Source organism: Ptychodera flava, chromosome 18, assembly GCF_041260155.1.
Source record: "Ptychodera flava strain L36383 chromosome 18, AS_Pfla_20210202, whole genome shotgun sequence".
Taxonomy (NCBI): domain Eukaryota; kingdom Metazoa; phylum Hemichordata; class Enteropneusta; family Ptychoderidae; genus Ptychodera; species Ptychodera flava.
The window spans coordinates 21,447,907-21,736,264 of NC_091945.1; the positions used below are offsets into that span (position 1 = coordinate 21,447,907).

The 288,358-nt window shown below is 38.0% G+C and overlaps 17 protein-coding genes, 1 long non-coding RNA gene and 3 other non-coding genes across 38 annotated transcripts; 11 read left to right on the top strand and 10 right to left on the bottom strand.

Annotated features, from left to right (window-relative positions):
• Nucleotides 1–9,005: 9,005 nt before the first annotated feature.
• On the bottom strand, nt 9,006–33,505 carry LOC139117125 (dymeclin-like). 4 transcript variants are annotated; one of them, XM_070679973.1, is made up of 16 exons: nt 33,388–33,505; nt 28,481–28,710; nt 27,912–28,005; nt 25,552–25,752; nt 24,803–24,928; nt 24,137–24,267; nt 20,759–20,941; nt 19,469–19,650; nt 18,754–18,879; nt 17,889–18,002; nt 17,376–17,470; nt 16,934–17,054; nt 15,702–15,884; nt 9,714–9,830; nt 9,129–9,424; nt 9,006–9,040 (listed from the first exon to the last, which is right to left on the bottom strand). In XM_070679973.1, exons 2-15 carry the CDS (start codon nt 28,671–28,673, stop codon nt 9,281–9,283), a joined length of 2,010 nt encoding a protein of 669 aa, XP_070536074.1. In that variant the 5' UTR covers nt 28,674–28,710; nt 33,388–33,505; the 3' UTR covers nt 9,006–9,040; nt 9,129–9,280. The 4 variants fall into 4 exon arrangements, with proteins under 4 accessions (XP_070536074.1, XP_070536072.1, XP_070536073.1 ...); XM_070679971.1 differs by having other exon boundaries at nt 25,552–25,794; XM_070679972.1 differs by having other exon boundaries at nt 33,376–33,504.
• A 36-nt stretch (nt 33,506–33,541) lies between these two features.
• On the top strand, nt 33,542–37,083 carry LOC139117126 (CBP80/20-dependent translation initiation factor-like). The gene is made up of 4 exons (XM_070679974.1): nt 33,542–33,818; nt 34,469–34,885; nt 35,681–35,743; nt 36,707–37,083. The coding sequence occupies exons 1-4, from the start codon at nt 33,684–33,686 to the stop codon at nt 36,911–36,913; spliced, it is 822 nt and encodes a 273-aa protein (XP_070536075.1). The 5' UTR covers nt 33,542–33,683; the 3' UTR covers nt 36,914–37,083.
• A 5,327-nt stretch (nt 37,084–42,410) lies between these two features.
• On the bottom strand, nt 42,411–53,517 carry LOC139117128 (tetratricopeptide repeat protein 23-like). The gene is made up of 12 exons (XM_070679975.1): nt 53,067–53,517; nt 51,586–51,739; nt 50,515–50,638; nt 50,059–50,212; nt 48,817–48,942; nt 48,222–48,348; nt 47,727–47,809; nt 47,252–47,337; nt 46,332–46,459; nt 45,226–45,375; nt 44,112–44,194; nt 42,411–43,415 (listed from the first exon to the last, which is right to left on the bottom strand). Exons 1-12 carry the CDS (start codon nt 53,210–53,212, stop codon nt 43,298–43,300), a joined length of 1,479 nt encoding a protein of 492 aa, XP_070536076.1. The 5' UTR covers nt 53,213–53,517; the 3' UTR covers nt 42,411–43,297.
• Nucleotides 53,518–56,945: 3,428 nt separating this feature from the next.
• Nucleotides 56,946–63,884, bottom strand: LOC139117129 (uncharacterized). Of its 2 annotated transcripts, XM_070679976.1 has the most exons (3): nt 63,617–63,884; nt 61,598–61,681; nt 56,946–59,739 (listed from the first exon to the last, which is right to left on the bottom strand). In XM_070679976.1, the coding sequence occupies exons 1-3, from the start codon at nt 63,654–63,656 to the stop codon at nt 58,190–58,192; spliced, it is 1,674 nt and encodes a 557-aa protein (XP_070536077.1). In that variant the 5' UTR covers nt 63,657–63,884; the 3' UTR covers nt 56,946–58,189. The 2 variants fall into 2 exon arrangements, with proteins under 2 accessions (XP_070536077.1, XP_070536078.1); XM_070679977.1 differs by lacking the exon at nt 61,598–61,681 and having other exon boundaries at nt 63,617–63,876.
• Nucleotides 63,885–72,144: 8,260 nt separating this feature from the next.
• Nucleotides 72,145–87,923, bottom strand: LOC139117138 (protein zwilch homolog). The gene is made up of 14 exons (XM_070679990.1): nt 87,750–87,923; nt 84,851–85,001; nt 83,683–83,852; nt 82,678–82,880; nt 81,797–81,876; nt 81,154–81,321; nt 80,088–80,159; nt 79,537–79,665; nt 78,354–78,551; nt 77,344–77,500; nt 74,087–74,252; nt 73,821–73,916; nt 73,172–73,284; nt 72,145–72,693 (listed from the first exon to the last, which is right to left on the bottom strand). The coding sequence occupies exons 1-14, from the start codon at nt 87,785–87,787 to the stop codon at nt 72,614–72,616; spliced, it is 1,821 nt and encodes a 606-aa protein (XP_070536091.1). The 5' UTR covers nt 87,788–87,923; the 3' UTR covers nt 72,145–72,613.
• Nucleotides 87,924–88,108: 185 nt separating this feature from the next.
• Nucleotides 88,109–93,484, top strand: LOC139117139 (large ribosomal subunit protein uL4A-like). The gene is made up of 9 exons (XM_070679991.1): nt 88,109–88,237; nt 88,964–89,141; nt 89,767–90,012; nt 90,456–90,580; nt 90,730–90,859; nt 91,324–91,480; nt 91,919–92,002; nt 92,738–92,900; nt 93,285–93,484. Exons 1-9 carry the CDS (start codon nt 88,235–88,237, stop codon nt 93,384–93,386), a joined length of 1,188 nt encoding a protein of 395 aa, XP_070536092.1. The 5' UTR covers nt 88,109–88,234; the 3' UTR covers nt 93,387–93,484.
• LOC139118021 (small nucleolar RNA SNORD18) lies at nt 88,631–88,702 on the top strand. The gene has a single exon (XR_011548623.1). It is a non-coding gene; the product is annotated as a small nucleolar RNA SNORD18 (small nucleolar RNA).
• On the top strand, nt 91,758–91,828 carry LOC139118020 (small nucleolar RNA SNORD18). The gene has a single exon (XR_011548622.1). It is a non-coding gene; the product is annotated as a small nucleolar RNA SNORD18 (small nucleolar RNA).
• LOC139118022 (small nucleolar RNA SNORD18) lies at nt 92,263–92,334 on the top strand. The gene has a single exon (XR_011548624.1). It is a non-coding gene; the product is annotated as a small nucleolar RNA SNORD18 (small nucleolar RNA).
• A 6,439-nt stretch (nt 93,485–99,923) lies between the features above and the next one.
• Nucleotides 99,924–108,224, bottom strand: LOC139117140 (uncharacterized). 3 transcript variants are annotated; one of them, XM_070679992.1, is made up of 3 exons: nt 107,936–108,224; nt 101,492–101,654; nt 99,924–100,819 (listed from the first exon to the last, which is right to left on the bottom strand). In XM_070679992.1, the coding sequence occupies exons 2-3, from the start codon at nt 101,591–101,593 to the stop codon at nt 100,496–100,498; spliced, it is 426 nt and encodes a 141-aa protein (XP_070536093.1). In that variant the 5' UTR covers nt 101,594–101,654; nt 107,936–108,224; the 3' UTR covers nt 99,924–100,495. The 3 variants fall into 3 exon arrangements, with proteins under 3 accessions (XP_070536093.1, XP_070536094.1, XP_070536096.1); XM_070679993.1 differs by lacking the exon at nt 107,936–108,224 and adding an exon at nt 104,532–104,861; XM_070679995.1 differs by lacking the exon at nt 107,936–108,224 and adding an exon at nt 104,494–104,861.
• Nucleotides 108,225–111,953: 3,729 nt separating this feature from the next.
• LOC139117661 (uncharacterized) lies at nt 111,954–116,405 on the bottom strand. The gene is made up of 3 exons (XM_070680901.1): nt 116,075–116,405; nt 113,145–113,219; nt 111,954–112,567 (listed from the first exon to the last, which is right to left on the bottom strand). Exons 1-3 carry the CDS (start codon nt 116,403–116,405, stop codon nt 111,954–111,956), a joined length of 1,020 nt encoding a protein of 339 aa, XP_070537002.1.
• Nucleotides 116,406–116,763: 358 nt separating this feature from the next.
• Nucleotides 116,764–117,771, bottom strand: LOC139117824 (uncharacterized). Its single transcript, XR_011548592.1, has 3 exons — nt 117,592–117,771; nt 117,040–117,181; nt 116,764–116,831 (listed from the first exon to the last, which is right to left on the bottom strand). It is a non-coding gene; the product is annotated as an uncharacterized lncRNA (long non-coding RNA).
• A 2,947-nt stretch (nt 117,772–120,718) lies between these two features.
• Nucleotides 120,719–127,872, top strand: LOC139117141 (DAZ-associated protein 1-like). Its single transcript, XM_070679996.1, has 5 exons — nt 120,719–120,744; nt 123,437–123,626; nt 124,801–125,006; nt 125,386–125,467; nt 125,986–127,872. The coding sequence occupies exons 2-5, from the start codon at nt 123,471–123,473 to the stop codon at nt 126,046–126,048; spliced, it is 507 nt and encodes a 168-aa protein (XP_070536097.1). The 5' UTR covers nt 120,719–120,744; nt 123,437–123,470; the 3' UTR covers nt 126,049–127,872.
• Nucleotides 127,873–132,700: 4,828 nt separating this feature from the next.
• Nucleotides 132,701–162,965, top strand: LOC139117142 (peptidyl-prolyl cis-trans isomerase G-like). 8 transcript variants are annotated; one of them, XM_070679999.1, is made up of 22 exons: nt 132,737–132,764; nt 134,999–135,075; nt 135,454–135,478; nt 135,809–135,883; nt 136,152–136,180; nt 136,433–136,540; nt 138,785–138,829; nt 139,960–140,047; nt 141,548–141,577; nt 142,566–142,711; nt 143,531–143,747; nt 145,240–145,365; nt 146,052–146,172; nt 146,778–146,947; nt 147,760–147,891; nt 148,357–148,545; nt 150,503–150,601; nt 151,032–151,163; nt 151,903–153,354; nt 154,545–154,598; nt 155,116–155,241; nt 161,893–162,965. In XM_070679999.1, exons 5-22 carry the CDS (start codon nt 136,171–136,173, stop codon nt 162,065–162,067), a joined length of 3,420 nt encoding a protein of 1,139 aa, XP_070536100.1. In that variant the 5' UTR covers nt 132,737–132,764; nt 134,999–135,075; nt 135,454–135,478; nt 135,809–135,883; nt 136,152–136,170; the 3' UTR covers nt 162,068–162,965. The 8 variants fall into 8 exon arrangements, with proteins under 8 accessions (XP_070536101.1, XP_070536098.1, XP_070536099.1 ...); XM_070680000.1 differs by lacking the exons at nt 135,454–135,478; nt 136,152–136,180 and adding an exon at nt 158,082–158,103 and having other exon boundaries at nt 132,701–132,764; nt 161,893–162,288; XM_070679998.1 differs by lacking the exon at nt 135,454–135,478 and having other exon boundaries at nt 132,726–132,764.
• A 631-nt stretch (nt 162,966–163,596) lies between these two features.
• LOC139117144 (translin-like) lies at nt 163,597–183,617 on the bottom strand. The gene is made up of 6 exons (XM_070680006.1): nt 183,462–183,617; nt 173,967–174,060; nt 170,637–170,733; nt 169,880–169,995; nt 167,867–167,946; nt 163,597–165,188 (listed from the first exon to the last, which is right to left on the bottom strand). The coding sequence occupies exons 1-6, from the start codon at nt 183,528–183,530 to the stop codon at nt 164,952–164,954; spliced, it is 693 nt and encodes a 230-aa protein (XP_070536107.1). The 5' UTR covers nt 183,531–183,617; the 3' UTR covers nt 163,597–164,951.
• A 154-nt stretch (nt 183,618–183,771) lies between these two features.
• On the top strand, nt 183,772–191,496 carry LOC139117149 (RING finger protein 32-like). The gene is made up of 8 exons (XM_070680016.1): nt 183,772–183,959; nt 184,506–184,734; nt 185,846–185,988; nt 187,101–187,133; nt 188,310–188,434; nt 189,168–189,276; nt 189,690–189,857; nt 190,727–191,496. Exons 1-8 carry the CDS (start codon nt 183,912–183,914, stop codon nt 190,952–190,954), a joined length of 1,083 nt encoding a protein of 360 aa, XP_070536117.1. The 5' UTR covers nt 183,772–183,911; the 3' UTR covers nt 190,955–191,496.
• A 4,116-nt stretch (nt 191,497–195,612) lies between these two features.
• LOC139117145 (uncharacterized) lies at nt 195,613–202,271 on the top strand. Of its 2 annotated transcripts, none has more exons than XM_070680008.1 (2): nt 195,613–195,749; nt 199,990–202,271. In XM_070680008.1, exon 2 carries the CDS (start codon nt 200,016–200,018, stop codon nt 201,525–201,527), a length of 1,512 nt encoding a protein of 503 aa, XP_070536109.1. In that variant the 5' UTR covers nt 195,613–195,749; nt 199,990–200,015; the 3' UTR covers nt 201,528–202,271. The 2 variants fall into 2 exon arrangements, with proteins under 2 accessions (XP_070536109.1, XP_070536108.1); XM_070680007.1 differs by lacking the exon at nt 195,613–195,749 and adding an exon at nt 198,266–198,327.
• An 11,673-nt stretch (nt 202,272–213,944) lies between these two features.
• On the top strand, nt 213,945–257,713 carry LOC139117147 (uncharacterized). 2 transcript variants are annotated; one of them, XM_070680014.1, is made up of 3 exons: nt 213,945–214,492; nt 219,166–219,269; nt 220,862–223,634. In XM_070680014.1, exons 2-3 carry the CDS (start codon nt 219,192–219,194, stop codon nt 221,894–221,896), a joined length of 1,113 nt encoding a protein of 370 aa, XP_070536115.1. In that variant the 5' UTR covers nt 213,945–214,492; nt 219,166–219,191; the 3' UTR covers nt 221,897–223,634. The 2 variants fall into 2 exon arrangements, with proteins under 2 accessions (XP_070536115.1, XP_070536113.1); XM_070680012.1 differs by lacking the exons at nt 219,166–219,269; nt 220,862–223,634 and adding an exon at nt 253,709–257,713 and having other exon boundaries at nt 213,996–214,492.
• On the bottom strand, nt 229,756–237,764 carry LOC139117146 (uncharacterized). Of its 3 annotated transcripts, none has more exons than XM_070680009.1 (3): nt 237,594–237,764; nt 234,484–234,586; nt 229,756–232,511 (listed from the first exon to the last, which is right to left on the bottom strand). In XM_070680009.1, the coding sequence occupies exon 3, from the start codon at nt 231,922–231,924 to the stop codon at nt 230,524–230,526; it is 1,401 nt and encodes a 466-aa protein (XP_070536110.1). In that variant the 5' UTR covers nt 231,925–232,511; nt 234,484–234,586; nt 237,594–237,764; the 3' UTR covers nt 229,756–230,523. The 3 variants fall into 3 exon arrangements, with proteins under 3 accessions (XP_070536110.1, XP_070536112.1, XP_070536111.1); XM_070680011.1 differs by lacking the exon at nt 237,594–237,764 and adding an exon at nt 237,201–237,534; XM_070680010.1 differs by lacking the exon at nt 237,594–237,764 and having other exon boundaries at nt 234,484–235,155.
• A 3,821-nt stretch (nt 257,714–261,534) lies between the features above and the next one.
• Nucleotides 261,535–278,887, top strand: LOC139117148 (kelch-like protein 18). The gene is made up of 10 exons (XM_070680015.1): nt 261,535–261,727; nt 264,223–264,353; nt 265,854–265,994; nt 267,949–268,147; nt 269,310–269,470; nt 270,164–270,300; nt 270,731–270,953; nt 271,708–271,812; nt 272,247–272,358; nt 273,184–278,887. Exons 1-10 carry the CDS (start codon nt 261,584–261,586, stop codon nt 273,568–273,570), a joined length of 1,740 nt encoding a protein of 579 aa, XP_070536116.1. The 5' UTR covers nt 261,535–261,583; the 3' UTR covers nt 273,571–278,887.
• Nucleotides 278,888–279,941: 1,054 nt separating this feature from the next.
• LOC139117662 (protein lifeguard 1-like) lies at nt 279,942–285,491 on the bottom strand. The gene is made up of 9 exons (XM_070680903.1): nt 285,479–285,491; nt 284,937–285,115; nt 284,522–284,586; nt 284,124–284,177; nt 282,959–283,049; nt 282,429–282,466; nt 282,080–282,125; nt 281,222–281,401; nt 279,942–280,819 (listed from the first exon to the last, which is right to left on the bottom strand). The coding sequence occupies exons 1-9, from the start codon at nt 285,489–285,491 to the stop codon at nt 280,673–280,675; spliced, it is 813 nt and encodes a 270-aa protein (XP_070537004.1). The 3' UTR covers nt 279,942–280,672.
• Between the last annotated feature and the right edge of the window lie 2,867 nt (nt 285,492–288,358).

Here is a 288,358-nt window from a genome sequence, read left to right on the forward strand (position 1 = left end):
TTGCTCAAACTTTCCTCAGGGAATATTCCAATCATTCTCTTTCAAAATCAAGAATAAAAATCGGGGGTTACCGTGCAGATTTTGGCACTAGAGAAACAAATTTGGTGCTAGAGAAACAGGATTTACCGATATTTAAAATTCAAAATGGCCGCCATCCCGTGTCAACTCTGTGGAGAAAAATAAAATTTTCAATTTTCAAAAAAACTAAAACAGTAAAACGTTTTCTTTCTCCAAGAGCTTTAAAATGAACCCCAACAAGTGGTAGATCAGAAAAGAATTGTAAAAGTTTTAGAGTCCGAATATCTGTCCCCGAGGCGCATTCTACCTTTAATAGGGTCTTTTTTGACGAAAATTGAATGTCAGCAGAGTATTTTTTTTTCAATTTTATTGAGAATCACTCTTCCAGCTAATAGGTCAGTGACCTTTTTGGTTCGGTCTTCAGGCGTGAGTTTTTCGTTTTTATTTGCTATCGCCGGATTGTCGATGGGTGGGATCAAGTAAGCCGAGAAAAGAATGTGAAAGACGTATTCGGTTGAGGACAAAAAGGTTCAGTAACAGACCTTACCACCTGGACGCCATGTCCAGCTTGCGTTTTGAAGCACAAGTAAAGAATCCTGGTTGAAAGATAATTTAAACTCGTATGTAAGTGGTGCGATTGGGTGCATTGACCTTCTCTCAATTTTTTTTTTATCTTGTGAAGCAATTGTCTGTCCCTCAGATATACCCAACAATAACCTATATTCTAGTGGCTGACATCTCTATACTCAGATTTGCATGTCAAAGGCACGTGGCATTGCCGATGCTGAGTATAGCAGTCAATATCACAGCATAATTACTTTATTCACACGTTTGACCGAATATGTATGTATGTATGTATGTGTGTATGTGTGTATGTGTGTGTGTATGTATGTATGTATGTATGTATGTATGTATGTATGTATGTATGTATGTATGTATGTATGTATGTATGTATGTATGTATGTATGTATAGATGCGGTCCAGACTAATTACAGCTGTCACCAATAACACAGGACATCACATAGGCTGTATTGGCTAGCTGAACAGCAGGCATTGAACATGGTTTAGGAATATATGAAGAAATTGCATTTTTGACACACAGAACAAAAAATACGAGAAAACACATCAAAAGTTACAGGCATGCTTGAAAACAAAGAAACACAAGTATTGATGTACAGAACCAAGTCGCTGTCGGGTCAAGACGGGACATCCTAGGTCAAGGGTAGAAGGGGTTGATTTAATCGACGATTTGCGAGAAACAGACGCGAGCTGGCTCCAAGAAACTCATAGCTTATCACATCTGTCTATCTTAACTTTAGAGATGATCTCTCTTTCTCTAGAAAGCATTTTCTATGCGGATATTAAAAATCCGTTCACTGATTGCCTAAAAACAGATCTTGGCTTTGAGGTAATATTAACCAGCGTGCGGCGACCCGACAGAGGAAATTTCGTCTGCAGACCGAGTGGTTCCTGGCATCGCACACAATCACGTGACAGTGCGCCCTTTTCGATTACACATGAAATCGAGTTACGGGGTTAAAGGAAAGAAAAGGCATCGAGAATGTTTCTAATCAGTATTCCCAATTTTGTCATAAGAAACAGTTCACCCAAGGCATCGTTGTATGCTTATCACAAATCGTTAACAGAAACAGTCAGAAAACGCGCATTAAAGAAAGCGCATCTCTCGCCCCAAAAAGGCAGTCTCTATCAATACATGCTCTTGGATCGTAGCCGATCGATTTACGCGACGCCACTCGTGACAGATTTTGCAAAGGCCATTGAACTGCAGATAATGGGGTAGATTCGTTCGTTAGGCTTACAGCCCTGTGATGCATACAAGTTTTTGGTATTTAGAAAAGAAGGGATAATAGACGCCGACAAGATGAATTTTAAAGACAGCGCCCCTGTCGTGCAAACACAAAGACACCCCTGTGGTTATTCTGAAGATCGTGTTCTGACGTTTCGAGCACGCATGTCTTGCAAACACAATGGATTAAAGGGGAGCAAAAAAAAATTGCTAAGTGCACCCAGCTCCATCTATGCAGCATAGCGGAAACCATGGCCTTGCCACACGGTTTCATTACCAACTGAGCCGGGGATTTGGAAGTCACTTCGTGTCTGTGCTGAGGCCGAGTTCCTTTGTTGGGAGTATTACGCCGAAATAATCCAATTATCAAATACTAAAAGTATGAAAATTGCAAATGCATCGGCTGGCTCCAAACGACTGTGTTGCACTTCCTATATGAACTTTTTGGAGACGCACGATCGAAGTTAAGGGAGTGGTGAGAAATTACCCGAGGGGAGGATCGAGATTTCGCACGTGTAGATGAAGAATTCCGCGTTTCTGTTAGGTACCCTCATGAGTGGCCCGACATTTAGGGCCGAGAATCGAAATTGAAGTATGATATCGAGTTTTAAGTCCTCGTGCACCAGGGAAAACCTCAAATTAACCGTGTGGCCAATTTACGGTCATTATTCTGATCAACTAATCGTAGTATGGACTCAAACAGTGGAGGGTGCGGTGAGATAATACTCGAGGCGCGTCAGCGGCGACGTCATAAATCTTTCAAATCTCGTCAGGTTTTGAACAATAGCAAGTGTAATGGATTTAGACAAAGGGACAAACACTGTAGTGCGATCCTGGAGAATAGGGAGACTGTCTAAATATTCAGTGCCGAAAAAACATTGCTGTTTCGGCGTCCTTGAAACGTAATGACACTTTTGCAATTGCACGAAAAAACTAGAAAGTTATTGTTACCATAGTGACAACGATTAGTAAAGGTTACATACATGAAAACACGTGCACATATGAAAGCCGTAGTCAACTTAAACACCAGGCTCTTCGACATCACCTTTGGAGAGCAAGAAAGTATATTTTGAAAACAGAACGAAAATGCGAGAAAAGGGGCAAGATTTATATCTCATGGAGCGTTAAACATTTCTACCAGAGAGGTCTGCAGTGTTTCGTTGTTGTGTTTCGACGGAGCAAGCTCACTTAAAGGTATACAGTCACCTGTAATCTAAATATGCCCATATATTGTCAAAGGGGCGTTCCTAGGTATTTAAAATGCCCACGTGAGGGCGCTGTTTTTAAAAAGCAACCACCCGCTTAAAATCTGTGATTGGTTAGATTTTCTCTTTCCATGGTAACTGTGGCAAATTGGAACAGATGGCAGTATACCTTTAACCGATTGAAAACATAACGAAGTAAAATGTACCTCGGCGACAGATATACAGCCTCTCAAAATTTCACAGCGTTTTGCTGTTCAGATACTCTGTGTTCGCTTTCTAAGCTTGTAAATAAAACCTTCGCCGTCTTTTTATTTGTGAAAGTCGAAACTTTAATTTTTCCCTATAATGTAAGTATAAGGATAAGCTCTGGTACCAAAATTTGCCTAGCGCTTGACCCACTAATTGTGGTCTTATTTTTGAAAGAGAATGCCATCGGCTTAAAAGTTCCTTTAGAAAAGTTCGAGGAATACAATGAATCTTTCAGTTTCGAGGCAAACTGCCTTCAATAATAACGATGATATTGAAGATAATTCCTGTTACCATGTGCCAAAACCGATATTTTAAGCTGTATTCTGTTTCAGTGTGAACAATGCTCAAAGCGCCACCCTGCTTCAATTCGATCGTTTGACAGCTTCATTGCAGCTGTAACGTTTGATCTGTTTTCCAGTATTTGGGTCCTGTTTTGTGAAGCACAGTTTTTGTTCTACTCCGGCTCCCAGAATAGTATCGAAATGTCTAGAGTTCATCCTGTCTACACAATTCGGTGTATACGTGTGAAATGACTATAGGTTCGGAATAGAGCTTATTTTCAAATTAACAAACAGTATACGGTGAGCTTAGCGTCTCGTCATAGCTTTAACATTTCAACATACTCATCAGACAAGAAGATGTGCTTGTTTTCCAGAACAAAACAATAATAATATTATGAAAGTTACGGCTGCAGTCCCTGGATTACGTATGTCAGTAGTCAGAATGGCTTGCGCAGCAACTCAGCAGCCGGACCCCCCCCCCCCGCCCTACCACTTAACAACTCCCTTGAAAGACGATGCGGTCTGTTCTCGAGCTCATCCAGGGAAGTGATCGGCTTCCGGCAGTCAGTTTTGCACATTACCAGACAAAATTGCGCAAATTGATTTTGAAAACTTGTCATCACTCTGATGGCAAAAAAACAGGGCACCCCGTGGAAAGAACCAAACTGTCGCCAAATTGTTTTTGATGTATCCGGAATGAGAAACACAGACAGGATGATATTGGCGAGTGAGACTCGTCCCACGATTTCGCACTGCACAGGACTCCGCCAATAAAACACTTTTTTTTGTTATTGTCTCCTATTTATTCCTTGCAAGCTAGGGACGAGGGACAATTTGAGTTAATACGTCACTAAGAATTCATTATAGTAACGGGCAGCATTGCTGTTACTTGTGATGTATGACCATGAATTATTAAGAAAAGGCTTTGAAGTTACTTGGTTAATATTCGATAGGAAGAAAGAGTTTAATTTTTGCATTGCTGGAAGCAAAGTGAATTGACAGTGCAAATTTCCTGTTTATAATACCGAAAGTGAAAACATACAGTCATAGTGGCATCGAACACTTCAAACTAAAAAAAGTCCAAACATATCATGAAACGCATACACAGAGTCACTCCATCACTAAACCATTTAACAGCAATCATATAGACGCTGATCTTTGAACTACACCTTGTATTTTCATTTTGGGATGAATTCCGGAAACGAACGGTTGGGTCATTTCTCTTTTCACTTCGCCTGGTCTTACAGAATCGGCACTGTCTCATCTAGAAAGTATGGAATGGGTCTACCCATCCTTGATTTGCAATCATTCAGCGATAAAAGATATCGACAAAAAGGCTTTTCCAAAAAAAGTAACAGCAAGCATGGTATTTTAACGAAGTATTTTCGGGGGGTGGGGGTGGAATCAGGATAATTTTCCCCCACATTTGAAAGGAGGTACCCCGGGGGTACTCCCAGTTTTTTGTCTTACTTGGTGTACCAACCAAGCTTAAAACATCTACCCTTGTATATTCCAAAAAGGCTAATTTAATTGTCAATGATCAGCTTAACAAATTTGGTGAAATTCATTCTATTGCATTTGGTGATATCGACCCGGATTAAGGCTTTTTGTTTTCGGATGGAAAGTCGACCAACATTTCGGGATTTTTTTCGTGAGAAAAGTGACCCATTCGGGCGGCACATACACGTACACCTTTTATGAGAGTACCCCGGAAGAATGCACTCAGATCTTGCATTGAAGAACACGTTTCGCCGTCAAGTATTTTATGAATACCGGGGTACTGTTCATCGAACGAACTTGGCCTGAATGTATGTTTTAACATGATAAATAACGGGGGCTCTCCATCCGAATGTCTCCTCCATGCAATTATGCAAAAAATAGGATAGGTATGGTAGGTATTTGCATTGTCAACATCACAGAAACGACATGTTGTGACTCACTATCATACATGGCAAGGGATGTCTTTAGCTTGGATGTTGTGTTGTTTGCTTCGTAATGTGATTGGTTTTTGAAAATGGCGGGAAAGATAAGTGGAGTTGAAACTTTTAGATTTGTTCGGCCATTTTGTCAGAAATGAGTAGTTGTATTGCCGTAAAAGGGTACTTCATTTAATTGGTACCTTTCAAAGAATATCCGGAAAAAAAAAGTTCATCAATGTCCATAAAGTACAAAGAGATGCAGCTTATGGGCCTTGTTAGTTAATTCAGAGGGCACATGGAGGGACCTGCTCAAAAAACCATTCAGTCTATCTCAAAGGGGAGAATGTCACACAATACAACATTATAAGTGTAGCAAGCTCAAATTTGAACACAGCAATAAACTGAAGAGTGAAAACTCACACAAGAATCTACTGATGAAGAAAAAAATCTATTTGTATTTTTCAATATGTGTTTTAATTATTTATTCATATTAAAACTTGCTTCCATGTTGACTGTTACTGCAATATGGAACAACACACCTTAAAGAGGGCATATATCTACACATACGATGGATTTCCAACACAAAAAGTATTCACACTTGATACACCTTCCGCTCTCAAAATTTTGAAATGTTTTAAATCAAATGACTAAAAATGAATTCATTAAATAAAGCAATTGAAAACCATCTTTTAATAATCCCACTTGTGGTTGTATCTCCCATGGGTTATTCCATTATTGTTGGTGGGAGATAGGACGGGTATGGTGTTGTTTGTGATTTCCTGGTAGACTGCAGTGTGTATCTGCTTTGTGTGCTGTGGCACCGGTACTCACTGGGAATGGTAGTAAAAGAGTATTGTCAGAGTGAATGTGAAAGAGTGAATTAAATGATTCAAGCCATTGAAACTTGGGTGATTTTTAGCTGTGTCAGACATAATGGGAGAGGCAAAGCACATATCAACAAATTCTGCCCACCCCTGCACTTAATTGGTATGATCCTCAAGTACATCGGAGATGTGAAATTTGACAAAGCAATTGAAAAGCAGATGTTGAGAGCAAATGCTGGCTTTCAATATATTTTTCACAAAATACCACAACTTGTAAAAGCAGTTTCAACATGACCTTGAATTAAATTACAAGGCAAAGGGAACATATTCTGGTCAGTGGTGATGAAAATGAAACAGGAATTTGTGAAATGTTCAATTACTGAAGATGCTGTAGCATAAGCAATTTGATTACCGAACAAAATGGTGACAGTCATGGGACTCAATCGGCCTCTGTACTGAAGGTCATGTTCTCTGATGATGACTGAGTCTGGATAATAGTTGCATTGTGAAGCATTTCTAATAAAATTTGCATCAGCCAGTCCACCACCCCCTGTGGAGCTGAGGTCATAGGTCAAGTTCATTGTAATACCAAAACTCACCAATCAGGAGAAATAAATTTTTTCCATAATATTAAAACATGAATATGAATTCATAGCAGAATTTGATCTTTTTTCTGGGTCATATTTTGAGCATTGATATTTTGAGCATTGAGGAGTGGCAGGATCAGAAGAATAATTGTCACTCATTACAATTGGAAGGATGAAATGGAAACAAACACCCTGTCTGTGAACTCTGGGTTTTGTGTTGAACATGGCACAGCCATGACTGTGTACAGATTACATGTGATCTTGAAGTGTACATGAAGCAATCCAGTGGGTCAATGGACAATTGAACAGAAATTATACACAAATCATACATATTACCAAATACTGCCCTGGCAAACAATCATCTCTAATATCCATTTCATTCAGTCTCCACAAATGCAGTGAAAGACATTTACGCCAAGTTTAACTGATTCACTTACCCCAGTTTAATTTAGATATTGTAAGTATTCAGTATGATTTTGGCACCATATTCAAGCACAGATAGTTTAGATTAATTCTATGAAGTCTTGCATCTTTTCATCTTTTTTAAAAAAAAAATGCAACACATGTGCATATCATTACAGCATGCATGGGTCAGTGGCACTTGCTAAAATTCTTATCACCGATACATGTATTGGCATATGTTGATCAATATATCAGCAGATACCAGAGCCAAGTTATTCTTTAAAATTTACAACTGACTTGAAGAAGCGAGAAAAAGCTCGTGTACAGGGAGCATGCAGTGATTAGGAAAGACAATGCCTTGAAAGTCAAAGCTGCATTACCATAAATATGGGGCTCAACAGAACTGTGAATATAAAATATAAACGTTGCAGCACATAGTAGATGCATAAAATTCATGTCTACCTCCCCTGCTAAAGGTCTTTCTGGAAATAAAACATCTTTCAATAAAGTCCGTGGACCATTCCATGATATAAGTGGAGGGGTGGTTGGAGCTCGGTCAATATATTGCAAAGGAAAGTCTTTCCGATGATCATGAAGAATTCTGTTCACCATTATACACATGCTATGCACCAGCCAAACTAAAATCATCTCACCAAAACACAGGGATATAAGGTACTACTTTCAATTGTGCTATCTTCTGTGCGTACAAGTGTAACTCTTGTTTAACACTACAGCTGAGGGAAGGGCGGTTTGATTTGGTAACGGTCAAGAGTTTAAAGTAGTAAGCGCCTTGAAATTGAAACTTATTCAAACAGTTTGTACAAACTTTTCATAACAAAACGTTAAAGCATTCTCTTTCACAATCCAGAATAACATCACGGGTCACCATGCTAAATTCGGTACAAGAGAACCAAACTGCCCAATCTTTACTGATATTTGAAATTCAGAATGGTCGCCTTCTCTGTGTTAACTCTAGGGGGAAAAATAAATTTTTGATTTTAACAAATATAATCTGGTGAAAACTCTTTTCACTCTGTGAGCTTCAAAATGACCCCCAACAAGTGGTAGACCTATTAAATATTGAACAAGTTTGAGAGTCCAAATATCTGTCCCCGAGGTGCATTCTACCTTAAAGGTATACTGTCACCTGTTCCAATTTTGCCACAGTTACCATGGATAGAGAAAATGTAACCAATCACAGATTTTAAGTGGGTGGCCGCTTTTTAAAAACAGCGCCCTCACATGGGAATTTTGAATACCAAGAACGCCCCTCTGACCATATATGGGCATACTTAGATTACAGGTGACTGTATACCTTTAAACTCATTAGACTTGACCAGCGTACAATCCAAGGCTTCCATGCAAACTATGTATCACTCCTTTCATTTGTTACATAGAAGAAATAAACTTATACACAAAACACAGCTTATGAGGAGATTGCACTGACATACTAGTATTCTGTGTGTGGTTCATACAGCTTCTATATACTTTTCTATGTGTGGAATGTACGCATGTTTTATTCTGAACACAATTGTGTGCATGTATGTAGCTATATACTGACCATGGGGCAACCCATAGTCAGTGTATCGCATAGAAACTATTCGTACAATTTGTGTTTCGTTGCACAGGCACTTGATAGTACATAACCATATGCATGTTAAAAGTGGCTAAACTGAAACAGAGCACAGATTGTTGCTACAGGTGAATTTTGTGCAAAAATTCCTTGTCTTGAAATGTTTCTACATACTTTAACCCTTTCACCCCAGTTCCCTGTGAACAGGTCCAACTTTACCATAGAAAACAATGGATTTGGGACAAACCATGGTGGTGAAAGGGTTAAGAGTTGCAAAATTTGACTCGACTGCATAACCAACACTACTGTATAAAGTTTGAAGACTGATTTCAGTTTGGCTGGTACATTCAGTATTTAGTTTTCTAACTTTTTCATGAAACAAGAATAAAGGTTTATGTATGACAGAAGACCAATGCTATGTATTGAGTGTAAAGAGTTCTATCTTGTCAGCATTCCAGTACAAGTTGGATGAGTGATAGACCAGTGACCATACATATGGAATGAAGAATTCTTCCGGCTGGTCTTCTTCTACATACTTGAATTTCAACTCCGGAAATTTCTGTCAAGATAATGTTGATATTTGCTCAATTTAATGACAGTGTTTTCGTTTAACAATTGAACATGTAGACGTCTGCGAGGAGTCTGAGGTAAGTATTTTCAAGAGATGTGTATTTTTGTCAACAAAAAACAGCCTAAAAACAACTGAGGTTCATATCTAAATTCAACAACAAACAAACAAACGAAATAAAACCAGTCCAAAATTCTACTGACCATAACACGTCCTGAGAGGCAGGTTACATAAGAGTTTATTCATTTCAATATTTATACTTTCTTGATTATTATTTTACCTTGAGTCTGTCCCTGGGCCACTGCAGTATTGCTTGGTTAATAATGTCCAACACTTCATGAACGGATAGATTGCCATGCTGTTGATATTCCAATTTGGATGTGAAATAGTTCAGTACCTAAGTATGAAAGAAATACACCAAAGTCTTGTAAAGTTTAGCACAAATTCAAGGCATGTTCCTGAACAAAACCTCTTTATTCTGTTCAAAGTATACTTTGCTTGGCATTTATAATACATCTTTATTGACATCAGTATCACATTGGTAACTAGACGTTGAAAATTGCCATGGACATTTAGGACATACGGGTAGTATGAAAAGTTGACTGAACTGCTGTTTCATGGTGACTGATACAATTCAATGATTACTGATTTATTTACTGATTAATGTTCTCTTGCATTCTCTCTCATTCATGTGTGTATAAGTGTGTATATATGACAAAAATATGAACATCTCAAGTATATATCTTGAGGTTTACACATTCCGGTGATCTTCAAATCACATATCTGGTGTACGTGTGTGTATGTGTATATACATGTGTGTGTGTGTGTGTGTGTGTGTGTGTGTGTGTGTATATATATATATATATATATATATATATATATATATATATATATATAATATATATATATATATATATATATATATATATATATATATATATAGAGAGAGAGAGAGAGAGAGAGAGAGAGAGAGAGAGAGAGAGAGAGAGATGGGTAAAATTTCAATCAGCAGTAACTTTGATAATAGACAGATCCCCATAGAAAGAGATGGCCTTGAGAAGCAGAGAGATGACCATGGACATGATAGGCTTGTTAAACTGGGTCAAAACCAATCTACGTGTATGCATATGCATGAAGAAATTGCATACATTACGCTGAGAACATTACACCGAGATGTGTTGCGCTGCACTACATCGAGAAAATGCCCACATAGAACTGATTTCTTTTTAAGCTTTGTATCATTTTGCAATATAGATGTGCTTAAAGTCTGCTGGCCTTTCAATTTCAGATTAAAATGTGTAAATCTCTATGATATCTTTCAATAGGTTTCAAGGCTGACCAAAAAGCCCCATACAATATGCTTTAGATGATTAATATTTCAAGGCCAGGAACACCACAAATCCCGGCGTAATTCCTTGTTTCTCTGAGTGAACTTGCCTTCAAGCTACGAGTCTTTGTCATGGTTTTCATACAGATTGTATCTTTCTCTCTTTTGTGACGATACCTGACATTTTAACGCAGTAATGACATCAATATTGTAAACAGACGTATTTGCAGACAGTGATGAAGAAATATGTGCTGATAAAAGAACCGAACACTTTTTGATGTTAAAAATTGATTTGATGATGTTAAATTTGACATACACATATTACATATTCACTTTATTCTCTTTTTCAAATTTGCCTGCATAAGTTATCTTTCATTTTAATGACTTTCTCTGCATACGAGACATGGAAACGTACAAAAGAGATCAAATTCGACACAAAAGGATCCATTTCAAAGTCATATGCATGAGTTGAATGAGCCGTTACATAATAGCAAATTAAACCCCCTAGGACAGTGGATATGAGAAACAAGTCAGCGGTGATGTCTGTCACATCCAAGTAATAACCGAACAGACAGTAGAATTTATCAATCAAAGAAACATGAATCAGCTATATACAATTCATTGATGAGGACACTCACAATGTGTGTATATTATTATTCATACGTTTTTTCTGCATACACAAGACTTGGTTCAAGTCTGTGATTTGTGAATGTTTGAGTGGGGTAAACGCGATGATTTGTCTTCTATTTTCATGTGAAATGCGTGAGTGGGGTGAATGCAATGAGTAGGGTGAACGCTATACAGGGGAGTTTCTCCCGGATCCGGCAGAAACTAACTCACTACTGCACAGACTCAAAGGTAACACGTTCAATTAATCGCAAGGAAAACCTGGCCTAGGCTGCCAAAGTCCAAATAGGTTTGTATGAAATAGGAAAGACACAAGAGAAACTATTACAAAAGATTTTTTATAGAAATTCACCGACTTGAACCTCAATGTAGCTACAGATAATGTAATAATGCAATATTTATTGTTTTATAAATCAATTCTTTTATTTCATACAATAGGCCACGATATTGTTATCAAAATCATTATTAGTATTATCATGTGACAACCACTGTATAGGCAGTATATCAACCTGTTGGAGCTTTCAAACAAATTAAATCTTTACCAGATATTGGCAAGTAAAAGACCAACTTTATGGTATAAACAAAACAACACATTTTTGGGGATCTATTTTACCCCTGATGTTGACCTGTGTGACAGCCAATGGAACGACAGAAAATCATCCACTGATTTCATTTCACTGTTGATATTGACCTCTGTGACAGCCAATGGGAAAGGAAGAAAATCAAGCACTCACACACTGACCCATTTTACTGCAGATGTTGACCTACATGACAGCACATCAGTAAATAGTCATTTAAAAACAGTAACACACAAACTTACACAATCCATGCACCAAACAGCAGCTAATAACCACTTCACAAAGACCATTTTGAACAGCCCAGTGTAATGTATATCACTACAAACATTCATTCATTCATTCATTCATTCATTCATTCTCTATTTGTCATGTAATAGTTACATGAAATTTTGTGTACATTGGCATAAGACCAAAAAAAAAAAAAATTAATATAATGCATAGAGACTAAATACATATAAATGCATAAAAGAGATAGTGGAAATAACCATCCACAAAGGGAAAACTCAGTAAAGATTCTCATACTCATCACAATGTATGTAATTTGTACAGAGTCACAAATACTTGCTTTTTCCTGCAACTACAATTCTTTCAGTCTACTCTAAAGCACAGGATTTCTCACTTCATGCATATTTTTCTCTGAGCAGATCTTGCAAAGAGGTGTGTGACACCTAATGGCCAATCTTGAAATCTTGAATCAAAAAATGAATTTTTCAATTCGATAGCATGGCATATTGATCTCTCCTGATACACACCGACACGCCATGCATTCTAGCCGTGCACAATCTCGAAACAACTCCCGATGACATCGCTAAAAACATGCCATTTCCAGCCAAAAACTCATCAAAGTTTAGTAAAAAAACTTCCACACGCCAATCACATTTCCATATATACAAGTATTACAAAACGTTAATCCTTGTTAAGTAATGGATTAAAGTTTTAAAATAATTACATAAAATAGCCTGGTATTACAGGCCCCCATTTCCACCTCTGGGGCTGACCTCCGATACCACCTTCTGCAAATAATCCCCGGCACTATGGGGAATTTCTATTATATTATTAATTTAATGGTGGCTGGAATTGAAGTCATTATAATCTGATAATTTCCTCTGAACAGAGAGATTAATGTCAGAATATGCAATCGTTTCATAATCTGTACTCTCACAGATTCTGCGCCGAGATTAGCCGACAAAACTTTCTTTCTGCCGTTAATGGCCCTGCTTTTATCAAATGTTCAATCTGGATGATGGGATAGACTTAGCTTTCCATGGAATGCCAGTGAAAACACCGACATCTCTGCCGTATCATTTCCTTTCAGTTACATTATTATTGGCTGCTGCTTCTATTTTCTTGTTTTATATTTTCAGTCTTTCTAATCATGAAGTATAATTTTAATTCGCTTAATCAGGCTTTCTAAATTGTTAACAGCCAGAAAGGATTGCAACAATATATTACTAGTTATCTTTTTGTTCAACATAATTGACGAAAACAAGATGCAACCTATACATGTCACTACCATTTTTGTCATTAAAAATGGCAGGATGAGTCATGATAATATTTTATTCTGAGCTGGATTTTCTTGATTTTCCTCATGGGTAATAATACAAAGTTGTTATGCATCAAAATCATTACATGGGCTATATTGTTTCACTAGACACTAAAAGGTTTGTACCACTTCATTACTTCGTGCCAGTAACAATCGTTTTCAGTGGATGGTATGCCAACTAAAACAGGAGGGCTTTACACTGTAGTGTGCCCACCCCTCCGAGCCGAGTTGATGCAATTATAATTTATAAGTAATTATTCCACTGAAATAGTATTTCTGCTAATCTTTTGACACATAACACAATTTACGCTACTTTTCATTAAACGCTGAATGCTAAACTTTGTGTACGTGTTTCTCAATCAAATCACCTCATCAGAATGTCTCCGTTTTAGCTCCATGTGTTGATAAGAAAGGTCTTGGAAAGGTTTACCGTGTCATGGAAGTAATGAATTAGCTAGTATCTGACTGGTGTAGACAATCTGGCACCATCAACATAGACTTGATCATGCACTACCACTACAATGTTGTGACACAAGTGCTGCACTGTGTATTCCATTTACTTGGAAACTCTGGTTATCCAGGAAATCTCACTGTGAGGCTGGTCTTGCAAAATACAATGGGTCTTCATGTTGGAAAAGTTGTTGAAAAACGCAACTGCATTTTTTTCGCTTGTGGAGTGAATGGGACTTTTTTCAAGCAACTTTCACATCATAACCAAAACTGCGTGTAAACCTTATCTTTTCTCAATAACAGTTTTAGTGCTTGTTATGAAATTCATGTTGAGATTTTACTAAACAGACATAAGTTGTATTCCTACTGCTCATGCATTCTACAGTATCTTTATAGCATTCAATGTCATCAGCGGACAGCGCACACAGTACAGTCTGAAAGACACTTGGTATCTACAAGTCTACAAACACAGTCCCATGCATCCATTGAGCGAACTTTCTTATAGTGATCATCACATGGTGCTTAAGAGGCAAAACGCTGACAAATTCATTGGCAGAAGGAATGTTGACATAAAGTTTAACGTTTAGTGGTATTGTAAAAAGAGTGTTACTGAGCTACAATATGCCTTCAAGTTTGTAACAGAGGGTTGCAAGTATGTGACAGTCAAAACTGTCTACATTGTGAGTAAAATTTCAAAAATAGTTTGCACAATCTGAATATTTAGCCGACATTCTGTTTTTTGGCTCTAGTGTGGCTCGTGCCTTTTAAGTTTCACTGCATTAAGACAGATAATTTAATGACAGCTGATATTCATGGCAGTCTGGGAGGTACTTTATTTTAATTAAATCAAAATCAGCTTATTAGGATCTTGTGGTATCTCTGAAAGGGTAGAACAATGGGCAAATGCACAAATATGAACAGATGAATTCTTCAGAAATCTGAATAAGCACAGTGTAACTAGTGGTACAAGTACAGGCTGGGGTGTGCTTTCAACGGTAGCACACCACGCCAGTTAGCATTGAGACAAATTCTTTTGTCTACGCCTACATCTCTTTCGCTAATGAAGATTCATTTTCACTGTCCAGATTTTAATTTGGTTATTAGCCGATTTATCATCCAGGCAGCCTTATCTGAATTATGCAATATCACCCTTGACGTCTTCTCTGAAAAAAATCTCCATGTGATAGGATCAGTGATTGATACAGAGACAAGATACACAGCCAGACTGGCTGGCTGGCCATCCAGTCTGCACGCTTTTCTGCCCTTCATGTATGCTGAAGACACGCATGAACTCTAGGAGTTTCGGCACAGCGTGTGCTGGGTGAGATCTCTTTTTCACAAGTTACGATTCGCAGACAGACAGCAGACACTCCTGTTGGCGACAGCTAGCCATGACAATTTACACATTTCGATCTCAAAGCATGCAACCAAATATGATCAGGAGGAAAAATAATATACCACGTACAGGGATGGAACACTGAAACTGTTAGGCACTTTCACCACGAGAGCACTGTTTTATTGGATGGGATGGTTGGAAGCTGTGGGTTTTGGCAGATGTAAGCCTGCCATTTGGCCATAGTGGCTGAAATTTTTATGACAGTTGCAACAGTGCCAATAGCAGTATGTAGCCACGGTAATGTCAAATGCTATGAAAGCTGTAAAAGAGAGGGTTCCACCGTGATCGTTCTAGAATGCACATAAACACAGACACACGCAGGCGGCAGACACACTATCAACACTAACCGTATCGATATTTTGTATGATATCCTGGAATGTGGGGTGAGTTCTGAACGGCACAAAGAGCTCCTTCTTGTACAGCAGTGTGTAGATCAGGTTGGGGTTCCGATGCAGTGTGTTGGTCAGACAGGAGTTGATGATTTCTAACACCATGCGAATCACTTCTTCCAGCACTGCCAAATCTGTGGCCTGTATATCACACAAAACAAATCATAAATATTCATAACTAACGGGCCAGGTGTTGTTGTTAAGGGCATCACCGTGGCGATATTAACTGTGGTTCCTCACCAATGCTACATGGGTTCCCACTTGGTATATCAATGAAACCATATCAGGGGCTGGGACAACAGAAATGGTGGCAAGTTTAAAAGCCATTAAATATATTCCTAAACCTGACAACACTTATTGATGTCCAACTGACATACAATACATTCTCATCACCAGCAATAACACACTCTTTAATGGCAGTTAAACTTTTAAATAATTTGAGCTTATGTGAAAAAATGGCATCAATGTTGGACTCAGGGAATATTGATGACAGATTATAAGGAGTGATCTTGCCTTCAGAAAAGGAAATCGGGTAGGAAGCTGGTGAAAAATGAAACAATTGTACTGAATATCATGCATTATGCATGATAAGTCATCTTGGAAAAATCAGTTGGTATATTGATGATATTCAAATCTCTCATTATTGTGTATAGCTGTCATCATACACTTTGAAGATTCCTTGTATTTCTCATATAAGTTTCAATGCATTTTGTCAAAATCTCTCGCTATAGCATCACTGAAATACAATGTCTTTTAAGATACTCTTTGTAGCCATATATATGTTTAAGGTCTAGGTCTTTATAGGGATTTATGAGCAGAAATTAAGGTTGTATTCTACAGATAATTGATCATGGTTGTACAGATGGCAGTGCCTGTAGTCCAATATAATGGGGCCAGTTGCCTGTCACAATGTGATCACACACTGAGACAGGCAACATGCTTTACCATACATTGTAGAGGGCGCTATCTATACAAATCTTTAAATAAGTAGCTCAAAAAAAAAGGAAAAAAAGGTAGCTCAATACTGCTACTGTCGCTAGGGGGCGCTATACTACTCCCATCCTTAAGAAACAATATGACTTTGACATGACCTTTTATGTTAAATAGCATACAGTACATCTGCTAAGTAAGTTTCATTCATGAATAAATTTTATTTGTAAAAGAGTCAAGAATATTATGTTTACACTTACATAATCTGGAGCTGGTGGGGCTTCTGACCTTTCGTCGTTTAAGCTTCTGTGTTCTGCCTTGGGAGAGTTTCTTAAATGTTCCAGTATTTTACCGTGTTTCTTTGATAATAATTCAAACAAACTAGAAAAGAAGAACACACCACAGTGAGTTTTAATGATCTGAAGTTGTTGTTGAAACAACAGCAATTTTACAGGCATATGTGAATAAAGTTGATGACATGGCAAAATGGTTGGAAGTGATGCAGTACGATTTCAAAATTTCACATCACATCAAATCACACACATGCTCTATAATTTCTGTAAGTGAAACTTTCCACAATGTATCAATGAATTTCTCGCAACATTGTACTGAGAACAACGTCTTGAAACACAGCATTGGAATGCAGCCTGAATTATCCTTGCTCCGGCCAGAAAGCATATTTGCTTATGTTGTCCTTCTCACCTTACTATCCTCTGTGTTACATACGGATGTAATGAGTGAAACTGCGACGACATGTTGGCTAATGCTGCTAGGCAATTTGTGTGAAGATATTTATCCTGTGAACAAGAAAGACAGAAATCATTGACATCAAAACTTTGTAATTTGATAGAAAATAATCAAAACAACAAAAAGATTTGACCTTAACACTGAAAATGCAAAAGTTGAATTACTCCACTAACTTTAGATAGGTAGATCAAAAAATTCAAAATATTTCAGATTCTGATAACTTCGCCAGCTTTTCCTTACAGATAATGTAGGTGCATAGCAATGGTTCTACTCCGGAATAAAAGTAGGCGATGCGTTCTATAGACTCAGTACGCCCATGAGATCACGTGATCGCGGTACAAACAAACCCACATGTGCACTGACGCGTATGGAAATACACGTCCTTCTATGCGCGTTGACACACGTGGTTTTGTTTGTACCGTGGTCCAATCGAATTCCGGATTTGACCTATTGCAGATGTAGACTTACCCTCATTCTTGTCATGTTATACTGTATTGTTCTAATGACAACTAAAACTATTAAACCTCCTAATGTTATCTCAGTAATGCTCCTTTCTGTATACCACGTGATGTTCTTGACAACCTGAAACATGTAACAATTGACTATGTTATCAAAGGTGCAGATGCTGTACTTTACATTTTTACAACCCTTCTACACTATAGTTTGGTCCAACTCCACAGTTTACAACAGTGGATATGGACCTGTTTATTGGGCAAATGAGGTGAAGGGGTCAAGTTGAGGGGGACTTCTGCTACGTGTAGCAATCTAATTTTGTAATAAATAAGATGGATAAGTAGACATTGTTGACTACAGCATTCTGTGTTTAATGTGTGACAATTTGGTTCATTAAATGAAGGGGGGGGGGGGAGGCTGAATTAACAGCACATTGTACAAATACAGAGAGTGTTGACAGATAAGTGGGACATTTTTTGATTTGAATCTCTTCCTGGAAACATTGAGCTGTACAGTATAAATGGTATACACTTAGATAAAATAATACATGAAAATATGGGTATTGGTTTTATCCCTTCGACACATCTTTCAATGTAGTCTCTGAGAAATTCACGGACTTTAACCTATTCACAGGTTAAACTACTCTCCCCGAAAATCCTGTGTACAGCTCCAAACACACTATTAAAAACAATGGGTTTGGGTCAAACCATGATGTTGAAAGGGTTAATCATACCCAAGTCAACGATGGGGTTAAAGCAAACAGCACGATATCACATTCCAGTATGACCTGAATACATTCCAACACACTTCTCCTTTCACAGCTCATTTGCCCTTCAAACTCTAAAACGCAATCCAAACTCTGCAACTGAAGACAACTCACCAGTTCATGGACTGATTTATTAAATTCATCATCTTCACTCATTATTAAAAGAATAATTAATGCCATGTAAATGTGGTGAGAGTTCCGTTCTTGAGCATCGTAGAGTATCTTCAGTATCGGAACAACCTGTAGAAAATATGGATGATTGTATTCACTTGATATACATCACAACTTTGCAAGGGTATAAAGTTTCCTCACATGAAATAAAAAAAAATATGTTAAAAAAAAAAAAGTTTCCTCACACACCGAAAATTCATAAGTTAAATTAAACTATTGAATGGTTAGTTCAAGCATGTGTGTACTATTATAAAGCCCTGGCAAGAAAAGAAAATTCATAACTTTTGAAAACAAAACAAAACTCCCTGCTTTCTATAGGTTTGATTTGAGAACATATTTTACAATGATAAATAATATACGTTTATGACTTGTGAATCAGGCTTCATACTTTTTATTGATTATTGTGCTTTGTTTGAAAGTTTTGCCACTGAACAGATTTGCATACAGATATACATGTGAGACAGGTGTGAATAAGTCATATGAAGTGAAAAGTGTCAAAATACATCTGCAGCTTTTGAAATTTTCAAAACCATTATCAGAGTCATCTTTTTAAAAATAAATACTTTGAGACTTGTTGATAATACTAAGGCATAATTTTACCATATATGGATTTATAATGACCTAATGTTTTGGATGGGGGCTAGAAAGCAATACCTACCAGTAGTTCAATGTTTGTTCTGGACAGTATATATGCTCTGATGTTGGTGTTCCTGTGCAGTAGTAAGTACAGTAGCAGGGTCATCTGGTCATCTTTCATGTGTTTACAAAAGGTTTCATACAACCCTGAAAGATTCATCCTAAACACTGGTACCGGTGACGTGGGACTCGAAGCTGCAGCATCTGTCAAAGTAGAAATGTGAAATTTCAATTAACACTGGATTTGTCATCTGGGTTTGAAAACTGGATGGGCTTAGGATGAAAGTCTTTTCATGTGCTTTTGCACAAATGTTTTCTTAGTTTCATTAAACCCAATCCTGCCAGACAGTATCCTTCCCCATGTGCTGGAGTCGTCAAAAGTGGTTTTGAGCCAAAACCATACATATTTTCATATTCTTGGCACAGTTTGCTATAGAAGGTTCGGTTAGTAAAAGTCACATTTACAGTTATCTAGGTATTAGGGGCCTTTAACCCTTTCCTGCCAGACAGTATTAAGACTATTACTTCTCCATCAGCAAAGTCAGAAAAAGCGGTATTGAGCCCAAACATGACATATTTTCACACGCTCGGCTTGGTATGTTATAGCATCTTTAGTCCAAAAAAATCAAGTTACAGTATTTATGTTTTCAACAGCCTTCAAATGTACAGTATTATGTTAAAATACACCATATGGAATATGTTGTGTTTCATTAATTTTAACCATCTTGGCCTGATGGTGAAATATGGACTTGGCAGGAAAAGGGTTTAAATGTTTAAGTCTTTGGTAAAATGCAACACATGGGAAAAGTAACCGACTTGACTTGATAGTGATATCACATGAACTGGCAGGATAATGGATATACAGTGTAGGAGAAGACAGTAATAGTACAAAGTGATAAATAATACTTGATTTGTACAATGTAGTACACAGAGTTTAGAACTCTATGGGAATATTTAATATGCTTTGAGGTGGATAACTTCTATGGCTTGTACATACCGTAATTTACATTTGATGTGGCATACACAACTAGTGAGATATTGCCATCTTTTAACAACAATAACGATACATTCAAGTGTTTACTACTACTACTATAATAATTATTTGTTAATATTTTCATTTCTGTGTTAAGTGAAATTCACAAAATAAAGTGGGATATTTTGTCGCCGAACATACATCAGAATAATCAACCAAGAGTATACACTCATAACAATGAAATTAGTGATTGCTGCGGAGAATTCAAATACATGTACGCACAAAAGAGTTAGACAATGTCAATGGCATGTTTCATGTGATGAAGTGACAGTCACTCACCTTGCAGATTTCCAAAGGTACATAAAGCTAGCCTGTACGGGTTATGCATACCCTTCTCATGAGTGTAATGATTGGCTAGTACCAAAGTCAGTAAAAGGCTCTGATTGGCCAGGAGAGCCTTGTCATCAGCTTCCGCAGACGATCCTTTGCCGTATCCTAGGGTCATCATTGTCCACAGACCAGCTGTAAGGAGATCAAGTGATTTGAAATCAAAATTTCATTCACATCTGTTGGTTTTCCTGATCAGCATTTGATCTGGTAATCACACAACTTCCTAATTGTAGTTTTCTCCTTAGTTCACAATCAACACAAGCTGCAAAAGAGCCAACATAGTCTGGTCACACCAGTGTGAAATGTGAAACTTGAGAAGATGACGGCTAATACGGTTCTTCCTTTTTCCTTGTTTCATTTTCCTACCCTACTCATAATTATCAGTTGGTTTTTAACTATACTCAGAAATAAAGATCAAGGAAAGAAAAGTTATTTAAGCTATATTTCTCTGCAAAAGAGAGATAACCTCACTTTTGGTCCTAAGTACACACAATATGATACACTTGACTAGGGAAAATTTCTGGCTAGAGGCAATAAAATTGTGTTAAATTTAATAAAGTCTCTGAAAATATCAACCGCGAAGTAGGAATTGAAATGTTGGTTTCTTGAATACCGTAAGTAAAAGCAATGAAATGATAATGAATACAATTTTAGGCATGCATGATGACAAGAAGTTGAGAACTTCTACTTCTCTGAAAATGTTTTAAAGGGGAATACTACTTGTCCAGCCTAGTTCCCTCTGACATATTCTGGCCTACTGAGAGAAACAAGTTGACCTACAGCGTTCTGCACAGATTGTGATAAAACAAGTCATCGTTGATGACACAGTCCCCACTTGTTAATGGGTACTTTGATTACAGGTCCTCAGAGAGGATAGAGTCCTCTTCATTAGGTCTGTGATAAAAATACTTTTGAATAAATTCGCTTGATACATGTCTGAGCTGTAGTTCAGGACATGAAAAAATCGTAATAAAATGGCCACATGGCGGCCTTATTGGATCGTATCACAAAACAAATCAATGTGCATATGTATGACATAGGTCAATGTCCTTGTACCAACTTCGAATAAAATCTGTTGAAACATGCCTGAGTAATGGCTCCGTACATGAAAAAATTGTAATAAAATGGCCGCCTAGCAGCCATATTGGATTGTATCACAAAACAAATTGACATGCATATGTATGACATAGGTCAATGTCCTTGTACCAGCTTTGAATAAAATCGGTTGAGATATGCCTGAGTTATGGCTCTGTACATGAAAAAATTGAAAAAAATGGCCATAAGGCAGCCATATTGGATTGCATCACAAACAAATTGGTGTGCATATTTATGTCATCGGTATATGTCCTTGTACCAACTTTGAATAAAATCGGTTGAAACATGCCTGAGTAATGGCTCTATACATGAAAAAATCGTAATAAAATGGCCACACGACAGCCATATTGGATCGTACCACAAAACAAATTGACATGCATCTGTATGACATATGAAGTAATCCTTGTGACAAGTTTGAATGAAATCGCTCCAGGCATCTCTGAGATGTCTGCGTGAACAGACGCACGCACGCACGCACGCACGGACATGACCTATAAGTCCCCCCGGATGGTGTCTGTGGGGACTAAAACCATCTGCACAAAGTTTCATCAAATTTGGTACAGTTGTACCAGAAACAGCGCTCTAATCTTGAATTATGCAAATTAGACCTAATTATGCATGCCATACCAATATAAATAGACCTGCATGTGAATGCCATAGTGTAATATCCTTGTACCAAGTTTAAAAAGAATTGGCACAGGAATATCTCAGATATCTGCATTCATGAGCCCCTATGCATAGACACAGCATTAGTATTAATTTCATCCTGGAACCCCTGTGGATCATACCTGGGACCCCTGTGGATGGATATCAAATACAGGAAAGAAAATGACCACAGCCATTTATGATCGAATCATTACAAAAATCGGCGTGCATATATATGTGATAAGGATTAATATAGGTACTAACTTTCAATGCAATCGCGCCCGGCATCTCTGAGAAATTTACGTGAACAAACGTACAGTCGTAAATATAGGAAACAAAATGGCCGCCACGCAGCCATTTTAGACCAGATCAAACTAAAAATCAATGTGCATATGTATAAGGGGCAACATCAAAAGTTTCATATAATAAATCTAACTTAATTGCTTAAGTTTTGCCTCAGACCCCCCCACCCCCCCTTCTAACTTAACTGACCTAAAATTGAAAAACATTGCGGACTCATACCCTGTACTAATTCTTTCAAATGACGTACCAATGTACCATTGAATTAAATAAAAATTGAAAACCATTATAAAGTAACAAAAATACGGGTGACTGGATTGGTTTTAGCGTACGAAAAAGCAGCCTTGAAATCGTAAAATTTGCCAAAAAGACGTTAAATCGTTTTTGACTGCACAGAAATTAACTTGGCCAAAAACCCCCCCACCCGCAAACTTAAGCAATTAAGTTTTTTTTCAAACATCGATCTTTTGACGTTGCCCCTAACATATAGAGTAATCTATGTACCAAGTTTGAATGGAATCGCTCTTAGAATCACTGAGAAATTTGCGTGAACATACGCACCGTCATCAAATACAGGAAACAAAATGGCTGCCAGACGGCCATTTTGAATCGGATCGTAAAACAAATCGACGTGCATATGTATGGCATAGATGATAATCCTTGTACCAAGTTTGAATCAAATTGCTACAGGCGTCTCTGAGATATCTGCGTGAACGGACGGACGGACGGACGCACGCACAGACGCAACGCACGCCACCACACACGCACGGACATGACCAAACCTATAAGTCCCCCGGACGGTGTCCGTGGGGACTAATAATTGATATAGGTCATTCTATGCAGATGATTTTCACAATAATGTACCCCTCCCAGTCCATAATGGATGAAAGGAAACTTTTCACAACATCATGTACGAGGTGAAGGGGAGTACATTGTGGAGTGCAAAGTTTGCTTGAGTCCATTATAGACTGGGAGGGGTGATATTAATGCTATTATTTTATAGTCTAGGCGATGCCAGTGTATTTGTAAATGTAGAAACACCTGGGGCCACAATGCTGCTGGATACCAGTAAATAATCTAGGGGGATGATGTCACAAAATTCACTGGTATTGACAAAGTTGGAATATCTGTAGGATTTTCTGTATGACTGGCTAGCTGTGATAGATTCCATACACCTTTTCAATCTCACTCCCCCTGGTATCCTGTGTAGAGATCTGTGTTTAAGACATGAAACAACAGGTTATCTCAAAATTTGAAAGCAAAAAGGGGTGAAGTGAATATACTTACATGCCACTGCAGCACCAAAGCCATAGAGCATACTTCCTGATCCAGAGCCTTGATACACTTCTGGAGGGCACGGTTCATGTTTTATGATATGGTCTAATAATGTCTTTACTAACGGACATGCATCCTTTGAACTGTAACACACAAAAGTACAAGATATATTAGCTATTAACTTCTGGATGATAGTCTGTCACACAAATGCTTTGCAATGAGTCTGCATCTGAATAACTATGGCTATAGGCTCAAGAAAGACCCTAATACCAGCGTCTGCTTTTAATATGTGACAGCCTGCAACCCATATAACCACTAACTCATAGATACTTTAGAATTACACTTTGAGATAACAGTACAATTTTCACCCTAAAAGTCATTTTCACATTGTGCAAGGCATCACTGATTTGTTATCGATGTTGATCAAGACTTCATCTTGTATAATAAATATGTATTTTTGGTGCGACATCTACTTTCATACTTTCTTTCAAAACACATTATTTAGTGCTTAACATGCCTTGGATGATAGTATGATTGTATACACCATAACTCTATAGACACAAACACATACAAATATATATATATATATAACATACTATGCCACTCAAATAAACTATGAGTTTACATGATCCAGTCAGCAGTCTCATTATTACAAGGCATTACACTTGGCATACATACCATTTTCCTTGCATGAGATACTGGAAGAAGATACTCCTGTGAGCTATCCTTGGTACAAACAGTTGTACAGATAGCAATGTCAGCAGAGTGTTGATGGCTTCTAGATGAATTACATATGTAAAATTGCTGAAAGACAGTAAAAAGGATTATGACTACTTAGTGAAGAACTTGTAAGAGAGCTATTGAACTATCACTGGGTGGCAGGCCTAATCATACATGTTAAGTACTGTTCAGAATCTTCTCTGATGTGAACTGTTGAATGAAAACCTTATTATCTCTGAGCAAACTGACTAACGGTGCACAACTTTCAAAAGAGAAAAAAAATAAAAGACTAAAATTTCATGATCAGTCAATGTCAACAACCACTTATACAAGAACCCAGGGATTGAGGGCTCCCCTCTATATAACCCTTTCTGTACTGAGTTGAATTTGTTGGCAGGTTTGTTTTTCACCATTGACATACAAATCAATATGATAAATTCAAGTTCAAACAATTGACAATGGTATGAAGTGCAATTATCTTTCACACTGATTGCTGTGAATGAATGATCTACCAAGTTGAATGAAACTTGTGTGTGTTAGTCTGGACAGCACGCTAGTTGACAATTCTGCACACTTCAACAAATTGAACTTAGCCCGGCCATTGTTGACATCAATGTTTCCCTACAAACAGATTAAGGTCAATGATAAAAGTTCTTGCCATGTGAAAGTCTACATGATGTTACATCACAGCGTAGCAATATACTCACACAACTGGTATCTCGATGAGTAGCCGCACCAGTGCATCGATAAACTTCTCCAGCAGTGGCTCTCCCGTCTGCTTGCCTTGCTTGATGTCCTTCACAGCAAACTCCCGCAGCACCCCGCCTTCTGACATGTTCTCAATGAAGTAGCTGATCAGGCAGCGGATGATGAAGAGGGCGTTGTGCGTCTGCCAGGTGAAGACATGGCTGAAGGAGAAAAAGACATTCCTTTTGTTTGCGTGTCCACTGCTGCTTGGGGATAGAAACACAGATGATTACAGTTAGTCCTAGTTTTGGTGTGAGTGGAAATGTTTCACAGGTACTGATTGCTTTGAAATTAATCATGCATTGGATAGGAAAGACCCAAAATGAGAACAAGTGAAAGATAAAGTAGTGGACAGCTTTAAGGATGTAACATAAGAAACAAGTTATTTCACATACAGGTGATAATATAATTTAGTATTGGTACGACAGGACATAACACTGTAAAAGTATGTATTACTGAAAGTGTGGACGGAAGGGCACTGAGTCTCTGTTTACTTCATCACAATTCCTTGATTTTCTACTGTATTAGTACTTCAGGAAAATCCACAACATAGGATTGATTTTGGGTGGAAGACAACACTGAAATTAATGACAGGGTATTTTTCACTTGAATTGGTGTTTCTCAGGTTGCACCCTGAAGTGATTTCATGGTTTAACTTTACACGAGTCAAAGACATGCTCCATACATATATTATGATGAAGTGTAGATGATAAGCAAGGTCACGGTCAGAATCAGATGAGATGGATATTTGTAGTTTGTGTGTGGTGTTCATAAGATGAGTAATTTGCAGGTGAAAAAGTGTACTGATATCTTAGTAAATAGAACTATGAATTTCTGTCTAAGACTGTGAACAATCTACTCACTGCTCGGACAGAGTCTAACATTGCTATTTTCTGTCATTTTGAGCTTTGACTTTGTCATACATGATTCCCTTATCACACTTTTTTGATTGAGTGCCAAAGTCAACTTTTGTCACATTTATAAAATGTACCCTAGTCAAATTTTTTTTACATTTTTGCAAAAATTTGGATGAAAACCTGTAGCCAATGGAATGTGATGTCCGTTTGGTCCAAAATAATCAAAAAAAATTACAGAAAAATTCATAAAAATTGTTAAAATGTTGCACTAAAATTTTGGCGGGAAAAATTACAGCACTCAAAGGGTTAAATAACTTATTATTCATGCGATTTTCCTCAAGATTGAAACTTCAAAGTGGTACTGACTATTGAATTGGTCAATATTTGCAGTATGGTAAAAGTTCCACACACCGTTCCATTCTTACCACTGGTTTGCAAGTATCTGATTTTACAAGTCAATTTATTGCAATAATGTGTGCAAAAAGACTTCATAAGAAAACAAGTGAAATTCAAAAAATAGGAAAAAATGGGAAACAAACAAAAAATTTTAGTACTAGCCAATTATGAGAAAACTTGTAAACACAACATCAACTTTTTACTGGCTTTTTCTCTGGACATATTTAAATGACAATTTTATAGTGGAAATGATAGACTTTGTATTTGATGTTTGTGAAATAACACCAGAAAGGCATGGATTAAGAAGAGTTTAAGGAGAGTTTGCATGTCAACAGCACGTTTGTCCTGCACAAGTTGTTGCTATGCATTTACACTGATGAAGCCACCAACATCTTCCCCTGCAGAGAACAACTATATTTGAAATTGAATCAAACCAACATTTACACAAAAATCAATAAAAATAACAAATTAATAGAACAACGTTAAATAATTTAAAAACATAAAATGTACTTTGAGTTTAAGGACTTAGGTATCAAAGAAACAAAGCAAATTCTTCACCTCTATGCCATTGAAGCAGCATTTACAGCTTTTACAATTTGCCAAATTACTATTGTGGAATATAAATTGTTAGAAATCGGTGAAATTGGATGCATGACACTACTTAGTATAAATTGCACATGCATTTGGAGTAGCTTTCACCCTTGCAGTTCCTAAGCATTAGTGGCGAAGTCCAAACTGTACAATCATAATAATAGTGATCATACCATAGTCTGGGTGGAAAACTGAATTAAAATGCATTGCCCACATGCACTACAGTGAAACTATTCACATTCTGATAGGTTGCTGTTATCATACATCGGTCATTTCAGGACAATTCTTGTCAGCTTAACATTCAACTTATTGGAACTGAGAGTGTGTTACATTGTGGACAGTGTATGGTATATACTGAGCTGACTATGGGAAATTTATAAAGACACATTTTGGAGTAACAGTGTCCGTAAATGACAGATTTTACAGCTTTCTGAATAAACCTAAAGATTGGTAATGATGGCCGAGTGGTCACCTACTTTTCACACTGAGTTGAAGTCTTCATTTCAGATGCTCTCATAAGGAACACTTCAACCAGAGAGCAAAAATTGCCCGTCTTCAGGTTGTTTTCAGCTGCAACGGAAACATGGAAGCTAACTGTTAGAAAGTTAAACTTAACAGTATCTGGTTTCCTGAGCACCAGTCAAACCCATCGACTGATAAATATTTTGTGGTACAGTACCATGGCATTTGGAAGCAGGGTTGGAGTGATCTCAATACAGCTATATTTTTCTGCAAATAATGGTTTCGTTTCACATGTCATGTCTGGCATAGTATTGAAAGAAAGATTATCATGTGTACGTGCATCTCTGCATTGACTGATACACTTTGCTATTGGTACGAAATCCGGGAAACAGATGGGAAAACATACTGCTAACACTTTCATACTTTGGCATTTCTCTGAATAGTGGTGATTGGAGCATGTTTGATTGTTTGACTTCTTTGTGAACACACCTCTGATTGGCAGAAAAGTATTATAGGATAATTGGAAATCATCCTCTGATGGATTCCAAACTACAGGGTAACAAAAATGAAAACTGGAACATACCGAATACTTTACATATTGGACTCGTCTGCTCCACGAGGAGTCTGTTGTCTGAACTGGTTTGTGGTGGACAGAATGAGAAGGAGAGTAGCTGATTCCAGAACGGATCATTCTCTGATAGCAATTCTTTGCCGGCCAGTTTCTTGAGTAAATCATTGCTGGACAACTCACTAATGCTGCTGCTGTTGGCACCCATGGTTCTGTCCTACACAGTGTGAGTCAGGGCCTGAAATCTGGACGGTAAAAACAACCAATTTTGTTACATACACATACATGTATGCATGTATGTTGTTACTGGTTTGATGATTGCAAAGCCTTCACATTTGGTGTGATCATAAACATTCTGAAGATTTTGAAAGCTTTCCAATGAGATACAAGTACTTACTGATTTCATGACAAGGTACATTTTTCCAATCAACTGATTATGAGAATCTGATGAAAGATCACATAATCGTCTGTACAAGATAAATGTTTCCCCTCAAAAGTATCACATTCACACTAAAAATGTAACTTTGCTCGTTTGTAATACTACTCATTATTATAGTAATTAGATTTTAACTGCACCACTCTTTTTTACCCTGGGAGTGTTCCAGGGGTTCTAATATAGCAGTATTTAAATAGTGAGACTGGAACTGTGTGCTCGACTTAAATTACACAGGTTTGTAAACCAACGGTAATATATTCCCATTCTTCAATACAATGTACTGGTACACACACCCTGTACAGTATCACCGTTGTGTTGTGCTCATTGCAATATTATATCAATATTAATGAGGTGCCAACCATACAATTGGATGACTATTCTTTCCATGCTAATTACGCTATGATTGGCTGTGATGACTGTCACAAGGTCAACAGAAATAGCTCTCATTTTTTTTTACCTGCATAATATACATGTACAGTAGGCAATGCTGAGATTTTCATGCAAAAATAATTTTGACTCCGAAATGCAGCTTGTTTGTACGAGCATTTGGTGATTCTTGAAGTGATGCACAAGACACTAGTTCAATTCTGGGAAACACTAGTTATCGAAGGGTGAAATTGAAGGTGAAACCAGCACCAACAAACAGTAACATATCAGCTCAAGAATCAGTGAAGTACTGTCACATCTTTTTCTCAATTTCAAGTCCAGCTTTGCCATAGAAAACAATTGGGTTGTACTATGACTTTGTGGTGAAAGGGTAATACAAGTATACCATAGATTGATATATATTCTTTTGTACTAATATGCAGTAAGGGCAATTGTTCCCCCTCCCCACAGTTACAAGGGAGCAGTTGGACTTATGAGGGGTTGAAAATTATGGCTTTCACAGAAATTCTTCTTACCATAATGATCTGCTTGATTTGTCAGTGAAAATGCACTTACCAAACTAGCCGCTACTGTGAAGTACTTAAATCTACATCTATGATAATTAGAGCTAATGTGTTCACCCAAAGGAAATGTTGCAAGCTTTTTTGAACGATTCAAGAAATTAGCTTTCAATCACTTGGAGAACAGCCTTTTAGATGGCCACTTCATAAAAAGTAACGAAATCAAGGAATGTGATAAATTGTTACTTTTAATTGCAATTTATTAACCCTTTATCTATGTCATCATCACGTCAAGTTGATTTACAAAGGGCATAACAAGGTCTCATATATTGCATTTCCACGAAGTGAATATTTAATACAATTTATAAATACCAAACCTATTATAACATACCACGCCAAGTAGGGGAAAATAAGCATAGATTTGACTCAACACTGCTTTCTACTGACTTGGCATATGGGAAAGTGATACTGTTTGGCAGAATTAGGGTTAATTATTCTTGGATGTCAATAGGCACTAGGAAATCGATATGATCTGGATGATTTGATGTCTTCCCAGTCTGGGACTAATCCCCATTCAGTGTTTGACAGCAAAGGCATGGCTTACCAAAATGCCGGAATCCTGCAATCAAGTAGCATAGACGACACACTGAATGGTAAAAAAAACATTCAAAGCAGACATTTGACTCCTTACACATGCTACAGCTGGGAGACAAAATTTGTTGAAATAACATCAGAAAGATGTGCCTTGAATATGACCAAGCCTTTACTGATAGTACTGGTAAAATTTAACCACATAAAAGAGCTGTTTCAATCATTCAACATTTTTATTTAAATTATTAACATCTGTTGGAACATGAATATGTGCTGAATTAGGATTAGATTTAGTGCAACACCGGCTACACAGCAAACAGTGAGTATTTCAAAGTCACAACACTCTATCCATTTGATGAATTTGTGTTTTCATTCATTCAAATTTTTAAAATTGAGTACAGAAGATGATGGATGAGTGGATGAATGTTTGGCTTACAATTATACTGATAGAGTTTACTATTTAAAATATGAAAGTCATGAACCTACTACCTATTATGTGACAAAGCATATGATACATCCCATCTGTTGATTATCACAGATCATTCATCGATTACAACAACACATGGTACATGTGTATCGCACATGGAGAATACGTGTTTTAGCACTAAAGATATAAGATTTTAATACCATCTGCATGATAAAATGACTTTTGAGATATTTTGATGATTTAATTCTTTTCTCCCAGGTATGGAGGACAGGATCAGGGAAACAGTTTGCAAAAAAGTAACCAGATTGAATGAATATTGACCGCACCTGAGCCGCAATATTACTGGTGGAAAATGAGGCAGGGGTATGCCACGGACAACTTCTGAGGTACCAGCACTGCCTCCTTGAATTTTCTTTAAAGATGGTATAATTTATTAGCTACCAATAGTCTGAATGTCGATTTTTTTCCCTTCTGAAATGTCATCATGATACTTCTATGAGGAAGAGACAATGTCTTTAATTTCTCATATATTTGAAGATGTCATGAACTCCACAGAATATTTAAGAAGTTTCAACAGTAATGTGTTATTACATACTCTGTTGAAACTTTACACCTGCGCTCACAAAATATTTTTGAATTCTCTTTTCTCATCTTATGACTAATTATATAAATTAAATTTACTTGATAATTTCCTTATGATGTGTGATTGTAGCTTGGAAATAAGGGTACTGATAGGTAGGGATGGTACATGAAACCAAAACTGTCACAGGGAATGTAAATTGGGAAGAAGTATGTAATTTCCTATTCTATCTATTTTGTGGCTTCAGAAAGATGACTGTACACAAAGAGCTGTATCAAGCATTGAATTTTCAGAGCCGAGGTCTGTTAATTTGTAGGATTTGTAAAAGTTTTCATCTTTCTCAGAAATAAGAGGTCTGATTGATACATATCAAATAGATTTGCAGTGTTTTTGCTGAGGTTTGGGAAGATAGGTGAATGGTGTGGGAACCCCTGGTACCATATTTTGGTATTCCGATAGGATTGAATTGATATCACAGGGAACCCTGGAAACATGATTGGGGAGCTCTGGTAAACATTTACCATGGTACTGGACTTAACAAAAACACTGGATATGTGAAAACTTTTTACCCTGTCAAATGTCTAACTGCATGAGTTATATTCAGTCTCGTACAAGTACTGTTACATACATGAAATAGATCTTGTGATGTTTTCACAACCCTGTGCTGTCTTTGTTGACAGTTCTAGGGTGTATATGTACCACAGCTCTGTGGCTGGGACTTCATTGGGTTGTTAGTGTTACAGGGTGAATTTTTGTATGTAGTAGTGTAAAACAAAAGGAAATTTAAAGAAAGCCCAAACTGACTTAGAGCTCAGAAACCCTACAAGTTAGAGGGCGATACTGAGACACACAAAAACCATTAATTTGATATGGGAGCATGGAATATTATAATTAACAAAGTTGGGATTTACAGCTTTCTCTACAGACAAAATTTTCTCTGTTTCTTGTTCTTGCATTGGTGAATTAGTGTTTACAAAACTATAAACATTGTCACAACACTGTTCTGGTACACCAATATTTACTATGAATATTATAACAATTGACTACACTATATCAACACATTATGACTAGCTGTATCAACACATCCAAGAAACATCAACTCACGGTCATTTTGGTGTATCATCAGGAAAAAAATATATAGTGTTCTCAAAATCCTTCTGACATGACATATTAATGATATTCTTGAAGAAAGTCTAGAAACAGCAAAATGACCGGCAAGATTCTTGGATGAGAAAAAAACACTTTCTGACAATCACAGTTGGAGTGACTGTGGGATAAAACCAACTGTGACTGCAAGTATACACACAATGAAGTGTTCTAAATATGAAACTGCTGAATTATCTTTATAATAAATATAATGTATTGGAAAAGGAGCCCATTTATCATGTCTAGATTAATTTATGGAGTAAAATCAACTTTAAAAGGGGCAATTTGAGTGACAACCAAGGTCTTTATTATTGATGAACTTGAACTTAACAACTGGAATCTTTAACGTTTGGTGCCTACATATGTACCCTAGTATACAATATATTAATATTATGAACCCAAGATCATGACTAATTTCTATTTTCACTCTAACCACACAAAGTTCAAATACAAACGTAACCTTTCAACTTTAGACCACAAGTTGAGGGCTGAAGGAGTCAGACACAAACGATATTTACATTATGAATATCGAAAATTAAAATTGGTAAACATTCAGCAATGGTTGATCCATCGATAAGAAAATCATCTTTAAGTATCTTCGATTCAAGAATGTATATTAACATATACATGAAGTCTACACGTTCTATGAAAGAGGACTATGGCTTAAATTTTGACTGAATCGAACCTACGTTGGACAAGCATCGACGATTTAGTCTCGGAGTTCAGTGATTGATGATTTTAAATACGCGATACTATTCTAAACAGTTTTGAACTATTTTCTACTGTAAGCATTTTGTATTCAATAAGGATCATTTACGTTTCGTAAAATAAGCAGCCACATACTGAAAATCTCACCTTTCCCGAAATTTGTCTCGGTATGACGGTGTTTTTACGCTTGTTCGGCCATATTGGGTTACCACGTAGCACGCATGCGCAGCCACTTCCTTGTTCATCGACTATTTTCGGAAACAAAATAAATTATGTTAATTTGAAAATGTGAGCATAGGCGGGATGTAACATGTTTTCTAAAAAATGTACATTGTTCCCAAGAAGTTACCAAATATCTAGAGAGGATTTTTATGCACTTGTTATCCACAATAACGAATCGGCAAAGTCCGGAAACTTCGGGGTGTTGAAAATCCATTCACAACATGGCCACTACAGCAGAGTCATCTCGCGACCTTGCGTACCGGGGCCGGGGCCGTGGTCGCGGCATCAGGACAATTCCAGAAGGCTTAACCGGGCCGCTCAGAAGACCGAACGTGAATGTTGGGAACGAAGAATCGGTAGGTTTGAGAAAAATTAGCATCGCAAGTAAAACGACCTAGCGTTCATTCGTGTACCACATGCAAACACTGTACACAGCTCTTCATTTACCCTGGGGACGAGTAACCCCCACAGTCACTCGACGTATCGATGTGCGAGGCCCGCCTGATGCAAAGCGAGAAAAGCGTAGAGGCATATCGAGTACCTGTGAGGACAATACATCCCATACATACATAGGCCGCCATAGTATAGCCCAGATTCTTAAAAAATTAAAGTTTTCCTTTGCTTTTTATCGATGACAGAGGCTTCAAAAGAAATAATTTTCCCTACGCATGATTTTACGTCCATGGCACGATGCACCCTGTAACTTTTTCAGTGTCAATAGGAAGGCAGTTTCAAAACACAAAACAAAACAAACTTAAGAAAGTAGGTCATCAAGTGAAGTAAACTGCTGCAGCTCCGTAACCCTAATTTTTTCTCGACGAAAAATCACACAAATAGTTTTGGAATGTTTTTGGGTATGGAACTGCAGCAAGTGAAATAACTACGAGACAAAGTGTCACTGGTATGGTGAAAATTATTTTGAGCTCTTAATGATGTACAAAACATTTCAAATATTGAACAATCTGTGGCTGTAAAATATTGGAAAATGAATTTTGTTATATTTCAGAGGCAGACCCTTGAAGAGGTCACTCGTAGGATGCAGCTTGCTACCATGGAAACCATTGAAGAAGATGCTACTCAAGTGATAAACATGGTGCGAAATTACTCAGTTACAGGCAAAGATCTACAAGAAGTTGCCAGTAAATTCTACAAAGTCACGTTGGACAATAGCAAATATGGCATTGTAGCTGCAGAACTGGCCAAGAGAATGGCAAATTTTGAAGTTGAGGGCGCCAAATTTCGCAACTTGATCCTGAAGCTGCTGCAGTCCGATTTCATCAAACGTGATGTCTTGAGAAGAGATTCTATGAACCAGTGGCTTGGTTTTGTCACATTTCTCATAGAGTTGCTAGCTGTTTTGAGAACCCAGAGTGGTGATATTTTGAAAGCTTTGCTGAAACCATCTTTTGTTAGTTTGACTGAGGTGAGAGAACATTTCGGCTCTGCTCTTCACTATTTGACCCTTTTCTTGCCAGACAGTATTAAGACTATTACTTCCCCATCAGCCAAGTCAGTAAAAAGCGGTATTGAGCCAAAACATGACGTATTTTCACCCGCTTGGCTTGGTATGTTATAGCATCTTTAGTCCAAAAAAATCAAGTTTAAAGTATTTATGTTTTCAACAGCCTTCAAATGTACAGTATTATGTTAAAATACACCATATGGAATATGTTGTGTTTCATTAATTTTAACCATCTTGACCTGATGATGAAATATGGACTTGGCAGGAAAAGGGTTAAAGAAAAGATTTACTTTCAAATAGGCCAGGGAAACATAAAGAAATCTTGCAAAATGTTGTATGTCTGCCAGTGATGATTGAATTTCTTTTTTTCTGAAATGACACAAGATTAACTGCAATTATTTCTCCATTTCTACATTTCCATTTTTTGTGCAATTTTATGTTACTTTTAATACAGAGAAAAGGACAAAATTTCCATCTTGGGAAAGGAAATATTTCAAAATAACATTGATGTATTGTTGACAACTATGTAAAAATCTTAGACTAGAATTCATTTGTAAACAATAATATTATAATGTTAACCTTGCCATACCTATTTCAAACTTTCTCTTTTGACACACTTTGGGTTTGTATGACAAAAATAATAGAAGTACCATCAAGATATCAAATGTTACACTTACTGTCCCGTTATTCCCCCATGGTCACCTCATGGCTCCCATGTAAAATCTCATCAATTCTCCTTCTGTTATTTCTTTACAGCTTTTGACAAGTACAGATGACACATTGCTAGCAGAGGAAGAGTTGGAGCACTGTGTTGGTGTGGTAAGGCAAATATCTTGAACTATGACCTTTCATGGAAGATACCATAAATTTTCATCACTTGAATAGATTGTCTTCATATTTAAGGTAGAATGTGCCTCGTGGACAGAAATTTGGACTTTCAAATTTTATCAATTCTCTTCTGACCTACCACTTATGGGGCTCATTTAAAAGCTGTACATGAAAGAAAAGTTTTCACTGTCTTAGTTTTTCAAAAATTGAAAATTTTATTTTTCTCCATAGAGTTAACACAGTGATGGTAGCCATTTTGAATTTCAAATATCAGGAAATCTCAGTCAATTTGATTCTTGAGTGCCGAAGTTTGCATGGTGACCCCTGATTTTTATTCTTGCTTTGGTAAGAGAGTGGTCGAAAGTTTCATTGAAAGTTTGAGCAAAAGTTTAAGTCTTTCACTTTTGAGGTGCATATCACCTTTAATCAAAAGCCTTGCAATAAGTATCTTTGAAGACCGTCGCGTTGCAAAATATCAACGTTTTGGTATTCTTTAAATCTGTTTTGACTTGAACCATACGATTTTAAGATTCAGGCAAGCAGGTTCACCGTTCATGGAACTTTATTACAAACTCTGTGTGACTGAAACTTTCACTCATAGACAATGTCTTCTGCATGTCAGTGGACTGGAAAAATTGAATTGCCATTCATCAATTTTAGCGGCCTATTTAAGTGCAAAATTTTTTCGCCATTCATGAATACCGATACACCTGTGAAATCTCCCACTTCTTTGACTTCCTATTAATGAAAATTATCACCTGTTTGAAAAATTATTATCCCTCTCCCCACCATGGTTTGACCCAAACTGATTGTTATAATGACGATAGTGGACCAGTTCACGGGGAATCGGGAGTGAACAGGTTATAGTTAACCACCTCGTATTATGTAAGGTAGAACACGCTTTTCGTGCCAGGATTTTGTGACACCCGTCTTTCTCTCCTGTCTTCCATCAAGTTGAAACGAAGAGGCCAGTTCTTACAGGAGCAAGACACAGCCAGTATGGAGTGTTTGATGAAGGCATTACGGGACAAGATTCTAGATGTCCAGACGTCAGCCTATGGAAGGTGTCTCCTCCTTGAATTGTTGGAGATGAGTTGTAGAGGATGGGGTCTGAGTGACGACATCAAGGAATACTACAAAGAAACCATCACAAGACACTAGTCTTCATCACTGTTGCCATGGTAATCGTATTTTGCTTCATCAAATCATGTGACGGGAAAAAATTGCATCAAGTCTTTTAAAGAAGGGTATTGTTAGAGTTACTATAGCAACAATTTATGCTGAAACAAGCTTTAAGTATATGTAGAACTTTTTTGAAAATTTTTAACATGGCTATGTGTTCATGTAAGTCATATAAACGAGGCAGCTATAGGTATTAAGCCACTTAACATCATTCTCGCAAGCCAGAGCATAATTCTGCTCTGCACACCTACGCATAATCAACGGGTAGCGCTAAGCTGGTGCCGTAAAGAGGCGCGTGGTTTACGACGATGCTTAAAATAACAAATGCTAGAATACAGATGAAATATATATTTTCGCTCATGCTCATAAGGCAGATTTCTCACCAAAAAATGATGCATTTAATGTGTTAACTATATTGCTTTTGTGCTCATACAGAATACGATGTGTATTTTTATGATGTTACCACGAGATCATGCAATGAAGATACACACAAACCCCATGTGTACAACGCATATATGGAAATACACGTATTTCTGTGTGCGTTTATGCACGTGGTTTCTTTTGTACAGCGGTCCATTGAAATTCACGGTTCAATCTATTACCAGTGAATTTTTAATAGTGTCATTGTTAGTCCCCACGGACACCGTCCGGGGGGACTTATAGGTTTGGTCATGTCCGTGCGTGCGTCCGTGCGTGCGTGCGTCCGTGCGTGCGTCCGTCCGTCCGTTCACGCAGATATCTCTGAGATGCCTGGAGCGATTTTATTCAAACTTGGTACAAGGATTACTTCATATGTCATACAGATGCACGTCAATTTGTTTTGTGATACGATCCAATATGGCCGCCAGGCGGCCATTTTATTACGATTTTTTCATGTACACAGCCATAACTCAGGCATGTTCCAACAGATTTTATTCAAAGTTGGTACAAGGACATTGACCTATGTCATACATATGCACGTCAATCTGTTTTGTGATACGATCCAATATGGCCGCCAGGCGGCCATTTTATTACGATGTTTTCATGTACAGAGCCATAACTCAGGCATATCTCAACCGTTTTTATTCAAAGTTGGTACAAGGACATTGACCAATGTCATAGATATGCACGTCAATTTGTTTTGTGATACAATCCAATATGGCCGCCAGGCGGCCATTTTATTACGATTTTTTCATGTACAGAGCCATTACTCAGGCACATTTCAACCGATTTTATTCAAAGTTGGAACAAGCTTATTGACAATGTCATAGCTGTGCACGGCAATCTGTTTTGTGATACAATCCAAAATGGCCACTGTTTTATTACGATTTTTTCATGTACACAGCCATAACTCCGGCATATCTCAACCGTTTTATTCAAAGTTGTTACAAGGACATTGACCTATGTCATACATATGCATGTCAATCTGTTTTGTGATACGATCCAATATGGCCGCCAGGCGGCCATTTTATTACGATGTTTTCATGTACAGAGCCATTTCTCAGGCATATCCGCATGTTTCGACCAATTTTATTCAAAGTTTATACAAGGACATCGACCAATGTCATAGCTATGCACATCAATTTGTTTTGTGATGCGATCCAATATGGCCACTGTGCGACCATTTTGTTATGATTTTTTCATGTCCTGAACCATAACTCAGACATGTATCAAGCGAATTCATTCAAAAGTATTTTTATCACAGACCTAATGAAGAGGACTCTATCCTCTCTGAGGACCTGTAATCAAAATACCCATTAACAAGTGGGGACTGTGTCATCAACGATGACTTGTTTCATAGGGATGCAGGCAAGACTTTCCAGTGAAAAGCTGAAATTTGTGTTGTTGTGTCAACTGCCATGTTACTGCATGTGTGTTCAATTTCTTTTCTCTATTTTAAAGAAATAACACAAGGCTGAGGAGCTAAATCGGGTTGTGCAAATTTCTTTTAATCTGGTGCAAAGTCTGATGATATGGTTTTACTTCTGTAACCCTTTACCTGCCAGATGGTATCACTTCCCCATCTGCCAAGTCAATAAAAAGCGGTATTGAGCCAAAACCATAGGTATTTTCACACACTTGGCTAGGTATGTTATAGCAGCTTTAGTCTGTAAAAATCATGTTTACATAATCTCTGTCTTCAGGGACCTTCAAAGATTGAATTTTTTGTTTAAATGCACCATATGGGACATGTTTTACTTCACTAGTTTTAAAAACTTGACCTGATGTTGAAATATGAACTTGGCAGGAAAAGGGTTCATTACAATATCCCCGCTTACATGGCCAAGCAGGAGACCCAACAATCTTGAAAAAACATTTTCAACATAACATTGATTGTCAACTTGGAAATGAGTCTAGCTTGAGCTGATGTGAACAAATGATCAACTAGCTATGAATGTAAGCACTTAAAATGGCTGACTTTTATGTGTTTACCCTCGTTTCTTGACACAATTTTATGTTGCTTTAACCCTTTCACCACCATGGTTTAGCCCAAACCCATTGTTATCAATGGTAATTGTGGACCGGCTTACAGGGAATTGGGGGTGAACAGGTTAAACAAAATACTGTAAAACCTCAGACTTAAAAGAATCAAATGACATAGTACATTCACATAAAATGACACTGCGATTGTGTAAAGTCTCTTTTGAACTATGCTGTCTGATTCATAATGGATGTTTGCTTTAAATTTGTGCAAGTAGACAAATGCAACAACATTCTTTACATATTTCGATGCTTTCATTCCCCAACTGAATGCATACTCTACTCATTATGTCAGCCTTTGCAACTCAGATTAATTTTCACCAATTTTACAAATTTACATTTATGCCAGTCTAAATCTAGTCATAAGTCAGTTAAATCTTGTCATATTTCTTTTCACAGTATTTTCATATCCGTCTTTCACTTTTTTACAATATTTCATTCTCACAAATTTAGTGAGGGTTTTATTTACATGCCAGCTCTGTTTAGATATGTATGCCTGATTTACATGTCACTGAAAACCAACATTTGACTGCTATATCTTGCCACACTGTCTTTTGGTTTTCATTATTCGTCAGTTTCTTGTTGCCGAGTAGTCAGCAACTTTCAGATTCAAGAGATACAGGATCAGCTGAAGATGTAGAGGGCAGTAGATTGAGCCAGTAGGGTATATGATAGACTTAGACAGAAACGTGTTTTCAAATTTCAAGTAAGAATGAGTTTTCTAGTTTAAACACATGGAGTAGTAGTCATTAGATCCTAAATGTGTCCAAGAATATTTTGTCCAAGAAAAATTCCTTTTCCTTACAAAAATTTGGTGCTAACAAGTTTTTTTAACCTGAAATAACAATTACAGCTCATTATTACTGTCAAGATTTCATTTACACTTATAATTTATTTATTATTCTGTATTTGCATATTGATCCTTTGTATCACCTGGTCAGTATTCTCTGTGATGACAACTAGCTGTTTTTGTTGTTTTTGAAGAAGATAAGGAAGATTAATACATCTAAGAGGCAGCTTTTGATGTATTTCACATCATAGGAAACAGACTTTTCACATAGAGTTTTATAAATTTTTACAAATATATTTTACTTATTGTAAGCTTGAAAACACCTGTCAGATTCATTGACTTCACCTGGAAAGTCATTGCTTTGATTTCAAAAGGTTATGGTGTTGACTCGCTATGCATGATTTTAGATAGAAGAGAGATTCTGCCCTTTATCATAGGTTCTCATTGTATCAATACACACGTATGCATCTATGAATAATCACAGAGGCAAGATTGCTGTCTTTGCCAGTGTTAATGCACGGATTGTTATAGTCTTGTACCAGAGACAAACAACTTTGCAAGCCAAGGGTGTTTGTTTGGGCAGACTATACTGCGCTAACCTAACCAATGTAAAGACAAAGTACTGATAGTGTTTTATTGATGTTATTGTTCCAGTTGGTACATTTTACCCAGTGACTTTACAGTAAAGACGTACAAAGGATTACATGTATGTAGTTTGATTTTAATCTCTGTACAACATAAAATTCTTGCTCATCTGGTATATTAAGAGTAGATTTTTCACTTGAAACCTTATCAACATTATTTGCAATATTTCCTTTAGATTACTGAAATATTTTATGCAATGATGCTGCTCAACATCATGGTGCTACTGTACATGTAAGTTGCCAAATGTAATTTGCTTTTAAAATGTGTGATTTATGCGAGTCATATTTCTTTTAAAAACTTTATGAATATTCATGAGCAATTTGCATAATGATAGCCCTGGTCAGTATTCTTTATTGCAAAGTAAATATGGATTCTTACTGAATGGTGCCTTTGTAAGCTGAGAGAAAACACACACAAGTTTTTAAAGACTTTGTAACTTTTTCTACGGGATATCTTTGTTATATTTTTAAAAGATGAAAATGTTTCAATAAAATAGTGTTGCTAAAACCTGAACTGTATTACTTAATTCATGGGGGGCTGGTCCCCCTTCACAAATTACTAAGGGGTGCTATAATCCGTCAGATGTCCCTCTTCATCCGGTCCAATGTGAATCCATTCACTCCATCGATTTCAGAGATTACATACCAGCCGCTAAAACAACACAAATTTGAAATAGCCATCTTTGTCATATGACAAAATTTGATCTATCCAAGCATGATAAAGTCACTTTTTTTAACAATGCATAACAGCGTTTTCATGATGAAACTTGCTATTCAGTTCAACTCATTTACGAGTGTCTGAAACAACAAAATTTATCCCCTAATGAACCAAAATAGCATGCAGCCTTACTGTAAACAGCTTGACTGGCATGACCAACATTCAAATGGTTCTTCAGATTCAGAAATCCTCTGAAAGTTCATGTTGGTATCAACAAATTAAAAAAAAAAGATAAAAAAACACCACTTGTACAAATTCAGTTTTTAAAAAATTTACTTTCCATAATTATGTGATTCAATTTGATTCAATATGCATGTCAATTACAATAATGAAATATTATTATACCTAAAATGGTAAACTTGCCTGTATACAGAATAAAACTAAAGTTCACAATTTTCACAACTTTAAAACATTTTTTCTCATTTAGCAAAATATACATAATATAAAAAAGTACAGGACAAAATTTTACGCTATGAAAAACATATTTACAGCATATATAATCTGTAAAAACTGATGTTAATGTCTATGGAGGGAAAACAAATGTCTCAAAATTTGGAGAAACAAATTGAAATGGAAGTAAAAACACAAGTTAATTTACGTACAGTAGGTGATCCTTCACTTGTGTACAATTAGCCTAAAACAATGGTGACCATCATAGAGCAGCTTTGAGTTTGAGTTTTTAGTTCAAAGGTCACAAAGAACCAATGACAAAACGGCTTATTACTATTGCTTAGCCAATTGCTGAGCAGATACTTTTTACCTATTCTATTTATTAAGCCAAAGGTTTTTTCCATAAAACTTCTTCTTTTCTGGTTAACTCTGCTACAATTTTCTAATATTATTATTTCAACTACTTGTTTTTTTTTTTTTGCGAAAAAATGAAAAATTGGACTGACTGCATTGATGGAAAACAACTTGCACCTTCACAAATCTGGAATCAATCCTTCTAATTTCTTGTCACCCGTTTCATGTCCAGTTAAATTCCAGTGACAATGGCATCATATACAGACACTGAACAGGTACTCTGGTAATATTCAGCATATACATGAAAACACTGATGTACTGCAGGAAAATTTGAACCAAAATCCCTCTGCATAATCTTGTCAAAGTAAAAGTTACTGACCTCACCTGATTTTGACTAATAGCGCTGCTCCTTATTTCAGGTTTGTTACTAAATATAGCTGCATGAGCGCGACATCGGACAATGCTGTCTAAAATTTGGACAAATTTTGTTGTTGTATGAATGGCTGTTGTTGCAGCCTGTAGTCTGAGCCACAAATTCATACAAAGTGGTAGCCATTGTAACACTAGCAGGTTTTACTTTCATTGTTTATGCGGAAAATGCAGACAAACATTTATTTATGCATATTAATGAAAGAAAAAATTATGTTATTTGCAATCAGCGCTATTCATAATTTTACAAAGTACTTGCCAGGAAGCCAGCATGTCTTTATGATTACTGGCATTTGCCTTAACCCTTTCACCCCCAGTTCCCTGTATACAGGTCCAACTTTACCATAGAAAACAATGAATTTGGGACAAACCATGGTGGTGAAAGGGTTAAAATGATATCAATCCTATGTACTGGGACTGAAAAGTAAGGAGTCCAATTTTTCTAGCAAGAGCCTGAAGTTGTAATCTGTGAAAGATTCTGAGTAAAATGCCAACGTTTTACATGTACTTGCATTGGCTGCAATTGGAGAAAAGGCCATAAGGTAGGTTAAGGGAGAGGGGAAGGGTGAAGGGATTTCTCATTTTACTTGAGTCACACCAAGAGGAGCACTTCTGCCGACAGTTGCATTGAAGCGTGGTCTGTGTTTGAGTTGTTCTTCTTTACTTTTGGCATTCTGTGCTGCAAGGGACGGTGATCTGATGAGGAAACACAGATGTGAAGAAATTTTTGATTAAATCATGGCACGATTCAATTTCAACTTTGCACATCTCTCTCTCTCTCTCTCTCTCTCTCTCTCTCTCTCTCTCTCTCTCTCTCTCTGTGCAAGATACAGAGTTAACTTTGGAATCCCTGTAAATCTCTCATCATGAATGATCTCACAACTGTATCATGTTACCAACAGAACCTGTAAAAACTTCCTTATATTTGTACACAAAGTCTGTAAAATCTGTTCAAGTCTTAGCAGCCTCTAGCGTCCATGTTGGCCATCAAACAGTGAAAATGACTTCTCTGACACAACTACAGACAAAATGTCTAAGATCGTGCTACGATTAGTTGAGAAAATTTGATATACCATAAGTAATTTGAAATTTACCATAAAAAAAAACAAGTACAGGTATCAGGCTGTATGGGTGATTTTTTATTTTTGTAAAGTGACGTCCTCAGAGCATCCGAGTGTTTCCACAGTTTCAATGACGAGAACAATTTCTCTTTGTAATCATCAAATTTACAATGCAACAACCTTTACAACTTTATAATAATATTTACTTGAGTACTATACGTTTGTTGTTGAATATTTTATATTGTTGCATTGTTTGGCTTATCTAGAAGCTATTTTTTAATATTTAAAAGTTGACTTTTTTCATCAAAATATCACATGGTCAAACACTCACTGTAATAGCATGTCTACTGTCTGTTGTGTCTTCTTGGTTTTCTTGTGATTGTTACCATATAGTATGACTTGTATGCTGAGGCACTGTGGAAAAAAGAAAGAGAGACGATTACATCACAAGATGGCGCCATACTCTCTGCGTACAGGATTACATCATATTATTCAATGATTGAAAGTTTCTCCCATAATCACTGGACAAATTTAAACTCTCTTTTTTGAGAAAATTACAAGTTGCCTGGCTACATAAAAATTGTTGATTTTACTTCATACCAGAACAGTGAAGATATAACTTTTTGATACTTGATTTATGTAGCAATGGCAATATGACTATGAAGCAATAAAGAAAATTTTCCTACATACAGTTTCTTGGCAACTGGCAATTACACATACTTTGATTCTCACAACGACAAATGCCGGTACACTCCATGAAAAAACACTGAGCTTATCATTTTACTTGTGAAAGAATGATATTTAATTTTTGTTGATCATAGTTTGTAATTTCATGACTCTTCCAATTTTATTTTTAAAAACAAAATTCAACATTTCAGTAGCATAAGATAAGATGATTGTGTCTCTCTTTCTAACTTTGTACAGTTTAACTCTGACAGGCTGCAGAATTGTTTTTGGAAGATGTTAATCAGATGCATTTATTGACAAAATACCGTTGGAGTTGGGGAAATTATCATCATCATCATTATCATCATCATCATCATCATCACCATCAATAGACCTTTTCCCGGTTATCCCACAATGCATTTCAGTGACTTTATCAAACACCGTATATAAGCTCAAAACAGCGAAACATGCTGATTTGTTTTGTACATCGGATTGTTATAGAAGAATGACACAAATTTGCCATACCAAATAATGCCCCGTGTATAATCTAACCATCAGCGACGAAAATATAGGTCAGGGTGTAATCTGCCATAGAGTTCTATGAGTAACGTACCCTGCTTGTACCCTACGGCTAAAAAGTTCTATGCGTAACGTACGCTTTGTACACCCTGGCGCACACTGCATCATGGAACTGGAAAAGAACTATAGAGCCACAGGAAATGCACACCGGTGTATTTGAAAATGAAGGTGTATCTGAAATGGTTCCAATCTGATCTCACCTTTTTAAAGTGTTTCAATGCTTTGTCCATGCTACCCTGTGACAGCCTAATGGAGCCAAACAACTTGTAGGCCTCTGCGACCTCCTCGCTCATATCACCATAGCAACCAGCTTTGGAATCGATCAGTGTCTTAAGTAGGGTAATAGCTTCCTGTGGTGTTAAAAAATAACAAGCATTTTGTTTATGTGAGACAAAATGCAGGAATGATACTCACTATGATAAATCCCCCTACTGTCTAAGTAAATTCACCCTAAGCTGCCTGTATACAGGTCCACACTATTAACCCTTTGAGTGCTGTAATTTTTCCCACCAAAATTTCAGTGCAACATTTTACCAATTTTTATGAATTTTTCTGTGATTGTTTTGATAATTTTGGATCAAATGGACATCACAGTTCATTTGATACAGTTTTTCACCAAAATTTTGGCAAAAATCTGAAAAAAAAATGAGTGGGGCACATTTTATAAAGGTGACAAAAATTGACTTTGGCGCTCATTAAAGAGTTAAAACAATTGGTTTGGTCCAAAACATGGTGAAAGGGTTGAATGAGGAAAGGAGGTAAAACGGGTAAGAGCAAAGAAAAGGACAAAAGACGTAATTTTTGGCTGTTGGTTATCACCGACTGAAAAGCTAATCCTGGTTATTGTACATAGTGCACACTCATAGGAAGCAAACATTACTAATAACAGACAAAAGTATACTTCTTTTTACAAAGGGTTATCTGCTAAACATAATACAAAATCAAGATTATATACACATCAGTTTATAGTGATTTTCAACAAGGATGAATATGGCATGTAGCACTATTTGCAATCGTATGCTTCTTATTGAATATACTATCGTGTATGTGACATGGGTCACTGCTTGTATTCAGCTTTCTTGACGTGTGCTTTTTATAGTCTCAATCATAACAACCGCAGAAATCAAGAACCAATTTGGCAATATCTGTAAGTTTGATTTCTAACAAATCTCGTAAAAAAAAATTTTGAAATGATTCAGTTTTGCATAATGGTGACATAACTTTAACATCATATCAGGGAGTGTGTCATGTGACCAGGATGTCTAGATCAACCTGGAAGGGAGATGCAAACGTTTGGATTGCTTACGTCAGTTCTGTCGGTTCTCAGCAGAAGCTTGCACAGATCATCTTGGACTTCGATGGTCTTGGCGTGATGCGGTCCGTGCAGAACTTGATAGATGCCTACACTGTCATCCAGGTACCTCTCTGCTGAAACTGATGATGAGAGGACAGAGAGATATGAGTAATGGTACTCTTTATGAGTAAAATTGAAAAGATGTCTTTGCAACTATCATGGACATTGTGCAAAGTTAATTACAACAATAACATAATGATAATTGTTTTTTTGAAGCATCGATATCCACAAGAACATATGGCGATAAACATAGATGAAAACAGAAAAAAGTTACAGACTAATAAAAATGGCCAAAAATGGTTTGTATAGAATGTTTTAAGATTTGTTTTGAAAACTGACCAACTTAAAGACACATGACTGCTAAGTGTAAGTGTATTCAAAAGAATTGGAGCGGCAAGGCTAGAAGTATGTTCTCCAAGATCTATGAGGATACGAGCTGGAAAATGTACCGCTTGAGCTAATACTATAGAATTCCCTGTTCAACAGAACTAGAGATGAGCAAATGAAATTGGTTAATGTTAGGAACCACCGAGTATTGGTGATTCTGTTATTCTGTTTGTCTAGTGATGAATTATAGCTGATTAAACTGTTCACAGTACCACCAAAGAAGGCTGACAGACCACCAAATGTATTTAACTAGTGGTCTTTGTACTGCCAAACCTGTAAGAGTTTGCTCAACCGTGAGAAACAGGTTGGTCTAGATTTGGGGATGGCGTATTCTACGGGCAAAAAAATATAACTGTGCATCACGCATTATCTCCCCTTCTTTTATTACAAGCAATTGGTGGAAAGAAAGGCACTGCATGGGAGATTTAGAAAATATAGATTTCATCATCAGGATAGCTTTAGAATGAACTGTGAGGGCAGCCTACTTTCTCCTTCCTCAGTATCAGCTTCTGCGTTGGCCAGGGCTAACATGTGAGCTGATTGGGCAACTTCATCACTTTGTCTGGGATAACTGTCAATGGAGAAAAAGAAATTATCGCACCGTAAATATTCCAAGTTGTAAAGTGACTGGTGAAAACAGCATTTGCAGTCTAGAGATCTAGTTTGAGTCAAGGAAATTTTGCAGAGTTTCAACTCCAATGATAGTGCATTTAATCTTGGATATTTCAATCAGCCTGTTGATATACACGTGTCTTGCCGGAGTTTTCTTGCATGGAATGGGAACGGATGTGTAGATTTTTTAAGTGTTGACTTTTTAACATTTTGCATATTTTATTTGAAGTACTATTTTTTTAAGCTTCTGTTTGTAAACATGGCACATAAAATTTCACAATGTCATACAAGAGTTTCTAACTTTGAAACTATTCAGCTCATAAAAACAAAAGAACACAACTGACTTACCACACGTTGGCAATGGAATGTGCCTGTAGATACATCTCAATGGCATGGTCATGATTGGCATGCTTGCCTTTGCTCTGCTCTAAGTGAGCTTCGTCAAGGAATTTCAGTGTCAACACAGAGACAGATAGAGTCAGAGCTTTGTGACAGTTCAATAGCAGCAATAGTTGTATCGGTTCAGAGGTCAACTCACTGAAGTTCAAAGGTCATGCACTCTATAATGAAAGTCACAAACACTTGGGCTTGCTTCTTGACAATGTCTTACACTTACAGACGTTCAAGGTTTACTCTATCCATAATAAAAAAAATACAACTATGACTGAATACTTGCTTTTGGTCTGCATATAAAATTTATAGTGTTGGTGATAAAATCATTGAATTCAGAATGAATTCATCCATTAATGGGGAGATTTACACAAAATTCAAAGTCACACAATTTCCACACGGGATATGCATTCATGTGACTTAGATATTTTCTTGTTAGAAATAAAAGGATATTCGTCCCATATCTTGATACACTGGGATCAGCTCAGCACTGTCTTTGCCGTAGTTTCTTTTGATGAGGTCAACGGCCTTGTCAAAACAGCTCGCCCCGAGAGCAGCCTTGTTTTGGCTGATGCAGAGTCTGTCAGGCAAAACAAAACAAAACAAAACAAAACAAATATGATCAAATTTAAGTTTTGCAGATACCAACAAAAGACTTGCTTTTCCCCAGTGTGTGTACTGATGTTTATAATTAGCGTTGGGTAAATCCACTACACTAAAGTCCATATCACATAATGTGTTTGGGTACTGATCAGTAAAGTATTGGTCTGTTGTCAAGTAGAACAGTGATGTCAACAATATGATAGAAGAATGAACACGACAAGTTGCTTACACAGCAAGTTGGTTCCAACCCTCCACCACTATGCTTTGACCCAATCACATTGTTTTCTATGACAAAATTAGATCTCTATACAGGGAGATGGGTGAACAACTAAAAGTTATATGAGTCCTTGGGACTACATATCAGTACACATCTGTCAAGGAGATTAGTTTTGTCACTGTACGGTGGTTTAGAGTGAAAATGATGACCAATGGGGCATTGACTTACTTTCCAAGTGCAATGGCAATCTTGATATCAATATCTGCTTGCTCGTACTCATCAATCCCTGGCAGCTTGTTTCTGTCATCTGAGATCTTTTCTGCCTTGATTAAATTGTGCTCTGCCTCTTGGTACGTGATAGCAATATTTGTCAAGAAAAAACCTTCACATCATATCATATCATATCATATCATATCATATCATATCATATCATATCATATCATATTACATCATATCGTATCATATCATATCATATCATATCGTATCGTATCGTATCATATCACATCATATTATATCATGTCATATCATGTCATGTCATATCATATCATATCATATCATATTATATCATGTCATATCATATCATATCATATCATATCATATCATATCATATCATGTCATATCATATCATATCATATCATATCATATTATATCATGTCATATCATATCATGTCATATCATATCATATCATATCATATGATATCATATCATGTCATATCATATCATATCATATCATATCATATCATATCATATCATATCATATCATATCACATCATATCATATCATATCATATCATGTCATGTCACATCCTAATGTGACTGGTCTATTGGACTGCAATAATGTGATAAACTGAGTCATTAAATCAATGGTTTAGTAACTGAAATGTCTCTCCAGCTGCTCAATGAACATGATTGACTATTTTTGACATTGAGGGCGCTCTCTTCAGCCTCCTTGGTAAATCACTGCAGCTGGCAATTGAAAAAAAACTTGGCAATCTTTCTATTTTACATAGAGTACATGGCTGACCACTTATTAGATCGACAGTTCCCTTCAACCTAAACCATACAGCAACATGGCTAACTAATCTTTCTTTTCTATTTATCGATAGCAACATTAGAATGATGTAAAATATTAAACTTTTCATCCACTATCATTTGGCATAACAGTCCCACTGATCTATTAACCCTTGACAGCCACGCATACAGAATTTCAAGTGGCATAATGAATTAATATATATCCTTTGAATGCTAGCAAATTCTGCGAGATCCTATATATGTTCACAGTATATTTTGTACAGCAAAATTACTGCATTTTGGTGGTCAAAGGGTTAAAAAGAACACAACAATTAATGGCGTCAAGGAGACTGACTCTTTTATAAGCAATTTTGGTACAGCCATATTGTCCTCTGTGGCAGAATTGGATCTCTGCACTCCAGAAAGGGGGTGTAGGGGTTGAACATGCGAGAAAGGATATTTCTTCATCATGGTCTGAGATCGTCCCAGCACAAAGTAGACACGGATGAGGGTGTAGAGCAGCTTGGCTTTCTCAGCGGCATCTGTAGTGTGCACTGTGCTCAGTAAGATGTTCTTGGCGATGCCGGCATGGTAAAGGCCCTGGGCTGACAGTCCTGAAAAAAGAATGATGGAAAAGAAAACAAGATTTCATATCAGAAATGACTGCTGTGATATAAAAATAAATGTCTGGTTTTGTAACAATCATGCCCATATAAGTTTTCAGTTATAAATCCTTCATTTTTGCAGAACACTGACAAATTGACTGTTTTTCACGAATAGTGGCCGACGTCAACCGGTATCACATTGGAAAATTTTATCTGTAATAGAGTGAATTCCTCTCCATTTTTGCCTGCCTGTGTAATTATTTAAAACAGATTGATTAAAAATTTATTATAATGAGATGCATGGTCCATACCTTTGAGAAGTAGATAGCCATTGGCTAGATTGGCATGACTTTCAGCCAATCGCCAGTGGCCATCACCATGGACTATTCTAGCCAATGGAACACATCGCATCATATGTTGAATTGCCCTGTCAGCCTGTGATTGGTAAAAAAAATTGGAATTGTCAATAAATGCAAAAACTCTGTGATTTCAAACAACTAGGTGAAAACAATCAAAAAAGTTGTATAGGGCTGATCCAAATGAAATAAATGCTCCATCATCATGAGCAAAAAATGAAAATTTGTCCAAAAGCTCATCAACCCAGTCGGTACATGTCTAGAATGCACTAATATTATTGATAAGAGGATTCTGGTCCGGACCAGAATTCAAGTGTAAACAACAGTGCATTTCACATGTTTTCATGATGTGCTTGTCTTTCAACATGCTTTATGGAATAGAACATGAACTTGCAATTGTTATTAAAAACAAAAAGTAATAAAAAAAAATCATTGAGAGTTACAGCTACTGGCCCTTTAACAGTTTGGGAATTCTTGTAACATTGTTTTGCTATTCTAATGATTGCTTTGACAGACACAGAGCATCATCGCACAACTTGGAAACCTTGTTACAACTTAACCCTTTAAGTGCTGTATTTTTTCCCACCAAAATTTCACTGCAACATTTTACCGATTTTTATGAACTTTTCTGTAATTTTTCTGATAATTTTGGACCTAATGAACACAACATTTCATTGGCCACAGATTTTTATCAAAATTTTGGCAAAAATCTGACAAAATTGACTATAAAGGGTGATAAAAATTGACTTTGGCGCTCAAAGGGTTAACAGGGTTCCCCAAGGCTTGCCTGGTATGCATCTCGTACAAAGTATACATTCACCACAAACAAAAAAGGTTTATATAGCATTTAAAAGATAATATAAACAAAATGACAGATTTTGTTTATACTGGTTATCTATATTTTCTGTCACTCAGGTAACTGGTTCACCTTTCTTCTCTACCCTTGGGTACCCATAGTCTAAACACTTTCCTTTCTAGATTCCACAGACTTAAGTGATTCTATAAAGAACCATATTCTTTGCATACCATTTTCTTTTTCGTATATTTCTTGGCTGACTTCTCAGCTTTCTCAAGGAGCTCTTCAGGCGGTGTCATGTTGGCTTTCCTCTTCTTCTTGGTCTTTCCCATCGATCTGGTTGAAGTGAGTGGTTCTTCCTCTTCCGATGTGAACTCATCGGTGCTAAAAATGTGATCAAAGTGGGGGAAATTCTTTATGATATATCTTGTAAATTCCATCATGAAGAGAAGGCACTGAAGGAGAATTGGTGAGCTTCAAATACAAGGGAGATTCTGCCTGTACAGTTCAGGAAACCTATGGTTGGTATGGTATCACAGTCGCTTGTGGTTCAATACATGGCGAAGTCTGCTGTATGCATTAGAAAGTCTATTGCTTACAAGTTTCGAACCACAAGCGACTGTGTACGGTCTTGTTTGACAAGGCGGTGCTGGCATTCAGAGTGAGTGACTGCTATTGTAAATGCATTTTTAGATTCTTTGAGTGTCAAAGAGGTGTCAAAAGTGAGATTAACCAAAAAAACTGCTCTGTGACTTCAAAAGAGGGGTGCAAATATGGCTTGTTATCAACATTTTTGACAGAATAATAGTTTTCCTACATAATTTTATACCAATTTAATCCAACCTTTGAAATGAGATATGGACATGGAATTTTTACAGCCTATTAACAAGGTTACAGATAAGATTTGTATGGCACAATTTTCCTGTATTTGAAGTACTTTTTGAAAAATCACATTTTGAAATTTGAAAGAATTTTTAATAATTTTTTGATATGTAAACCCATGTAAAATCATAAAAACAAATTTTATTTACAAATCCTGCGGTACAAATCTTACAATAAATGGTGTCAACATATTTATAACTAATTTGGTAATATTAATACTATCCAATTATTATTAAATTCAAATATGTAAAAAAATATGAAAAATTAAATTTTAATATTTACTGGTATCATATTCAAAATCGTGGCTGCAAATATACAATTTTCATATTCTTTGGAGAAATTATTAACTAAGGGAGTTATCCTGAAATTTGAACTAAATATCTTGATTCTAACACTTGAAACTTGACATTAATTAACTCTGAGAAAAGAATTGGTGCAAAAATAGCCTTTCCAGCCACCTTAAACTATACAAAGATTTTGCTGCTTTATCAGCCAAATTTGTAATTGTGTCACTAAAACTACCATTTGATTTAATTGTCAGTCCTAAGTATGTATAGCTCTTCACAGATTTGATGCATGTACTACCATAATTAAATAAGTGTTTATCTATCACAGGAGATTTACTAAAATTGATTGCTTGGGTTTTCTGTAAATTAACATCAAGTTTACGATTGGAGCAAAATGTGTGTAGTGTATTTAACTCCCTCTGCAAACCCTCTTTTGAAGTAGAGATTAAGACCAGGTCATCAGCATAAAATAATGAGTTAACTGGGGTATTATTCAACACTGGTGGTAGAGGGGTACATAGAGGGGGTTGACATCTTAATACCTGTCACGTCTCATGCTCATGCGTCCATCAGGAACGTCGTCGTCGTCATCATCATCGTACGCGACGGAGCCCGTTGGTACATCGACAGGTGGTCTTCCAACATCCACAACTTTCAGCTCCTCGTCGGAACTGTAAATGTTAGCCATAGCGTCGACTCCTATGCGTTATGCCGGATACTTGTGTACACTACAGCAGAGGGCCCTTTCCTCAGTGACAGAGTCTACATCAAGCCACGTAACACCGGGTCGGATAGTAGAACCAATGAACCGGCGAGATCGGGAGTCAAACACTTTTTTCTGGCCGATGGCTATACTTGAATCCTTGAAAATTACTGGAAGCGTCTTTGAATCGCATTCGAATTTGCTCAAGAGCCGCGAAATGTTGCACAGTCCCTTCTGTTTAGCCGTTGCTACCTGTGTTTATATATCGTGTCAGCCATTTTGTGCGCGGTATGTTAGGACGCCCTCAAGCAGCGGAAGTAGCCTTTTCGTTTTGTTTTTACTGCGACGTTTGTTTCGGTTGTGCAGTGGACAGGAGAAACTGTCAAAAAATGTCGGTACACATTTCTTAAATATGCTGCTACTTTCGATAAAATTTCCATTATTAGAAAATTATGATTTTATTCGTCCCCCCTGACGTATGAAGAAATACTTAGAGGTTATTAGCCTACATAACAGTGTGCACAATATGAAATGATGATGTATATAACAAAATTTTAATAACCAAGCGTTCAAGAGGGTTGAAGTTCACATAATCTGTGTCGACAAGTTGAACACTTTTCTACATGAGTTTGGAAGAAGTACAAGAAATCGTATTTCAAAACAATTAACATATAAAGGCGAACAATCCCTGTGGAGGCTGAAAAGCAGAGAAAGAGAGTTGATCAAGTAGTCCAGCGTATGCGCCGCCGATAAAAAGTAGAAATATCCTTTGAAGGCGCATGTCGCATGCTGAATCTGCAATATCGATTATAAGCCAATAGACCTAGAATATCTTTAGGAGTGAATAAAGTAATCTAAAACGTCAAAATATGGTCATGTGGCGTCATTATAATAAACAAAGAGATAATTGTCATATGAGATATAGGAAAGTAACAAAATGGTGAAAAATTGCCCCGTGAGTGTCGTCATTTATTTATTTATTTATTTATTTATTTATATCATGAATGGTTAAAAATGTAAAAAGACAATTCAAACTTTACAGTGTCTCCAAGTCCTGTCTCTTGTATTTTCAGAGAAATGATACAAAAAATAAAATATTAAAACAGATGATGTGCCTTACTTGTTCATCAAAGTTTTAAGGTAGGGTGACGCGTCATCGAGAAACGACAAACCTCAGTACCCCTTCATTACGATAGCACGCACCTAGAAAGGGAAAGACTTATAATCTCAAACATTCCTTAGGAAAAACTAAAATAAAACCATTCTCCTTCAACGTCAAGAAAACAGATTTAGGGGGCGTCATCCATGTGTTACTCAAAGACGGGATACGTTTTCGATTTTCAAAAAAATAAGACAGCGAAAAGATCATTTATTCCACAGACTTCAAAACGAGAAAAAAAGGAAAGAAAAGTATTATAAAATTTTGGAGTTCAGATATGTTTATTTGTGCGGAATACACTGAGCCTCTGGTTCCAATTTACTTGTGTTGCAAAGTGCAATCAACACACTACACTGTAGTACGTCTTTATTGATGTGAGATTATCAAAATACACTGATTTGCCTCTGAAAGGACTCCTACCTTGGCAGGAAACTACTCCATCCATCAACCATACACCGTGTACTCGACACCCCTACAGAGAGAGAGAGAGAGAGAGAGAGAGAGAGAGAGAGAGAGAGAGAGAGAGAGAGAGAGAGAGAGAGAGAGAGAGAGAGAGTTCTACCCGGCCTCTGTTACCTAAAGTTGTAGTTTACGATATCAGATAAAATTTTCTTCCGATACATAAGGCCAAGGGAAAGATCGCGTGGTTCCTGTTATCTGACTAAATTTTTTCAAATTTTTCCAAATTTTTCCACGCCTACTCAACTTTTTAAGCCTTTACATAAACGCAGATGTGAAAATACTAATTTAAGACTTCACTTGAAAAAACGCAAAAAATGCAGATGCCTAGATGTAAGAAGGTAAATTATCTCACACAAAGTTATAATGTACACGGCAAATATCGACACTGATATTATTAATAAAACACCATGGCCTCAATTACACGTCGGCTTGCATAGAAAACAGATAATCGGCGGCAAATCGAGACACTGATAGTGTTTAAAGAAAAACAGTCGTCGGAACTGCGCCTGTGCGAGATTCTTGTTTTTAAATAATGTATTTCGTGCACGATATCTAGATGCACCTCATCATCATAGCTGCAACAATTAAATTATACGATGTAAATCATGACAGACATGTTTTAACTTTCATCAATCACCATCGTAACTCGGGTAGAGTGTTTACATTGGTCGCATGGGTCCCATACGACCTTTGAGCGCAGTTCCGACGACTGTATCCCTTTAATGAGCTTGTCTGTGATCAGCTTAATGAACGATCATGAGCGTTTCACGTGACGGTTTTGCAACGTGTCAGTTATGAATATTTGTGGTGACATGTGAATCGGAGATCACTAGCTGTATAGATGTATATGATGAGATGATGTTATCGATGTATGGTTGAAGTTGCGCCTTTAAAAGATGACTTAAAACCCCGCGTTCCGACAATAGGAGAGATGACGGGGCAGGACAGGACAGAACGACCGACGTTTACCAAAAGACGCATGTAGACACGGTAGAGGCAATATCAGGTTGATGGTAGCTATCAAACTTGTCTACCAAGAAATAAAGTCTATGTAGTTGAAACTTTCACGTTTTCGTACAGTGAATAGTTTGAATGAAGTGAATGAACAAATTAACATCCGGGTACCTTTCAGCAAGCCACGACGATTAGTGCCTATAGTGCTATTCCTAGACTTGGTTCAAGTTTGTGATTTGTGAATGCTTTAGTAGGGGAACGCGATGGTTTGTGTTCTGTTTTCATGTGGGGTGTTTCTCCCGGCAGAAACCAACTCACTATTGCGCAGACTCGAAAGTAGCGCGTTAACTCGCCAGGAAAACCCGGCCCGGGCTGCCATATAAAATTGGAGAGACACAAGAGAAACTATTACAAATGATTTTATTTTTTTTTAAATTCACCGACTTGAACCAAGTCTGTGCTATTCCTTCCGAGTGTCATGATCTTCCTTATCTTTCACGTCGTAGCAACTAAATAATGTATCGCAAGCTTTCCTTTATTCAGAGATCATAGCCTATACTGCACTTCTGGGTGTTATGTATTGCACTTCAGGGTAGATTTTCAAATCTTATTTTTTCCTGTAGTCTGTCGCTAGTTTATGGTTAGTAAGGACTCATTTAAAAGCGTGAAGAGAAAATCAAATCATCCCTTTTGCCGGGGAAAGTTGTTCTGTTTGACGAGAAACTGAAGAGGTGTTTTTTCCGATAGAGTTAACACAGAGTGGTAGCTAGTTTGAAGGTCCACTGTCTTTACATTTGAGGAGGCTCCATTCTTTAAATCCAAAACTTTGCATAGTGGTTCCGTAATTTTACATCCTCAGTTGTGAAAGAGAGTACGTTGTACACAAATGTAACGTTTCTTTGAGCAGAACATTGTGTGATACCATTTCATAAAGCAGTTACTTAAAATTTTCACAAAAATAAGACAGAGAAAATATTATATACCCCAAGGGCTTACAAAATGAGCCCAATAAGCAGTGTTGTAAATGTTTGAGAGTCTGAATATTTGTCTCCAAGCGCATTCTATCTTCATGTTATAGACACTTGTCACAAGTGAGTCACAAAGATGGATCATAGAACACCAATAAAGCAGTATTGTCTGGGCTGAGACTGAACTTTCATTTATTCGGCATGGTAATAAGTCAATATGACAAAAATAACGAATGAAGCAATAATATTGTATGTCTAAACGATGAGTGTAAGGTTGTACTGCAGCGTATAAACATTCCAGTCGTAATCCATACTTCCATCCGATACTTTCCCCAATTTTAGAACGGAAACGGACAACGTGGAAAGACAGAGAATGCAGTGATGATCAAGAAAAAGAAAAATATTTGCGAAAACGCTACTTTTTTCGTTTTGTACACGAAACTGCTAAAAAATCAAATTATACACGCCAATGTCTTTTTAATTATTATAATTTGTTTTATCGAAACGAATAGCAATCAGCGAGGATTTACATTGTACCTGCAAACCTGCAACGTATGTCGTCCATGAGTTTCAATAGAGTTTAAAGATTTCCAGAACACAGAAAAGAAAAGCAATGTTGGACTTCACATGATAGGAAAGTTAACCTTCAGATGGCGCTTCGTGACCGATGCAAGCTTCTCGCTGGGGAAACGGACATCGCCATCGGCTGTCTGGCTTTGTAAAGACTTCGCTACCCATAAGACATCGTTCGCTCGCACGTATGATATACCATATATGCGATGTGCACGACCTATTCCCAGGTCATTTCCCTTCACAAATTCATTACGTCAACATATTGATTTAAAAATTTTCACCATACGAAGTTCTGTTATTTTCCTCAATTTATTTCTACACGTTTAGAGTATTTCATTCATAGAGGGGTGGATGATAGCCTGGGGCGGTGATCTTATGACATAGTTAATTGTACTCTTTACAACCCGCAATCTCACAAGTTCTTTGCGGCTGACTACTTTGCGGCTAAATACTACTTGGCAAGTACAAGTGAACCTACGTCCGCTTGGCAACCTTTTTTTTTCAGTTATTACTGGTATTATCTGAATACCATCAATAATGGCGGCTGCCCAGAGTGTTTTTTCAACTTATATGTCTGTCATAAAGTAAAGGACACAAAAATGTTCCTCGTCTGGTAAAATTTCAGGCCATCATTGACCCGAGGCATCTGAACACTTTGTATTCTACGGAATGTTCCTGCGATATCATTGACATGTCACGTGGAAGTTACAAATTTGTTTTGACAATGCTAGTGACAATCGGGAGGCTTCAGCGGTGATAATCGCATCATTGAATTTCGGTGAAAAGTTCTAAGCTTTTTTCGGTGGCGCAGGATGACAGTTTTTAATTAATCTGTCTCATTCCCGTTTAGAAGAAACCCACAGGAGCTGTTATATCGTAAGCTGTCGTAATGGCCGCCAATTGGAACGGATCATCGCTCAGACATTTGATGGTAATGTTGTGAGACCCTGGTGGTATGTCTGTCGCCACCACAGTTGGCCAGGTAACTCTGAACTTGCTTTTGCCATACACCGTTGCAGCCCTTGCAAAGTCGTTGTCAACGATGACCCTGACGGCGCCGCATTCGTTGCAGGTGAAAGTGGAGACTGCAATCTTGCTGGTCAGATTCCTGTACGGTTCTATTTCGATCGGGAACCTGATGACGCTGCCGTTGAGGTTTCCCACCCAGACTTGCTTGTGATCGGGTGAGTTTGTGTCAACGGTGACTTTATTCCAGCCCACGGCTGCCCGTATCGGCCACAGGTACTCACTCAGGCTGTGTTGGGGCAGCAGAGCGGACCAGCAGCGCGGTCTGGTGATGCGGGTATCCGCGAAGAGCGGTTGCGGCAGGGGCGGTGGCTCGTCGCTGTCGACATCAGCCAGCCTGTATTTATCAGGATGGACGCTCTCGTCCAGCATCTCCCAGGTCACATTGGTGATGACATTCACCATGAAATGTCGCAAAAACAACTCCATCAGCAGGTGCGCTTTTGAGCTCAGGTGGTTTTTGTTATCTCCGGCCACCAGGTCCTTAGCTTTTTTGGCCTTGACCTTCGGACAGACAGCTTCCTTGAGACTCACAGAGGGAACGTTGTAGTGAAAACTCAACTCTCGCCCGCCAACGTCTTCACTGTTGTCGCAGGACCCCTGAGATATCTGTGTCCCGTACAGAAAGTTCACGTACAAGAGTTGGGGCCTGGCTGGAACCTCGAGCAACTCTCGCGTGATTTCCTCCTGCGCGGATGGGCTGACGCCTTTCAGGTAGTCGTTGACGGCGAACTCCCACAGGATGAGGTCAAGCTGGTTCACGTTCAAGTGATTTTTCAAACAGTAAGCGAAGTACTGGCTGTCAGTCGCTCCTATCGCGGCGTTGAGCACATCAACCCTCTCGCTGAGAATTCTCTGCAGCGAAGTCTGCAACACTTTCGGATAGATGTTGACCACAGACACCGAACCACCCATTATACCGATTCGGAAACTCCGGCCCGTCTTGATCACAGTTTTCAAACCTTTCTTCAGGTTATCCACGTTACCCCAGTTAACTATCGCCCTCCTCAGACATCTCCTCTCGATGTCCATCTGGTGGTAAATGTCAGTGATATTTTCCTTCTCTCGCTCCAACCGGATGATGATGTTCTGCAGACGGCGACCCAGCTCGGACTGCAAAAAAGAACGTCGCCTGCTTCCTTCATCTTCGAACTGGGGAGCGACTCCGACTCCCAAGGAAGGAACACTAGCACTGTCGTCTGGAGATTCATCGACATGATACTGCAGGACGCTTCTCTGCGCAGGTCCAAGCGCTTCGATATGAGTTTGCGACAGGCCAATAACGTACACTGAAGTCCCTACAAAACTAAATAAAGCCACGGCCGCGAATATAAGTGGTAGCCTGTGGTGACGATAGATGTCTTTGAGACCTAGAAGAAAACAGAAAAAAATATAACGAGAAAATTATAAAGTAGACGCACTCTCACAATTGTTTTCGTATGATCTCCACCGTAGTCCCATGGTGGTGTCGGGACCGTGGGCCAGGTATTGGACCCTTTGAGTGCCTAAGTCAATTTTTGTCGTCTTTTAGAACACAAGCTTATACGCCAACAATTGTTTTCAGATCTAGACAACCTTTTTCAGATTTCCCTCAAAATTTTTGACAGAAACTGTAGCCAATGAAAAGTTATGACTCTTAGGTATATTTTTTTAATATTTATTTTCACGTTTAAAACTTGAATATTTTATACTTTATGTCGGACCCCATGGTAGATTACAACCTTATAGGAGTCTTTACCCCTGTTTGAGTATGTAAATGGGAAATCCTTTAATGTGAAATAAATAAATAAATAAAACTATCAAAAACATTACAGAAAAAATCATGAAAGCTTGTAAAATGTTGGGAAAATTCGCAGTACTCAAAGCTAGTCATTTAGTTTGTATAGGGAAACGATCTTACCGTGCTCGAAGGGCTATATTTATTTCGCCTAGTCACAACCTATTCAGATTAGTGAGGGTAGACTATAGGTCTTGGTATTTGGTTGCAAAGCATGCATACTATTTTTAGGGGTCTATTTTTTACTCTCTTGATTTTACAACAATATGGGACATGGGCGACGACTATGCGGTCACCAGTAGAGTAGATTTGTTATTTGGGGCTTGAGTTTTTTTCGAACGTCTATGCTTTGATGAATGTCTTTTCCAACATAGTGGTCGAATATACAGACTGTGAATCTACGCATGGATCCGAACAAGTGTCGTTTGATAATCAGTAAAACGACCCTGTATTGGCATAAAACAGCAGTTAAACGACCATCGACGGTCTAGACAGTTTATGGAGAGAGGAATAATTACTTTTTGTGTCTGACAGGCTGTCGCAAAACAAGAAAAGAGTGCGGTACATATTGCGAATATGAAATACTATATTTGTTTGCAAAATGACACTGGATCTAATACGGTATTTGCTTTTCTCAGTTGGAATTTGAATTTTGACAACTCTTAGCATTTTTAATACTATCTTTTGATAGATCTATTGAGAAAAGCCAAATGTTTCGGTAATGAATGTCGGACTGTCAAAACCACCTGTTGAATGCGGACACGTCATGTGCAACTCGACCAATCGGACACCGTTATGGGAGATAGCGAAGGTGTATAAAAATTTACGAATTTAAAGCCCCAGTAGCTGCGAATGTGTAATGAACCGATCTCCAAATATCTTCCGTTTCCCCAAGAGTTTTCTTTGAACTAGACCCATTAAAGCCTGAAAAAGTGTATAACACTGTCATAAGCGTCGAAAGTGGCATGTAAATTCAAACGTTTTCACATCATTTTAGATTTCCCGCCATTTTCAAACACTAATCATCAGACAGAGAAACAAACCCAACAAAATGTTTGCCATCATGTGTTGTGCGTCCAAGTAAATCATGCTCGTTTCTGGTGTATGATCACGATGTATATGAGCAGGAAATGCTGTGTATTTTCTGCTTGTCCGTTTGGCGCCATTTTATGAGTGCGGCACCCGTATATCATTCAGTCTGTTAAAACGTGTAGGCATGGTCCAAATCAGCGAGGACTGATACTTCTACACACGTCCTTCAGTTAGCACACTTACAAGAACCAACTTTGGTTTGAAATCAAATCATGAAACTAATCCATAAAATTCGCAGCTATCGGGACTTTAATTTCTTCAGGAATATGTTTGTCAACAAGAACCATGGTATTGAAGAAGAGAATGAAGTAGAACTGAAAGAAGAAAATACCACCAAATTAAATTAAAAAATTTCCTACCCGAAGTAACAGTTGCAAACCGATATTTGAAGTATGCGACTTGTTTCCTCACCGTGGGATGTGCAACCACCAACCGAACCATTTCTAGAGAAAAAAATGTCAGGATAAAAACCTTTTGTTGTACTGTTTCTCTCTAAAGTTTCTTCAATCATGGTTACAGAGGTTAGAAAGATTGTAGAGAGTTGGTTTACCAAGACCGCCTGATGATAACCCATTGCTGCAGTAAATTTTGCACGAGAAATGGCTAATCCGACGCATGCGTGAAATGTACTTCATGAGGTTTGAAGAAAGTAGATCAGCAAGTAAGAGAGTGAGTGAGTGAGTGGGTGGGTGGGTGAGTATATATAGCAAATAAATGACTAGTGCTGTAGAAAGCTACGTTGATGTGCATTATTTCACCTGTTATTTCACCTGTCATTTGTCATTGAATAATACAATCTCATATCTACTTGAAACATTTCATCTTCACATGTGCGTCAACCGGCAACTAAGCACCGAAGTAAACTTCTCAAGCGTGTGTTCTTGAAAAGTCAGACAAAAGTTATATGTTACCTTTGAGAATTGATTTTCGTGTTTTTCTGGAGATGCGATGATAATGATTAGGCCAAGCTAATTGTCTGCCGCGCGTCTTCTAAAAATTTCGAAAGGTTGGGGATTAAGAGGTTGAAAATACACATTGAAGATTTCACATTATAAATATGTCATTATTTGATAGTTTTCTCACACAGTTTGCTCATTTCTGTGACTAGGCCTGTATGCTTCTAGAGAATACTTAAATATGCGCCTTGAAAGTGAAAAATTTTAAACTTGCTCAAACTTTTCCCAAAGAATCTTTTGACAATTCTCTTTCAAAATCAAGAATAAAAATCGGGCGTCACGGTGCAAATTTTGGTACTCACAAATTACCCAAGATTTACCGATATTTGAAATTCAAAATGGCCGCCATCTCTGTGTTAACTCAATGGGAAAAATAACATTTTCGATTTTCGAAAAACCAAGACGGTAAAAAGTTTTCTTACACCAAGAGCTTTATAATGAACCCCGACAAGAGGTGTAGACCAGAAAAGAATTGTGAAAGTTTGAAAGTCCGAATATCTGTCCCCGAGGCGCGTGCTATGGTTCAATGGTGGTAATATGACTTCTGCGAAGAAGTGTTTTGTTGCAATGTTAGCTTAACAGTCGTGGTTTTGTTTTGCGAGAGAACATCACCAACAGTGAAAAATTCTGCAATAATTTTTTTTTTCTCTGAAAACTCCGAAAACCTATACATGCGGAGACACAAATTAAAGAATATACTCTAGCCTTATTGTAAACTGCTAACCAAACTATTTAATCGCGCTCAGATTTGAAATCGCACATATTTCATATCTAGGCGTATGGATTAAATAACACAAATAAAACAAATAAGGACATGGACGTAAGTGAATTGATGTGTGCATGAATTTTTGGAGGCATGATTGATTATCATTGTGTCTCGTCGGAATTTAAGTATTTGCTTTGGACACGTTGACGTTTAATTTAATCTGAAACATAAACACAGAGTGAAATTGAATAATTTCCACCATGTGACACCACCTTACACATCATCATTGCAATTTCCATAAATTGTCAGATAATCTTGAAACCCTAATCAGTTCATTAGAAAGGATACAAAAATGCTATTCTTGACCAACATGCCCAAGTCTTCCGGTTGCTTTCCAAGAATTGATAATCTTAGTAAACATCCAAAACGTATACTTTGCTTGAAACAGACTTTATGTTTAAAAAATGCTTCTGCAATTTTGCATATCATTTGCTTGCTAAAGGCATTGTTGGTAACTGGCAAAGGAATTTGTTTCGTGAGTGTATATTTTCCCCGGTGTTATTTTTTTAAAAGGCAGACCTAGAATCGGCACTAAAATTTTGACAGACTTCGTTGCAAAGAAAAGAAAGAGAAAGGACTTGAAATGTAATTTTGTGTCGTGAGTAATGGTATCTGGTGCATACAAAACTGAATGACGTAAGATTTATGTGACGTACCATCGACTTTCTCTTTTGCCGCCTCCAACGTAACCACCATCTTGTCGATTGCACTCGTGAAAGTGACACTACCGACGCCGCATCGCCAGACTCCCGTTGATTTCACCCGCCGCAAAACGAAGAGATGAAATGAAACTTTGATTTCAAAACACCCACCGTAAAGTATTCGACAAAAGTGAAATGGATCCCATGTATATTACATGTGACACAAAACATGAAAGCCGACACGGGCAGTATGTAATGGATTTAATGTCTCTTTTAACCTCATATTTGGGATTAGGGTTATTGCAACAGCTGATTCGACTGTTACTGGACAGGTACGACAATCAAAGTGGCTAATTATTCGCGTGATCCCCATTGTTTAGGCAGAAAGGGGACTTCAACAGTTTGTCCCTTTGGATTAACCTTAGCACCCCTTGAGAATGTTGTGAACAGAGAATCCTGTAACAATACCACTGCCGGGTTGTTTTATGAGAAAAAACGGGGATGTTTGGGTACTTGTCGGGATGTAATAGGTACGTTTCGGGTGGAACTGAATAGAATTTTTTGTGGAAATATTGATAGAACTTGAAAAGTTAAGAATGAAAATGAAAATAAAAGGACAATAGCTGTAACTGGTGTATATTTTTACTACCTTTTCTTACGACAACTTTTCGTTTTCTCATTCGTTTGTATTCAGCCTTGCAGACGAAACGCTTTGTATGCGATATGCTATGTTCTTGTTGACAAATGAATTCCAGTCCGGACTAAAATCCAGTGGCAACATATACACACACACACATGCGATGTTGAATACTGGACACTTCGGCACTGGTTCGGATCCGAGTAAGTCAATAGTCTGTTGTACAAAATACATCAACAGTTACATCCAATATGTATGTGTGTGTGTGTGTGTGTGTGTGTGTGTGTGTGTGAGAGAGAGAGAGAGAGAGAGAGAGAGAGAGCTCTAACCATTGAATGAAGACAAAAAGCTATTCAAAAATCTTTTCTGCACTAATGGCCTAACAAACGTTTGTCAACTTTACTACATTAGGTATATTATATTTTGTGCTATGTCCTTTTTAAATACTTCAAAACTTTTGACCTGATGGCAAGTTTCTACGAAAAGTTTTAATGTAGTTATTATAGGTGATGAATGTGATGTATGTTGGTCATTAATTTGCATATTTAAATTAGAATACTTTATCGATGGAAAAACTAATCGCGTCAGCTGTCTGCATGCTAACTAACCGTGGACGCTATTAATTCACTCTGTTAAATTTGGCCGTGGACATGCGTGAATCTGTTAGCTCTCGTTTCGAATTCCCGTGATGTGACCTCTTTCAAGGATGGCAGTTGATGACAATTTCGTTATGGAAATCAAACGGTTGAAGGTGATGATTTGGAAAGGCAATGATCTATTGCTTTCATAAATATTATATTGGACTGATGATGGGGTTGCACTAATGTAATGCTGTCTTTACAGTGATTTGGTGTCGTAAATATTTTCGTACACATGAGTTTTTGGCTCGTTGGACCAATTCTGTAAAGTACAACAAAGAGTTGCAACATTTTTCGAGCGACGCGACGTAGCGGCACTGTACAAATCGAGTGACAACTGTATGAGATGTAATTCACAGTCCCTCCATAAACAGACTGGGTGCAACTGAATCCTTCTAATACAGTGTACTAGGCACCAGTGCTGAGAGTCCGACATTTTAAAAGATCGTAAATTTATTGAAATGTCAACACATCAACCGCACTAAATATTGTGCAGTGGAGATTTTCTCGGCCGCATTTACGAGTTTTGAGTGGAATTTTCGGCGGCTGTAATAAACGGCAAAAAATATTTCAGCCATTTTCACATGTGAACCCATGTCTGGAATTTCACAAAAGGATATAAACGCCAATACTACAAAATAATCAACCCAACTATCACACCATAGCGTATCTTTTTCTTGAAAAATTAAAGTTACAAAATTAAAAGCTACCAAAGTGAATAAAAAATAGTGTACATTATAGTGAAATGCGAAATACTGGTATCCATGTGTATTATATGGTGACTTTTATTTCCAAAAACAATAGCTCACTTTCACTAGAAATTTGTCATTTTACAGATTTTGGTATACCCACCCCTACTTCCCAGTAAACACGTCCATAATCACCATTAACAATAATGCATTTAGACCAAACCATGGTGATGAAAGGGGGAAAATTAAAGGCAATCCATATAATTTAAAGAAAGAATGGCTCTTGTGATTCCTGTGATATTCAAAACCAGAGAAGACAACAAAAAGTGGAATTGCAGAGTCCTTTTGGTATTCGCTTGCTTTAAAATACAATTTGATACAGCCCGCGCTACAAATATGGTAAGATTATAAAGACATTGCATTGTGGAACAATGTTCATTGCTATTTACATAATATTGACAAAATCTGTGTTGAATTTCAAAATTCAGTTTATAAATATAACAGTTAGCTAACGTCATTGTCAGGTGGTCTGATTTTCTTATTCAGTTCCCAGCACACAGCTGTTGGTTATGTAATCATATTCCACAACGTCATTCATCCTTCGGGGGATGAATTATTACCAAATGTATGCAGTTCGAAAAGACAAAAATCACGGAGGTGATTAAAAAATTCATTTGTTCATCTTTGCAATATTAGTTGCTCACAATCAGGCAGGAAAGTAATATTGTGTTACTGTTTATTCTTCTAAATTTATTTTAGAATTTGTTTTTTTTTTTAAATTTTCAAGTAAATCTCACAGATAGCAGACCTAAAAATGTACTTTATCAAAGTATCACAGAACCACTATTCAAACGACTACAAAATGTCTCTTTTGGTAGTTACATGTGAAAACCAAACACTGGAAAAAAGAAGAATCTCTCTAATAAACTAGATGACTGTACTTTCTTGTACTTTAGTATTTATGCAATGTATTCATAAGTATGTATATATATATGTATGGTTTATGTCTGCCTGTATATGAGTGTATATGTGTGTGTGTGTGTGTGTGTGTATGTATATATATATATATATATATATATATATATATATATATATAATGTATGTATGTGCATGCATGTATGTGAGTAATCTTTACGGCCCTGATACGGCTTTTGCGGCCCGAGGTCGTACGGCGGAAGGGCCCGAGCGTGCGAGGGCCCGTACGCCGTACGACCAAGCCTTATGGAATGATAAATATGTAGTTTACATAATATTCAACATTGTTTAGGAGATAAAAATGCGTGCGATATCAAAAATTCATCGCCATTTGTGTCAGTTTTTCATAAATACGATGGCCGCTTCCCGTCGCGGATTGACATACATAATGACGTCATTTGTTTACATGCAGAATTCTAGAACGCGCAAAGCAACATCCGTACTATTACGTGACCAACAGAGATCCAGGTTGAAATCGAGGTGTAAGAAGGACAAAAGCGAGATGTCAGTTTCTTGCAATTTATACTAAACAGGCACGCACTTAGTATACACAGTATTTCACTAGAATTTTAAGAAATAAAAGCCGATGTCACCGGCATAGCTCCACTGTCTCCACGCGCAACTACGATCTGAGCGAGCAGACGTTTTCCTAATCTCGCGCTGGCTTTGTATACGAATGGAACGTTTGCGGATAGCAACGCGCGTAGTAACCAGAATCGAGGTAGTTCAGAACTGCACGCGATTGCCCATATTTGGGCACCGGGCCGGGGCGTGATACGTAAAAAAAATGCACGGATCTGAGGGCGCTTCCTCCCATAGCTTTACACAGGCACGTGAATGTAGGTATATGATAATGTATAATTTGTGTATATGCATGTAGTGTTTTGCATATTTACATTCACATAATGTAGCCTATCTTTTTAAAATGGCAGTGATTGGCATTGAAGCGGATAGTCATAATGTAAACAGTCTCCACGGACACTGGGTTGTGACATCAATCACAGTGTATGTACTATGTCATCCTGTAGATCAGTACACTGCAGTTTACAGCGAGAGCGACTGGAAACTGGACACCTAATTGGAAAGTACCCAGCTGTATTGGGAGGCATATCGCTGTTTCCCTCTGTAATTCGCCAGTGACTTTGCTAACTTGTCAGCGATATCGTTTTGTGTTTCAGTCAGCTGCAGACACTTTGTGAATGTTGCAATAAAGCTTATCTGGGTTGAGTAATTCAGTATAGGGGTGGCTGCTTGTTGCTTCATGGCCATGGGATTCAAAATGAACAAAGATAATTATGATATTTGTGTTGATATAATGGGGATATAATACGCTACACTACTAAAATAAGATATTTTTCAATCTACACTTGTGGTCTCATTTATTGCTCTCTGAATTTCAATAAAGTTCCTTTTTGTTTGTGTCGATTTCATGTGTTGTAAATGAGTGGTTTCTTCCAAATAGTGCAGCTGGTTCCCTTCTGAGTGGGGTGTAGTCATGAGGAGACTCTTGTCCGGCCTCATTCGTGGTTTCAGTTTACACCCAAAACACCCAAACAGTTTAAAAGTGAGGTCCAGCAGAAGTGATCATTTCGGCTAATACATGTAACTTTGAACTGTAGAGACACTGCAACTTTGGAGGCCACTTTACTGTTGATTAAGCCAACTTGATGCAGTCAGAAATTCTGTTTGTACAAATAAAAAACAAGTTCTTCCAAGGGTTATAGTTTATGATGGCACTATGTGGTGAAGATTGAGATAACAACATTACCACACACTGGTCCATGCACTAGTCTTATTCAGACAACTTATTTGTCCTGCCTAAGCCTATACCATATTCAAAGGAAAAAAAAATGGTGTCACTGTAATTTATCGTCTGCAGACCAAATAAATTTTCTTGTACATATTTTGACCTTATCACAGTGTCTTGTTAGTTACATACGAAGATCAGTGCAGCTGTTTTCAATTTCCCCAGACAGACTGTCTACAGTGCAGTGTTTCTAATTTCCCCAGACACACTGTCTGCGCGGGACACATTGTTTTGACTGATCATCGGCCTCTGAAGTTTTGCCACCAAAAAATCATATCCAATCATTGGCTGTTCTATTTGGAAGAAACCACTCATTCATAACACAACACTTGCAGTTCATGAACATGATGGAGATTTTGTTGAAATTCAGAGAGCAGGAAATGAGACCAAATGTAGCTTGATGAAATATCTTTATTGAGTGGTTTACTTTGGCTCCACTGTATGATATTATTCCAGATATTATTATTATCTTTATTCATTTTGAATCCCATGAAGCAACAAGCAGCCACCCCTACACTGAATTATACAAACCCAGATAAGCTTTATGGCAACATACCCCCTGCTTGCACAAAGTGTCTGCAGCTGACTGAAATGAAAAACGATATCGCTGGCAAGTTAACAAAGTCCCTCGCTAATTACCAAGTGAATTCACTATATGGCCAGCAATACAGCTGGGTAATTTGCAAATTGGGTGTCCAATTTCCAGTCGCCACTGCTGTAAACATAGTTGAACTAAGTGGACGTTAGCTGTTTGCACTTACCATAAAATAGTGAAAGAGTTACTGAGTGTAAAACTCATGAAAATCAAATAATTTCTTGGCAAGGAACAGTCACCACAAGGGGCACCATAAAATTCATAAAATCAGTGAACAACGGAAATATTATTCACTGTACAGAGTGTTTTTGTATGCTGATAGATATGATCAATTCTGCCTCCTAAATATAGCATCTTTCTGAGCACGACAAATGACACCAATACAAGTTATGAAATGTGATATACATAAATAAAGATTTCTAGCACTGCTGTCAGTCAGTGCAGCTCATTTCATGGGATGGAACAAATGCTGGGGATCAATTTTCAGTTGCATTTGACAGAAACAAATAATGGACTGTGTTACAGTTCAGTATTTGTGATGACACAAACCAAGCTGTGACTCCTCACAATCAATATCAAATGGTTTAACAAACATGGAAATGGGACCTAAATGTACACATAACAAGTCATCGTTGATGACACAGTCCCCGCTTGTCCATTTTGTTATAATCTTCGGTGTCTAGGTAGCTGTGGTCTAGGTTGCTGTGGAATGACATTGATGCAACGGGTGCATCAGGCCTGTGACTTGCATAATAAAGTAATCTGAGGAACGTTCAATAAATGACTCATCTCTGCCGGTAATGACCACTGAAGGAACTTTTGATTACATCACACATAACGATGCCCTCACTGCCTCTAGTGTCATGACGGCACATACTATACAATGGTTTGGTGGAATTTTCGAAATGCTATGGGATTGGGTATGTTGTTGCAATCAGCCATCAGCCATTTCGAATCATATAATGAGCAAATTAATGTGCACAAGAATGCAGCCATAGTATTTTATCTTCGAATTCGTATCACGTTTGAACAAAATCAGTCTATCGAGGGACAGTGACCTATGTTTATGTTTCAAAGACATATACACCAAAATTGAAATCAAATGGCTGTCTATTGACCATATGGATCATAGCACAAAATTAGTAGACATGCATATGTATGCCATAGTACTTTATCTTTGTACAAGTCTCAACAACATTGGTTAAGGATATTGCATATGATTAAGCCTCAAAGACATGAAAAAATCCAAAAATGACCATCGGGCAGATATATTGGAAAAAAATTTACAATCTGGCAGCCATATTGGAACATGTCACGAAGTAAATTGACATGTATGCCATAGTGCTTGATCTTTGTGCCAAGTTTGGACAAAATGGGTGTAATGACCTTTGAATTACGCTTCAAAGACGTGCAAAATTCCAACAAAATGGCAGTTCTGCAGCCATATTGGATCCTATCGCAAGGTTAATTGATACATGCCTATGCATGCCATAGTACGTGCTTTGCCTTTGTGCCAAGTTTGAACAAAATCGGTTCAAGGATGTAAAATGGCCACCTGTCAGCCATATTGGATCATTTCACAAAATAAATTGGTGTTCATATGAAGGGCATACTGTTTTGCTTTTGTGCCAAATTTGAACCGAATCAGTTCAAGGATGTCTGAGTTCTAGGCCAAAGACATGAAAAATCGCAACAAAATGGCCGCCTCACGCCCATACTGGATTTTATCGCAATATAATTTGACATGCATATGTAGGCCATAGTGTTATGCCTTTGTGACAAGTTTGAACAGAATCGGTTCGAGGATGTTTGAGTTATGGTTCAAAGACACGAAAAATCGCAAACAAAATGGCCGCCTCACGCCATATTGGATCGTATCGCAAACTAATTTAACATGCACATGTAGGCCATAGTGTTATGCCTTTGTGCCAAGTTTGAACAGAATCTGTTCAAGGATGTCTGAGTTATGGTCCAAAGACATGAAAAATCGCAACAAAATGGCCGCCTCGCGCCCATATTGGATCATATCGCAAAATTATTTGACAAGGATATGAAAGCCATAGTGTTATGCCTTTGTGCCAAGTTTGAACAGAATCTGCTCAAGGATGTCTGAGTTATGGTCCAAAGACATGAAAAATCGCAACAAAATGGCCGCCTCGCGGCCAAATTCGATCGTATCACAAAATAAATCGACGTGCATCTGTAGGTCATAGTGCTATGCCTTTGTGCCAAGTTTGAATGAAATTGGTTCAGCAGTGTCTGAGAAACTGTTGATGACGGACGGACGGACGGACGGACGGACGGACGCACAGACGGAACCCAATCTATAAGTCCCCGCCGGACTTCGTCCGCGGGGACTAACAAAGACAGCAATGTAAGTTACATGGCATTTAGAAGTTAATTGAATCATCATTTAAAGGCCCAGTAGCTGTAACTTTTGAATTTCTCACTATTGTTTTTTATGTTAAAGGCCCAGTAGCTGTATTTTTTTGAATTTCTCACTACTGTTGTTTTTATGTTAATTACAAGTTCTTGGTTTACTCCCTAAAGCATGTCGAAACACCTTACCTTTGAATTCTAGTCCAGACCAGAATTCACTTGTCAACAATAACAATGCAGTCTACACATGTACAGGCTGAGTTGACAAGCTGAATACTGGGTATCTCAACATGCTTTTGGGAGTAGAACAAGTAACTGTATTTGACACACTAAAACAAAAATCGTGAAAAACGTCATAAAAAGATACAGCTACTGGCCCTTTGACCAATTTATTAACAACTTATTTGCTGTACATTTCATTCACTAACTAAAATTTAACAGTATATTTCCACCTCAATACCCATCTTTAAAGGTAAACAGTCATCTGTAATCTAAATATGCCCATATATGGTCACAGGGGCATTCCTTGGTATTCAAAATGCCCATGTGAGGGCGCTGTTTTTAAAAAGCGGCCACCCGCTTAAAATCTGTGATTGGTTAGATTTTCTCTTTCCATGGTAACTGTGGCAAAATTGGAACAGGTGACAGTATACCTTTAAAGGGAAACGGTCATCAGAACTGTGCCTGAGCGAGTTTCTTGTTTACAAACAATGTATTTCGTGCATGATATCTAGATGCACCTCATCATCATAGCTGCAACATTTAAATTATACAATGTAGATTATGACAGACATGTTTTAACTTTCATTAATCAACATCGTACCTTCGATACAGTTCCGACAACTGTATCCCTTTAAAGGTTTTACAAATTCTTCACAATATCCTTCCACAACATCACTTGTCAACTTGAAATTTTGAACTTCTGTAAAAGGAATCTGGAGGGGCTAGGGTTTGCCCTTGTAAATTTTTCCTCCTACAAGCAGCCTTCATATGAAGCATTTTGGTAGAATCAATGGTGAGACGTTGTCTCAACAAAACTACCGGCATGTGAATTGTACCACCATCTAGATTTTAACTGTAACTGCCTGCCACTAGAGGGCAGAGTCTGTACCTGTCGTATCAGTTTCCTTTTTCAGAAACACTACCATGTGCACAGCAGGAAATTACATGGGGATATTTGCAAGGACTGTCACATGTTAACAAGAACAGCATCAGGGATTTCGTCAGTGCAGAGAGTGTCTTGCTGTGTGTAAATATTGAACAGAATAAGAGTTTGACATTTTAGTTTTCATCTAGGAGTACTTTGTCTGGCTCTGTGTCACTGCAGTCACAAAGTAGTACAGGCTGTCCTCCACATCATTTCTGGACATATCTAGTAAGGGAACAAAATGAAAATAATATATTAACCATATTAAGTAATTCTTAACTATACTGGTACATATGTTGCTTCTGTAATACAGAGAGTTACACACTTTACTTCATCAAGTAACGATTCCACATTATTTTTGATGTTACTATTCAGATAATTAAATTCTGTGCCAGAAACTTAAAAACAAGTTTGAAGATTCACGAAAGGTCCTTCTTATGTATCAATTTATATGTTTAATATCATGTAGACTACAGAGTTATGCCTTTCAATGGCTTTTTCATTTTACAAAACAACTGTATTATTTTGATGAAATATAAGTGAAACAGTGTACATTTCCGAGCACAATAACACTTAAAATAGGTATAAGGTTTTCCTGATGTGTCTGGCATTGTGACAGAGTTTATCACCAGGGTGGCAGATTTTTCCCATTGTGCCTTTTCTGTGTCAAAGAGAAAATGTTACCATGTATTGTAATACATACCCTGAGTGTCTGCACATTCGATGTGATCAAAGGCAGGTGTACTGCTCAGTTGACAGATTGTGGCTGCCTCTGTGGCACCTTTGAGTTCTAGTCTCCATACAGTGGGTTGTAAGCTGCCATATACCAAACAGATACAAGATATAAAAAAATATTTATCATTGACTTTTACATTGTGCAATAAATTCATGATGAAACTTCAAGTGCAAATGTTCCCAAAGAAACGCTGACATTATTTCCGATTTCAATGATGGACATCAGCCATCAGACAATAAACACTGATATGGGCCAATCATGTGTACATCAGCATTAATTTATGGTAATTTTTCAGTATTATATGTAAAGTTACGAAAGGTGCATATGGCCCTCTGAAGAATATACCCTCCCAAGGTAAGAAGACTTGTGAGAAATGTTACTTCAGTCGGAAAACATGCAACAAACATTTTCTTGAAGTTGAGATGAAGTGGTACATGGCAGGGATTTTTGATGCAAGCACTGATATCAGTAAGATATCTGTAAGTTTGTAAGTCTCATGAATGGTAGTGCCGAGTCTTGTGATTTAAAAAAAAAGAAAAATTGTTATAAAATTACTACATCTTCCAATCCTAACACAGAAAAGTTGTTTATAAAATTACATGGAAGGTGTCCTTACTTGGCATAGAGACCCTTGATCAGAGCAGCTTCCAGTGATAGTTCAAACGTGTGGACTTTGTCATGTGGGTAACTCTCATAGTGCTTCAATGCACACCTGGAAATAAATTTAAAAATGAAAATTAAATGAAAAAAAATCAGATGAAATCACAACAACACACAGAAATACTCTTACATGCCTGTTGTGACCAGTGCATCAAATGACTGAGACTCTTTGAAGGTCAAGTCCATGGTCCGTTTCTCTGAGAGACAGTGCTAGACACTGACCTGACTAAAGATCGGTGATTCTGAAGGGGAAGTTTGAGGAAGGCGATGGATCCGACTGCAAGCTCCAATACATTGTACAGTCTCTGAAGTCTTTCCATCTCTTCCTTGGTAGACAGCTCTGTTCTCGTGTAGAAGTCAAGCTCCTCAAGCATGACCAGTTTCTCAGCTGTAGGAATTAATGATGGAAGATATGACGGATATGATACTAAGTATGATACACAACTAGATTTAGATTTCTTTGAGTGCCACACAATGCTCACTACCGCTTTAAATAGCTTTGTCTTGAGCCTAAGGGGTCAAACTGCATGATATTGAAATGTATTGTGGGTAAAAGTCAACTTTTGGCTGCAACAAGAGTTTGAGATAGCGATTTGTTAAATACTTTTATCAAAACAATTTATTTTTCGGTGCAAGTGCAATCATAGATATGAAATGACTGAACCAAATTGAGAAATGTTTTTTCCTGTAACATGGTGCTGGGAAGTACAGTATGTAAAACAGGAATGTTCACATCCATGGTTTTTTTGCATGATAAAATCTTAATGGCAAAATTTAGAATAATCATATGGAAAATGGGAAAAAGAAAATTTTGGGTCTCTGAACGTGAATTAGGCTGGGTTCATTAGTGTCTCATACACATACAGTTTCTCTTGGCTTTTCTGGCAGGATGCTTTGGTATATGTAGGAATAATCACATCTAGTGTATGATAAACTGTTACAGGCTCTTCCAAATGTACATTACTTTGTGCTGATTTACGAACAATGTAAAAGAGTCTATAGAATAGACATTCAAATACTTGATGGAATAGCCCTCTCACTCTGGGTGCAAAAATGTGAAAGTAAATTAGTTTTAAATAATTTTGATAGCTGGGTGACTTTAAACACTGAGGTAGGACAGGGCTCGAAAATTTTTTAAAAAATTCACTTGCCATAGGCAAGTGAATTTTCAATTTCACTTGTCCGGAAGAAAAATCCACTTGCCCTGAATTTCAGATGATTTAAGGAGTAAATGTGTATTGTTTTATTCATGTCATTGTAAAGAAACAGTAGCTGTAACTTACTGATAAATTTGTGTCCTTATTCTGTGTATCAAAAATAATATCTTATGTAATGTATACATGCACAGTGTTTCAGCCAGCTTTTGCTAGCATGGGGACACAGTGACCCATAGTAGGTCTTAATGGGGACAAATTAAATTTTTTTTTGGGGGGGGGGGACATGTAGTGTATTTCAATAAAACAACACCGGTACATTGTCATTGTGTGTCATCATGACCTGGTACCTTGTGTTAAATAGGCAAGTCAGGTAGGTGCACTAAGGGTAAGTATATAATAGGCCACCGGTGTGTGTCAAATTGTGCCCATGTGAAACTTTCAGTATCATTTAGTTTACTGCTACCACATGGTATGTGCATAAACTGCAGGGTTCCCCTAAGTCACCAAAATGATTAGCGAACTCATTAGCCAAATCAAAAATCTTGTAGCCACTTTGAGCAACTTTTAAACAGTTTATGATCTCAAGTGTAGCAACAGCTTTGGCATTCAGGAGTTCCTAATTTTACAAATCAAGATGTTTTGTATGTTGTTCATGATAGTTTTAACATTAAAGAAATATTTGTTTAGTTTTTATTACATTATCTTTGTTTTTATGACATTGAAGGGATTGAAATACTTTTTCATTTCTAGTGGTAAACTTTTGCCACAAGAAATAATAAGGTGGCAATTCTAAAAATCAGGTAGCGATGTGAAGTGTATATTACCACAGATACAGAATACTTCTGCAGCATTGAGTCAGTGTTCACAGTATGACAACTTATCATACATATACACTACAAGCTCCTTAATGTGGTTTTGTTAGCCACACAAATACAAATTTCCATGCAGAAGAAAGCATTCTGTAGCATAGTGACAGTGTAGATACAAGTATTGTGGTGTTGTGTCATAGTTGTGATCAAGCAGGCTCAATAGCATCTTCAGCATAAGTAATTTCTTGAGACAAAAAGGGTCAGGTCAAAATCCTTTAAAACAAGACACAATGATATTGTTCAATTCATTTCCCAATGTTTCAAAGAGTAATAATAGTTTTAATGATAATGATAACATTGTAGCCTAGGAACATTTCATGTGATATTTTGATATAATTTAGAAATGACTGGTGATGTTCACTATTACATCATTAAACTGGAGGAATCTGCAGAAATATTAATGTGATTATTTGAAATGGATATGCTTACTGCAACTACTGTTGACAATTTCCCCTTGCCATAACTGTTAATAAAATTTAATTTAAAACTGACAGTCAAGCTAAATGCCATTAAATTGGAAAGCACCAAGAAATTACCTTTTATCATAAGGTTGTACCTATAAGCCTCCATAGGTGGTTTCTTTTGAACCATAATTGTGTACTTAAGGGATCTTCATTCATGACATCACATAAGATGACCCAGATTTGACCTTTCAGAAAACCTCAAGTTTTTCTCCTTTTCCCTTGTATTCTGACTCTGTTTGTGAAAGTTTCCTTTGAAATAATGGTTTTTACTATCAAACTGAGTAATTGCAGGCCAAATTTTGATTCAAGCAAAGTAGGTAAAACTTGGACTAAAAAGGACGACCGGTACGCGGGACTCACAGAGGCAAAGCCGGGCCTCAGTGTATTCATCAATTTCATGGTCGTCCATGATGCATGTGTTGTAGCATGCATGAGGGACTGAGAGGGACCGTGATTGCAGTATCGAACAGCAACAATGTTTGCTTCACGTACCAGGGAATTTGTAACTTTGTAGAAAGGAGAGTAAAGTGTTTCAATACATTGTAACTTTGTAGGAAGGAGGGTAAATTGTTTCAACACCTTACAACATTTTATTGTAAAGCTGTAGTTTTCTGTTGAGGAGGCATCGTGACATGATTTCATGAGAAGAAAAAAACATAAGATCGTGCAAAGACGTCAATATTTTGCCATTTTGTAACCAAGCAGAACAGAGCTATTTTATCAGCCGGCCATATCGAAAGCAGTACACTCAAAGAACTAGAGAGTGGCAGCGCGTACGTACAGTGGCCTCATTGAAATTCACTTGTCTGTCGGGCTGGGAGAATGTTGTTTTCACTTGCCCGGACTCAAAATTCACTTGTCACGGGCGTCGGGCGGCGAGAATTTTCGAGCCCTGTAGGATTAAGCAGCACTAAAGAAAACAAAAGCTCACGTGAAACAAATTACAGATGATCTGACATGACAAAAGAAGACAATAAAGTAACATTTACCAACAAAATATGTGGTGTAATCTCTCCTGATTTTATCCATGCCAATTTCCACCAGCAGTTCAATGGGAGAAGTGTCGTGCATACGTAGCTGGTTTATTTTCCTCTCGTATGATAACCTGACGGCTTTTGCAATCAAAGTCTGGTTATTCCTATGTACCTATGATCCAAAGCAGAATGGTGAAACGGCAAAGTCAGCCTATCATAGCTTGCATGTCAGTCCAATGACCCAACCTTAGTCAATAGGGTTCTGTTGAAGCATATTTTTGCGAGAGTTCTATCCAAAGCATTTTTCCAATACACTAACTCAGGACCAATATCAGTGATAACTGTTATAACTGTTTTGTTCCTGCATAAAACTTTGACACCTTTTTTATAAGAATTTTATTGTGTGTATCAACAAGCAATTAGCTATCAACCACTCAAGCAACCAACTTACATGCACTGTATAGCCAGCATTGTTATTGTTGGTGATTGAATATAAGTCCTTGGATAGCGTCATCAATGTTACTGATGCACGTTGCATAAATCGATAAATACATTTACTCCCTGTAAAACTGAACACAAGTTTCAGGGCCGTAAAGGCAAAGTACCAAGAAGTCTGCAGTAGAACAAATTAGATTCTGAAAGAAATTTTCAAGTGTTGCTGCCCTTATATCTTTAATTTAGTCATTACATGATTTTATCAAATTCCTTCTTTTTTTTTACAACTGTCAGCTTGGACTCAATAAATTTAGAGTGCCTACTTGAATAAAGCCGGCTTAAATGCTAGAAATAAACAAATTTATTATGATTTTGAATTTGTTCTAAAGTTTAAAAGATGCAACCATACCATATTCACACAGACAAGCCAGTGATTAAATTAATTGTAGTTTATTGATTTTTTTGTTGTTGCTATTTTCTGCAAATATGATCACAACTGTGCAACTATTTGAATTGCCTGCGCCCACTTTCTGTATGACATCAATCCATTCTTTATAAAACAGACACCACTGATCTAAGCAATAACTCACCATGGGTTGTATCTCACCATTCTGTAGTGCTCTGAGTACAATATTGAGAGAGTCGACCACTTCTTGGTAACTGGCAGCGTTCTGAAGCAGATTCCACAACTGTTCAGTGAAATCCAAACTTTTCCTCTCAGGCACCAACTGACGATGCATCGGTGAGTCAAAGTCCTTGTCTGTGGAATCCTCTTCTTTTGTACACACCTACAAATAAATATGCTTATTACATGCCTCGTATATCAAACGTTGCACGCTCCATAGGATTCAGTGGTAACTTGTTGATGATGTAGCGGGCCGCATACTCATCATTTGACTGAAATTGAACCGGAACTATTTTCAACTTGAAAACTTTTTGATGTAAAATGATAAAATTACATGTTTTACACAGGAAATACTGTTTTACAAAAATGCATAAAAATCTGACAAACCGCATAACAGTGATTTAAATATATCAATGCGCCGTTTGATGATGATGAAAATCATTCTATTTTTTCAACAGATTTTCATATAACATGGAAATAAAGCATATAATTGTCATTGGTATGTAAACCCAAAATTTTGGAGTGAAAATTATGCAAGAGAGGCATGTAATAAAAATATTATAGCCCAAACCAGGACTATGTACCCTTGAAGCAGGAGACCATTTTGTCAGGCAAATTGTCACCTACACTTAGGCACATAGTCCAAAGTTTGGGCTATAATATATAATATTGTTTTAAATATTCAAAAATTTGCTTTTTTTCGTATAGAATTTTATTTTTAATTGAATGTTTGACTTGCCATTGAAAAATATACAACCTCTCTGTAAAACAGCAGTCAATGTACCTTTCCCACAGAGATGAACAACTGAAACTGGCTAGTATACATGTCTTTTAAGCCTTTACAGAAATACTCCTGCATTTTGTTGAATTTCTTGAAATATTCTTGTCATATGTTTCTTGTAATTAGTATAAAAATATTTTATAATTATTGGTGTACAGATATTTTCATTCTTAGGGTTATTTTTTATATTTTCTTGATTTTTTAAAAGTTTTACGAGTCCATTTTTACATTGACTGTATATTTTGTGTTTTTATGCAACATGAAATGAATAATAAATGATAAATATATAAAATGAAAGTTTAATGGAGGAAAATGTCATGTCTGATGAGTTTTATTGATCATTCTACAATGATAAATGTAAATTTACCTTCCTCTGAGTGCCTTTCTTCATGTCTTCAATGAATGAGCTCACTTGATTTGGAAGTGAATCTTCATCAGTCTCTGCCTTGGACCTGGCCCACTGTATCTCACCGGTCTCAAGTCCCTTAGCAAAGCTCTGAAAGGTGAGCGAGGCTGTTAGTTCTAAGTTCTAAGTTAGTTCTCTGAGTTTTAAAGATGAAGAAATTACCACAAGATCATCCTGTTATCTGGGTCATTTGATAAAACGTGGATTTATTCACATTTATGTAAGCTGTTGGTCATCATTTGAATGCACTAATGTAGCTCAAAGATTTGGCATGTCTTTTGTAAACTCTTTTCAAATATTTCCGTAAATGCCATCCATGCAGACTTGTTTTCAAAACGAGTTGCTGGATTATGGGAACTGAAATGACTTTGATCTGTTCAAAGCCACACACAGCACAAAAAATTATGCACAATTCTGTTTGATTTGTACCGACGACATTGGTTTTCTTATAAATTTTTCAGCTCTGCATATGAAGGTTATCAGGACAGAGATTGGCAGTTATTAGTGCTTACCACCAGAGTGCAGAGTTCTTTGTACATAGCATGAATCACACTGCGGGTGTCTCCAGGTACCACTTTGATATACTGAAAAACAATTCATTATATAAACTTTGTTTTTGATTATCATTAAAAAAAGACACTAGTGTTTACAACATTTCACTATTGATCCATTAACCCTTTGAGCGCCAAAGTCAATTTCTGTTGTCTTTGTAAAATGTACCCCGGTCAAATTTTTTCAGATTTTTGCCAAAATTTTGATAAAAAACTGTAGCCAATGAAATGTGACGTCTGTTTGATCTAAAATTATCAACAAAATTACAGAAAACTTCATAAAAATTGGTAAAATGTTACAATAAAATTTTTGTGGGAAAAATACAGCACTCAAAATGTTAAAATGGTATAATAATAAATCAGTGTGCCCTCAAACAAACAACTTCTGGAAACTTTTCATTAACTTGAGGGAATTTTTTTGTGGAAATTTCTTTGCGTTATTTCAATATCTGTACATGTACATGAAAAAATATGTGCTTACATCACAGGCAACTTGTTTGTGTTGTAATAGCGTTGATCGCGATTTCAGATTTGTTACTAAATATAGCTGCACGCGCGCGACTTTCGGACAAACATGCTGAAATTCGGACAAATTTTGTTGTTGCATGCGCGGCTGCTGTTGCAGCTTGTAGTCTCAGTCATCAATTCATACGAATAAGTGTGGCGCTAAATATCCATTCTAACACTCGCAGGTTTCATTTTCGTCGTTTATACGGAAAATGCGGAGAAATGTTTACTTATGCATATTAATGAGATAGAACAGTGACGTCATTTGCGATCAGCGCTATTTTGGCTTCAGAGGGTGCACTGAATGAAACACTGCAGGTAATTACAGCAAGATGACAAAATATTTGCTGAATTCATTAACAATTTATAAATCGGCTGATATCAAAAGTGGTTGTGTATTGTACGGGGAACTTTGCTAACTAACTCCAATGGATGGAACACATTATATAATATCTTCAAAGGAAAGACCAGTGAGATTTGAGAAATGTGCTGGATTGATGGTACAGATGACGATACATACCACAGTGGACTTTGCACTTTGTGGTGGTTTCTGTAGGATCTGAGTGACATTGTCCCATGTACAGTCTATGGTCAGACTGCTGTGTTGTCCAAGTTGACCAGATGATAGAGACACATCGTGTGACATCGATCCAAACACATCATACTGTGCATAGCCTTTAGAAAACACCTGTTGGGAAAAATGCACATATATAAAGTTTGGTTTTTAAAAACTGACTCGTTATGGAAACTGATCATGAAATAACATAATTTCCAGAAACATGGAAATAGCATTGTCCAATCAAGCAAGAGTATATGACTGAGCAATGAGTAAATATAGGCAAAGGCATACATGTTTAGAAGAAACTTTAGTACAGAATAGAACCAAAGGCAAAAACAACAAAATCAATGTACAAGCTTGTCATCCCCATGATTGACAGAGGCTGTATGGAGCACTTTGTAACAAAATGTCAGTACTACGATATTCTATGCAATGGTAAAAACCAGTTAATCGCTATATTGGTATGTGAATAATCACTGATAGATTAGGAATTTATGAAATGGTGAAGAATATCGAGCTTTTTCGGTGAATTCTTTTGATTAACAAATTACCATCCTGACATACTGTAGATGGACATGTAGCACGAAGACTTATATCAACTCACATGGTGACAATCTGTATGGTATCTGTGCTCTCTCAGCACCTGTTCTAATGTTGGCAACTCTGACTTTACCACTACAGGACCTGACAACACAAAACCAAAAAACGTAAGTTAGTTACACTTTCATGGAATTATTTGTTATAAAAGTTGTAGATTAGAGCTGATCATAATAAAGTGCATATGAATTAAAATCTAACACATCTGTGATGCAGTGTTAGTCAATCTCATTGACAAAATAAAAGGATTAGAATGAAAGTATGTTGATCTACAATCATTCTCTGCTATATAATTTTCAATGTAAATTCGACATTTTTCAACTGTTTGTTCTCTGAAATTTGTGGCTATTAAAGTATTTGAACATGTATGCTTGAGATACGATTGGCCTATATTATCACCAAGAACAGACAGTTACAGGTATCACTGAACAAACTTGACAACTGCCAGTGGAGGGAAAACAATGTTTTTCATCATGTGACAATATCAGAGGAGCATTAATGAAGTTCAATGACCATGCATGATGAGAAATATAGTTTTACTAAAGTGACTTTGACAGTGTACAAATATATATAACCTTGGAAATTTGAAAACTGTCTTAGAGCCAGACACAGAGTGACTGTTGGATTGTCATGAGAAGCTATGGATATGACACTGTACCATTCCATAGCAGTGGAAGAAATTTGATTATTTGTTACCAAAGTTTTTAACATAAAATTTCTATTGTAGTTGAATATTTTCATCTGCATTCTAATATTAAAATACATTACATTTCCGCTAAAGGTTACGGACCCCTGAAAGGAATTGAAATGTGAGCATTTTTGCCACAGTACATGTATTCCACATATAAAACATATTTGGTGCTTGTGGAAGTAAAAATGCATGCATACCAGTGCAGGAGACTTTATAAGTGGTAAATCCAGCAGCTTGACCAGATGACGTCGTATCAATGTGAGTGCCCATGAAACCAATACACTCAGGTTCTACAGCTGAACATGGTATCCATACAGGTAGTCTTTTCACGCTGATTGCATCAGATTGATTTTTAAATATGTGTGGATTGCTGCTAGTTGCATACATAGAGAGAACTCTCCTTCAGGAAGAGATAAACAAACAAACAAATAAATAAATAAATAAACAAATAGATAAACAAATAATTAAATAAGTAATTAAATATATACATAAAAAATATACACATAAATGTTTGAGTCCATATATCAAAGTATTCACACTATATTTGGAGACATTAAAGTAGACAGTACATGTGAAAAATGCACAGACAGAGTAGATGACGGAATTGGGGGGAGAGGAGCAGAAGGGAGGGGCATGATGCGTGTCTCTGTACCAACAAACTACATCAATCTGCCCATGCACACTAGTATTTGGTATACTTTCAGATACTGGGAAAAAACCCCTTTTTACCTTAAAAACTGCCAGTTGAGTGTCAATGAGAGAAACTGGATAGACTCTATAACCAAAACTGTTTGGTTCAGTAGCGGTATTATAGAAACTGCTTAGATTGTAACACACTGACATTTTGGTGAGGGGATATGAGGTGAACATTCAAAAAATTCTCATTTTCATGCTTAGGCTTAAAGGGAAACAGTCGTCAGAACTGCACTCAAAGGTCGTATGGGACCGACGGACCATACAGCCAATGTAAACACTATATCTGAGGTACGATGGTGATTGATGAAAGTTATAACAGGTCTGTCACAATCTACATCGTATAATTTAAATGCTGCAGCTATGATGATGAGGTGCATCTAGATATCGTGCACGAAATACATTGTTTGTGAACAAGAAACTTGCACTGGCCAAGTTTCGACAACTATTTCCCTTTGAGGACCTTCTAAAGATGGTAAACTGAAATGAGATTAGCTGACACTATTTACCTGACTTCTTGAACTGAAAGGGGTCTGGTTGTGGATAGTTTCCTGGTAACACCTGGCATTGATATATCAATATGGACAGAGTCACCCAGTTCATTCAACACAGATGTTGATGTCTCCTCGTCTGAGTACACGTCGCTGCCATCACCATCCTTTGATTCTGATCTCCTCGACTTTGAGTATCAAAGAGACAGAAAATATCATATAACTTTGTAAAAACATCTATTTAGAGGAAATTCCTGAAATGACTCCAAGAGGTAAGATATCCCAGAAAGAACACACTGGAGCTAACCCCAGCATCAATTTTTTGTCGCCCTGAATCATCCACAGCCAGAAAAAATATAATGAATAAATGTACGGGAATTATATTTCAGTCAAATATAATATAGAAGTAAAATTATCACCTGTAAATCCAAAATTATGTTACTTAACTCTCATAAAGAATTTCATTTCAGGGTACTGTTGCTGTAGTATTATTGGATGGTCGAGCTGGGATTTTTTAATCAAATTTCAAAGTTAAAAATGTTTATGGAACATTGGCATGGTTTACATATTATGCAATAGTATTGGATGAGAATCTTCATTGAGTAAGAATGTTAAAGGGACATAAGCTGTAACTTGTGGCAAGTTTTTCAGTATTCTGCTTCTGTATATCAACTACCGTGTCTGACCCTAATCCGTTTGTCGTGCTGAAATTTCGAGTATTCTTTTTGTCAACACAGCTTGTATGTGTGCAGCGATCATTGTTTATTGTTTACAAATGAATTCTAGTCCGGACTTGAATACAATTTGCAACGATAATTGTGTAGATTATACTCATATTGTTGTGTTGATATGCTAAATACTTGGCATATATAGGATTCAATGCAGAAAGTGTAAGGAAACAACAAAACAAAGTTCAGGGAATAGATAGATTTTTCACCATCTTAAGTTTTTTTGAAGATCAGAAATTTAATTTTTTCAAAAAGAGTTAAGACAGCGATGGCGCCCATATAAATTTTAAGCGTCAATTTATATTGGGCAATTTGTTTCTCTAGAACCAAACTTTGCACGGTGAGCGTGGACTTTCATTCTCAATTTTGAGAGGGATAGTTTAAGTTTCCTTAAAAAGTTTGAGCATAGTTTAAATCTTTCAATTCACACAGCATGTACCATCTTAACACATATTCACCTCTCGGCATCTTTGGACAAGTATGAAATCTGACTCCTTGGCAGATTTTCCTAACAGTTTCTTGAGTGGGAAATCTTCAGCAGGCATTCGCTGCAAATGATAGAGTCCTTCAAATCTTATACTTTCAGTATCACACTCTTTACTTGATAACCTAGAACATGGAAAATACAAGAAAAAACTCAATCATTATGCATAGGAACTCACAGTATTGTTTCATTCTAGCACTCTTATCACAGGGGACTCAGGTTCCTTGTTTGTTTGTTTATGCATGTTTATTTGTTATGATTGTTTCCATGTACAATATAGAACAACATATGAATTTCATCTGATTTAACCCTTTGAGTGCTGTATTTTTTCCCACCAAAATTTTAGTGCAACATTTTACCAATTTTTATGAACTTTTCTGTGAATTTACTGATAATTTTGGACCAAATGAACTCAATATTTCATCAGCCAGTTTTTTCATCAAAATTTTGCCAAAAATCTAACAAAAATTGACTGAGGCATATTTTATAAGGGCGACAAAAATTGACTTTGGCGCTCAAAGGATTAAAGAAAATTCATTATATGCAGTTTTACATTGCAAAGATCAAGGGAAAAGTTGACTTTCATTATAAAAAGTGGTCACCATTTTTTTTTCTAAAATGAATAGTGACTCCAGAAGGTTTACAGACCAGTTTCTGTGTTGTACGTCTTTTTTGTGTTTGATTCTTTTTTTTTTTGTGAAATAAAAAAGTATTTAAAAAAAAGAAAAGAGAACCACATATGAAATAAACCATATCTGGCTTTTGCCATGAGGAGTACGCACTCATGTGTGTCCACCACTCTCTCTGAATACTCACCCTTTATGGGATTGCATTAGAAACTTTTTCAAGTATTATTTATTGACTATATTTGTAAACAAACAAACACCATTCTTTATTGACAAATATGAACACTTATACAACTCTTTATTGGTTCTTTATTGATTTGCATATGGAAATAATATGTAACAAATCAACAAACAAGCATAAACAAAGAAACAAACAAGAAGCCTGAGTCCCCTATGCTCTTCTGTCATAACATACAACACACAACATAAACATTGTACTTGTCAGTTTCTATGGTAATGGTGAACTGATCATGGAGTACAAGTTAGAAAAATACAAGTTCTCCTTTTGATTGTAAACCTTTATTATAATGTGTCTAGGCAGGATATCACCAGTATGTTTCTGTTGACTTGAATAAAGTTCTTGAAACAAAGTAGACAAGTTGGGAAGTCACTGGGGGTGAAGGAAGCATTGTTTACTGAGTTCTATGACCGTAACCAAATGACATCAAACGCTCATGGTCTGATCAAAATATGAATATCATTGACAAAATCAGTATAACATTTTATCAGGGTTGAGCTTCCTTTCTGCTCTGCAATACTTGAAAAATCAAATTGGGTTCAACAGGGTTTAGGTTCTTTTCTTTCTGCAGTTCTTTAGAAAGTCCCTGAATGCGTACAGATCATACCATAGACTCTGGAGCGAGACACTTGACACGGCTGTTGACAGAGTGTCCAATATAGTATACAAAGGGATATGTACTATATTGGACTCACCGTAAAGAGATGTGACAAGTATGATCCATACTAGTTCAGTGACTTTAAAAGTACTGTATAGTGTATTCAACCCTGTCAAACCCATTTCAAGATTTTTCAAGTATTGCAGGGCATACAGGTAGCTCAACCCTGATAAGATACCAAATTGATTTTATTAACAATATTCATATCATAATAGCGCTGATCGCAAATGACATCACTGTTATCTCTCATTAATATGCATAAATAAACATTTGTCTGCATTTTCTGCATAAACGACCAAAATAAAACCTGCGAGTGTTAGAATGGCTATTTAGCGTCACACTTATTCGTATGAATTGATGACTGAGACTACAAGCTGCAACTACAAGCTGCGCGCGTGCAGCTATATTTAGTAACAAACCCGAAATGGCGATCAACGCTATTATTACATTTTACAAACACTACACATGCCTTATTTGCCAGTGCTTGATTGCACCTAGTCTTTCAGCCATACATAATAACTCAATCTGGGTATACCTGTCAATAATAGCTCCTAGCTACAATTTGGTATATAGTTGCCACTGTGCTGTTGCTGTTATATTTTTATGTCGTTAATGTGGTGAGGTCACTGTTCCTTTAGCAAGATTGTGGTGAAAGTACTGCAACTCGACCTATGTGACTATATATATATATATATATATATATATATATATATATATATATATATATATATATATATATATATATGCTAGACGTGGAACTTGTCGTGATTACTCTACAGACTGTTTCATGCGCTTGGCAATCGTCTCCTGACGATTGCCAAGCGCATGAAACAGTCTGTAGAGTAATCACGACAAGTTCCACGTCTAGCAATACCTATGCCCTGCGGAAACGCATCGAGCACTATACATTGCCTGAATTGACACCAAGCCACTGATATATATATATATATATATATATATATATATATATATATATATATATATATATATATATATATATATATATATATATATATATATATATATATATATATATATATATATATATATATATACTGGCAAAGCTAAAAAGAGGGCCCTTTCACTGCACCCCTGTAATACTTGCTGTGGACCTTTGTGCTGCAGTAACGTTGACCGCAACTTTCCTCGAAGTATAGTGCAACTGAAGCATGCACTATACGAGTGGCATGTAGATGAGAGCCGAATCGCAAGATGTGCACCTGTGCTGTGTGTATCCGTCCCCTGAAAATTGCCGGGAAAATTTTGGACTACAAGTACATAAGTACTTGTACGCAAGTATGTACGTGTACTTGTTCAATTGGAAAATAAATTTGGTTTTATGCTTACTTACTCTTCAAATAGACTTTTAGCGGTTTTCAGGAGCTCCATAGTGACAAATATTCTCGGCAACAAAGATGTACTGAATCACTCTATTTGTCAGTAGCACAGCTGTGAATTCGAAAACTCCGCCATCACTTACACGAGATGCATGTTGGGAAATCGCACGACCCCTAAAGGTTACCGAATGGAGTCCCCGTACTATTTCAATGACCTGACTCATAACACTTTTTATACTTCCGATAAAAAAATGTAGTCACCTTACATACTCAACTGACCCGAAAAACGTCGTCCAGTATCAACGATATATTTAAAAAACAAATTTTTCAATGAATTTACCTTAAAATGAAATTTATCTATCATTCTTATGATTTTTTGGACTGTTTTAAAACAAGTGTTATTCATCCGCAACTGTGATCAGACCTGTATCATTCTTTTTCGTCTGGTGGCCGCCATATTGACTGTGGAAATTCACGTCGGCCACAAAAATTGGCCAAAATGGTGAGTGTGCTAACGAGCATCAGCTAACAAACAAAACGTCACGAGCCAGGTATCATCAATGAAAAAGGATTTTGTATAATTAATAAATGACTGCTTCAATGCGATTGATTCAAAGCCGAGAGAAACCCTTCAGTGGTGAACACGTGTCGTGATCACCCTTGTTTCTCAACTCTTGCTCAAATATGTTTGTCGCAAAACATGACTACATTTCTTTCCCCACGTCTTTTTTATCAAAAAATGACACTGAAAGGTACTTAAAGTGGAGGCAAAACTGATTTACAGTTGTTTTTAACCTGACTGAATTAAATGAACAGCTTCTCAATTAGAAGAGGATTTATTTTTCCCAGCACTGAGAATGTCATCCAGAAGTTAACACCACATGAACCCTGAGCAAAAACATGACGAGATTACCACTTCATGGTCCGTGTTTTTGAAATACCTTGATAATCCAGAAGTTCTGATTTTTGCTCTCGGTGTTACTTCCCTAACTCCAAAAGTGTAAAGATTCTGGTCAACCTAATCGACAAAAAAGTGAGTCAATCTGGATGTGTAGAAATGGTATCTGATGTAGAGCCAAAAGATTGAGTGGGGTCGGAGGCATGGAGGCCGTTAGCGACGTATAGGGTCTAGGCAACAGGCACGAGTGCTCTACATCTTCCAGTTATAGGATAATAAGTGCAGAGCTATGCAATATCTGAAGTGAGAGTGTGTATTTTTTGTGCACAGGCTTTGTCAGCAGCACGTCCTCTTGTAAATGTGTACACTGAGAAAAATGAAGTAAGTGGAACGACAGTAACCACACCAGCTGTGTTCAAAGCACCAATCAGACCCGACGTAGTCAACTTCGTTCACACAAACATCAGAAAGAACAGCCGTCAACCATATGCTGTCAGTAGCGCTGCAGGTACGTCTACTCTAAACCGCTTCTCCAAATAATGTATAAAAGCATGGGGAGGTCGTAGCTGCAAATTGTAGCGCTACGATGAGGCAGTCGGTGATTTTTGGTTTTTGTAACCTCGCTCACCAGTAGCGCTACAATGCCGATGGCCCTGTAGCATTCCAAATAAGCGCGTCGCACAGGGCGCAGTGTGTTGATGTGAAATCCTACATATTTGCTGCATTTGGTCGTACCGATTTATCACTTCTGAAGACTAAACTCTATACTACATTAACCAATGTCATTTATGGGGTTTGGAATTTGCTCAAACATGTCGATTGTGTTCCAAAAAAAAACATTTCAAGGAGCCACCATTACCAACTTCGGTAATGGCGGCTCCCAGAAACACGCTCAGTGTTTATGGGACGCGATCGAACTGTGTTGACAAAGTCTGAAAACAAATGACATATAAACTGGTGAATGCAGTCCTGAGAAAGATGGTTTACTCAGATCCTGGCAGATAGGTGTATAGTTTGGGAACCCTTATATATGATACAGATAGTCTTTAACTTTGTAGTGCAGTACTAGTGAATGTGCTACCTATATCCTTGTGTGGAGACCATTGATGATGTTTTATTCCAATTGTTTTCAGGTCATCAAACCAGTGCCGAGTCATGGGGTACCGGCCGTGCTGTAGCTCGTATTCCCCGTGTCCGTGGTGGAGGTACCCACAGATCAGGCCAGGGTGCCTTTGGCAACATGTGCCGTGGTGGCCGCATGTTTGCCCCAACCAAGACATGGAGACGGTGGCACAGAAGGGTGAATGTCAAGCAGAAGCGCTATGCTATGTGCTCCGCCATTGCAGCAACTGGAATTCCAGCCCTTGTCATGTCCAAAGGTCTGTTCTGTTTGATTTCCTGAAAATGTATGTGACAAATGTTTCTGTACCGCATCAAGTAAAGTGATTCATCAGTGCTGTTTTCTTTCCAAATTCAATGAGAATTATAAGAAATGTGCTTGTATGATGCTGTTATCTGCACACAGTACAGAATGTGCAACACATGAGAAGTGAAATATTCGCTGGACAAGCAAAGCCATTATATTAGTATTACTAAAATTCTTTCACTCTCATTTCACTGCATATCGGTCATCCTAGATTATTGATGACTTTCAGATATACCAAAGTCGGGTGGTAAAAGAGTTAGCCTGTTCATCCCCATTTCCTGTGAAATAGTCCGCAATCATGGTTGATAACAATGGGGTTAGGGCCAAACCATAGTGGTACAAGGGTTATGTTTGTTAGTAAAAATTTATGTGAATGTCTTTCCCTCCGTCTTCCAGGTCATCGCATTGAGGAAACCCCTGAAGTTCCCTTAGTTGTTGCGGACAAGGTTCAAGATTTGAAGAGAACAAAAGAAGCTGTTACTTTCCTGAGGAAGTTCAAAGCATGGACAGATATTCAAAAAGTAAGTCAATTTAAAACCAGTAATCGATCACTCTGAAAAATTTAAGATTTCTAACATATTTGGAATATTTAGCAGTGAAACCAGATTCCTTCATTGGAAACCTTTGTAAATGCTGTCACGGTACTAAACTTACGATCCTTTCTCTCTAGGTTTACAAGTCAAAACGTTTACGTGCTGGCAAAGGAAAAATGCGTAACAGGAGACGCGTTCAAAGATTAGGTCCTTGTATAATTTATGACCAAGACAATGGTCTCACCAAGGCTTTCAGGAATATACCAGGTACGTTGACAGTTGAGTTTCACCACTGTTTGCTGCATTTTATGAACACCTCTACGTTTTTTTGCCTTCAATAGAAGCATAGAACCATCAGGAAAACAGTACCATCTTTTGACTAGAAGACGTCCCAAATAACTTTATCGTTGTAAAATAAATCTTGACTTCATTGATGAAAGAAATGTGAATGTCCAGCGTGTCTCATATCTGTAAACTTTGCTTTGTAATGGTGAGAGTGCACTGAAAATTTATGTTCAGGGTTCTGTCAGGTTCATATAGAATCGTGCCTTCTAAATAAATGGATTGAATGTACAATGTGTGTGCCTTCAGATGAAAGGGAAGATGGTACAACTCAATGAGCCTATTAATTTGCAATGTGTTTCATCTTTTACACTCTGTTTTGAAATTCTTAAAGTTGGCCATTTCCCATTTTTTGTCGTTATCAACCACAACTGTCATTGTCTTGAAAGGTGTTACTCTTCTGAATGTCAGTAAGCTAGACCTGCTGAGAATGGCCCCCGGTGGTCATGTTGGCCGCTTCTGCATCTGGACAGAGAGTGCCTTCAGAAGACTAGATAACCTGTACGGCACATGGAGGAAGCCATCAAAGGAAAAGACAAACAGCAAGTGAGTGGAGAAAGATCATGTACGGTTAAAAATTGCAAAGACTAACCTGTGCATTCTCACTTTCCTATACAGAGGTTTCTTTGATCTTTGAAAACAATGGGATAAAAAATTCAAAATTTGGAAGTATATGAGATGAGTGTGTAGAAAAATTTTAACAATACACATTTCAAAGCATATGCGAGATGTGCATTCAGTGTATGTTCCTTGTATTTGCCGTGACTTGCCTATCAGAGTCCTCACTTGGGAACTGTGCTGAAAACCTGGGTAATTAGCGTCCAAGACATGATGATAGTACCACTTCTGGTCCGTGTTTTTGAAAACCAGTGATAACTATGAAGTGCTGATCTTTGGTGAAAGGAACATCCAGAATGTAAACAATGATCCGATTCAAAACCACTTTGCCAACATGACATGACTGTGGTGTACCACTCATTACAGTTTGCCAATGCCCAAGATGACCTACACAGATTTGAACAGACTGTTGAAGAGTGACGAAGTTCAGAAACAGCTGAGACCAGCAAAGTAAGTACATTTCTCACTCAGCTTAGGCTAATAATTTGCCAAGAATTTGGACATGTCTCAGGCATGTCAGCATTGAGTTTAATTTGAGGAAATCAAAAGTAGAAATGTCTAGGCACTGAAACTTGGGGCAACACTGATTTACAGTCGTTTTTCAACCTGACTTTTCGTGAAATGAATAGTTTCTCAAGTAGAAAAGGATTTATTTTTTCCCCAGCACTGAGAATGTCATCCAGAAGTTGACACCACATGAACCCTGAGCAAAAACATGACGAGATTACCACTTCATGGTCCGTGTTTTTGAAATACCTTGATAATCCAGAAGTTCTGATTTTTGCTCTCGGTGTTACTTCCCTAACTCCAAAAGTGTAAAGACGCTGTTCACCCCTGTGGAAAGATTCTGGTCAACCTAATTGATAAAAAAGTGAGCCAATCTGGATGTGCAGAAACAACATCTGACATAGAGCCAAAAGATTAGTAACACTAGGATTTCAAATTTATATTGTCAACGGTCATGTGCAACTCCTATGTACCACTTGACATTGCTGAAGCATATGTGCCAACTCTGAAAAGTTCACATCATGTTGTGAGGCTAATTTTGTGTGGTGAAAAAACGCCAGTGCTTCTAATGCAGAAGCTTTTGTCCCAAGAGTCAGTGATTTATTGTGCTTGTAGAATCTTTCATCCGCAGAACTCTCGCCAGTGACTGACAATTTCTACTTAATTTTTGCCTTGCAGTCGTAGAGCCAACAGACGCAAGGTTCTGAAGAAGAATCCACTGAAGAACATCAGAGTTATGATAAGACTCAACCCATATGCTAAGACATCTAAGCGTCACGCCAAGCTGACACAGGAGAGAAGACTCAAGGCCAAGTTAGAGATCCTTAATCAGAAGCGTGGTGTAAGTATCAAAGTCAGCATTAGAACATAGTGGTTAATCAAATGAATAATAGAGTGCCAAAATCTCCAGTATGTAGGTAATGCCTGATTGCATTTCACAGTGTGTGCAAGGGTGTCACAAAGCCCTTCTTAACAAGCAAGTCTTTGATAAAAAGGGAAACACTGAATGGGATGGTACTGTTGTTCCCTTTCAAAGTGTATAGGCTATGACACTCCAAACTATACAGAGAGAGGGAGAGAGGGGGTGGGGGAGTCCCAATTTACCTTACAAAAACCCTTACACACATACATACACAAATATCATTTTATGTTTTTCATGTGTTATGATTAGATGCAGCACTTTTCAATAATATTGTTATATGTAATTTTTGTATTTTCTGAATAGATCACCACCAAGGATGGCAAGGAGAAGCCAGGTAAAGCTAAGGCCAAACCCAAGGGCAAGAAAGGCAAGGCCAAGAAAGCCAAAGGAAAGGAAGAGAAATAGGAAGTGTCAATTGTACGTGAAGTTATAACGTACTTGTGCTACACTGCAACTATGATGCCCTGAATACAGCAATGAAATAAAAAAAATTGTGAAACTGACGTTTGTTGTGGATGTGTGCATTTTTATTTTGTATTCAGTATTCAGATAGTCAGACTATAATTGCAATTGTATGTGTGTGTGAACTGGATCGACTGAAGGATTTAGTGCCCAACCAATCTGGTATTTACAGTTTTTTGTGTTGTGTGGGGATCACTTGATAGCATATAACACGATTGGAACTAATTTGGGATAATTGGATAGTGAAGTAATGCCAATTTAATCGACAAATGTAATCTCATCTGCTTTTCTCTTACATTACACACTTGTTTTTATGAGTAATTTGTATTATTACAACAGTCAACTATCTGGCACCTAACACTTCTGAGAAATTTAAAAAATATGAAAACCAGTTATCCCACATTAGTTTCAATGGTGTTATGTGTACTTTTGCTGTGAAAGGTTCCTAGCTTGTGCTAATAATAGAGTTTTAAAATCTTGGACAGGGTCTCGATGCAAATTTTCTGATAAAAGAAACTAAAAATTACTAGAACTGTACTTGTAATTCCAAATGTAAAAATTATTCAATTCAATTGACACAGTCCAAATAATGAATATGGCATACATGAAATATGAAAAATTTATCTCTGAAGGACTCTGAGGTGCATTTATACCACACTGGAATGCTTTAAGAGCAAGACTTTCACAGCTGTAACCAAAGCACATATCAAAACCGAGGAAGACCACCTCAAGTCAACCATGATTACTGTTGGTTTAAGTAGGTAGCACTGCTACAACTGATAGATGTTCCATGCAACTAGTGTCAGAATTCTCTCTTACCAATCTTTTTGAGATTGGGGATTTGGCCGAGCGGTTTTGTCTGTGTTCTTCGCTAGATGATTGGGTACCGTACACTGTGAGTTCAAACCCGATTGAAACCACTCTATCACCTATTACAAAGCTTGAACGGCAGGATTACTCTTCAGTACACTACATTTTCAAAAACACTACAAAACTGAGTTACAGAAATTCACTCCTGATTTGGTGTGCATGAACATCAACATTTGATGTAAAGAGCCCACTGTCTATGGTTTGCCTGATAATTGTGAACACTGAAATACTTTATTTCACTTGGAATTTATTTTCGCTGGACCTTTCTTCGGCTAAAATAAAATCCAAGTGAAAATTTTAATTTTCTATTCTTTGCATGTAGACTGGACAAAGTGAAAATACGATCACAGTGAAATATCGAAAGTTTGTTTTCAGCTAAAATAAATTCCAGTGAAAATAAAATAGTGCACAGTAATAAGTGATGCATGGAATATATCCTGATCACTCAAAAAAAATTGCAGTGTACCATCTGCAAAAGACAATATCAACATTTGCAAGAAAGTATTTCAAAAGGCTTTAGAGCAATTAACAATTCGGCAATTGCCCATCATCATCATTATGTGTGGTTTCATTGATCTTGGACTTAATAGCGTATTTTACACGCAACATCTCAGTATACAGTTGACTTAGAATGGCAGTTGTAATCACACGGGAAACGGTACGGAGAAATGAAGTTACGAATGTTGAAGAATGTTGAACATTGCAGTAAATCACCTCTGGAAGACAAGATGCGATGACGTTTACGAAACGCCTTACAAATGAACTTTACAAGGCCGCGTCACATTTATAAAAGCTTTAGATGTGTAGGAAATGGCACTTAGTATTGATACAATCAAAGTAATGATAGTTTGCTAACTTGGAAGGCTTAGTATGTGCAAGCCTGTTGGGTAGTGTGCGTCTCGAAAACCGAACTTTCGTCAAGGTAACTTTCAGCCATTCTCTTTCAAAGTAAATATTGTTATATATGAAAAAAATCGGGTCACTGTTCAAATTTAGGTAAATGGGAATGAATCACCGATATCTAACATTTGAAAAACTTTATTTCCTCCGAGGGGTTCAAAATGAATCCACAAAAGCTGGAAGATCAGAAAAGTGTTGTAATAGAGTCTGATAACACCTGTCTCCCAGGAGCATTCTACCCTAAGGTTGCTGATCATAGTCTGGTCCCTTGCCCCATTACATTAGTAATAGCTGAAAAGTTGTAGCACAGTTTTAGATATAAACAAGGGCGGTAGAGGCCCTCAAGAAACGTGCTATGATCTAAACTAGACTTTACTCGAAGTCGTGGGCATACAAGTATCAAAACATGTAATAAATTGAAGGACTAAACATCAGTAGACCGTCGCGCTGATGGTAGGCTGTTGCGTAGATGGTGGGGTGAACGCCTTGGCCAGCTTGTAACTCAGTTGCCGAGAAAAGCCAGGCAGCTTTGGGCCAGTCTAGATCTAAACAAATTCTGTTCATATAAAAAGAACTGGGAACATATGAACCTATTACATACTTTTGTCCCGGTACTGTAAGAGGGATTGGGGTGGGCGCTGCTACAGGATCTAGGACGGAACGGAAATACACTGATGATACACGTATATACCACAGTCATAACCCCCCCCCCCCCCCCGCCTTATGTAGACTTTGGACTAAGAAAAAGTTGATAAAATGTAGACTTTCGACCCTTATATTTGACTGTAGCAAAAAAAATGTACAAAATTTAGATAAGAGTTTTCGCCAAAGTATTTGGCCAAAAATTGAGACTTTTGAGGCCCGGAAAATTGTAGAATTTTCGCTCTGTAGTCTGAAGTGTCCAGGGTACACCTTTACTCAATTCAGAACTCAGTGCCAACCCCGTGCCGCTTTATCTGTTTATAGTGTGCGGCATCACAGATAATAATCGACATAAGAATGACGTCATTCATACCCCAAAATAGGAGCTGACAACTCGCACTCAGTCCAAAGTCCCTTTGAGTGCTGTAATTTTTCTCACCAAAATTTTAGTGCAACATACTGTAATTTTTTGATAGTTTTGGACCAAATGGACATCACATCATTGGTTACAGTTTTTTTGTCAAAAGTTTGGCAAAAATCTGAAAAAAACAGACTTTAGTATATCTATCTATAAAGGGGAAAAAATTGACTTCGGTGCTCAAAGGGTTAAGGTCACCTAAAACAGCATTTGCTGTGTTGGCTTACCAGACGTCTGCAGACATGCAGACACGATATGATATCCGTTATATTTTTATGCTGAATTCCACCAACATTTATTTTTCGACTTTCTTTGCTAAGCTGACCACGAAGATTTAAATTTGACGCCATTACTGTGGAAAAATAATCTCATCACCGTTTCTTCTGATATTTTTTTTCTGTGACAAATTACTGCAAAATACACCATTGCAAAAACTTGTGGTTCTCAAGACCAAGTCGGCGAAATTTAGCGGCTTAAATAGCGCCCTCTGAGCATGGTTGACATAACAAAAAGTATCAACAGTTGGTTTAAAACGGAAACAAACAGATTCTGGATCCTACGTCAGCTGATTCGTAACACGTTTACATCAAACGGTCAGTACATAGCGCAAATTTAACTGGGAAATGGAAATGATAAAATGAGGGTGATGAATCTAAGGACATGCCTCGCTCTGAGGCCACGATTTGACGTGTGTTTCCACGAAGCAACACTCTTTCCACGGTCATCGTGGATAACACGCATACTTTGACTGTTGTTTGTACATACCTTTGCTCTATAATTTTATGCACCGATACTGCTTATTGGAATGTTTGCCTTTTTTCTGATGCTACCCGAGAGATCGCTTCCCGAAGTCAAAGTACTCATTTGGACAGCAGTGCATCGTCACAGAAATACGTACAGTTTGGAATTCGAATGTTTTCACTTTTGCTGCGGGTTTGTTTGAGTGAAAATGGAGACAAATTGCATCCGTAAGAGTGATTTTGAATGAGTTGCATTACAGAAAAAAATGCATGTCTCTCGCAAGGCATCCGCAATTATAGCTTTTAATCATTGCGAACTTAACGTGTGCTATGTTAAAAATGAGGCTCTAAACTGCCGGTTTTGCTTTCTTTCAACACCATCTCTAATAACATTCATACCCGGTTTTCGACTGGGCGGGCACTAAATCAGACGAAGACTCGGGGAACTGCCTCGCTAAACGCTACTTCTGTTTTGACGCGATATTTCGCCAAGAACCCAACAGGGAAGTTAGAGGACTGCCATGTATTTCGTACGACGAAATATTGAAGGGGCAACTTGGAATCACATTGAATAAGACATAGAGAATCAAGGAGATTCGACGATTCGGAAATATTTTATCGATATCAATGTCTGCTAATAAATGTACAACCACATTTGGAAATCAGACGTTTGAGTTCATATCTCATTTCGACTCGTGAGTTACAAATACCAGAACGCCTGTTACATTTATTCCACGATTTTAAACCCCTGCCTTTCAACTCTAAGCAAATGTCGCGGCCGTACTCCCGCCATTATACAGTATATCATTAAAATGTTTCTATTCAGTGTTGGTGCGCAATGGAATTTCCACGGTACCCGAACGTTTAGATCAGAGGTGACGCAAAATCATAAATTATACAGCAGAAAAACATGTCTCAAACAAGCAAGTTGAAGGGCATAAAAAACTACTTTATTAGAACTGGCAGAGCAATTTTCAACGGGAGAATTTTGTAACGAGGAAACAAAAAACAGACAACTAAACGCTTCACGATAAAATAAGACTGTATAATAGTTTTTACACAGGATCAAGAAGATAAAAACAACGCATGCCGACTTTGGCGCATTGTAGTGAAAAACTACAAATTTCAGAAAGACGCTCATGAATATATATATATATATATATATATATATATATATATATATATATATATATATATATATATATATATAGTGCTCGTAAACTGCCTGCATTGACAAGCAAACCATTTCGTATATATATATATATATATATATATATATATATATATATATATATATATATATATATATATATATATATATATATATATATAAACTAACAAACGAATGAACAGACCGGTACAAAGAAGTTATGCATAACTGAGGACAAATTAACAAAAGCAAAACTTTTTGCATTGTAGTTTGCCGGTCATGGGTACAAATATTCTACTCTAAATATATGACCGACTCTTTCACTCTTAGTTGAAAACTAAGATTTTGTAACTTCATCAACCGTGCAAACACAGTATCGTCACAAACTAAAACGTGAAATAAATGTAAAAAATTTATCAAAACACTGCAGCATGGTGTGTGCACTACCGTATGTACAGCAGATTTCAATTGACAAGCAGACAAGGGTCGATCGGACGACGACCGAGAAACCATGCTTCATCGATGGAAGTCTTATTGGCCAGAATGGGACTTCAATAGCCGTAAACTTTTAGAGCTTTAAACTTCTTCCAAACTACAAAGTCATAACAAAAACCCCACGCCTTTCACCGACGTAATGGTTATTGTGGATCTGGAAGTTAAGCATCAATCTGAATCAATGGACGATTCAGTTTTAAAAAAGTGTAAAATGGAATAACAGGTAAATATCTGAAGTGTAAATGGGAAAAAAACTTCACTTCAACTGTGTGGTCGCTCCAGCGAACTATTTTCACAATATGGCGCCCCTTGGATATCAATATACAAAGAAATGACTCTTCTGTGGAATACTGACATCATAATTAAAGGGAGACAGTCGTCGGAATTCTGCTCAAAGTGCTCAAAGGTTACCAGAGGCCCGAACGACCGGTGTTAACACTGTATCTAGGGTACGTTGACAACTTGTTTTAAACAAACATACGAATGCATGTTTGACAACTAAACAAAATTTTCACCTTCTTCAAATATAGACCGAACAGAAAATGTACCACATGTTGGGTGTGAGACCCGTTTTTATGTGAAACTTTGATTGAAAATATGTGTCAACGAACCTGAGTCACTGCCTTAAAACATGTTTGTTAACAATGAATATCATAAAATTTAAATTTTGCAGCTATGTTGACTTGATGCATCTAGATATCATGCATGAAATACATTGTTTGTAAACAAGAAAGTCGCACACGCGCAGTTAAGACGACTGCCTCCATTTAAGATTGAAGGCATCACCATTCGCATGAAGTTCAACAGTTGTCGTCAGTGAGTAAACAAACACAAAACGTTATATCACTGTACACGAGAAGTCCTGCGATCGGCAAGACCATCTCGTGGTCACATGACCATACCAAGGCTAGCGTCGATATTGTGTCAGGTGCAACCAACGAACAATGCACTTTTAAAAAGGTCCTTACTATGATAAGATATATTGTGCATGACAAATAATGTGAACTGACTAATTTTAAGTCAAGAGGGTAATTAATTAGCTGTTCATAATTTGCCCTCCAACAGAAAAATTTTCGACTTACCCTCAAGATTCGCCCACACTCAAACTTCATTTTTACCTGACTCCCCACTTATTTTTGCCTGTTTCCCCTCCCCATTGTGAATTTTGAAGCTCCTCGCCCTGTGGCGAAAAAAACTTGCCAATTTCCCCTGCCCTGGAAACAATTCCCCTCAAAAAAAATTCGCCAAGCCCTGTCCCGAGGACAATCAACCGATATCCGCCCTGCCCCACAAAAAAAACTAAAATTTGCTCCCCTACCACCGAAAAACATGTCCCCTGCCCTAGCATAATTAAAATTTCCCCTGCCCTCAAAAATTGCTCTGGAATAGCTTTTTCGATGAATAGCTCCGTTGGCTGCACCTGTTGTGTTTATATATTGGGATAGTACGTGTTGCACAATATTGATGAGATCCGAGGAAGACAAATCCCTGCATGGCTTGTTTTGTGTAACGTGCAGTACTATAATATTTCCCTGAATATAGATTTAGATTCAGTGATTGTTGGAGTTACAGGTCAAATGTCACACTGAAACTGCATGGCTTGCCATAAGGTGTCTGGAACGTTTGTTTTCTTCAAACACACTTTGTTCTTCTCCTATGGGGAAACACATATCCAGTCGACAGGCAAGTTCTGAACGATGGGAAATTAAGTCATAAAATATCGTTTTATCATTTTCGATGAGCTCGAAAATTACGTTTTGACATGTGATTTTTCCTATGGGGTTGTACAGTGACTCGAAAGACGTGTGAAAAAGTGTTCCGGGAACCAGTTCGGGGATCAAAATTCATCCTCTTCTCTTATACACGGGTACGCCGATGTGAGCTCTCCGGGTATCTGCTGCCGCGTGAGGGCGTCGTTGCCATGGGTCTCACCATGACCACCAGCAGCGACGCCGTTGCTGACGGGCATGCTTTCGTTGTAGTGTTCAACGCTCGACCAGAACACGGGATTGATGTATGGCGTATGCGCCCTACCCGCATTTTTATGTTGTCGAATACGGTTAATCTCGTCGAGGCTAGTTTGACTGCTCTGTATGATTGTCACATTGTCGTCGACGTCCACCTGTTTCCCTCGCCTTTTTTTGCACCATTGGTACAATTTCTACAAGAAAGAATGATATCAAACTGCACATTTAGTAGCCTCCTGTGAATTAATCAGGCTCTAAAGTTTGTTCTTGTTATATAAAATCTACGACATTCAAAATTTTGTGAGAAAAGACGATAGTAAGGTGGGGTTTTTATTTTATTTTATGACCTTGTGTAGATAAAGGCTCATGCCAAAGATTTTTGGCAGGGATAGTCAGAATGATTATATTTCTAAAACTTGACAAATTAATTTTTCGGATTTTCATAGCATCCACACTATTTTCATCCAAATTAACATTTTCTTTCGGCTTTTTTTTATGTGAATATTTTTTTTTAAATCAACATGGCGGCCAGCATTGTTTTAGTTGCTTTACCTCAGACTATTGGTATTTTTTTCATTTTTTAAAATTTGGTCAACCCTCGAAACATCTCATAGTGGATGTTTTAATACAATATCTACCTACTGACTTCAAAAGTGTAGTCAAATATGATGTTCACGAGCGGAATGCCAGCTTAAAAACGACTAACTCTCACTTCTTGCAAAAATATTACAAAATCTTCATGATGCGATATTCGAGAGAAAAGGAAAACAAGATTGAAGATCTGCGCTGATTATATTTGGAGACATTGGCGAGGCATTAGCTCATTTTCAACCATCAAGAACAGGTCTAAACGTTAACATACTTACAGGTGAATACTCCCAGATAACGACGACGATGAAGATGAACGAGAGGAGCGCTGCCATCATGACGACGAGAGCGAGAAACGGCGAGATCTTGTTCTTGGACATGTTGGTGAAACACTGGAGTATTATGAATGGGACTTTCGACAGTCTGGACTACGAATTTGACCTGTAATCAATCAATCAAAGACGATTAAATCGAAATTCCCGATTGTCGCTTAAATTGAGAGTGTACTTCATCGACTGCTGGATTATTCATAGAAAGTACCTTTGAAAAGGTGTCTGCAGTTTTTGGTATTGCCCGTTGCATTGACATACGCAGATATGAAGACAGTCAGAAGCGGATGCATTCCATTCTGATGGACCAGATCCGAAATTTCAAACTTTAGAAATTGACGGTTGATAAACATTATAGAATATTCTAATTTGTTACACTTTTGTTGATTAAATGTAAATTTCGTCTAGCAAATCTCTCTGATTGGACGCCTGTCAGTTTCAGAAGAAAAGACGGTAAATTCAAAGGATATTGTAACAGCTCCAAGTGGTAGATCATATTCGTATTATACAATTTATTTGATTGGTTGCCGTCTCACCCAGCGTAAAGGGATGGACCGTTTTAACATGGGAGAGAGGCGGATGAAATATGGAAATACTATGCGAACAGAAAAGTGTTAAACGATTTTAAAACACTGATATTGACGGAAGGTAGAAATATGCTGAATTCTAAAAAGAAATATTTGCACACTTCGCATACTGTCTCTCGTTACAAAAAATGTTATGAATGTTCCTCGGCAGAAAAAATACGTTCAAACGTTTTCGTTCTAATCACTAGCTTACAATCTGTCATATTTTTTTAATATTCATTGGTAGATACTTTCACCTAGGGTGGCACATCCCCATATGAAAATTTTGTGCCGACCCCTTCCCATGAATTCATTCAAAAGATCCATAGACCCTAACAGAACAAAACCAACTCTTTGAAAACTGTCTCCATATCAATTGCACGAAGAGTTGTCGCATCGTGTGGAAAAGTGAACATTGGCGAGTTGTAAATTCTCAACAATATTTTTCCGAGTTGTTTTACCTTCCATCCGAAGAAAGTCGAGGGATTTTATAGGTATTTATAGGCATGCTATTTTTGCTTGTCTTTATTTTGTAAAAGTTAGCAGTGTAGTAATATGGCACGACCATGCTACAACAACACGAATTGCTTCTATAAATAAGATAAAAGTCAACAGAATATGAGCAAAACTGACAAAAGATAAAGCGTTAGGGCTGCGCCTACTTCAACTCACAGATCTATCGTTTCTGCGATATTCCGCACAGTTGAATGATTTCACTAACAGTTAAAGAGGCACTCCCACTTGGTAACATTTTTAAAACACATTTTTTTAATGCCAACGTTCGATATTTGACATGGCGACTGCGCGCGGATCGCGAGATATCGATAAAAACATGTCCTCAAAAAAGTTAAAGTTTGAATTCCGGTGGCCCACCTGAATTCAGCTTCCGAACATAGAACGTTCGGCACTGGGGCCATTGTCAACTAAGCTATGGAGTACGAGTCTACGCTGACATGACGCTGCTGTACGCCACAGCAGTACCACTCGCGTCGGTGAGCGGTCATGTCCCATGGGAGAAAGCCGAGTCTTACTGACTCGGAAAAAAAAACGAAAAACAAAGTTTGCTGATTCCACCAGTATTCGCATAGGTGACTAGCACAGATAGGTGCGGTTGATACAGAGTATGCATCGTGGTGTGCGCGCATACCACACGCGGCGGCCGCTCTGCATCGAACCACGCGTAACTGTGTGGCAGACGACAAAATGTAGTCATCAGAGGCAACTAATATTTTACACGTAAAAACTGATATCTATGTGGTATTGTTTAAAAATTTAATACAACTGATGAGAATAATGAAAACAACAAAAATTAAGGAGAAGTTTTAAACAAGAATTACCAGAAGTAAAGGCATTGATAATGATGTATATAAAGTCATCGCAGTAGGAGGTAATTTAATTGCGTCATTCGAACGTTTTTGGACTCCTTAGAATATCGTCAATCAGCACAACAACACACTTTCGGGGGATTTCGGGTCATAACCAGAAACGATCGTAAAACTTCGGGATGTGAAAAATACGCTCGGGAAATGACATGTTTTTATCGATATCTCGCGATCCGCGCGGAATCGCCACGTCAAATATCGACCGTTGGCATTAAAAAAATGTGTTTTAAAAATGTTACCAAGTGGGAGTGCCTCTTTAAGAAACACATTCTGGTGTGAACAACTACCTTCGCGTCTGAATCAACCAGAATGACGCTATTTTTTTCGAATCGTCTATTTTATTTTTGATGCTCTATGTCGCATAGAATATTTACCCATTATCGACCAAAAACAACAACAACAACAACAGTGCTATACACATAAATGTTGACACCAGGACCTGTAGTTAAGCAAATCCACTGAGGAACATACACAGGGTCTCTAAGGATTTGCAAGTCGGGGACGGCAAGCACACTTGGCGTGACCTTAAAAACGTCATTGCGCATGTTGTGAAAAAAAACAGTAGTTTCATTAATTTGAACATTAACCACATGTTAGTCAATTTGTTTGTCGCTTCAAATAATACTAAAATTTAAATCGAAAAAAGAACTTAGGGTATGTTCGCGAGGGATTTTTGATCGGTTATGGTATAAACCAAACAGAAATTGGCGCTCATCACGACGAACTGGCCAATTAAACCGAGTTATCAATTTAAAGAAAAAAAGACCTTTGACCCCATATTGCAGTGCTTTTCTGTTGGTTAATTTTACGAAATGTAACTGTTATCTCCACGATGTCGTCCCCAGCGATCCGTAATAAAGTCGGCCGTCGCGTCGAAGCTTTTCTTACTGCCGAAATTGAAAAGGCGGCCGCAGATATTAAGACAGGCCTACTCGACTCGACTGACGTAAACAAATTCAAATACGCAACACGCAGTCAAGAGATAAAACGATGCGTTATTTACCATTGACAGCTCAGATAATGAATGTTAACACAGAATACCTGCTACATATCAAAACTCTAATTCACCGGGCATCCAACCGAAGTCATCTCTCCCAAACAAAGCGGTAAACTGGCCTGGGGCGTCGACAGCTGAATATTTAAACTGTGTGGTACTTTCATGGATCTGAAGACATTGGTCGTCGGACGTTGGCCACAATTTTCTGCTCAGAAGATCGTATTCTTCCGTCTCCTGTGCTTTCCACGGACAGATACAAAAGTTAATGAATAAAAGCGTTCACAGCGGTGATCATCATAGCCGGGGCTATCACAATCTGTTCAACCGAGTTATTGATTGACCACGTTTAACGCCGCGGATCCACCTCATACCGGAGTTGCTCAATATACCTGTGTCCGTAATTTGAACATCAAATAAACTTGGAGTACCGCGGCAAATTAATGTGGCGGTCAAAGGTCATCCGAAATCAGGCGGAAAGTTATCGAGAATTATTGGCCTAGATCGCCATTTATCTCGTAGCAAGCACTATAAAAAGTGATGTGTTCCCGCCGTCCATACAAATGTAGTTTATGATTCAAAGGCACCGACTCTAAACTTTGTTTCAAAAGTGACGACAAACTATCGCAAAATCTCGTGTGAAAAGAATACATTTACAATTTGTGTTACTTCTTTCCTTGGCCTATAGGTTTCGGATGTCAGAAACAAAAAAAACCCCACAAATCTGTAACATGCGAACATGCGAACACGAAACACAGGGCGAGAAACAGAGAAGATTAAGCTATATTTCAAATATTATGTTGAGCACAGTTCAGGAAGGACTACTACAAAAACATTTTTCTCAGTAACCAACTATCAGTTGCACGTTTTTTACTTTCTTCCTCTTAAAAGTAGCAAATTACTGTAGACAATGTTGCTATCCATAATGTGCCATCAGCTGAAGGCAAGCTACCCTACCGACATTGGTTTGTGATTAAAAAATATAAATTTAAAAATACTACCATTCAATTGAATTCTTTACATGTGATTCTCTAACCAAAAAGAGTTTGAAAAGTAAATTGAGTGATCGTATTGTAGATGTTCCAAGAAGTCAAGCAGCTTTGGAGAAATGATTAATAGTTTTAATCAAAATGGGAGAAAATGTATCAATTTACATACAAGTTATCACTAGATTGTAAGGCGAGAGCTTTCGAATTTAAACTACTCCACAATATTTTGTGTACAAACAAACAGCTGAACAAGTTTAACTACAGAAATTTACAACCGCACTTTGCGCTTTATGCAAGGTTGGAACGGAGTCTGTTGATTATTTATTTCACAGTTGTAATTGTACTGCCACGCTCTGAAGGGATCTTCTTTTAATGTTCGGTATACCCATAGATCCGGCGAGTTTTTCTCGAGGGTCTCTGGTAAACCACCATCCATACTGAGTGCGGTTTTAGGCGACCCAAATCAGAGTTTTATTGTTAACTTCATAGCATTGCAAATTCGTGTGTATATTTATTACTGTAAGTTAAATAACCAAATCCCGATTGCTACTGGGTTTGTTTTATAGCTCAAAAATATCCATGTAACAGAACTTAAGATTGCAACAGCGAATGACAAACTGTGTTTTCATCTGCAGAAATGGTCTTCCCTATGATGTTGAATGTAACAACTGAAGATTATCCTTTGTTTCTAGTTATGCTTCCAGAAATGTATATTCTTTTAATAGATATGTATTAGTAATCGCTGTTGTTAATCCCATTAACAAGTTTTAAAAAATAGTTTTTGTAAAGGTATACTCCACAGGGAGTTTTTTTGTACTCAGTTTATCGGGTTTAAATTGTAGCAGGTAGTATGCGACTCGCGAGGTTCGGATTGTTAAGGAAGAACGTGCCTCGGGGACAGATATTCGGACTCTCAAACTTTTACAATTCTTTTCTGATGTACCACTTGTGGGGGTTCATTTTAAAGCTCTTGGTGTAAGAAAACATCGCCGTTTCACCGTTTCGATATTCGAAAATTTCACTTTTCTTCATAGACTTAAAACAGGGATGGCGGCCATTTTGAATTTTAAATATAGGTTAATCTTGGATTATTTGTCACTCTAGTACCAAAATTGCATGGTGACCCCAAATTTTTATTCTTGATTTTGAAAGAGAATGGTTGAAAGATTCCTTAAGGAAAGTTTGAGCAAAAGTTTAAGTCTTTCATTTTCGAGTCGCATACTACCTTAATATTGATTGATGCAACACATTCTGCTGGCCGTTAAAGGGATATAGGTTTGGGGGATTTATATATTTTTGGCACTGCTCACCGACAGATCTGGAATAGATCTTGGCACGTCGATGAAAATATAATTAAAATTGCTTAGAACTCATTTGGTGACATTTTAGTTCATGGCATTGTTAAAAAGAACATGGTAGGATACGATGTCGTTTTCCATTCATCAAAATGATATTTTGACGGTCACAAAGTGCATTCTGTCGGAATCGTTTAACCTGTACAAATATTGACTTGTCATAAAATGAGTTCTCATATTACGATTGCAGTTGAAAGTTTCACCTTTCAAATAGGTCATAGAGCTTAGAGGAAAAAACTTTCTGGAAATCAGAGCATTTTTATTTGTTAGCCGCAACGTGCAACAGATAGTTTGCATGTAAACAAGTGTAGTCTATTTTAAAAACCCAAGCAATAGGATATTTCAATGTGACGATATTTCACATGTGGCTAATTTTACCCACATCACACAGGTACCGGTAAGCAATGACCTCTGTGCCCACATGGACCTCAGGTTCAGAAACAACAATGAAATATGATACTATCTGAATAATGTCCAGCTAGCTGCGAGTTCGTGAGAACAGCCAAGGCCATATCCTCCCGTTATCTCAAGCCTAGCCCGTCTACCCCTTGTATTCTATTTATAGTTCTAACAGTACAATGGTAAACAACAGGCGAAACTACATTTAATCGCGCTGAAGGGGTTCAAGATAAGACACTCTTACCATGACAGTTTACGATCGATCGGTCAAGGCGTACGTAGCACTCCTTTGATGCATGCATCGTACTTTAAACGTTACCCGCACCAAGTTTCCAGGTGACCGATCCCCGCACGAGGTATTTCTGAAGCCTGACACATTAAAACGGTCGACATATGTGTTTTCGTATTTGGTAGTTTCATAGTAAGAAATAACGAAAAAATACAAAACAGACATACCTGAGCTAATTTGTAGGGTGGTTTTGTGAAATTGATATTATTTTTCAGAATATTTAGGGAATATACCGTGAAAGAACCCTTGGATGTGTGTCAGGCAACTCTGAATATCTGTAGGAGACTCCCATAGCAAATTGATGTCAGCGGGTAATATGGGTAAAACGATATATTACTTTAATCTAAAAGACCTCGATACTATTCAAAATGGCGAACACACAACAAGCTACCATCGACATAAACAAAGATAAAACTAACCTCGTGGTTATCTTTTAACCGAAAAAGGCCATTGCCGATGTCATCAGCTCACGGTATACTTCGAGACACAACGCTTGCTGCAGTGGAGATCGCTTGAATGCGGTCGGCGGTAACTTTTTATATCACCTCAGCATACCATATGCGCCTGTGTCGCGTAAGTTCATTTTAAATCCGACAATAACAACGGCAGTTGTTTTTCATATCTGAGGAGACGAACTACCTTTACACAGGCTTAACGTGGACCACGGATAACATGCCTCGGTAGCTGACGTAACTGGCAGCCCGCTCCTAAGTCACATGGCTTGTGTGCGGACGAGTGTGAACTCTGCACTCTGAGCAACGCCCGCCTTGGCTTACCTGTGATTATCGTCGGACAGGTAACAGACTACTCTAATAAATGCTGCACTTGTGATTTATCTGGTCTAACATGGTATGTTTCAGTACACTGAGCTAGAAAATCTCCCCCATCGCCTCAACCCTTTGCCTTCTCCCCCGCTGCATGGGTCCCAACTTCCATCCTCATATCGGCAAAGTCCCGAAAACAGATAATGTATCCTGCCTGCCCGCCCTTCGGGCATTTTAAAAGTCACCCAATAAATAAAAGAATGAAATTTCTCCGCCCGGGGTCGCTGATGTAAAACAACTTGCCCGCCCACCCTTCTCTACCTACTTATACGGAAAAAATGTCAGCCCGTCGTCCACCACAGAGCAGTAGGCACGATAGAGGAACATCAATGTTTTCATCCTGTCTAACAATAAGATGCTTTCATGTTCACAGAAAAATTAGGACCATGATTATATTTTTTACTAACTTATGATATATTCAAGCTAAAACAAATATCATGCATATTCTTTAATTATGAATAAATGCAAATTTATCTTCTGCATTAAATTAAGGTAACGTCACGATCATACGCAAATTTGGTATATCACATCTCAGCAAGTTCATCGTGTAAGCCTTACTTGACAGAGCGCCACCATTAGGTGGAGTATTGACTTGTGTGTAAATCGAAGAGGAAAATACCGGTACATCACATAGAAGACAATACTTAAAAATCAACCAGTCAACTGATTCTGGGATAAAAAATTCGTATAAGGCAAAAAAAATAAATAAATTAATAAATAAATTAATTAATAAATAATTGTGCTGTTCCGATAACATGGTTTTCAAAAATAGGGTAGGTAGGTCGGCAGAGATTTTTTTCCAAAATATTTTTATTTTTAAATATGCACTTTTCAGGGGTTCAGTGCGTTCAAACACTAGCCACAACATTTTCAGAAAAAGTTAAACGTATCATACATATAAAAGGAATAAAAACATAAAATACGTCCTCATTCAAGCAAAAATCAAATGCCAGGTAACGAACACGTGATACGGGTTTTTTCTTTCTTTTTTTTTTTACCTCTGTGTGTACGTCGCTCTAAAAAGTTTAGGGTCGGCAGGCAAAAAATTGGGTAGGTCGGGGTATCGGAACAGCACAATTTTTTTCCTTTGGCCTAATAGCCTAGACAATTTTCATCGTGAAATCACCGAATAAAGATCAGGCGATGTCTGACTCCATCACAGTTGTGGTGACGTTGTACACGACGTTTTCCCCCAACATAGGTAACCTTAAAAATGTTGTTTTGAAGTGTCAATACTAGGCATTGCTTGTTAACATTGAGAGAATTCCACAAAGTAGAAAATGAATAACGAAACAGACAGACATTGAAGCAACCTGAGTGTGCCAGGAAACGAGGGGAGGCACACCACATATATAGAAACTGATCAAACAGAAAACAAAACACGATAATACACGGAGAGACAAACGAGAAGAGACTGAAGTCATCACACACGTCTGATTTTTATTTTTGATTACGAAAGGGGTGATTTAAAGTTTCCATACTAAAAGTCAGAGCAATAGTGTAAGTTTTTCAATTTTGAGGTGCGTACTGTCTTAAAGCCCGCAGACATGTGTGGACCATAAGCTTACAAAAATCAAGAAAACTTCATGCAGCTATAAAGGACAAAAACACGACAATGTCCGCCTCTTAGTCATCTCAGATGGTTGTTTTTGTGCTACGAAAAGATTCAATATTTTTTATAACACGTCAGATGCTCATTCCGTGTTGCGATTCCCCAGAATACGTCACGTGACGAGCAAATAGATACGTCTAGTCGCCACTGAATCGACAAAGGTGACGTCAGAGGATATTTTTGAAGGACAGACATTGAAGCAAAATTTTTGCCAAATTTGGAAAAGTGCCCAGCCACGTGACCATACGCGTAGTGTCGTCTGCAGCTTTGAAACAATGGCGGGTGCCTAGAATGTGATGAGCGCCCGGGATGATGGGCGACGGGCCTCTCTCCAAACCAGCAAGATTTTCCATTTCAACAGCCAAGGAAGTTGAACAGCTCAATGACGACAAAGATTCAAGTGCAACTAAGGATGTTGCCAGGTATACTAAAGATATTTTTGTGAAGAAATTGGTACTACTGTTACCGCTGTGGAGAAATTGCCAAGTAGGCTGAACTGGTCACAATGGATTGTTGCAATGCATAATATCAAAACACATTAAACAGATTAAAAACTATAGGCTAACATGAAGCAACATGAGCGTGTGGCGTCTTATAAAACACCTATAACCTGGTCTTTATTCGGGCTATACCTCGCCCACCTGTCGTGACCGTGCGTTACCAGAAACACATAGCTATAAGTTTACCCTAGGCCTATGGCCTCGGGGAATAGCGATGTGTTTCTGGTAACGCACGGCTCCTTGGGGTAATAAACTGGGTCTATAGTAGGTATTTATTATAACACGCCACATGCTCATTCCGTGTCGCGATTCGCCAGAATACGTCACGTGACGAGAAAATAGATACGTCTAGTCCCAACCGGATCGAAAAAAGTGACGTCAGAGGGTATTTTTTGAAAAGCTATTTCCCTAGGGAAATAGTTCTGACCAAATTTGGAAAAGTGCCCGGTCACGTGACCGTCACGGGCGGAGTGTCGTCTGCAGCTTTGGAACAATGGCGGGTGACTGGAACGTGATGTGCGTCCGGGATAGGTGACGACACATTCTCTAAAACAGATTTTCCAACATTTTCCAACATTCCAACAGCGTAGGAACTTGAACAGCTCATCGACGGAAAAGATTAAAGTGCAACTAAGGATGTCGCTAGGTATGCTTCGAATATTTTTTGAAAGAAAGTAGTAGGCCTACCACGTACAACTGAAACCGCTGTACATCGCTCAGTAAACTTGTCACAATGGATTGTTGCGGTGCAAAATATCAAAACACATTAAAAACTATATAACAATACAACATGAGCATGTGGTGTGTTATAAAACACCTATAGCCTGGTCTTTATTCGGGCTATAGCGCTCGTCTATTACCCCTCGTGGCCGTGTGTAACCAGAAACACATCGCCATACCCCTCGGCCTACGGCCTCGGGGAATAGCGATGTGTTTCTGGTAACGCACGGCCCCTCGGGGTAATAGACGGGCGCTATAGCCCTTATGACCAGGTAATACGTGTTTACTATTCGTCTCCTGACATACAATACAATACAATGATGTGTTTTGTAATCGTTTCAATCTAAGACTTCTGATTTAAAAAATCACGACCTATAAGTGATGTCACACAGTGCGGACATGCATTGTGGTTGTTTCACCACAATTCAAAGATGCAACAACTAAGTTTCGACGGAAGTCTTCTCCGTACACAGATCGGGATCGCCTTCATCGATTTTCATTCCTTTCAGAGAACCAGCCTCACCGGTGCCCGACTGACGATCGCTCTCAGCCATGTCTCCGAGGTATCGATTGCGTTCGCTTTCCGTATCACTGCTCTCGTCATGCCCACCCCTTTTTCCTTCTCCGGATCCAGGATCGCCATCATATATCTTGTCGTCTGACTCGCCCTCTTTTCCTTGCCCTATACCGTCCGTGTTGTCTGTACCCCCGTCGGTGTTTGCTCCTGTCTTGGTGTGAACGGCGTCGTCCGCCGTCCCTTGCCCCTCGCCGGCTCCGTCGTCTACATCCCCGCCGTCGTTTGGTCCCGTCTCGGTGGTAGCAACCTTCTCCGTCTCAGGTTGCTCTCCAACATTGTCAGGCTTTTTGTCAGCGGCCTTTCTGTTTTCGCTGTTTCTCCTCTCGACTCCTCATGAGACGCCTCTCCCTCCTCATTCACGGTTTCTTGGCTTCCATCTGTCGGGGTGGCCTCTCCTCCGTCACCATGGGAACCAATTTCATGAACTTCGGCGTCTACGGCGATACTGTTCCCCTCGGTTTGATTTTCACTCTTTGTGACAGTTGGCGCACTATCGCTTTTGCCGTCATCTCTATCTTTAACCACGGTATCGTTGTCTTTGGCACTGCCACCATCGTTCTCGCCGGGATGGCTGGTCCCTGCTTCCACTGACGGCTTGGTTTCGTCTATCGCCTCGTACGTGTGAGGATCGGAGGAGGGGGTTGTCTCAGCGGGTCCAGGTTGATAATCGTTTTCTACCTTGTGGCGTTCCGTTCCTTTTCCTGTCAGCTTGTTGAAATTCTCAAAAGCCGCGTCCCTGTTGATCAAAAATATTACGTATCCCCAAAGAACTGACATCGGAAAAACAGTAAACAGTGCAATCATTGTGATGATGAACTCTGGTGATGAAAAAAACCAAAAGATGATTATGAAAAGTAAGATGATAAAATATTTAACACGATAGGAACTAATTTGGAATAATTGGATTTTCATATTTTTCAAAATTCTCAAAAATCTTAGGTGCTCTAAAGCTGAATGTTGCAATATTACAAATTACTCATAAAAACAAATGTATAACATAAAAGAAAAGCAGGTGAGCTTACATTTGCAGATTAAACAGACTTTACTTCCCCTATCAAATTATCCCGATTTAGTTCCAATCGTGTTACTCATGTATGGGCAAAGACCTTGCTCTCCTAACTTTTATATTCAAGAACTACAATGTTGCATTATGAATTGAATGTCTGTCTGTGTGTCTGCATGCACGCAGCGTGTATGTATGTATGTATGTATGTATGTATGTATGTATGTATGTATGTATGTATGTATGTATGTATGTATGTATGTATGTATGTATGTATGTATGTATGTATGTATGTATGTATGTATGTATGTATGTGTGCGTGTGTTTAACGAAAAACAGAAGAATAGAATGTCGATGTTCGGAATTATATAAACATTAAATGGATAACTTACTTGTTTGGAATGAATATTCAGAGGTAACAGTGGCGTTGGTAGTTTGGTCATCATTAATGACAGCTTCAAATAAGGCTGTAACAATAACCAGAAAAACAATTATATGACAACATCGCGCCTAACAGGGTTACGCACCTGGAAATAGAAAGTTTTCGACTTCCGCTTATACTCTTGATATCATGTTAGGAGACATACCACTTCCGCCAATACAAAACTGTTTCACTCAAATATTTTGACAGTATTACAGCAAACGAAGCGTTTCAACGACAATGGTTATTGCTACAATTACATTTGTTTCTCTTGTCGACAAAGACGGAGCAGAAAGTACAGATCAGATATGTGACGAAATGAAAGAAAATTTCGCTGTTATGAGAAACTACAACTGTTTTGTTCGCCACTAAAAGTCTTGAATACGAGTTTTAAAGGGAAACGGTCTTGGGAACTGCGCCTGTGCGAGTAACTTGTTCATAAACAATGTATTTCGTGCACGATATCTAGATGCACCTCCTCATCATAGCTGCAACATTTAAATTATACAATGTAGATTTTGACAAACATGTTTTAACTTTCATTAATAATCACCATCGTACCTTGGATACAGTGTTTACATTGGTCGTAGGGTCCCACAAGACCTTTGAGCGCAGTTCCAACGACTATACCCCTTTGAATGTGATGTCAAACTAGCTCTGTCAAACGTGTTATTTCGTTCAAGATGGCTGAGATACCATGTAGTAGAGGCTGACCATTAATTGGACTAGTATCCTTCTGTAGAATATATGTCTCTTATTTTCAATCAATTTAATTTTGTTTATTGCAAAGCATCAGTGAAAAACGTTCATGGGTTTGGTCGGAATGGCGACTGTATCAAATTCACCCAAATCCCATCAGGAAAACAACATTTTACATCGCGACCTTTGTGACTTCAATTGCGTCGAGTCAAACGTACAATTCTGAGCTGGAACTTCTATGTATCTTGCATAACTGTCAACGCCACACCACACATTGTGCAAGGAATTCTATCAACAAACAACCCTTTCCAATTTCTGTAAACTACTTCTACCGCGTCGATCTAGCCCCTCCACTTGTCGTCATTATCCGCTCGCACAGGTCCGTTACTTCCCATTAAAAACTATCCACTGTTGATTGACCAATCAGAGTGCTCAATTCAGGGTGTTTTATTTACACGTAAAGCCCTGGTCACCAAATTCCAGAAACGAATGACAGCGCCGTAGTAAAGTACTGTCCAATCAAAAGTGAACATGTCATATTCTGTAGACATCTGGTACGTTTTAATATTCAAAACTGCAACACAAAATCTGCTGTGCCCTAGGGCATTTATATAATGTGCCCTAGGGCATTTATAGGATGTTCCATTACATTGGAAGGCTATTTCACAAATAAAAGTTTTAATTCATATCCTAAACATGTTACATTGACAAAGGGGACGGTTGACGTAAACACATTGAAAACGAAAATATATCAGTTAGGGGCAATAGTTTTTAAGTCGGATAAAACCCTCATACTCGGGCTCTTCTGGTATATAAAGTCCAACCCTACGATAAAATGTCTCGGCCTGCGGCCTCGACATTTTATCGTTGAGTTGGACTTTATATACCAGAAGAGCCCTCGTACTCGGGCTTTATCCTATACCTAACTACCAGATTTCGGGGAGCATCAAGCTGCCCGGACGAGAGACCTTGGCGAGCGAAGATGACTTGTCGGTAGCTTTCATCAAGGGGTACAAACAGACCAATACCGTGGGTGACTTTTATTTGGATTGCGGATACAGTCTTGATCGTAGTTTTCTCATTTTAAAGTTTCTTGTCCAGAGTGGTAAACAATTAAACTCATGCCAGGGATGACCTTTTATTGCCGCGTCTGCCTCGATTTGACTTAAATTTAGGGTCGACGTCACATTCAAGGTTTAACCCTCTGAGTGCTGTAATTTTTCCCACCAAAATTTTAGTGCAATATTTTACCATTTTTTATGAATTTTTCTGTAATATTTTGATAATTTTTAACAAAACGGACATCGTATTTCATTGGCTACAGCTTTTTATCGAAATTTTGGCAAATATCTGAAAAAAATTGACTGGGGTGTATTTTGTAAAGGTGACAAAATTGACTTTGGCGCTCAAAGGGTTAACCTGTCGCAGGTGTGGAGTCTCAAAGGTAAAGTCGATACTACAACTTCTTGCAGCTTATGAACTCACAATTTTTCATCTAACTTGAGCTCATTGTTCATGTTAAAAGAAAAGAAGTCGTTGGAACTGCGCTCAAAGGCTCTCTGACCTATACGAGCAAATATGGACACTGTGTGCAAGATACGTTTGTTATCAAGTTGATGAAAGTTAAAGGACAGTAATGCTAAGTTTTGACAATTTTTTCACCATTTTTATTTTGTATATCAATTGCAACTTCTTTTTCTATCCCCAAAGAATCTTTAAACACCCACTATTTAGCTTGTTAACTTAGCGTCTATATGTGTAAAATGCATTATTATTGTTTATATTTGACTTCTAGTGCGGACCAGAAGTCACTTTTTAACAATAACGATGCGGTTTTCACACGTATGGGCTTACTTGACAAGCTGAACACTGTGTATCAACATGCTTTAACAATGAATTATGGTTGAAATTAAAAACAAAAGTCGTGAAAAAATTATCAAAAGTTAGCAATACTGGCCCTTTAAAACATGTTTGTCGTAATGTACAACGTGAACTTTAAATGTTGCAGCTTTGTTGAAATGATGCATCTGAGATAGTGCATGAAATACGTGGAATGTAAACAGGAAAGTCGATGATGAGCCCCTCCCTTTAATTGAATCTGTCATGCTAATTGACAACACTGGAGACCTATTTGTAACCATATGAAATAAATCTGTGAAAATCGGAGGTCCTACGTAATATTTTTAAGCCATATTTTCCCACCGTCATTCCTTGATCGCCTTGTCGTTGCCTTGGTTGATGCGGTATCCGTCGTCGCCGTGGTTGATGGTGGTAATGTTTCAGCTTTGGTCGTTGGTGGCAGTGTTGTGGTTCCGATCGTCGTCGTTGTTGGTGGTTGTGGTGCAGCTCTTGTTGTTGGAGGCAGTTTTGTAGTATCTTCAACCGTCGTCGTCGCCGCTCTTTCAGTCAGGATGGACTCAGTGGTTTCGCCATCCGTTGTCGGGTTCGGAATGGTTGTCGTTTCAGCTTCAGTGTTTGCGATCACTGTTGTCATGACATCAGTAGCTGTATCGCCCGGAACATCTGTGATCATGGAGATAATTTTCAGATTACGGGAAGGTACGACCACTCCCCCCCACCCAACGCCAATTGAGGGACTGTGGTCCAACATCCAAGTACAAAGACGTGGTCGTTGGTAGATAAGTTTACCGTGACGTAAACATACACGATAGTAACCTTGCTGCAACACGTTAAACGTGCTGCGTGTACATCACATGCACTTTCTCAAAACCATCTCGTAACAGATTTGACAGAAAAAGTCTGAAACCGCCATACTTTCAACCTCGAACTTCAAAATCAAGAGACCCCAGCCTTTAATGCACAAAATTCAAACCAAGAGGACAACAAGATTACTCTTGCTTGGTTTGGTTGTTTAAACTGTCAATACCTACCGAATTCGCAGATGAAACGGTAGGAACGTGCACAGACGTCTACAGCCCACTTGTTATTGCTCCTTGAGCTTCGGAAGAAAAAATCGAAAAGAAATGCAAGGCTTAACGCACTGCAATTACGAGGTATGCGTTTCAAATCAAACAAGAGAACTGAGAGAGAGAGAGAGAGAGAGAGAGAGAGAGAGAGAGAGAGAGAGAGAGAGAGAGAGAGAGAGAGAGAGAGAGAGAGAGAAATACGGGAGCTTTAAAATATCAGAAAATCATTGCATATCTTACTCCATGAGTGCACAGAATTCCAAGCCTCCCTGATCATTCGGTTCACCAGCCGCCCAGAAAGTGTAAACCATATCGGATCCATCAGCGTTTGTGTACGTGCCATCTTTGTCGTCGTTGTCATTGATACCGATCCATACATTGGCTAAAATGCATGAGAAGTAGTCCAGCATTAATCTACCCCTCTCTCTCTCTCTCTCTCTCTCTCTCTCTCTCTCTCTCTCTCTCAACAACTACATAAAGATTTTCCGAATACAGAAAATGATGGTAGCTCTCATGCATGATTAACATGAATCTATACTCCGACTTTTGGAAAGAGTTAAAATATGTGTCATACCCGTCGATAACATTAATTTCCTATGAAAATGTGAAAGTTTCTTTAGTATTTGTCAGCTAGCGTCAGTGGATATTGTCAAGGGCGTGTTGTTAACAATCTGAAGAGTGCATTGCCGATTCATAATAAGAGTAAAGGGACGTGGCGCGTGGTGGCGTTGTTTATTAAAATCAACTTGAGGAGCAATCGCCGAAATGCATCATGGGGTAATCACTGCCTACCTCTGACGTTTTCATTGACAGCGGCAATTAGTGCCGTATTTGTTGCTTCGTCGTTTATAGAGGCTAGCCATCCGCTGTATGATCGGCAGTGATCTTTGGCATCCTGCCAAATCATTCTCTCATTTGATATCACATATCGACCACCTAAAACTTCATGGCCACTCATCGTAGGCACGGTCTCTGGAGATTTTAAGCATAGAGAACCAGAAATAATTAAAAGACCAGTAGCCGTAACGTTTGACGATTTCGTATCGACTACATTTTCTTGCTGTACTCTTAAAAGCGTGTTGAGATACACAGTATTCAGCTTGTAAACTCACCGTGTACATGTGCAGGATGCATTGTTAATTCTGGTCTGGATAATAATTCAAATGTAAACAATGACATGCAGCGCATTTTACAGGTATAGATGTGTTGACAAGCTAAATAAGCTTAATAGGTGTTTCAACATTCTTTGGGAAGCAGAACAAAAACTAGCAATTGACATACACAACAAAAAATAGTGAAAAAAAACATCAAACGTTACAGCTACTGGGCCTTCATACAGTGAACGCTAAATCAAAGGGGAAATGAGGTGATTTCTCTGAATTTCTAAGACAAAGTTAATCCGAAAGTTCTAGTTTAGCAGGGCTTGCTAGAATTATCAGTAATAGCTACAGAATATCACAGGAAAATTCAGCTTTTCTGAGGCATCGTGAATGTAATTATAACGCAATGACGTGTAAAAACAAGTTGGGGGGGGGGGAGGCTGGCGTACTTATGAAATGCAGAACACATTTTGCGACAAGAATAAATAAAGAGTGTTAGTAAAATCATACCAACTTTTCCTTTGAGAGTAATTAAACATAATATTTAGAAAACAGTTTTTTTTAATGTCTCAGAATTCAAAGGTATTCTACCAAAATCTACGACAGATTTGACGCTTTAACGGAATGTTCGACGTGAATCTAAAGACCGGACAATGGTAAGTCTGGTTTACTTTCGACGTTGAAGGGAGAGTTCAAGGTATAAATACACCGCTGAAATTCTCTAATCCATTCAGTACATGAAAAAAATCATAAACACAAAAGGGCACACTTTTGCAAAATGTCAGGGCAGACTGCCTACCTTGTCCAGTCGCGTTACCCAGTAAGTAAGCGATCGAGAGAACGACTGAAGCCCAAACGTCCATCGATGTCTGTATGATGGGTTTTCACGTTGCCTAATTATTTCAGCGTCCGACAATTTCTACAATGTTTTCTGAGGAAACTACCGCGCACAGTTACAGTGAGACTGCGAGAAAGTGTTCATGCAATAACAGTTGCAGACGACAGATGTTGATGATGTCACAGCGCGCCAACGCCTTATCCCGGGGAAAGGGAATGTCTATAATTAGGGACGGACCATAAGATCTTGGAAGGTGGGGTGGTCAAAAACAGATTGTGAATATGCTTTTTTACAACTGTAAATTTTTGAATTTTATTTTTCCAAGTGAGTCATGGTATGCTATTTTTTTTCTAAGTAAACTGCCAGATTTATAATTTTTTGCGTTCTGATTTTATTTTTTTTATTTTGCAAAGTAGTCTGAAGATTTTTGCCTATTTGCTTTAAATTTTTTCTGTTTTTTGACAAGCCCCCTCTCAAGATCTAATGGTCCGTCCCTTAGTGAATGCCTTGCTTTAATATTCTAATGATATGAAAATGTACCAATACAACATCTAACTTATACATCCCCATCGACCATAACTGAAGAAAATGGTTTTTAAAAATAAGTATAGTACATAAATCAATTCTATTTTGATGTGTTCAGTTTTGGTGTCCTATAATTTCATTACAATCATCTGTGGCAACTATAATTATCCATTTCATACTTTAGGCCATAATTGTTATCTCTATTTTTGATACGGATATTTGTGGGTTCTTGTCGACATCACCACTGAAGGTGAAACTTACCGGGGTTGAACAGGCGGTGAGTTTTATCATCTGAAATTATGGGAAAGAAAACGAGACGATGTTATGTTAATTTTTCACGCGACCTCACACCTGTGTTATTTGTTTTCCAAGGTAATCCTACAATAATCTTTGAGTTCCTCTTGACTGATAGAATATAATCCAACAGCCTTTGCGTCTGCGCATCCAACAAAACGGATAGATAAATTTTTGATCGTTGTTTATTTGTTTGTCTTTTCATAACTTCTATAGCATCACCCGAGGGGTTGTTTGACTTCTGTCACCCTCTGTGGGTGGAAAGATGGCGGCGCTTCTCTGTATCATTTTCTACATTCCGATTTATCTTTATCAGGAAGGATGACACGCCAGCCGAACCGATATTGGGAAATAAGCAACCATGATATGGGTTGATCAACTTCCGCAATTTTTGATTTCGAATCGTCATGATACTGCTGCTGGTGGTGATGTTAATTTGTGTAAGTTTTAAACTTTGACTTCGAGAGCGGAAACTCTGAGTCATAGACTCGGGTCTACCGCTCACGTTATATATGCCCAAGTCCGACTTTAAACTGTCGAAATGATGATTCGAAAAATCAAACGGCATTTTCTTATCTGAATGAGAAGATTAAAGAGCCAAAGTTTCGTAATTTTTTTACTGGCGGCTTGGTCGTTTTTGCAGTAAAGCATTCAATGGAAATATCAATTTGAACCTTCATTGTATGATAAATCTGTTTTTTCTTCTGTGTAATTTAATTTTATTGTCTATTGGATATTTGGCGCGAAATATTAACCGCTCGCCTATAATCTGGCCGCCTATGAAGAGAACCTTTTGGTCATGCGAACTTCGCAATCTTTTTGTGTTCATGTCTGTTTGTATTTGCCTGTCTGTGTATGTTCGTCTGTCTGTGTGTCTGCCACAGCTATATCCTTTATTTCAGCTGTTATCACATCACATAAACATTTCAACTGTTTTAATTTAATGGTGGCAACTTTTCTCCAGATAAAAGTAGAAAAGATGCAGTCACTGAGTTATGCTCTTGGGATTGTGATGTGCGTCAGGCGTATGGTTAGCCATGTCATGCGATTGCACATTGGACCTTGTCACTTCAGCCCGGCCGGCCAACCCTTCCAATCAAATTCTGACGTCATTGATGTTAGTAACACTTTAACCCATGTTTCAGATTTATAGGGTCACTTGCTGGTTGAAGAGAAGATCAGATACAGGTACAGTCATCCCGCTTGACGCCATTTTTCATCGTGCTCTACGTGTACGCGTGAGGAGCCAAAATAGCCAGAACTCCCAGGAAAGATTATTGAGAAGCGGCGATACTCAGACAAAAAGGGGGAAACAATTGGACGCCAGAGAAGGAATATTCTTGTAGATTTAGAATTTTGAGCTAGTCGCAACAAAAGGTGAGATACAACATTTTTTATATCTAATCGATGGATCGCGATGTCACTGATGGGTACCGTCATTGTCATGTGTGCCTGCATCACGAATGGCTGTACTTCTGCTGACGGCTTAAACTGTGGTCTATTTCGACGTCTAGCTGGTATATCGCCAGGAAAATGATGACGAATCCATTGAGCGAGAAATCAGCCAGTGTTTGCGATCGCGCCTTTTTCCAAGCAACCGCTATCTTTAGCTTATAATGCCGTGTTAATTATTGAAACAGAAAAAAAATGTTAAAATGAGAACACAAGGACTCATCCTTGTGACGCACTTATCTAACAATCGTCGAGTGGCCACCATTTTTGAGAACGACATCATTATATTTCTGTGCCGTGATAACATGAACGGGTGTCGACGCGTTACACAACCACGAACGACCTACCTCTTGCCGCTCAGAAACTACGTAACGCCTTGATAACGTTATTTTGGATGCACATAATGACAAGTTACTCGCTAAAATTTGCAAATATTTACATTTTGTCTGATTTAACTCGAATATTCGAAGATACATTTCGACTTCTATCTAGTGAATTACAAAGCGAATCTGAGCACAAAGAAAAGTGTACTATTAAAACATTAAATCGGACTGAATTTTGTCCTCGCGGCTTGAAATTATCATCTATTTCTACCCTGAAAGACTTTGAATATTGTTTCTTTCAAATTCTATCGTGTAAAACATCTGTTACATTAAATGTTCGGCATTTTCAAAATTCTGAAAAAAAAATTCAACGGGAATCCCTTTAGCTCCGATTTACGGATAGCGCAGACAAAGAAAAATGATGTCATATGACCATGTATCTACAATAAATATAGACTGCGGACTCAACAATTTTTATGTATTGCATATATGATTTCTGCAATCGAGTTTATCTCATGATTTAGGATGTGTGACATGAGGACACTTTGAAACACCGTGACCCAAGTTGTCTCTGAAACGTGACGTCATCGTATACTGACTGTTTATCCATATGCTCAGTGTTTGTAGTCTGTTTAAAAAACAGTTGTCAGGCAAAGTAGAAGGCACAGAATTCAAGGTTCATTCTTTTTATTTGTTCTTGTTCGGCGGAGTGGCCGATAAACTTACGAAATTTGACCTGTGCTCTATCGGGGGGGGGGGGGATATCAAGATACACAATGCACGATGAGAGGTGTAGTCGTTTACATACCATAGTTTATGGTGGTGATTATCACTGACTGGAGCGGGTGTTGAAAACATCGAAATATTATAAAGACCATAAAAATGTCTTTGTCGTTTACTTAGTTATCGCAGTCTTGGACACGGAGGGCGACTCGGGTGACCCCGAAACAAAAGAACATCGAGACGACCTCAAAACAAATGAGCATCAACATGACCTCAGCTGATGGTGATATGTAAATACTGTGATTTCATCGCCTATTGGTTGCATTCGTTTCAACGTATGTTTATGAAAATTGTAACATTTGTCAGAAAATTTCCATTTGGCACCCAAGCGCTGCACCGTCAGAACATAAAATTAATTGTTTGGGAGGTGAAATCAGTGCGAGAGATTTTAACCTCCAGGTGGCAATTTCTGTGATCTCGATATCGTCACATCACAAAGGGCTTCCCGCCACTAAGCGGTTGCCTGCCTCAGACACGGCAAATAGCGTAGACTTTAAACCCGGTGCACTGTCTTTGTTACTTGCCTCTTTACAGTTCAAACTGTGGCGAGTCGTTGAGTGGAGATAACGGTGATAGATTTAAAAGGACTGTAAATTACCTAGGGTCTCTCATACAACGACAATTCTTAGTTAACCCTGAGTTAAAAATTTGAAATTCAACGTCACGTTTACCCCCTATATCTCCCCAGTCAACAATCTTTAAATTCGTCGAATGTTTATATGTCGGATGACTTTTTTTGTTAGAGATTGACTATCAATACTCTTTGACTGTGACGGAGACGAAAATTTGCTAAGATTGCGATAAGTTAAGTGAATTCTAGGCTCAGGATATCCAGAATTCTGAAAAGACTGTCACTAAGTAATTTAATAATCTGCTTCTAAGTAATATTTCATCGGACCGTCATAGTTACCAACCTGCCCACACTGCAACAACGTTTTGTTTGTGGGTGACATGCCGGAATGCTCTTTGAGAGGGTGCCGGGGGCGCCCTTGTCTTCTTTTATTACCGGCTTCCATGATTTTGCCGGCTACACGAACTGAATGTACAGAGCAACACATCGCGGGACTGTACTTCGTATGCAACGGTATAGACCACAGTCCCTTGGTGGGCTATTCAGCTATGGGACTATTCGCCCCATAGACGAGTGTACAGAAGCGAGAGGTGTTTCTCGCATCTGTACACTCGTCTATGGGGCGAATAGTCCCATAGCTGAATAGCCCACCAAGGGACTGTGGTATAGACTGTGGAATTTTCCTTGTGCGGTGTCGAAGTAAATGCACATTAACAAAAAAAAACAATTTATTTAATTACTTCTCTTTCAGAATTTTTGCGGAAGGACCAAATAATTTGCATAAAATGTCGAGCGGCGACCAAGGCGAACAGGGGGCGAACCAGGAGCCCAATCCTCCATCCAACACCCAGGAAGAGAAAGACCCGAACCAAGTGAATGCCTTAGGCCAGACAGAACAAACACAGCAGCCAGCCGCAGCATATCCCGCCGGTCCGCCTCCGGTAAGTATGAAAGTTGTGCAAAGCCAAAGTACGTAATCACGTTTTCGTACATGTCATCGATAACGTATTCGATGTGTTTCTGCAATACGACCTACTAACCTAGATAAGATGATTAATGCTGGCTGACTTTCCAATGACAAAATCAATCAAAAGTTGTGAACAAACGAGAAAGACACACCTAGTTTCGTTCCAGCCGACTCTTTCAAAAGATAAATCAAATTTTCACATTTGTTACAAATAGAGTGATTTATACTGTTGTTGTTCAAATGCAGAAAATAATTAAAAAAATCGTACGTAGTCTGTTCTACCATTAAGGTAGAATGCGCCAGATTTTTTGACTTTCAAAGTTTTACAATCTTCTTTTAAATTTAGCCTACCACTTGTGTAAGGGCTCATTTTGAAGCTTATGAAGTGAATAAAGTTTTCACCGGCTTAGTCTGTGAAAATCTGGAATTTTATTTTCTCCCAACAAGGAGATAACACAGGAATGGCGGCTATTTTGAATTTTGAAATATATGAAGTCCGCAACCTGGTGACGAGACAATGCGAATGCACTTCTGAGAACTGGTCAGCGAAAGCTGCCATACAAATTGGTTCAGTAACGAAGTTAAACGAAAAAAATTCAAATTTCAAATATTGGAAACCCCGATTGTATACTTGATTTTGAAAAGGAACGGTTGAAAGTTTCTTTCAGAAAAGTTTGAATAAAGCTTCAGTCTTTCATGCGAATTCATTTTCGGTGCGCGAACTACCTTACATTGTGCCATTTTCTCTATCTGTGGTATACTAGTAAACTGTAGTTGGTTCATACAGCGGGATAGCGCCGTTTGTTATCGAAAGTGCGGTGTTTTCTTCCATATTCTTTGTGCTACACTTTTAATCCTTTGGGCGCCAAAGTCTATTTTTGTCTTTATTATAAAATAAACCCCAGTCAATTCTTCTCAAATTTTTGCCAAAATGTTGAGAAAAATCTTTCGCAAATGAAATGTGATGTCCATTTGGTCCAAAATTATCAAAAAATAACAGAAAAATTCATAAAAATTGGTAAAATTTTGCTGCACTAAAATTTTGGCGGGAGAAAATTATGGTGCTCAAAGGGTTAATAGTCCCTTTGTACGACTTTCGAAACTAAAGTTAACGTTGTCTCATATCATCTCTTTGCTATCATCACCAGCCGTACACTCATGGTGGGTACCAGCAACCACCACCCGGCGGTTACCCGCAACCACCGCCGGGTGCCGTTATGACACAGCCCATGCCCGGCACGTACCCGCCGCCACCCGCGGGGATGTATTACGGTGCCGCTGGACCTCCGCCGGGAGCAGCGCCAGCAGGACAAGCAACGACGACGACAACCTACGTGATCAAAGATGTTGAGCCGTGAGTTTTCCTTATACATTAGACGTCACAGGGTTTTCGTTTCCAAACTGTGAAATCTGAAAAAGAAAAACAATGTCATAACAAAGAAGCCAAATTGTGGATCACCTGTGAATATCAAACCCAGAATCTTGTGACTTTTCTCATACATAAATGATTGGCAAGATTTATCAGTCATTTTATGCATGGAGTCTTTCTTCTTGGAAACAACATAAAATGCATTTGGTATTATTCAAATCACCCCACAAACACTTCGCCCTCCCTGTTATACAGTACAGCACGGTTCACTTCAGAACAGCACAGCACAGTGCACTTCAGTACACTGCCAAAACATTTTCATTCTTGACGAAGTTAATATTTTGAACATTTCCTCATTTTGCAGACCACCCCCAAGGGTCAACCATTGTTTACATTGTCTTATCAGTATCATCTTCTGGCCTTGGTTCTTCGTATGGTGCGCTCTGGTAAGTGTTATCATGTATGTATGTATGTATGTGTGTGTATGTGTATGTATGTATGTATGTATGTATGTATGTATGTATGTATGTATGTATGTATGTATGTATGTATGTACGTATGTATGTATGTATGTATGTATGTATGTGTGTGTGTGTGTGTGTGTGTGTGTGTGTGTATGTATGTATGTATGTATGTATGTATGTATGTATGTATGTATGTATGTATGTATGTATGTATGTATGTATGTATGTATGTATGTATGTATGTATGTATGTATGTATGTATGTATGTATGTATGTATGTATGTATGTATGAATTTGTTTGTATGTACGTATATATTCATTTATTTATTCAACTCGTCATCAAGAATATACTTAACTACTTCTCCTCTACTACGATCTAAGATTTTATTGTCACAGCATTTGATATCTTTTTGCATTTTTTCTTGGTTTTATGATTCTGTATGGTTTTGTTAAATGCTCTTGTTCCCTGTGTGACATTATTTGCATGTTTTCTATTTCAGTGTATCATGGAGAGTAAGGAAATGGACAGATACAACGCTAGGGTGCGCAACACTGACTACTAAGTAAAGATGCTACCGTGACTATAGGGTCCCTTACTTACAGAGGGCGTGGGTTAATAGTCCAATTAACTGTAACTTTTTTGCATTTTTCGAATAAGATGGTTTGAAATCAAATATAACTTACGTATATATGCTTGATCACACGTTTTTCAAACATTAGCGACGAACGCAAAACTTAACTTTTACAACTAAACAGTTTTCAAGTTGCGACTTAAATACGACCGTCGTAAATTTACTTGAAATATACTTCAATATTTGACAACATATTTTCGTAAGTAAAATGCAAAAAGATGCAGCTAATGGGACTTTAAAAGTTCCCTTTATGCTGTTGATAATCCACGCAAGGAAATATTACTACATGTATTAATTACCTCTGCAATAAATAATTGAGGTTAAATTTTCCTATTCCCCAACTTGATCGAACTAATGCTGTATCTAGGTAATCCACGTCCACGGTACCAATTTGTTATATCGCTCGACATGTACAAATTAGTCAATATATTTCGTAGAGGCTCATACTTAACTTGCCTAGACGTGACTTGTAGAATTAATAATTTAAACAATGCTATAAGGATGTTGCAAGGATCCCGGCTACGTTGTCTGTCGGCTTTTATTCTCCGGCCGGAGGGCGCCCGACAACGTTACAAATGGGGAATGTCCACAGTTGTAACTGCAGGATGAAGACTTAAAATGAAATTTCCCTGACGTTGAAAAGACATTCTATGCGATTACATTGTGTAACAAAAATGAATAGGGTAGAGCTTGTGTATTTGTATGGAATAAAACAGCCATGGAAGACAAAGTTTTCATTGACAAAATGATCGATGACGAAGTCCGCAACCTAGTGACGAGGCAATACGAATGCACTTCTGAGAGCTGGTCATCGGAAAGTTGTCTCACAAATTGGTTCATGCACGAATTTTAACAAAAAGTTAGAATTTCAATCAGATTTTCTGTATTTATATAAGTATATATAATATACGTTTGTCTTCTTCCACTATTTTGCAATCTTTGAACAAAGAATTGAATGGTAGCACTTTCATTTCCCTTATTATTGTTATTAATGGGTGTTTTTTTAAATGTGATTTCAATTGTGTCGGCTAAATAATTGGCTTTTATATTGGTTTTGATGGCGAAAGTGTGTTTGTGTTAATTACTTTTTCGCGATATTCTTAATTATATTTCTGGACTGAATTTGATTCAACTTGTTTTAATGTCCGTTCGGTTAATCGGTAACATGCAATTTTTTTACCTGGACGACGGCTGTAAACTTTCGCAGGCGTAACCTGTTCAGAAAGAATGGTGAAGCAAGTTTTCCAATTTCTCGATGAAAAGAGCAGATTTCCATTAATAAAACAGTAGTTAAAGCTATACCGGGCCAGTTTTAAATCATTCACCTCATTCGTGTGGTCCTCGCGTCAAGTTAGCACAGCATGGTATTCATTCACTGGCAGGCGTCAAAGCTTGCAAACATTTCCTCATAGGATTTAGATATCGGGATATTTGTGTGTCTTACATGTTTTAATGTACAGAGAATAACCAGCAGGGTTTGTTGAATTTTTCTATATTCTGTTTCCATTTCAAACATTATTTAAAATACTGTAAAATCGTTTGCTCATCTTAAGTACCTATAGTACAAATTGCACGCGCTTAAGTATCGTGATCCGGCCACTACATTAACAATTAATCACATTTTGTTTGTAAATTTACTATGACCTGGTGATGACCTGCACTATCTTGTGAATTGGCTTCGTATTGTATTGTATACTGTCAGTCATTCACTACAAACCAACTGATTGAAAATAAATATAAAAATAAAAAATACTAGAGCGGTCGTGTTATTTTGACTTAAAGAAACTTAATTTACAGAGTTTTCGCTCGTCTTATACTATACTTGGGCGATGACATAGTTGTCTATAGCTAATAAAACCAAAGCTGCTTTAAAGTATTAGGTAGTTCATTGAAGGTCAATATTTTCTCTTATACTCCCTGAGAGGTATATCGTTTTTGAGAGACAAATGCACAAGCGCGTCCTTGACAACAAGCTCATGGCGGGGAACGTTCTTGTGTTGAATACGATATTTATCACAAATTTGAAATTACTGCGCCAAGTTCGAGTTCGTCTTTCAACGAACTCCAACTGTAAGATGTCATCGGTTCAGAACTGAAGCTGTCAGATCCGAAGCAGGCACGACCCGGCTCTAAAATAGTTATCTGTTCCGCCGAGAGTTTGGAAGTTGGTCAAGGGTTAAAGGTTATACAGTGACTCATCATAGGCTGGGCGATGATCATGATGATACATCGGTACCTTTGACGGGTCACGGTTCGAGAAACGCGGGGAAAATAGTGACAGGTACGGCGTCACCACAGCGCTTCGCATATTTGGACCTCCATGATCCGTGCGATGGCGAGCACGGGCCTATACGTCATGAGGACATTTGACGTCAGACAAAAATCCTCCCGTCGTAAATTCTGTGCTCATTCTGGCCTGGGAAGGATATACATGCAAACAATACTGTAAAAGGTAATTTAGTAGACCTGGCCACAACTGATTAAAGGCACGGGGGCAGGTGATTTAGACAGACGGGCACATAAACACTGCGTTTTATCTCCTTCATAAAATGGCTTAGCTGTGGGTCCATAAATCCATGACAAATTGCGGCCAGCCTGTGTACCACAAAGAGATTTCAATAAAGGAACTTGAAAATAAGATTTTTTGATTTTCTATTTTTTATTTCCAATATTAATTTATATAAGATCGAACTAAGCTAACTATAACCCCGGTACGCGGTCTTTGCACTCATAGTAAAAGCTAGCAACACATACCTGTTCTTTAAATTTAAAAACACCCTTTGCTTGTATCAGGATTTTCAACATAAAGACACCCTTATTGTAAGAAATATACATGTACAAAAAACTACATAATTTCTTAGCTCGGGAAGTGGTGAAATAATACGGTGCTGACCACTATTACGGTATGGAGCAACAAGACAACTTTTGGGGAAAAAGATGATAAAAAAGATGACGTTCCCATTAAATTAATCACATTTTCAGCTAAGCGCTGAAATGGCTGTACGTCTAAGAAAATTATATACCATATTTCAAAGTGCTATTCTAATCCTTTCATGGATGAACTTTTGCAAAAAGTACCCCTTTTTCATGTTTTCACGGGCCCAGATGATAACAAAAATACTCCGGCTTTTCTATGACTTCGGAACACGCTTGGGTATCCATTTTCCATGAGCGTATCACCGTTGGGTTTATAACCCCTTTGTCAAGAGCAAATCTGGAATCCATTTACCGGCTGATGGTTCGATGAATGTAACTATAACAATTGCCGTGCGAGGCGTCTTTGATGTCACCGGGTTAGCGACGCAGCATGTCAATGCGCATGTCTGCACCAAATTGAAAATAGAAAATGGATTGTATTTCCTATTTTCAATTTACGTCGGGCTGGTGAATGAACAAGACATCGCGTTGGCCGCAATCTTTTATCCAGAAGTACCATTACGCTTATTTCTAAATCACAAACTAATATTAAAATATAAAAAATACCGGTCACTCCAAATGTTTATGAGTCAAACACTTTTTTCAAGTGAATGAAGCTTTAAGTGAAATAAATTCACACTCTCTTACCCTTCTCCCTAAATCACGTTGAAGTATAAAATTAGGCTTACCAATAGTCTTGACAACATGCAACCACAATACAGTTTGTACACTATGTATTTATGTAATGTTATTGTTGACAAATGAATTCTAGTCCGGACTGAAATTTTGTTGTCAACAATAGAGTGTATTTCACAGACAGAACAACATACTGAGACTTGGTTCAAGTCAGTGACTTGTGAGTGTTTGAGTGGATGATTGCGGTGATTTGTGTTCTATTTTCATATGAAACGTGTGAGTGGGGTGAACGTGATGAAAGGGGTGTATGCGGTATCCAAGGGGAGTTTCATCCGGCCCGAGTCACAGCAGAATGCAGCAGAAACTAACTCACTACTGCGCAGACTCAAAGGTAACGCGTTCGATCGATAGGAAAACCTGACCTGGGCTGCCAAATTTCAAATAGGTTGGTGTGAAATAGGAGAGACATAAGAAAAACTATTACAAATGTTTTTATTCTTTAAATATTCACTGACTTGAACCAAGTGTACAACATACTGTAAATAACGTCAACGCGGCAGAGCTTATGAAACCTTTCTCCGTGTTTAATCGTTCTCCAATAACAGATGGTACATAGAGATTGGCCCAGTCACTTCCTCTTTGCTTCGTCATACGTTTTCATTTTAGAACACCATTATTGTCGTGGTTGCATCCATAGTGAGGTTAACGTAGTTACATAAAAGGCAAACAATGCATTGAAAGTAAATGATAAAAAGATCCAAACATTTGATTTTCATGAGATGTACGCCCCCACCGGGCCCATAATAAACTCAAGCAAACTTTACACTCCAAAATGCTGTTATTTTAAAGTTTTGGCAATGCCAGTGAATTTAGGCCTATAGATGTAGAAATCATCCGGGGCCACAATGCTGGACAATCGGATACATTTAATATCAGTAATAATCGTAAGGGATGACGTCATAAAATTCCCTGGTATTAACACAACGGTAACTAATATAATACGTTTTTTATCGGTAAGGGTACCCTTACCTCTACCGAATAATTTTGAACCTAGCGGCTCAGCGCTGTACGTTAATCTGAACAAGAGATATTGTATATCGCGATCTACAAGCTACGGAGGTGAGTTTATGGCAAGGTAGAAAATTAAACATTTATGTAAGACATTAGACAATCCTTGTCTACTGTCTATGGACGTATATTACTTGCACATCTTGTACGGAAACACTCAGTCTAAAGAAAAATAAATCCCAGCTGCTTTGAAAATATACCCCAAAGAAAAGAAAAATTCGAATGATGGGATTCAGCAGCCTGTTCCATCTAATATTGCCATCGCATAATCAGACAATATAGCAATACATTTTGATAATATATTCGGTGTTCGACACGAAACAAGTAACTTCTTACCTTGCTCTCCTTGAAGTTTGAAGATAGTATTCGCCTTTTCATATATGCATTTTGTACAATGCAATGTTATTGTTTTTAAATTTGATCTTTGTCCCGACACCAAGTCATTTTCCAACCGTAAAATTTGACAACACAGACACACACACACACATACAGACACACGCGGAGACACAGAGAGACTATGTTGACGAGTTAGACACAAAGCCCATGCATGCATTTCGGAAAGAAACAAAAATGAAGGCAGATAACGGCAATTGCATCGAAGTTACAGTTATTGGAACTTTAACCTCATCATTTACAGAAAAATCGAATTACTCAAGTTGCTGAGCAACGGCTGCCAGGGGACATACCGTTCAGTATGGACTTTTGTGTGTGTCTAAAGGTAGTGGAAGGCTTAAACTTTTGCTCAAACTTTCGTGAAGGAAATTTATTCAAAATCAAATAATAACAACCAGGGGCCATGGTGCAAATTTTGGTACCAGAGAGACTAATTACCTTAAATTGACCGACATTTGAAATTCATGGCTGCCATCCATGTGTTAACTCACTGGGGAAAATTAAATTTCGAATTTTCACAAAAAATTTTATTTACTCCTAGAGTTTCAAAATAAGCAGAAAATGTTAAAAATTTGAAATTTGAAAATTTATAATCTGTCCCTGAGGGCGCATTATAATGCACAACAGGGCATACAAAGCTGGACAAGCGGTCATTCCACAGAGAAAGTGTGATATCATATGAATGGAAACGAGGTTGGCAAGTTTTACATGTAATTGGTTTAGCAAGTTCAAAACTCATCAAAAACACATCTAGTAGTACATACACAAGGTAAAGCTCCATGAACGCGAGCACTGATCAGTACGGATATATGTTTGTACATAATTTTGTCCTAATGTTTATATTATATACAAATCGAGAACTTTCAAAAGTCCATGCTATAGGTTAATTGCGTTTACGAATCAAAAATGTTGAGTGCGAATATTGGCCTTGATTACGCACCATATGCCAAGGTTATTCCTTCGATATGTCTTTACTTTGTGAAGAGACAAAACTCCCTTAACGTAATCCAGGATACATTAGATGTAGGACCACTGACCAATCGATGAGTGTAATATGAATTAACACTAACCATGAAATGAATAAATCAAATGAATAAGCTAATTAATGTATATATATATATATATATATATATATTATATATATATATATTATATATATATATATATATATATATATATATATATATATAATATATATATATATATACATACATACCATACATACATACATACATACATACATACATACATACATACATACATACATACATACATGCATACATACATACATACATACATACATACATACATTTATGTGCCTGTGTGTAGGTATATATATGCATGTATGATAATTACAATTGCATGTTTTTGAAATTTTAGGGAAAATTTCGTCTGCTTTCTCCGTCACAAAGTTACAAAATGAGGAGTAAATAGCTCTAACTTTGAGGTGCAAATGTCAATTGGGTTTATAGAACAGTCACATGTAGGTTGACACAAAAGCTTTTTTGTCAGCCTGGCCTAGAGCCACTGAACACACCGCGTTGATTTATAGACACTACAAATGAGGGCGCTTTATTTGGCGTGACGCGTGCGCCATCTTTGGGACGCCTGATATCTGGGGAGAGAAGCGTCGGGTGAGTATCGCTGAAAGTAAAATATTTTAACCATAATGTCATCGTGTTTCGTGTACGATGTGTGTATTTTAGTGGGAAGTGCATGTTACAGACACCGAATTCGTCAAGACTGCTACAAAAGAAAGCCTGCGCGTCCGTCAGTGACGAGACTCCGAGACCGACCTGCATGCTCTGAGCTTGAGCGAGACTTGTCCAGTCCTTCTGTCACTATGCTGGGATTTTTTCGATACTCGCGAAGTTTTGAACAATCGCATGGCCCCCTAATAAGCGATGAACTATCTTTTTTACAAATGTTTCTCCCTGTTTGTACATCGGATAAGGCGACCATTCCGTGTCATGCAATACTATTGCCGTCGGATGTCGCGGCGTTGCCACTCATTTGAATGTAAGTGCCGTTTGAATTTCCGGGAACGACCTTTGATACTTTCGAAGGCAGAAATGTTCAATATATGGTGGACTTTTGTTCAGCTTGAATGGGGCGGACATTTGTTTGTGTGCTTTCAGCTCCTTGTAAACCAGGTTAGTAACGGCCCCTAGATTGATATCACAGAAGCGCTGAAAAGCAGCGAGTCCCTCCCACCCGCCGCACAACCATTGCGGAACAAAATCGAGAAAATCGGCATAGAGCGATTAAAGTGCCAGACAGATAGATCATGTGACTTGGTTATATGTCTGTCAATATAGGAAAAAAATGTCGCAAAATCTGATCGAACGAACAAGCGTGCAGCCTACCATTAATTCCTGATCTTCCACAGTGTTTGCTGTGAGTGTGACCGATAAAAACAGCGATCTGTGATTTATAAATAGTGTGCAGTTTCTGCCAATGTGAAAGTGAAAGTCAAGGCCCACGTTGTGTGTGGCTTGTAAAATTGAAGCTGAAAAAAGGTTTTATTGATTATTGTATGGACATACTTTCTCCTGAAGCTCTTCTGGATTGTGACACTCAAATTTCAACTATTTGTCTCTCCATGACAGGACTCTGATTGAACACAAATTACTATACGTGCACAGGGATGTAGAAAATAGCTGGCAGCCAGCAAAAACAACCTGCTGTTTGCTAAAATTTGCCAGCTGTGAAAATTAGTTTCAGTAAAAAATCAAGACATTTTGCACAAACTTTGTGCACTCACACACCACTTGTAACTGCCTATACTTTTATTTTTGCCACGTGTAACCAAAATTTTCTTCATCCCTGCTTGCATTATTGCAACTGTTGCGTCCCATCTATGTTATAGCTGTCAACAGTAATTCAACAAGTGCTGATGTCACCAAGTCCAGTATGCCGTTGAGAAACTTAATATCCCTTGCAGTGCCGCTGCAACAGCTGTTACTGTTCCCTAAAAGCTCTTCAAACCAGCAAAACATTTATTAGCTGGTGCAAACGGATCACCGATGCGCTAATGTCACTGCTGTACGATAAGAACTCTTTCCTTGGCCACAGTCATGGCCATTGCACTCCCATCATGCTTGTGATCACATCATCACAGGTCACGGCCCACCTTCAAGTTTCTTCTCTGAAATAGTTTCAAAGTTACTAAGATAACCTAAGCAATTTGAAATTAAATTAAAATGCATCAATGTATTTTCTTGTGGGATGAGACATATATTAATATGCTGTTCAATAGCATCTGCCACGTGTGTGCTGGTAGGCATCGTTACTTGTGTCCAAGGGTCATCGCCAAAGCACAGAGTAGGCTGCAGAGTGTTGAGTAGTCGGGTCAGTGAGCTGCCAGCGAGGACGCGAGACCATCAACACCTGTGACGAAGAGGAGTATCTAAAAATGTCAAAAGCCCAACTTCCATGAACTGTAAACTGTTACTTTATTAAAATTACATAGCTGCACGAGCGTATGGGATCAGGCCTCAGATTATTATATTATAAGTCACATCAAGTGTGCCATTCCTGTGTTTTCATTTGTCTGGTACAGCTCTTTCAAGAGTGTATGATTGTCCATTATATTGTCTCGTGCCTTGTTTATTGCGTATTACCTGTACTCTGGCAAGAAGAGGTAAAGTATGTATTTTTGAAAAAGTATACTGAACAGTTTGTTCAAATTATTATAGTCCAGGAAGTGTGTGTCCATAACCAATCTGTGCAGGAGTGTTTTGTGTTTCCACACAACTGTGCAAAGTTCAAGATTTGTTTCTCATAAAGCTGCTATTCACTCTAACTCTCGTGATGGTTTCGTCGTATCAACTTTCGTAACTGGTGTTATGATATTTTGGTTTTGCAGTGTCTGGGAGTAACCTGCCATGGCCACCTTGGTAAGGCCGCGTTGTTTCTTCGACGTAGAGCTCAATGGGCTCTCAGGTAGGTTGGTCTCTGCAAATTTAGCGGTGGGTTCATAAAATTTCTAGTTCTTGATAAATAAAGTAAAAAGTCTTGCAAACAAACAAACAACATAAACAAACAATTGACACAGTCAGGGAACTAATGATAGGATTATTTGAAGACTTAAGTAGCAGATTTCTTCCAAATCATGATTTTGATCTGTCAGGCATGATGTCATAGCTTGACCTGGCTTGACCTCGAGTGCCTTTCATCCTTTAGGTAGCCATTTATATTTGTTTTCACTTGACCTATGGTGCCCTTGCTGCATTGGAATTTTTTCCTGCTCTGAAATGTCCCCAGCGATCTAACCTTCACTGATTTGTGTATTACACAGTGCTGTATCATTGTTTTTGACAGTGAACTTTAACATTGCTACTGGGAGGTAAGTGTGTAAAAACATACTGTACAATGTACAGGACATCAGGTTTGTACAAGCTTCACCACTCTTTAGGAGCCATAGGCTTCTGCCTGACCCAATCTGTGATGATGTAAACCCTCAATGTTTCGGTCAGAATGCTAATCAATATGGCCAACATTCATAATTCTAGTTCACCTGTGAGAATGGTGTAGTGTAAACAGTTTAATCACTTTCTTTCCACCCCTATTTCTCAGTGCAAAGGCTCAACCACACCATTGAAATAAATACTGGTTGTTTCAATATTGGTCGTGAGAGGGTTACAGAACCAAAAACAATGTTCTCATCTCTTTTCAGTTGGGAGGATCATCTTCGAACTCTATGCAGACGTTTGCCCTAAAACATGTGAAAATTTTAGGGCCCTGTGTACCGGTAAGTCTAGTTTCCTGTGTGACAAATATTGATATTAACGTAACTTCTACCTCTATACTTGTTTAAATTTATTGTCTTATTTATACTAATGTTTGCAACATTTCAAATAATAATTTTATAATGATGATTTTACTAGAGTATTCCATAATTATAGGAATCTGTCTGAAAAGACTATTTGCTGCCAAGTTAGCTGTTGTGATGCCGATATTGTACATTTTGTTATCTTTTCCTGTCACCATATCACTTCTGTCTTCTTTCACTGTGCCAGGGCTGTGGATCCAAACGGTATGTGTTTCAGTAAGCAAGCTATACATTTCTTGCAAAACTGCATTTCTCAGAGACTATACCCTTGCATTTCACATTTCAGTATTGAGCATTGAACCGTGGAAAGATACAAAATTTTACAATCTTATTTTGACATCTTTTTTTACTTCGAATATTTTAATATCCAACTTGGATATCTAAGTGTGTTATATACAGCATAAACTAGTTCACGTCAGGAGATTGATTCCTTTTCATATACTTGTGTTTCCCTTTCACGAAATGCAGGAGAGAAGGGTACCGGAAAGAATACAGAAAAGCATCTGTACTACAAAGGCAGTCCATTTCATCGCATCGTGAAAGATTTCATGATTCAGGGCGGGGATTTCACCGCAGGTACGAACATCTGATAAAGAAAATGTTTCATTCTTCTCGTAGTGTTCCTCGCACAGTGCAAGGAGTGGTTTATTTTTGAAGCTGGGCATGACATTAGAATGTACAACAATCCGTCAAAACAATCTGTGGTTTGATGAAAGCATGTGTACTCTCCTGATGGCACATGTCGGATTCATGCTTTCAAAAGTGCTACTGAAAAACTCTAAAGGCGCGCATATCAAATGTCTCCAGCAACCTATTTGAGCAATGCTCTGTGTTTGAAAGAGTGATCTTTACACTCTCAAACACTCATTTGGTGAATTTCACTTGCCATACGCATGCTTTAACCCTTTCCTGCCAAGTCGGTGAAAATCCGCTTGAAATTCGGTGTAGACAGAATCTAAGCACTGGTGACCGTATTCTCCCAACCGGTGGAAATCGGGCCCTTTTTGGGTACCCCCTTTCCTGCCAAGTCGACGGCACTACGTTTTGCTATCCCCTGTGCGTTTAGGGGTCATCCGAGGAGAGGTTTTCTGACAAGGAACGCCTTTTCCCCTCGAAATGGGTTCGCAGGGAGTCGATAGACAGGGAAAGATGCAGAAACCTGTCCGCCAGTCCCCCACACCCGAGGGGGGCTGGGTTTTTTTTACCGCTTTTTAGCGGACTTGGCAGGATAGCATGGTGACGTTTTCTGGCGGAGTTGGACGTACTTGGCTGCCTGGCACTATAGAGATTGCTGCCGAACTTGACCAACTCGGCAATGCTAATCTAGAAGGCTACCTCTTGCAAACGACTTGGCAGATATGCCGATGGTGCGAGACGAAAGTCACTTATTCAGTTGTGCGTGACTGAAAATGAGAACGTATTTTTGACGGGACGCCTCGACTTGTTCCTCCGATGGAACGGATATGAACGACTCGGAAATACCATTACAAACTGGTGTCCGACGTACTAAGCTGGGCTTCAGCTCTGCAAGTTCAAGCCAGGCAACGTCCTTCACCGCCTTGGCCGTGCCATTCAATGGACGTAGCTTTGGATTTTTTATTTATTCCATCGTCCGAAGTATTGGCTCTGGTTTGTAGGCAAACGTATCCTCTTGCCGACGCATTAGTAACTACGTACGCTGTTTGCGTACAGAGAATTCAAAAGGTGACATAAGGTCAATATGCTACGGGGATACCGCCTGCAGTTAGCAGGGACTGCTTTTGTTATGCAAACCAGCTAGCAGTACAATATGGCTGCCAGGCATGTGGACACGTCGATGGCTAGAACAATGGAAGCATATTGCGTTGCACCCGTGCATCGCAAAAGTGAACTGAAGACTTGGGTGTAGTGACTGGTTATCACTGGTTAGCTGCAGCCCAAGCCATTAAGTCAGTAATGAACGGTAACACTCGTAAGCCAACTCCCAACTGAGCTGGCTAAACTACGTTGAGCTGTGCTTCAATGGCTCAGCCATGTCGTTAATACAACAGCAAAAACGTAGTTTTTGTGCTACACTGCCAAGTCGTTTAAGGTACGTATTCAATTGACCCTACCCTGGGGAAACAGGACAGGTTTGACGGTGCTTCTGCACCCTAGCACGACCCTCAGGGTCTCTGACTAACAGACGAGTGAGGTGATGTTTGTGCCTAGCGGACGTGCGTAATACTGAAGGAGTTTATTTCCGAAAAAATAAACATGAAACGGCAATAAAATGACGCACTCCCAGGGCAAACAAAGCTGGTGACCTCAATTTTTTTCTGCAGCAACCCTTGAGCTCCTTCCCCTGTCTACGGGCATGTAGAAATTATCGAAGTCTAACACGTATAAGTACGGCTAAAACTACCCTGAAAAAGGGCGATTTCTGCCAAAATGCCTGGCAGGATAACATGCAGGAGAGCCACTTTTGCAGGCACATATTATGGGGCGGTTTTCTACTGACTTGGGAGGATAACGGACAAGGGCGCTCGGCAGGAAAAGGGTTAATGACCATCTTTCCCTGAACAGTACGGTCCTTTACTGTTTGAAATTCAATCATATGTTCAAGTCATAAATGGATTTTCATAAATTAACATAATGAATGCACAAATACAATCTATGTTGCACATAAAAAGAGTAATAGTTTATGAATAAAAACAATTAGATGTTAAAATTTTTCAAGGAAAGCAAGGGTTAAACCCCTTTCACAGCTGTTCTATTGATATCAGTCATACCCTACAGAAGACAATGGGGATATACCACACACATTCATGGCGTACTGTTTCTTGGTTTTGATTCCCACAGGCAATGGTACTGGAGGAGAATCTATTTATGGAGGGATGTTTAAAGGTAAAACAGATGGTACTGGATTCATGGGTCTCTGAATCCTTGGTTAGCTTAAGTGACTGTGTATCACAAATGTCTTATGGTTGTCTTATTTGCACTACCAATATTTTCCATGAAGATTTTCAATCATAATTTTTTTGCTGACATTCTTTCTAAGGATACATGTGGTTTGCAAAACAGATATAATATCTCTCACTCAAATTTATAAATACTCTTGAAAGCTTTGGAGACTATGTATGAAGGAGAATTTCAGGAAATCTTTGTGATTACATACATTGCTTTGACATGCTACCTTTTGTATGGGAGTGATTTGAACAGATGTGACAGCTGGGCTGTTCTATTATGTGCAGGGGGAGTATAATAGAGGTGGTGGGAATGTTATTTACAAGCTACTTGTTCTGACTTGAATTTGGTGTTGTATCCTCTTCAGCCGACATTGCCATGATATTACTTGACACCAATTTTCAGGTCATGACCCTGAAACAAATATTATGAGTACAAGGTCAAAAACAACACTCAATATTAACCATACTTTTTATGTTTTGCACCTTCCACAGTGTTTTCAACAGCTTTGAAAAACTGCGGTTGTTAAATAAACATAATGCTACCCAATTTGGATATTCTTATGTTATGCAAATGAGCTAGTGTCTGTTGTTATTTGCATGTGAATAGATATGTCAAAAAACACCGGCAGTTGACCCCACAGTATGCCCTTATGGAGAATCCTGATTAATAGTCCTAATATCAACGAGCACTGAACAGGTGACACAGGAAACTGAATTGAGCTTGTTGCAAGCAGTTTGAATTAAAAAGTCCATAAAGTACCACGGTTACTTTTCGCAAACTTCAGGCTTGCAGTAGTGATCTTAAAAACCTCACTGAATGGTGAGATGATTGAGTGACTGTAACATAAAATATGTCACTAGAATCATCATGTAGTAATTTCTGCAACATCTATTGACAATCGTAGATGATTTCAAAAAAAATTCTATGCTCTTCTGAGAAATTTGATACATTTGAGGCCATGTTTGATACAAATTTTGAATCGGTTGGTGTATGCGCACACGCTCCGTACAGTTCATTAATTGTTCTGTATCCCTTTTCTCTGTTTCCTGACGATATACTTTTTCCAGATGAAAATTTCATCTTAAAACATGAGCAGGAGTTCCTCCTCTCCATGGCCAACTGTGGCAAGGATAGTAACGGATCTCAGTTCTTTATGTAAGTATTCATTGAAAAAGAAGTTTGTAATTCTACCTGTGTGTATGGGTCTGAGATTTGGAGGGTCTGTCTAGCTTGCTTACAGCTGCTGGGTATTCTTCAGTTGAGCTCACAGCGGTGAAATACTGGCGTGTGGCAAGCTATGCAAGCGAGAGATAGAGATAGCCAAGGAGTGAGTGAGAAAGCGAGCGACCGAGAAACAGAGAGAGAGAGAGAGAGAGAGAAACAGAGAGAGAGAGAGAGAGAGAGAGAGAAGATATGAGAGTGAATCATGCTTTGGGGCTTGGGAATTCATCACTAACTGACGATATAAGCTATTCTGCATGGTTTTGCCATTTTGTTGATGATACTGATCTATCTTTGCATTAAATCTGTAAAGTAAAAAAAAAAATGTAAAAAAAAAGTTTTGTACTTCAAGACGTGTTCCTTCTTGAAACCAAGTTACTAATTATGTTGCATCAATCAATGGTTGCAGTCTTTGCTCATTTTCTTGTAGTGCTCGATCCATAACTTGCTTTTTAGTATCTCTTCTATAAAACATCCGCTGCTTTGAATATAACCTCATTGCACTCACACAATTGACCAGCACTGTCTTTTACTTCCAGAGAGGAAGCGAAACTCACAACATTCGGAGTGAGCCCCCCTGGGCCGGCATAAAAATCCCCCTCCATCAACTGTTCTGTCACGAGGTGCGATGCTAGTGATAGCAATCAGTTGATGCAGGGGGAAGCAGCAAGGTGTTTCAATTCAAAGGATTTTGTTTGCTATTGATACTAAAGCACTGCCTAGGGGGTCTTGTACTAACCACCTATGATTGTGTAACTTTTGTATCAGTTTTGTATGACCTTTTTTGTCTTTTTGCCATTTATATAAAATTATTTACAGAATTTCATGTACCTTTCCAGAAAGTTGAAGGTAATTGGCTCCAAACAATATAGTGTCTACGCCAGCACTCACATACCATTTTTTTTTCCTTTCCTATTTTGTTAAATCCCACAACATGCTTACTCCCCAAGGGAGAACCCCTCATGTCAGAATTCCTTCACGTTGTAGTTTATTGTGGCAATGTAGTTTTTAGATTGTTCTAAGACTGAAATCACAGAAAACAGTCTCTTATGTTGTGACACACTCAAATTATAAGCTAAGCGTAGCTGCTGTCTGTATGTGTAAAGAAAGTGGTTCAAGTTACACAGTGTTGTTAAAGAATTGCCAAGGCATTGATATGTCTCAAAGTATCACCGATTACTAAGTTTTGCCAAAAAAACCCAGAAGAGTGATTTTTGTCTCTGAGAAAAAAATGCTTACAGGTCAATAATGAACTGTACATATGTGGCAAGAATGTATATCTGAATCCAACTGTGTCATTTTGATTACGGGTTTGTGTGATGGTCATCTGTTTTGTATTCCTTTGCAATGTCACCGCTAACATTTCAACCCTGTTGCTTGTTTTTTCCATGTGCCGTCTCTCCTCTCTGTGTGTACCTAATCTGACCCTTGCAGTACCACAAAACCGGCGCCACATCTGGATGGGTAAGTTTAATGGAAACCTAACCCTAGGCCAGTTTCAGTGATGCCTTTAACCCTTTCACCCCCAGTTCCCTGTATACAGGTCCAACTTTACCATAGAAAACAATGGCTTTGGGACAAACCATGGTGGTGAAAGGGTTAAATTTAATTCACAGTTGTAAAGGTTTAGTGAGCATGAACTCGCGATTTGTCGAGGGAATACTATCATTTTCAAAATATGAATGACTTAGCCATACACCAGACAATTGGTAGGGTAAGAACTAAACACTGAAGTGTTGGGTTGGTCAGGTTAAGTTGAAAATTTTAAGAAAATTTTTTAACTCCGTTTTGTGAGATAGTAAAAGAGCTGAGTATGCCTTAGAAAGGCAACATTTTAACAGGAAACTTAGAAAGGCAGCATTCTTACAGGAAGCTAAGTGTATGTAACTGGAGGAATACCTGCCATGATTGAAATTTAAATATTTAACATTCACTGTGATGCTACTGTGTCAGTCCAACAGTGAATAACCTCTTTCCATTTAAGGTGGTATGCACCTCGAAAGTGAAAGACTTAAACTTTTGCTAAAACCTTCCTTAAGGAATCTTTTAACAATTCTCTTTCAAAATCAAGAATAAAAATTGGGGGTCACCATGCAAATTTTTGAACTACAGAATCAAATAACCCAACATTTACAGATATTTGAAATTCAAAATGGCCGTCATGTTAACTCTATGGGTGAAAAATTAAATTTTGGCTCTTCTAAAACATGAGATAGTAAAAGTTTTTCTTTTTCCAAAAGCTTTAAAATGAGCCCCCACAAGTGGTAGATCAGAAAAAAATTGTCGAAATTTGAGAGTATGAATATCTGTCCCCGAGGCGAGTTCTACCTTAACTTTTGTCTACTGGTTTTGGCCACACCTATTGTGTATGGACCTGTTGATAATAGAGTTGTGCCAAGGGCTTCCATGATTCCTATGTGCGGAATTTCCAGTTTTCTCATTTGTCAAACAGAGTGCATGTGGTCTTTGGTCGTGTCATCGACGGAATGCAGCTGGTCAGAGATATTGAATCCCAGAAAACTGACGCCAACAGCAGACCCTATGCAGACATCAGGATAGCCAACTGTGGGGAGCTGGTCCTGAAACAGAGAACCAAAAGTGAGCTTGAACCTCAAACAGCTTTATGTGTGTTCAGTGTCTCGTGACACAGGTCATGACTTTTGCCTTCTAGTAATGCATAGGAGACTGCTCCTTGTGTCATAAAATGTGAATTTCTAAATTGCATTACGTGTAGACAAATGTTAACACAAGGATATGATACTTCTAGGTACGGTAAGCCAGACAGAATGTTGCTTTAATGTTTAAGATATTTTATTTATATATTTAGTCCATGGACATGATTAATTACCCTTTTTAAAAATTCATGATTTGCTGAGCAGTTTTCTTCGCAGAAAATGTAATAAGAAATGAATTCTGCAATTTATTCAAAGATAGCTTTCACTTTCTTTGTTCTGTCCCCAGTAAGTGAGGTGAGGAACTAATAACGTTTCTTTAAAATGAAAAAAGGATCAGTAAGAATGGATTGAGTGGCTGAACCCAAGACCTTAAGAGAATTTTTGTCCAGCATGTTCCCAACTTGTATATGTATGCAATAAACCACACCCAGCAATAGTACACGTATATCACAAGGTTTTGACAAGTTCACGACAGCAAGTGCATATATGGAGTGAACTGGTCAAAATCTCATGGTATACCTGTTGCTGAGATAGTTTATTGCTATTATATCACAACAGTATATTGAAATTTTGGTGTGAAAAGTATAAATTGGGATTTTTTCTAGCATAGAGCTTGCGCATATTCTAACTGTGCTATATCCTGAATATTGCATGGTTATTTTTACATCTTGACCAATCAGTTTACTGTATCTGTGCCATCAATATGCTGATATGATACAATTATCCTCATTGGTCTATTCAGCCAAGAAAAGGAAAGTCAGTACATCAGTGTCAGAGAGTGATTCCAGCAGTGATTCCGAAAATTCGGATTCATCGTCAGACTCCGACAGTGACAGCGACAGTGAGAGTACAGACAGTGAAGCTGAAAGGAAGAGGAGGAAAGCAAAGAGGAAAGAAGCCAAGAGGCGGAAGAGGGAGAAGAAGAGAAAGAAAAACAGAAAGAAAGAAATGGGTGGAAGGTTTGTTATTTTTTTGTTCATGACGACTAACGTATGTGTTTAAGGTAGCATGTGCCTCAAAGTTGAAAGACTTAAGGTTTTACTCCATGTTTCCTTAAGGAAATTGTAAACTATAACCTTTTGAAATCAAGAATGAAAATCAGGGGTCACCGTGAAACGTTTGATACTAGAGAAAAATATTACCCAACACTTACAGATGTTTGAAATTCAAAATGGCCACCATCCCTGTTTTAACTCTGTGGGGGGAAATTAAATTTCGATTTTCAGAAAAATAAGCTTGTGAAAACTTTATTAACTCCGCAAGCATCAAAATGAGTCCTCACAAGTGATAGACCACAAAACAGTTATAAACATTTTTGAGTCTGAATATCTGTCCCTGAGGCGCATTCTACCTTAATATACCTTGGGTACATGTGACATGTTTCAGTGAGAATGACTCCTGCTGATATGGAGCGTCTTAAATGATCTTTTCAAGTATATAGGTAAATCTGTTCTGAACAGGAAAAAGATTTAACGTCTTGCATATCTAATGAGGTAAATTTGCTGCACCAAATATTCCGTGAACATACATATGATTTCACAGGAATTTTCCAGCACTGAAGGTACATGGGAAGTCAATACGGTGCTGGAAATTTCCAGTATTCAGTGTATATAACATATATTATAGCCCAAACATGGGACTATGTGCCCGAGGGTAAGTGACCATTTGCCCGACGTAAGGAGGGCAAATGGTCTCCTGCCCCAAGGGTACATAGTTCCTTGTTTGGGCTATAATGTTTTTTATTACATGCCTCTCTTACTCAGTTTGCACCAAAATATTTACGTTTATTGGCAAATTATAGTCAAATGCTTTATTTTCATTTTAGACGAAAAACGTTAAAATAGAACGATTTTCATCATCGAATGGCGCATTGATATATTTAAACTACTGTTATGCGGTTTATCAATATTTTTATGCAAAATTTTCCAAAAGCGGATTTTCTGTGCAAAACATGAAATTTCAAGACTTTTACAACCAAAAATTTTCAAGTTGAAAATAGTTCCGGTTCACTTTCAGTCCAGTGATGACTATGTGGCCCGCAACGTCATCGGCGAGTTACCATTAAATCCTTTGGAGCGTGTGACGTTTGATATACCAGGATAATAAGTAGTTACAATGTTACTCATGGTTAAAAATTCAAGATTTTGAGTTTTATTAGCGTATAATTAGCATGGAATTTTGCAAATCACTCATGTACAAATGGCATTCTGTGAAGGTTCTTGTTATGGCAGTAAAGCTGAGAAGTTATATACCATTTAAAGTTAATTACACCAGTGACTCTTTCCTCAAAAATAGAAGTTTAGAGCCAAACAAGTCTGCAGAAATGTTTTATAGCCTGGTTCGTGACAAGAGAATTAAACAAGGACTACAAGAAGTGTCTTTGATGATCTTCATGATGCCACTGTTCGGAAGATTACATCCCTCAAAGTCCTGTCTTTTATTCCTTTCCAGTGGGAGCGAGGAGAAGCCTAGTGAACCACAGTATATGTGTTCAATCAATCCGGAAGAGATTCCAGAAATTCCGGCCAATAAGTTCCTGATGAGAAAAGACCCAAACAAACCAAAGGAAGAGAAAAAGTGAGTGGCCAACATCTTCAGACTGTCATTAATGTTTCCTACAGATTGGGAAAACAGGGGGAAATAAATTAAATAATGATAATTTGCATATTCCTTTGTTGTGAAAAAGTGTATTTTTTTGTATGGTTATGAAGCAATGGATAGATTGCTAGAAAAACTGAGGGTGGCCTCCCCACTTCAAAATCCCCTCGTGGAGAACCCTAATCCATTGAGAAAAGGGTTGAGAGCTTATCAAGTTTGTGAAGGAATAGCCTGTGGTTTTGCATAAACAGTGAAATACAGTGTAGCCGATTTGTCCATTATCTGGGCAACTACGAACATTCTCAGATGACCCAGTTTGATACATTGTTGGTGTAGGTGCCTATCAGAAATTATGATATTTAAATTTGAAATTTTTGTAATTGCACAGTGTCATGCCAAGGCTACAGTGTATGCAGTGGTGTTATAGGACAGTTGTGTGTTAATAAAGTTGCGCATTCTGTACTTTATCTATATCAGTCTATATTTTTTATTTATATTCGCTTTTGTCTTATATTTCAGTTTGTGCATGTATTTTTCCCCTAATCACAGTCATTATGTCAGTCAGGTCATTCTATCACAAAAAGGCAACTCCTTGAGATGGAGATGGACCATTATCTTGTTAACATGTTGTTTATACTTTCCTTCTCTATTGCACTTACTAACAGTGAACAAAGGGTGAAATCACCGCCAGCTTACGGTTCAGGGAGACCAATCCGCTCAGTGCCATATCACAAACCAATGGCGGTGTCCAAATCTGGACGCAATGTCAAAGGACGGGGAACCTTTGTAAGTCAAATCATCGCTTTCAAAGTAAAATAATGTGAATAATTCCTGGGGGCCCTTGGTGGCACCCTCTGGAAGTCTTGATTTAGCTCTGATTATTTGGTAGGTTCTGTATCCAATTATCAGTCGGACCTTAATGTCAAGTATTTTCACTTCATAGCTCATCTTACAGCAGTATCTCAGTCACAGTCCCTGCACCATGAACTCCGCCTCATTGTAAGTTTGGCAGAGTGAACTGTATTAATTTCTTACCGTAACGTTATTTTCGGTAATACCTTTGGTTTCAAAGTAACGTATTGAAAACAGATCCTTAATCCTGGCTCAATTTCACAAATTTTCTCCCGGCAGACAATATTTTGAAACGATGTTGAATACATTTTAAAACAATATGTGTAATCAGTATTAGTGAACTGTGTACAATATTTGCTTTTCTTATACAGTACCTGAATATACATGGAAACTGGCAGTTTGGAAGCATCAATCTGTGTTTTCATACATACAGAAGTTTTCCTTTTCCTGTTTATATAGCCAAGTAATAACTTTGATGTGAAGCATAGAGTTAAAATGTTCACCAACAGTGAACTGATATCAAACTTTCTGATCTTCAGAGGTATAGATCACCCTCAGGGTCAAGGTCACGGAGCGAAACTCCTCCCCATTGGAAAGAAGAACAGCAGAGGTCGCGACCTTTCAGAGAAGTAGAGGAAGCTCAGAGGGTCAGGTCACCTGACAGGTGGCAGAGAGGTCGTTCACCCGGCGACTTTTCCTCAGGAAAAAAGTAAGAGTTTACCGTTGGCATTGATTGTTTCAGGAATTACATGTATTTGCAGCATTGCTGTAACTTAGAATTTGGATATTGAATGTCATGTGTCATATAATTGTGAACTTGACACTGGCTGTTGATTTGACCAAGATAAATTGTCATCTAATGGCATGGAAGAATGCATTCATGTTAGTCTTGTTGTAGCATACTAAATGCTTTGAAGACTAGTCTTGTCACGTAAGCCTTAGCACAATTATGCACTGCAGTAATGGCTGAACGTGTCAGCCCTACACCATATAATGTAATACCTTCAAATTTCCCTGTGACACAGAGTACTGTTGAGTCCATGGCCTTTGAACTTGGCTTAGAGAGCACACTGATGATGAGGATCTACAAAACTGTGATTGTGATATGATTCGGGCACAAACATCATTACATGCTAAACAGATTTTCTGACCTTTGCCTGATAAAGCACGCACTTGAAGGTTATTTCATGTGTCGTGCCCACAGACATGTTGAGGACAGTCTTGTAATGGTTGTCAGTGCGGCGTATGTCAGCGAGCAGATCTGTAAAGAACTAATAATTTTCATGAGAAAGAGTGAAAGGGCAGAAGTCAAGAAATGCTGACTGTACCTTGAATGCCACCACAAGAAAGAGATCATGAATATTTTACCCATTCACCACCATGGTTTGGCCCAAGCCCATTCTTATCAGTGGTTACTGTGGACCTGTTCAAAGGAAATTGGGGGTGAACAGGTTGAACAGTCCTCAAATTACTGAGGTCTGACATCCAAAAACAAACGGAAATTCTTTTCAATAATTACAGGACAGGTGGACGCAGAAGACATGACAGGCATTCAGACAGTGATGATTACAGTGATTCTGAGGACGCCAGACGGTACAAAGAGAAGAAAAAGCATGATCACAAGAAACACAAAAAGGATAAACACGCATACAGGTATGTTGATTCAAATCATGTGCATGTTAACAGTGTAAATTACTGGAGGCTTGCTTTTTGTTGCGTATCATGCTTTGCTTGCAATAATGGATCGATGTAGTTTCTCTCACAGATCACTGGAATGCAAGTCATGTTTTCAATTTTCGTTACCACTTTTAACCTCACCAGGACAACAATTTTGCTTTCTGTAGTGTAGTTTATATCTTGTGGATGTCCAAATACCCTTCTGAACTCTGCCCCACACCAGCAATAATGCATCTAACTCACATTTAAACAGTTTGTCAATTTTTCATCGTGTGCTGGTATGCCCAGGTATTGCATGTGTTTAATGAATTTTTCTTGTGTGTGCGTGTGTTTTAACATCAATGTTCATTACGGTTCAGTTTTTTCTACCCTCCGCCTGAACTCATGGAGGGGTTATGAATGAGAGGGGTGTGCAACTTATCTTTGTGTTCTTGTTCACAGGTCAAAACAAAAGAAGGTCCACAAACACAAGAAGGATTCCAAGAGGCGTAAAAGACACCAGGAGAGCTCAGAAAGTGAAGTTTGGAAATCTCGCTCCAGGGAGAGGGATAGAGACTCCTCGGATAGCGGGGAATACCGATCGGAGCGATCAGCATCTTCTCATGACGTTACTGCAGACAGGATTAAACAGTGAGTTTGAGTCACACATGCCAACAAAAGTAGATTAGGCGGAAATAGTGTGGTTCCTGTTACAAAAAAATTACATGTAGGGTAGGTAGGTAGGTAGGCCTTAATAAAATCAGAGTAACATGCTATAAAATAGCTAGGCATTTTTATTCTTTTCTATCATTTCAAAATATCAAACTGACGGTTCAATTTGTTTTTCTTTCTGTCCGTAGGGCCTGAAAACCATGGGTTATTGCCCCCTTCATCCCTACATTCCATTCACATTGGCTCCACAGTTTTAAACTTCCGCTGAAGCTCACTCAGTGCCAGTTCTACGCGACACATTCGACACAATTGGCACGCAAATGAACGCAACCAAGAGCCGCTTTGGTAGATAGTGTGGAATTTCAGAGGATATAGATACTTAGGATTTTTCCAAAGAGCCACAGTCTTCAGGCGGAAACTAACTCACATCAAAACTTACAAGCCGCTGCTTAAATGTAACTGCCATATAAACAAAAAATGTTAAACGCAAAATAAAAGCATTTCGTACCATTGTAGCCGTATGCATTAGTCTGAATTATTTCAGTATTCAAGGAGGTGCAGTGTCATGCTTTTGACATAATGGGATCTCAAGGCTAAACTTTAAGGTCATTTTGAGAAAAATCTGGGTCATATAACTTCATGACAAAAGACATCCTGTAACATCCATCACGTTTTAATGTTTTTCAAGTTGCCTTGGTAAACTGTCACGCAGATTAAGCATTCTTATAATTGTGATAACTTATTACTCTAGAAATCTTTGAAATTATGATAATATCAAGGCATTGCTGGTGATGGGAGGTTCTCTCTCTCTTTCTTTCTCTCTCTTTCTTCAAAACTGATGAAATTGACAGCAATTTTGTACTTATACAAAATCATACAAAGTCCCTCTCAGACTAGTCACATGCGGTTCCCCTTCTTTTAAATTTTTTTCTAGTCTTGTGAAATTTTGCAAAATGACGTTCAATCTGTGCAGTTTGACCTGGAGTACATGATCCCACTACCAGTATTACGTACTTTCCATTTGCTACAGCTCAGATTTATGCTATGTCAGCTGTCACATTTCAAAATTTGAAGTCAACAGAGGCAACTTTTCAGCCTGAGGTCACACATGCAGGGCCACCCATTGTCGATTCACACAGAATGTAACTGTCTAGCTAAGGGGTCAACTAGCCAGATTTGCATAAGGGAGTGTATTATCAGATGAGATGACCTAGAGTTGACCTTTCAGAAAAGCAGAGTTTTAAAAAAATAATTCTCCCAATTGTGACTGTTTATGAAACCAGTTTAGGATAAATTTTCAAATCAGTCATTGAGAAATTTGTGGCCCTGCCGCAATTTGCAATCATGGTCATCAGCAAATCTTCAACACAGGTACATTTTGTATTCAGTACACAAGTGAAGCTTGAGGGTCTAAAAGCTGAATAGTGTGTAGGAAATAAATGGCAGCCACACTGTAAGTAAAAACACTAGGTAAGGTAGGGTAACTGGAACCATACTATTTGCACGAGGCCTTCTCAGCATGTCATGTGTTTCTGTCTTTTCAAAACTTTGTTTTGTATGTCACCGTGTTGTATAGATCTGCCTGTGTGTCTTTGTATGTATGTATATACCGGTATGTATGCATGTGTGTGTGTGTGTGTGTGTCATATATCTGTCTGTCCTACCAGAAGAACGAGCAATCGTTTTGGATATCGTAATATCTGGAGTTGACTTCCTGTTGTTAATAAAATGGATGGAATTATATACAGGGAAAAAGATAACGGTATCAATGTGTGTTTCAAGCTTTTACCGCGTATTGTCAGTTAATTTAATGACACTAATGCTGCTCTGTTGATCGCAATAGAGTTCAATGATACTGGGCAGATCACTTTGTCAGGGCTGGCATTTTGGGGAGATATCCAATTGATTTTGTGGTACTTTTTGGGTTACATCCAAGACTCCAGGAGAGGTCTGATGACAGCCCGCCACCAACTCACTGGAAACCTGGCCAGAAACCATGGAAACCAAGACCATCAGAACACGAAGACGCAGGAAGGTATGCTTTGACATGCAAACATACAAACAGAGAAAAAGGACATTTGAATGTATCGCCAGGGGTGTGGTTGAAGAGATCTCTTAACATGTCAAAGAATGTTCAATACATTTTTGTTGATATCAAAAAATAGGCACGTAATAAATCTATCCCAATATGTGGTTTTACGAGACTGAGATTAACCCTTTTACCACCATGGTTTGGCCCAAACCCATTGTTATCAATGAGGAACGTGGACCTCTTTACAGGGAATTGGGGGTGAACAGGTTAACTTAGGTCAAGCCAAGTGGCATGTCACTCTAATTTGAAAATTCTGGTGATACAAGAAGTGTGATATTGTAGCATGTAATGAAATACAGTAACACAAATTCCAAGACTTCCTAACCCAAAATGAGTGTGAGAGAGCATTTAGCCTTGCTGCTGTTTCACACAGACAACTGAAAGAGGCATCCCCGGGTGAGGAGTCAGATGACAATCAGGACTACAGGGAAGAAAGAAGCTCAAGCCGTTCAGTATCTCTGGAAAATTCCAAGCATTACAGCAGAGACTCTGCAGACAGAAATCAGTAAGTTCGTTCAGAAAAGTGAGTCTTGATATTCGAAATATCATATTTTTTAGGTGGTATGTTTCTGAGTTTGTTGGTTATATCTGTCGAAAATCTTTAAAATGTGATAAAATGTACTCTGTGCGATAAAGTGATGATGAATGAAGTCGTGATTAAATCAATATTGGGACAAAATTTGTAAATGTAACAGCGCGGTACAGTGCACCTTGTGATTACACAGTTTAGATAGTGTCGTTTTGGTTAGCATAGTACATGGACGTGTTGTTGTGCTATACAATACTGTTTTCTAAAGCGACTTCCTGCTTTGTTTCAGTACATAACTCACCTTAATGTACTCTCAGTTTGTGTCATTAGGACATCTGTAAAATGCAAAGTGACGTTCTCTGATAAAATGACACTCCCTGTGTATCAGTCAGGTATTCGTTGGAGCAAGTTAATTGTCACAATGAAGTCTCCGGCAATCATTGTTTCATGATTTTCCACAAGAGTTGTTCCTTTCAGGGATTTTGCAACAATCACATTTTCACAAGTCTGCCAATGTAACATGTCTTGATGTGGGAAATTCCAATGAATATTTTATTTTGATACAGAAAATCCCAACTTAATATTACATCTTGATACAGGAAATTCTGTAGAACAACTGGTCACGATTCAATACTTAAAAATTTTTCAAATTAACCTACAATAATATGAAATTTGTATGGTAAGTCCAACTAAGCTGTATGTCCTGTCTCTCTAGACAGCAAACCACATCGTCACAAAGGTCTCCCAAGGGGGCACAGTCACAATGGCAAACAGCACAGAGCGACAAGTCAACTGTGAAACACCTGCCCCAGAAGCACAGGCTGAATGCCAGCTCACCGGAGAGATCCAGCCCCAGGAGACAACCACAGACACCCAGTGGAAGTCCATCACAGAGTGAAGGAGAGATCGTGTCTGATCGAGAGACCAGGGCTGTTGGGAAGAAGGGACCGTCAGGTGACGGAGCTGTGAAAGACAAGAAAAAGGAAAGTAAAGAGAAGTTCAAGTGGGAGCCTCCGGAAGAGGATGAAGAAGTGGAGACGGAAGAGGAACGGCGGGCAAGAGTTGAGGAGGAGGATGAGTTCCTGTACGGGTCAAGGCAAGATGCTCAGAAGATGGCATCGGCACAGCACAAACTGAGCATTAAAACTCTCCAGATCACTGATGACGCCATAAAAAGGGCGAGGGGGAAAGCAGCGGCCCTGAGGAAGGAAGCCTCTCACACTCAGAGTGATCCAAAGCAAGGTGGCAAGCCACAAGATGTCAAAGATGGCAAACGGGCCACAGATAAGGCCACCGCCGACGGGCAGGTGCAGACCGCGAGCAAAGACGGAACAAACGGAGCGCAACTCACTGAGGGCAAACAGGAGAAGAGTTCTCAAAATGTGCAAAGCGTCCCAAACAAAGCAAACACAACCGGTCCGGAAATAAAGTCTGAAAAGCAAGATAATGAACAGGCCCCCGCAAAGCAGAACAATGACAAAGCAAAGACTATTGACAATCATGCGCAGAATGTGAAGGAAGAGTGTGAAGGCAGCAAAGATAAGACACAGTCTTCTATTGAAATCAAATGGCGAACACTTAGCTTAGCGCAACAGCCAAGGCTGGTGGAAAAGAAAACGCAGACCACGCCAGAAAAAGTTGTTGTGAAGACGCAGAAGACGTTAGTGAAAGGTGCTGGGCAGGTTGCAGTGAAAGCATTGCAGAAGTTGCACAAGAAGGACGCACAGTCTGTTCAGCAGCAGGTTAAGTCTACCGCAAAACCAGTGAAAAAGGTCAAACGAGCACAGGCAGCAAAACCAAAAAAGAAGCCGGTGTCAGACAGCGAAAGCCGCTCCTACAGCTCAGGGCGCAGCAGCCGGAGTAGTTATAGTCGCAGCCGGAGTCCGAGCCCAGTTCGCAAGAAAAAGCGACGGCGGCAGCGGCGCTACAGAAGTCATCACAGGTCTCGCCGCAGTCCAAGCTACAGCTCTGAGTCTCGTTCGCGAAGCAGGAGTCCAGCCCCGCGAGGGCGCCACCGACGCAGCTACTCTGAGAGTTCTTACAGCAGTCGCAGCCGAAGCAGCAGTCGGTCGGTCAGTTCCGACAGATATGAAAGAAGACACAGAAGACGATCAAAGAGAGATAGACATAGATACAGCAGAAGTCCAGGTGGATCGTCAAGAAGAAGGCAAGTTAAAAACCCTTGTTTTTTTCAGAAGTCATACTTGTATTGTAGAAGCTGATTCATGTTAGTTCTGTCACAGATTGTTTGAATCGATGACTCTGTGAAATCATGCAGTGTTGTATGGCATAAAGATCTATGGATCTCAGTGGTGGTTGAAGTGAGGTTTATAAAACATCTAATCATCTACTATTACTGACCAAGTCGGCAAGATTCATATTTAATCATAAACATGATGTGAATTAAAAGTCGCGCCAGCGGCTTACTGACTACGCATGCGCTTATTCATAATATACTATGCTAGTAACCGGAAGTGTACCCTTCTTTCATGGGCGCCGCCATGTTTTTTTTTTTTTTGAGTACTCGTAAATAAACAAATACGAAACAAATTACCATTATATACATGTAACATGCCTTTTATAAAATATACCTCTCTTATTAGCCAGTAAATGTTATTATGCACCTTGTCGCTGATACAAAATATCGTTAATATAGATAAAGGGAGAAAACTGTCGTGCATATGAATGGTGGCATACGCAAAGAATGCTGGGATGGAATTATAGAAGAGCGCCCCCTGTGTCAATAATTAGAATAAAAAATTGCCAGATTTTAGACGGACGCTACAGTTTTCAGCTTGCAAGTGGAAGGTGGGCAGTGCGGTTACCATTGCAATGATAATGATTGCATAATACGTCTCTTGTTTAACGCAATAGGCTGTTTAATATCATTGTAAAAATTGCCAATTTTTGTCCAAAATTTTTACACGCTACAGAAAATCTATACCTGCCCTGCTGCAGGGTTTGACGTCGTGTACGTACGTGAACTACTTTCATCAGAGGGAAACTGGGCATAGTTGTCATATAAACGTTTATGAAGTAACAATTACAGTTTATCATGAATCATTACAAATAACATTGCCAATCTTAACCCCTGGCGCGACACCAAGGGCTGAGCCCTATATAATATTAGTTGATATTCTTTACATCTTTAAAGTTTTTGACAGGATAAAGTGTTTGTGAATTATTGACTGCTGATGCCTTCAATTAAACAGTGTAATATTAAAGTTTGTGACATTACAAAGCAAGGTTTCATGCTAGACTTTAATATGTGGTATGGTCGAATAGTAGTGTGTATCACATCCATTTATCTTTATCTCTTGTTCATTCTTGCAAAATTGCTTTGCTTTGTAATTGAAGGTCTTACAGCCGAAGTCATAGTCGTAGGAGTCGAAGCAGACATCGCAAATCAAGGTACAGTGAAGATTTTAGATGAACCAAAAGCTATCTATGTTTTGAAACATGCTGAAATTGATAAAATACTGGTAAAATACACAACGTATATCTGCAAATTAAGCAGAGGTACATGTAGGCTGGTAACACTGTTCCATAAAATATTGGTACCCTGAGCTTGATTTTACCGATGGTCAATTGACACTGCAGCACGATCGAGCGATTCTGATTATCACCCTTCAAGTTTGTTCGAAGAAATATGAAACTGAATTTTGACATACACTCTGTTACTGTATTAAGTCCATGAATTGACATGGGTAGATTTCACTGTGAAATCAAAGCACCAATTCTAATTATCAAAATATCTCTGCTAAATTTTTAGAATGGGAACCTAACATGTCTGAATCAAATAGTGTTTGTTCTGGTCAATGAAGGATTCTGTTCATGCCAAAAATATTGAATCTGATATGCTATGTATGAGCAGATAAGCTCCAATATAGACCAATGCCATAGACCACATTTCTTATTTACAAAACAGGAAAAGAAGTCGCAGTAGAAGCTATGACAAACATCGACGGGACAGTAGTCGATCCAGGTCACATGACCGATACAGACATCATAGAAGCAGGTCATATTCATACAGCAGGTCTCACAGTAGAGACAGGTGGGTCAAAAGTCACATACATACCTGAGTGTTGTTTATCAGTGCTGGGTTATATAAGCCAAAGACACAGTGTATTATGATGTTTGAAGATGTGATTCACTGCCAGGAGTGCCACCAGAGTGACACCCCCTGGAAGTCTCGGTTTTGCATATATTTTTTTATTTTTTTCTCTTCAGTGGGTTTTCATAGATCAACCTAGACTGCTTGGCTCAACTCCTTCCCATTATGCTTTGCTTTACGAACATGTCTACCCATCAAAATGTTAATTCCAATCAGAATCATGCAATATCTCGTTTCACATGAGTATCACAGCTTGAGTGCCTGACTGAATTCTTGTCATTGCTTGTCCGTCTGTGTCTTACAGCTTATAATTCCTGTAACTTCCCCAGTTTGTGTTGGTGACATGGCCAGTTGTCCTCACCCCATTCTAAAAGCCTTTCCATTAGGAACATGTTCGCTGCATTGAATGCCGAGCTGTTGTCCATTCTAGCACTACTTGTAATATGTGAAATCATTACAGAAACCTTTGTGTACCATTCTGGTATTAAAGTTTGCTTGTCATGATGTATTGAAATAGAAAAACTGCAAAGAATGGGACTAGATAACTGTTATTTGCAGAACATTACGGAAATAAAGGATGCTACCCTGACCATAAATGTTGATCTATAGGCAAGGGCGAAATGAAAGCCAAAAATTAATGGGCAAGGCTTGCTGAGCCCGCGAATTTTGGCTTTCCTCCTGCCCGCGTCCATAAATAAACGTTAATCATCAAGGCGGAGTCTGTTATTTCCATTGTATTATCAATGAACCCAAGTAAACCGTCAAAATTTTTGAAAATTTCCCATGCGAAAGACAACGGGGCCCCAGAACTTGTATTACATAAATGTTGTATTCACTGAACAATGATGTGCTGTGCTGTATGCGAGCTCGTAATATGCGACGCACTGTCACACGCGCTGTAAAAATTTTGCAAATCCAGAGATTTTTTTTTGAAAAAGTGTCTAAACTTGGCCCACAAGTGTGATTGATTATGACCTTTGCACAAATCAAAATTTACGTTTTAGCTGCAAAGTTACAATGTTTATTATACTATGAGTTGTTGATATATTAATTCATATTCACAGGCATGTAAACAAACCATTACTGTGTATTTGTGGTCAGTCATGTGGTCCAGCTCGACCAATTAAAATGCAATGGACAGGGCATGGTAATATAATGGCCAATTTACAGGATCTTTACCATGCATGGTGATTCAAATCATTAATATTTATACCTATTACCATATGATTTAACTCATGAATATTCATGTCATCCGGTCTAACTTATAATTATGTCATCTTCATGTCATCTTTTTCATCAAGAACATACAGTAAACTTTTCAGCCCTCCATTTCCAAAGATGTAGAATTTCTACTGTGGACTTGCAGGGTCAATTAAAAAAAACAACCAGAGAAGTCACCATCTGTTGTTAATGTAAACTACGGTATGAGGGATTCATTCTGAAGTCTCAGTTCAATTGGTAGCCCTTTGAGCATCAAAGTCAATTTTTGTTTCTGTCATATTATATACCCCAGTCAATTTTTTTCAGATTTTTGCCAAAATTTCGATAAAAAAGTTTAGCCAATGAAAGGTGATGTCCATTTGGTCAAAACTTATCAAAAAATAACAGAAAAATTAATAAAAATTAGTGAAATGTTGCACTAAAATTTTGGCGGGAAAATTTACAGCACTCTAAAGGGTCAATATGCTAAAATGAAAGTGTGAATTTTTTCACTAGGTATTCTGAATTACACCTTTAGGAATGGTTGAATTGGCACTTTTTTCATCATTGTAATGATTGATTCTATGAAAGGATCGGCAATCGATTGAGCTGCAGCGATAAAAGAAAATTGCGATAGGACCAAAAAAATTGTCTGAATTTCTCTGTAGGCAGAAAAAGTGTTGTGTGCATGATGCTAAATTTAGAAAAAAGCGTAAATTTGCATTTTTCTTATGAAATCAGTTCCAAGGAAAAAGAACTGGCACTAAAACTGGCAAAGAGTGGTCTCACTTGCTTTTATTGTACACTTCTATTGATCTCTTGTCAGAGGTATATATATATCTTTGTACGGCAGAATTAATTTTGCTGTCTGTTGAGATGCCTTCTTAATTTTTTTAAATCCAGGTATTGATGATTTCACTTTACTAGAATGCTTCTTTATTGAGACAGTAGACATTCTTAAGACAGTTTTCAGTTGAGCGAAATTAAAAATAAAAGACACTGACAAATTTATGGTGTGCTTTGAGTTTCGTCAGTATCATAAATTAAGGATGGCGGCGTCAGTGTCTGCAATGGAAAGGTTCTTGGAATGTGTGAATGGATTTCAACGACTGAAGTTTTAGAATTTAGCTTTTCACAATTAAGGCCATACAAGCACCAAATTACTAAAAAATACATTTATGGCCACATGTTTTTGTTCAGTATTTGTATTATGTAGCATTGTTGTGTACTTTGCTTGAGCAGTGACACGTTTTGATACTGTTGTACAATTTTTACACCTGTTGCGTGAAGCTAACCATCAAAATATATCAAATCTGGGCACCCCAGGATTAAAAATTGGCAGAGTCTTTCAAGTGCATTCTGCTCTTTGTTAGACTGTACCATTGTGAACTGAGGGTGCCCTGGTCAACAAGGAGTGGTAAATTGTGTGCAGTTTTTGTCTTCTTTGTCAACATAAAAGCTTATAGTCCATGAGATCTGCAGTTCAAATTCTTGCACATTTTCAATGTTTAGTATGACTATGAGTTTAAAGATTTCACAACATGAATATTTTTGCATTCTTTTGTTATTTTGTATTTTAGCTAACTACACCAGCATTAAGAGGTGAGCATGCAGTGCAACTTTGACACAACACCGCTATCTGCAGTCTTTGTGTTTCTTTTTTTTGCTTGTACCTTCAAACTGCACACAACACAACAATACTATTGACTTGAGTACAAATCTCACATCTTTTTCTGTACAGATAGACAATGGAAACGCCCCTTCCTTCAAATGAGACTTTTTATTCGTAGGGCCAGGCAAGAGTTTTTTGCACATACAACACCCTTAATTCTTCTTGAGAAATCAAAATCAACTGTGTCAAAATGTACATGAACTTGAGAATCTTCTGAGTGAAAAAAGACACCTATCCATTCATAGGTAAAATAGTTTCAAGTCTGTCATGGAGTGATGTTGTTGCTGTTTTTAGCATGCTTATGAGGGTTATGTCATTTTGGGCAACATATCTGTTGTGTTAATTCTCATAAGTAAAGTTCCTTTCATATTGGTATTGAACGGACTGTCGGACCATCACTGGGACTGAAAAACTTCCTCCATGACAGGTTCAAATATACAGTCATAAGCCAGTGGAACCCAGTCACACCCCTGAACTGGTCCAAGTATGCCCACATTTCACCAAGACATAATTCCACTCGTTCAGACTTTGCCATGACTGAACCGGGCACAGTATCGAGATATCCCATTCACATGCTGATAAAAACACCAATCCACTCAGATACATTGAAAATTCATTCTGGTGCAGTGAAAGACAAGAATAGTTTTGGATGCGTTACAATAATGGGGTTTGCGAAAAAATGGTACATACATGGTTTCTCACACTTCACATTTTACCTGTTCTCACTCATCTTTCAATATTCAACGACTAAACTTTGCCTTCTCTGTGATTTTTAATCCTGGCTCACCATATTGCACACACATACATGCACACCATAGTGACACCCAACATCACATCCATACCTACTGTCTGAATTGATTGTGTATCTTCAATGTACATTATTAGTAAAATTTATAATTTCTCCAAGTTTTCAACTACCTGAAAGAGGTATATTTAGACAAAGGGAATGTAGGCCGTTCCAACAATTGTTGTGTACAAATTACAAAGACACCTTGCCATATCAATCATTATCATTATTTTCAAGTATTACATACACATCTGTTTTCACATCTTAGCTTGGTTCAAAATTTATCCAGCACATTCTGAGTTACAGACTTTTTTATAAATTCCTAAAAATAATGATAAATAATCAGCATCACTTTGAATTTTAAGTTCCTGTGAAGTGTTTGACTTGTTGATATGACATTGACAAGTGTCTTGAGTATAAATACAGTCCTCTGTGCAAATTTTTCAGGGTTTTATGAAATTTCACCCTTTGAGCGCCAAAGTCAATTTTTGCCGCCTTTATAAAAGTGTAACCCAGACAATTTTTTCAGATTTTTTCCAAAATTTTGTTTCAAAACTGTAACCCATGAAATTTAACGTCCATTTGGTCTAAAATTGCCAAAATAATTACAAAAACTTCATAAAAAAATTGGCAAAATTTTGCACAAAAATTTTGACAGGAAAATTTACAGCACTCAAAGGGTTAAATAGTACTAGTGTATGCAGACCATCTTGTAAATACACAAGGAGATATGTGATTGTGTAGCCGGTGTTATGTCCTCACTCTTTGTGTGTATGTCAGTTTTTTTTAATTGTCTGTCCTTGAAAGATATTTTACAGGAACAAAAGCTTTAGCTTCTGATGATTTTTATTTGCTTTCTTTTGTACTGTTTCTCAACCGCAAATTCTTGTTCTACTCTTGAAGAAACCATGTTGAAGCACGCAGTATTCAGCTTGTCAATAAAACGTGTTACATATACAGTGCTCTGTTATTTATTACATTTTATATAGTATTGTAGTCTTGACTGAAATTCCGTCTTCAACAATGATAATGCAGTGTATACATGTACAGGCTGGATTGGCGAGCTGAATGGTGGGTCTTTCAACATGCCTTTTTTGGGAAGAGAAAGAAAACAAAATTTTGAAAAGACCATCAAAAGTTACAGCTTCTGTCCCTTTGTGTCTCTGCAATTTAATATGAATTGGCCAGGAATGGAGATCAGTGGACACAGATATCATTTTGCAGTAATCAGTAGTTACTGAGGAAGTTGTTTGGATGCGGGTCAGGGTGCTTAGCTACAGAGCTTTCAGGGAAACCCTCTAAGTTTGTATGCGAAAGACTGGTGTCTGCTAATTTTCACCTGTGCCATGCATTGGAAACTGAATGTGTTTGGTCCACCAGAAGAACACTTGTTTCAATCTCCAGGTAGTCTTAAAGTGGCACTCCCACTTGGTAACATTTTTAAAGCACATTTTTTTAATGCCAACGGTCGATATTTGACGTGGCGACTGCGCGCGGATCACGAGATATCGATAAAAACATGTCCTCAAAAAAGTAAAAGTTTGAATTCCGGTGGCCCACCTAAATTCAGCTTCCGAACATTGAACGTTCGGCACTGGGGCCATTGTCACCTAAGCTATGGAGTACGAGTCTACGCTTACGCTGCTGTATGCCACAGTACCACTCGCGTCGGTGATCGGTCATGCCCCCTGGGGGAAAGCCGAGTCTTACTGACTCTGAGAAAAAACGGAAAACAAAGTTTGATTCCACCAGAATTCGCATAGGTGACTAGCACAGTTACGTGCGGTTGATACATAGCGGCCGCCGCCTGGTATGCATAGATGCATACCACGCGCGCGGCGTACTGTGTGGCAGACGACAAAATGTAGTCATCGGAGGCGGCTAATATTTGACACGTAAAAACTGATGTTTATGTGGTATTGGTTAAAAATATAGTACAACTGATTTAGAATAATGAAAATGACAAAAACTAAGGAGAAGTTTTACAAAACTTACCTGAGGTAATGGCATAATGCTGTATATAAAGTCTTCGCAGTGGGAAGTAAATTAATTGCGTCGTTCGAACTTATTGTAGACTCCCTAGAATATCGTCAATCAGCACAACAACAAACCTTCGGGGGATTTCGGGTCAAAATCAGAAACGATCGTAAAACTTCGGGATGTGAAAAATACGCTCGGGAAATGACATGTTTTATCGATATCTCCGCGCACAGTCACCACATCACCGTTGGCATTAAAAAAATGTGTTTTAAAAAATGTTACCAAGTGGGAGTGCCTCTTTAAGGGGCCTGTCAGAGCTTTGTGAAACAACTGGACCCTCTAGGATTATGTTGATTTGCAAAATTGCTCAGTATGGACCAAGTGTTCTTCACTCTTGCCAAACGCTGAGACATGACAGTTTTATAATTTCGATGAAGCCATGTGAAATATTTTAAGTTAGAATGTGCCTTGGGGACAGATATTCAAACATTCTTTTGTGAAAATAGGGAATTTAAATTTCCCCAAAGAGTGATCACATGGATAGCGGCCATTTTGAAGTTCAAATATTGGTAAATTTAAAGGCTATTTGTTTTTCTAGTTCTGAAATTTGCATGGTGACCCCTGATTTTTATTCGTGATTTAAAACCTTTCACCACCATGGTTTGGCCTTAAACCCATTGTTATCAATGGTAAGTGTGGACCTGTTCACAGGGAACTGGGGGTGAACAGGTTAGATGAGAATGGTTCAAAAGTTTCCTTGAGAAAAGTTTTAGTCAAAGTTGAAGTCTTTCACTTTCAAAGGTGCATACTACCTTAACTTGAAAATGTTCGATACACACCAAAACCAGCAAGTGGAATCTGTGTTTAACTGTGGCTCTGAATTATTATCTATAATGGCATAAATGCATGTAAATATTCACATGCTATTTCCGTGTGTATTTGTGTCTTCAAGGTATTCCACGGATAGATATGGACGCAGACGTCGCCGAACCAGCTCCCGCTCCTCATCGTATAGTAGCTACTACTCATCCAGCCGGTCGTCGAGTCGTACTCCATCGCGCCACCGACGGTACAGAAGCCGCTCGTACAGCAGCTATTCTGACAGCAGGTCATCGTACAGTGACTAAGAGAAACTGTATCAGTTTTTCTTGCATTCAATATGTAAATGGAAAGTGTTTCCTTAAAACAAGAATTGTAAAATTTTCACCTTGTCATTGTAAGACACCTTCAACAAAAATTGGTACCACTTTTTATCCAAAATAATTCTTCAAACGTTGGTTGCATGATACGTTTCATAGTCAGGTGGTGTATATCTTCACATGGTTATAACCAAGATATTCATTTTTTTCCTTCTTTGACCAAAAGTAATTCGCAATACTGATAGGCCTGTAGCATTGGACATAACAAAATTACTTCAACAAACAAATAAAACAAAAAAATATTTGCTGGGACATAGTGTTTCATAAACAACTGTTGATTCATTGCCGCACATTCTTGTCATAGAACTGTAAAACAAATTGATGATTGACATTAGGGTAAAAACATGACAATGAAAGACAAGAAGCCTAACACATCAAGATTATCACATCGAGGTTATCACATTTCTTCACTTTGTACTTATTCCTCTTCAGACATATTCCAAAGTTTCTTTTGTTTTTTTGGAATAAATGTAGTCATGCTTCAAAAGCTAAAACTGTTTTTTGAGCTGCAAGACACACTAGCAATGTGTCCAACTTCAAATCAAACAACTCATGTTGTAGAAGTCAAGTAGAGATATATAATTTTTAATACATAAAGCTATATTCCAGAAACTTTCAATACCCAGCGTGAACTAGGTTGAAAAGCCCAAGTAATACCGCAGGGGCCACAGAGATTTAATATTTAGTTTGTGATTTTTCTGATTCCAAAGTGCTGTCACAATTCGGACATGTAAAAACTCGTCAGTATTGAACTTGACAAACTCAAAATCTACCTTGATTGCAATAAACCTCTGTGAATAACATGCCTGTTCACAGCTTTTAGAAAGCGATGACTCTCATGTTTGATTGATTTATAACTGCACATGGGCATTTAAATGGTCTTTCCCTCCATATTTGCATGTATTTGCATATATAACTTCAGTGGAAGTGTTCCCAATGGTATTTTGATCCAAAAGTTTGTGTGGCCGGTAAAATCTTCCATTTCTGGATGACACTTTCGAAAGATCGTAGTGTAGCCTGGCCTAGTAGCAGGTAAACACAACTGGTTGCTGTGGACTGCAGAGCAGGTGGTACTAGTCCTTACTCATATTCAATGTAGGGATGATGGACATTAAACAAAACTGAAATGGTTCTTTACAAGAAGCTCACAATATTATACAAACATAGGCCCTGTCTCATTGTCAATATCAGGGCACATTTGAAAAACTTTACATTCATGATGAAAGATGGGGTATGTTTGGAAAGGTGAAAACATTTGGGTGGTCAAACTTTTAGAAGATGCCATTTCATAAACTAAATAAAATAAGTTTCTAAATAAAATAAATTTCATAAACTGAGAGTCCTAGACTGCTTTTTGCAGAGATTTCCAACTACATTCATGTTGGGCTGTCCCATCAAATAAAATATGCTTGACTCCAATCTTCCACCATTATCAACAAAAGACAAGGGAGCAGGCATTTACAAAGAAAACAATCTTTTATTCTTCAAACAGAGACAATATACATGTTATGTTGCTCAACCAGAGGTACTACACCGCAAATCTCCACCTGATGTCTTGGTTACCTGCAGGTCAGGGTTCAAAGGTTTACAGCTACCTATCCATGCTACCATTGTATGCTGCCCTGAGTGTGGTTCCAGATTGGCATAGTGCTTATTCTCAGGATGCTGGCTCCGATCAACTTGTCTCTCACTGAGCACCGGAGCTTTTACACCTCTGAGAAGTGTGCCTGTTTCTGCTAATGATGATTGGCAGCATTTTGAACTCATTCAATCACTGGTTTAAAGGGACAAAGTTGGCCATTTTTCATGAATTTTGTTTGATACGAGATACTACTTATATTGTTTGACATGTTGAAAGATACTGAATGAATGGGTGACCATGCATATATTTGACCCCGGTTTTAGACAAATTAAATGAAACCATGGCGAAAATGAATTAATGGTCATGACCATTAATTCATTTTCTCGATGGTTTCATGTATCGTGTCTACAACCGGGGTCGAATATATGCATGGTCACCCATTCATTCAGTATCTTTCAACATGTCAAACAATATAAGTAGTATCTCGTATCAAACAAAATTCATGAAAAATGGCCGACTTTGTCCCTTTAAGTTAAATTTTTTCAGTAGAGTTGTGTTGGACTTGTGCACAGACAAAATGAATGAAAATATGAAAGGGACATTCAAGGAATCCCCCTGGCCCTAAATGCAATGAGATTTGTTTGTTATGCAGATATTTAACCTGTCCATGGCCCCTTACAGACAATTTCACTCTACCTCAATGATTTGGTGTCTGGTATTTACTAACAGTGTGCATTGAACCCATCATGTGTTCATCAAACACAGACACCAGAAACACTCATAAAAGATATGCTTCCATGAAGTAGACCTACAATGCGTACAATCAAGACACCCTATGTCACAACAGAATTTTTCAAAAGTTGACCTACATATAAACATTAACATTTGTCTAATCAGACAATATCACTTCTATGATACTTGATTGTTGTTTGCGTTAGATAACACATAGGGGTTCCATACACACAAAGTGTATATGCCTTACACCATACCACGGAAAAGTGAAGTGAAATGGGCTGCATGTATTGAAGGGGGATGACATGGTGAAAAAGACAAAGTAAAACTGAATAGCTAACTGTGGGGGAGTGATGGCGTTTTCTTGGAGACCTTGATTTCCCATCCAGCCAATTTGGGAGGAAATGGTTATCAGAGACAGCATATTATGGTAGAAATAGCATTTGAAGGCTCATGAAACTGGAGAATTCTGCAATGCTATTCTGATTGTCATATGAGTTATGTTTCTTCCTGTTTCTCGGTCTCAGACTGGGGTTTGAGTCCCCGTATACTCAGATCGTAGACTACCTCTTCAACTTTCTTCATGTCGTACTTGAGGGCGTCAAAGCGCTTCCTCAGGGAATCGTTTTTCAGATTCAGGAGTCGAAATCCAGAATCCAGCTCCGCTACGAATGCTGCGATTCTCGATGGTCTGCCGTAGTCGCCAGCTGTGACACTGTTTACTGCTAGACGAGACTGCAAAGAAGAAATGTTTAGTTGAATTAGAGATTGATGTTGTACAGGAGGATTTTGATATAAGGTAACATAATATCTGAAAATTGAAAGTTTTTTACCAATATGTTAAATCAACAATAACTGCTAATGCCAAAAAAAAAATAATGTTAGATTTTTATGAAAACAAGAGAGAAAATTAAATTTCGACAGTAACTTCCAAGTTAGCCAACAGAATCAACAGAAGCAATAGAAAAGCATATAGATGTAATGCTTTGTTCTAAAATTTGTCCCATACAGTGAAATATGCTTCAAAAGTGAAAGACTAAAACTTTGCTCCAAATTTCCTCAATGAATTTTTCAACCATTCTCTTTCAAAACAAAGAATAAAAATCGGGGGTCACTGTTCATATTTTGGTACTAGGGAAACAAATTACGTAAGATTTACCGAGTTTTGAAATTCAAAATGGCTACCATTCCTGTGTTAACTCTAAGGAGAGATAAAAATTTTTGATTTTCGAAAAACTAAGGCGGTGAAAAATTTTCTTTCACCAAGTGCTTTAAAATGAGCTCCCACAAGTGGTAGATCAGAATAGAATTGATAAAGTTTGAAAGCCATAATATCTGTCCCAGAGGCGCCTTCTACCTTAAGCATATTTTGCTTTAGAATCAACTTAGCAGTACATGGCTTAAGCAAGAATATGATGCTGACCTATCTGCAGCTTCATTTTCTGGTGAAAACATACGGAAATACATCTTCAGCAGGACACTTCTTAGTCTGAGTGCCTGATTTTAAATGGCCACTCATTCTAAATTTTGATTTTTTTCCCCATCATTTGTATTTTGTATATCAATTAGAAGATCTAATTCTTCAAAGACCTAATTCTACTCCAAAAAGCATGTTGAAACATCCATGCTATGAAGCTTGAGTTGACAAGCTGAATACTGTGTATCTCAACATGCTTTGGGGAATAAAACTAGACATTATGGTTGAACTTAAAACAAATTAGTGAAAAATCATCAAAAATTAGAGTTACTGGCCCTTTAAAATTGGCTGCTCCAACACAAGGAAGATTTTACTTTGTCCATCATTTGTTCAAGGTTAACTTTGTACCATTCCCTTTTTAAATTTTGAGAGACGAGTCCCTTGACAAGGTTTCATTAAAGGGATAAAGGCACCAAAATTTTATCAATATTTGAAATTCATAATGGTCACTACGAAAGAATGGTTAGATTTGAGAGAACTTATACCTAAAAATTTGATTAACAAGTCATCGTTGATGACACAGTCCCCACTTGTTAATGGGTACTTTGATTACAGGTCCTCAGAGAGGATAAAGTCCTCTTCATTAGGTCTGTGATAAAAATACTTTTGAATAAAATTGCTTGATACATGTCTGAGTTGTAGTTCAGGACATGAAAAAATCGTAATAAAATGGCCACACGGTGGCCGTATTGGATCGTATCACAAAACAAATAAATGTGCATATGTATGACATAGGTCAATGTCCTTGTAGCAAATTTGATTAAAATTGGTTGAGATACATGTATGCCTGAGCTATGGCTTGTACATGAAAAAATCATAACAAAATGGCCGCACAGCAGCCATATTGGATCGTATCACAAAACAAATTAATGTACATATGTATGACATTGGTCAATCTCCTTGTACCAACTTTGAATAAATTCGCTTGATACATGTCTGAGTTACGGTTCTGGATATGAAAAAATGTAATAAAATGGCCACATGGCGGCCATATTGGATCGTATCACAAAACAAATCAATGTGCATGTGCATGACACAGGTCAATGTCCTTTTACCAAGTTTGAATAAAATCAGTTGAGTTATGCCTGAGTTATGGCTCTGTACATGAAAAAATCGTAACAAAATGGCCGCAGAGCGGCCATATTGGATCGTATCACAAAACAAATTGATATGTATAGCTATGACATTGGTCAATCTCCTTGTACCAACTTTGAATAAAATCTGTTGAAACGTGCCTGAGTAATGGCTCTGTACATGAAAAAATCGTAACAAAATGGCCGCACGGTGGCCATATTGGATCGTATCACAAAAAAAATTGATATGTATAGTTATGACATTGGTCAATGTCCTTGTACCAAGTTTGAATAAAATCTGTTGAAACATGCCTGAGTAATGGCTCTGTACATGAAAAAATCGTAACAAAATGGCCGCACGGCGGCCATATTGGATCGTATCACATAAAAAATTGACGTGCATATCTATGACATTGGTCAATGTCCTTGTACCAACTTTGAATAAAATCAGTTGAAACATGCCTGAGTTATGGCTCTGTACATGAAAAAATCGTAATAAAATGGCCGCCTGGCAGCCATATTGGATCGTATCACAAAACAAATCGACGTGCATCTGTATGACATATGAAGTAATCCTTGTACCAAGTTTGAATGAAATCGCTTCAGGCATCTCTGAGATATCTGCGTGAACGGACGGACAGACGCACGGACGGATGCACGCACAGACGGACGGACGCAAGGACATGACCAAACCTATAAGTCCCCGGACCCGGCGTGTCCGTGGGGACTAATAAAAATCAGTTTATCCAAAAATTGTATGTCAAATAGATCTAAAATTACAGCCAAGTATTGAAGTCTGAATGTTTGCATTTTCAACTTCCATGACCAAAACACACATTGACAAAGTATACAGTGCCACTTACCAATTCACTTGCCAGGTTTAATTGACCCATAAGATAATCTTCCAGGTCAAGATATATTCCTTCACCTCGTTCCACTTTCACTGATAAAAAAAGGAGAATGTTTCTGTATGTTAGTTGCTAATAAATATCAGAAGCACATAAACAAGAGCTGTATGATACTGCAGCGATTGGAAGCTCAGTGGGTGCATCTTTTCACTGTATTTAATGAGTTTAGTTCCAAATACAGGTCATGTCCTGCCATGTTCGTTCGGTATTCTTCGCAGCTTGGGGAAAAAAAAGGTGACCAATTTTGATAACAATGCATAATTTGCATATTCTTTTGTTGTTAAAATGTATTCTTTTGTATGGTTATAAACATGTGAAAAGGGTGATTAGAAAAAAGGGGTTGACCTAGACTGAAAGATCCGTTGTTCGAGGGCGCTCTCTACGCTGCCCCCTCAGTCTATGGTTGCCCCTTGTGCCAACCTGTGTTTACTTAGTGAGTGATACATGTCTGCTTGTTTGACTTGTACATAAAATGTATTGGTAACTTTGAATTTTGAAATAACACTGTACTAGTGTAGGCTGCATCCTAAAATGTAGCTGCTGATGAAAGACTTCATATCAAATTTTGACATGATATTCATGCATAGTGAAAGTATAACAAAAGTTATCCTATAACCTGATCCTTTAGTACCGTATTCATTCACCAACACTGCGCTAAAATGTACTGCTTCAGGAAACTATTTCGTAACGATGGCATGTTAGTACTGGGGTGCATGATGAGGGCGCTGTTCAAATATCAGTTAGAATTTCTTCAGGGTTTCTACATCAATACCATAGGATGTACAGTGTGGACATATCACCATCTATATAGTTTGTGGTGCTAAACGAGTGTATGAAAATATATCCATGATCACAGCCCAAGATACAGTAAAGGCAAAAGCTATTGTCAATACAAAGTTGCTAGTGTTGAAATGTCATATGCTAGACATTCAAAATACAGTAGGATGCTAGATGTCCCTACACAAAAATGAAATATCCTAGCCTTTTCCAATTGCCAACTTTCTACCTCTTACCATAGACTGTAGCTCATATGAATAAATGCCTATGCACATACTGAATAGGTTCCTAGCTTGAGATCGCTGTCGGCATGGTTACTCTACCCATAATAAAAATATGCTATGGTTGTGAAATCAACTGTTTAATTGGACAAATGAACTGTCTGTTAATGTGAATGCTAATTTTGACACATGACAGAATAAGCCAGCCGATTCCACTCAGCAGATCCAAGTGAATTATTTTGTCATACAAATAGCCGGCCTTATGAATAAGACAAGATAGCTAACAGACAGTGCAGCTTATCCAGCCGATTCTCACAGCTTTTGGAGAAACTCAGACATGCATTCAAAAGAAAGCTAACAAACAAAGATGGCAAGGCCAGGATGCTATAACTTTGGAGGACAGCAATCGATTTATGTTGCTATAAAAGTCTAAAACCTTGTTTGAAGACACATAGAGGGACCGTGTTGAAGATAATGGTTGCACCTGATAGAGGGACCGTGGTTGCACCTATTCAAGATTCAAAATAAATACTCAAATTATACCGCTGCTGGCACAGAAGCTGACCATAAGAAATGATGGGACACATGCTATTGTGAAAGATTACATATGGCTTGTGTGTGCCATCTTAGATATACTTCTTACGGTACATCCATGCCAAAACCTATGTATACAGATCAACATTTTTGTTTTAGTGCAAATAAGGTCAACATAGGCATAAGGAAAACACAAATATGCTATTGGCTTGTTTTTAAGTACTTAAAGAGAGGTGAGAAAAATACCACTTCAAGTATTCTGGATAAATCATGTGTCTCCTCAATTGCAACATGAATGCCCACCGCAAAGTCAAATGTCATTTGCATGCCAACTAAGCCACTCAAGGACAACTTTGTGGAGTCGTGAAAGGCATCCTAAGAAAAAAAACACCATTGCATAATGGGTATTATGTTTGTACATTTCATTCAATCTCACCTCCCATTATCTCTGCCATTTCTTCTCTTGTGATGAACTTCTCCGATTCCAGATAGATCGTTAGCGCTGACAGGCAGGCTAGCCTTTGTGTAACAAACCTCCAGTGATCATTAAATCTGAAAAGCAATGACAACGGTCAACCATAACCCTTTACAATCTTTTTATATAAGAAAGGCCAGACATTAAACTTTCAATGCTTAAAATCTTCTGAAACCCATCATGTATTTCACTTGTAAGTAGACTCAGGGGAAATATCATTGAATTTATTAAGACAGCAGTTGTAACAACTGTTTTATGATTATCGGGCAGTACACAATGAAGAAACATATAATCCATGGGTCACATGTTACCCCCCTCCCCCTCTACCCCATCCCCGGTATTTGACTTGTCGCAACTTCCCTTGAAGATAACTTGAATAGCTTTTTTCATGATTTTTGTTTCAACCAAAAGTCCCTCCACCAAACCGCCAGTCCGTCTTTGTGGAGCAACTATGTTTCAAGTGGCCTTTCCTGTATATGCATAGATCAAACCAATGCACTGTGATCATACCAGACATTTAGGAGAATTGTCTGGCACGTCAGTCTTTCAGTCTTGACTTTGGGTGTTGCGTTGCCTTCCTTTTTGACTTGCAGCCCCTGAGTCATGTTTATATATGTAGCTTTTTTTGAACCATCAGACTGACCATGGATGACCAATCACTACCATTGATGTACCAATCGGAATGGTTTCTGAAAGAAGGATGTTGGACTTTTCTCACCTGTAGTACTGATCTGCTGGGAATTTGGTTGAAAGCTCAGAATACTGTGTTCTCACAGTCTCAAAGAGTTCACGAGATTTCTTACACAGGTTGGGAACTATCTCCAAAAGAACAATGAAAATATAAAAATATAATCAGCATTCATTCTCATCTACACTATAAAAACAGAATATTTCACTCAGAGCCTCATCTGCTAACTTTTACAAGAGAGTTTTCTCTTTTACGATTTGTACCCCTATGAACACATTTATTTCAGAACAAAGTATTATTAAGGTAGAATGCTTCTCTGGGACCCCAAATTTTTACAACTCTTTTCTGATCTACCAATTGTTGGAAACACATTTTTAAGCTCTCGGAAAAAGAAATGTTTTCATCATCTTAGTTTTTCCAATACATTGAAAATTTTGTTTTTCCCATGGAGTTAACACAGGGATGGCAGCCATGTTGGGTAATTTGTTTCTCTAGTACCAAAATTTGCAATGTGACCCCCAACTTTTATTCTTAGTTTGGTATGAGTATATAGCTGAAAGTTTCATTTTGGAAAGTTTTAGCAAAAATTTGAGTCATTCACTTTCGAGGTGCACACAACTTTAAACAGTGAACCAACTGGCATTTTCATGAAAGTAGAAATGTTGTGACTTGCAAAACAAAAATATTGACATTATGACGATAGCAGAACTGCAATGTTCAATGTTTCAAATTCTATAAGCAAACTACAAGAGGTGAGTGTGAATTCTGCTTGTCTTTTTTTACTTTTAATGGGACAAAGTCGGCCATTTTGCATTAATTTTGTTTGATACGAGATACCTACTACTTATATTGTTTGACATGTTGAAAGATACTGAATGAATGGGTTACCATGCATATATTCAACCCCGGTTTTAGACACAATACATGAAACCATCGCAAAAAATGAATAAATGGTCATGACCATTAATTCAATTTCTCGATAGTTTCATTTAATTTGTCTAAAACAGGGGTCGAATGTATAGGGTCACCTATTCATTCAGTTTTTTTCAACACGTCAAACAATATAAGTAGTACCTCGTATTAAAACAAAATTCATGAAAAATGGCTGATTTTGTTACCTTTAAAGGGAAATCTAAGTCCAGCGACATTTACCGTTTATCCCTTCCAAAATCACCCTTGAATAAAATGCAGCTCAAATTTGCAACATAATTGCATGCGCCGACGACTACGGAGCGACGAAAAGAGACATTGAAGTAGACGACATTTATGGAAATGAGCTCGGAATCCCATGGGCGCGAAAGGGCTCATGGGAGGAGCGTGCGTGACGTCATCGGCGATACACGAACGTGTGTGACAGCCTACCAAAGCATTGGAGTCTATGACTGCAGGAGTGCAGTTCTGCACGTTACGACTCTTTAATGCTCAATAGCATAAAAAATAGTTAACTGTTGTTCAGTTGAGTGCAAAAATCACTCAGGGAAGAACAAACGGAGTCAGCTTTTACCGTCTTCCCACAGAACAGCTTTTTCGAAGACAGTGGCTAAAGAAAGTCGGGCGAGTTTAAAAATCTGTAAAAGATACAACGTTATGTTCTAATTCTTTCAGGATGATTGTTTTATAAGGGATTTCGGGATTCTGATACCGATACAAGACGATACTACACAATGCGGTTCGTATCTTGACATGCTGAGTCAGCCTACTATCGCCGGTTTTAACCAGATAAATATTAGGCCTAATATTGGCGATTTCGGGACTCTAAAATCCGAAGACGAAACTACACAAAGCGTCTCTTATCTTGACATCCCGGGTCTGCCAAATCTCCGATATATAACCAATAAATATAGGCAATTTCGGGACTATACCTTGTAATATTGATATTACAAGATATTGGAATGACTTTTTGCCTACTGTGTATCGGCACGCCGGGTGTGAGAAATCGCCGATATTATATTTACCCGATAAATATCAATTGCGCCGGAACTCCTAGGCTAATATCGATACCAGACGATCCTAGATTTACTTGCACTGTATGGTGTTGGCATGCCGGGTCTACGAAATCACGGATATTTATCCGATAAATATCGGCGACTTAGGACTTTAACTCTGATACTAGACGATACTTTGTCAAATCGTGGGTAAATATCCGATGTATATTAGAGATTTCACCACCTAACAGATCTGACCGCCTGAATACCTCTGTCTGACTCTTAGTTCAAAAATAGCATCCATGGCCGGAAGTCAAGAATACTGTATGTTTTACATTATTAGATTTATTAATGCACGAAATACATTTTTTACATGTAAAGCATTTTTTTCATTAAATGTCCCTCGGGACTTCGTCGAGAGGGCCGATCGGATATCATCGGGACTCGGGAGGCCCTTGCACAAATTACATTCTTTACATGTAAACATTTTTACTTGGCGATCGGGACTTGAACAGAGGACATATCGGAAATCATCGGGAGTTTGGGCTGGTCTTGTATGAAACACATTCCTTACAACAAGCTTTAAGACGATACTATTTTTTAAATAGCGGGCAAATATTCATTATATCGGCGATTTCATCACTTTGTAGATCTGAGTAAGTCCGACTTCCTAAGTTCGACACCAGCTTCGAAAAACAGACGACACTATAATAGATTTGTCAAATCGCAAATAAATATTTCTATCGGAGATTTCGCAACCTTAAAGATCTGGCCAAGCTCGACTTACACGGTAACACATACAATCAGTCAATCATTCCGTATCATTCACGAACCAAAAATTAATTTTAAGCGACTGATACAGAAAACTCTGTTTTAGAAACGTAGCGTTGAAGGATCGCAGGGTCACTCAGTGTCTCCAATCCAGTTCGGGGTCTGTACAAGCACAGTGACTCCCTCCGCGGAATCATACACAAAACGCAAGCAACCAAGATATGAACGATGTTTTGAGATGCTTTCTAATTATTACATATCTTGGACAGGTTCAAATTAGTATGGTTTGATTTCAGTCAGGGAAAAGTAATACTCGATGTCAGAAATATCGCTGTCCGAACTCTCCATAGTCGTCTTACGAACGCGCTGAACTGTTCACAGTACTCCTCCAGCTGCAAGCTACAATCGTCTGTATCGCCGATGACGTCACGCACGCTTCTCCCATGAGCCCTTTCGCGCCCATGGTATTCCGGGCTCATTTCCATAAATGTCGTCTACTTGAACTTCTCTTTTCGTCGCGCCGTAGTCGTCAGCGCGTGCAATTATGCTGCAAATTTGAGCTGCATTTTACTCAAGGGTGATTTTGGAAGGGATAAACTGTCAAAGTCGCTGGACTTAGGTTTCCCTTTAATGGAATATCCTTCGGACAAGAAAAGCTGTATACCTTCTTTGATTCCGCTTGATTGATGTACTCTTTGCAGAACTGCTAAAATTTCTCTTGCGGTCTGTTCCAGTGTTTTCACTGCATTTCTTATCTCCTGAACAAAAACAAAAATACACAGCCAGAGACTTTGTCAATTATGAACAAGGTTAAAACTGTAAGTGAATACGATGAATCTGAAAGAGACACATGCTTGAAACTGTTTCCTTTCTTTGATGGAAATTCAAGACAGACATAAATGTAACTTTTATGAATTTTTGGCTTGAGACCATGAAATTCTAGCATGGAACAGTGAATGTGGTATTTCCATGAGCAAAAGACCAGTTACAGTGCTGTAATGGAGAATCTATGCAGGACTAGGCACCTTCACTGAAGGAAAGCTGCCACTGAACCTGTTCTAAAACTTTTCCCGGGACCATCAATTTAGCGTTGATCGCGATTTCAGGTTTGTTACTAAATATATAGCTGCTCGCGCGTGACTTTCGAACAACGCTACCTGAAATTCGGACAAATTTTGTTGTTGCATCGCGGCTGTTGTTGCAGCTTGTAGTCTGAGACAAAAATTCATTCGAATAAGTGTGGCACTGGCAGGTTTTAGTTTTGTCGTTTGTGCTGAAAATGCGGACAATATTTATTTATGCACATTAACAAGGGATAAACGTGATGTCATTTGCGATAAGCGCTATTCAGTGAACTGATTTGCCTGTCCCTTTTACTTTGTTAATTTACTGTTCTGCTGTACTTTACTTCTTGAGACTGTACACTCATTGCAGTAGGGTTCATTTGCTTTGAAATAAATGCTTTCTAACTGCCATCAAACTTGAAGAGGCACCACTTTCCGCTTTGGCATTGCTGATATGTTCTGCAAACAATTTTATCAAAGAACATCATGCAAATTCAGTTGTAAGTCAGAGTTTATGAAAGGTAAAGTCGTGTGAATGTGGCAATAGGTAAGATGTGATTTCTGATACATGCTAAGATGTATTTAAAATGATACTCATTTTTTTGGCAATGAATATTCTCTTGTGATAGATCAGTTTACCTGTCGATTTGCATATTCAAATCACGCTCAATCATAGAGTTTGCAAACATGCTTGCCAAGCATGCATTAACCCTTTCACCCCCAGTTCCCTGTATACAGGTCCAACTTTACCATAGAAAACAATGATTTTGGGACAAACCATGGTGGTGAAAGGGTTAAAGGGACATTATTTGTATCTTTTGACTTTTTTTTTCATTTTTTCGGTGACTGAAATCCCCGGTCAAATCAATAGGAGACCTAAATTGTGACTATGGACAGCTTCAAGGATATGTAAAACCACCTTCTTGCTCTTTACGGCAAGGTTCAATGTTGGTAAGGGCGTCCGCGCAATTTGAACCAACCGCCATTATTGAACCCCAGCACATGACCAATATTACTACGCATACGTCAACTATCAAAGTACAGCTAGAACGCTGAGCGGCCGTCACCTACACAGTAACTTCAGCACAATGCATATCGATGAGCTCACGGCGCATAAACAAATGCACATCTCACAAACTACTGTCAAATAGTGAAATAAACAGGGCATTTGCTTGTAAGTTTGATTTTAGTATCGATGATACGGACTGTGAAACAAATAAAACCATAAACGCAATTGGGTCAATGGTAAAACTAAAACAATGTCAGATTGCTGTGGTGATAGTGAAACAGGTACAGAGTAGTGCATTTTCTGTGCATTTGATCGTTAGCAAATCTTCGTCAACTTTTAAGATTTTTAGGGCATTTTCTTGCCATTACGTTGGTTCGTTTTACAAACACGACATGATCACTTGTTGAACTTCGAAACATCACACTCGGACTGAACAATGCACGGTTTAGCATCTGTGACATCGTGACCCGCGTCGAGCGGGTACTGTACTGTCGATGATACTGCTCGCGATTGGAGTCACCTCTCGACACACAAGATCTGTTTGAGTGTTGTTATTCTCTATGCATCATGTAATTATTTGTATCAGTTCATTCAGTTGCATCGCATTTCGAACCAAAAGTGAGTACATCGCAATGACAGTTGCCTAGACCCTATACCGGTACGTCGCTTACGGCCTCCGTGCCTCCGACCCACTCCCAAAAGTGGGTTTGCGTAAGTTTAGAAGCGCAGCTGAGCACATTGTGTACCTAGCCCTGCGTACAGGTCTGAGTGTTCCCGGCGTCATACGGCCTCCTCGTCGTATAACGCCGGGAACACAAAGACCTGTACGCAGGGCTAATCGTGTACCCAGGCGAGGCGGGTGTGCTCGAAAACGAAACTCAGTGCGAGTTTGGGATTAAAACTGGGTTGTTTTTGGTGGAGAAACTGCACGCCGCAACCGAGGTGCTGCCAGCGATTTGGCACAACCCTGCCACGCAGAGCTAGCTTTCACCCAACAATGTACATGATGTACGCGTCAGTCGCCAAAGCAGCTTCAATCATAGACAGTAGAGGCCCCTCTGTTGTATATGCTTCAATTTCGCGATCACCTCGACAATAACGTGACTGTCTACTGAAGTTTATCCCTTCATTGTACTCTGTTTTGACATTTCTATGCCCACAGGCTTTGGGCAAGTCTACATATGGAGGTACAAACGAGACGAAAAAATAGGCCTTGTCCGAGTCGTCGGCTTCTTGCAGCTTGTAGGCATTTGAAATGCCCATTACAAAAATGTGCTCTGTAGCAGCAAAGAATGGTGTATCTAAGAGCAGGATTGGCCGTCAAGATCTCCATGAAAAACTGACCGTCAAAATGTAACTGAGCAAACGGCATCGGTAATAGGGAATCCCGAAACTGCTACACTGCGCTCTCGACTTTCACCTCGTATGGTTTATTTTTTTACACGCGGATGCTTATAGCGGCCTAGATAGCAGTTAGCAGTGTGGTCTGATCGCAGGTCAACGGTAGCCCACCATTAACCTCTGACCCAAGGTTTTTCTATACAGTGTACGCAAACGGGATGGAAGTTGTCTATGGTCGACTGTTCTTTAGACATCTTTTAATAAGTCGAACATTATCAACTCCTCATTTGCAACAATATAAGGTCAAAAGATACAAATAATGTCCCTTTAAGTATTAAACGAATTAGTCCGTGGGCTGGAGGGGCCACCGTGCACCCCCCCCATAACCTACTACATGGGTATTTTTTGTTCTTTGGGATCTGCTGAACTAGAAAAAAGATGTTAACATTGGATATTTTGGGATGCACTACCTGTCTGCACTGGTTTTTGATTTGTATGTACCGCAAAAAATGGCGAAAAATGGGTAGGGGTAAGGGGTACTATATCCTCCCCTAAATGAGTAAACTAGCATGAAATAGCACAAACTTTACATTTTTGGAAAGCTCAGATACTGCTCTTTCTGAGCAATACCAACTTTAGCAAAATTAATTTGTGTACATAGAATAGGACGACTTTAAAATGAATTTTTTTGACAATTTTGAAATTTTTTACCCAAAATACCATGTAACAATTGTGATCTACTTTTTATTAAGCAAAATTTTCACAACTTTTTGTGTTTAAATTATTCATTCCGACATATTAAACAAGAAAAAAAGTGTTAACATCAGATATTTAACTATACACTACTTCTCTGGCGTCAATTTTGAATTGCGTGTATCTGTATGGGGTGTGCAAAAACTAGGGGTAGGGGTACAACATTCTTTCCTTGATGAAGTAAACTGGCATGAAATGCCATATACCTTATAGTTTTAGAAAGCTTAGATACTGGCCTTTCTAAAATGCATAAGTTTTTAGTAAAAAAATATGACGTCATAGAATTGGATAACTGTAAATCGATTTTTTCTGGTAATTCAGCAATTTTAACCGGAAGAAAATACGATAACTATTGTTTCCTCCCAATGAAGCAAATCAAACAGATTTATGGATGTTATTTACTAATTGCAATGTGCTGAAGAAGAAAATAAATGTCAAAATTGGGTATTTACAATCCATTATTGTCCCTGCTCACTCAAATTGCAAGTTTTGCTACATTGGTATATCGTGAATGGGCATTTATTGTTATGCAATGAACTAATGCACAGCCTTAAAAAAGAAGATTTTAAAACGCACACACATAGTCATATTGCCATTTTCTCCTTAAAGTAAATAGATTGTTGATGACTGTCTATTTTTATAATTTACTTTTTAAATATTTTCTATGAAATAATTTTGATAAGACGTATTTGGAAAATTGTGTATGCCTCCTTGTCTTACTTATACAGCAAGCATTACTAACAATCTATTAGGCCGTGGGCTAGAGGGGGCGTCTACGTGCACCTCCCCCCCCCCAACCGCACAGGATAACAAACCTGTATTTTTCAGAAGCCTTGGGATCCCTAGAATAAGAAATAGGATTTTAACAGACAAAATATAGGGACTCAATAGCTGTTACGGTCATGTTTTGAAGGGTGCCGCAAAATCACGATTTTGTGACCCACATGGATTTTTGTCAAACCTGTCTTCATATACGTCATCTGCTGAGCTTACTGTTTAACATGACCTGGCTTATGGGTATCATTAGAAAGGTGATGTATTCTTCTTGATAATGTTATATAGCAATATGCAATATCTTCTATAGTTTTTATGAAATAGGGCCATAATTTACCCCATACCCCAAAGTTTATGTTGCAAATTACTGTCAAAACTAATCTAAATTCTACCAATTATTTACCTAGACATAATACAAAGGGTAATGCTGTGTATTAACTTTGTGTTATTTGCTACAGGTACATGTTAGAAACTGAAATAAACTTTTGACAGAAAAAATATTGGGATCCTGTAGCTGTAACAGTCATATTTTGAAGGGTTCCGCAAAATCACAGTATTACTGAATCACATTCGTTTTTGTTAAACCTGTCTTCTTGTAAGTCTTCTGCTGAGCTTATTTTGAACATAAAGAGGCATATGCGATATCATTTGAAAGTTAATTTACTTTTCTTCAAAATGATATATTGCAATATGTAATATCTTCTATAGTTTTCATGAAATGAGACCAAAACTTACCCCATACCCCAAAGTTTTATGTCGTAAATTACTGTCGAAACTAATCTTAAATTCTACCAATTATTTACCTAGACATTATACAAAAGGCAATGCTTTGTATCAAATTGTTTTATTTGATACAGGTACATGTTAGAAACTTGAAATAAACTTTTAACACAAAAAATATCGGGATGCTGTAGCTGTAACAGTCATATTTTGAATGGTACTGCATAATCACAGTATTGTCAACTCGCATACATTTTCGTTAAACCTGTCTTCTTTAAGTCGTCTACTGAGCTTATTTTTTATTATAACGTGGCAAGTTGGGCATCATTAGAAAGTTAATTTACTCTTCTTTAAAATGATATATTGCAATATGCAATATCTTTTACAGTTTTCATGAAATAGCACCACAACTTACCCCACACCTAAAGTTTTATGTTCCAAATTACAGTCAAAACTCATCTCAAATTCTGCCAACTATTTACCGGGACATAATACAAAGGGCAATAATTTGTATTAAATTTAGTTTATTTGGTACAGGTTCATGTTAGAAACTTGAAACGAACTTTTAACAGAAAAAATATTGTGATGCTGTAGCCGTAACAGTAATATTTTGAAGGGTACCAATAAATCATGGTATTGCCAACTCGCATACATTTTTGTTTAGCCTGTCTTATTGTAAGTCATCTGCTGAGCTTTTTTTTTAACATAAGTTGGCTATTCGGGTATCATTAAACAGTTTTTTTCCTTTGATATAATTTTTTGCCAGAAAGCGACTGACATATTGTAATATGCATGTAATATTGTAATATCATCTTAAGTTGTAATGAAATAGCAAACATCTCATCACCCCAGCTCATAGTTTGATTTGCAAACTACATCTGTTCTAAAACTTTGCAGTTTGCGAATTTGGGATATTGGGTAAGTTTTGGTCCTATTTCATGAAAACTATTGAAGATATTGCATATTACAATATGTCGGTCGCTTTCTGGCAAAAATTGTCTTTCCAATGATAGCCCATAAGATAGGTTAGAGTAAAAAGTAAGCTCATCAGATGACTTACAAGATAACACATTTAACAAAAACACATACGAGAGGGCAAGACTGTGACTTTACGGTACCCTTCAAAACATGACAGCAGCAACCATTCAAATTTGTCTGTTAAAAGTCTATCTCATATTTGTGACATGTCTATGTAGCAAATAAAACAAATTTCATACAAATCACTGTCTTTTGTAATATGTCTAGGTAAAAGCTTGGTAGAATTTGAAATCAGTAGTGACAGTAATTAGCAATATAAACTTAGGGGTATGAGGTAAGTTTTGGTCTTATTTCCTGAACACTAAAGAAGATATTGTATATAACAATATGTTATATCAAAGGAAAAAACCTTTTTAATGATACCCCAATAGCCAACTTATGTTAAAAAAAGCTCAGCAGATGACTTACAATAAGACAGGTTAAACAAAAATGTATGCGAGTTGGCAATACCATGATTTTGTGGTACCCTTCAAAATATTACTGTTACAGCTACAGCATCACAATATTTTTTCTGTTAAAAGTTCGTTTCAAGTTTCTAACATGAACCTGTAGCAAATAAACTAAATTTAATACAAATTATTGCCCTTTGTATTATGTCCCGGTAAATAGTTGGCAGAATTTGAGATGAGTTTTGACTGTAATTTGGAACATAAAACTTGGGGTGTGGGGTAAGTTGTGGTGCTATTTCATGAAAACTGTAAAAGATATTGCATATTGCAATATATCATTTTAAAGAAGAGTAAATTAACTTTCTAATGATGCCCAACTTGCCACGTTATAATAAAAAATAAGCTCAGTAGACGACTTAAAGAAGACAGGTTTATCGAAAATGTATGCGAGTTGACAATACTGTGATTATGCAGTACCATTCAAAATATGACTGTTACAGCTACAGCATCCGGATATTTTTGTGTTAAAAGTTTATTTCAAGTTTCTAACATGTACCTGTATCAAATAAAACAATTTGATACAAAGCATTGCCTTTTGTATAATGTCTAGGTAAATAATTGGTAGAATTTAAGATTAGTTTCGACAGTAATTTACGACATAAAACTTTGGGGTATGGGGTAAGTTTTGGTCTCATTTCATGAAAACTATAGAAGATATTGCATATTGCAATATATCATTTTGAAGAAAAGTAAATTAACTTTCAAATGATATCGCATATGCCTCTTTATGTTCAAAATAAGCTCAGCAGAAGACTTACAAGAAGACAGGTTTAACAAAACGAATGTGATTCAGTAATACTGTGATTTTGCGGAACCCTCAAAATATGACTGTTACAGCTACAGGATCCCAATATTTTTTCTGTCAAAAGTTTATTTCAGGTTTCTAACATGTACCTGTAGCAAATAACACAAAGTTAATACACAGCATTACCCTTTGTATTATGTCTAGGTAAATAATTGTAGAATTTAGATTAGTTTTGACAGTAATTTGCAACATAAACTTTGGGGTATGGGGTAAATTATGGCCCTATTTCATAAAAACTATAGAAGATATTGCATATTGCTATATAACATTATCAAGAAGAATACATCACCTTTCTAATGATACCCCATAAGCCAGGTCATGTTAAACAGTAAGCTCAGCAGATGACGTACATGAAGACAGGTTTGACAAAATCCATGTGGGTCACAAAATCGTGATTTTGCGGCACCCTTCAAAACATGACCGTAACAGCTATTGAGTCCCTATATTTTGTCTGTTAAAATCCTATTTCTTATTCTAGGGATCCCAAGGCTTCTGAAAAATACAGGTTTGTTATCCTGTGCGGTTGGGGGGGGGGGGAGGTGCACGTAGACGCCCCCTCTAGCCCACGGCCTAATAGATTGTTAGTAATGCTTGCTGTATAAGTAAGACAAGGAGGCATACACAATTTTCCAAATACGTCTTATCAAAATTATTTCATAGAAAATATTTAAAAAGTAAATTATAAAAATAGACAGTCATCAACAATCTATTTACTTTAAGGAGAAAATGGCAATATGACTATGTGTGTGCGTTTTAAAATCTTCTTTTTAAGGCTGTGCATTAGTTCATTGCATAACAATAAAATGCCCATTCACGATATACCAATGTAGCAAAACTTGCAATTTGAGTGAGCAGGGACAATAATGGATTGTAAATACCAATTTTGACATTTATTTTCTTCTTCAGCACATTGCAATTAGTAAATAACATCCATAAATCTGTTTGATTTGCTTCATTGGAGGAGGAAACAATAGTTATCGTATTTTTTCGGTTAAAATTGCTGAATTACCAGAAAAAATCGATTTACAGTTATCCAATTCTATGACGTCATATTTTTTTACTAAAAACTTATGCATTTTAGAAAGGCCAGTATCTAAGCTTTCTAAAACTATAAGGTATATGGCATTTCATGCCAGTTTACTTCATCAAGGAAAGAATGTTGTACCCCTACCCCTAGCTTTTGCACACCCCATACAGATACACGCAATCAAATTGACGCCAGAGAAGTAGTGTATAGTTAAATATCTGATGTTAACACTTTTTTTCTTGTTTAATATGTCGGAATGAATAATTTAACACAAAAAGTTGTGAAAATTTTGCTTAATAAAAAGTAGATCACAATTGTTACATGGTATTTTGGGTAAAAAATTTCAAAATTGTCAAAAAAATTCATTTTAAAGTCGTCCTATTCTATGTACACAAATTAATTTTGCTAAAGTTGGTATTACTCAGAAAGAGCAGTATCTGAGCTTTCCAAAAATGTAAAGTTTGTGCTATTTCATGCTAGTTTACTCAATTTAGGGGAGGATATAGTACCCCTTACCCCTACCCATTTTTCGCCATTTTTTGCGGTACATACAAATCAAAAACCAGTGCAGACAGGTAGTGCATCCCAAAATATCCAATGTTAACATCTTTTTTCTAGTTCAGCAGATCCCAAAGAACAAAAAAATACCCATGTAGTAGGTTTATGGGGGGGGTGCACGGTGGGCCCCTCCAGCCCACGGACTAAATACTATAAGTAATTTACTTCTTCCCCAATGGCAGCACATATAATATTTGTCTAACCCACTCCCTGAGAGTTGTTGAGCAATAGAGTGATTTGATATAATTGATTATTAAGCCATTTGAGCGACTAGGGGAAGCATCTGTGTGCTACCTCTCATTTATGCTCTCATCGTGTCGCGGGGGTACGCACACCTGTAACATCCTCTCGTGGTCAACAAGAGTAGATTACTACACATAGAAGTTGGCCATAGCTGCTCATGGATTTGCATCGGATTATGAATATTTTGGTGTCGTCTATCGACCAACTTCTGCCCATCTATACCACTGTGAACGAGACTATATCTCCATCCATCCATCCATTGGGGCATGGAGGTAGCACACAGGCAGCTGATCTACATCATCCATACGATAATATCAATTGACAGACAATTTGGGCAAGGTGATTAACTTGGAACCTCAGATATCATGATTCGCTTACTTCTCTTATCTCTTGGTCTTGTGATAGGAATTCGTTAAAAGAGGAAAATATTTCTGCAGGACCCGACATTATTGTGAGCGCTCCAACACCTTCTCTCAGCCCTCAGACACAACACCATGCACCATGCATGCGCAGAACTTCCTTCACCGGGGTCACAAGTTGACCTACCTACCCATAGTTCCATTCGAAGTAGTTTTCGCAGGTGGTCTGGGAGCTGGAGTAACGTTTTCTTCGGATTGTCTATGCACGTAACAGCTTATATACGTTTCAAGTTTTTGTTACCTGAGAATTAACTGTAATCTATCTTTTCACTATTTCTCTCTTGTTAAACCGAAAGATTTCGAGGTCAAAGGTTGTTTGAATTTGACATACTGAGAAGGGGTCAAAATATGGCGCTGTACAGTGCGCGTTTGCAACTGACATAGTTGTGTACGAAACTCCGAAGTAATCATGGCAACGAGACCAAATCAACCGAAAGTTCAAAGATCCCCGGGGCAGGTAACTACAAGTCATTAAGCTAAAGGCAAGGGTATATATCTTTTCAGTCGCCAAGTGAAGCAATAACCGTTAAATTTCACTTGCAGCATATCGCCATGACTACCGTGGGACGCTATGACTCAGACCGGTCGACTAACTGTAGATTTAGTTTGTTTATACTTATACCCCGGAAGGGAAAGCCTTGCTCTTTGTGAGCATGGAGGTAGACCTCCATTGTGTATGCGATGAAATATCTACCCGATATGGGAGCCCCATACAGTTTGTACTAGCTAGTAGACTTGCCCCAGTCTCCTTGCTTTTCTCGGCAGCTGAGTTACTGACTAGTCGTTCATACCACGATCTACGCAACAGCCTACCACTTAGTGCGACGGTCTACTGATGTTTAGTCATTCAGTTTTTTATATGTTTTGATACTTATATACCCAGACTTGGAGCAAGTCGAAGTCTGTACATCTGACAACTGCCTCCTACTGGGCCCACTTGTTTTGTTCATGTTTCATGGATGTAAAAATAGATTTTGTGCTGGTTTTTTTTTTACCTACACAGAGCAGTACAATCCTGGCTGCTGTTGCTCTCCAAGACCACATGGTGAAAAGTCTGTCACTTGTCGACCCACTAAGACAAACTCATTACAATCCATCACGGAGAGTCAAACCGAAAAAAGTGTCGGCAGTCGTCGACACCAGACTGAAGAAATTATCCAAGAAGAGCGGGAAGAAAGATGAAGAAGAAAAGGAGTATGTCTTAGATGCCAAACCACAACCACTGACTCTAGGTTTGCAACTAAATACTTCTTGACTCCAGGAGTAATTTATAGCTTTCACCGAAACATTGAAATATCCATTTGATTGGTGTAATATGATTGGTATTGCTCGTCAGGAGCAAAGAAGAAGGCGTTTGAATGATTGTTTCTGCTTTGTTTCATAAAGATCTCAAGAACTCTTCCCAGTCACGATCCCTCAAATCAGGGAGGGACATACCCTGCATGATAATACTTTTGATGCAAACACAAAACAAAACTTTCCATGTATAAAGTAGGGAGCATTGACTGAAGTCACTCATGCTAACGGTGTATAGACAGCAACACCTACCAAAAGGAAGACATGCACCTGATAAGGAGAAATCTCCCATTGAGGAGAGAAAATTACCTCTTGGATCTTGAGACAAACTCCTGACATGGAGACGGCTTTGACTAGCCCAGACCCTATTTCTTCTCTTTGGCCTCCGTGCCTCCGACCACACTCTGGAGTGTGGGCGAAGGCCAAAAGCGGAGACTGGGGTCCAGGCTAGCTTTGACAAAATACTGCTGCACACTTTGATACACATTTGTAAATTTTCAAAAGTGTGGCAACAAATCCATCAAATTTAAGGGTAAAAATTTCACCATTGCTTTCTTTGCATATTTCCAAGTTTATACAAGATTGTTGATATCTGCTGCGTAAAAAAGACAAACTGTAACATTTTGTTTGCATGAACTGTGCATTGTAGCCGCATGGATCAACTTCATTTGTACATTTTTACGTCAAACGTTTGTCAAGGGATTCAACAATTAATGTTTTAATATGTACACGTGCAGGATAAATGTCACCACATTAGGAGATTTCTTCACAAAGAGAATTATGATTAGAACGACTGAATCAAAGTACATATAACATATTTAAGGTGATTTCCTGATAGGAGAAGTATCTCCCCTTGGGAAGAATTTTTCCGTTTGGTGTATTTAACCTTACTGATATTGACTTTAATGATGTACAATCAACTGAAACTCTTTTTGCTAATAAACAACAAAAACAAAATTATGATTTTTTGTATTTTAAACTTGCTGTTGCTGTTATACTTGCTCAATATCATTTTTGCATTTTTTCTTTCTTTCTCTTTTTATTCAGCACAAAAGCTTGGCCTGGTTGAAGCTCCAGAGCAGCTGCTGTCAGATGAACAATGGAAGAATGTCAAAGACAAATCCAATGAGAGGGAGGATTCAAAAGAACCTTGTGTCATTTGTAAAGAAGATTTTGGTCTGGTAGAGCAGGTAATGAAATCATAAGTAGGTGTGAGTGAGTGACCCTGTTCACCCCCAAAACGCCTGTAAACAAGTCCACAATCACCATTGATAACAATAGATTTGGGTCAAACCACATGGTTTAATAGTGTACTTAAGGTGAAGCACTACGAATTACGTCAAAATTAGGTTGTGGTGTCATTTTCTTGAAACTTTGCACAAATATTCTTGGAAGTTGCAAGCGCAACAATGAAATAAAAAATGGGGGTCACCACGCTCGTTTCCATGGAAACGGACATTAAAATGGCGTCGTTAGAAATAAATAACAATGATATAATTCACTTAAACTAAAGAAAGCAATTATAAAACGCTTAGCAATGAGTTAATTTTAATAAATACCAAGAATTAAGATCCATATCTATCGAATGTATAGTTTTCATGATGTTTGTAAATAAATTTTAACATAAGTATCGATTACAAAATGACGATATCGAAATATATCACTACATAATTTTCGAACTCTCTTCCTGTCGCTTTGAATGGTGTCATTTTGACCAAACTTGGCGAATAAAATCCTGACATAATACCATTTAGTTTACACTTTTAATAAAAGGGTGTCACCACGCTACTTTTTACAATATCTCCAGGAAATGGGTAATATGAGCCATGTAAATGGGAGAGAATGTTAATTTTGTGCTCATATTGAATAAAAACCAGCTTCCTAGGGGGTCAAAATATGACAAGGTTAAAGGTCACATGTATTTCTAAGAGGCTGGGTCAAAAAATTAGGTAGAAGCGCAATTTCAACAATGGCAGGTGATTTTAAATACATGCGCTACAAAATAACCCATTTGCGGCAGGCTTGAGTTAAATCTGCGCAGAAATGTTCTAAAGCGTGTGCGCGTCCGAATTCGTCGCCCTTTACCTTAACTCACCATTGCAGGGTGAGTTTGAGACCCTGAAAGTCTAAAGTAAAACTGTCTCAAGAATCAAAGAATGTCTTTGTAAGGCTGTTGTACCTATATCAATGCTTTTGAAAATCACAGTATGGACAACATTCAACTTCATTGATATGATGTATACCTCGAAATAATATGTTGTGTGTGATCTTTTGAATTTATTTGCCTTTATCTTTCATACAGGTTCTTCTGTCATGCACACACGTCTTTCACAGGGTGAGTCCATTTCCTCAACACTTTTACCTCTTTTCTCTGTGATTAGGACCAGTGTCATCACAGACTTGAAAATGATTAGATTGGACCACAGCTGTAAATGGAACTTTTGCATCCAAATTAACATACTATCTAAAGCTTCCCCATAATTCTCCGTATTCCTAATTGGAAAAAGAACATCTATCCACCAAACAATAAACAATTTCAATAATTCTCAGTACACTTTACATTCAAGGTTTAATTCTGTCCTACAAACTTTAAAGTACAAAAGAAATTCTAACTTTGATGGAAAAGTTTGTTTCATCTGGCATATATCTTACCTCTGTGTTAAGTTTCAAAGCACCAACAATGGCATTAGACCTTTTCCTGGTTATCCCACAGCGCACTGCTGTGAAGTGGCCTTATCAAACACCATATACACAAGCAAAACAACACAAAACCATACTGATTTTGTGCTGTACAAAGGATTCTTATAGAAGAATGAAACAAGTTTGCCATGCCAAAAATTGGTGACAGAAATATAGGTTCGAGTGTAATCTGCCAAAGTGTTCTATGGGTAAAGATCCGTCTATGTGATAGACGGATGTGCCTGTGTATACTGTATGGCTAAAAAGTTCTATGAGTAACATGTGCTGAGAATACCCTAGCGTGCACTGATTCATGTACATAGACTTGGTTCAAGTCGGTGAATTTTCAAAATATAAAATATTCTACGACAGTTTCTCTTGTGTCTCTTCCTTTTCATATAAACCTTTTTTGAAATTTCACAGCCCGGATCAGATTTTCCTGGTGATCGAACACATAACCTCTGAATCTGCGTGGTAGTGAGTGGTTCTGCCGGATGATTCCGGGTGAAACTCCAGTTTATTGTGTTGACCTCACCCATCATGTTCAACCCACTCACATGTTTCACATGAAAACAACACAAATCACCGCGTTCACCCCACTCAAACATTTACAAATCACAGACTTGAACCAAGTCTGTGCATTATGGAACCATGAACAATGGTAGATCAGCATGATTGAAGATTAGCATACCCATGCATGTCAATAACAAGGGTTTTGGTCTGTTCTCAAATGACTCCCTAGGTCACTATTAATTAATGCAGAATGCTGTTAGTAACCATTGATCCATTCCCCTGGCCAAATTGAAACATAAATATTTTCCATCTTTTACAGAACTGCTTGCAGGCATTTGAGAGATTTACAGGGAAGAAAACGTGTCCAATGTGTCGGAGAGCCCAGTATCAGACCAGGGTCATACATGAAGGGGCCAGACATCACAGGCAAAAATGTGCCACCAAGTAGGTACTCATCTGAGGTGCAGTACTCAACAGATCAGTAGAGAGTTGAGATCAGAGACAGTTGCATTTTTCAGTAACTAGGTCCCGTGGCTGAGATGACACAAGGAACTGGAAGATTTTTGTCTCAATAAAAGAATTAAATTTGAGCTAATAAAATACATTTTTTATCTGTAGTGAATCATCGGTATAGTGAAAATACAATCAAATTTAAACAGGATGATTAAGTCTGTGACTGCTTGATTATGGATAAGTTTATATTTGAACATGTGGTGAGGTATTTATTACCGAGGTTTGGTGGGGGGACACTGCAACAATTTACCGGCTTGATGTCAGGAACAACAATTTACCGGCTTGATGTCAGGAACAACAATTTACCGGCTTGATGTCAGGAACAACAATTTACCGGCTTGATGTCAGGAACAACAATTTACCGGCTTGATGTCAGGAACAAAGAGAATTCCCAGTTTCCCTATATTAAACCATATGGATGGTCTTAGAAACCAAACACAAATTTTCATGAACTTACAGATGCAACCTCCGGCACATACTTGACCAGTCAGCAATATTTTCAATGTACCTGGCACTCAAAAAAAAAGATGTTGAAAAAGTGCTGACCTAGTGTTTGTTGTGCATTTACGGAATTGTCATTAAACAAGTATATGCCATGCTTGGTATATTTGACACTTACTGTGATATGTGTAATACATGTGTCTTTAATGTGTCTGTAATACAGGATACAGGCATGTTGGCGAGGATATGTCGTGAGAAGTTGGTATCTTAAGTTGAGAGAGACTGTACCCCCAAAAGATCCAAAACTCAGGAAGAAGTTCTACGAAGAAAAGGTTTGTCATTTTCAATGTGAAATGAAAGGTTTCTTGAGATTTCAACCTGGTCCTGCTATGATAAAGTTAGCACAGAAAAGGAACAGATAAATAAAAACCCAAAGGAAAAAGAATTCCAAGCTGTATTCTACACCCCGGTCAATGGAAATGGACCTCTCAATATTTACATTGGAGTGAAGGTTGAACTTCCCCACCCTATTTTATCATAGGCCTGTTCACCCTATTGAAGGCAAATGGTGTCAGCCTAAGTCTGATAATGAATATCGGTCATATCATCAGTATTATTTCCATCTTTATTTTGGGCCAAACCATGGCGCTGAAAGGGTTGATGTTTCAGTGAAAACTACTCGTAGCTTCTTCCTTCCAATCAACAATCTATACTGTGTTTCTTTGGAACCTTGTTTCCCCTGCAGTTGCATCACATTACGGACCGAATTCTGAATTCTTACGACACCAGAGTCGACGATTTCCTCTCAGAGATCGACAGGTCGATAGCCGCAAGCAGAGACGTCTTCAGACATTTTGAAGAATCGTCGTTCCGGGAAATCAGCGAAGCTGAATGGGAAGCCATACAATTAAAAGTAAGATAAATATTTTCTCAGAATTTAAATATTGGAGTCTCATATGTGTCATAAGAAAGTAATTTCGCAAAGCGAATGCTGTTGAATGTCTTTTCTGTGATTGTGATTTCTTCAATTAAATATGAGAAACTGAAGTTTGGAAACCTAACATATCCAGACTATTAGAACCCTTTGAGTGCCAAAGTCTGTGTTTGTCCCCTTTATATAATAAACCCCTGTCAATTTTTCTAAGATTTTTGCCAAAATTTTGAGAAAAAACTGTAGCCAATGAAATGTGATGTCCATTTGGTCCAAAATTATAAGAAAATTACAGAAAAATTCATAAAAATTGGTAAAATTTTGCACTGAAATTTTGGCGGGAGAAAATTACAGCACTCAAAGGGTTAATGGGGCATTGAAGAGAGAACATGGTGGTGGAACTGTGACATATCCAATAAGTGGACCTTGTGGAACAAAGTTTGAACCATGATTCCACCAAGAATTTAGCATACATTTGGTGAAATCTAGAGAATGATGGTATCTGCCACTGCAAAGTGGATGGAATTTGTAAATGCAGAAATCAAAGCCTCACTCTCCCTTGGCAATAATGTAATAAGTAGCACTCATGAGAATGGCAATCAAGTTGATGTTGGTGTTTTATTGAAGTTACATTCATCATGTATTTTATAATCTTTTATGACTAATCCAGGCATAATGACTGGCAGGATTTTATGACACGGTGTACGTAAAAAACAAAACCTTGTGACCGATATTAATCTCACCGCTTCTCTCATCAGTGCAGAGGATTACAGTTAAAACTACAATGCTACTATGTCCACACAAAAAAAGACATTCATAACTTATTCATTCACGGCGTTGTTCCATTACAGGCCATCCAACGCGAGAACATGGACTGTCCGATATGCATAATGCCGCTGGAAACCCCGGGGCTTGAAAAATCCCCAGAAACCGGGCCAAGTCATGGCAGAAGAACCTTGCTGCTCTCATGTTCACATGTCTTTCACAAGACCTGTTTGTTGGCCTTTGAAGAACTCTCTGACATTGATAGGAAGGTCTGCCCTGTCTGTAGATCAGCCTATCAAAAATATGCCCTCTGAGATGCCGTATGGGATAGTTCCTTCGTTTGTACATTTCTGGATTTCAGGACCCCTTCAAAAATTTGTGTGTCATAGCCGTTTTTTTATGAATGTGCATAGTCCTCTGGAATAGGAATGGTCAGCAACTTATTCAGACCGATGAATCCTTGTTTTGTACTGAGGTTGTTTAAATATCCCCGCAGAGATCAGTTTATGTTCACTTTTTTCAGTGTGATTTTGAAGATTTACACCCTCAGATGTTTTGATAATGTCATACAGTGTCAGTTACTTCGCATGTGATCTGGGTTTTATCACCAAGGGAACAATTGAGTGCAAATCCTATCCATTCAAGGATGACCAAATACAGAGAATGTCTCCTGAGTTCTACCGAGAATTCCATTTAGATATACAGTGACTGATGATTCTAAAATATAATAATGTGTTCGTGCCCAAGAGAGTATGCAAAATAAAACAGAAAGCCCAGATTTTTATTTTAAAACTGAGATATGTTGAGATGCTTCAATTTTTCAGACTTAAATTAAATATATAATCTATTCTCATGAGCGAGAGCTTGGTTTCTTTTCCATGAACATACACAAAACTCTTCAAGATGCCTTTGGTTTACAACCACGGGTGGCCTAAACTAGGGAGCACTTCTGGCTACAAAAAGAAGGGAAATATGTGAAAACGCAGGGTAGATACAATACAGAGCGATTCACAATTAGTCAATGGGGATGACCCCGGGGATGACCTTCAGCATGATGTCGTTCCTTTTCTGGTATGGACCCCGTTGTTAACTAGGGTACGGTTTGTAGTCACGGTTTTCAGATCTCGTCTATGAATAAAAGGCCATAATTCGAACTCCCATTTTGGACTCGTAGTCGCATTTTCAACTTTCAAACTGTCGTTTTGGAGTAAATCCCATTTTGACTAACTCATAGAGGTCCCCCAGAACACCAGTAAGGTGCGGAAATGTGTTTTATCGTTTTTAGAAAGTTTAGCTAGAAGTTTAGAAGGCTAAATTAGAAATGTCTAAATCTAAATCTAAACTTTCTAATTTAGCTGGAGTTTAGCTCGGCTCTTAGGAGTCGAATTTTTTTCCAGCGATATATCCGATAATTACGATATTTAGCCCGATCTAAATAGCGTTCTAAACTTTCTAATTTAGCTGGAGTTTAGCTCGGCTCTGAGGAGTTCAAACATTTTTCCAGTGATATATCCAATAATTACGATATTTAGCCCGATCTAAATAGCGTTCTAAACTTTCTAATTTAGCTGGAGTTTAGCTCGGCTCTGAGGAGTTCAAACATTTTTCCAGTGATATATCCGATAATTACGATATTTAGCCCGATCTAAATAGCGTTCTAAACTTTCTAATTTAGCTGAAGTTTAGCTCGGGTCCGAGGAGTCCAGTTTTTTCCCAGCGATATATCCGATAATTACGATATTTAGCCCGATCTAAATAGCGTTCTAAACTTTCTAATTTAGCTGGAGTTTAGCTCGGCTCTGAGGAGTTCAAACATTTTTCCAGTGATATATCCGATAATTACGATATTTAGCCCGATCTAAATAGCGTTCTAAACTTTCTAATTTAGCTGAAGTTTAGCTCGGCCCTCAAGAGTCCAAAATTTTTTCTAGCGATATATCCGATAATAACGATATTTAACCCGATATAAATAGCGTTCTAAACTTTCTAATTTAGCTTAAGTTTAGCTCGGGTCCTAGGGGTCCAGTTTTTTCCCCAGCGATATATCCGATAATTACGATATTTAACCCGATCTAAATAGCGTTCTAAACTTTCTAATTTAGCTTGAGTTTAGATCGGCTCTTAGGAGTTCACACATTGTTTTTTCAGTGATATATCCGATAATTACGATATTTAGCCCGATCTAGAGAGTTTTTTGAACTTGCACATTTAGCTGGAGTTTAGTCGGTTCGCAGACGATGTATCCGATATCGATACGATATTTAGCGTGAGCTTACTATCGTTTTAAACTCTTTTTCTGAATTGTGTATATTGTCATTAATCGTCAGGGTAAAAAGTTTTGTGATTCATTCTTCGTTCGTATCTTTCAAATACTTCTCACACCTCACCTACACGCAAACTCACTAATACACTCACAGAGAGCAGACAACACCATTATAATAATTAATATTAAAAAGAGCTTTAATTCTTACATAAACGAGTAAAAGTTTATGACACGGTAAAACAAAATGAAACTGAATCAAACGGAATCAGTTGAAACAAAAGTACGAATCTTTCACCGCAGCTCCTGTGCCAGCACTTTGGAGAGAAACTCAAAAAAGTCGGAAAACTTTCAAAAGTTTTACAAAAATTAATCGATGAAAATTCTATTTACATAAAAAGGGTTACAAAATGACAACCAAGTAGTAAGTTTGGCGCGATCTACTTTGAAATGATACAATTACTTAAACTTGTGTTAAGGCGTATGCTAAACGTACAACATTTGCAATGTTGAGGAATATTTATGGTTTCCGACGCTTATATTCCTTCTACGATAAACCTAGAGAGTCCACGATGTTTTTCGCGTCACTGCTTAAATCATCGTATTTCCTTTTCCGGAAGACGACTGTTGATTTTCTCTTCTTCGATGATTCGTCAGGCTTTATGATATCCCCAAATCCCAATTCGGCCAACTTCGTCAACCGCTACATTTACCGCATCACACATCAACTATCCATCAACTTAATTTGGTTGCCTTCCAAGTATTTTATATAATTTTCTTGGTTCTACAATATGTCGTCTTCGAACCTATAGTTCCCTGAAACACGCGTTACCGCTATCTCATACCGCAGAACAAGGAGTCGGAAAAGAGAATTACCAGTGCAATTGTTTGGATACATAGCTGGAAAACAAATTTGGCTCAGTATTCATAGCCGAGCTAAACTCCAGCTAAATTAGAAATATAAGTACACTTTTTAGATCTGGCTAATTATCGTAATTATCGAATATATCACTGGAAAAAAATTTTGACTCCTCACAGCCGAGCTAAACTCCGGCTAAATTAGAAAGTTTAGAACGCTGTTTAGATTGGGCTAAAGATCTTTATTATCGGATATATCGCTGGAAACAATTTTGACTCCTCAGAGCCGAGCTAAACTCAAGCTAAATTAGAAAGTTTAGAACGCTATTTAGATTGGGCTAAATATCGTTATTATCGGATATATCGCTGAAAAATTTTGACTCCTCAGAGCTGAGCTAAACTCCAGCTAAATTAGAATGTTTAGAACGCTTTCTATAGATCGGGGTCAATATCGTAATTATCGAATATATCACTGGAAAAAAATTTGACTCCTCAGAGCCGTGCTAAACTCCAGCTAAATTAGAAAGTTTAGAACGCTATTTAGATTGGGCTAAATATCGTTATTATCGGATATATCGCTGGAAAAAAATTTGACTCCTCAGAGCCGAGCTAAACTCCAGCTAAATTAGAATGTTTAGAACGCTTTCTAGATCGGGCTAAATATCGTAATTATCGGATATATCACTGGAAAAAAATTTGACTCCTCAGAGCCGAGGTAAACTCCAGCTAAATTAGAAAGTTTAGAACGCTATTTAGATTGGGCTAAATATCGTAATTATCGGATATATCGCCTGAAAAAATTTTGACTGCTCAGAGCCGAGCTAAACTTTAGCTAAATTAGAAAGTTTAGAACACTTTGTAGATCGGGCTAAATATCGTAATTACCGGATATATCACTGGAAAAAAATTTGACTCCTCAGAGCCGAGCTAAACTCCAGCTAAATTAGAAAGTTTAGAATGCTATTTAGGTTGGGCTAAATATCGTTATTATTGGGTATATCGCCTGAAAAAATTTTGACTCCTCAGAGCCGAGCTAAACTCCAGCTAAATTAGAAAGTTTAGAACGCTATTTAGATTGGGCTAAATATCGTTATTATCGGATATATCGCTGGAAAAATTTTGACTCCTTAGAGCCGAGCTAAACTCCAGCTAAATTAGAAAGTTTAGAACGCTATTATATCGGGCTAATTATCGTAATTATCGGATATATCACTGGAAAACATTTTGACTCCTCTGAGCCGAGCTAAACTCAGAAAGTTTAGAACGCTTTCTAGATCGGGCTAAATATCGTTATTATCGGATATATCACTGGAAAAAAATTTGACTCCTCAGAGCCGAGCTAAACTCCAGCTACATTAGAAAGTTTAGAACGCTATTTAGATTGGGCTAATTATCGTAATTATCGGATATATCACTGGAAAACATTTTGACTCCTCTGAGCCGAGCAAACTCAGAAAGTTTAGAACGCTTTCTAGATCGGGCTAAATATCGTTATTATCGGATATATCACTGGAAAAAAATTTGACTCCTCAGAGCCGAGCTAAACTCCAGCTACATTAGAAAGTTTAGAACGCTATTTAGATTGGGCTAAATATCGTTATTATCGGATATATCGTCGGAAAAAAATTTGACTCCTCAGAGCCGAGCTAAACTCCAGCTACATTAGAAAGTTTACAATGCTTTCTAGATCGGGCTAAATATCGTAATATAGCTGTGTTTAGCCGTGTTTTATCGTGTTTAGCTTATTTAGCTCCCATTGACAATACACAGAGTTTAGAACAGGAACACAGCGAGAGACACAATTCCGCACATAACTCAGCTGGGATCGCCTTTGTTTGTTCTGGTCTGTAAGAGGATTATGGCTCGTTTAGAAGCGGTGTTTCCCTGTGGGTTGTAGTTATTTCTTGACAAACCAAGAGAGAAGGACCGACGGGCCTTAACGAACGTCAGTTGAAGCGTTCTCGCAAAAAGTGCAGATCAACAATTTTTCGGTACGTAAGTTATCGTGTTATGATACTTGTTATTCAGGCAGGCTGTATAGAATCTCTGTTGTTTCTCATTCTGGATCTCGCTAAAACTAATGCGGCGATGTGATTTTTTGTGACGTAATCTTTTTTTACATTTTAAATGGACACGATCTCCATATCGACACAAGGAAGACAAAGCAGGAATGTTGTCGGGCATGGTGACACACCGCAAAATCACAACCAAACTGTCGGCATATATGATTTTTAGCTCACGTTTTCACATGCGTGAGCTAATGTCGCAGCGATGTCTGTCTTTGTGTCTGTCTGTATTTGCTTCAAGTTGTTTGACCGTCAATCTGTCCGTGATATCTTATCGGATCAGAATCAAATCTGGTTCTGTTTACGAATGGCAAGAACTGGTTAGTTTTTGGTTGGTATGGCTTGCATATTTCTGCTCATTTGCATGAGTAGGCGCTACTGATTTTAGAAAAAAACAGACATACAGTAAGAACGACTGCACAGAATTGGATGAGGTGTGCTACAACTGTTGATCAAACAAGGATTTATCCACCACGAAAGAAAGGGGTGGCATGAAAGTTAATAGCTAATTTGCATATTTGATGAACTTTCCTAATTAGGGATATATATCTTGATCGACTTGGAAAGTTGATGAAACTTGCTATGTATAGTGAAGATACTATGATTTAGCATTTAGTATTTTCATTTCAGCTAATTACATATTTGAATACTTAATGACCTTTAGAATTTATCTGTGGTGATTGTTCATTATGTTGATCATAACACTTTCAATGAAGTTGCAAACATGTGGCAAAGGTTCAAATTCACACATAACTGCATTATATAATGAAACACGTGAGCATTTTCTGTTCATATTTGGTTTTTATCAGATTGTTAGTTGTTGTGCCCTCCCTGGCCTTTCCTGTCTGTTAGTAAATTTACGAATTTGGTTTTTAAAATTAGTAAATAAATTATATGATGATGACCCCCGCCAAATTTCAACAAATACTTTTGCTGGTGATGAATGTATTCATGACAGAAGCTTAGGCATAGACGTGCTTTTTATTTCTGCTTTGAACACTCAAATTTTGATATGTATTTTCAAAAGATGGATGGTTTGTTGTGTCATTTTGACAAGGTTGGATCATAGGGAACTCCGTAATATGGTTGTTCCTATAAAATTGAAGAACACCATCAATTTGTGTTGTTTCCAGCACGTTGATGCCGCTGCATATCGAGCTTCAATATCTTGTATACAATGGTTGGTGTTACAGAGATATTTTATCTCAGACAAAAATTAATGAACCTAGCGGTCATCGACACCAGTAAAATGGTTAATTAAAACAACAAGATCTCAATTATGAGTCGATATGCATACAAACCATATTTTTAGACAAACGCACAATAAGGCTAATTCCGTTTTACGAGGGTGTTTACGGAAGTCAGGACGAAAACAAGAACATGTGTCACAGTGACGTTTGAATATTAATTGTGACACTGATGTTTATGATTGGATGTATCATTTTATCTTTAATTCATGTATATTGTATGATCCAAGCCACGCCTTAAAGATAACGTTTAAAATCCCATCCTTAAACATACAACGAGCAGAGAGTTGTTCGAGCAGATTGGAATAGAGAGAGAGTTGCTCGAAGAGATTGGAATAGAGAGAGAGTTGCTCGAGGAGATTGGAACATTGAGAGAGGAACACAGCGGACCCAAGACATTTAGACTATGGGAGAAGCGTATCTTGGGCGATGGCAACTGTCAAGCTTGTCTACAGAGAAATAAAGTCTATGTAGTACCAACGAACTCTGAACGTCTCGTGTAGTCAATACACTGAAGATCCCCAGGTTACTTCTCGGCAGCCAAGGCGAGTTCAACACATAAACTCCCCTTTGAAAGAATGAATAGTAATCGAGTGGCCGGAACGTTACTACTTTGAAGAAAAAAACTAATAGTAACATTGGTATTGAGTACATTGCCGAACGTCAAAAATCTTCCTATTTGTTTGTAATCTCATACTCACTGGGGAAAACATGGTAGGCTTGCATGAGATTGATCGAACTGCGCCATCTTCAGGCCCACAAATCAAATTTTCAAAGACAGTCCCCCAAAAATCATGACAACCGATCGATTGAAAAGTTGTATGGCATGAGTTTGCATTAATAAATGTTATCACCAGGCCGGGATGTGGCTAACAGAGCGATTCACAGTTAGTCAATGGGGACTGGCGGCCAGTCAATAGATGGAAGGGCCTTTTGATCATGCTTTTACAATTACTTTTTTGTTTGCCTCACGTGTTACGTCACTGACGAAGTAAAACACAATGCAAGACTTGCCACTGTTATTCGATCAAGTAGCGATGCCAAACCGCGGGTTCCAACCTGGTACTACAATCGATCAACTTTACTTACTGGTTCGAAAGTTTTCGGATTTTAGCTGTCACTTTAAGATTTTTTTGGGGTAAATTTTGGTCGTCTGTGATGGTATGGACCCCGTTGTTAACTAGAGTACGATTTAACTCTGTTGTTGAACGCACAGGGGCTTGCGTAAATGTCCGACTCCAGGGGTGGACGCGAAGGTTAGTGGTATATTGGTCTCAGCACAGTTTTCTTGTGTGTGTGTGGGTGTGCCCAAGTTCAGAGGTTGCCATAAAGCCATTATGGTGATAACCGGGAGGGCACATTGTATACATATATATATATATATATATATATATATATATATATATATATATATATTATATATATATATATATATATATATATATATATATATATATATATATATATATATATATATATATATATATATATATATATATATATATATATATATATATATACTCATACATTGGCCACACATATGTATGGTACATCATGGAGGTAGCTACCTCCATGGGTACATGTACATTACACATAATCTACACACACGCACATAGTGTATCCGTTCATACATGAAGGTAGCTACTACCTCCATGGTTCATACATGTAGAACACATACATTACACACATACATCAAACGTTCGCACGTACGCAAATACATTCGCACATACATGCAAAACAAATACATACATACATACATACATACATACATACATACATACATACATACATACATACATACATACATACATACATACATACATACATACATGTGTCATGTTTCTATAATTTGTACCAGTTACTGTAAATCTTCATTCTAGTAATTCGCCAAATTTCAACATTTTGCCACTTGGGCTTGAATTCCCACGATTTACCGGAGGTGTAATTCTTCATTGAAAATTGGCGGCAAATTACATTTTCAAGTCTCTTTTGTTTAAATTCAATGGCAGTGCCATTCCAGGCACCCACGTGTCTCGTGAATACCTATGATTATGCATGAAATGTCTCACGCAAGGTTGGACAATAGAAAGACAAAGTAGTCGAACTTTTATCAGAACTGTAGCTGTCAAGTGTCGCTTTTCATATTTTCACAGCCTGGATTTAAAACAATGGTGTTGAGACATGTCTCATGCATACTATGTATTAATCATTGTGAAACTAGCGTTTGCAAGTTTTCTTGTCGACAAAGTATTGTAAATTTGAGAGTTAGACTTTGGGGGCCTTGGAGTGAGCATATCTCCAGGCTCTCGGAGCTAAGAGTTGCCCCAGGCAGCCATCAGGCTGACCTGGGGAAATAAAGTTTCGAGCGCAACGTTAATTCCTGTGTCGCCTGATCTATATGTTTGCTCCATCTACGCGTACTGTGGTCTGAAGTTCCCCTTAATCCTGATTCAGAACAGCATGAACATTTCTTTACAATTTGATATGGTGGAGAACTAAAACCCGGTTGCAATATCGACCAAATGTGGTGTTTGGTCGAGTCTCGAGCTGCAAAGCGAGTCGTTCTGCCAAAATCTGAGCTGCATGATTCCCCGAAAACGAAGACTTACAGTAACCGGTACAAATTATAGAAACATGACACATACATACATACATACATACATACATACATACATACATACATACATACATACATACATACATACATACATACATACATACATACATACATACATACATACATACATACATACACGATCAAAGAGATTATTTTCCAAACAATTTTACAAACGATAACTTTTTATGAATTTCTCTGCTGTAATAAACTTGCGTTACATTTAATTAACGCTAAAGACATTGTTGTCAATATGACTGATACTATCATAACTTAATTATTGAATTTATCTTCTGTATTCTAGACTTTGCGTTTATAAGAAAACCAGCTATGTCGTCGCACTATTATGGCAGGAACTATACTCTGTCAGGGGCAATGATGACTATGGTGGTTGTAACTCTGCTGTTTATCTGTGCCGGCTATTTCGGCCAACAAACGCCGTTATATGCACCCCCGACACCAAAGGACTACCACGCGTCCCTGTCAACTGACAACAGAGAACTCCAAACAACTGCCTTTGACTCCGGGGGCAACAGAGTTTCAACCAGGTCAAGTGTTGAGGTCAAACTAATGAAGGTTTTCAAGTCTGCAACTTCAAGAATTCGGAGAAACATGACCATGTGGATGGAAGAGTTAAAGATGACCCCCTTGATGGTCAGCAAAGCATTCAAACACCCGTCATCGACATCGACATCAGCTTTTAGCCGTGTAATTATAGATGCAGTTATGAAGGAGAGGCCATTGAAAATGGGCGTTGCCGGTGGCTCTATCTCTGCTGGTAGAAAGATCTACGCGTCTTTCTTTGCTGACACTATGAAATCTGCTCTGGGTGTACCGGTAGAGATTCACAATGGGGCGATTGGTGGTACCGATAGTAGGTTTGGTACCTACTGCTTTGGTGCTCTGGTCAATATGACAGAATTGGACATCGTTCTATGGGAGTATGCGGTAAATGACTACCTTAAAGGTGTAGGACCCTGGGCACAGGAGGAATTCAGCCGAACTATATTAGATTTGCCGAACTCGCCCCAGTTAATCTATGTAAACTTTTTACATGGGGTTACAATGCATCGCAATTCATGCGAGAGTAATGAAATAAATGGCAGCCGACCACTAAGTGAACATTACAATGTACCATCGATAAGAACGGCGGATGCAATATGTAATATAGTAAAATATGGTAATTTCACTGATTTGGTTATGAGCAGAAGAAACGGACATCCTTCTCCGAAGTATCACAAGATGACAGGCGTTTTCCTTGTTGAATTTTTCGCACGCGTCCTGGATAACTTGCTCAGTACTTTAACATTGAAGCCAATAGAGGATGTGAAACACCTTTATGTTTCATCCCCGAAGGCAAGGAATTTGAAACCAATTTTCACCAAGGTACCGATACTGAAACCAAAGTGCTGGACAGTCTTGGGGAACACACGACGCGGTCTTGCTAGGAGACTTCTAACCCCTATTGATTTCGACGGGTGGAAACTTGCGGTCGCCGACTCTGAAAAACCTAACAGAACGGACTTGAAACGTTTCTGGGAATCAGGAAGGGCAAATAGTTCTATAATTTTTCCTGTCAACGTACCTCCTTTAGGAAACCTCAACTGCACTGTGGCGATCAGCCTGTGGGGCTGTCCCGAGTGTGGGTCAGCTGACGTTTTCATTGATGGAGACAGGGCGAGCAGCGTGCGGGTATCTTCAAAATATAAATGGAAGGCCACCACATCAGCGAGAGTTTCTGGTAACCTTGTGGCAGGAAATCACACTATGACGTTGATTGGAATTGGTGACGGTAATTTTCGCATTTCTAGCATTATGACTTCATATCGTACAGATCTCTGATCTAAGTATGATAGGTGTGACAGCTATCAAAACACTGTCTGAAGACAGGTATGGCAAATTGATTCTTATCATCTGTACCTTGTATACTATCAAACTTTTCCCTTGGTCGTTTTAAATAGAAATTTTCATTGGTCACGTGGTCATTGTTTCACTGAAACTTTCTTTACAGAAAGTAATTTTATTTTAAACATAAATTGCTTCAGAAAACTTAAACAAAAAGGAAACAAGCGAATTTAACAGCGAGACAAAAATAGAAGTAAGCTTTAACTGAAAGAATGCGTACAAAGACAATATTGTTTACCATCTGTTATCGAAATGTTCCTTCTGATGTACTAACAGCTTTTGCTCTCAAATGAGATTTTTGCTTACTCATAAATGATTCACTAAATTTTCTGATTTGGGAAGCACACCAAGAGGGACATCTCGACAAGATATTAAATCGGTTTGTTTTTCCCCCAGACAAAAGTTTTGAAAGGTATTCCAAAAACGTCTGGTTTCGCTGCATTTCTAGAATAAATGTTCTCTATCTCTTTAACCCTTTGAGTGCTGAATTTTTTGCCGCCAAAATTTGAGTGCTACATTTTACAAACTTTTATGAATTTTTCTGTAATATTTTTGGTAATTTTGGACCACATGGACGTAAAATTTCATTGGCTACAATTTCTTATCAAAATTTTGGCAAAAAATCTGAAAAAAGGTTGACTAGGGTACATTTTGTAATGTTGACAAAAATTGACTTTGGCGCTCAAAGGGTTAAGGTTACCATTACACTAACAGCAAGAATTGTCGTTTATTTTATTATTCATCAAAAATAAATTTGTCCCCAATATACCGTGTGATAGACTTTAAATTGAAAACGCCTCAGTTTCACGTCACTCCAACAGATATTCTTGACATACATGTAGTTCATTTTTGGAAAATATTCATTCTGAAGTAGGTTGCTAATGTTTTCTGTTATTTTTAAACTTTTCGTAATGTGGTGCCTATTCGAAATAGCCCCCCTCCCCTCGAGATTTCTTTTATATATTTGTTAGTTGCTGGAAAAATCTTTCGTTCAGTAATTCGTTTCAGGTTTTTTGAATTGATAAAACCGCACAAGTATATGTTATATAATCCACATTGACACTGATTTTTTTCATAATACACGCCAGGAATGTGAACCACCACTGACATAATGTGCTTGATATCTTCTTGTGACTATTTTTGGTAAACTATGGCGTTTCCGCCTTCCGTGTAAATTTGTTGTCCCCTATACTTCGTTAAGCGGCGCCTTGGGCTGTGCATTTTGGAGATCAGTAAAATATTTCAGAATGTTTGAATAAAAATGGGAATTAAAAAAACGAACTACGTTTAACGTCACAATTACAATTTAATAAAAACTTGAGCCCCTAGCTTCCGAGAGAGAATATTTAGGTTTTTCTTTCAGGGAAAATTGCTTATCAGAAGTTTTAGAGCTTTGTGTATTTCTATCTTATCAATCATTTTCAAACGTCCCTTATCTAATTCGCTAATTGTACGAAACTTTCCGGAACTAAAATTGATTTAAAAACATACACCTACTTTGAAATTTAAAAACATTTTGACAGAAGAAAGTTTGCCGGAATAGTAAGATCCCCAGCTTTCCATGTGTCTAGTTCAGCCCGATGGTTTTAGAGTATTCAAGCAATTAGGTTTCTCATTTTGTGCTTTATCGTGTGCAACTTACATTCCAAGTAGATTAATTTTGTGGGTAGGGGATTCAGATAGGTGGTGGAAGATCACTCGAGTATCTAGATTGAGGTGTCAAGGATCCTACCAGTAGTAAATTCCTTTAACACTTGCAGGATAGCTTTGGCATAGCTTTTAAAGGGCGCGCTGCACCCAACGTAGCGTATTTTGTTACCATTTTTTAGCAAATGTTCGTTTGTTAACCAAAGATATAAATTATCGGTTGGGTTCATCTTTTAGCTTTCCAAGCAGTTATAAGTTGCATGATAAAAAGTGTTAATTTATGCAAATGTATGCAAATCACCCGATTTCCTGGCTTCTCTTTTCTCCCAATTTCAAAATTTCCAAAGAATGTAGCTCCACTCTGGGTGGGTTAAATTTTCTGAGATTTCACACTATCTTATACTTATACTGTATAAAAAGGACTATATGTTTGGCACACAATGGAAAATAAAATAGTCGTTTTTTGCTACATATACTCTTGTTTCAAGTGAAATATTACATTTCAAAAAAAATAGTATCAACCTTTTGACTAAATTAATTTTTATCATTAATACCAAAATTGAGGTTTTTTACCCCAAATATACATCCCCTTCATCCTTCGAGTAAATTATTGCTACAATGCTAAACTTTAGATTCTCTGATTTTGAAAATACAAAGTATGAGTGGGGCTTCCTTGTCATCTTAGATGAGAAAAATTCCGTTAAAGGCGCAATTTTCAATCCCAGGTTCTCACATTTGTGGAGATCTCTTCCAATTCAAACACTTGGCCAGTATACGGTGTTTGATTTCTATAACATTAATTACACAAACTGATCTCAATCTTTTGTCACCTTTTGCTAATCCTGCAAACATAGTTTATACAAACGTTTCATTGACGGTTGGTTCAAATCGCCAACAGTCATTGATTCCCCACCACCAACGCTCGCATTTCCTAAAAAATTATCTTCCAGTCGCGTAAGAATTTGAATATAACCACAGAGTTCGATCGGCAGCAGCTTTGTGCTGACCGCTTGGCAGTCTGTCTGCGTTTTTGCGGCCGGAGAAAACTAAAAAGTGGCATTTTCTGGAGCGTGTGCCCGCGTGTTGCCTGTTTTGTGTCCACTTATATAATGAACGCCGCCATAGCTTGGCACCCTTTTAAAGGGAGGTTCCGCCTTTAAAAAAAATGTTGGCAATATGCAGTTCCATCTTGAGAGTAAAGTTGTGTCGTCTGCAAAACCAGAGATTTTCCTTTGATTGTTAGGGGGAAGGGTAATTCCTACACAATCTTTTGATTTCTCTACATCGATTGCCAATAATTCGATTGACAAAACGAGTAAAGTTGCTGACACGGGGAATGTTGTTTGGCCTTGATGAATAATTATTGGAAGAATTGTAGACATCATAGGGGCAATACTTCTATTTAGGCCCTACTGCTTTATAATCAGAATTTAACAGGGAAGAGGGTCGACGATTTTGTACATTGTAGGGGTGTTTTATCTGCTTTTGGGAAGAGAGGTTTGACTGCTTGTTTTTGAGCGTTTGAAAGTAGTCCTCATTCGTGTTCGTAATTCAGGTTATGTTCAAGCTTGATCCGAAGTTTGTCCCAGAATACTAAGATATAATACAGCTGGTAACCCATAACTGCCGGACGGTGCATTGTTTTTAGGGGACAACTTAAATCATCTATACATTTCATTTTCATTCAAGGGGCCTTAACAGCGCTCTTGTCGAGACTGTGATAATCTAAATGTATTAGCTGAATTGTTCAATTCTGTTTTATCGACATTTTGGCTATTTGACTTAAAAGTTTCTGTAAACCTGTTTAAATGGACAAAGTCGCTTTGGCCTTTTACCTTACTTTCTGCACAGTCCCTCTATCCACGTGGATAGAGGGACTGTGGTTTCTGTGATATCAAGGAAAATTTGGGATACTTACATTAAGTCACTCAGTGTACAAAACGACGAATATACATAACTACAAAAGTATGAAAAATTACCCTTTTCTGAATGCAAACAGATTATTTTGTGGCCTCTTGACAAAATTGATTTTTCCTTTTCCGACTTGATTTCCTGTGACAAAAAAATGTAAAATGTTGCCACTATGTAAGGAAAACTTGTTATCCTTGATCTGTATGAGAGACACCGCCAACAAAGATTTCATCATTAACCCTTTTAGTGCTATAATTTTTCCCATCAAAATTTTAGTACAATATTTTACCAATTTTTATGAATTTTTCTGTAATTATTTCGATAATTTTGAACCAAATGGTTATCACATTTTATCGGTTACAGTTTCTTATCAAAATTTTGGTGTAATTATTTTGATAATTTTGAACCAAATGGTTATCACATTTTATCGGTTACAGTTTCTTATCAAAATTTTGGTGTAATTATTTTGATAATTTTGAACCAAATGGTTATCACATTTTATCGGTTACAGTTTCTTATCAAAATTTTGGCAAAAAACCTTAAAAAATTGACTGGGATATATTTTTAAAGGCGACAAAAATTGACTTTGGCGCTCAAGGCTTAAAACTTGCACGAAGGTAAAAACTTTTGTAACAGTGTATGTTCAGCCATGCACCGTGACGGTGGCAGTCGTGCAGGGAACTCGAATCTTTGGTCCAGACCATAAAATGTCGCACTGAATGTTTATCTTGGCTGGCTGTTAGCAGAGCCAGCTGACGCAGAGTTGAGGTTCTGAAGAGTGAACCAGAATTCTAGCATCTCTCAAGACGTCACACAACACAAACTACTTTTCATATCATACACAATTCATGATAAATAAAAAGTAAAAAAAAGGAGCTACTTTATCCCTTTAAGTTCACTGAATATTTCTCTCTCTGTCCTCTTTTTCTCTATCTGCAACTATTATTGCCTTTGTAGTTTTCTTGTTGAAGTTTCGTTTTTCAAAAGAGAGAAAATACTTGCTGTTTTCTTTCACCTTGTTCATACCATTAACCTCCTGATCTTAGTATAGCTTCTGCCACTACTAAACGTTATCTTTCACTAATTCTCGGTTTTAAAAAGTCGGCCCCGCGATAATGAATTAATGGTCATGACCATTAATTCATTTTCGCGATGGTTTCATGTATCGTGTCTAAAACAGGGGTCGAATATATTCATTCAGTATCTTTCAACATGTCAAACAATATAAGTAGTATCTCGTATCAAACAAAATTCATGAAAAATGGCCGACTTTGTCCCTTTAAATTAGTTCTTTCATATCCTACGAGAACATTCATCTATTTGTTCTTCGAATTTATCGAGTCGAATTTGTAATTTTTTCATCTTCCTTCAATATGCCCTCTTTATTTTCACTAATTGACGCTGTTTGTCCTCTAATTTTATATTTTAGGTACTTTCAGGAAGTATGAATCCGTGACATTTCGCGACCAAACTATATATATATATATATATATATATATATATATATATATATATATATATATATATATATATATATATATATATATATATATATATATATATATATATATCGAATAGACATATCTGTGCGGTACATTTTGCGGCCAACCAATTGTTGGAATATGAAATCTAATAATTTATATTTAAAGTTATCTGGGAAATGTGATTTTTCTGTAATGTTCGATTCTAACTTTCTCATATCTTGCTATTGGTCTAATGCTCGATATTATAACAAGAGAGTCCCTTGAAAATAACGATTACTACGGAACTGAAGGCTCCGGAAAACGTGACTGAGGACAGTTTTATTCGAAATTGATAAAAATTAATGATGTTACCATCATCATTTTCATATCGGAAATCCTCCGTTGATGCATTGTACACATTTTAGCCACATTAGAAGTTATCTTGGTATTTCCATTGACCCATCACTTAATTGGAATTCACAATGTTATTTTAAAAATCAGCCCCAAAATTGGTGTCCTTTCTCGTACAAGACATTTTGTACCAAAGTCAATTCTTATCATGATCTATAACACCTTTATCTTACCACATCTAACATATTGCCTAGAAATCTGGGGTAACACTTACACTACATTATTAAATCCCATTCTCCTCCTACAGAAAAAAGCTGTTCGTCTTATTACATTTTCTGATTTCACAGCACACTCCGAACCTTTATTTCGTCAACTAAATACATTACCTCTTCCGAAACTCAGTAAATATTCTTCCTCTCTATTTATCTTTAATTTTATTAAATAATAATTTCCCGACTAATATTTCTAACTATTTTGAAATCCCTACCCATACTTATTCTACACGATCATCTGATAGTGGCAATCTCCGAATACCGAATGCCAGACTTACTATTACTCAACACAACATTGTCTTTGCTACAGTCAAACACTGGAATTCACTGCCGTATCATCTTAAATAAATAAAATCCAGACGTAAATTTCAAAGAGATTTAAAATCATATTTATCAAGCTTGTGAAAACTTTTCTGTGTACTCCTTATAGTTTTTTTTTCTCCTCAACCCTGTGTGACTATTTTGTAAATTTTATTACTGTTATAATATTGGGCCGTGGACTCGATTAGTCCATTGGGACTACTTCCACGGTCCAAACCAGATATATTTCAGTATTTTTCGAATTGTAAGTTTGTAATACTTTGGTTTATGTTCAACATTGTATTTATATCTGGTTGAATAAAGATTCATTCATGATGACAGCCATACGCTAAAAAGTAACGGATCGTCACTGAAATTTGCTACTTCCACTTGTGCAAGTCTTTCACATCTCTGCTAGTATGTCATCTACCTTGATCGATACGATGCAGTTCCCTTTGGACTTGGTGCTACTTTCAAGAGCAAGGGCGATTGCAAGATGGTCAATGACCGCTCAGAGTTGGGAAACGTCATAACGATCTAATGTGGTGCTGTTACAATCAACATCTTGGCGTGTTAGCTTCAGTTAGGGGTGGACTATTTGCTTTGTGGGGGAGCTTGAGGAAATGGGTATTACAGCAATTTTTTTCACCCATCCTGGCAGCAATAATTTCTTTCCAAGGCTTACCTTGGAACAATTTTTTTTGGTCCAAAAATTTTCCAAATCAATTAAATGGAAATAGAGAAGAACGATGCTTTTAAAATTATGTTTTCAAACTTTTTAAAACTAGTCTGTGAATCTGTCTACACATGGGAGGCATTGTAGACTTCCGCAAGGAATCTCCAATGGTACAAATCAGAATAAATCATGGGATATTTCCAGTACTGTGCATTTAGCATCACAAAATTTAGAAATCACCAGCACTGTTGTCTATCGTATAGGTGCATCATGCAGGCCTTCCCAAAATAGACCCAGACAAGTTCGCGATCATTCAACATATAAAATTATGGAAAATGTTACCTCAAGACTACCGTACCTATCTGCAACTTCCTGTCATTGTTTTGTTTTTTTGTTTGTTTTTTTTTGAATTGGAAGTTGTAAATCTTCCAAGTGACAGCTTGTATGGTTCTTTTAAAATTCACTGTGCGGATTCCTTTACTAGATACACACATTCAGATACTTCAGCTTGTGAGTTGTGACAAAATTAATGATGATGTGTTGATTTTTAGGATCAGCTTAGCTTTACAGATACCAAAACAATATTCTGCAGAAAAGACTTTTCCGGTTTATTGAAGTTTAATTTAATAAATACCAAGCATTCAAATAAATTTGCTGATTTACAAAACGTTTATAGAATTAAACATACGTTTTTTTGGGACGGTCTCCCTTTTTTACCTTTCGCTAGGTACAGTTAGCTTTTTACTTTTAAGAAAGTTTGCAAAGTTCTTTTGGGTTAAACAAAGTTCTATATAGTTAGTATTTATTCTTCAAATATTTATTCCAAAAATTTAATTTGTGAAATGTTTCTTGGTTTAGCCAAGATTTGCTTTCATATGGAGTTCTACTTTATGGTTATTGGTAAGGATTTATCCAACGTTATTGTTCTTTCATTGCCTAAAACGTTTTCACCAGTGTTTTTACAAAGCAAAATGTTAGCTTCTATGATGCAGAGTAATGCATGCCGTTTTTTTAACCTGTCAGGATGTTGAAAGCTTTTACAGGTCATCCAGCTTTTATACAATTGCCACCATGGTTTCAAAACAAGTCAAAGTCAACATGTTTAACAGAAAAACGGAGTTAATGCATTTATATGTGCGACGAATGTCACAAAAGAAACTTAGTTACTGATATTTGAGTTGCTGGCGGAACGCTCTATTAATGACATACAACATATATGGCATTGGCATTACCAGTACTTTCTTACAATAATAAAAATCGGTCAAGACAAGAGAAAATGTTAAACTATATCATACATAATCATATTAAACGTACCATTAAACAGACATTTGACAATCACTGACATTATCTGATTCTTCGCAGCAATGTATTTGTAAACAACTCGCAAGTAACCACAATACAAGTACACATCCATACATAGTCAGGCTTTAGACTGAAAGATCCGTCGCTCAAGGACGCCCCCTACGCCCTCCTCTTTTTTTTCTTTTTTTTTTGAAAAAGATAAATTTATTTCAACATAGTCACAAATAAAACAAATCTACATAACTGTGAATGCGTTAAAATTACAATGCGTCTTGTGTGAAAAAACAAATAATTAGCCGTTTGATTACAAAGATCATCATATGAATGCATTCAGGATGCATTCTTCTCCTTCCAGTCTTACAAGGCTTGAAAACTTTGTGATAAAATCCTCAGTTTTGTTCATCATCTTATAAGTGAAATACAATGTATTCATCCATGAGGAGAGATGACATTTCAATTGCATGACATAGGATTGAAGGGAAACTTTAATCCCATCAAGAGTAACCGAATTTCGAATATTCCAAACTGTATATTTTACAAAGGAAGTATACAGTAAATAATGTCAGATGTTGCATTATTATCATTTTCGATTCCTGCAATTGCTAATCTTTTGATATTGATATTATTATCAAAGTTGTGGTTTCTGACAAAGAAAGAAATACATTTCTGCCAGATTTCTTTAACATATTTACACTCAAATAAGATGTGTTCCAGTGTTTCTTCTTGGCCACAAATATGGCATTTCCCATCACTTAAACTGAAAGTTTTGGCCAAGCTTCCTGTGACTAGGCCTCGATGGAAAATCTTCCAATTTAAATCATTTACTGAATTGCTGACAATTTCTGTTGAATTAAGACGGCTGAATAGAGTAGCTTTGTAACTGTCAGTAAGACTTAGATTCTCAGCCCATTTTTGACCAATCTGACCTCTGACTGCATGCCATTTCTTATCAACTAATTTCCAATAAAGTGACTTGGTTTTGACCTCACTTTTTGTCAGACCATAATTCTCTAAGTCTAAAATATCATAGTTTTCTTCATTTTGGATGTTTGAAGAGATGATTTGTTTCCAGGAATCTGGAATAGCATTGAGGAGTGTTTCATACTCTGTTTTGATTTCCTCTTGCACATGTCTATTTGTACCTCCTCTAATTTTTGCAATTATTTCCCATTGTTGAAGCCAGTCATTTCTGTCATCATTCCAGATGTCCCTAAGCCTTAAAATTCCACTCTTTGACCATTTGTCATAAAAGAGGACACTTCCTTCATTCTTAATATTGTCGTTATACCACAGAACTTCTCTAAGAAGATTCTGTTTTGATGTTGGCAGATTCACTCTTGTAAGTCTAAGTGACTTCCAGGTATTTAACATATCCCCATACACCATTGGGGTTCGTTTGTTGTTGACTTTGAAATTGAGATGGAGGTAGTGATAATCACTATTAAGTTTATTGTCATAACTCGCTATGAAATATTTTGATAAGCTGGCCCATTTAGGGGTCCCCTTATCTGGATTTTTCTCAAATAGTTTCATAAGCCACTTTAATTGGAGTGCATTAATTTTTTCTTCAATGTCGACAACTTTTTTGCCACAGTCATCATATCTTTGAATGAAAATACCCCTTTTTATAACTTCTCGTTACCTCTCCAAATAAATTTCCATAATTTACTATTTGCTTCATTAATAATTTCCTTAGGTACGTGATCAAATGATGCCAGGTACCATAATTTTGATGTAGCCAGCATATTAGCTACTATTGCTCTGCCTTTAAACGACAGATTTCTAGTATTCCAGATCTTAAGGCAATTCGTAAATTTTTCCATCACTGTTTTACAGTTTTCTCTAGATGTGTTACTGTTTCCAAACCCAACTCCCAAGATCTGTAAAACCTTGTTTGAAAAATCGATCCCTTCCACTGAATCAGTGCGTTTTTATTATAAAACTCCCAGCCCATAAACCTTTGGATTTCTTTTTGTTCAGCTTTGCACCTGTTGCTTTTTCATATTTGTTGAACATTTTCAATGACTGAGTAATGCTTTTCAAATTTCTCAAGTAAAGAGTCGTATCATCTGCAAAACTCTTAATTTTTTCCTCTTGTTTGTCTGGTAGTATGAATCCTGATATGCTGTCATCTTTACGAATATTTTCGGCTAGCACTTCTGCTGCCATGATATACAGTAACGGTGATAAGGGGCACCCTTGTCTCACACCCTTATGAAGTTGAATACTGCGAGAAAGAAAGCCATTGCACTTAATTTTGCATGTAGTATTGTTATAAAGAATTTTTATCCATTTGATGAAGTCAGTGCCAAAGTTGAATTTGTCAAGGACTTGAAAAAGGAAGTCTCTGTTTAGCCTGTCAAAAGCTTTTGTTTGGTCCAGACTTATGACAATAAGAGGTTTATCAGTAACATTTGCATATTCAATAATATCTCTAGTAAAGACGATATTATCACCTATTTCCCTCCCGGGGATGTATCCACATTGATCTGGGCTACATATTTTGCCAATTACCTTCCGCACCCTATTAGCAATTACTTTTGCAAGAATCTTATAGTCTACATTGAGGAGACTTATCGGTCTCCAATTGTTTAAGTCTGCCTTATAGCCTGAATCTGTCAAAATGTTTACCCAGTATTTGATGTGTTTGAGGATTAAAATTGTTGCTCAGGACGACTTATCAGGTGTGGTTGGGTTTTTGCAAGCGGGTTATAATTATGCATGGTAAATTTTTCCCTAATTTGAAACGTGTCAATGTCATGGTGGTCTGATGGGCAAGTTACGTGGCCCGAAAACAAAACATTTAAAATCGTAAGCAGTGTGACACAAGTGATAAACGCAAGATGTGATAAGTCGATGCCATGGTGGTCTGATGGGAAAAATTAGCTTGCCTGAAAACAAAACATTTTAATCGTAAGCACTGTCTGACACCAGTGATAAACGCTAATCCTGGGTTTCTTTGATTCTCAGACAGGAGTGATAAACGCTAATCCTGGGTTCCCTGTTAGCTCGACGGCTATAAGTAGGTTATCGCCCGCTTGAAACGTAAAACAACTCGGCTCCGCCTCGTTGTTTACGTTTCAAGCGGGCGATAACCTACACTTATCTCCCTTTTTATAGAGCAAAGAAACTAAACCAAGTTTCTGGCTGTTCGTCAATTCCCCTGAATTAAAGCAAGCGTTAAATGTTTCAATTAGGTCAGACCCTAAAATATGACAGAAGCATTTGTAGAATTCCACTGAAAGGCCATCAGAACCTGGTGACTTATTGTTGGCCATTGACTTTAAAGCGTTAAGAGCTTCTTCCTGTGTAATTTGACCTTCACAACTCTGTTTATCTTGATTACTTAAAATGTTGGTTTTATCTATGGTAGGGTGTCAACATTTTCTTGTTTGTAAAGATCTTCATAAAATTCTGCTTGTATGTCTAATTAGAATCAATATCAGTGACTATTTTGCCACTCTTGTCTCTGACCTCCTTGAATATTTTTCTTTACCTCTCTGTTTTTCTAGATTGAGGAAATATTTTGAAGACTTCTCTCCTTGTTCAACCCATTGGGCCCTTGATCGAATTTGCTGTCCTTGTATTTGATTTAATTCGTATGATTTTAACTGGTTTTTAACCTCTTCAATATCACTTGCAGATTGATCTGATGTCATCATATTGTGCAGTCTTTTTTCCAACAGATTACGGTGTTTCTTATTACTTCTGTTTTTCTGTAAACTATACTTAATGGCCAATTCTCGAAGTTTATCCTTGCCTCTGTCCTACCAAACTGAAATGTCATCAAAAAGAGGCTTTTGACTTTGCCAAAATTTCCAGAGGTTTTCTACTTGGTTTTTGAAATGAGTACATGACAGGTGACTGTTATTGAATTTCCATGTCCCTTTCCCACGTTTTACACCTTCTAAAGATTCCATATCAACTACAACTGGTTGATGATCTGAAATAACACAAGATACAATTTCACATTTTTAACCTCAGTAAACAAGTCGTTCGTGAAGATCCATCGGTCCAGTCTAACTTTTGTCTGATAGCTCTTTTTGCCATTGCAAAGTCTATCCCACGTGTATTTGAGAAGATGTGGGTGTAGTTTTCTCCAAACATCAGTCAGATTGAACTGATTCATCATAGCTTTAATCTCCTGTACACTACTATCATTACACAACCTAGCTGAGGATATCTTATCTTTGGATGTATCTACAACACAGTTGAAATCACCGCCACATATTATGGAATCTGATTCATGATCTCGTGAGGCTTTTTCAATTTCCTCACTGAGTAAATTGAAATAGTTTTTTCGTTCTTTAACAGAGTTTGGAGCCCTCCTCTTGTAAGAGGGAAGCGTAAAGAGCGCCCTCGAGCGACGGCTCTTCCAGTCTAACACAGGTTTCTTCTACTCGTAGAGTTGCCATAACCCATTCATACCATACGCAGCAGATTAATTATCAACCAATCCATGATAGCTTGGCCATAATTACCCGCAGTAGGCGACAGCTCCAGAGACCACTGAAGACACAATCTGCTGTATTAGGATACATGGCCACCAATTATATTGTTGCAGCCTTCCCTGAAACAATTTTTTTCCATATGAATGGTCAGTGACATTTTTTTCCTAAAATCCTCCAGCGCCCCCCCAGAAAATCAAGTGGGCCACCCCTTACTGAAAGCATTACGATCCAGACTGGTACCTCAACTCGTATTCCTCAAAATGCGAGCACAACACCAACAGTGATGCAAAATTACCGTACATTACGTAATGACTAAAGATCTACGGCTGGGGTCAACTGCGATACCATTTAGATCTGAAGAATAGAAGCTGGCAAACGCATTTAATTGTTCCTTCACGGAGATAGCACAAAGAATACCCCCGTGGTTTAGTTACTTTATCCTCACGCCAGAACGCGGCAGACTGACGTTATTGGACGTCCTGTCTACAGAGCATGCAGAGCAACGAACTACACATCGTCAAGCTAAACTGTGAGTTGACTCTGGTTTTTATTATTTCTTTGAGATCCCGGCTCTCCAGGGCTTTGTTTTATCACGGTTATTTTGTAGCGCTTTATACAAATCACTGTTTTCCTGGTGAAATCACAGTAGCTTGTGATTAGAAAGACGGCCCCTCTGAGGTAAAGGGGCCGTAGGTAGGGGGGCCAACCGCCGTGTGCCTAGCCACAAGCGACTGTGGGTGAAATGGTCTCGGTTTAGCACAATAAAGGTACTTGTACCGCCATGGTTTTACATGTAAGGTTTCTGTTTACATCACAAGTAGGTGTAGTAGACAGCAATGCCGAGCACAGGTTATCGTAATGTTGCTTGGATAGTCGTTCGAGGCGGGCGGCCGCAGGTCGCCGTTTACTTTCCAAGTAACCTGCGGCCGCCCACCTCGAACGACTATCCAAGCAACATTACGATAACCTGTGATGCCGAGTACGTTACTTGTGATCAACCCACACGTCTGCGATAATTTCAGTGGCCACAGTCATTTTGTTGAGAATCCAGGAACAGTGCAATGGGCAAAGACAAGACATAAGTCAAATCGCAGTCCGTACATGGGAAATTGTAGACCCAAAAGTGTTTTACATCCAAACATTTGTTCTAATGTATAGGAGAAAATGATAGCTGTTTGTAATTATTCTTCCACTATGATTCGACAAAGTTCATATTTCACCCCTCTCTACTGAAAACCCCCTGCTGTTCTCTCGTCTTCATCGCCACCAACGACAGTCACGCCCTTTCCCAGCGGCAGCCAAGTTCGAGGTTTCGGCCGGGGGCACTTCAACAACTTGCCAAGTTTCGGCTGCCTTGTTGTAGGGCTGGACTGCAAAACCATATTATCCGTCTAAGGGATGGACCATTTGATATCCGGGGAGATCTGGAAGATTTAAGAGGTTGCAATTTTTTTTTCGTACCTGATCCACTGTTCAATTTTTTTTTCACTCTCTGATTACTGGTAACTTTTCTTCTCTCACTCCTCATTTGGATACTCTTTTCCCCAACAACAAATGTACAGTCCTCTACTGTGTGCGGAGTAAAATGTTGCACATTAGATCAGTTGGAACACAATACTTGTACATACTTTTACCTTTAACCATCTAACGAACATGTTGGAAAACAAAAGTCGAGCAACTGATGAAGGAACCGCACCTTGGTTCCGAAACAACGGGGCAGTCATTATTATCGAGTAACCCCCACCCCTGGGTAACCCCCTCTCTAACTCAGAAATGTTGACTGATCACTCTACTTAGAAAAGTTAAATACCAATACATGTATATACAAAAATACAGCACAAAGTGACAACAATATACAGATATAAAAAGCTCACGCTATAAGCAGTATCCCACCATATAGTATTGTTTAATTTAGATGTGAATCATGACAGGGTTTTCACTAGGATATCTGACTGGACAGAATTTGAAAGTACAGCGTCATAGGGACTGTCCCTATCTTGCATGGAAAATTTCGTGAAATTGATGTGTGCAATGGTGCAGTCTGGTGCAATCTGAGAGGTGTTTTAAATTCTAAGTAGAACTGTTAAAACACCCCAAGGGGGAGAGCACGAGAGGGGATCCCTCTCTCGTATTGAAAATTGATGTGTGTAATGGTGCAATCTGAGAGTTGTTTCAATTTATTTTGCACTCGGTAAAATTGTTTGAAAATGACATTGAAAGCCCATAAGGGATATGTTTGAAAGCAAAAAATTAAAAAATTATCTTGTGCTCACGAGAAACTATCTCGTGATCACAAGATCTTTTCTTGTGAGCACGAGATCTTTTCTTGTGATCACAAGATCTTTTCTTGTGCTCTCAAGATCTTTTCTTGTGATCACAAGATCTTTTCTTGTACGCACGAGATCTTTTCTTGTGATCACAAGATCTTTTCTTGTGCGCACAAGATCTTTTCTTGTGATCTCAAGATCTTTTCTTGTGATCACAAGATCTTTCTTGTGATCACAAGATAGTTTCTCGTGATCACAAGATCTTTTCTTGTGCGCACGAGATCTTTCTCGTGAGCACGAGAAACTATCTCGTGAGCACAAGAAAAGATCTTGTGAGCACAAGATAGTTTCTCGTGAGCACAAGATAGTATCTTGCGATCTCGAGAAACTTATCTCGTGAGCACAAGATAGTTTCTTGTGAGCACAAGATAATTTATCGTGCTTTTGTGGTTGGCCTAGGGAGTAAAATTCAAGGCCTTGCATTTTGCGGCCATACAGTTTAAAATTTATGTATTGAAGCTCAGAGGCAGAATATGACACTACAATTTCAAATCTCATGCCAACTATATAATAAACGGAATCAGGGATGCTTTAATGATCTAATTTATACTCTCACTTGTCCAAAATTAGGTTTGAATGGCTTCTAAATTCGACTGCAGAGGTCAACTATAATGGTTTATCAATCACACAGTGAAGTACACTGACTGTTATAAGTTAACAGTACTCTATTCTGTAATATAATGTGCTACCAGTATTTGTATATTACTTTTACTTTGATCAATGTCAACTTTAAATTGTATATGTTCATTTTTACACAATGTTAACTGATCTTATCGTATACTGAACATTGAAAGTGTGATCAAATTTAGCATTTATTTGTAATCCATAACTTTCAGGAAATGAATAAATCAATATTCAAGTTTATAAATGTCGACATTTTCATGGCCTAAGTTTTAACTTATCCAAGATCCATCAACTAAGTGACTAGCTATTTCTTTAAAAGCCAATTTTCATTCTGTAAAATATTACAATAGATTGATACTACAAGATCTTTTCTTGTGCGCACAAGATCTTTTCTTGTGCTCTCAAGATCTTTTCTTGTGCTCTTAAGATCTTTTCTTGTGCGCACAAGATCTTTTCTTGTGATCACAAGATCTTTTCTTGTGATCACAAGATCTTTTCTTGTGCTCTCGAGATCTTTTCTTGTGCTCTCAAGATCTTTTCTTGTGCGCACGAGATCTTTTCTTGTGATCACAAGATCTTTTCTTGTGCTCTCGAGATCTTTTCTTGTGATCACAAGATCTTTTCTTGTGCTCTCAAGATCTTTTCTTGTGCGCACAAGATCTTTTCTTGTGATCACGAGATCTTTTCTTGTGATCACGAGATATTTTCTTGTGCTCTCAAGATCTTTTCTTGTGCTCTCAAGATCTTTTCTTGTGCGCACAAGATCTTTTCTTGTGATCACGAGATATTTTCTTGTGCTCTCAAGATCTTTTCTTGTGCTCTCAAGATCTTTTCTTGTGATCACAAGATCTTTTCTTGTGCTCTCAAGATCTTTTCTTGTGATCACAAGATCTTTTCTTGTGCGCACGAGATCTTTTCTTGTGCTCTCAAGATCTTTTCATGTGATCACAAGATCTTTTCTTGTGCGCACAAGATCTTTTCTTGTGCTCTCAAGATCTTTTCTTGTGCTCTCAAGATCTTTTCTTGTGATCACAAGATCTTTTCTTGTGCTCTCAAGTTCTTGTGCTCTCAAGATCTTTTCTTGTGATCACAAGATCTTTTCTTGTGCTCTCAAGATCTTTTCTTGTGCTCTCAAGATCTTTTCTTGTGATCACAAGATCTTTTCTTGTGATCACGAGATATTTTCTTGTGCTCTCAAGATCTTTTCTTGTGCTCTCAAGATCTTTTCTTGTGATCACAAGATCTTTTCTTGTGCTCTCAAGATCTTTTCTTGTGATCACAAGATCTTTTCTTGTGCGCACGAGATCTTTTCTTGTGCTCTCAGATCTTTTCATGTGATCACAAGATCTTTTCTTGTGCGCACAAGATATTTTCTTGTGATCACAAGATCTTTTCTTGTGCTCTCAAGATCTTTTCTTGTGCTCTCAAGATCTTTTCTTGTGCGCACGAGATCTTTTCTTGTGATCACAAGATCTTTTCTTGTGCTCACGAGAAAACGAAGGTTGTTTCTAACACGTTTTTACTGCTATGATCACGTGTGAACTTGTCTACCGCCATTTTGAGTGACTGCTTTGAGGTGTTCTCCGCCATCCATTCCCTTCTTTAATGTAAGTATGCGTATTTAATGTCACTAAGCAGTTTATTTAGCCATTATATGCTCTGACATATGTAAACTGGATGTTTTGTCATGTAAATTTTCGCCAAGCATCACAGAAACTTGTCTTGGTAGCATTGTTAGTGTGCGTTAGTAAAGTGACCCTTTTAAATACGACAACAGATTTTATTATTTTTTTCTTAAATAGCATTCTAATATGAGTCATAAAACAGCATTGTGTTAGGTTTTAGCCAGGAAGAAAAGCACCACGACCCGGGGTGATAAATCAGCCTTTGAACGGGAATTTTGTATGTAGGTTTTTTCAAGTCTCATATGTTCATAGATCGGAAGCCAGAAACCAATCCGGAAAGGCGTTTTTACATTTGGAATTTACGCTTACTCGACAAACTTGAAGTATATATTTTCAAGATTTTCAATGTATGCAACCGTAAACACATCTCTGGTGATAGAGCTACAGTATTGCAGCTGGGTAAGCAAAACACCTAAAGACCAGCCGGCTAATTTTAGCATGTACAGTGAATGATTTTGAATATGACACCAGTGACTTGAAACATTAAGGGTACAATAAACTAATCAGTGGCTCAAATCCATGTATGTTTTTCTCCTTTGGATAAAGTTAACTCCTTTTCTTTTCAGACGTGTAAGTTACTGAACGAGCCATCATGGATGACAAATTGATGGAATTTTTGAAATCGCGATGTATTTCCTCAGAAGTCGTGGAAAAGTTGCAAACAGAGAAGGTATGAACTGTTTTTGTGAAAAGTCATGTTACCTCGAAATAGAGTTTCGATTTCATTTTCAAGGACGAAACTGAAATAAGATAAGATATGCAAACTGGCGTGTCTTGAGACCATGTTGAAATAAGGACCAATATTTATAATCAGCAGCTATAATTGGCAATGGATACTGTTACGCTAATTCCAGGTCGGTTTGTTGGGAGTCTGCGAGTATTTTTTCGACACCCTGCCTAAAGCCATGCATGCAGATTTAAGGATGAGTATCCATGAATTCAATAACTTTTAGAAATCACATTTAAGGGGGAACACATGAAGGCTGGGTTTGTCATATGTGTTTCCTTCACGTTCGGTTTGCAGTAATAAGTCATTTACCTCCCAAAAAGGGAGGAAGCTTGACAAAATTGCATTTGAGGGGCTTCATCCATAAAGGTACTGTTATTTAAAGGGACACTGGACAGGAAATTTCTGCAGTAGGAATCACGTTAGCGTAGGAACAGGCACTGTTTAATCAGTTAACCTTTGAAAGCCGTCTGCATTTGCTTTTATTGTCATTTGTCCAACTAATACTTATGAAATTAAATTTAAAAATACAATTGTTGTTTTGATGATCTGTGTTTTATTTTTGCTGAAGTACGACTCAGTATTTTTGACAAATTTTAGAATTTTACATCTTATAATTTGACCTAAGGGTCACCATTTTGAGGTGAACTAAACCATTATTATTATTATTATTATTATTATTATTATTATTATTATTATTATTATTACACGGCAATTGTGCATACCCATTCCTAATTGGTGTCTGCCAAATCACGTAACCACAACGCGCCAATGTTGGCACTTTTCTAATGATCCAAATTAAAAGTGCCTTTTATATCAAGCCCAAAAGTAAACTTTCTTTGCCAAACAGGTCGGTAAAACGAATTTTCCTGTCTATCTTGTCATAAAGAAATACATGTGACAAAGTCAGCTTTGCTGTGATCAGTGCCCTTTAATGACTTTGAAATGACCAAGTAAGTGTGATATCTCAAATACCATGCGGGTTCGTCCGAGAAATTTCGGCTGGGAAAGTTCATGTGAGGTGTAAGTTCGAAAGCAAAAATCCCATTCAATCCCATTCATTTAACAGTTATGTTGTATTTTTGAAAATTACTGGGATACAATGATAACAAGCTTTCTGTATACATAACGAGATTGTTGATCATTACGTTGACAATCTGATGAACAATGAACATAAAGCGGCAATAAAAATAATAATTTTCTGCGTGGAGATCATCATGAAAGTGTTAAAGAACAGCAGTATGAAGAATAATGTGGGCAAAGTGGAACTCGCTTGTCGTTTGTGAAAAGTGGTAGCATCACACGAAAAATGAAAGTTGTAAAGTTTTCGTGTTTTTTTTAAATCAAGTCAGAGTGTTTTATATCGAAAATTCCAGCCCAGGCTAAGGTCACATTTTCCTGTTTAGCATACCCCTTATAATAAATAAAATCCCGAGAATGGACTGCTTATTCCTTTGATGTGCTGTTCACATGTGTAAAATATGAATAATGTCCTTCGCCGACATTTGTACCATGTGTTATTTATTTTCTTTCAGATTGACCCTTTGGTAGTGGTATCCATGGATGACATGGCGTTATCCCGATACTTTTCTTCACCTGGTGACCGACTTGCTGTATTTGAATTTTGTCGACGATTGTTGACGCAAGTAGACGCACCGAATAAAGAAAAACAACCAGTACTGGTACAAAAATTTAAGAAAAAAGTGAGACGACTTAATCGAGTAGAACCTCAAGAGTCAGAAATGCCGGACGGTGTTACATCATCTGAAAGAAACAAGCAAAGTCTGATCGATAAAAACACGCACAAAAGGGTTGAGTTTAGATGGTTCAACTATGAATATGACACCAATGCATTCAAGCAAATTCACGCCAAGACGGGCAATAGTGCTGCCATTATGTTTGTAAATAAGTCAATTCAGAAATCAGACCTGTTACACTTAGCAACAGAGTACTTTTTTCCGAACGGTATATCAGCTAAGGGAAAGATTGACGATTTCGATTTTGATATTAGAGACAAGTATGACAATGATATCGATGAAAATGCTACGGTGGGTGAGATGGGTGATAAAAGCCGTTTCAGGGTGCAGCGATTTCGTATGGTAACTACAAAGAAAAAACTTTCGTCTAGTGAGCTGTCTTTAAACAATGAATATGGTATAGTGACTGTACAGTCCAACAACACTGACGAAGCAAACGGAGGATTATCTGCAAATCTTCAAGAAGATCTGATGGAGACACCCATGGAACAGTCACCAATGGAGCAGTCTGGGGAAGGACAAGACATATCTATGGAGCCGTTTATCTGTTCTGATGGCAATGAAGGTCCACCTGGCCAGTCTGATAAAACCGTTAACCCAATCGAAAACGACAGCTATGATTCCAATTCTGCACAGAGAAATTGTTCAACCATGCCTCCACAAGCCTGTAATGATGTTTCAAATATTGAGGAAATTGGTAGCGGGCAAGAGGGTTTTCAAGATGGGTCTGACCCCGCAGTTTATCTAGTGATCCTTACCAATCGACCCAAAGTCAAGATCATAGTGACCTGGATAAAACTCGAAGATTACTGATACATCGAAGCAATATAGTAGATGACATGCTCAATGCATTCTCCGATCCAGACATCATACATGATTATCCTAATTTTAAGTTCATGTTACCGAATGGAGATTTGGAGGAAACAACCGGAATTGGTGTCACACGAGATTGCTACACAGGATTTTGGGAAGAGTTCTACGAAAGATGGACAGTTGGAAACATCTACCGGGTACCGCACTGTAAACTCAACTATTCCAGCTGTATGTGGAAAAGTGTAGGAAGAATATTAGTCAAAGGCTGGGAGCAAGTAAAGTACTTTCCCATTGCGTTCGCTCCGCCTCTTATGCAGGAAGTGCTTTTCGGAACCCAAGACGACTTACTGGAGTCTTTTTTACTGTTTGTGCCAGAAATCGAGCGAGAATTGTTATGCGAAGCTTTGCGAGATTTCCAGTCTGTTGACAAGGAAGAACTGTTAGAAGTTCTCGATGGTCATCAGTGCAAGAAAGATCCGAGCACCGCTAACATTCGTGACATCGTCATTGAAATTGCCCATAAAGAATTAATACAAGAGCCGATGTTCGTGATCGAGTCGTGGAGGGCCATACTTCGACCTGTTGCAAATACCATTGGCAACATGAGTTTACTAGACCTGTACGAGGAGAAAAAACCAACGACAAGAAAAGTTGTCAAGATGTTGAGTTTTCCTGATCCTATTAGTGTGGAGGCCACTGCCGTGGCCAACAATCTTCGCAGATACATTCGAGAAGTTGATGGTCCGACCTTGAAACGCTTCCTACGATTTTGTACTGGGTCTGACATCATGCCTGATGATCCTATTAAGATTTTATTTGTAAATCTTGAAGGCATTCAGCGTCGACCAGTTGCATACACTTGTTCAAACTTACTGGAACTACCATTGCATTACGAAAGCTATCCTGACTTTCGCGCCGACTTTAATGCTGAATTGAACAATAGTGAATGGCGGATGGACATAATTTAGAGCGATTTCATAAGTGCTCTGAACAAACGTTACAAAACTTTATAGATGGATTATCCATTTTATTCTGTTGAGACATTGTCATGGATGTTTGGCATATGCTATAACTGCAATCAAAACTCCAAGCTTCGTTATTTGTTGTCCTTCTACTTTACACCATTTGATGACGATTTCTAGTTGTTACTAATGTTAGATTTTCAGCTTAGTTATTTTGTTAATGTTTAATATTGAAGTATGTTTGAATTTGAAAAATCACTCATAACAAATTAATCTGAGCATTTTCTAAAATTTGTCATCGTACAAACAAAAGATTTACTAGTGATAGTGTTTGCTAGTCTTGTTTGCTTATTTGTTATGCTATCCAAAGAAGTTTGTTTTTGATCACAGTTACCTTTCAAAGGTAAGTATTTAAAAAACGATGACATTTGTTACAGCACATTAGCTTAACTAAGTATATAACTCCAACAATGAAGCCAATAATTTCTCTTTGTTTACCTTCGATTTTACCAGATTTACAGTATTCAGTGACAATGTTCTGGTTGTTGGACTTTGCGATATGATGTTATTGTCCTTAGTATAACATTTAAGTATGTGTGGCATTTTCCCAAAACAAGAAATTAACGCATTTGCTAGAGTGAACGTTTTTACTCTTTCGTATCTTACCATGGTGAACAATGTTTAGTGGTTCCCAATGTGAAAGGTTCCAATTTTGACAATGTAATTACGTTTAACATGTGTTTTCCATAAAATAAAGAACGAGTTTTATGTGTTTACGTAGTGGCTCGGAACTAATTTATTTACAATAATTATTGAGAGGATACAGTCTATCAACTGTAAAGAAACCCATGCATTTATTTTTGGTTTGCTCTAAATTGAGGCGACCATAGTAGAAACCTTACTACTGAATTTATTATCATGGCCACGGATTGCTGTAGATTAAAATGGCGGAATATTTGAACAAAAAATCTTGGAAAATTTGGCGATTACTGTTAATGCACGAAATCAAAAATTAAACTGACATCTGCAACAAAATCGGAACTCTAAATTTGTACACTTTTGCCAGTACAGTGTAACGCAAGGTGTGAAACAAAAGCAATTATTGACCGAAATCCCAACAGACATCGCACATTGGAAGCTGTCACTTCTTTTAGAGTTTTCCGCAGTGCTCCGTCCCTCTTGCTTCTCTCTATGACATAATCAACTTAATATAGAAATTAAGGCTGGGCTCATCCACAAGATTTTACACTTGTGTTGGCAAAGATAATAAGCTAACGAGACACTATCTTGAGAGCACACAAAAAAGTCTCCAGCACACATGACAAGATCTCGTGCACACAAGAAAAGATCTTGTGATCATGAGATAGTTTCTTGTGCTAACGAGATCTTTTTTGTGATCACAAGATCTTTTCATGTGCTCAAATGATCTTTTCTTGTGATCACAAGATCTTTTCTTGTGCTCACGAGATCTTTTCTTGTGCTCTCAAGATCTTTTCTTGTGTTCTCAAGATCTTTTCTTGTGCGCACGAGATCTTTTCTTGTGATCACGAGATCTTTTCTTGTGCGCACGAGATCTTTTCTTGTGATCACAAGATCTTTTCTTGTGCGCACGAGATCTTTTCTTGTGATCACAAGATCTTTTCTTGAGCTCTCAAGATCTTTTCCTGTGATCACAAGATCTTTTCTTGTGCTCTCAAGATCTTTTCTTGTGCTCACGAGAAACTATCTCGTGAGCACAAGATCTTTTCTTGTGCTCACAAGAAACTATCTCGTGAGCACAAGATCTTTTCTCGTGATCTCAAGATCTTTTCTTGTGCTCTCAAGATCTTTTCTTGTGCTCTCAGGAAACTATCTCGTGAGCACAAGATCTTTTCTTGTGCTCTCAAGATCTTTTCTTGTGCTCACGAGAAACTATCTCGTGAGCACAAGATCTTTTCTCGTGATCTCAAGATCTTTTCTTGTGCTCTCAAGAAACTATCTCGTGAGCACAAGATCTTTTCTTGTGCTCTCAAGATCTTTTCTTGTGCTCTCAAGATCTTTTCTTGTGCTCACGAGAAACTATCTCGTGAGCACAAGATCTTTTCTCGTGATCTCAAGATCTTTTCTTGTGCTCTCAAGAAACTATCTCGTGAGCACAAGATCTTTTCTTGTGCTCTCAAGATCTTTTCTTGTGCTCTCAAGAAACTATCTCGTGAGCACAAGATTTTTTCTTGTGCTCTCAAGATCTTTTCTTGTGCTCTCAAGAAACTATCTCGTGAGCACAAGATTTTTTCTTGTGAGCACAAGATAATATCTCATGAGGACAAGATAGTTCACAACCTTGAAAGCTTTGCTACAATGGATCGACTTGACGCTATTCGTTTGTACTTTTACATGGGGCTAAACTACATTGAAATCTTAGCTTTATTGTCTTCCAACCATGGCATCGTCATAAGCAGTCGTCATTTGAAGCGAATACTGAAGGAGAACCATTTGTTCAGGCGTAAACACTACTCCAACATTGGAGATATCATCTTGTTCTTGACTGATCAAATCGACAGGTCAGGTAGGCTTCACGGATATAGATGGATGCATTTGAAGTGCCTGCAACATGGCCTAAACATAGACAGAGAGACCGTTCGACTGCTTTTACATGTTATTGACCCTCAAGGTGTGGAATCGAGAACACGAGGCCGTCTTCGACGTCGGAAGTATTCGTCGCCAGGTCCAAATTTTATGTGGCACCTAGATTCGTACGACAAACTTACTCCTTATGGAATAGCAATAAATGGCTGCATTGATGGTTACTCGCGAAATGTTTTGTGGGCAGAAGCTTATCACAGTAATAGTGATCCGAGAATTATTGCTGGATATTTCATGGATGCTGTGCAAAACTTAGGCCGTTGTCCTAGTAAAGTTCGCGCCGACTTTGGTACTGAAAATGGACATGTTGAACAGATGCAGCGATTTATGAGAAACGATGAAAATTGTTTCTATTATGGAACAAGCCAATTGAACCAACGCATCGAAAGATGGTGGGGCATTTTTCGCTCTCACTGTGGTCAGTATTGGCTTGACATTTTCGAAGGTCTCAAACGTGATGGCCATTTTAGTGGTGATGCATGGATAAAAATTTAGTTCGTTTCTGCTTCATGAAAACAATTCAGGTAATGTCCTCGTACATTTTCTTCAAACCAAATAAATATAATTACATTACCCCAGTAGATTGATATGTAAATACATGCACTGTGCTCAGATTACTCACGACAAAAACATTACAATGCTATTTCGGTTAGAGAGCACACTTTGCATGTCGCCAATTGTTATGGCTGTCATGCTGTCATGAAATTACAAAGTTTTAACAATTCCTTTTTCTCTTCTCTGTACATTTGGAGATTGATGGATTCCTGGACAATGAAATCACAAACGCGAATTAATTAGGCAAAACAGTGGCAAACTCTCTCTTAACTCTCGCTTAATTGTATTTCATGACAGTTGCGATTTTGTAGAGTATAAAAAACGATGCAAGTGTGGAGACAACAATGCCTATAAATCAATCAATCAATCAATCAATCAATCAATCAATCAATCCAACCAACCAACCAACCACTCGATGTATCAATCAATATATTGACATTACACGTGTTCCACTGAAGAAAAGGCAACTGACAAAATGAGTTTGAGTAAGTGCATTTTAATGATCATAGCAAGCGTTAGCAATTTGTTTTCGCTGATAATTAGAAAAAAAAGTCATTATCAATCTTCCCCATAGAAGACGTTAAAATATTGTAACCATTAAATTGTAAAATAATTAATATGGAAATAGCAGTCTATATAGAATGGTAGACGGTGTTTGCTGAAAGAAAAATATTTTTGAGAGCATTAACTGTTTTTCTTAAGTTCATTGGACGCTCGGGTAGTACGATGTGTGGTCTATTGCTGATAGCTTTAGAAGCTGGAATGTAATGAAATGAAAAGTATGATTTTCCCGACAATTTCAACATTTCTATTAATTGTGCAACAATTGCATTTTTTCTTTTTGCGTTTATCTTCCTATTTTAGGAGGATATCGATTTGTCCCTAAATATCATGGCAATAGGTAATACTTTTCTGTGTTTTAATATTTCGCACAAACTGTGTGAAGAAACCTTATCATTACGTTTTCTTTTAATTCGGTTATACGTTTGTAAACCTTATCAAAACATAATAATCTATCAATCTTTTATTTCTTGAAATGAAAATTTGTAAAAGAAAATCCTGACAGACAAAATATTAGTCCATGTGCCAATAGAAAATATGCGGACACAACAAGAAAACTGCTGTGATAACAAAATAGACAAAGAAATAAGAGTGCCACTTCAATTTTTTTCAGGAAGAACTTGACGATGCCGTGATTGAGTGGAATTGTCACAGAATCAGCAGGTCACGTAATGCTGTTTCGCCAATCGGCAGACCCCATGTAATGTTCACAGTACCACAGATATACGGCAGTCGAGATTGCTCCGTAATTGTCACTCAAGAGGAAATTGATGTTTGCAAAGAAGAATGCGTTAAGAAAGGTCAATATCCATGTGATAGGGAAGTCTTTGATTTTTGCTGCATGCATATTCAAGATAATGACATACGTGTACCGACAGAACCTTATGCAGCAGCTGACTTGTATGTCTTGTTAAGAAATACTATCCGGAATGCACCACCCTCGTCCGATAGCGATAGTGAACAATGAAAACAAATCTATGAACTGAAAGGTACAACGTCGCTACAGTATTTTTTTAAATCAACGAATCATTGTTTCATGTTGGAAGGTATATAGAGGCTAACTTACAAAAACAACACATAGAAAGCAGCTCGATTGGGTAAATTCATAGTCTCGTATTTGACCATACCATCAAATCCAATATTGCACTAAATATGTAGACTCCGCGAATAAACACTATTTTCCCGCCTGTCCAATTTTGGAAAGACAAATATAGCTATGTTATGTTTTAACATATAATCTTCTCTTAGAGAAACAGTCTGTTTTTTAACAATGAACATCCCTCGATCACACATGATTTGCAGGGGGTGACGTGTAACACGTTCATGCATTTTATATGTCAAAGCATATTTTACGAGGCATTTCACAATGCAGTGAAACGTAACAGTTCATATTTTTACAGGAACTCTCCATGCATTATATTGAGCTTTTAATATCAGATGATTTCTGTCTATCGCAATTGGTACCAATACATTCAGATTGTCGTTGTTATGATTTACAGAGCTTTGTATAGCAGTACTGTATCAAAATAGGTATCACTTTGATTCGTCCATTCACGATTTTTCAAACAATTTAACAGTGCAGCAGATGTCTCACTTGTGTATTTTGTCTCATATTATCGAGACAGAAAGTACAGTTGGACATGTATATGTATGTATGTATGTATGTATGTATGTATGTATGTATGTATGTATGTATGTAAGGGCGCTAGGCAATATGTATGTATGAAGCAAGGTAGGATGTAAGAATGTTAAGAATGTAATTTCACCGTTTCATCGGTACTGACAGGGCATGTTACATCTAAAATTCACCCATTTTTGCCAGATTTCGACCGTTTACAGTGTTTTCATCGAAATTAAACCACACATGGGTTAGAATCATTGCTTGGTCTATCTTATCTTGGTGATTCATTGACTGATTATATCGTTTATAGCCGTTCAAAATGAAAAAGAATGGTCGATTTACAAAACAAGCGTTTTTCTCGCCTAGGCATTTTTCCATCAAATTTTCACATATGCTCGTCAAACATGTGGTCTATAAAACTTTATCTTATTTTTTCATAACTTTTCTCACGCACAAGTTATCGCCAATTAAATTGACGAAGTTGTAAGAATAATGGGGTGCCAAACTTTGATGAATGATTGTGTGAAAACGAAGACATTTTAAAAAAATCTGAGATACGTTTTGTAGACGGCATAGTGAGGTGTAATTTACCGTCAATATTTTGACGTTTTTCCCAAGTCTGGCTTGAATTATACTTTTTTAAAGTCACACATTTTGACGTAAAGCGTGAATACTATTCATCGACCACACTTTTGATTGCAATAGCCGTAAACTTTATAAAAATACCTTTTAGGTGATATATAATACATGGGTACAACGGTCTGTTTAAGTGCTCAAATTCGCGTCTAAAAATAGGTCATCGCGAACATATAAAGCTACCTTAAGGAAAACAAACAAACTACCCTGGAGGGATTTCCATCATTGACACCATACAGTCGCAAAACCAAGCCATGACTTTAAATTGCGGCAAGTAATATGACGTCATATTACAACCAATTTGAACCATGTGCTGATGTAATATGGCACACTCTGCATACGTTTACTGAGTTTTTTATTGTGTGTTAAATTTTCTGTGTTTTACAATTACTTACCCGCACACTAACTTAGAATGTTGAATGGACACTAAACACAGAATTCCAAAACTTTGGCCTTATCAATTTAACAACTGAGTACAGACAGTATCACACTTTTGATAGGCATCATTATATGATATAAGTTGACCTAACAATAATTTTCATTAACTTCGAAAGTAAGTATTATTTATGCTGTTTGCAATTGTTGCAATTTCGTTGCGACTGTCTGCTATGTCGACTGTTTTCTCATAACATCTTACCACTTAGACACCCGTTTCTTCAATTTTCGTTTTCGCGCGCATTAACAGTAATCGCCAAACTTTCCAAGATTTATAGTGCAAGCCTTACGCCATTTTAATCTACAGCATACCGTGACTATGATAATAAATTCAGTACAAAGGTTTCTACTATGGTCGGCTAAAATTATAGCAAGCCAAAAATAAATGCACGGGTTTCTTCCCGATCAGTTGATAAACTGTATCCTCTCAATAATTATTGCAAATGAATTAGTTCTGAGCCACTACGTAAATAAAAAACTCGTTCTTTATTTTAAAGCAAACACAATGTTAAACGTAAGATTACATCATCAGATATGGAACCTTTCACGTGGGAACCACTAAACATTGTTCACCTTGGTAAGATAGGAAAGAGTAAAAACGTTCACTCTAGCAAATGCGTTAATTTCTTGTTTTGGGAAAATGCAACAACAAACTCAAATGTTATACTGAGGAAAATAACATCATATCGCAAAGTCCAACAACCAGAACATTGTCACTGAATACTGTAAAGCTGGTTAAACAAAGATAAATTATTGGCTTCATTGTTGGAGTTATCGACTAAGAAAAAGCTAATGTGCTGAACATATGTCATCGTTTTTAAATACTAACCTTTGAAAGGTAACTGTGATCAAAAACAAACTTCTTTGGATAGCATAACAAATAAGCAAACAAGACTAGCAAACACTATCACTAGTAACTCTTTTGTGTGTAAAATGACAAATTTTAGAAAATGCTCAGATTAATTTGTTATGAGTGATTTTTCAAATTCAAACATACTTCAATATTAAACATTAACAAAATAACTAAGCTGAAAATCTAACATTAGTAACAACTAGAAATCGTCATCAAATGGTGTAAATCTAGTAAAGTAAAAGGACAACAAAGAACGAAGCTTGGAGTTTTGATTGCAGTTATAGCATATGCCAAACATCAATGACAATGTCTCAACAGTATAAAATGGATAGTCCATCTATAAAATTTTGTAACGTTTGTTCAGAGCTCTTATGAAATCGCTCTAAACTATGTCCATCAGCCATACACCACTGTTCAATACAGCATTAAAGTCGGCGCGAAAGTCAGGATAGCTTTCGTAGTGTAATGGTAATTCCAGTAAGTTTGAACAAGTGTGTGCAACTGGTCGACGCTGAATGCCTTCAAGATTTACAAATAAAATCTTAATAGGATCATCAGGCATGATGTCAGACCCAGTACAAAATCGTAGGAAGCGTTTCAAGGTCGGACCATCAACTTCTCGAATGTATCTGCGAAGATTGTTGGCCATGGTAGTGGCCTCCACACTAATAGGATCAGGAAAACTCAACATCTTGACAACTTTTCTTGTCGTTGGTTTCTTCTCCTCGTACAGGTCTAGTAAACTCATGTTGCCAATGGTATTTGCAACAGATCGAAGTATGGCCCTCCACGACTCGATCACGAACATCGGCTCTTGAATTAATTCTTTATGGGCAATTTCAATGACGATGTCACGAATGTTAGCGGTGCTCGGATCTTTCTTGCACTGATGACCATCGAGAACTTCTAACAGTTCTTCCTTGTCAACAGACTGGAAATCTCGCAAAGCTTCGCGAAACAAGTCCCCTTCGGTTTCAGACACGAATAAAAGATAGGACTCCAGTAAGTTGTCTTGCATTCCAAACAATACCTCCTGCATAAAGGGCGGAGCTAATCCAATAGGAAGGTAATTGCCCTGCTCCCAGCCTTTGGAGATGATTCTTCCTACAGCCTCCCATTTAGCTCGTGTGAAGTCGTGTCGTAAATACGGTACCCGGTAAGTATTTCCGATCGTGCACCTTTCGTAGAAATCTGCCCAAAACCCTGTAAGACAATCTCGAAACACACCAGTACCGCTTGCTGCTTCCGCGTCTCCGTTTGGCAACACTAACTTGACCTCAATGTAATCATTCAGCACACCTGGATCGGAGAATGCATTCAGCATGTCCTCCAGCATTTTGGATCGGTGTATCACTAGCACCCGAGTGCCGCATTGTAGACTAATAGCAGGAAATTCCATCGGTGAGTACAAGTCGACAGGTAGCGATAAAGTGTCATCTAAATCTTCGAAACTATTTCCAATGCTACCCAACTCGACAATACCAGAACCACTATCATGTTCCTGGGTATTTGCGGTTAACATTGTTACATCATCTGAATCTGAATCTCTGGTCAAATCTTCAACATCATCTGTCTCCGCTGGAGCATCAATGGTTACTTGCTCATCCGTCAATAATGGGACTTCCGCGACAATGTGTGTGTCATCTAAGGTTACTATCGCTGTTGCAGGAGATTCATCAAGAGGCTGCTGTGAAGAACCATTATTGTCATTTGTGGAAGCTCCTGGATCAGCGATGTCTGCCACATCTGCATCGCCAAGAACATGTCGTCTGGTAGTTGCCATGTAAAATCTTAAAATTCGAAACCCAGTTCTGTCATATATTTGGCCCACTGTGCTCTCATCATCGAGTGAGTTTTCTGAAATATCTTTGATATCAAAGACGAAATCTTCGACCTTTCCTTTGGGAGAAATACCATTAGGGAAAAAATATCGTTTTCCAAACTCTATTAGGTCGCTCTTTCGACTTGTCTTTTCACAGTTATGCTTCTTGTTCCGCCACCCTTTCTACTGCGGACTTGCTTGAAAGACTTAAGTGCGAAGTCATAGTCCAGCCATCCGATTTCAACTTTTCTCTCCACTTTAGCCGCGTATTTATTTCCAAATGGCCTTGGGCGGCAACGTCGGCCTTGACTGCCTGATTCATCTGATTTAGTTTCATCGTCAGATGACTCTGAGTCTGCCTTGTTACGATTTCGGAGACCAAATTTTTTCCGAATCTTATTCAAGAGTGCTGATTTTTTTTTTTCGTTTCGTGGAGCACCTTGCAAAAATCTTCGGCAAAAATCAACTGTTGCGAGACGATCACCATATAATGGAAGGTACTTGGCCAACATCTCATCGTCCATCACTACAATAACTGATGCGTCGATCTGAAATGTAAGGATAACTTAAAGTCACAGCGTTTTTTAATACTAACCGTAATGAAATAACACAACACACACACACACACACACACACACACACACACACACACACTTTACTTTATCTGAGCCTTCAGTAAAAATAAAGTTCGTTGTAATCCATTTGTGAGTGGCTAGTCTGTCTGCTAGTCTGAGGTTTGCATTGTAAAACAAATTAAGAAAAATACCGTCAATGACAAGGTGTCAGCTCACATTTATCCAAGGGTTTGAATACAATATCTGTAACTTTGAAACTTCTTGGAGACACAAAATCCAGATGTTTCTAAATGACAAATTTGATCACTACTTTAAAAGATGTACACATACAATATTCCTAAGTTTCAGTCAATTTGCTGGTGTCAACTGACCTGTGTCAGCTAATGACTGCATATTGCACCAAACTTACATAAACTCCGTGTACTTTTCAAGTAAAGAAATCACAAAATCTTGCAAGATTTTCTTCAGCGAAAATAAATCTTTAATCTATGTTTGCATTTTCTCCCAGGCCACTGTGGAGGAATTTTGTGTAAACAAAGTTCACAGCTGGCCACCCGGATAAATAGTAACTATTTTTAACTGCATTAACATTACCAAAATTATGTAAGTTCATCCCATAAATACATTTTTGATGTTTTCAAAAGTAATCAGATCAGTATATGTTGTAAAACAAAATTTTGGACAAAGAATGACGAAAATGGCCCCTAAAATACATTATTAGTATTTTCAACATAATATTAGTATGATACAATGGCAATATCTATAAGATCCCAAAAATCAAATTTCAAAGCATTTTGACTAGCGACAGTAGAAAAATAAATTTTTGACCAAAAATTACCTCCAAAATGTAATTACTAATTTTGTCATAATTTAAACAAATTAGAAAGATAACACCTTTGCAAACATATATACAACCCAAATCTGAAAGCAACTGGACGAGCGGTTTCAGAGAAGAATACTTTTGACCAAAAATGAAGAAATCACCAAAAATTCAGTAAAAATAGAAAATTCAAGATATCTTCAAGATGTGCAGACACTGTATGAGGTCTATCTAAGGTACTTGCATGCTATAATTCAAGGCAATCCGAACTGCGGTTCTTGAGTTATTATGATTTTTTACCATTTTCTTATTTTAACCTCATTTGCATAATTTGGGCAAGGTCATCTTCATTTGAACTAAATCCCAGGATGCACCTACACACCAAATGCCAAGCTGAAATATGCAGCGGTTTTCAAGTTTTGCAGTGGACGGACTGACGGACGGACGTATACATACGTACGTACGAACATACCTATAAACCGTTTTAGATATTTACAGTGTTGTTTGTTTTATTGATGTTTACCTGACTGGAGGCAGTGGGAAATGTGAGGACAGCAAAAAATACTAATAAAGGTGCACTGCCCCATTCTTTCACATATTCCCTCTTGAGTGCTATCACCATGTTTTGAGTAGTCTTAAGCTTGCAAATACAAGAAAAATGAATAAAATCTTGCCGTATTCTTTTATTTACACTACACGTATTGCTCACATACATTTTTTCCAAAAGTAATTAAGTAAATACGTTTAAAAGTGTGCAGAAAGTAATTATTTATGTCTGTCTGTGCTGATATGTATCAAAATAATGAGGGCAATGCGTTACAAAAAACGAAAATTTCTCGGACTGAAAGGTCACTGAAGAATTATAAGAAGTATGGTTCCGATATCATCGCTTTGTAACCACAATAATAATAACCAGACATCATAAATAGCATTGCAACTTGATTTTCACTGCAGTTGACAAAAATAGACGAATAAATTAATAAACCAATTTAATAAATAAAAATACTGAGCATGCCCCTTGCACTGTTTCACACACACAAAAAATAAAGTCCAAGATTTTTTGCTTTGGCCTTACACACAGCTACATTGTTTTGCTTTTAGTATATTAAAAGGTTTAGGAACTACCTTTTCTTTTTCTAACGTGTCAATGACATGTGATGGTACCCGTCTGCGCTCAAGAAAGTCATATAACTGTTCAGCCATATCGACGTAAATGTTGCATTCGTGTCTGAAATACAGAAGAACGATAATAGTGAATGATAGTGAATGACACAGGCACAGTTTCTTATCTGTACACTGACTAATATGTTATGTTTACTTCAGATTCTTGTTCAACTCTCTAAAACACATTGAAATGTCGAGCATTCAGCTTATCGACGATTTGCATATGCATAATGAACAGTATAATGTTTGACAAATAAATTTTAGCCCGGACTAAAATTCAAATGTAAACAGTAACAGTACGCTTTACCCACATACACTCTGAATTCATGAAGTGATTACTATGCATTTCAATATGATGATTTAGGTGTTGATAATTAAAGTAAATACTGAGCAAAAAATTGTAAAGCAACAATGACGTTCCCGAACAAAAATTAAAGCAACGCAAAGTAGCAGTTTGTGAACCGTCCTGAAAGTTGCAGTTTTGGGGGATCAGTTTACCAGTACTCGTGACAGCCAATACAATCTTCTAGATATATTGCGCCTACTTCTCGGCAATTCATTCGCCAATCTGCATTAAAATCAGATGTAGAGAACGGCGACGTCTTTACTTAGGCGGTAGGCGGTATTCTGCTGCTCAGGTGACGGCATCAGAATAAGGCCTAAGTACAGACGTCGCCTTACTCTACATCTGATTTAATCAGATTGTTCATTCGCTAAATGCAAATGAAGGAATCAAGGTCACTCGATCGCTAAATGTGAGTGTCTTCATATTTCCACTCGCATCAATGTCGTTGACAATAATTGAAATCTGCTAATGTACGGGCTGCGAGTTTCAGAAATATGGCCAGATGTTTAATATAGAAGCGAATTTATTATTATTATTATTATTATTATTATTATTTCACAATCCAGTAAAACTGGGGTACATGTATTAACTGCTGAAAAGTCGACGGACGTTGTAAACGTGTCCATACTATCGGTAGTGGTAGTCGTCAGAGCCAACCAGCGGTAAAAAAATTGTCATTCAAAGTCCCGCAGGCGTGAAAACCTGAGAAACTGAAGAGCGCCATCACAAAAAATTCCAAAAAATGCAATGCGGGAGTAGTTCTTGCCGCATTGCCGAAAAAATAAAAATCGGCTAGACTAGTAGCGGCGATTCCGAAGACCGATTTTTTTTCGACCTGCCTGGCCTTATGCAGTATTACAACTAATTGGGGAATCTGAAGTCACTTTTCTTTTTTCTTGCCATGGATATGAGTGGGCAATAATACCAGATCGACAAAACGATTTTCGCCTCGGAAACACTCTTTGAAATGTCGCCAGATATCGCGGAATGAAAATTCTGACATATCTAGTATCAGGCCAAAAGAAGTAATTCTTTGTAATGCATCCATCCACAATCGGTTCTAGGGCAACACATCAAGAAAATTCAATAATGTCTATTTTATAGAAAAATACAATGTGTAAGAAAAATTTTGATATTAAAAAGCGTTTCTGTGATATCATATTAAAATGCCGTGTATTTTTCATGAAAATATAAAAAAACTCTACGTGCGAAAAGACTTACAACAAAGTACTTAGTTCACTTTGCTCTTTCGGTTCACCCAAGGTCACAACCGCAGAGAGCGACATCCCGCTAACATTGTACACGATTATTCCGCGAGAAAAACACGCCGGTGCGTTGACTTAGATTCAAATTATTTTTAGGAATCGATCTAATAGGAATATTATGAATTTGTGTTCTGCAGTTCTTGATAGTTGTGTATCCAGGGATGTAGAAAATGTTCGTTACAGGTGGCAAAAATTAAAGTACAGGCGGTTACAAGTGATACATCTGCACGCAAACTTTGTGCAAAATGTCCTGATTTTTTACTGACACCAAATTTTCACAGTCGGCAAATTTAGCTGACAGCCGTTGTTTTTGCCGGCTGCTGGCTATTTTCTCTATCCCTAGCATCTCCTAATACCATATCATGAACTAATTCTTTTTATCACTTGCACCTGCTGTATGATAGGGCTATCCACTCCATGCATTTGATCCAGCGTGACGATGAAAAGTTTCCGAGGATATAGCCGTGTTTACCACTCGATCGGCATGCAATCAACGACGAATGTTGGATGGGAAATGCCCGCAACCCGCACAATAGCGCATCCGATAACAATATAGCCGCCTTTGAACGACTATATGAATGCACATGTATCATTGTTGGGACTCGGTATGTACGGTTAATTGTACTCCGCGGTACATTGCAGCGAGAAGAATGTTTACATTCGGAAAATGCCGGACGTAATAATAGCAGCGGAAGCATTCTGAAACGCCAATGTAACAAGTTCATGGTACACTGAAAACTCAATGTTCTATATAACATTTCCCCGTATTGCTATATTTTGTTGCGTTTCTACAACTGTTGTACTTCAACGCAAAGAATAGTAATATTTTCTGAAGTGACTGACATCATGGATATCTTAAACCTACAAACTGATACCGAGTTTAGATGATCAATTATCACATTTCGTGTCACAACATAAAACCAATCTTCCAAAAACAACAACTTCCGTTTCGAAATTCTAAAGCTGGCCTCATATATTTCATTGATAAACATAATACTTGTCTAACCTCTCGATTCTACCCTTCAATTCACTTAAACAGGCAACTTCACATAAACTATTATACTTACAAAAATAGAAAGAGCTGGCTCACATAAACGGCAAGTCCCTCGTTCACATCAATTTGACCTCAAAAGGTTCCTTAATTCACAGCAAGTGCATTCCGCTATGAAATACCATGCGGTTAACATAGACATCAACGCTCATCGACCACTCAAATACACAACAGACTGTCACCTAAACTAGAATACGAACTTCAAGAAATTTTAAGGTCTCAGGAACTAAACGTCATGTCTGTTATCTTCAAATTTGAAGTCAAAAGGTCACTAAATTCACAGACAGTACATTCAGCCTTGCATATCAAGGCCTGCTCGTCACGTACTCCTTCATTGAACGCCCAAAACTCCAAAATCGATATTGTACCAGTCATATACACGTAAACAGAAACTAAAACTCATACTTACAGAAATTTAAAAGCTGGTTGACAAAGACGTAAGTAACTTGACAATATCTTGTGAGGAAAAGGAAAGATATTGAGAGCACAAGAAAAGATCTTGAGATCACGAGAAAAGATCTTGTGCTCACGAGATAGTTTCTCGTGAGCACAAGAAAAGATCTTGAGAGCACAAGAAAAGATCTTGTGCGCACGAGATAGTTTCTCGTGAGCACAAGAAAAGATCTTGAGAGCACAAGATAGTTTCTCGTGAGCACAAGAAAAGATCTTGTGCTCTCAAGATAGTTTCTCGAGAGCACAAGAAAGATCTTGAGAGCACAAGAAAAGATCTTGTGCTCACGAGATAGTTTCTCGTGAGCACAAGAAAAGATCTTGAGAGCACAAGAAAAGATCTTGTGCTCTCAAGATAGTTTCTCGTGAGCACAAGAAAAGATCTTGAGAGCACAAGAAAAGATCTTGTGCTCACGAGATAGTTTCTCGTGAGCACAAGAAAAGATCTTGAGAGCACAAGAAAAGATCTTGTGCGCACGAGATAGTTTCTCGTGAGCACAAGAAAAGATCTTGAGAGCACAAGAAAAGATCTTGTGCTCACGAGATAGTTTCTCGTGAGCACAAGAAAAGATCTCGTGAGCACAAGAAAAGATCTTGAGAGCACAAGAAAAGATCTTGTGCTCACGAGATAGTTTCTCGTGAGCACAAGAAAAGATCTTGTGCTCTCAAGATAGTTTCTCGTGAGCACAAGAAAAGATCTTGAGAGCACAAGAAAAGATCTTGTGCTCACGAGATAGTTTCTCGTGAGCACAAGAAAAGATCTTGAGAGCACAAGAAAAGATCTTGTGCTCACGAGATAGTTTCTCGAGAGCACAAGAAAAGATCTTGAGAGCACAAGATAGTTTCTCGTGAGCACAAGAAAAGATCTTGTGCTCTCAAGATAGTTTCTCGAGAGCACAAGAAAGATCTTGAGAGCACAAGAAAAGATCTTGTGCTCACGAGATAGTTTCTCGTGAGCACAAGAAAAGATCTTGAGAGCACAAGAAAAGATCTTGTGCTCTCAAGATAGTTTCTCGTGAGCACAAGAAAAGATCTTGAGAGCACAAGAAAAGATCTTGTGCTCACGAGATAGTTTCTCGTGAGCACAAGAAAAGATCTTGAGAGCACAAGAAAAGATCTTGTGCTCACGAGATAGTTTCTCGTGAGCACAAGAAAAGATCTTGAGAGCACAAGAAAAGATCTTGTGCGCACGAGATAGTTTCTCGTGAGCACAAGAAAAGATCTTGAGAGCACAAGAAAAGATCTTGTGCTCACGAGATAGTTTCTCGAGAGCACAAGAAAAGATCTTGTGAGCACAAGATAGTTTCTCGTGAGCACAAGAAAAGATCTTGTGCTCTAAAGATAGTTTCTCGAGAGCACAGAAAGATCTTGAGAGCACAAGAAAAGATCTTGTGCTCACGAGATAGTTTCTCGTGAGCACAAGAAAAGATCTTGAGAGCACAAGAAAAGATCTTGTGCTCTCAAGATAGTTTCTCGTGAGCACAAGAAAAGATCTTGAGAGCACAAGAAAAGATCTTGTGCTCACGAGATAGTTTCTCGTGAGCACAAGAAAAGATCTTGAGAGCACAAGAAAAGATCTTGTGCTCACGAGATAGTTTCTCGTGAGCACAATGAAAGATCTTGAGAGCACAAGAAAAGATCTTGTGCGCACGAGATAGTTTCTCGTGAGCACAAGAAAAGATCTTGAGAGCACAAGAAAAGATCTTGTGCTCTCAAGATAGTTTCTCGAGAGCACAAGAAAAGATCTTGAGAGCACAAGAAAAGATCTTGTGCTCACGAGATAGTTTCTCGTGAGCACAAGAAAAGATCTTGAGAGCACAAGATAGTTTCTCGTGAGCACAAGAAAAGATCTTGTGCTCTCAAGATAGTTTCTCGAGAGCACAAGAAAGATCTTGAGAGCACAAGAAAAGATCTTGTGCTCACGAGATAGTTTCTCGTGAGCACAAGAAAAGATCTTGAGAGCACAAGAAAAGATCTTGTGCTCACGAGATAGTTTCTCGTGAGCACAAGAAAAGATCTTGAGAGCACAAGAAAAGATCTTGTGCTCACGAGATAGTTTCTCGAGAGCACAAGAAAAGATCTTGAGAGCACAAGAAAAGATCTTGTGCTCACGAGATAATTTGATCTTTTCTTCATGTAAATTGAAAATCGACAAATAACCATAATGGAGATTAAATTTGTTTGAGAGACAATTTTTACCAAAATGTATCCTTCTCACAGCAGTATCAACCTATTCTAATATTTTACTGAAATTTGAAAGTTTGATTTTACATACAAAAAGCTAATCATCAAGTTGATGGATTAGTGATGAAGTAAAACTTAGGCTACGAAAATTTTGACCTTTATTTATTATAATTTATTATTTGTTTATTTCGGACAGCATTCGTCCATATAAATTACACAAGGAAATACAGATACTGTGATACAAAAAAATGGTGTTGCATATACTATCCATAGATAAATTCATTCACTAACCATGGAAGATCGACTTTCTCCACAGGTTACGCAAGTCACAACTGTAAAACAGTACATCATTAACCATTCTTACAATTGTATTTTCACTGTAAGATATACTGAATATTGAATAATTAATTTGCTGAAAGTTATACATTGCCAATGAATTTGATCACACTTTCAATGTTAACTATATGATAAGATCAGTTAACGTGTAAAAATGATTGTATACAATTTAAAATTGACATTGATCAAGTAAGAGGAATAATATACAAAGACTGGTAGCACATTATATTACTGATAGAGTAATTGTACGTGACTGTTTGATTGATAAACCATTATTGTTGATCTCGGCAGTCGAGTTTAAAAGCCATTCAAACCTAATTTTTGACAGGTGGGAGTATAAATCAGATCACTAAAACATCGCTGATTCCGTTTATTATATAATTGGCACGAGAATTAAAATTATAGTGTCATATATTGCCTCTGAGCCTTAGATACGTAAATTTTAAACTGTATGGCCGAAAAATGCAAGGCCGGGAATTTTACTCCCTAGGCCAACCAAAAAAGCACGATAAATTATCTTGTGCTCACAAGAAACTATCTTGTGCTCACGAGATAAGTTTCTCGTGATCACGAGATATTATCTTGTGCTCACGAGAAACTATCTCGTGATCACAAGATATTTTCTTGTGCTCACGAGATAGTTTCTCGTGCTCACGAGAAAGATCTCGTGCGCACAAGAAAAGATCTTGTGATCACGAGAAACTATCTCGTGATCACAAGAAAAGATCTTGTGATCACAAGAAAAGATCTTGTGCGCACAAGAAAAGATCTTGTGATCACAAGAAAAGATCTCGTGCGCACAAGAAAAGATCTTGTGATCACAAGAAAAGATCTTGTGCGCACAAGAAAGATCTCGTGAGCACAAGAAAAGATCTTGTGATCACAAGAAAAGATCTCGTGAGCACAAGATATTTTTTTTATTTTTTGCTTTCAAACATGTCCCTTACGGGCTTTCATAGAAAATGACATTGAACACTGGTATTTTATTACATTTTTTGCATGATCAGTGTTTGAGTCTATTCAACAACCAAACAACGACAATAGATTTTGTAAAAGCAGTTCTCAGTTTGCCAGAGATTGAAGACCAAAGAATATGCAGGTGTCACAGTCTCCTTGTGTCATTTCTCCAGCTGCCAGCCTGCATATGGTATGGTTAAATGTCAAAATGGTTATTGCACTGAAGTCAATTAAAATATATGTTTCTATGATAATAAAGGATGAATTCACAACAGTTCAGTTTTGTCCTAGATCCTGTGAAAAATTTGAGAAATTGATGTGTGCGCATGCAATGGTGCAGTCTGGTGCAATCTGGGAGGTGTTTTCAATTTGTTTTTTACTAGAAAACTGTTAGAACACCCCGAAAATTTTGAGAAATTGATATAATGTGCAATGGTGCAATCTGAGAGGTGTTTCAATTTATTTCGCACAAGAAATTGAGTACTCCCTCTTCTTCCTCTCTACCCTTTGAGTAACCCCCTTGAAGTTTCAACATTTTGAGTGACCCCCCCCTCACATTCCTCCGACCCCCAGGCCGTAAATAATTACGTATCCCTTAAGACGAATCACTCTAACATGTAACGGGTTCTCCCGGGGACCTAGATCACATGACCGGGGACTAAGCACCATCAATGCATCGGTGTCTCGTCATGTTTCTCCTTAAAACCACATTGACCGATTCAGTATACCGCATCATTAACAAAGGTAGAAAACGATGTGTGAAGTTGCCCTCACTTTCCCCTATATACAAGTTATAAAAAAGCCAAAAGTTGCTACATGTACTGACCACAGTCATAGCCTTGGGATCGAGCTATATAAGGAAGACATTAACATCGAAATATAGCACTCCCCAAGTGTATTTGGCCAAAGAACCATTGTGTATCTGACAGAGTCTTTAATTTTAACCCGAAGGGCGCCCTGAAAATAAAAAAATGTGTTCCAGAAAGTAACTTATGATGGATTCTTTTTCCTTTTCAACTTAGTCAGCCATCTTTTTTCCTAACCCCCCTCTGGCAGATTTTTTTCATCGAAATTCGCTGGCATTTTTTATCTTCCAGACCCCCCAGGATATCAAATGGTCCATCCCCAACCCCGACAATCCAAGGTCAAACCTCGAAATACTGCAGTTCGCCCTTTCCTCGCACACCTTACGCATCAATGAACTCAATATTCGGGAGCACTTTGCGAGGTAATCATTACACTGTACGAAGCTTTAAGCTAAAAGGAAATTTTGCAGTTCCATGCTTCAAGTCTGTTGGCACATAAATGTCCAAACATAAAAAGTTGATGGAATGGACATGAACAGACTATCAGGCTTGGCTGGTGCTTAGATCGTGGGGTGAACGCCTTGTCCCACAATAACTGCTCTAGCGAGTGGGGGGGGGGGGGGGCAGTCTGCAGTTAAGTAAGCGATACGTGCCTGTAATAAGCACAGGCGGCAAAGGGTTGAACTACTCGATATCCAAGAAGGACTGGAAGATTTCGGGGAAAAAGATTCCGAGAGGTTGTCTGGGAAATAAATTTCAGCCAAGGATGGCAGAAAAAATTAAAAAGATTGCCAGCAGATATGAAGTAAAAATAATGCAATGACAGTTACTCTAAGTCTTTACTTTTTTTGCACACCATCTGGCGCCCCATTATTTGCTAACGTGTTCACACACGTGAGCATCACGTGAGCATATGTCGCAGCGATGTCTGTCTCTCTGTGTGTGCGTGTGTGTATGTGTGTCTGTCTGTCTGTCTGTGTGCTCAATATCTCAAAAAACGGCTCATCAGATTGGAATCAAATCTGCTTATAACTTGAATGTGTTTAGTTTTCGGCTTACCCTTCGGGCACAACATTTTTATTATATCTTTCCATGCCCGGCGTGCCATAACGTCTTTTCTTTTCGACGCACCCTTTGGTGACAACATTTTCATCATCTGAATTCATCACATCCCATTTCACTAATGCCCTGATTTGATTAGTATTTTAACTCACACTTTTGCTGTTGTTTCACATGTACCAGTGTTTCAATTTGAAACAATTAATATAATTATTAATTTGTTGTGCTTCTGCTACAGTTTCTCGTCTTTACACCTGAAAAGGTCTTGAATACTCAATTCAGTTTGTCCACATAGCCGGCATCGGAATATCGTGTGTCCACTGCTGTTCTTCAAGTTATGATGACGAGCCAGGCTTATCATCACTTGCCTACAAAGTCTCTGTTGCACATTAAGCGGTACCTGCATCCCACCCATATTGAATACACGTTATTTATATGCCCGTGAATATGAATAATAATATTAACAACTCGCAGTATTTTCATAAACATCGTAACTTTACAGGTAAAACGTAGATTGTGATTTGTACAATGATCATAATCAATCCTGAAATAAAGGAAGTACTTGTGGTTCGAGTTTAGACACATTTTCCCCCAAAATATCCGGATTTGCGAATTTTTTCATCGCGCGTGACAGTGCGTCGTGTATGGCACTACTCACTGACAAGTTCTTGGGCCCTGTTGTCCTTCGCCAGGGAATATTTCGTAAATTTGACGGTTTTTTGGGGTCCGTTGATAATATTATGGAAATAACAGACTGCGCTCGTGAATTTTTCGCTTCCCTCTCGCCCTTGCCTATAAAAAATTTTAATGGTCAGGACTTCGCCCTTTATTTACATCATAGATACAATTGTACGAAGCAACATCTTGAACCTCGATTTATTATATTAAGTAATACGTGGTGGTACCATGTGTGCAGAATGGGTCAATGTACCCTGCTATAGCATGCTACACCTGTCAAGAATGGTCCAAAAGTGTCAAAATCAATTGTTATCAAGTGAAGCTACTCAAAGGTGGTGCTTTACATGTTCTCGGAATAGTCAAGTAGCTGCCATATAGGTTGATCATTGTTGGAACAAATTTGACCAGGTCATTATCACAGACCAGATACGAAGTCGACCGTCTATAGCAGTATACTATATATCTATACTACTATCGGTGCTCGCCCTACCGACTCACCTGTGGTCACTATCTCTCAAGCAACACACACCATCAGCCCTAGCCATTCCGAAAGTGAATCTGTTTTATAGTGTGCGTCAAAATCGCATAAGAATTTTTGTCTTTTGTTTTCCGAAGTGCGACTTCGCAGCGAGAACGCAATACTACCTTGGCGTTCATTGAGAACAGAATGACCACAAAATACGGAGACAAAAAGACAACGAAATTAAAAGACATAAATGTGAAATAAAACTTGTAAGCTTTTTCAACGTGAAACATGTTTGAATGTATACAAAAGTAATAAACCGCGGGTAGTTTGCAGTATAATTATAGAGGAGGGCTTTGAAGGGGTGTATCCTAACCACAGGCGCTGGGTAGTCTGTTAGCTCAATCGATTTTCTACCCCATCTATCGATCCCGTACTTGATCTGCCCGTCACTTCAACCTCGTGGTGGGCAGATCGAGTACGGGATTGTCATATCGAGCAGAAAACGATCAATGTAGCAGACCCCAAGCCCACGGACACCTGTGATTCTAACAAAGGACCGAGTCAGAACGGACCCAACGAATCCGAACGGGGCCACAAATACCTTAATTGGGCGACTCCGATACCTGAACGAGCCAAACAGGACTAAACGGGACCAAACGGGACCAAACGGAGACCAAAAGTGAACTACAAAAGTGTAAAACCACAACAATACAGATCCTGGGGTATAGAATGACCTTTGAAAATATTCGAGTGATTGATTCAGCTGAAGCGTTGAGGGCGTCATTCAACCCTGACTGCATTCTCCAGCAGTTTACAATTCACAATGTACAATCAAATAACACAAGAAGACTCAAGTGGAGGGAAAGTTGTTTTTATCTTCAAGCATGATAGATCTGTAGTAAAGAAAGAAGACATGCAATAAAGGGAAGGCAACCCCACCTATCATTCATATCTTGGTTGGTTGCGTTTTGTGTATGATAGTATGTCTAGGCCGGGGGGAATTCAGTGCACGCCTATACTGTAATGACCCTCCTCTATCCTCATGTCTACAGTGTGACCCTCCCCTGTCCAACATTCTAAACCGTGACGCTCCCCTAAACCACTGCAGCATTCTTCCCAGGAATTTCTAAAACAGAATGAGCTAATTTACTTAACATTTGACGAATTGTCATGTAAGTTTGGGGGCGGCGTTTTGGGTGGGAGGGCCGCAATTTATCACGCTAGCATTTTTGAAGGGTCATGATATTCCATCCATGCCTGTGCGAGAGGATCAGCATAAGAAGGCAAGATGTGGCTGATATTGTGCTTCACCATGCCAACTTTTCCTCTCACAGATTTAGACCTGGTGGGTATCATGGCCGATTTGGGGTAAATAGGACATACCCACGGCGTCGATGAAATTTCATGAGTTTACTCTTCTTGTGTACCTACACACTTATACCGATTGAAAATCTGGGGAATGACAATTTTGATATATGGTATACAGGTTCATAGGGATAAGACAAAATGTGATATATTCAAATTATGATTAAGTCTACAATTTTGGGCAAGTCTTGATATTTTGGTCAAAAAATTTGTTTGTCAAAAAGTACTAGTCTGATAGCTTTGATATTTCTTGGTGTTTAATTAAGTTCCTACAGATGAACTAAATGTGACATATTGAAATTATGATGAAATCTGCAATTTGTATTTTTATGGCAATTTTTGCCATTTTTGTCAAAATATTTATATCTCAAAAACTGTTCGCCTGATAGCTTTGGTATTTTGTACACATATTCCTAAGTGTTATCGTATTTATGATTTACTCTAATAATGATGAAATCTGTACTTTTGTAATTTGGGACAATTTTGCCATTTTTGGTCAAAAAATGTTTCTCAAAGTTGCCAATCTGATAGCTTTGATATTTGGTATACAGGTTCCTACAGATAGCTAAACTTAATATATTGAAATCTGTAATTTTGGTTTTTTTTGGGGGGAGGGGGCAATTTTGGGGCAATTTTTGCTGTATTTGGTAAAAAAACCTGTGTCTCAAGAAGCTAATCGTCTAATAGCTTTGATTGGCATGTTCTTTGGGATGATCTGAATGTGATATGTTCAAATTTTGATGAAATCTTTGATTGTGTATTTTGCAGCTATTTTTGCCATTTTTGTCAGGCCACTGAAATGAGCTATCAAAGATTTCCACCTTCTTCATTAACACGTGTCACAAATAGATATTCTCTACATAACACAGCGCTGCTTTATCAGCCGTAAGGTCGCTTGTTGAAGCAATTTCTTCTACTTTTGGTAAAAAGCTACTGTGAAATCTCAAGACTATATTTTTGAAATCTGATATGTACAGCCTGTTAATCAGTATGTGCCATTTTTGGCAAAAAGTCCTTGACACTATTTTTATTTTGTTGAAATTACACAGAGTATAGACTTGATTCTTTCGGGTAACGCCAATGTCGATACAGAGACGCAGTTGCAGTATTAAATGTGATGACAAATTATTGACCTTCACTAGCTCCCCTGTTGCTTGTTCGTAGATCTCGCTGAATGGAAGTTCTCATATAGATTTTTATTTTCCCTCAAAATTTCACTTGAATGTTGACATTTTTCATCACCACGTTAACGCATGGCTGTGAAATGTTTAGGGTCCGCGAGTGAAAGCTAGGGCAGGGCAGGTCGGATAACTTGATCCACAAGCTAAGAATTTTCCTGTCTACTACTTGTCGCCGCCCCTCACTGCCCGTCTAAAAATTAGCCAACCGGTTACTATAATCGATATTTAATACCACAGACCACTTCCATTCATAAAAGCCCAAAATAAAAGTCCAAATCTCGAAAAAACGTTGATTTCAATACGAGCAGACGTACAACTATTAGCGCCATTTAGCACACTACACTAATACAATGATACATATCTCTCCAGGGTGAGAAATAATTATGCACCACCATGGTCGTATCCCGGGGGTCGTATACGCTACCTAAAACACTGATTGAAGCTTTAACCTTTCGTAGATTATTAAAAAAATTACCATAACTTGTAGAGTAGTTTTATCTCGTGCTAAGGGACCGTTCAGTTTTTTACGGCCGGGGGGGGGGGCGGCAAAATCCAGGGGGGGTATCGTAATTTTGGAATCCGCAAAGGGGGGGGGTCATCGCTTTTTCACTGGTAGGAAAGGGGGGGGTCACCACATTTTTAAAAACAGAATACCAACAATAAAGTTCACTTTATGCCATTGCCATGATCGACCCTCTTTACCGGCGGGCCACCTTTGGTGGCCCACTAGAATAAAGTTGACTTTACGTAATGGCCCATGACCCTCTTAACCGGAGGGCTGCCTTTGGTGAACCACTCCAATAAAGTTCACTTTATTAAATGTCCATGGACATGAGTTGTCTATGGAAATGAAGTTAAAAATTGCCTTACAGTCGTCCTAATTAACAGATGTTTCAATGGATGTGGCTGAGAAGTTTGTGCACTGGCATCTCTGCTACACGAATAAAGTGCGCCGCGTACCGGAGTTCAAATCCAAACCATGCGGGTAAATTTGACATATGGGTTTTAGTTATTTTTCAGCGGGGGGGGGGGGGGGGGGGGGGTCATCAATTTTTTTCGTCTGACAAAGGGGGGGGGGGGTCATTTTTTTTCACGAAAAATGCAGGGGGGGGTCTATAGTTTTTTGAACACCGGCGACAAGATTTTGCGCCGCCCCCCAGGCCGTAAAAACTGAACGCTCCCTAATTTCATGACAAGGTATAGCCATTGAGCTCCAGTTCTAACTCCATGGTATAGCTAAACTGCCAACCATCTTTCATTACCCACTACCCACTACTATATTCGATCCCCATCACGGCGAGAACAGGATACAGCTCGGGCTCTAGTGCCGTTCAGCGTAACCCGCTGGTTTGAAAAGCGGCGTTTTAGGGTCTGGGACTTTTAGATTTTTTTAGCTTTGTAATTAGCAAAGGTCTTTTGCCATTTAGCTATCGATAGAAAACGGTAGAGTTACCGTAGACCTAAAGTTAGAGGTCGCCAAGGCGTGAAAGAGTCCAAGGAAGTGTAAAAGTCAGAGGTCAGGGAATCTTGGGGAAAGAAATTCTCATGCCTGACCGGTCAGTGTCACTGTACGCGATTTCATCTAAGCTACACCGGAGTCAACCGATCTGGGGAAATTTCTATCGATACAAATGAAGATCGAGCCATACAAACTATTCCGAGAGACCTCTTTGATGCCAAGTGTTGGCATTAGGTATGTCGATCATGCGTTACCAGCGAAAGCAAAACTGGAGGCATCGGCCAGGCGGACCTAATGTATGCGCTAAAACATAGACAGTAGAGAAACTCTACCGTCTATGGTTAAAACGAAGCCCTTTTCAGAGCCACAAAAATTGACCAAACAGAGACAGATCGCTCGCGGAAATTTATAATTTCTCCTCTCAGTGTATATAAAGATAGCAGGGAGGTCATTTAGCTGAGCTTGCCCATACACGGTGTTCACCCTTGCCACTCGAGTTACGTACTATTTGCTCCCACGATGTCGACTCCCTTTTATACACCCGCGGTCCGGGTTTTTTAGATCTGAAGAACAGAAGCTTGCAAATGCATTTAATTGTTCCTTCACGGAGCTAGCACAAAGAATACCCTCATGGTTTAGTTACTCTATCCTCACGCCTGAACACGGCAGATCGACATTGTTACACGTCCTCTGTCTACAGAGCATGCAGAGCAACGAAATACACAAGCTGAACTGTGAGTTGACTCTGGTTTTCATTTCTTGGTTGAGATCCAGGCTCTCCAGGGCTTTGTTTTTATCACGGTCATTTTTTACGGATCACCCTTTTCCCGGTGAAATCACAGTCGCATGTGATTAGGTAGACGGCAGACGGTCCCTCTGAAGTGAAGGAGGCCGACCGCCGTGTGCCTGGCCCCAAGCGACTGTGGGTGAAATGGTCTAGGGACAGACTTGTAGCACAAGGAAGGTACTGTTACCGCCATGGTTTTAAGGTTACTCTTTGCATTACAAGTAGGTGTTGTAGACAGCAATGCCGAGTACGTCACTTGTGATCAACCAACATGTCTGCGATAATTTCATTGGCCACAGTCATTTTGTTGAGGATCAAGGAACTGTAAATTTTGTTCTAATGAATTTTGATAAATAGTGAAACCGAGAGGGAAAAATAATAACTGTTTGTAATTACCCTTCCACTATGATTTGAAAAGTTCATCTTTCACCCCTCTCAACTGAAAAACTTCCTGCTGTTCTCTCGTCCTCTCAGCAACAACGGTCACGCCGCTTCCCAGCTGCAGCGAACCTCGAGGTTTCAGCTGCCTTGGGTTGTTGGGCTGGACTGCAATGCCATAATTATTATCTTTCCAAACCTAGCCTAGACCCTTCACTTTGGCCTCCTTGCCTCCGACGCACGGAAGCCGAAGCGAAGAAATATCACAGTGGCACAAGGCATTATCAGTATAGCAAGAGTGTGAAAAAAATTAATAAGTTTATAATTATGAATACTGTTTATAAAATTAAATATTTGTCATTATTGTATACTTACAAAAGTACCCTACAACGCTCGAATCCTAGAAGATAATAAGTATTTATGCCAAATTCACACAGTTATTGTACAGACTCTCAAATAATAGTTGCAGCAGTAGCATTGCACAGTAACTTGATGCGCGCGGTCAGTTTACTGCCTCGGCAGACTTATTATTTACTGTGCAGATACGTAAGCGACACGTGCGTGTAATGAATAAGCAAAGCAGCAAAGGGGTAAACCATTTGATATCCGAGGGGGACTGAAGATTTCGGGGAAAACAAAATTCCGAGAGGTTGCCTTGGCAGAGAAAATATACAAGATTGCTAGCGGGTATGAAGTAAAAATGATGCACAGACAGTTACTCTAAGCATGGGGGGGGGGGAGGGGAGAAAGAAAGAAGGTTCATTGTTTCTTTCTCTACCTCCACGCTCTAAGTCTTCACTTAACATTTTAACATTTTCGGCGCACCCTATTTTTATAATGTCTTTAGTTTTCGTCGTGCCCTTCGGGTACAACATTTTTATAATACCATCTTTCAATGCCGGCGTGCTATAACATCTTTTCTTTCCTACGCACCCTTTGGTCACAACATTTTTTATAACATCTGAATTCATTATATATCCCATTTCACTAATGCCCTTATTTGATTATTTTAACTCACACTTTTGCTGTTGTTTTACATGTCCCCAGTGTTTCAATTTGAGACAATTAATAGAATTATGCATTTGTTGTGCTTCTGCTACAATTCGTTTCTCAAAAACTACCTATCTGATATCTTTGATATTTGGTATACAGGTTTCTAGAGGTTGTCTAAGTGTGATGTATTTGAATTTGACGAAATCTTCAATTTTTGTAGTTTGGGGTCAATTTTTGCCATTTTTGGTCAAAATCTTTGTTACTCAAAAGTTACTCATTTTGGTCAGGCCATCCTGAAATGAGCTATCAAAGATATCCACCTTCTTCATCAATACATGTGTCACAAAAAGTTATCCTCTACATAACACAGCAGAGCTCTGTTGACTGTTGGGTCGCTTGTTTTTCAAAACCGCTTGTCAGATAGCTTTAATATTTGGTTTACAGGTCCCTAGGATGACCTAAGTGAGATAATTTCATACAGTCAGGAAATACTTAATTTTGTATCCATGTCTATGGTAGCTTCAGGGACACTGGCCCTATGTTTTTAGCTACTATAGACTATAGTCTATAGAAGCTATTGGGATGGGTATCCGTCCGGCGTCCGTCGTCAGTCTGTATGTATGTATGTATGTATGTATGTATGTATGTATGTCCGTTTGTGAGGCGTCCGTCCACTCAAATATCTTGAGAACCGCAGTACTTACTGATTTGATATTTGTTGTGTAGATGAAAAATATAATTTTGAGAAACTGTTTTTTTTTTAATTTTTTGATATTGTTGAAAATAGGCAAATTAATGCCAAAAAAGGTGTTTTTGGTAAAAAATCTTCTTCTTCATAACCGCTGGTCAGACAGCTTTGTTATTTGGTATACAGGTCCCTAGGGATAACCCAACTTAGATTTGTTCAAATTGTGATGAAATATGCAAATGTGTATTTTTAAGGAATTTTTTTGTCATTTTTGGTCAAAGTTTGACTTACATTGTATGTAATTCTTGTACTGTATAAACCCTATCAATTCACCCAGAAAAAAATAATTAATATGATTTTAAATAATTGAATTAATTAGGAAATCATCAAAACCAAAATAATTTTAGTGTGGAATTATCAGAAAGTTCAACTTTTTTTGACAGTTCATAGTGAAATGCTTACCATCTTGGAGGATTAAAACATGTAAAGGCAACTTTCCTGAATCCCAACTTTGACATATTCTGAACCGTCATTTATTGTGCCCTGTATGTTATCTAAAAGAAATTGCTCAAAATAGTAAATAGAGATAGAGATAGAGATAGAGAAAGTTCTAATTTCCATTTATGGTTGACTTGGTAAGGATAAAATAAAATTACTTTTTGAGGAAAAAAATAGAGTGGTCAATTAAGTCAAAGTGATAGGGTTTTTATGGTAAAGCTGGGCTGTATAAAGATTCCTCATGTGCTATTTATAGCAATTATGCAATCTGTGTAAACAGTGCAATGAAAGTGTAACATGATTCCTTATAATGCTTTTGATGACCTTGAACTTCTTAAGTTTCAAACCTTTGTCTCTTCAGTGTGCTTTCTCTGAGTATGTACAGTCTCAACTTATTAAACAGAACTCACAATGTTAATCAAAGATATCCACCTTCTTCATCAATACATGTGTCACAAAAGGTTATTCTCTACATAACTCAACAGAGCTCTGTCAACTGTTGAGTTGCTTGTTCTTTCAAAACCGCTGGTCAGACAGCTTTAATATTTAGTTTACTTGTCCGTAGGATGACCTTAGTGAGATAATTTCATACAGTCAGGAAATACTTAATTTTGTATCCATGTCTATGGTAGCTTCAGGGACACTGGCCCTATGTTTTTTTAATAATTGTCTATCGACGTGTTCCTGTTCTAAACTCTGTGTATTGTCAATGGGAGCAAAATAAGCTAAACACGATAAAACACAGATAAACATAGCTAAATTACGATATTTAGCCCGATCCAAATAGCGTTCTAAATGTTCTTATTTAGCTGGACTTTAGATCGGCTCTGAGGAGTCCAAGCTATTTTTCCGGTGATATATTTGATAATTACGATATTTAGCCCGATCTAAATAGCGTTCTAAACGTTCCAATTTAGCTTGAGTTTAGATCGGCTCTTAGGAGTTTAAACTTTTTTCCTGTGATATATCCGATAATTACGATATTTAGCCCGATCTAAATAGCGTTCTAAACTTTCTAATTTAGCTCTGAGGAGTCCAAATTTTTTCCTGTGATATATATCCGATATTACGATATTTAGCCCGATCTAAATAGCTTTCTAAACTTTCTAATTTAGCTGGAGTTTAGCTCGGCTCTGAGGAGTTCAAACTTTTTCCTGTGATATATCCGATAATTACAATATTTAGCCCGATCTAAATAGCGTTCTAAACTTTCTAATTTAACTGGAGTTTAGATCGGCTCTGACGAGTCAAAACTTTTTTCCGGCGATATATCCGATAATTACGATATTTAGCCCGATCTAAATAGCGTTCTAAACTTCCTAATTTAGCTGGAGTTCAGATTTAGATTTAGACAATTCTAATTTAGCTTTCTAGACTTCTAGCTAAACTTTCTAAAAACGATAAAACACAATTCCGCACCTTACTGGCCATTTCTACCGCTGGCTGCCCTTCGATCAATCAGTCAATCGATTTTCGGTATGCCACTTTTCTGTTGACATGTACTGGACAGCTGCAGCTGAAACGATATGAGTGTATGGCCCGTTTATGGTGAATCAAGAACACTGGTTAAAATCTACGCAGATGCATTGCAGAATATGTTCTCACCTGACAAACACATACCACTAGGCGACAAAAATGTGGCACGGTTGTGGAATAATGGACCCATGTTAGTTTGTAGTACTTACAATTTAGCACTGCCTGAGAGATGTGAACATTTGTAGTTGCTCACTATTACAGCGCCCCCACCCCCGCCCAGACACACATATGTTCTCTACCACAGGGAGGATGCAATAACCTAGTGTTAGCTGATGTACCATTGAAGTTCCTAAGAAATACAATTCTTCTCTACCTTTCCGTTTGCTATTCTGCAATCTAGTGCCAGTATTATGTCATATTAGTCTTTCACAAAACTCATTTGCATGGAAGCATTTTCTGCTGTATATCGGGAAATGTCACTACACTGTAACCAATAAAACTTTTAAATATCTTTAGCGAATGGGCGAAAATTTTAAACGGAATGATTTTAATAGCTGCAGCATTGCATTGTATTTGCTTGTCGTCATAGTGTCATTTCATATTGCATTACTGATTGATAACAACCAGCGATTTACATACCGTCATATTTGCCCAAGTTGTTAAATCGTTTTCTGCTCATTCGATTGAAAACTTCCAAACGTAGTCAGTGCAGTCGAAGTGATCTTCTCACAATCTTTTTTGTTTTTGTTTTTGTCTTTCACAGAAACTTTAGCCATGTTGTCGCTAAATTGTGGCGAGACATACAGACAGAAAATAACGTTTTTACTGGTATTGTTTCTGGTGTTTGTCAGTGTCATATACTTCAGTGGACAGTCAAAGAAATCGACATATCCGAGATACGCAGGCAACACGGATATTCCCGCTTCACCTCACTCCAGGGGCCAAAAAACGTCAGAAGAGTCAGGCAATGATTTGGACTTATTGAAAACTGGACTATCGAAGATCCTCAGAAACTTGACCACGTGGAAAAAAGAACTTGGAATGACCTCTCTGATGGTAACCAGGGCCTTGAAGCATCGGACTTCAACATCCGATTTAAGCCGGGTAGTCATCGATGCGGTGACAAAGAAGAGGGCGCTGCACATTGGGGTTGCAGGCGGCTCAATCTCTGCTGGTGTGTATATTTATGCAAATGTGTTTGCAGAAACGATAGAATCTGCCCTAGGCGTACCGGTAGAGATTCACAACGGGGCGATTGGTGCTACCGATAGTAGGTTTGCTACCTATTGTTTTGGCGCGCTCGTTAATATAACCAAGCTGGATATCGTTCTTTGGGAATATGCAGCGAATGACTTCCACAAAGGTCTGGGACCATGGGCACAGGAAGAATTCACCCGCGTCATATTAGATTTGCCAAACTCGCCCCAATTAATTTACGTAAACTTTCTCTTTGGCGTCGAAATGTACAAAAAATCGTGTGAGAGCAATGAAATAGTTGGCAGCCGGCCACTCAGCGAATATTACAATGTACCATCGATTAGTATGCCAGATGCATTGTGTGATTTGGTGAAATATGGTAATATTACTGATTTGATCATAAGCCGGAGTAACAATCACCCGACTATTAAGTACCACACGATGGCGGGCGTGGCTCTCGTGGAATTATTTAAACGCGTGTTGAATAAGTTGATAAATACCAGTGCATTGCATTCGCTTGAGGACATGAAGAAACTATATGCTGCTTCACCGAGGGTTGGGCGACTTAAACCAATTTTCAGCAAAATGACGATACTGAAACCAAAATGTTGGACAACCTTAAAGACAAGACAAAAGCATCGACCCCAAAATGATCGGCAACGTCAACGTCTTGCACAGAACCAATTGACGCCCATCAATTACGTCGACTGGAATATTGGTAGCTCTGACGCTGAAAACCAAAACAGGACAGACTTAAAGCGATTCTGGACAACAAACAAGGCGAATAGCTCCATAACCTTCCCTTTTAGTATACCGCCTTTTCTAAGCCTCAACTGCACTGTCTCTGTTGCTGTGTGGGGTGGGCCTGACTGCGGATCAGCCGATGCCTTCATAGATAGGGATGTGAGAAAGAGCATCCGGATTAATTCAGAATGGAAGTACAGGGTAACCCTGACAGAGAGAATTTCTGATAGCCTGGCCCCGGGGGATCACACACTGACACTGATTGGGATCGGTGATGGATTTTTTCGTATTTCAAGCATCATGACTTCATATCGCACTGTTCTCTGACCAAGTTATCCAGTCTACAAAAGCCACAGGCTAATTAGACATTTGTGTTGATACTACACAGTGTATATACCCTGTGTGGTAACTTTTGCCGTAGACTGAACACGGGTAATGGTGTCACATGTATATTTTTGCATAGATTATGAACTAAATAAGGGTTTCCAGAGGGTTGTTTACATAAGCAGAATTACAATGTGTAAAATGTGATTTATCAATCATAATCATAATTTATTATAATCATAATTATAACAACAATGGGGTTTCCAGAAGGTATTTACACAAAATAGACATTGTTTGTAGAAAAGCAAGATTTTATAATTCTTTAACATTCATATTAATAATTTATCAATATTCATAATTAATTTTTGATCATAACTGGAAAAATCAACACAAATAATATCTAATTAGCCTGTGGTGACATGATACGCAAAATAGCTTAGCTCACAGTCATCTCGGTGATTTCATCTGCACAGAATACAGAGAAAATAATATTAATATGACAGATATGAAATATGACTATCATTAATAAATGTGTGATGGTATGGTAATGCCTTCGCCATCCACTCCTGATGATTTGAGAGATTTAGAATTGACCTATGTAAATGTGTATGGGTATGTGTTACCCGAATGGGTCACATTTTACAAAATCCCTAAACGTGGGTCGAATTTTCATCCCCCCCCAAAAACAAACCAAAACAAAACAACAACCCTGAACATGGGTCCAGAACATGAGACAGGTCGCCATGTTTAAGAGAAACCTTGGCATGCAATGGGTAAAAAAATCCCAAAGCATCTCAAGAAAATCTCTAACAATACTCTGGATACATTTTTGAATGTAAATGAGTTTTGAACTTGGGCGACACATCCCTGCATGAAAATATTGGGAGTATCCACCTCCCTCACCGCAGGCCACGAAACCACCATCATTTGACCAAAACCTTCAACCCTAACCCGCAAAGGGCGTAACTGTGGACGAATCGTATCGAGTTTTGAGAATTTTAAGAAGTAGTAAATCATTATAGTACTTGCTAGTCTGACACTGAGCCAATTACAGACACTACACAGTCCATGGACCCATGCTCATCATCACGTCCACTGAAGAAGTCCAGCGAACATACATTTGGTAACAGCATAAACTGCGTATTGAGACTGCCATTGCCCGGTCCGCATGGCTTTGTAAGCGAAGTTGTCGGACTGTGAAGATTGCACCGGGCAGCTTTTCAAATTTCCCTCCCAGAAACTCCATCAGCGATATCTGACTCACTACTTTCGCTTTTTTTAAATATCCAACTCAACGAAAAGTACTACTTTGAAAATTTTATTTGAACCTTGCCGACATTATATTCTTTTGAAAACAACTCCGGTTTTATAGAGGTATAATTTTGAAATACATATTTTATTATAGATTGAATTTAGGAATTTACATACCAGGTGTCGAGAAACCGACTGTCCAAGGGAAGAAAGAGGATTGGGGAAGGAGAGGCTAAGTGATCACACATCGTATGCCCAGTAATGGACCCTGAGGTCCTTTGAGGGGGTGGTCAAAGACAAGGACGGGAGGGAGTCATCACTAAGGGGACACCCTTGAAGTCCCATGGAGTTTAGAATATTCTTACTGGCGGTCCTCCTCACCTGGAGACTTCAATTACAGTAATGCACTGCGATGACCGCTAGGGGGCGCTGTCAAAAGAAAGTTGCATTTCAGACAAGTTGCATCGTAATTTTAACGCATTCACAGTTATGTAGATTTGTTTTATTTGCTACTATGTTGAAATAAATTTATCTTTTTCAAAAACAAAATCCAAAACAAAAAAGTTACATTCACTGATCGGTCGTGGCTTGGAGAAACCACAGACAAATAGAGGAACAGACTAGCAACGGGTATTGTTCAAGGCGTGAAGCGGTTACGTAACCCATCCATGTTCGCCTCGCCTCGGGTAGCTCTCGCCTCTCTTTTCCGAAGAGTGCCGACCATGCATCCTTCGGTAATTTTCGCATTTTCGCCAATTGTTAAGCGAAAGTATGTTCGGCAAAGTGTGTGTTGTTGTTGTTGTGTGGTGCTGAGCGGAATTGGCGTGCTGGCGAAAATGGGAGTGTTTTGAGCTTCAGGAAAGTGAGTTTTACCATTTTGAAAAATCCTCTCATATTTTTATGAATATATAATGAGTGTGTTTGAACCAAATTTGAAAGTCTTTTATCGATACTGTCTGGTTTTACTCAATGGTTTACGGTCAGTCATACAGTCTTTTACACGTTCGTCAAGGAAGGACATGTTTGTGAAACTGCTGACGTGGTTTGTTTTGATTGGCGTGAAGCAGTGTTTCTGCCCTGAGAGCTCACAAAGTAACTATGGTTGCTACGCGACTGGCAGCACGATGCCATCTCGTCGTATTTTTCGCATAATCTCGTGCAATTATCAACCACAAACAAAGTGTCCAAAAAGTTTAACAATTTTGAAGCTCATTTTAATATGAAAAGGCCATAGTCTACCGAGACGACCATGGAACAAAAGGCATGCCGCGTTGCTAGTCTGTTTTTCTATTTGTCTGTGGAGAAACCTATGACAATTTTTTATCACATGTACATGTATCACAATGTTATCGAGTAAGTTAGAAAGATCCTCATGTTCTGAGTTATTGACGTTAGATATTTTTATCGATATATAGAGAGTACTTGATATATTTTATATGACATTCTACCCGCACAACTCCGACTGTAGCCCTTTATATGCAAAACTGTTTCATTAACTTTGTAGTTCATTTATATCTGGCACCAGGTAATGCCAGATAAATTAAGAAAATGTCCCCGTAGTTTTTGATTGATAATTTTCTGAAACCTCTTAAGTAGCTACCGATATGTCAGCCGAGCAATCCGTCTTGGCAGTTTGTTGTCATTATCGCGTTCTTGTAGTTACAACTTTGTCAATATCTTTGTTGAAAACAGTTTGGTTTATTTGCATCTCATGCAGGTATTGAAATAAAAGCATAAATAAAAGTAAAATTTCGATGACTGATTTTGTCCTCTCCGGAGGATAATTCGTGCACAGTCACCAGTTTTCTAAACTTTCACTCTGCGCCTACGCGCCCAATAGACGACGTACGTGTGTACACGCCTGAGAAGGCATATGTACACGTGTCACGTCTATGGGGCGTGTAAGTGCAGAGCGGAATTTTAGAAAACAGGCGACTGTGATTCGTGCAACATTTTTTTACTTTCAAACCTTATAAACTGTCAATGTGCGATTTTCGCATCCATAATACCAGACGACTTTCGAGGTTACATAAGAAAAGAACGCGATGGCCAAGTGCAAGATGGACGTATCTCCTGTGTTAAAGTATAGGAGTTACGTCCCTCTTTGACTGGGACATCGACAATATCTCTACATGGCATCGAAGGCATGATGGATACATGATAAATAGGTATGTACGTACGTGAAATACGTAGGTCTACAAAACACAGAAAATCGCGTATATAAATATGAGCGCCGATATCTTTAAAAGTTTGTCTATTTTATACAAAACTTTGTTTCAAAATTGTCAAACGGGATTATTTTGATATGCTTGATAAAAAATAGTGATAGTTTTTTTTGCTTCTGATTGAGAAGACAAAAGCCAGGTATAATGCAGTAGTCCACTTTAGCACTTGTCGAACAATGTCAATGGACTCTTTCACATATACTTTTTTTGTGCTTGTGTCACCTATACTTGTAAGAGCGCCCTCTCGCAGTAAGTTGCAAATCAACGATTGAATGTAAATGAGTCTGATAGAAAATATAATCATTTATAGATTTTTACTCAACGGCATTCTTTCAAGTTTCATAAACTAACTTTTTACAAGAAATGCATGATTATGTTCACTTCACACAAATTTGAAACTGACCTTTTACGATGAATTTATTCCAACAAAGTGGCGAAAAAACCCAATCAACATAACTGAATGTATCGAGCGAATGAACAAAATTACAAAACAACTTGTCCGAAAAAAATCAATCATTTTACTAAAAAGAAAAGAGAAACATCAAAGTAAAGAAACATATAAATGTGTTCGGGACGCATCCTTCTCCTTCAAGTCTTATAAGGCTTGAAAACTTTGTTCATCATCTTATAAGTGAAATAGAATGCATTCATCCATGAAGAAAGATAACATTTAAATTGCTTAACATAGGATTGGAGGGTAACTTTAATCCCATCCAGAGTAGCTGAATTTCGAATATTCCCAACTGTATTTTACAAAGGAAGTAATACAGTATATAATGTCAGATGTTGCATTATTATCCTTTTCAATTCCTGCAATTGCTAATCTTTTAATATTCGAATCGTTATCAATATGGTGTTTTTTCTGATAAAGAAAGAAATATGTTTCTGCCAGTGCAGATTTCTTTTACATATTTATACTCAATAAGATATGTTCCAGTGTTTTTTCTTGGCCACAAATATGGAATTTTTAGCATATGCTTCCTGTGAGTAGGCCTTCGTGAAATATCTTCCTATTTTGATCATTTACAGAATTTCTACACAGTGTATATAATGAGCACTGTGTAGTATCTCTCGCCGTAGACTGAACCTGGGCAATGGTAACTCTTGGTTTGGTTTGGTTTATTACCATGAAAAGTAGTAGTACACTTCACAAGTCATAACAAGCAAATACAAAATTTACATTTCAGTGGTAATGTGGAGCCAGAAAATATAGCTGTTCGCTAGTCGAGCCTGGCCCATTTACAAAATTTAAATTAGTTAGGTTAACACGTACGCTGTTATACAAAGAGTTCTACAAACATTATTTTATATTTATATGATACAAGTTCGATATCAGAGCGAGGTATTCCTGAAAATTCTTACACAATGATGTGACGACTATTATGATTTAACTAGTTCACTGTAGGTATTCCTGTAACAGATACTCTCTCAGTGCTTTTGTAAAGCTATGCCTGGAAGTATGAGCTTTAATTACATTAGGCAACGAGTTCCATAATTGAGCACCCGTATACGAAATTGCCGATTGACCTTTACATGTGTACATTTTCGGCAATGTTAAATTCATCCCTACTTTTTGACGGGTGTCATAACAATGATCCACAACTTGGAAATAGTCTATCATGGGATGTGGTACATTTTGATGATATAAATCAAATACAAAATTACCAACAAGCAGCTTGTAAAGCTTATAAACATCTAAGATGCGTAATTTAAAAAATAAAGGTAATGACGGCGTTCTTAATCCAGAAAAAGTTATTGTTCGCATACACATTTTCTGCGTGATAAGAATGGAATTTAAATAGGATGAATACGTATTTCCCCATATTTCTAAACCATATGTAATGTATGGTTGTATAAATGATTTATAAAGTAATACTAATACATTTTGTGGTACAAAATTTCTTATTCTAAAAAGAATTCCTGCCTTCATTCTAATTAGACTGAACCTGGGCAATGGTGTCACTTGTATATTTTGGCATAGATTGTGAAACTATATAAGGGTTTCCAGAGGGTTGTTCACATAAGCAGATTACAATGTGTAAAATATGATTTAATCAATCATAATCGTAATTTATTAATAATCATAATTATCACAACAATGCAGTTTCCAGACGGCATTTACACAAAGTAGACGACATTGTTTGTAAAAAAAATTTAATATTCTGTAACATTCATATTAATGATATATTAATATTCATAATCATTTGTTATGATAATAATAGGAAAAATCATCACAAATATAATGCCTAATCGACCTGTGATAGGTGTATGGAAGCGGCCATATTTGGGTGTGACATCCATTTATTATTTGTCTTACCGATACCTCCCCATGCAGTGTCCACTCAGTCAATAATTATTCTTGAGTAAACATCTCTGAGTAAGAACATTTCTATGAACTAATTTTATCCTAAATATAAAATCATAAAGATAATGTCAAAAGTTGCAGCTCATGTGCCTTTAGAATTCTACTCTTTGACCATTTTTCATAGAAGAGGACAATTTCCGCATTATTTATGTTTTCATTGTACCACATAACTTCACTAAGAAGATTATGCTTGACCTTGGTAAATTAACTCTTGTAAGTCTTTGGTGACTTCAGTTATTCACCATGATCCCCATAAACCATTAGGATACTCTTTTTGTGGACTTTGAAATTAAGATGGCGATAGTGATAATCACTTCAGTTATCGTCAAAATTCGCAATGAAATTCTTTGATAAGCTGGCCAATTTACGAGTCTCCTTTGGAGTTTTTTCAAATAATTTTTTTCTTCAATGTCTTCAATATTGTTTAAAGCTAATCCTCTCGGAGTTCGATAATGTTACGCCCTCAACGGTAAGAGTATTCCAGCAATCCTCTCGGCAGCTCAGGCTGTATGTTCAACACACAGCGGCCAAGATGGCTACTTCAGTGTTGGCCGCAAGTACAACGACTGTGATGGAGGACGTCGTCGTCTTTCAAAAGAATGACCTCCCACTCCTCGGCTACCCCATAATGGAATCGATTAGAAGACAAGGGAAATTATGTGACGTTACTCTGAAGGTAAATGTCGGTATACAATAGTGTAAAAGACCATACTTTGACTGCGACGTTGCGCAGATTTTTATTACCACACAGTGCTCTGCACTGTGCAGTTCAAATATCACAACCTTGTTGAATACGCACTTTCATCGGAAATCCGGAACTGTGCGGAAATTATTTCAATTTAGGATAATTTTCGTTCAAGTTATTAGATGATTGGTACAAAATTAGTCTGCTATACACGCATACTCAACTTGCTGGGGAAAATAGTTTCGTATATTCGTCATCGCACGATACACAATGAGGCCGCAGGGTACACCAGAGTCAAATATTTATATTACGGTAGCAAAACAAAACCACACCATGCCACTAACCAATGCACCACGCGACTTTTTGTGTCACCCCTTTTCAGCGTCCAAAAACTTGTATATCCGTGCGGTAAGTGGATAGCAATGGGTGCTGACAGGGAGCTGATAAGAAATTGCAAACGATTAGCGTCACAGTAAATAAATACACTTTATGTTAGGTCACTGTAAATTAGTACATAACCGCAATTATTAATATGGTCGAGATCTTGCCATTTTAAGTTAGAGCATCCTCCATGGTTCCAGTAGCATATCAGCCAAAAATTGTTGTTCGTAAACATATGCCACAACATATCCTGTAGCTGCAGTACAGTAGCTCGAGGTTTTGCCTGGGTATTTGGGTCGGATGGCAAATTGCCGTCCAACCCAAATCAGCCAAATACCCAGGCAAAACCTCGAGCTACTGTACTGCAGCTACATATCCTGATGTTTCCACTGAGGAGATGGTTTTTTTTTGTTCCACTGAGGAAATAGTAATATTTCAAGAAGCAAAGTTTTTTACATGTAATCATAACTATTACATTGAAATAACAAATATTAACAACAAAATAATAAAAAGTGTAAATTAAAAAAAAATGGTATCAAAATAATAATTATTTGCCTTAAAAACACAACATTAACAAGAACAAATAAGATATTCTCGGTGTTGCATCCAGGACGCGACCTTGCGACAATGTCCCTAAAATGGAACCCATTGTCCTGCATTCTCGTGTACTGCGGGCCATCTCGGGCACACTCATGAGTCAACTGAGTTAGGTGTAGTCTGAAAGTAATATCTGTTATTGACAATGACCTTTGTTTTGCATGATTATTTTTAGGCCTATATTTACATACTTTCGGAGCTATGATTAAAAGTACTTGATATCATAACTTGCTTGTGGTCTAACTGAGCTCTGATTGGTGGCAGATACAGTATACTTGCCTGAAATTCAAGCATGGCAATGCAGTCAGGATAACTTTACTGTTTTGTGTGAAACTAATTTGTTACAAAATAATGTAAAATTTTATTGACAACTGCTTCTTGTTGTCCCCAAAATGGGCAAAATGTCCCTCAAAATAAACAATAGTGGGACACTGTGTCCCCTGATTTAAAATTTCTGGCCGCAACACTGATATTCTTTTCGTGTTCTTTACCATATCTAGCACTAATTCAAAATGCTGGCCATGTGTTATAGAAAAAAAACATGACTTTTTGTCTTTCCTCTTTTATAAATGACTCAGGGTGTCACATAAAATCATAAATAAACTCAGGGTGTTATACATTTATGAGCATATGGTAGTACTTGTTACATCATGGCAAAGCAATTAAGGGCAACCAAGTTTTAAAATACTTTACAGCAGTCAACTCAGCAAACTCAAATAGCGTTGATCGCGATTTCAAGTTTGTTACTAGATAGATATAGAGCTCTGCACATATGCGACGTCAGACAACTCTTCCTGAAATTCAGACTAATTTGTTGCTGCCTGCACGGCTGTTGTTGCAGCTTGTAGTCTGAGCCATAAATTCATACGAATTAGTGTGACTTTTACTAGCCATAGTAACACAGTTTTTATTTGCGTCGTTTATGCCGAAATTGTGGACAAATACTTATTTATGTATATTAATGAGGGGAAAAATGATGTCATTTGCATCAGCGCTATTTGGAAACACCTACATCCTAAATACTTGTAGTGTGTAAATGAAATACATGTACTCTTGCATTTTCCTTCAAGCATAAATTACATGTAGGATGACCATCTCATTAAACTACTTTTCGCAAAAGCAAATCACCACTATATTATACAGTTTTGCTGAGAAATATTTTAACAGACTGCGTGCCTAACTCAAAAGCTATAGAGAATTTTCAAATCGAATGAAGAAAAAAAAATTCCCAGGTTTTTCAAGGCAATAGCTCAATATCATGTAATCTGTAGTACAAAAAAAAGCTGCTCAAACAGTGCTATTTTTTATGTGCAAGAATACACTTATAAAATCTAGCTAGTGTTTGACTCCTTCGGCATCCCCTCTACAAGGATCTGTAATAACTAGAGGGAGGTATACATATGGCTTGGTACTGTAGGCCATATTCTAGTTAGACACAACAGCACCAAACTCAAGCCATTTACCAGAAGTTGGCATTTAAATGACATCTTTTACATGTTTATCCAAAGGTCGGAGACAAAAAATTCACTGCCCACCGCATTGTGCTAGCTGCATCAATACCATACTTCCATGCGATGTTCACGCACGATATGATGGAATGTAAACAAGATGAGATTGCGATGAAAGGGATTGAACCAAGGTAAGTTGCTCAGTCATTGTATTTGTTACCAAGATGAAAGATCACTTGATCAGGGAATCAATCTTGAAACGAGGAAGTGGGTGTGCCAATCACAGTCACTTAATTAGTAAAAAACAGCGACTTTTATTTACTGTGCAGTTCCAAAAGTCAATTATGTATTGCTTGTCACCATGCACACTTTACTTCAACATTTAGAAAGCCTCTATTGGTGGAGGCGCTATGGATCAGCCGATGAGATGGCAGGTGTTTACAGAACTTATTATCGCAATTTTATGAGATCATATTTTTTTCAGACAAATTGTTAAGGTGGAATGAGATCACCGATTTTCAGTGCTACTTTCGTTCTGTGTTTGAATTCCTCAATGAACTACAGTGACGGAAAAGTAGATTTGATATATTACATTTGCAATTGTTTCATCAGAAAAAAGTATAAGGTAAACAGGCACACTGTATAAAAATTAAAATTACACCCTTTTTCTTTCAGTAATGTAATGTTTAATTTTAGACATAATTGTGCATTAATTTAAATACAAAGCGTATTAAAGAGACTATAGATTTATTTGGCATTTCATATGATAATGATTCATTGTCAATTGAAACTATTCATAAAAATAGTTAAGGGAAGTAGTTCATGCTTTGAAACTGAAAAACTTAAGTGTGTGCCAGCACTTTGTCCCATGAAACTTTCAATTATTCTCGTTCAAAGTCAAGAATAAAAATCGGGGGTCACCTTTCAAATGTTGTTGCTATGGCAACAAATTACCTTACAATTTGGCAATATATGAAATAAAAAATGGCTGCTCAGTTAATATGGTAACTCTATCAGGGAAAATTAAATTTCGATTTTCACAAAAATAAGCTGTTGATAACTATTTTAAGCTTCAAAATGAGCAGCCACAATAGACCAAAAAAAAAAATTATTGTTAAAATTTGAGAGTCAGAATATCTGTCCCAGAGGCACATTTTAGCATAAGAATCATCCAACAAAACTCAACATATACTAGCCCTGCGTACGATGCTGTGTGTTGGCCGCTACAGCTAACACACAGCATCGTACGCAGGGCTAGCGAGAGAGTTGCCGACATCGACGGTTATTTACGAGAAGTGAATAAAAGACTGGCATTTTTGGAAGCGATCGAGTAGCTGAGGTAGGCAGGGATACGACTTGGGCCCAAGAACGCTGAATTTCGGCAGTAATTTGGCTTTTTACGTCAAGTCCCAAAATTGATTTGAAGTCACCGACCCTACGTACGGGTCTTTGCAGGGCTGTGGTGAGCGGGGCGATTAGCTGTAGCGGAACACACAGCATCGTACGCAGGGCTAAACGTATACTTGCAATCTTATAGAAATAGTAATGGCGCAGTTCCATGGGTGAGGGACCTTAGTTGACCTTTGACCCTTGACCTGCTGGTCAACTTTAAATCCTGCATTGTTGGTGTACCCATGTAGTTTGCTTGGTGGAGACCATCGCTTACAAAACATTTTTTTTTCTCTGGGCAGTGTGTTGGAGGCGTTTGTCAATTATGCATACAATGGTCGGGTTGAGATGGATGTAAACAATGTTCAGTCGTTACTGATCGGAGCTAGTTTCCTACAACTACAGGTCATCAAAGAAGCCTGCTGTGAGTTTCTCAAGGAAAGGTAATGGACACTGGAGATAATCAAATCTGTTATACATTTCTTTTACAATCAAAATCTTTCAAGCAAATCTGTTATACATTTCTTTTGCAATCAAAATCTTTCAAGCTGCAAAACTTGATTGGCCAAGGCGTTGAATCGATGTGTATCAGCGATTTTAATACATTAACACAGCAGGGCTGGATGTAGTCTTGTTTACATTTGATGAGCTACATGCTCTCAGTTACACAACACACCATGGCTAGGTACAGAGAAACATAAACAAATCACCATACTTAGCAATGTCATTGCCATGTGTTTCTTCTTTATTCCTGATGGTTTGCATTTTGGTGCAAACCGCCGCTCACTTTGATGACAATTATAAACTCTGATTTAGTCAATGTAGGATTTCTGGAAAGGTCTTTGTTCAGCCCAAAACTAGCATATAGTGTAATACGTTATAGATATAATGTTAAACTTAGCATCAAAGAGAACTTTCTGGAAACAGTATGCGCCTTGAAAGTAAAAGACTTAAACTGTTCCTCAAACTTTCCTGAATGAAACTTTCAACCATACTCTTACCAAACCATGAATAAAATCGGGGGCACCAATGCAATGTTTGGTACTAGAGTAACAAATTACCTGAAGTTTACCCATATTTGAAATTCCGTTAACTTTACAGGGAAAAATAAAATTTTCAATTTTGAGAAAAAAAGTGAGAAGGCGAAAATTTTCTTACTCCAAGAGCTTTAAAATAAAGCATCACATGTGGTATATCAGAAAAGAATTATTGTCTGAATATCTGTCCCCTGCAGTGCACTCTACTTTAAGGTAGAACGCGTGTCGGGGACAGATATTTGGACTCTCAAATGTCTAAAGTTGTTTTCTAATCTACCACTTGTGGGGGCTTATTTTAAAGCTCTTGGAAAATAAACATTTTGACGATCTTACCCTTTCGAAAATCCAAAATTTTATTTTTCCCCCATAGAGTTAACACAGCGATGGCAGCCATTTTGAATTTCAAATATTGCAAAATGTCGGGTAATTTCTTTTGCTAGTTCCAAACTTTGCATGGTGACCCCCAATTTTTATTGTTGATTTGGCAAGAGAATGGTTGAAAGGTTCTTTGAGGAAAGTGTGAGAGTTTAACTTTAAGTCCTTCACTTTCGAGACGCATTCTAGCGTAAATTATACTACAGCACACCAGTGATGGCATCAGACTATCTGCTCTAGATCCTTTCAAAATAGTTCAAATATTACATGTAAGTAACACTATCATCCCTACCTTACTCTACCAATCCTTCCAAGAGAATGAATGAATGGATTAATCAACAAATGTAGTTTTGCAAAACAATACAATATACCGTGGGTCTAATTTATGTATAATTACTTCTTGTCCCATGTACAATCTGGATTGTTCATACAGCAGAAACCAGCGTACAGAGTTTCCATAGTTTTTTCTCACATTTGAGCCTGAAAGACAGACAGATCCTGTGAATTTTAATCCCAAACTGGCGGATGCCTAACATGATAAAAGACAGAATGAAACTGTTTTGACAGATTCATCACGAAAGTGCACTCATTTTGAAAAGTAAGCGTGCAAAGGGCATACACATGGTAAACAGATGTCGCTCCATGTCAAAAATATCCCCCTTTACAGTCATGTTGCCGAGAGCCATCTAATAACAACTCTCCAAAGTCACCCATCTATATTATGTGAGCTACAAACATAATTACAAAAAGTAAATTCAACTGAAGTGAGATTTCAATTTCTGTATTTTCCAAGTTTAACCTTTGAACCCCACACTTGAAACTATCCAGAGAAACGTGCGTAGCAGCGCCCAACCACCTCACATTGGCCTATGAATCAATATCAAAGTAACAACTGTGGTAACTGGTACCAAGATAATTAATTTCCGGGACGATCAAAGGACACTGTGGTTTGAAAACTTTGGTATCTGTTTGTGACAATCTCCAGGTTGAATCCTAGTAACTGCCTCGGCATCAGGGACTTCGCCGACACCATGATGTGCTCCAATCTCAATGAATCCGCCACAAAGTACCTACACAAGAGATTTGTCGACGTGTCCAAGTCAGACGAATTCCTCAGCCTATCCAAGGAGCAACTCCTTCCAATCATATCAAGCGACGATCTGAATGTCAAGGGCGAGGAACAGGTACCATTGACCAAATTATAATTTTTCACTGCACTGTTATCGTTTAAAAATATTCTGTGACATGATATTACTAACCTGTGACCGTTGATTTGATGTCACCAACCTTTGACCTGTGACCTTTGACATATGAGCTACATTTACACTTTTATAGTACACAGCCTGAAATACCAAGCTGCTTTCATCATTCGCAGACATACCACTCACAATGCTTCTTTTGCATGTCATCTATTGATCTGAAACTATCCAGTCACATGTACCTTGCTGATATTTTGTCATTTTGAACATTGTGTGAAAGAAACACAAAGTGGAGAATACAGTCAATCAAGGTGTTGCATATAATTCTGGGTTCTTGAGTGAAAAGGGTATATGTTAAAAGAGTGACATGAGATTTAGATGTATGGTCAAACCAGGTATTTGAAAATATAGACAGATCTTATTTTCAGTGTCTATTTTTCCAATGGCTTTCACCGCAGTGCAAGCACTTTTTTTGTGCACAGTCTCTTGTGCTTGCTTTTTAGCTACATTTGAAGAGAAACTCGACAAAAGAGGGTCTGACTTAAAAGGACACTATGCAAAAAACAATGAAACAAAAAGTAGAAGTAATTACTATTGTTTTGGAAGTAGTGTTTTTACATTGGTTTCTTAGTGTACTTGATCAAAGCTGACAAGAATGTGTCTTGTTAATTCAAACAGAGCCGTGGAAAAATGTGTTTTCTTTTGTTCGGGCAAATGCTGATCACAAGAGTCAGGAACAGAACTGAATGTTTATGCGTTGATTCTTTGTCTGCTTGCATGCAAATTCACTTCCATGATCCCTTCTTTGCCAGCCTCTTGAACTCGGGGCTTTCCCTCTGTTGCCTAGACTTGCTCCAAGTCTGTTGGCATATAGGTATCAAAACATAATAAATTGAATAACTAAATATCACGCTAATTGTAGACTGTTGTGTAGATCATGGGGTGAACACCTTGGCCCATAGACTTGTGAACCTTACAGGGTTTGGGTTGCTAGAAATAATTCATAATGAAGCATATCATAGCCTAGGCGACTATTCAGACACATACAGACGCCTGCACATACACACATACATGTATAAGCATGCCTGTACACATACAAAACCAGCCCTATCTCACATTGCTGGAATTGTGTCGTAAAACCTGCCAGGTCTTTGAAGCTGTCATAGCATGGGTGAAGCGAGACCCTGAACTCCGGTCGGTTCACATGCCGGAGTTGCTGGCCAAAGTGAGGCTGCCGCTGATCAAACCTCAGATCCTAACAGACAGAATATCCACCGAAGAGTTGGTCAGGACTTGCCACGAGTGCAGGTAATGCCGCAGAGTTTATTCTTAATTGTGTAAGAGAATGTTATACATTGTCTTCCAGAAAAGACTGAGTAAAAATTTTAAACTTTCTTTTGCATGGCATGTAATATGCATCACAGCACTTACACACCTGGTTTGAGGGACTGTGTTAATACCTTAAAGGCCAGGGACCTGATCCCCTGGATCAAGTTTGTTCTAGTCTGTCTGAGGTTTATGGAGGTGTCATAGCGTTTTGTTTTCCATTGAAATTCTAATCTAGTGAGCCAGTCAATCTGACACCCGACACCGGCCTTTAAATAATTTGTCTTTGCAGCACTGGAATATGTGTAAGCCCTCTATGGTATCTTGTACTTGTCAACCAGGATTCATGAATACAAATATTTTCACACTGTGATAATGATGTACACAATCACACAGAGTTTACCAGTTAACGATAAACAATTGAGCTGCTACTCATTGTTTCCTAAATGCATATATGTCAAGACCTTAACCCTTTCACCACCATGGTTTAGCCCAAACCCATTGTTATCAATGTTGATTGTGGACCTGTTTACAGGGAATTAGGGGTGAATAGGTTAAATTTTGGAATTGATGTCATTGTACACATACCAATCATAATACCAGTATTATATATTCATCTCTTCGAAGATTTTGATTTTACCGGTAAGTATTTGAATGTGGTTTGTTTGTGTACAGGGATCTGCTTGATGAAGCTAAAGACTATCATTTAATGCCAGAGAGGAGGGCCCAGTTACAGAGCACACGCACCAGACCCAGATGCTGTAATGACATCACTGGCATGATATATGCAGTGGGTGGGCTCACAAGTACAGGTAAGGCTGTCATTTGGTGGTTTAGCTGTGATGTGCCAAGTGTCTCTGCATATCAAAGTCCTTGATGCGGAGCCACAGATTGGGGCTATATGTAAAAAAGTTGAAGTAGTTAGATTGCCCACACCTCAAGTATCACACCCTCTAGAAGGCAACTGTTCGATGTCAGCCCTGATTTTGTAAAATTGCATATATGTGTTTCTGTGTGTCTGTGTCTGTGTGTGTGTATGTAAGTAGATACATGTATATATTGCCCTGTGCATGTTTCTGACTTGTACGTTTACTGACACTGACAGTCCTGAAGTTTGAACAGTACATGTACATGTACAGAAGTTAGTCTGTTGAGGGATACTGCAGCTATAGACATTGCCTGACGTGTCAACTCTGTCTGTTAGAGTATTTTTGACCGTGTTCTCTCATTTTGACCTTCCAGGGGATGCATTGAGCACAGTTGAAGTTTACGATCCCATTTGCAACCTGTGGCAGACGGCCAAGCCAATGAGTGCAATGCGCAGCCGTGGCGGGGTCACCGTGCTGTCGGGACAGCTCTACGCCATCGGAGGGTATGATGGCCATTCCAGACTCAATACAGTGGAGGTCTATGATCCGGTGGTTAATGAGTGGTGGGAAGTAGCTGCTATGAACAGCAAGAGAAGGTTTGTGAATTCTGTGACTCTCCCTGTACAAGACAGAGTGTTGGGATCAGGTCCCATCAGTGACAATGATTGGATCAGACCACTGTACAGAGCAAGGGGGTGGAAGGGGTACCTTTGGTACTCATCTTTTAACTCATGGGATATATGACAAGCAAATCAAAAAAATTCACATTTAGATAAGTTTGCTGGAAAATTAGGCAAGTATTGAAAGTGTGAAAAGAATAATCACTTGCAACAAGCTCTGTGACTATATCTGTTGCCTTTCAGTTTCAAAAAGTTCTTATGCATGGCCCTCCCAAGCATCTCTAGCTGAGAGTCAATCTCATGGAATTGTGGATAATTAAAACCACATGCATGGCAAGCAATGCATTCTGTTAAACCTCAAAGCCCCTCCCCCTTGCGTGAACAAAAGTTTGAAACTTTGAAAATCCAAGAACAAATGTTATAATTTGAACTTCCCCAAATCATGCTAAATTGCTGAAATATGTTGTTAGAAGTTTAAACTGCTCACAGATTTTTTAACAACAGACTTTTCAAAATAAAATCTGAGTGTAAATCTAGTTCTGGAGTTTCCATGGATTAACTTGGGCACACAGTTTGTGCAAAATTGTGCATGCCGATCGAAGTAGAGTTGTGAACTCCTCTCCATAGCACAGCTTGTTTCAATTATCATAAGCATGTAAAAATTATCAACGGCCCCTTTTTGGAAAATCACTTGTAGAGACCGCTTCTCTGTGTGTTATTTTTGTAACAGTGCTTTAGGTGCTGCATCCTTGGATGGTAAAGTGTACGCCTGTGGTGGGTACGACGGAATTTCATCACTTAACTCGGTGGAATGTTATGATCCGGAGAATGACAAGTGAGTGGCTATATTTAGCATCGTGGCAACTTCCACAATCACTTATGAATGTGCATTCATGAAGTGTAAATGCACAGTGTGTTGAAGTAAAGAAACCAATTGAAAAAAGGTTCCGTAAGAATAATATTTCAACCTCAACTCGTTTTTACTACCATTACATATCATGAACACATATAGAATTTTGTTGGAATTTTCCATCACTGGAGGTATGAAGTAATTCTTTATGGTGTCAGGACAGATATTTCAAGTAGTCAGTGGGTGAATATCACCATACAGGCCCGCCCTTTGTCATCTGTACTGGTGGAATTCATCAATGTTGGCAGAGTAACTTAGTGACAGACAAAATGTCAGAGATGAAAATCATGCCCTCCCACTGTAATATATATATCTTCTTTCACATGGAAACACAGCATTCATGCATATGTTGATTTCAGATGGTTCATGGTTGCCAACATGATCAAGGCTCGCAGCGCAGCAGGTATTACAGTGTTCGATGGACAAGTGTGTGCAGTTGGAGGACACGATGGACTCTCCATATTCAGTTCAGTAAGTATGGTTTCTTGGCTTGCTTATGCTGTAGTAATGTGTATTGTTGATCTGTGTTACAAGATATCTATGCAAACGTGTTTGTTTTATGACGATGAAGACTTTTACTTCAAGACTTTGTGACTATGTCAAGTACATTGACATGAGTAGTGATACTACCCTGATGCCAAGCTGAATTTTTGTTTCGTACTCTGAAAGTACTCTGTGAACAAACAGAGTGAATGAATTATTTCTCTCAACAATGGCAAGGTCAGCCCACTATGTTGCTGTGAAATGTATTTTGAGGCAAAGGAAAGTTTTTATCGGGGCAAGTTTATCATCCGTTTTCCACACATTTTAAGTGGATTTCAGAAAGATTCCCACAAGCTTGTTCACCGGCCAGTTGTTCATTAAAGAGATCACCAGTGAAAAAATGTGTTGTTCCAATATTGATGTGGGTAGTTGTCAACCCTGAGCCCAAGCATTAAAAGGTATACTGTCACCTGTTCCAATTTTGCCACAGTTACCATGGAAAGAGAAAATCTGACTAATCACAGCTTTTAAGCGGTTGGCCACATTTTAAAAACAGCGCCCTCACATGGGCATTTTGAATACCAAGGAACGCCCCTTTGACCATATATGGGCATATTTAGATTACAGGTGACTGTATACCTTCAACACTAACCCTAGCCAAAACTGCTGCTTTGCCAGTGAGCCTTTCTGCATAGCCTGCACTCAGGGTTACTCCCTCTCCCAAAGGAAACTGCCTCAAAAGACTGAAAGATATGCCCCTCTGTCATGAAAAGCCCCTGGTGAATTCTTTATTGCTCTTGCACTTCCAAACAGGTAGAGTCTTTCAATCATTTCACCGGAAGCTGGAATATGCTACCACCAATGTCAACCAAGAGGTGCCGTCTTGGAGTGGCCACCCTCAATGGCAAACTCTACGCCTGTGGCGGGTATGATGGTTCGGTGTTTCTCAACTCAGTGGAAGTCTTCGATCCCATCAACCAGCAGTGGTCGCTGGTGTCGCCGATGAAGTCTCGCCGGAGCCGGGTCGCTCTGGTGTCCAACAGCGGCAAACTGTACGCAGTAGGTGGGTATGACGGACAGACGAATTTGAACACAGTGGAACGATACGACCCCGCGACAAACACGTGGACCGATGTGGCATCCATGAAGGTGCATGAGGGGGGCGTAGGGGCTTCAGTCATTCCTCTGATGCCAGCGTGATGTAGCCGTATTTCTGTTTAAAATCTGAAGATGTCTGCCAGATCCCAGACATTGTGCCATTGCCTGCCTTACACAAAGAATTGATATATAGATTTGCATATGCCATAAACAACAAAGGCACATACCTAGTCAATGGATATTATCAGTACTACAGTACTCTATGGGTGTCATGCAGAGAGTGACCTAGTGTACTCTCATGCACATAGCACTGTGAAGCAATTTGAAGTGGGGCAAAAATATCCAACAAGAAAAACCTGATCTGCTATGTTGAGCTGTTTTTCAACATGATGTACGTTCCCCTCTTTGGATTGTGCAAAGCAGAACTTATGGTCAATTTGCTGTGCCTATAGCCATGTGTTTAAGTTATGGCTACTCAAATAATATGTTTTACAGCGCAACATACACTGTGAAGTCTCTCATATTGATGAGTTTCACATGGCAATGGTGTAAAAATGTCTGTGGATCTGGGCAGTCACAATGAATCCTTGCACCCTTGTTCCCAGTACTATGGTCCATCATCGCCACCTCTTGCCTGTCAGGGTCTAATTCAACTTTCAGATTTGAAAGGTAATGTGAAACATTCTCCAGAGACTGTCCGACCTTACAGAATACTTTAGTCATCTGTCTTGGAATATGATGCAACTTCTGAAAAGCAATTGAACAGATGACAACTAACAGAAGTTTCTTCCTGGTAACTTCATAGTGAAACATTCCTGCATGCATAAACCATTCCCAAACTTTTCCTTTATGTCCAGAAAAGTGTGTGTTTAACTCAAGATTTAATGAAATATTGTCAATACCAGGAAGGCCCAGTATTTTTCCAAATGCTCTGATAGCTTCTCATTCCTCACGTTTACAGTAAGGACATGTTAAACTTAAAGAGAGATGGCGTTTTCTTATATGCTCTGTTTTACATTGAGTTTATTTGTTAAGGTACCAGTACGTATCAGACTGTCACACATTCACCATGTAAATGTTTCCTAGAGGTGTGTGTGTCTTGTACCTTTTCTGGCCAAATTTTACAGTATTGTGATTTCATTTCGTTTCATGATTAAGGCTTATCTCAAAGAAAGAAAGATATATTCAGAAGATTGTAGCTTTTATGAAACTTGCAGCTGATCCTGCAAAGCGAAAAAAAAATAAAAAAAATTGTCATTTACAATTTGAAATTCCGGGCGTATTTTTCAACTCTGCTGTTGAAAATTTGCCAGGAACTTCAAACCACATTTCTGTGTTGAATGTTTGATGTAAGTCGACCTGAAACACAGGAATGGGATCAATTACATTTACAGGTTGTTTGTAAATTCTCTCTGTTTGAGGGCAGAGGTCATGATTTGGGATCTTTGACCTGTTGTCAACCAATGTAATCTGTCTTTCACCACTTGACCTTTGACATAGCGCCACTAACCAAGTTACGTTGAATTTAAAACTCAGATTTGTTACAGATTTTAAACAACCCTTTAGTTCTAGAATGATGCATGATAGTTTAGTTTGCCTTAATAGTTTACCATATACTAGTGGAACATGTGAACACGTCAACTGTCGAAATCTTCTGCATTTGAACAATGTGCATTATTTTATATAGTGCGCTATCCCAGCGAACTAAGTCTTGTATTTCTGTGTGTGTGTGTGTGTGTGTGTGTGTGTGTAGCACACAAGGTGTTTGTTTGCTGAGTGCTTCACTCCAATGTCCCTGTGTATGGATTGTTACCCACCGTTTCTGAAAAAAACATGTTTCAAATTCTGATGGTGAAGGGGGTCATTGAACTCATGTAGGGGCAGCCAGCTTGTGAACATGAATGTTGAAGATGCATAAACAAAACACTAAAGACGGTATGAGTAGGATCGTTTGCCAAACAATATTGTAAACATTCAAGTGAGAAGTCAAAAGCGTTTTCTGAAATTGCTGTATCTGTTTCCAAGCAATTCAAGTGTACAGAGTGCAGTTCAATTTTTTTTGAGTTTTCATCTTTGGAGATCACAAATTAAACAATGAGTATAATTGACTTGTAACGATACCATGACTTTGACTTTGAATTGCTCAGCAAAATTTTGCTATTTTATAGCCTGTGTGATCAGTTCATGAAGTCATCTCTTACTTTCTTTGCTGTGACAAAAGAGAACTAGATCATATTATCAGATTTCAGATTGTCCAAAATAAATGCAGGAAAAACTCCGTATCATTTCAGTACAGTTTAAACTAAATGTATCAGTGCTTGGATATTTCAATCATCCTGTACAGAACTGAATTTGAGTCTATTTTGTGATGTGTTCAGTTAGAGTACTGCAGTACAACTCACCTCCATACTCTCTAAGTCGTTTTAAATTTTCAAAAACATTTTACCAAAAGATTCAAAACAAGTCAAGGGAAAGGTTTCTTTTTTGTAAAGTGCAAATCTAGTACAAATTTAGTACTTGTAACTAACAACTCTCATCTTTGCTATTCCTTGCACATTGGACAATCTCTTTTGTCAAAACAGTGTATAATTCTCATGAAAGATGTTTAGAAACGCTAAGGTTTACTTTTTGTTATCGTTGTGTCTGAAATTGTGAACGTTGCATCTTTTCACGGGGAAGGAGATGCGATTTGTTTTCTTTCAAATGTCTGTGTGTTCTTGTTCAAGCAATGCGTAATGGTATCATATTGGCAGTTGGTAAGAACAGATGCAGATCCTGCTTATGGTCACATGACTGGTTACCAGTCTATGAACTAGAACCCTGTGATGTAGTATCTGTGTGCTAGTACCCAGTGTTGTGACTTCTAGGATGTTATGTTTGTTTATTTACTGGTTACATTACTACTACAGCATAGAATGAGTCTGTGCTTTGTTGTGATAGATTTTAGTTTGCCCCATTGAAGCATATGTAAATTGAAAACAAGTCAAAGATCAATGTCCAGAGTTGAATTGCTTACAATGGTGCCTTTTTTCCAGCCATCAATCATGACATTTTAGCCATCATAGGGCTTTGATAATCAAAATTCAAGATTCTGGCGACCAGCTGCCAAGCAGATGCGACAACACTAACACAGGGGCAAAAATGAACTTCAGAGAGAAACATTTGGCATTTGGCCAAATTGAAATGTAGTCAGATTTTTTTCAGCTCAATAGTATTCAGTATGTCTAACCCAATTTACCCATTTTCCCAATGCATTTGTCTAGTCTTGCCTTGAAAACAGTAGTTCAGCCATTAGCAATGGGGAGGAGAGGGTTTGAAGGTAGGGTGAGTGAGAAGTCTGAACTCGGAGTATGTGATGTTAGTTAGTAAACCTACTGCCATATAGTAAAATTTTCTTTTTTGTGTCACTTTAGCTTATTACGTGTCAAACGCTGCCTTACAGTAAAAACTTAATTTGTGTTTTTTTTTCTGAATGCGCTTAAACTCATACTTCGTCATAAGATTAGTTGAAAAGACAAGATAACCATTCTAAATAAGAGACTCTTAAATTGCAGTGCCTTGGAAACCGTATGCAACGATCGTAAATGTTTAAATCCGTGTAAGGCTTTAGTGATGCTAAAAAAATGTCGTAGAAAGTCAAGTAACAGAATATGCTCTTTGAAACATGTGATGTATCACAATGTATTTTTTGTTGTCTGATGTTCACTGTTTTGCAGTGTCACAGACATGAACAGAGTCAATGTCAGTCTCATTCTTGGATTCCGAGTATTGTGGCATGCAAAGAGCGCCCTCGAGCGAGGGCATTGTTGAACAGACAAGGTGGTGACAGTACAATATTTCGTATTCGGCAATCAGAAATTTTATAGCAAAGGTGAAAAAGACAACATTTTTGAAACTCTTTCGTGAAAGAGAAAGATATGATATTTTGCAGTTAGGCTGTTGAATGACACACCACGAGTCATGTTTTGCGCCTTGAACAGTGTTTCCATGGAAACAGGACTTGGAATTGCAAAGCATCTAATTAACATGTTTAATTGACATTGTGACTCAATATCTTAGTTTCTGTGTCTCAACGACAGCAACCTGCCAACACAGTGTGAATGTGTGTGTCATTCCCATTGTGATTGCTGACAACTGAATCTTGACTGGAATTCCTTGATCAATGATTACCACCGCATATTTTACAAAATGAACTGTTTGCTGGCAAGGCTAATGGTTTACATTTCCACATACTTTAGAAACAAGAATAACAAAACTGTATTTTGTTTAAGAGAACGAAAATGATGAAACATTCATAAAAAGTTGCAGTTAATTGTTTCTTTTATGGAAGCTTACTGTCCATCTGAAGAACATACCCTATTGGTGTCTTTTAAAGGCCCAGTATCTGTAACCAGTTGCAAGTTCTTGTTCTACTCCCAAGAGCATGTTAAAACACCAGCTATATAGCTTGTCAACTCAATATCTATACATGTAAAATGCACTTACTGTTTATATTAAAACTCTAGTCTGGAGCAGAATTCACTTCTCAATAATAACAGTACAGTTTACACTTCTACAGGCTAAATTTACTTTGTATTACATCATGCTTTGGGGAGTAGAACAAGAAATTGCAGTTGACATTAAAAAACTAAAATAGTAAAGAAAATAGAGTTACTGACCTTTTAATAGACTCATCATGTCAGTGCTGTGTGTGTATCTGTAAATTTACAGTGCAGCCAGAAATTAAAATACTTTGCGTTCTTGTGTGATTGTATATTACCTTTTTTAAGGCAAAGAGTATATTACATGCTTATGATAAATTTCAGCAAAGTCTATATTTATTTGTAAAATGTCTGTACAGAAGTCTCTTTCTTATTAGCATTTTTGTGTTGTGTTTAGTAGAGCATATATTTTGTCAGCCATATTGGATTTGACCTTTGACACAGCAACGGTCAGCATACTGCATGAAATAATTGTCATAAATGGAATGAACAGCCATAGGCTGACAGTTTGCTTATTGAAAAGCTCAAAATTGCTTTTCTACATGCACAACAGTCTCCATGTGAAAGGTAATTTTTTTGAAAGTTTTCTTATGTCTCATAATTGGTAGCATAGTCTTTGTTAGGTATTTTCCAACAAATTTCTTTGAATCATTTTTCTTTCTCCAATGTCTCTTGCTGTATTATTCATCGCTCTCGCAGTGTAACATATTTTCAGTCTTCAAAGCTGTAGACAACCTTTCTGAAGATAGTCATGTTTTAGTTGTACTTATCTGTTATTTTCATCAACTACAAAGGTACTTGATTGTCAGAATTCTGCTGTATACTATTTATTTCAAAGCATTTTCAGACAGAAGAATGCCAAAGTTTGCGTGAATCTCGTCTCTCAACTCTCAATAATCACGAAAAATAAACCCTGTCATGTGGCCATGTTTAAATCATGACTTGACTGTTGCTTGTTGTGTTTGAAGGGTGATTATGGTTTTGACTTAACCGAACACAACATCTGTGCCTTCTACTTGTGGGACAGGTTATTCCTCCGAATTCTATGTCTTTTTTTGTGGCCAAATAATTACCTTTCAACGCCCCCGGCCCCTCCGCAATGCTTTTTTTTTAAATCGGCTTCCATGTTCCAATATCATTGCCATCTGTCGTTCCCAGACTTGAAATTATGGTATTTGAAACTTAATTTTGGTCAAAGACCAATGTCAGGTTCAGCAACTGAGGGTAGATTTGTAGCGTATGTCAAAATCACATTTTGTTGGACTCATCATTTTGCTGTGACATGAAAATTGATAGCTCCTAGTAAATTTCCACATGATGATGGGACAAAGTTTCAAATACCATAATTTCAAGTCTGTCACCGACCGGCCGCCTGGGGTAGCACGGATTACATATTCCACGACGCGGAAGTGTACAGCGCCCTCAACGTGCCAATACAGTTTTGTGCTAGAATAATCTCTGTTGTATTGACGTAGCGTTTTAGGCAATGTCGCACATTTTAGGGGCTAACGATGGGAAACCGGACGGATATAGTGTATCTTTTAATAAATAACTAAGAAAAGAATTTTAAAGTGTCCTCTCATGCACAGATAACAAGCAATATTGCACGCACAGGCCAAGTCGCGTCGGTGTACGAAGTGGGTTGGAATTTGTAGTCTTTGCCACGACTATATACATCGTGTTAAAATCTACGAAAGCTGAAACCTTTCCGGTTACAGCGACTCAAAACTAAATAAAAGGAAACGAAGGTGAAAATCCATAGGTGTGCATTCTTCACAACAACTGAACAAAGACAAGAAAATAAGTTTGCTTCATGGCGGTATTGTTGCTACCGAAGTAAGCACAGCGTTTTCATGTCTCTGTCTCATACTCACTATTAAATCGTAACGCGATTTGCAACCCACATCAATTTTTCCAGGCAATAATATTATAACATAAGGGCCACGGACGCCTTCATTACACAATAGGAAACAAGAATTTTGGAATAGTTACTTTTATTGGATTAAGTCACAAAATGTACAAAGGAACAAAAGATCACTATCGAGGTTAAAATCGTCCTTTCTATTCCGGTCTACTGATCATATTTTATTCTGCTAATTTTTCACTATTTCACGTGGAACAAAACATGCATAGCAAGCTAACTTGAGAGATATGAAGTGTAGGCTAGTTCCCTCTAGGAAACAATGGATATACTCACAGTATAAATAAATACTCATTTGAAATCTTCCAAATTCGTCAAATCTTACGTAACAATACGAAATTCGACATGTACAAAACTTTGTTAATCACGACGTCGACTCTAACGTATATATACAACCGTTCACTCAGTCTTTCCAAGCATGTCTAACACAAAAAAATCCAATGTTTTTATCACAAATATGACACAATTCATTGATTTCAACTGTTCCTGGCATGCTACTTGATTTTATATTTTCAGAATGAATTTTCGGCCATTCGGTGTATTTTGGTAATGAGTATATGCCCATGTGCCCATTGCACTTCAGAAAGCAGGACAGAGTTATAGACCGACAGAAACCTTCATCTGGACACACTTCAATGTTGTGATGGAATGACTGTGATCTGGCCGAGGCCGGGGAGGTTGTGGTGGAATTCATAATTTTGTTGATCGTCTTCAATGTTGATATATTTGACCCTAAATTGCGCACATCGTGTGGACCATGAAGTTTCAACTAAGTGGGCGCTATTTTCCTCAAAAAACACTTCTACTGTCCTTTTTCGACAATTGACAAGATGATCAGGAATAAATAAACAATATCAATGTACAGACACAAAGCGGCCATGATGTATTCTTCTGGGCTAAGTTCGTGCTTCTTTCCTCCACAGATCAGCTGCGTGTCGATCGCCAACCACTGCAGAGGGGTTAAATGAAAGAAAATTAGAAAAAAAATAAATGAGAGAGAGAGAGAGAGAGAGAGAGAGAGAGAGAGAGAGAGAGAGAGAGATGAAAATAAATGAAAGATGCACAAATAGGTAGATAGATGAATAAATAGTCATGGTAGTCAGTAAGACAGACAGATAGATAGATAGATAGATGAATAGATAAATTGGTTGATCGATCGATCTATTGATCGATTGAGAGACACAAATAACAGACGATCAAAATGTCTTAAGAACTACCTTCTGTATAAGTGAGGTACTTTCTTTTCAGTTTCAACTTTCTTTCAATTAAATGAGTATGTTTATGTATTCGCGTAAATATTTGAATCTACTGGCTATATACACAGTGGAAAATAATGTGCGCAGAAACTCACCAACACCAGCAAGAGTGCGCAGATCAGACCGATGACGGTGTCCATGATGTTGTTGTAGGTAAATATTGAGATGAATCCGAATAGAAGGACAGCGAGCGTCAAGACGAATGCAATGCCGATCAGAGCTGTGAAGTCGTACTTTGTCTGCATGCAAAATATGGTTACGCCGATGGTGACACCCTGGTGAAAATATAAGACAGAAAGGCGTACGCATTGGTGTGAGCAGTGTTTAGGACTTATCACTGCATATCTGGGTACTCAGCCGAGTGCTTAAAAGGAATCAAACTGATTTCATATGAGATTTACCGTTGGGTGCAGTCTCTTGTAAGCGCTGCTTTTGTTTGTAAAGCCAATGTTGATCACATCGATCCACCGGCAATCATCACTCGATCAGTAAAATGGTACAAGGTAATCGAAAAGATTTCAAACATTAGCGTCAAAATGTTCATGATCGTGTATGGAACTTTACTTCTTGACAGTTGACGAGGATGGGTCCATCTCTTGTAGCAAAAACCCTAATATGCAATTTTCATTCAGTGATGGGAAGTCATACAGACTCCAGGAGTGAAATTCTAAAAGGACAAAATATTTAAACTCTGAACATTTTGGCAAAGAGAAATATACATGTTGCTACCGTATAGGTTATGAGATAGTCCCTCTGTGATGGAAGGTCTGTGGTAATGATAACTTGTTCCTTACAAAAACCATCTCTGTTTTAATTCACGGAGCGTTTGTTCTATGAAGACTGCATTATATAAGTAACCTTTTTTCTAATTTGCCGTCTCTTATTTATCGAGTTTACTATAGCCGGTTCTCAGTATTACATTTGAAAAGATAATATTTAAAGTTTCTACGTACCATTGTTATGGCGATACATATAACAACTGCATGGCTGTCATAGAAACTGAAACAAGGAACAAAGGAAAACTCAGAGTTTGCCAAACGTACAATTATGAAACTTGAACACATCCGGGTCACCTGACACGAACATATCTCTCAAAAACGAGATTGTCACGACAAGTATGAGCCGTCAATGACTCCATACCCACTCACATTTCAAAGGACGGACGTTGAAGCAAATTGTGGATGAACAGGTTCATGGAGTTTAAGAAGAAATACACCAAAAAAATTGTAAAAATCAGTAGCACGGACGATGATAAACAATGGGCAGTTGATATATTGTCTCATTTTACTCGTGTGACCGTACCTTGCTATTGTCCCGGCCATGTACGATAGCGACAATGTCTGTAATAGAAAATGAATAGACCGATATAAAGTTAAGAAGGCAACAGGTCATTAATACTAATATATCGAGTAAGTAAGTAAGTAAGCAAGCAAGCAAGTAAGTAAGTAAGTAAGTTTTACAATCGGTAATTATATGCATTTTCTTAAATTTAATATTCTACAGCTACACAAGATATATGTGTAAAAGGATAGTAACTAGCATTGACCAGATATCGATCATTTGTGAATAATTCTCCTGAACTCTCGACTATCCTGCTGCACCTACTGTTACAGTGTTGGAGACACCTTGTCAGGCACTGCAGTGTTGATAGTGAATGAAAGGCGCAATGTCCATTGACAGGTAAACCCTTCCAAGTGGAGTCAACGCCTATAGCCCTGATTATTTACGAACTCCTTCGCGCACATTTTATACTTGGAATCTGATTTGTGATTCCATACGACTGGCACTTTACAATGACACTCACGTGACCATATCTCCGAAGCAATACCTACCAGGACGCCGAGCATGACCAGGTTAAGGGGAGACTTTCGCCTCAACGGTTCAACACAGGCGAGGAGGAGGTACACAACAATGAATACGGCACTGCATGGGAGAAAAATAGAATTTTCATTTTTTTTGTATCAATTAATAAACGTAAATACTGGACGTGCAAATCTGACTTGAAGTGTAAGCTACTATTTCAAAAGTGAACATTAAAAGCCTATACAAATCATATTTTAAGATAAATTGGGTGATCATATATAATTTGTTTGTTTGTTTGTTTGTCTTTTTATTGATTTATTGATTTATTGATTTATTTACTATTTACTATTTGTTCACTGATTCATTTGTTCATCACTCCATATATCGAGTCACCAGACATCCACACGTTTTATTGCAAGTTCGACGAGACAAATTAATTATTGATTGATCTCAACACATTGTGTCTTCTCTTCGGTCCCTATCTCTCAAATTCAACATACGGGGTTTTGCGGCATCGAAACGCCACTTTTATCCGGAAAAGTAAGTATAGTCAAGGTTATTAGTTTCCGCAGTGGACGTGAATTAATGAATAATTAATATAGAAATTCAGTGATATGGAAATCGAATTAAGCATAACCTGAAAACGTCATTCTGCCTACGGAAATCATATAGTGGGAAATCACAAAAACTTCAATTTGCCCATCGTCGTAAATCACGCGTCTCTTTACGGCAACAGCCTAGCGCTACCCGTCAAGAGGCTTGATTTTTGCGTAGGTCAGTAGGGCGGAAATTATGCTCCGGCTCGCGAGAATGCAATTTGCCAAAAATAATTTTGGTAAAATATTTTGACAACGAACATTTAGTTCATGCTCTATATGGCGGTCAGACTTCCTACAACTGTAGACAAGAAAGCCTTTGATGCTGTGATGTGTGTACGTGTATATCGCTACCGACCTAATCATATAAGTTTCGATATTCGAAAGTGTTGCCGCTTGTCGAATACTAAGAAACTCCGCCCTCGGTTGGTGAAGATCGGAAATTCAGTATATTCCCTCATACTTTCATGATAGTAGTGTTGTACTTTGACCCACATAGCCTTCTAAAAGTCCAATGTAGAGATAATTTAATCAGAAATAGATGTTGAAAGTCGGAGGTTTTATTTGTCAGAATTATGCAGAAATGCGACCAACTTACTATGACGCGTAGTAGAATCCCGAATTCGCCTGAACCCATCGTCTGACTTCATCTCTGCAAAGAAGTGAATATCATATCTGAATTTTAGACATTAGAGAAGTTTGGTCGTTTAGAGTACAATCCCTCCACCCACGGAGAAACTGTGTTCAGTAGAGGTATTGGTGACGTTAACGGGGCAAATGAACAAAGGTGATAGACGGAGACAAAACTACAACGTCGATGAATTGCTCATGAAAGAAACTGGAAATACAAGGCAGACAGGTAGAGGGACGGGGAGGGAATGGGGAGGATAGATAGATAGATAGATAGATAGATAGATAGAGAGATAGATAGATAGATAGATAGATAGATTACTGTTGTAATCATAATGAGGTTGGAGAGGTACCTTCAATACTTACACAAATGTAAATACACAGACAATACCGAAAGTGACCAGCAACTGAATTGTCAACGTTATGTAGACCTGTAAGATAATAAATAAAACGATCAGAGCACTGCTGGTGCCTTGGCCTTTACTTTGTGCTGTGGAAACGGTGAAATTCGACAAAGTCACGCTGTATTTTTGAAAATGCGAAAGAAAATTAAATAAGATAGGTTCAGATCACCGGAAACATGTTTCCTTTCCCCATTTTATGTCAGGATATATGCAACACGAGAAGAATTTATTTTTACCAAATTAATGTTCATATGATACATGTCCGTGGCATAAGGATATGTCAAAACTTAACCAAACGTACGTTAAAATTACGGTGTATTATGTACGAAAATTCGAAATAGAATAACTGCAAACTTTTGCAGTGATTTCAGAATTACCTTTTTAATGAAATTTCTCCTGACTTGTCTGTCGGAAAATGTTTTCGCCGTTGTAAAACCGCCTGTCTCTCTATCGATGGCGCCACCGTCGCCAACTTCCTGTTCGGCCGAGAATTGAGCCGCAGGTTCTGCACTGGCACCGTATGAGGGCGCTGCGTCAGGTTGTCCACCATAGTAACCTGTCGACGAAGTGAAAGTTCACGAGGTTTATTAGCAAAATGTCAGACTGTGGAAGTTTCGGTCATTATCACGATTATTCGATTTCGAGTCCGGCCGGGAGTCCGGCTTGCTATGAAAGTTTCAATACAAAAAAAAAAAAACCTACAAAAAAACAGGTGAGGCTCTACATGTATATTTGCCAGGGCGTGTCTGTGTGTAGACTGTGGGCAGATATCATCGATATAGGAACGACTTATGAACACCCGCCTTTTCGGTGACTCTGGGAGCAGAGATAACGCGTAAAAGGGAACAGAGAAAAAAAATCCTGGTCATTCTTCTACAAATACGGTCCATCCAGAAAATGAATGCTCATCTTTAGGTACCTTCACCTGCCATATGGAAAATATTAACAGAGTTTACCTGGATCGTATGGTGGAGCTTGCTGTTGTGGGTTATATCCACTGTGATAAGGCGCTTCTTGGTCCGGGTAATCTTGGCCAGTCGACCCATAGCCTTGGTTGGAGTAGGTCTGTCCGCTAGCTGCCATGGTATCTAACAGAAGAGAAAAACATGGAAATGGGGGAAACTTTAGCCAATCCAGTTAACCACAGACAACCTCTTCTTGTCTGTGGGTTTTCTTACCATGTGTGTCGGAGTTACCCGCAGGTACAATAGCTGTAAGAGTTGATATTATTTCATTATCTTCTGCACTACATAACGAAGCAAATCCATTATCTACGCCGACCCTAAAGTATGTTTAAATGCGGTAAATAAACCGTGCAAACTCAATGTATTACACGCAGCATGGATTGCCATTGTTTACAAATGAATGATAGTCCAGAGTAAATTTCTGTTGTCAGCAATAATATTGCAACAAAATGTTGACCAGTTGAATATTGGGTATCTTAACATAGTTTCTGGAGTGGAACGGGAAACCGTATCTCAGAGACTGAGTCAAAAATACTGGCAAATACATCAAAATTTACTCTAAAAGCGCTTAAATCCACGGTCCCTCCTAAATTTAAAAGACCGTCCTTGGCCTCAATACAGATTGATGCCCTCTACCTGTTTGTACAATTTATTGACTCTTCGGTAACAAAGACCTACCCTGTGTGATCGTGTCATATTTGTACAAATTTCTGTGTCTTTCCCGCGCTTCAAAGTGGCACTCAAAACAGATCGAACGGATGACGAGAAACCACGTCATATTCACGAATGGAATTGTCTTCTCGTGAGCTATAATTTGGTTGTAGAATCGTCCACATTGTTTGGAGCTGTCATCTAAATGCTATATGAGTTTCATGTTGTTGCACATTAAGTTGGATAAAACCATAGAGCTCTAAAATCCTTAGTAAATCATTGCCAATAAATAACAACCTTTTAGCGAGTTATACTTTAACACATACTTGTTATAGATACTTTAACCGACGTCAAACCGATGCTACAAATAAAGGCACGAAAAAATTCTTGTAATTTGCGTAAATTTAATTTACCGACAATTACACTAGTGTAAGTGAGCACATTTTTCACCAAACGAAAGTGCTGCGTGACAATACCCTCTTTAAAACAGTGTCTTGGTAGGTTCCACCCATTCCAACAGGTATGTCGCTTCGTAGTCGGTGACGTCATCCTACATGTTCAGGCTCTGTGCCAATGTAGTGTCCTATTTTGACATTGCCTGTTTGTTTGAACCTTTGCATTTACCATGACAGGGCACCCTTTCGATGCACCTACATGACAATAGGCAGAGGAGGGGAAAACGACAATCAACGCCCAGCTTGCTCGATCAGTTTTCAAAGTGACCAGCCTCACAGTTTTCCGATAGTTCAAAAACTTTCGATTACGAATGAAGTAAAAGTACAACCCTACAAATCTCTCAGTTACCAGGGATTACACGCACGCAGTCAAAATAGCACAGCCGGTGTTACACAGACATGTCTTTATCAGCGTTAGGGTTAAAATTAATAAACGAGTATGTAACAGATACCGAGGCACAGTGAACGATGTCTTCAATGAACTGCTGGTCAACCTACCTTTCTCAAAGATTTGCTTTGATTTGTTTTGGATGTAGGATATGCGATGCAGTATCACAAACAGGAAGCGACTCAGCGAAAATATGAAGCGAAGACGATCGTGACAACGTACGTCACCGGATTACAGCGATGGTCAGTCGAATCATGTCAAGTATTAAACACGCTGGCCAATCATTAACTGTACAACACGTATCTACTCCCAAATCGTGTTATCAAAGTTTATTACACGTTCGATAAGCAGTGGTACGTGTGGAATTCCAGGAGAGCGCCGTCCAGTGGCGCGTGAAACCAAGAAAATGAAAACAAACAAACAAAAGAAAGAACGTCAAACTTTATCTATATGTGAAGTGCGGATACACTATGAGTTGAGCATTTTGCGCATGTGCAGCAGCACATATTGTAGAAAGCTTGGTTTCTCTTCTGAAGTTGTACATCACACAATCTGGTATGAAAGATACATATGGCAGAGATATTTTGAACAACGTGTATGTTCAGAAGGAGCTTTAAATCATTCAGATCATTACACGGTTCTGCGGCAGTGAACCTTGTACTTCGTAACACTGGTGTGATTGCGTTCTCGAAATCAATGATTTTTTTCCAAGATGTTCATGCACACAAAGTCGCCACTGTCGGATTTAGGTGACTTGGCGTGATCTCGTGTCGTACGATCTCTTGAAAAGAAAAATACCTGATTAGTGATCACGTTTTCTTACACACTTCAAGTTCAATTTTGATTGATACTCTTACTTGACAATATTTCAAATTGAAATCGCATCATACAAAGTTGTTCTCAGAGACAAGATTTTGCTAAGTTTCAACTGTGTTCGTTTCTCTGGTGAAAGACTATTACAAACATATTTTCTACAGAAAGTAACTCTCAAATATGTTGAATTTCATTCTTAACATCAAAGATAATTTTTACCTCCACCCACTGACAGATGGTAAAAAGAATAATTGCCACATTTCTATGCTTAAACATATCACGTGACATAACATTTCAAATAATGTCAGTCTTAATGTATGGTGCAAACTTCAGCCGATACTACATTGACTATGTGAGACACATTAAGTCCAGGTCAATATTTGTGTTCGTGTTGCAGGACTGAACGATGAAAATCGATTATAACTTGTATTTGTATAACCTAATGGACAGTAGCTGTAACTTTTGGTGATATTTTCATAAAACAATTTTTTGCTTTCCCCCCTCTCACTCAAATATATCGAAATAGC

Excerpts from the sequence above, each read along its gene's own strand:
- LOC139117138 (XM_070679990.1), bottom strand. The coding sequence starts at position 87,787 with ATGGAGCTCCTGAAAACCGCTAAAAGTCTATTTGAAGA. Across the intron at positions 85,002-87,749 it reads GCTAAAAGTCTATTTGAAGA|GTTATCAAGTAAAGAGTGTG; the intron begins GTAAGTAAGCAT and ends TCCATGTTCTAG. Across the intron at positions 80,160-81,153 it reads AAAGTGCAAAGTCCACTGTG|TATATCAAAGTGGTACCTGG; the intron begins GTATGTATCGTC and ends ATTGTTTTTCAG.
- LOC139117147 (XM_070680012.1), top strand. The coding sequence starts at position 253,720 with ATGTTGTCGCTAAATTGTGGCGAGACATACAGACAGAAAATAACGTTT.
- LOC139117661 (XM_070680901.1), bottom strand. The coding sequence starts at position 116,405 with ATGATCACAGATGTTCCGGGCGATACAGCTACTGATGTCATGACAACA. Across the intron at positions 113,220-116,074 it reads AAGGCGATCAAGGAATGACG|CCTTATTTGAAGCTGTCATT; the intron begins GTGGGAAAATAT and ends TTATTGTTACAG. Across the intron at positions 112,568-113,144 it reads TGAATATTCATTCCAAACAA|AGTTCATCATCACAATGATT; the intron begins GTAAGTTATCCA and ends TTTCATCACCAG.
- LOC139117662 (XM_070680903.1), bottom strand. Across the intron at positions 284,587-284,936 it reads GGAGAAATTTCATTAAAAAG|GTCTACATAACGTTGACAAT; the intron begins GTAATTCTGAAA and ends ATTATCTTACAG. Across the intron at positions 282,126-282,428 it reads ATGGCCGGGACAATAGCAAG|TTTCTATGACAGCCATGCAG; the intron begins GTACGGTCACAC and ends TCCTTGTTTCAG.
- LOC139117125 (XM_070679971.1), bottom strand. The coding sequence starts at position 28,673 with ATGGGTGCCAACAGCAGCAGCATTAGTGAGTTGTCCAGCAATGATTTA. Across the intron at positions 24,268-24,802 it reads TATCTCATGCAAGGAAAATG|TTCAAAGGATGCATGTCCGT; the intron begins GTATGTATGCCA and ends TGTGTGTTACAG. Across the intron at positions 15,885-16,933 it reads CCCCACCAGCTCCAGATTAT|GCCACAGATTTGGCAGTGCT; the intron begins GTAAGTGTAAAC and ends TGTGATATACAG.
- LOC139117140 (XM_070679992.1), bottom strand. The coding sequence starts at position 101,593 with ATGTCCAAGAACAAGATCTCGCCGTTTCTCGCTCTCGTCGTCATGATG. Across the intron at positions 100,820-101,491 it reads TTATCTGGGAGTATTCACCT|AAATTGTACCAATGGTGCAA; the intron begins GTAAGTATGTTA and ends TCTTTCTTGTAG.
- LOC139117146 (XM_070680009.1), bottom strand. The coding sequence starts at position 231,924 with ATGGCAACTACCAGACGACATGTTCTTGGCGATGCAGATGTGGCAGAC.
- LOC139117148 (XM_070680015.1), top strand. The coding sequence starts at position 261,584 with ATGGCTACTTCAGTGTTGGCCGCAAGTACAACGACTGTGATGGAGGAC. Across the intron at positions 264,354-265,853 it reads ATGAAAGGGATTGAACCAAG|TGTGTTGGAGGCGTTTGTCA; the intron begins GTAAGTTGCTCA and ends TTCTCTGGGCAG. Across the intron at positions 270,954-271,707 it reads GCTATGAACAGCAAGAGAAG|TGCTTTAGGTGCTGCATCCT; the intron begins GTTTGTGAATTC and ends TTTTTGTAACAG.
- LOC139117142 (XM_070679997.1), top strand. The coding sequence starts at position 135,018 with ATGGCCACCTTGGTAAGGCCGCGTTGTTTCTTCGACGTAGAGCTCAAT. Across the intron at positions 147,892-148,356 it reads AAGGATAAACACGCATACAG|GTCAAAACAAAAGAAGGTCC; the intron begins GTATGTTGATTC and ends TCTTGTTCACAG. Across the intron at positions 154,599-155,115 it reads AGCAGACATCGCAAATCAAG|GAAAAGAAGTCGCAGTAGAA; the intron begins GTACAGTGAAGA and ends TTTACAAAACAG.
- LOC139117149 (XM_070680016.1), top strand. The coding sequence starts at position 183,912 with ATGGCAACGAGACCAAATCAACCGAAAGTTCAAAGATCCCCGGGGCAG. Across the intron at positions 187,134-188,309 it reads GCACACACGTCTTTCACAGG|AACTGCTTGCAGGCATTTGA; the intron begins GTGAGTCCATTT and ends CATCTTTTACAG. Across the intron at positions 189,858-190,726 it reads GGGAAGCCATACAATTAAAA|GCCATCCAACGCGAGAACAT; the intron begins GTAAGATAAATA and ends GTTCCATTACAG.
- LOC139117141 (XM_070679996.1), top strand. The coding sequence starts at position 123,471 with ATGTCGAGCGGCGACCAAGGCGAACAGGGGGCGAACCAGGAGCCCAAT. Across the intron at positions 123,627-124,800 it reads ATCCCGCCGGTCCGCCTCCG|CCGTACACTCATGGTGGGTA; the intron begins GTAAGTATGAAA and ends TATCATCACCAG. Across the intron at positions 125,007-125,385 it reads GTGATCAAAGATGTTGAGCC|ACCACCCCCAAGGGTCAACC; the intron begins GTGAGTTTTCCT and ends CTCATTTTGCAG.
- LOC139117129 (XM_070679976.1), bottom strand. The coding sequence starts at position 63,656 with ATGGTGGTTACGTTGGAGGCGGCAAAAGAGAAAGTCGATG. Across the intron at positions 61,682-63,616 it reads GGCAAAAGAGAAAGTCGATG|AAATGGTTCGGTTGGTGGTT; the intron begins GTACGTCACATA and ends TTTTTTCTCTAG. Across the intron at positions 59,740-61,597 it reads GTTTGCAACTGTTACTTCGG|GTCTCAAAGACATCTATCGT; the intron begins GTAGGAAATTTT and ends GTTTTCTTCTAG.
- LOC139117128 (XM_070679975.1), bottom strand. The coding sequence starts at position 53,212 with ATGGCTAACATTTACAGTTCCGACGAGGAGCTGAAAGTTGTGGATGTT. Across the intron at positions 48,349-48,816 it reads ATTGCCATTGCACTTGGAAA|ACTCTGCATCAGCCAAAACA; the intron begins GTAAGTCAATGC and ends TTTGCCTGACAG. Across the intron at positions 44,195-45,225 it reads CATTGAAACACTTTAAAAAG|TGCCTCAGCATACAAGTCAT; the intron begins GTGAGATCAGAT and ends TTTTTTCCACAG.
- LOC139117145 (XM_070680007.1), top strand. The coding sequence starts at position 198,300 with ATGTCCGACTCCAGGGGTGGACGCGAAG. Across the intron at positions 198,328-199,989 it reads CTCCAGGGGTGGACGCGAAG|ACTTTGCGTTTATAAGAAAA; the intron begins GTTAGTGGTATA and ends TCTGTATTCTAG.
- LOC139117126 (XM_070679974.1), top strand. The coding sequence starts at position 33,684 with ATGGCCACTACAGCAGAGTCATCTCGCGACCTTGCGTACCGGGGCCGG. Across the intron at positions 34,886-35,680 it reads CTTTTGTTAGTTTGACTGAG|CTTTTGACAAGTACAGATGA; the intron begins GTGAGAGAACAT and ends ATTTCTTTACAG. Across the intron at positions 35,744-36,706 it reads TGGAGCACTGTGTTGGTGTG|TTGAAACGAAGAGGCCAGTT; the intron begins GTAAGGCAAATA and ends TCTTCCATCAAG.
- LOC139117139 (XM_070679991.1), top strand. Across the intron at positions 90,860-91,323 it reads GGCTTTCAGGAATATACCAG|GTGTTACTCTTCTGAATGTC; the intron begins GTACGTTGACAG and ends TTGTCTTGAAAG. Across the intron at positions 92,901-93,284 it reads TCCTTAATCAGAAGCGTGGT|ATCACCACCAAGGATGGCAA; the intron begins GTAAGTATCAAA and ends TTTTCTGAATAG.
- LOC139117144 (XM_070680006.1), bottom strand. The coding sequence starts at position 183,530 with ATGTCGGGTCCTGCAGAAATATTTTCCTCTTTTAACGAATTCCTATCA. Across the intron at positions 174,061-183,461 it reads AAGACCAAGAGATAAGAGAA|GAGATAAGAAATGCAGTGAA; the intron begins GTAAGCGAATCA and ends GTTTTTGTTCAG. Across the intron at positions 167,947-169,879 it reads AATGGCAGAGATAATGGGAG|TGAAAGTGGAACGAGGTGAA; the intron begins GTGAGATTGAAT and ends TTTTTTTATCAG.